This window comes from Lepisma saccharinum, chromosome 8 (assembly GCF_977018435.1).
Source record: "Lepisma saccharinum chromosome 8, izLepSacc3.1, whole genome shotgun sequence".
Classification (NCBI taxonomy): domain Eukaryota; kingdom Metazoa; phylum Arthropoda; class Insecta; order Zygentoma; family Lepismatidae; genus Lepisma; species Lepisma saccharinum.
Genome location: NC_139236.1, coordinates 49,096,016 through 49,384,373, shown reverse-complemented (window position 1 = coordinate 49,384,373; position 288,358 = coordinate 49,096,016). Strand labels below are relative to the sequence as shown.

Sequence of the window (288,358 nt, the reverse complement as noted above, 5' to 3'; positions counted from 1 at the left end):
TCGGTACATAATGAGTATTAATGGCAGTATCAAGAGATACATTATTTAAATTTTATTTATAAGCTTACGAGAATCTGAACCTTATAATATACATACCCCTAGTTCTTCAATCCCTTCATCTCCAATCAGGAGACATGTGCTAATTAAATTGGCAATTTTTTGTTGAGTTTCAGTAAGGATGGTACCTAGTGGAGGTCCACCTCCAGTCCCACTTCCGTACCTTCTGAAGGTAAAAATTTACTATCCTTCGGACACCTCTAATTTTTTTCATTTCGTCAATTTTTGACATTCGTACTTACATATCTGCTTCGCTGAACATTCCTGAAGGTGTATCAACGTTGTTTTGATGAAATAATGAAACAGAACTAACCTAACCACGTGCCAATGGTTCGTGGGGCTAGCGCCAATGGTTCGCAGTTATTTCCAATTTCTAGATCCTGATACTAACACGACACCAAATTTTAACTATGTTTCCTAACCTAACAGAACTAACCTATCCACGTGCCAATGGTTCGTGGGGCTAGCTATTCGCGATTAAAATTAACCGATATGCCATCTGCCGGGATTTTCAGGAAGTACTCTAAGTAGGATACGTTGTGTTGAAGTCGTTTAAAGCATGGTGAATATGCGAGAGAGTAAGGTCTACTGTTCAGGGTTTTTTTTTTTTTTGCTCTAAATAGTTTTATGGGTCAGAACAAATTAAAAGTTTTCATGTGTTTCCACCCCGTGGAATCAACAAAATGAAATTTTTTAATAAATCAGGGAAAACGTAATTGACAGAAGATTGGTATGGGGGATATAACACTGTAATTCAGCAAGGAAATTACGAAGAATGCACGAGTCTGCTTACTTTATTTTTCGAGAGATAAATATATATTTCCATGAAAGTAAAGTTTTAAATTGTACTTTATAAATAAAAGGCCTCCCCGATGGCGCAGTGGTAGCGTCGTCGCCTTGTAATCAAGGGATCCCGGGTTCGATACGCGGTGGAGGCACAAGTGGTTCGGATTCCACTTTAAACTGTAGGTCCAGTCCCAATTAGCCTTACTGTGCGTAAAGTGGACTTAAAACACCAAATCAAATCAAATGTACTTTATAAATAAAGCTTTTTTTTTTTCGAAAAATCATGAAGCGTCTTACCCAATGCGTCCATGTATTACCGGTGTTACGTATGTGTGAAATTTGGAACAGGTGCAAGTCGATTAAGAGGGAAGATGAAAATAGTTTGAGAATGAATTAATGTCAAATGTAACCAGAAAAAAAGTGGACATGCTACTGTTACTGTTTCATTCAGTACGATGTCCTTTTTCAGTGAGTATAGCCTGGTCATGAAATCGTGAATATTATTATTAAACCAGCCTTTCTCTTTCGAGAAAGAACTGCAACGATATGTTCGCAATTTTCTCCTGTCCCAGCTTTTCAAGTACAGGTCAATTTCAATTCCTTTATTTTCAAATAATTTCCGAGAACCCCAGTTACATGACGTGCAGATGATACAGCACTGCTTTGGACAACCAGTGCGTATACATAGTTTCGTCTGCATTTTCCATGCTATTTTTGCCTATCATAATTAAATGCTTCGTTCTCAGTACAGCTTCACGTTTGTTAGAGTACCTGGAATTCACATCGCATTCGCAATATTTAAAAATAATGCGTAATTTAAACGTTTTCTACCATACCAGTCATGACAACATGCTCCTCTTTTGTACTAATGCTGAATGTAAACAAAGATGTATCCTACTTAGAGCGGCCATATTGGAAGCGATATTAGCGCTCAGGTGGTAATTTTAATCGCGAATTCTCCGTCAGAGAATTAATTTTCAACGAACAACATGAATTTCAGCTATGAAACATTCCCACATCACACAAAACACCTTCCCGATGTTCGACAATGCTACAGGAACTTATTACGGTAAGTAGTTTCTTCTGTAAAAATAAATAAATGTGTCCGAAGGATAGTAAACAAGTACCATAATAAAATAAGATAAAAGACAATTCAGGTAATTATTTTGCTTGTGAAAATAACCACATATGCTATTCACCATGTGGTGAAAATAGTTGCGGCTGTCAATTAAATGTAGACGGCCTTAATGGAAGGATGGTAGCTTTGTTTAGGTACCAGTTTCATAGATCGGAGACACATTAAAATCGGATATTTTGTTTCGCATGGTTCATACTTACCAATTGTGTATTGCAGAACATAGTTCAAGGTGCCATTGTGCTTTTTACACGACAACAAACACATTTTCTACTAAAATAGAGCATTTTTCTAAGTGCTACTGAACGCACGTAACGGTGCGATATAGCTTACTTTGCGAATGATATCGCTTCTTTGTTTTCGAATATCAGTGTTTCCAACGTTCTTCACCGAAAAATACCTACTATCGTGTTCGTCACGTGTGCAAATTGTACATTATGCACGGGTAGCTGACGGATAGCCCCATGAACCATTCCGATAAGGTTAGGTGAGGCAAGCATAGGTTAAAAAAGGGGGGTTGAAAACACTGACATGATTTCCCGGTGAAATAGATACCACGATGACTAACATTGGAAACCTTAGAGAAACATTTCCGTAAGTAGTATCTTCTGTAAAAATGAAGAAATGTGTCTCCAATGTATGAAACTGTTACCCTTTGTTTGAAATAAGTCTAACAAGGAATTCGTTACTTTGTTTTGTATCCTCATAGCTCCAAAATTCTACGCATTCATGCACCTAGCATTTCATAAATATAGCAAGAAAATAAAAAGGTACAAATATGTTGGTAAATGTACCATGAGAAGAGCACGTTACTTTTGCAGTTAATATTCGTAGCAAATATTTTCAACTAACAAAAACAAGGACATGCATATCTTTATTTAGAACCATTATATATCAAGTAAAAACTGTAGTTGGATCAAAAAATAACTTCCAGAAACTAACAAAAACGAGGACATGTATATCCTATTTACAACTTGTATATTTATTATTATAAAATGTTACAATAGGAAATTAAACTTACCCGCCTCCACTGCTTCTCAGTCTTCACGGGACCTCCTTCAGAATTTAAAATTTCTCCAAGGTCCTTCCACAGACGTTCCTCGTCTTTCTTTCGAAATGTCTGAGATAGTTTGCCCGTGATCATCAGCGGGTGTTGTTCCATGAACTCCACCATTGTCATCTTTTGTTTCTCTGTTACTTTCGACTTCGACATGCTTCAGTAGATGTTGACCCCGCCAGTGGCAGTTTTTTTTCGTGGGTGGTCCTTTATTTGCACGTACTTATAACTAATTTGCACGGGTTTTAATTAATTTGCACGTATATAGAATTCATTTGCATGTACTTAGAATACTTTACATTTATGTATTTGCATGTTTATAACTTTTTATAAATATATAATTATTTATTTTATGAAAAATATGTATATAGAAGGTAATTAGAGGTACTAAACGCTATGCATATGGTTTTATATTCATTACTGCAAAGTATGTAATGTATGAAACTATAATAATTAATGTTTATAGTATTGAAAATAAGAGTTTATGGTTTATGAACCGCTATGAACGGTGTTAATGGGTGTAGGTACAGGTCCAATTACGAAAGAAGACGGTCCCGGTACTCGAACCCGCGATATGCAACGGTAATATTTATTGTGTACTATGTAATAATGTTATATTGCATGTAATATATTGAGCGGAGACGAACTATGTATAACGTGTGAACTGAGTCTGATGCCAGACAGACAAGGGTGAACTCCGCGCAGGTAGAGGAGAAAGGAATTTGGGGGTGCGGTCAAGGTCAAATGACGTCACAACGTCAGAACAAAGACGAACCCAATTGACCAATCAGAGAACGCGTCGGTAGATTTTGAGAACCGGTTTTTTTCCAAGGTTAACCAGTACGCAAGAACAGGGGAAAGCTATGCAACGCCGTAGGGCATGCGAAGGGATTGATCCAGACAACAAAGGATGTCTGGAAATGCACAGCAAGGGTCAAATCTCCGAAGCTATGCGTTGCTTGTAGAACCGGTTTCCGCCGCCAATTAATATTCAGCACAGGGTTGCCCCAAGGCACAGGACGCTTTAGCGCAGGTTTTTTTTATCTGTACTATGAAGAAGGGAGAGCTATCAGGGACTGGGCCTACAGTTTTCACCATTTGCTTTTATCACGGGGTAACGAACCTAGGACCCTTTGATTATTGATTTAGGTAGTAAATGTATGTTACTGTGTGCTATTTAACTTAATTTTGAGTTTATTTTTTACCAAATTTTGACTTTATGTCAAACATTTTCACAGCTTATTCTTATTTTTACAAAAATAACACTATTTGTACTATTCAGGCAACATTTTTTATTAAATTTTGGACTTGCAAAGACATTTTTCAACTTTTAACTTATTATTTTATAATTTTATGTTAATTTTTACCAAAATAACACTATTTATACTATTCAGGCAACATTTTTTCATTAAATTTTGGATTCACAAAGACATTTTTTTCAACTTTTAACTTATTATTTTACAGCTTTATGTTAATTTTTTACCAAAATAACACTATTTATACTATTCAGGCAACATTTTTTCATTAATTTTGGATTCACAAAGACATTTTTTTCAACTTTTAACTTATTATTTTACAACTTTGTTAATTTTTTACCAAAATAACACTATTTATACTATTCAGGCAACATTTTCTCATTAATTTTGGATTTACAAAGACATTTTTTAAACTTTTAATTTATTATTTTACAACTTTATGTTAATTTTTTACCAAAATTACACTATTTATACTATTCAGACAACATTTTTTCATTAATTTTGGATTCACAAAGACATTTTTCTCAACTTTTAACTTACTATTTTACAACTTTGTTAATTTTTTACCAAAATAACACTATTTATACTATTCAGGCAACATTTTCTCATTAATTTTGGATTTACAAAGACATTTTTTAAACTTTTAATTTATTATTTTACAACTTTATGTTAATTTTTTACCAAAATTACACTATTTATACTATTCAGGCAACATTTTTTATTAAATTTTGGACTCACAAAGACATTTTTTACAACTTTTTAATTTATTATATTACAACTTTATGTTAATTTTTTACAAAAATAACACTATTTGTACTATTCAGGAAAGACTTTTAGTTACATTTTCGACACACTAAGTGTGTGTTCTCAACTTCCATCTGTTTATTAGGCTTATTATTACTCAAATAACACTATTTATACTATTCAGGCAACATTTTTTCATTAATTTTGGATTCACAGACATTTTTTCAATTTTTAACTTATTATTTTACAATTTTTGTTAATTTTTACCAAAATAACACTATTTATACTATTCAGGCAACATTTTTTCATTAAATTTTGGATTCACAAAGACATTTTTTTTCAACTTTTAACTTATTATTTTACAATTTTATGTTAATTTTTTATCAAAATAACACTATTTATACTATTCAGGCAACATTTTTTATTAAATTTTGGACTCACAAAGACATTTTTTACAACTTTTTAATTTATTATTTTACAATTTTATACCTATTTTTACCAAAATAACACTATTTATACTATTCAGGAAAGACTTTTAGTTATATCTTCGACACACAAAGTGTGTTTTTTCAACTTCTATCTGTTTATTTCACAAGTCCAGGCTTATTATTACCAAAATAACACAATTCAATCTGTTCAGGAAAGACTTGTAGTTACATTTTCGACACACAAAGTGTGTGTTCTCAACTTCTATTTGTTTATTTCACAAGTTTAGGCTTATTATTACTCAAATAACACAATTTCATCTATTCAGGATATTTTGTATTTACAAAGAGATTTTTTCAACTTTTAATTTATTATTTACAAGTTTATGCCTATTTTTTTTACTCAAATAACAAAATTCTATCTGTTTAGGAAAGATTTTTAGTTATATTTTCGACACACAAAGTGTGAGTTTTCAATTTTTATCTGTTTATTTCACAAGTTTAGCCTAATATTTACTCAAATAACACGATTTGAACGTGTTTTTTTATTACATTTTGGACACACACACACACACACACACACACACACACAGATATATTTTCCAAGTTTACAGGATTAATCTCTAAGTTTACTCAAATAACACATTTTAAATGTGTTTTGAATTAAACTTTGTACACACGAAGTGTGTTTCGTCAATTCAAGAAAGTTTTCAATTATATTTTGGATGCAAAAGTATGTTTTGTCAAGTTCTACTCTTTTATTTTACAAGTTTAGGCTTATTATTATTCAAATAACCAATTTCATCTATTCAGACAACATTTTGTTTGTTATATTTTACTCACAAAGACATTTTATCAATTTTAAATTTATTATTTCTCAAATTTATGTAATTTTTTATTCTAATAACACAATTTTAACTATTCAGGCAACATTTTTGTTGCAATTTGGACTTACAAAGAGATTTTTTAAATCTTTGTATTAAATTTTCTATTTATTGCGTTTTGTATTTCATATTCGATATTACAAAGTTCTAAGGTGTGTATAATATTTCAAACTATTTTCAGGGTGTATTTGTTAATGCATTTGGATAATAACTATTAGGTTTTTGGATGAACTAATGTTAAGAATATTTCAACCAATCAGAAAAGTGTCGTTTTTATTTCCACCAATCAGAAAACGCGTCGGTTTTATTTCATCCAATTAGAAAACGCGTTGATTTTATTTCAACCAATCAGAGAAGGCGTCAGTTTTGCTTATGAGGTATAAAAACTGCGTAAAAGCAAGCAGAAGCTATTTTGAGAAGTATTTGTGAAGCATTGTGTCAGAGAAGACATCAAGTTGTGATTATTGGCCGTGAGTTTCAGACAAAGAACTCAAGAGAATCTATAATTAAGGTAAATGATTTTTATTATGTAGCGTGTTTTTAAATAATATGTAAATGCTAATATTGAAACGAAGAAAACGTCAATACAAACCAAAAAGAATATGCGTAATGTGAACAAGTACTACAACTATTTTTCTATTTTTCAGGTGCTTCTAATTTTGTATGGGTGACTGAAAGGGACCATTAGTGAAAGATGGCGTCTTCAAGCTCCACAAACAAGGCTAATCACACTGCGGTGAGTACCTCGCAAGAGATTTTACCATTGGAATGTATATTTCTCCACTAGTTTTTGAAATAATATATAAATCCAGAAAACAAAGAAACGAAAAAAGTAAATACAGAAATGAATATGCGTAATATAAACAAGTACTACAACTATGTTTCTATTTTTCAGGTGTTCTTATTTGTGTACCTGTGAGTGGAAGGATCTATTACTGGAAATAACGCCAACAAAGTAACCGACAAGGACATGAGTCAAATAATTGCATCATGTCCATGTTTTTCCAATTATATCTATAAGGATTGTGTGTTGGAGACTTTGAAGAGGTATACACCTGGCAAGTATATTATATGCTGGGGATGTTATTCTAAACAAGGCAACCAACTAGCCCACGATTGTGTAGTTAATCATTTCTACGAGTGTGAGTGCGTATGCTGTAAAGATGAAGATTTACTCTCTGAACGTTATTTTATTTGCCAAGGAGAACGCTGTTTGAATAAATGCCAACGATGTGTTAAGTGGATGTGCGAGAGAATCCAGTATTATTTACAGGATTTGGATAACACAAAACATATTTTTGATTTTTATATTACTAACCATGAGGATGTTGCGGATGCTTTGACGGCACACGAGGTACAGACAGAATACAAAGCTTTTTATAGTGTGTTATGTGAAATTTCAAACAATATCGAACTAGTGAAAACTCTTATAGATCCTATACGCTCAGCAGAGCTTACTTATGGTAGCACAGGATTTTTGGGAGAGTTGAATAAAGAGAGACTGACTAATAACAGCGAAAATGGTGCAATACATTATTGATGTACAAGGATTTATCTATAACAGAAAATTTATATTGCGTGAGGTTTGTGTGAGTTCTACAAATTTGGACACTGTGTATTATGCGCTTGTGAGTGTTCCCGATTATTTCAAAGAGAACAAAGAATCGCGCTGGGTTAAAGACAATATCCATGCATTAATGTATGATATTCCTTGTGGATGTGAAATATACTATGTCCGGAGGGCAGTTAGGAACTTGAACTGTCAAGGTGGTACATTTTTCTGCAAAGGAAAATCCCAAATTATCAAAGATTTGTTTAATATTGATAACATTGTTGATTTACAAACTGTAAACTGTCCATCCCTTAAGAATTTGTATATGTTTCAAGGAGGATTGTGCAAGTATCATTCTGATACTTCTCCCCCAGCTGAACAAGGTTGCGCATTCAGAAATGTTCAAAGACTTGTATGTTGGTACAATAATAAAAATATTAAGGTGTAATGTATTTTAGTGCAAATAATAAAGATTTGTGAAAAAGAAATGTTTTCTATGTTGTTATTTAGTTTTAAAGCCTGCATTCAAGGTATTTTCAAGTATTACCGTTTTTTTTTTTTTTTAGTGATTGATTTAATACCAGGAGTTATACGAGCCGTATTTTAACTACAATCACTATATGTCTATGAGGACTAAAATCCACTGATTGATTCTTAAAGCTTAGGCTTATTATGTATATTGATTACTCACAGGACAACACGAATTTTACAGAGGATTGTAGGAGGCATAGGCCCACACGCCAGAGCCTTATTAGCCTGCAAGAACAACTTATATGTTGAATTGTGACTGTTTAGAAATAATATTTATAAAGTTTAAATCATTTTCATTAGATTACATATATATTTTGGATTCAAATAAAACACTCAAGTTAAGTTTTTTAAGTTTATTTTTATTTAATATACAAATATAGAATAAATCAAATTTACATATATGAAAAGTACTCTACCAAAGAGCAAAAGTCACATAGGGATTACGATTTAGCCGATGCTGAAATTCTTCCATGAGGGATTTGTAGTAAGAGAGAAATTTTTGCCATTGGTTAAAGTTGAGGGTGACTCCACCAGAGATGTTGGTGATTTCCACTTTTATGTTTTCTCCACTGCCCTCGAAGGTGAAGTAAAGTTCTTCTATAATGTTTATAGATCTGAACCTGTCTTTTTGTGTGGGGAATCTGTTTTTGTATGTGTCGAAGATCGCATCTGATTTGTACACGCGTGATGGGTACTCTTCTCTATTTAGGACAATGTAATTTTTTTATGTTTCAAAATCAATTCAGTGTTTGTGAAAGTAACTCGAATAATGATATCCATGTTGGCATCGATGATGAATCTGGTTTCTGGTTTTATGTTGTTCATTTGGTGGGTACCTCGGATAGACTGCATTTTGGTTTGCTATCAATAAAAAGTTTTAAAAATATACAACTAGTGCTACAAAAGGAACGGAAATTATCGACAATTTCTGGATTATAACTAAAATTCAGTTTGCCTTTTACATATCCAATATTTACAGACTTCGATTTATATAAATGTAGCAGGAACTATATTTCTGAGAATCCAACTATATTAGGATTATATGTTAAACATATAAAAAACCAGATTATTCTATGTAAGTATATTTATATTGACTGGATTATTTAACAGATCAAACAGAAAGAAGGCAAAATCCACTAAACGTAGGTGATTGCAAGAAAATAACTAGGTCAAGGAGTGACCAACAGTGAGCTGAGGTTATATATAGAGGGTCGCTCTTTATAATTCTTACCTTCGCTGGTTCGGTGAAGGAACGCACTTGTGGGCGGTAGAACCTGAATGGGCTTCACCAAGACATCGGAGACTCGAAGCAGATGTCTTGGTGGATGAACCCAAGTAGGGTCATAGGCGCTAGGGTCAATTTGGTCATTTCTTTTTGTATGAGGAACCAATTTGGACAACTTCCAAATTAACTAACATTGCTTATAACTAATTAAATTTGAAGAAAAATTATAATCTTTTAGACTGTAAACATATTTCATATTTAGGCTGTACAAGATCCGATGACAAAATTTAAAAATTGTAATCGCCCAGACAGGGACTCGAACCCTGGACAGATAGGTTAAAAGCCTAACGCTATAGCAACTAAGCTATCTGGGCACAAGGTATTATTTTCTTGAAAAGTTAGTTATGTTAAGAAATATATTGAAACACTTGAGAACACTCTTGGTCTGGTTCGACAGAGAAGGAGACAACATTTCCAAATTTTTACAGACTGGGTGTATTCTTTCACTATAGAGGCCTTCACTATATGTAATTCGAAACGCTAAAGTTCAGTTAGCTTCCAAAATTGAGGTTACATAGCACAATATGTTGAAGATTTTGTATTTGGCACGCATAACAAGTTACACTATATCTAATTACGGACAAATAATACTAAAACTTTGCTAGTAGTTGATGAGTTGACAGTAAATTTGGGAGTATATTTGAGAGTATCCAATGTATAAAACCGCTGGAGACGGTAAATCGATCTCTCACTTCGCTCCAATATCACCACCAAACTGATCGACGAGAAGAGGACGACGGCCTGCTGAGAGATCGCGACACTTCGAGGCGGTAACAAGCGAGAAGTCCATAAGCAGTCCGGATTAAGCCAGCCGAAGAATCTGCAAGCCATAAAACAAGTCGCCGAATTGCCTGCCGTCTCTTATCGTCATCTACGATCTCTCCAGCGGGCACCTGTCACCGTGCAACCGTCGCCGACGTCAGAAGTCGAGGGCCAGACCTACAGCAAGGGGTGAGTAGCGTTCAACACCACAGGCTCCCAACAATCCTTCATCAGCTCCCTTAAGGGTAGAGGTGGTTAGCCAAGTCAAACTTAAGACCTATCGTATTTATCTGAGCTACGTCCCGGCGTGACTCGATCCCGTACCTTACCCGACGTCACACTACAATATATAACCTCAGCTCACTGTTGGTCACTCCTTCACCTAGTTATTTTCTTGCAATCACCTACGTTTAGTGGATTTTGCCTTCTTTCTGTTTGATCTGTTAAATAATCCAGTCAATATAAATATACTTACATAGAATAATCTGGTTTTTTATATGTTTAACATATAATGCTAATATAGTTGGATTCTCAGAAATATAGTTCCTGCTACATTTATATAAATCGAAGTCTAGTTAGTGTTGGTCTGTAAATATTGGATATGTAAAAGGCAAACTGAATTTTAGTTATAATCCAGAAATTGTCGATAATTTCCGTTCCTTTTGTAGCACTAGTTGCATATTTTTAAAACTTTTTATTGATAGCAAACCAAAATGCAGTCTATCCGAGGTACCCACCAAATGAACAACATAAAACCAGAAACCAGATTCATCATCGATGCCAACATGGATATCATTATTCGAGGTACTTTCACAAACACTGAATTGATTTTGAAACATAAAAAAATTACATTGTCCTAAATAGAGAAGAGTACCCATCATGCGTGTACAAATCAGATGCGATCTTCGACACTTACAAAAACAGATTCCCCACACGAGAAGACAGGTTCAGATCTATAAACATTATAGAAGAACTTTACTTCACCTTCGAGGGCAGTGGAGAAAACATAAAAGTGGAAATCACCAACATCTCTGGTGGAGTCACCCTCAACTTTAACCAATGGCGAAAATTTCTCTCTTACTACAAATCCCTCATGGAAGAATTTCAGCATCGGCTAAATCGTAATCCCTATGTGACTTTTGCTCTTTGGTAGAGTACTTTTCATATATGTAAATTTGATATATTCTATATTTCTATATTAAATAAAAATAAACTTAAAAAACTTAACTTGAGTGTTTTATTTGAATCCAAAATATATATGTAATCTAATGAAAATGATTTAAACTTTATAAATATTATTTCTAAACAGTCACAATTCAACATATAAGTTGTTCTTGCAGGCTAATAAGGCTCTGGCGTGTGGGCCTATGCCTCCTACAATCCTCTGTAAAATTCGTGTTGTCCTGTGAGTAATCAATATACATAGTAAGCCTAAGCTTTAAGGTTCAATCAGTGGATTTTAGTCCTCATAGACATATAGTGATTGTAGTTAAAATACGGCTCGTATAACTCCTGGTATTAAGTGAATCACTAAAAAAAAAAAACGGTAATACTTGAAAATACCTTCAATGCAGGCTTTAAGACTAAATAACAACATAGAAAACATTTCTTTTTCACAAATCTTTATTATTTGCACTAAAATACATTACACCTTAATATTTTTATTATTGTACCAACATACAAGTCTTTGAACATTTCTGAATGCGCAACCTTGTTCAGCTCGGGGAGAAGTATCAGAATGATACTTGCACAATCCTCCTTCAAACATATACAAATTCTTAAGGGATGGACAGTTTACAGTTTGTAAATCAACAATGTTATCAATATTAAACAAATCTTTGATAATTTGGGATTTTCCTTTGCAGAAAAATGTACCACCTTGACAGTTCAAGTTCCTAACTGCCCTCCGGACATAGTATATTTCACATCCACAAGGAATATCATACATTAATGCATGGATATTGTCTTTAACCCAGCGCGATTCTTTGTTATCTTTGAAATAATCGGGAACACTCACATACACAGTGTCCAAATTTGTAGAACTCACACAAACCTCACGCAATATAAATTTTCTGTTATAGATAAATCCTTGTACATCAATAATGTATTGCACCATTTTCGCTGTTATTAGTCAGTCTCTCTTTATTCAACTCTCACAAAAATCCTGTGCTACCATAAGTAAGCTCTGCTGAGCGTATAGGATCTATAAGAGTTTTCACTAGTTCGATATTGTTTGAAATTTCACATAACACACTATAAAAAGCTTTGTATTCTGTCTGTACCTCGTGTGCCGTCAAAGCATCCGCAACATCCTCATAGTTAGTAATATAAAAATAAAAAATATGTTTTGTGTTATCCAAATCCTGTAAATAATACTGGATTCTCTCGCACATCCACTTAACACATCGTTGGCATTTATTCAAACAGCGTTCTCCTTGGCAAATAAAATAACGTTCAGAGAGTAAATCTTCATCTTTACAGCATACGCACTCACACTCGTAGAAATGGTTAACTACACAATCGTGGGCTAGTTGGTTGCCTTGTTTAGAATAACATCCCCAGCATATAATATACTTGCCATGTGTATACCTCTTCAAAGTCTCCAACACACAATCCTTATAGATATAATTGGAAAAACATGGACATGATGCAATTATTCGAAAATGTAACTAAAAATCTTTCCTGAACAGATTGAATTGTGTTATTTTGGTAATAATAAGCCTAAGCTTGTGAAATAAACAGATAGAAGTTGAGAACACACACTTTGTGTGTCGAAAATGTAACTAAAATTATTTCCTGAATAGTATAAATAGTGTTATTTTGGTAAAAATAAGCCTAAGCTTGTGAAATAAACAGATAAAAATTGAAAACTCACACTTTGTGTGTCGAAAATATAACTAAAAGTGTTTCCTAAACAGATAGAATTGTGTTATTTGAGTAAAATATAGGCATAAACTTGTAAATAATAAATTAAAAGTTGAAAAAATCTCTTTGTAAATACAAAATATCCTGAATAGATGAAATTGTGTTATTTGAGTAATAATAAGCCTAAACTTGTGAAATAAACAGATAGAAGTTGAGAACACACACTTTGTGTGTCGAAAATGTAACTAAAATTATTTCCTGAATAGTATAAATAGTGTTATTTTGGTAAAAATAAGCCTAAGCTTGTGAAATAAACAGATAGAAGTTGAAAACACACACTTTGTGTGTCGAAAATGTAACTAAAATTCTTTCCTGAATAGTATAAATAGTGTTATTTTGGTAAAAATAGGTATAAAGTTGTCAAATAATAAGTTAAAAAGTTGTAAAAATATCTTTGTGAGTCCAAAATTTAATAAAAAATGTTGCCTGAATAGTATAAATAGTGTTATTTTGGTAAAAAATTAACATAAAGTTGTAAAATAATTAGTTAAAAGTTGACAAAACACACTTTGTGTGTCCAAAATTTAATAAAAAATGTTGCCTGAATAGTATAAATAGTGTTATTTTGGTAAAAAATTAACATAAAGTTGTAAAATAATTAGTTAAAAGTTGACAAAACACACTTTGTGTGTCCAAAACTTGAAAAATAAACAATTAAAAATTGAAGAATGCAGTTTTTGTGTTGAAAATATAATAAAAACTCTTGCTAGAATCGTTTAAATTGTGTTATTTGAATAAAAATAAGGATAAGCTGGGAAAATGTTTGACATAAAGTCAAAGTTTGGTAAAAATAAACTCAATATTATGTTAAATAGCACACAGTAACATAAATTTACTACCTAAATCAATAATCAAAGGGTCCTAGGTTCATTACCCCGTGATAAAAGCAAATAGTGAAAATTGTAGGCCCAGTCCCTGATAGCTCTCCCTTCTTCCTAGTACAGATTAAAACCCTTACGCTTCGTTCTCCTTGTTCAAGGTAAAATTCTCGCTCCAATCTAATTGGGTATCCCAAAATCCTTTTTTCTTGTGTTCTCGGTAACCTTGGCTTACTTAGACAGAAACCTGTTCTGACATGCATGCGTTCTAGCCCAAAACCCGCGCTAAAACGTCCTGTGCCTTGGGGCAACCCTGAGCAGAATATTGAATTAGCACGCAAGCGACGCACAGTTTCAAAAAATTAACCCTTGCTGCGCATTCCCAGACTTCCTTTGTTGTCTGGTTGAATCCCTCCCCTGCCCTTTGGCGATGCATACCTTTCCCCTGTTATTGCGTACTGGTTAACCTTGGAAAAACTGGTTCTGAAAATCTACCGACGCGATCTCTGATTGGTGAATCAGGTTCTCGGGTTCTTTCTTTGTTCTGACGTTGTGACGTCATTTGACCTTGACCGCACTTCCCCCAAATTCCTTTCTCCTCTACCTGCGCGGAGTTCAGATTCAAAGACCGTATTCTGTCTAGCGTGTCGTACCACCGTCTTTCATAACATAACGAAATTATTACATACGTTGTATACACTATAGGCCTAACCGTTTATTACAGTTACATATCGTGGGTTCGAGTACCGGGACCGTCTTCTTTCGTAATTGGACCTGTAATTACACCCATTACCACCCTTCATAGCGGTTCATAAACCATAAAAACTTATTTTCAATACTATAAACATTAATATTATCGATTTATACAATACATACTTTGCAGTAATGAATATAAAACCATATGCATAGCGTTTAGTACCTCTAATTACCTTCTATATACATATTTTTCATAAAATAAATAATTATATATTCATAAAAAGTTATAAACATGCAAATACATAAATGTAAAGTACTCTAAGTACATGCAAATTAGTTCTAAGTACGTGCAAATTAATTAAAACCCGTGCAAATTAGTTCTAAGTACTTGCAAATTAATTGCGAATATTAAATAGCGATTGACGTTATCTAATTCAACCACTACTCTTCTCTCTTCCAATTCTCCCCTGCCCGTTTTCTTCCTTCTTCTGTTTGTGTCCGGTCTATTATGCTTCTCATAGCCATTCTTTTCCAGCTGTTTCCATAGGCTATTTATTTTGCCTTCTTTTTCACATTGTTTCATGCATATTTTCTTAATTCTGTCCTCCATTTTCTTTATAAAATTTATTTTTGTCACCTCACTTACATCACTTCTTTTGTGGCAGAATACCCCTGCTTCACACTTCTTCTGATGCCAAGCGGTTTCAACTTCTTGTTGGAACTTGAAATAGAAGAAGAAGACAAGTTAAGCTATCTAGATATATTGATGAAAAGGAAGAGAGGGCAGTTTATTTTGACCAAGCTGCACTAAGCAAAGACAATGCAAGACATTGTTTAAAGCACGCCTTTCGCTTTCAGTTGTCCCCCCCATTCCGTCTTCCCGTCTTTCTTCCCCTTTCGCGCTCGGAACAATGTGGGCGAAGATACCATAGAAATTCCCTATTCCAAAAAAAAAAAAATCCCTCGAGTTACGACGATGTGTGGGCCTCTACTGCGCTACACGATCTCAAATGGAACGGGATTGCAACACTGCTGTATCGTGAACACAACGCTAGCAGTGCGTGAAGCCCATAATGGAGTCCAATAGTGTGACGTCACAGCAGACGACGCGCTGGGACTGAGTCTTCACAACGAGATAACGTATTTTTTTCCTATCCATTTCAATGCTATTTTCGTTCGGAAGGGGTAGCTTTAATTATTGTGACAGCAGTTAAGAAACAAAATTGTGATGTGCATCGTACATCAATGTAAAGATGAGATTTTGGAGAATACGTCTATATATAAGATATACCTTACAGATGAGAATGTAAAGAATAAATGGAGTAGGAAATTAAGGGTGCGTTCCGAAAGTCTTAACGAAACGAACGCATTCAACGAAAATAACTGGGCTTGTAAATCTGGTGAAACCAGTTATTTTACAGACTTATGGGACACGCTAGGCGAAAGCGCAGGCGCAGCGTTTTGTTTAGAGAAAGTTTCCGCATGGCGTCAGCGGAAGGAATGTCCTTATGGCAAAAATAAACTCTTATTATGGCCACTGTTACTCATTTTAATCACATTCTAAGAACGGTCAAGGCATACTTATCTTGTGCATGTTGCTTCATATCGCTATCTGTTAAAATTATAATACATTTTTCGAACTAGTGCAGTTTGAATCCATCAGCACGCGCTTTGTCTGCAAGGAGCAGACGATTTTCACGGAACAAACCAGCATCCTGGCCCGTGCGTTTGGTGAATCTCGTTCTTGCACGAAACGCACGGAATGCGACTTTTGGGACAGCATAATGAAACTCACGAAACGCACGGAAGCACTTATGGAACGGCCAGTTACCATAACTCGTTTAACGCGTTAAACTCGTGCGACTTTCGGAACGGGCCCTAAGTAAAGCGAATGCTCCAAAAGAAATCTCAGCCAATGGGCGTCGTCGGTTCAATCGCCTGAGGCTGCCGGTCTCGCACGGTTTCTCACCATCCATAGCGGCAGCGTGGTAGACTTCAGATCGGGTGAACTTCGGGTCGGCCACGGCTGTGCTCGGAAGTGGAATGTTTTGAAAATGCATGCTTTTCTTACTCCGGTTATTCTTTACCTTATCCTCTGTAAGGTATGTGTGATATATAGTCGTATTCTCCGAAATCTCATCTTTACACTGATGTACTATACGCATCATAATTTTGTTTCATAACTGCTGTCACAATAATCAAAGCTACCCCTTCCGAAGGAAAATAGCATTGAATTGGATAGGAAGAAAACACGTTCTGTCGTTGTGAACGCTCAGTCAAGCTCGTCGTCTGCTTGTGACGTCACCACTAATGGAATCCATACAGCGATCTAGAAGAGTGAATCTCTTCTCTTTTCTTGCGTGCTGTAAACAGCGGCAAACGAGCACAGGGCGACTTGTGTTCCGAGCGAACTTATCAGCGGCAGGCGCTGGTAATGCGAACCCGATGGGGCGATTGGGCTTCGGAACGTTTGATATTTTGAAGGAGATAGTGCCCAGTGAATAAGTATAAAAAAAAATAATTGCATTGCAGATTTATTTGGGTGTGCACGTGCGAATAGTCAGAAGCAGCTACTGCATGGGACTAATATGTTTTACCAAGTAAAGAAAATCTGAATCTAAATAAAATTCACGCTATTCCGAAACTAAAGCTCGATCGACCAAAGAATCAACTTCAAATTCTATTTTTGTCTTTCCCGTCAGAAGCCAAGTAAAGCCTAAATCACACTGAACTGGATTTCCAGTAGGTATGCCCTAGTTGGCGCTGGACTGGCTACCCATTTGCTAGTTTTCGCCTCACACAATACTTGTTACCGCGTACTTGTCGATAGGCTTTTGTTCCCATAAGACATTGCGCAGAGCAGAAGACTAGAGATTGGCTCGAAAAAAATGAAGTAATCAATGCGTACCGAACAAGCTTTATAATTAACTCGGGTATGCATATTCAATATTCATACATGAGATTCGCAGGATTCATTCACAATTTTTTTTTAAAAAAATCAAACATTTAATTTAATACACTTGTAATAATAAGGATTTTCATTTTCCGCTAATTTTATTTGTCATGTACACATCTCATCACTTTGCATAAATACCTAAATATTAATGAACTGAACACGAACGTACTGCACGTCATCTTGTTTATCTTTTTTATGGAGAAACTTTTTACAAAAACAGCCAACACTCGGAAACCACAGACAAAAACCCCTCCTTTGCAAACTCACAGGCTGTTCTACAGAATCCAGTCGAGTAAAGCCAGTAGCTATTAGAACATGTCCTATTCCTCCAAACCAGTCCAGTAGTCAGCCAGGCAGCCATCACATCCGGGCAGGTAGCCAGTTCAGCGCCAACTGGATATCCAGTTCCGTGTGCCTTAAGGTCACGTGAACCCTTGAACCAATCGGCTTGGTCCAGTTGCCGTGGTGAGGGGAAATTCTTTTGGTATTCTTCTTTGCCAAACTTATGCCTGACAGCAAAAGTTTTCGAAACACGTGGCAAAGACTTAGACACCCCAAGGCCAAGATTGATTATCTAAAACAACTAATCAACAACATAATTTATAATAAAAGTATTTAAGCGAACAATAAGAATTGGGAAATCACATGACGTCTGTTTTTCAATAAAAATTAAACATCTATTAAAATATCTTTCTTACATGGTCTCTGGATTGTTTATTTCTATTTCTATGAGACATCGAACTCACACTGCAAATGGATATGTTACGCTACAATTTGGGATGTTAAATTTGCCAAACCGAGGTTTTTTTAAGTTCAGATCCTGAGCAAGATACAAGCTTATCATTGTTTCTCTCATCTCATCTAAAGTAATTCATCAGTTCAGTATAGCCACATCTGTGGTCGAGAGAGTTGAGTGTTGAAGTTACGATCTCCTATTATATAGTTACTTAAAGTTCACGGTTCAAGTACCGCGCTATTCATGGACGTTCCTCTGTGGGTTCATCTACGTCAATTTCATGTCCTCGTCATTCACCATCATTGCAATTAGCCGAAAAGTACATAAAACATGGATAAACAGTTCATTTCTTATGCACATCGTCGATATTAACCCAAAGGGTAAGATAAATTCGTAAAATATGCGGAACAGAAATAGAACACATCGCAACAGAGATAATCCTCGATAAACCGGGACAGTAAGTAGGTCACCCCACTTTTCAGTCATTGTCATAGGAGAGTTCAATCATACAATAATTGGTCACTTCTTCGAGACCAGATAGAAGTATCTGAGTTCCAATCTCGGCCTGGACAAACGGTTCTTTGTGAGTGTCCCTTCGTCAATTTCATCCTATCATCTCTTATCCTCATCGTCGCAATGAACCAAGATGACAGAAAAGCCACGCTAAATGACAAATATACAAATACAAAATAAGAGACCATACCGACTTTGACAATAAATATAACTAATGGAAACAAAATTATTGTTCCTAAATACAGTACTGAAAGCTGAACTTGAGTATAAACCAGTAATGCGATGTAAATTGTAAGTCTCGGTTTACATGCATTGTCTACGTGTAGATTACATTGGGTCATGGTTATACGTAGTTTGCTTAGACAATGTAAACTACACTGTGGTTTTCAAGTAAAAGTGACATTAATTTAATCGTGTATGTTCGTATCAAGCTGAAAACAATCCTATTTACAACAACAACGACGACGACCAAGTTTCGATGACATAACGGTAACATCATTGCCTTGCAATCAAGCAGTTCCCAAATTCGATTCCCGATAGAAAGAAACACATTGTACAGTGATCGGATTCCATTTTAAACTGTAGGACCGATCTGGGCACAAAGTTGAAACAAAAGAAATTCTCGAATAAAAACAAGTGAGACAAAAAGAAGAATACTGTAATTTCCCATGAATCACTACAATATTTGATTAGCAGGAAACTGTTCGTGCTTCCGACACTTTTTCCACAACTAAAACGCAATTTGTTTACCCTGTGATTACATCGCCAACCCCTTGATGTAGACTTGTTGTTTGCGTAACATATCACAGGTGCAGACCAAAGAGCGCATAGAACTGTATACGCTCTTAGGTGCAGACCTGCCCAATTGTGTTCTTCGACTTGGTCATTGCTGTTTTGTTTTATCTAGGTGGCGCTGAAAGTCATTCATTCGTGTCGTGTCGTGCAGGCTGTGCTGCTGGAACTAACCTCCCCTCGTCATTTGTAACGCTACGTGTTGAACTGGGCAATACTTTTAAGTTTATCGAAGTGGTTCGCAGATTTGGTAATATCGACAAGCTTGCAACTTGAAATTACCTATAGCGCATGTAGATTGCGAATAACATAGGAACAAGACCAAAGGAGTAAAAAAACAGGGGCCGATTTACATGCACCGAAGTCAAGGAGTGGTGAGTACATTTCTCGTTGTTACCATTTTACGGAAGCATAAGTGCCGGATCTACAAGCCGCAAAAACCCGCAGTGCGGGGAGGGGGGGGGGGAGACAAGTAAGCCCTTAGGGAGCCTGAGCCCAAAAAATAAACGTAGTTACTCAGGCGTACAGAAACAAATACTATAGTTAAAGTTCCATGTGCATATAGCACCGTGTTATGAATGCACATTTAGGGTATGTGGGGGTAGGACCCCACATATATTCGATGTCAGACATCTTGGAGGTGATGTGATCAGCACTACGCTCTACCAGGTACGATTTGATTTGCGACTGGGTGAGCCCTAGAGCCGCTTTGTGCGGGGACAAATTGAAAAAAATCCGACCTTAGATCACCCACCCCGGGTCCCCCGCATGGCAGTCTGACTACAATCAAATCAGGCTAAAATTTCGTGAAATGCAGTGGTGAAGGTTTCTTCAACCTATCTTTAATCAGGAAAATGTTATGATTGCATGATTGTAACAAATGTATAATTTTCCAGGTGTCTGAAAACAGTGTCATATATATATATATACACACACACACATACACACACACACACATATACACACACACTCGTATATATATATAATGTGTGCGTGTGTCTGGGTGGAGGGGGGGCCTTGAGTAATATTTTGCGGGGGTGGGGGGGCAAGATTTGTAGATCCGGCACTGGGCATTTTATATTAATGCCCATGTTCGTATAAGTTTTTGAAATGTATTTGTAATTCTGTATTTGTATTTTCTCATATGTCTTGTTGCAAGGTTCGAGTCCTGGCGTGAGTATAGGTGTTCTGCTGGTGGTCCTCCGTACACTTTCCACTTTCGCGTGAAAGTGGAAAAACCTTGCGCCGTTTATGAAGATTGTATTTCATATGAATGTCTGCCGTTCTTTTTAGCTCGCGGAGATGCATTATTACGAGTAATTAGTGATTTTATGTGGTATCATTTGTGACCCCGTGACGTCATTTCAAGTCCGTGTGATGCGAAGTGCACGTGGGCAGTTACTGTTACGTGTTTTCCCCCCTTGTTTTATGTTGTGTCTAGTTTTGAATGTTATGACGTACTGAAAAATAGAAAATGTATTGGATTCGAACTTAGGAGTGTTTCGTTTGACGATACTTATCTGACGTTTTGTTAGGTTAGGAATGCTAAATTTGATGCTCATAGTAATTTTGCTCCGTTCTTCGAATTTGCACGTATTTTTGTGGGTGTGGAACGAAATTTGCACAGTGGCGTAGCAACTTATCGCGAGGCCCTTGGCAAGATTAGAATGCGAGGCTTCCCATCAGTTCTATAAATTTGAAATCTATGTGAATCCATACAAAATCTTCATGGATACGTTAGCAATTTATCATATTTAAATAAAGATAATAAATTACTGTCGAAAATGATATTTAATAATTTCACTCACCCTATAAGTATCTTTCTCTGTTTCCGCGAGTTGAAATCTTATGCTTTACGACAGGCCCGTATCCAGGGGAGGGGCCATGACCCCCTCGAACTATGAAATATTACAATGTGAAGATATGAAAACCAGCGAAAATAGCATTGACGATTATTCAAATTGTGCAAGAATTTCGATTTCGTCCTTGCATATATGAATGGATGGTAAACTTTCCGTATCCGGAAAACTGATTTCTTAAAATTTACAGGAGAAATTACTTACCGAATGCAGTTTCTTTAGACTTGTGGAAGTTCGGGGAAGTGTTTTCTCGCATCGTTCATTGAATTTGCCGGTAAATCATGTATTTTTCGATATAAATGTGTGACCGATGCACGAAAGGTGTTGCATCCATTTCCTTCCAGCCTAATGTTGCCTGTGTGTGATGACGTAATCCCTGTCAATCCCGGTCAGTGTTTCCAAACACGTGTTTTTGTAACTGAAGAAGATACGTTTCCGCAAATGGCTTGTGAGGCTATGTGTCAATGGTTCGTGGGGCTATGTGAGAATGGTGGTGTGGGGCTACTCATTTTTTTTGTAAACCAATTTTTAACTATTCTAACCTAAACGTGACCTAACCTAACCTTACCGGAAATGGTTCGTGGGGCTATGCGTCAATGGTTTGTGGGGCTACGTAGGTATTTTTGGGTGAGTGGGGTGGAAACACTGCATGCCGAGTACGGTAGTGAAACTGTGACCGCCATTTAACGTGTTACCGAAGGGAAAAACAAACGAACAAAACTTACTTCATACGTCGAAAATATAGATTATTTCCGTGAAAAAAGCAGATTGCCACCTTCAGCAATGTTTCTCAATGCAGAATACGTAAGTAGGAATATGCAAAGTGACATAAATAGCGAGTTTCAGGCGTTTTCCGGATACGGAAAGTTTACTGAATGGATTATTTGGGGATAGAGGTAGGTTTCAGAAGTCTACATTCTGCAACTTTGAGTAAATTTTGTTTTATAACCATTGATGCAAGTGTGTAGACTGATTTAGTAGGTAGTAAGGAAACAACGCCAGCATTTAAATGCCTCACACTTGTTTCGTGGCGGTTGTTAACTTATTATAATCGGGAGTGCATGGTCAAGAAAAGTAAGAAAATACAAGACAAAGTGCTTCTGATTCAAGAAGATATTAAATGCGTAAAAATGTCCAAGCAAGTTGTCGTGAAGTTTTGCGTAAAAGTTTCACATGAGAAACACGACGATAAATTTTACTTCCTTCCTTAGGTTTAGGGCCTGCCTGCCTGTATGCTACGTCCCTGATTTGACGCATTCCTTCAAATTTTAACGTTTGTCCAAAATTTAAAACCAGATAAATGCAGAATATTTTAATTTTATTGCCCACAAGAATTAGCCTTTTCCATATTTGTAAAATATCGTATTCTGCACATTAAATTAAAAGGAGTCGAAATTTTCGGGGGTTTACAGTCGGTAACCGTCCGCTTATCAACTTACATATCCGTGAATATAAAAGTATAATAAGTGCTCAACGAATATCAATTTAATGCATTACTCTCGAATCCGTAGTCTGGATCAAGTTAAATTTCAGGGTGATTATTTATTCATTACACACACACACACACACACACACACACCTATTTTACATGGCACGATTTCGACACATGTCTATAAACAGTTAGAAGTAAATTGTCGTTTTAAGGGATTAATGAAAGGGATTTTAAGGGAAAACTGAAGTGTAACCTATGACCACGGCAGGCGCGGTTGGCCCTATAGCGCACAGGATCAGTGAACCCCCAGTAATTTACGGCATTTACCTCGAGAATGGACAATAAACAATGTATTTACCTTTTGAAATTTTTCGCTAAAATTTCTACACAAGAAGTCTTGTATTTGTGTCCGTAACACGGCAAATTCTTTTGCTGAGAAAGAGAAACCGCGAATCGGCCGCCCTCGTGCAGACCCTCAGCTGAACCCCCACAGGAGAGCTCCTGCCATAGTGAAGGTTTGGGCGGCAGGCAGAAGCTCGGGGTAGCTATATGGGCAAAATATATACAGGGTGTTTCTAAAGGTCGTTTACAACGCTTGGGAGGTGATTCCTCACACGAAAACAAGCAAAAAGTCTAAGTTCCATTTTTACGACTGAGGCTTCGTTTCCGAGATAGGAGCCTCGCAAAAGGTGATAAAGTGAACGTCACACCTAACTGGGACGAATACTATAACAGATAGAGAGGCGGTTCCAAGGGAATCATAAAGGAATCGTATGTGCTCAGTCCGGAAGTCACTATGAAAAGTTCACTGCACGCATGCGCAATGGAGTCCTCAAAGGAATTGGGGATTTCCAGCAAGAACAATGCATGGAAAGTGTATGTAACGCATCAAGAAGGACCGTGACAATGAGAAATGCGTTCAAGACAACACATCCCGACCTCAAACATCAAAACATGAGCACCGAACACAAAATCCGAAAAGTTGAGCACGGTTGCATACCCCAGTTACACGCGAGGAACGAACGAATCATGTCATGTGGCATACGAGAGACACATTACTCCACCAGGAGGAGGGAAAGAAAAACACAATATCAGATGATTGCGACAACGTGTGATTTTACACGCGACAACTACGTAATATCCCCACACATACACACACAACAAACAACAAATGCTACAATGTCTTGCGTGTGCGTTTCACTGTACACCAACTGAAGATGTCACTTTCAACATACAAAGGGGGTGGGGAGCAATACCAAGAGTGTTCTCACTGGGATTTGCCGAGAACGATAATCACAGACGGTTTTCAAAATGTCTGCGTTCACTTCTACGCAGAGATGACAGCGACGAATCAAGGATTGTCGAGTACGAGCAAACAAGCTAGGTGTATATGCTACCGTCGCGGCGGCGACGTTGATGCGAGCAACGAGGTCCTCAGCTGATGTGACAGGTGTGTCGCATACGAGGGTTTTCATATCTCCCCAGAAGAACAAATCGAGAGGGTTGAGATCTGGCAACCTCTGTGGCCAAGGCATAGGTTCATCCCTACCATTGAACCTATTACGAAACACGTCATGCAGGAAATGTCGTACATTACGATCGATATGAGCTGTTGTCCCATCGTGTTAGTACCACATTTCTTGCCGCAGTGCCAAAGGTACGGTCTCCAACAGTTTAGGCAGAACCTCACTAAGAAATGCATGCTACGTGCGATCAATTAGGCGAACAGGGAGAATGTATGGTCCAATTAAATGATCATGTACTATCCCGCACCACACATTCACTGAAAACCTGTGCAGGTGATGGGTCACAAAAAGTGCATGTGGGTTGTCAAAGTCTCAGACATGACTGTTTCTACTGGTGAAAATGGCTTCATCTGCCCACAATACCTTTCCCCAGAAGTGATGGTTTGTGTCCAGCTGATTCAACAACCATTGGCAAAACTCAATACGAGGTCGAAAGTCACGAGGTAACAGTTCTTGTACTTTTTGCAGTTTCAAAGGGTGCATTCCTTCTTTTGACAACACTCGCCAAACATTCACATGAGACGTGTTTCGTGCCCGAGCGAGCACTCGCGTACTGGTGCCAGGATGTTCTGCGACCGCTGTTAACACATCTTCTGCAAACTGATATGTGCGTACACTTCGGGGTCTTCCAACGTCTTGCCGCGGTGGTAAGACTGACCCTGTTTCACGCAGTCGACTGTCCACTACCTGAAAGAAGGCGTGAAACGGTAAACGTTTATGTGGAAAGCGTTCTCCATAAAGACAACTTCCCTCACGGCTATTAGCACGTACCTCCCCATACATGAGATGCATGTCTGCTAACTGCTGGGTCGTATACGCAGCCATCTATGTAATAGGGAGCTGGAACTGCAAAGTATCTTTTTTGTTTAACACTGGCACACTGCAAAAATTGGCCGTATCACCGTACGAACACCAAAGACCAATTGTTGCGATACTTGACTTGCCCACTCCACCACGTCAACTTCTTTAAATACAACATACTAGTACTCTTCAATGCGTATGACAACCTAGAGCGAACTGCTGATCATATCCCAGCACCTGCAACACGATTGGGACGACTGCCGGAGAGAACCAACCTTTCGAGCTCCTCTCGCGGGTACAGCAGCCATGAAGGTCAAACGTAGACTACGAGAGCCAGACTTGCCTGCGCAGCGCTTCCAAAACTGGTCTCTTTTACGTCACAGTGATCGCGCGCGAACACTCTTGGTATTGCTCCCCACTCCCTTTGTGTGGTGAAAGTGACATCTTCAGTTGGTGTACAGTCACACGCACTGTCCGTGCGTAAGATATTGTAGCATTTGTTGTTTGTTGTGTGTGTGGGGATATTACGTAGTTGTCGCGTTTAAAATTACACGTTGTCGCAATCATCTGATATTGTGTTTTTCTTTTCCTCCTCCTGGTGGAGTGATGTGTCTCTCGTATGCCACATGACACGATTCGTTCATTCCTCGCGTGTAACTGGGGTATGCAACCGTGCTCAACTTTTCGGATTATGTGTTCCGTGCTCATGTTTTGATGTTTGAGGTCGGGATGTGTTGTCTTTAACGCATTTCTCATTGTCACGGTCCTTCTTGCTGCGTTACATACACTTTCCATGCATTGTTCTTGCTGGAAATCCCCAATTCCTTTGAGGACTCCATTGCGCATGCGTGCAGTGAACTTTTCATAGTGACTTCCGGACTGAGCACATACGATTCCTTTATGATTCCCTTGGAACCGCCTCTCTATCTGTTATAGTATTCGTCCCAGTCAGGTGTGACGTTCACTTTATCACCTTTTGCGAGGCTCCTATCTCGGAAACGAAGCCTCAGTCGTAAAAATGGAACTTAGACTTTTGGCTTGTTTTCGTGTGAGGAATCACCTCCCAAGCGTTGTAAACGACCTTTAGAAACACCCTGTATATGGCAAAGGATACTGAGGAACCTCGATCTCCAACCAACGGTCATGCGCAGTTCGTGCTTTCTCAGAAGCAGCAGAAGAAGCGAGAAGGCGCCGTCCTCGCTGCGAGTTCCTCCCTTCCAGTGTTGCCCTGTGAGGTTCAAGTTTGAAGCGCATTCGTTACATATTCTATCCTCTCTGTTGAATAATTTTTATGCCGAACTTCTTGACATAAATGCAAAATTGTGGCAGAGAAGGATGAGTATAAATGAATGAAAGCTGGAATTAGACACGATGAATTAAAATAAAAGAAATACATCACTAAAATAACTCGTGCATGCATTCAGACTTTTTCCTTAAAGATAGAAACACTTCGGATATGTGAAAGTAAAAGAATGGCGCGATCTTAGACAAGAAAGGAAGACGTGACAAACCATGTCGGTGTCAATGTTTCAAGGTTGTAAGTTTTCGAAGTGCTTGGATAGTTGTTGCAAAGTATTGATGCTCCAAAGGATGGACTATGTTACGTCATTTGATGCAGTGTAGGTGTTTTTGTCTGCGCAGGTAAGAAATGACCGCTAAAATGCATACAATTAACGGAAACATACCTTCTCGTCTGTTGAAAGAAAATTAGAGATAAAGCGTGTGCTGGTCGACCAACTCCAAATTTGAAGAAAGAAAAAAAGCTGTAGCGTTCCAATGAAAGGGTCTCAGGTTTCTAGTGTTGCCCACGGGACGAGACGGGACAGGCTTTTAAAAATTCGAGACGAGACGAGATTGATCATGTGTCCCGAGACAAACGAATATTTTCGAGACGAGACAGCATTTCACAGCATTTCCACGAGACGAGACAAGCCAAAGTCTCGTCTCGTGGGCAACACTACAGGTTTCTAGTACGTACATGCCATTGATTGCCATTTCTCTTTAATAATTGTAGGATCATTGTGATTAGTCGTTTTATAGTTGCAGGCATGGACGTCCGGAAGGGGAAAAGGGGCCACACCCGCCTGAAAAATTAATGTCAACCTAAAACTATTACACACATATAATTTCATTTCAGTCACATGATTATTATAAAGATGTTGCAGGGACTGAAGGAGTGTTTCTTTTAGAGAACAGCACTATTACAAGGAGAAATGTGCCTAGTTTGTCCCCCCTGGGAAAAAATAATCTTGCTTCCCATCCCTGGAACAAATCCTGAGGACGTCCATGACGTCCACAAAACCCGACATTTCTTTCATAGATGCACAATTTATTGTACTTAGTTTTAGCCCTAAATTTATACGCACACCTCTACTATGAAACTTCATTCTATGAAAAAAATATGTACCAATCTTTTAAGCCCCCTCCCCATACCTTTGTTTCCCGAAAAAAATCTATTTGCGGAAACTGAATATGTGTCATATGACATCGGTGAACCCCCAGGAAGATAATGCACGAGCCGCTCCTGGACCACGGTGATTTGTGCAACCAAATATCTATCAGATTTCTCGACAATGCAATGCAATGCAATGCAATTAATTCAAATCATGTTCCCAAGTTTAAAAGCTTATTTGATTTGAAATTCCAATCTTGCGTACAATTTCCTCATCCTCCTGCACGTAAACTTTTTTAGAAAATTATCTTGCATACTGAATTCGGACTCGTAAGTTGATATTACACACCAATTAAATAGAACTTCACGTGAACGCTCATAATTATTTACGAATTCAGAGTAGTTTCAAATGTAGGATAATTTTTTTTCTATATAGCCTTTTCTCCTTTGGTAATTTGAAAAATAAAGTTAGATTATGCAGAACAGTAAAGATTGTAATTTACTTTTATCAAAATTGTTTATTACTTTCTAATGTTATGTAAAATTTGAAATGTACTTTGAGGTAAAGGCAACATTCTAAATGAATTAGAAAGAACGACTGTCAGAAAATTAAATATTAAGCTTTTATTGTGCGTTGTGTTGTAAATATTGTAAATTGATAATACAAGCCTGTAGTATCTTGGAGGCCCCGCCCCGATCTAGTCCCTACTACCGTACGTTGGGGGCGGGCCAGGGTCGAAAGGATTGATTCGGTGGAGAGTAATGGCCGGTCCACACGCTACGTCTTATAGTACGTCTTGCTTGCGCATGCACGAACTGTGCATGCAAGAAGTAGTGTGTGGACAGGGAATTTAGAACTGCGCACATGCGGAAACTGTCAACCAAAGACTGGATTATTTGGGGAGACAGGTAGGAGGCTCCAGAAGTCTACATTCTGCAACGTTGAGTACTAACGTCTGCGCAAATCTCAAACATCTGCACAAACGAGTCTGTGCGTGTGGACGCTCCTCTCTGTCTTTTGTCCCCTTGTTCCTCAATTCCCTTCTACCCTCAGTAGCGTACGCAGGATTTCATCAAGGGGGGGGGGTTATATCTAAAATTTTCTCCAAATTCATATTACCATTGTTTTATTATACTTTAATTAAATAATAATACTCATAATTAATTAATAATACTTATAATTAATTAATTAGCTAAATTACTACTAATACCACTACTACTATTAAGTAGTAGAGATCTACATAAATATAGTATTTATGAAAGCAATAAAACGAAATTAATTTCTAGTAATTCAATTTTTAACAAATTCTAGAGCATTTTTCTTTCTTACGAAATAATTGTCTACTCAACGAGATGAGACATTTTAAGTGTGAAGAAAATCCATAAAAACAAGAAAATATATTAAAATAAATTGAAATAATCAAAGTACGGAACTCATCCAAGAAGCTGCGGGGGTCTGGTCAGTAGGGCATCTGACAACCATGCGGGAGATCCGGATTCGATTCCCGGAATTGGTTGGAATTTTTCCGGCTTTGTCGCCGCATAAATATCCCCTATAATTCACATCTGGATTGCCTCACTGTTATTACCAACAAAACATTTTACAATAATTAAGCTTATTGTCGTTTGAAGTCAGAAATTCAAACGTGCCGCGGGAAGGCGGACTGGTGACTGAGTTATTCTTGTCGGCCTAGCCTTTGTCTATACATTAGCCGCTTTCAACGAACCAAGAACTTTCCTTAGTTAATGCTCATTGTTCACACAAAAAAATAAATGATAATTGAACATTGCTGCAGCAGAGATACAAAACAACTTTTTTGCTCTTTAAAATCATAGTTGCCCTTATATATTATTTTCAAGAATTCGTGTTTATTTTCAAGGCATTCACTCTTAAAGACGCGTGTTTTGGAATGCTGTGCTTTTCTCCGTGCTGCATGGGAATAATAATTCAAATTATATTATTATTATTATTATTATTATTAGTAGTAGTAGTAGTAGTAGTAGTACTGTCGCAGGTCCTTGACAGTGATAAATTGGTCATTTTTATTTTTCCACAGCATTTTTCATAATATTTCAAAAGCTCAAGGGGGGGGGTTTAAACCCCGTAACCCGCCCTTGCGTACGCCACTGGCTACCCTATTGCTGAAACACTATTAATGGCATTTGAAAATGTTGCTCTCTTTTGTTCTTGATAAATTCGTTTTTGTACAACGATGAAAAATCTTCGTCAGTGTTCGCGCGAGTTTTTAGCAGAGATCATTGAACTCTACAAGAAATTTCAGTGTTCGTAGCGAGTAAAACGAAATAACTAAATGACCAGGACAAGAAGAATCAGGCATATGAAAGCTTATTACATAAATACAAAGAGCTTGACGCTTCAGCGAAAAGTACAGCAGTAAAATCAGTTCGTTCTGGTGCTGGGGATGATGATGTTTACAAGTCAAATGTTAAGGTAACTTCATTTATTTGGATTTTTGACTGATCAAGAAACTACGAGAGAGAGTACGAATTATTTTCTGCCTTTCCAGGCTAATCGCAACGATAAGATTGAATGTTGATTTTATTGAACGGATGACACAATGGTAACTCTGTTGCCATGTAATCAAGGGACCCCGAATTCAATTATAGATCAAGCCCGGATTAGCCTATATTAGTGTTTGTGGCGGAGTGGTCATCACATCGCGCTCTGACGCCATAGGTCGAAGGTTTGAATCCCGACCTGGGCATGGGTGTTTGTGTGTCCCATCATACATTACCCATCCCCATCTTCGTAATTAGCCAAAAATAGCGGGAAAGCGAAGTAAAATAAATCAAACCACAAATGGTAACAAGGTACTTTTTTCAACCCGGCAGGAGTTGTGTTTTAAAGAAATGCTCTAGAAAGCCAAATGTCCCGCGTTCGAACCACAATCATGTGCGTGTATATCACTGTGTTCGTACCATCACCATTTAATCACTTCGTCATCCATTATCATCGTCGCGACTAATAAAAGAGCTAAAAGAGCGACATGAAATAATGAAAATATAAATAACTTGTACATTGTAATTAATTTGTTATTTATAATGGAAATATTTTAAGCAAGCTGAATTAGAAATACATTTATCATAAGAGAATCATCAAGAAACAGTATTTATGTTAACTTTTTTTTTTTGAACATTGTATTTTATGGAATTAGGGAAACTAATTTTAGTGAACCATTGGAATAGTCTTTTAGATAGTGCTAATATAATATTAAACGTTTACAATGGAGGTTTATTTATTCACATATTTATAAGAGAACATGGTGATAAGTAAATAAGCACAATGTTTCTCAACACGCAATTCACGAAGTAACGTCACGTGAGAAAATTGGTGCCTTTTCAGTAGCCAATGCCTGTACCATTCTGAACGCCTCGTGCTCTTAAGGTGCTTAATTGGCCTTCTCTTGGGAAGACAAACTGCGAAAATCGACCAGGGCAGCACATCCTTCATGATGGACAGCGCGGAACTCAGTAGGAAAAAATGAAAAACTAAATATGCTGACCAAGGCAGTAATTTATTTTATTAAAAAACATAAACTAACGTAACGTTTCAACCTTGCTAGAAGGTTGAAACGTTACGTTAGTTTATGTTTTTTAATAAAATAAATTACTGCCTTGGTCAGCATATTTAGTTTTTCATAATCATGGAAACAAGGCTTAATGGAGTTATAATAGGAAAAAATGTACAGCAAGACGTAGCGTGTGGACGCGCCAGAACTGCAACATCTCTTCCTGTACAGTTTTGAACTGCGCAAGCAAGACGTACTGTAAGACGTAGCGTGTGGACCGGCCTTAAGGAGGGATTTGAAGTCGAAGAGATCTTTTAATATTTTAAATTAATTAGATTACAACAGTTTATAGTAAATGCGCTCTTAATTCATTGGCTTACGCAGGATTTTTTCAAGGGGGAAGGTGGATAGTACATAGCTGCTTCCTAGGATGGGAGCGGGCATACACAATAAAATATTTCGCATATTTAGAATATTTCACTCTCAAAAATGACAATCGGGGGTCATTTTAAGGGGGGCAAATTTACCATTGTCTTTTCTCGGGTTCTTCACTGCTTTTATTTGAAAAGATTGATTTTTCTCAAAATTTCGGAGGGGGCTGTAGCCCCATCAGTCTTCCTCTGCGTACGCCAGTGCTCTTAATTGAAGCTTATTTCGGTTATAATGTTAATGCCGTTAACAACGTGAGTACGTGACATTATTTACTGCTCGTCTCCTCGATGGAGTGGCCACCGTACAATATACTAGGAAGACAAATGTTTCAGGTTCAAATCATACTTAGGGCATGAATGAATCATTGTGGTTTTGACATCACCCATTTCATCAATGCATCCTCGTCGTCGCGATAGATCCAAGTAGGAACATTACATTACCAACAACTGTTTTTAACCGGGCTAACATGAACTGTTCGCCTCTAAGGTTAGACCAAAATAGAATTGGAAATAGAAATCCGATAAACATCTTTAAGAGCACGAAAATCTGTGTTTATATTTTTTGCATAATTTACGTTCTGTTTTATTATAAATTTCAACTTTCCCCCATATTTTATGTATATTGAAAATATTTGGGTGACGTAAGCATGTTGAAGGACAGTCCTTTTTGTTTGATCTGATTGCTGACGGCACGTCGTTAATTTTTATAGTTTTCTGGAAACTATAATGTTGTTAAAATAATATTTTACTGCAAAATATCATTGCTTAATTTTGTGTAATTATTGTCATTTATGCATTTTGTTATTAGATTAATGCTTTTTAAAATGTTTTCCCATATGTAATTTGTGCTCTGATACTAGTCGTCTGTGACAAGAAAAACTAGTACGGGCCAAGGTTCTGAATCATTTTTGTTAGTGTTTGAAGTGATTACAGGTCTCATAAGTGCCTTGCTTTAGTTCTCCTTCGTGTTTGTTGGGATGTGGTACTGTGGAGAACTATATATACAAGGTGGCGCAAAAGTTATCACCTGATTTTCTTAGCCTATAGCTTGGGTTTTAAATTCAGCAAAGTAGCTTTTTTTTGTGAAATTTTTGTTGATACTTGTAAGTTTTATGTCGTCAATTTTTAAAGATAACATCCAATAAATGACCACCATTCGAATTGATGCAAATTTGGGGTCTTTTTATCGCGTTGGTGGTGTTGGAAAGAATCTGCGGGGAAATGTTTTCAATTTCATGCTAAATATTGTCCTTTAATTGCTTTAACGTCTCTGGCTTATTCACATAAACCAATTACTTCAAATATCCCCAAAGAAAAACCTCTGGAGCAGTTAAATCGGGGCACCTGGCCGGCCATGGCAAATCACCAAAACGGGATATTACTCAGCCCGGAAAAGTGTCACGCAAAGGAGCTAATGTTTCGCAGACTGTATATGGGGTATACTTATTCATATTCGCACACAACAAATTTTGTGAGTATCTTCTATTTAACTGACAATACAGTACTGATATAACAACAAGATGTCAAAATAAAGGTAAGAATGATGACTTTTGCGCCACCTGTTAGTTGGGAGAAAACGAGTGGACGGAGAAAAACTGCGCGCGCTGCTGCAAACGTGCTCCACAGACTCTTGGGACAGAGTATAGTGTAGGGTGGAATGCACGTTCCATGCGTGAACTCGTTTCGCCCTGGCACTGGATGATCAGTTTTGTTATTTTGTGTGATAATTTCAGTTAATTTTTATTATGCGCCTTTCCCGACATTCTTTGGTGCCCGTTAGGATGATGTTCGTGTGGAGAACTTGTGCGGGGTGGAATACGCCTCAGGCAGACCAGCCCCTAGGGAGGGGCAACATCCACCTAGGGCCGGCGATGACATCACGGCTCCCTTGCACACTTGGAATCGTTTCGGTATGGCACTCGTGAAGAAGGTTGGAAATTGTTGGATAAAACTTTTTCGCTCTACTTGTGTTTTTCTTTATTTTACGTATCGTGCTTGCTACTCGTGGCAAATTCTCAGCTAAACAATCCTCATTGTCGCGATTAGACAAAGTGGAAGAAATGCAACGTAAAAACAAATACAACAACAGTACACATACGGATCAATGAAATTACGAACAACATGAATGATTTCGATGCTGTTTTGAAACATTCTGTTTCTACAGCTGCTTCCAATTCAGTGGAGTGTTTGTTTTTTTTTGGCCATTTTTGCGCCATAAGCATTATCTTGGGCTTGTTTCCATAAAATAATAAGTGTCGTTCGATCTACTTCACCAAATTCATCTGGTAAGCACATTTTCCTCAAGACATGCCCTCACATCATGAAGTGCTTCATCTTGCTGAAATTAAAACTCATCCTCAAACTTCTCTCTGATAAATGACATGATTGATTCATGGAACGTGCTTCAAAATTTGATGGACGCTCAATTCCACTCTCGTGAGTCTCTGCCGAATAAATCTTTTGGAGAACGTATTGATTTCTAGTACCTTGTTGCACAGTATAATACTCTGTCATGTCCCAGAATTATCGCTTGTGAGGCTCGAGGTACTGTATGCGTCTTTCAACCTGGCTCGTGACTGTGTTTTATTATTATTTTAGTGGCGGTTGTTGACTGTTGAACTGTTAAAGATTGAGAACTGGAGTTAACCACACGCAGCAGCAAAAAGTGAAGCATAAGCTATGAAAGATTCAATAGCACTTAGTCGTCTATCTAACTTTCCATGGTAACTTCTCATCAACCCCGTCGTTTAGTTTGTTGCGCTTCTTGGGGTATAGTTGACGGCACGCTTCTCAACCACCTTTCTTGATCAAGCCCAGTCTATCGTCTTCTGACGCCGCACTAAATGTTTCCGTTGTTAGGTTAGGCATGTCTAAGTGCGGGGCTTGACCAAGAAGGTGAATCAAAAGTGTGTTAAAAGTCAGATTCCACTTTTGACGTTAGGTGTAGTGCAGGCATGGGCGTATTTAAGGGGGGTTCAACGGGTCCAACCCCCCCCCCCCCTTAGTTTCAGTAAAATTACCAGATTACCTGTTCTATCCACGCGGAGACTTGTTCGTAAAAAAATCTTCAGACTTATTTTGTTCTCATAAATTACAAGCGTATAGAACGGGATACGGATGGGAAATAAATTAATTCCACACACCAGATGGGACTGCAAAGCAAATGTCTGCAATTTCCTGGTAGTTTCGGAATTTTACTGGAAAATACTCAGAAAACTCCTGACATTTCACAAATTCTATAATGCCACATGTAATTTCTGCCCGAAGCAGCTGCTTGTGAACTTATAGCGCGAACATTATAATTTCATTAGAAGTTCCAGATATGATTTGTTACCATTCAAGATTTAAGTATTCCTCAGGTTCTAATGCTTTGATAATTTGAAATTTCCCAACTGTCGAAAGTCGATAAACCATTTTCCAAACTTTAGATCGCAATGGGAAACTTGTCCCTATTGGAGATTGTAACTCCATCTGGGTTAGCTTCAGCTAATAGTACTTTACTCTCTCTAGGTTGAGTGGGTGTGGATATAGAAAAAAATAGTGAAGAATATGATGGTGCTGATGTAATGGGTGGTAGAATTAAGGAGGTGAGATAGATTTCAGAGAAGTGTCCAAAAGCAATTTTTGTACATTTTAACCCTAGCTATTGCCCATTTCTGTGGAATTTCTGCTATATTGAGAATGTCAAATCAGTTATAATTTTTTCCCCTCGAGTCTTCTCAAAGGAGCAGCCCCCGTGGTTAGCACATCGTGGGTCCCGGGTTCGAAACCCGGCATGGGCGTTTGTGGGTGTCCATTCATCAATTTCATCATGTCATCGCTCATCCCGATCTTCGGAAATTAGCCAAAAGTGGCACAAAAAGCGAAGTAAAATAATTCAAATAAATCAATCAATCTTCTCAAAATTATTTGGTTGTAAAAAATGCAGTGCAAGATAGCTAGGGAACAAGCACGTATCTAGAAATATTTTTCGGGGGAGTTCAAACCAAGTGTCTCAGGAATAATAATAATAATAATAATAATAATAATACTAATAATAATAATAAAAATAGCATTAATGTTTAAATTAAAATAATTATATTAAATCAAATTAATACTAATTACAATACATAAATTAATATAGTATTATTACACGAATAGGCAAAGGACTGTATAAGAATATAGATAGGCTATAACAGCGCACATTCATTACGTAGCTTACCTGTAGTTAAGATCAGAATAATTTACATAAAAAGAAGTGCTCTGGCAATGAATTAATGTCAAATAGATGAATAATTGAATATTTATCGAATAACAAAAATGATGTTACATGTAGTTGGAGAAAATTAAGTTTCTGATTAATATCTTATGCATATTATTTTGAGTAGTAGTGTACATAAATCTTGTTTGTAATGTGATTCAAAGCCGTATGATCCCAATATAATCCTTGTCTTCCAATAAGTTCAGAGGAAATTACACAACAAATGCTAAACGAGTTTTTTCATTATTTAATTTTCGTACTTAATAATAGTGTGTGGGGGGGGGGGGGGCGGACCACCTAAATACGTCCTTCCTGTCCTTCAAAGCCGCATGATCCGAATATAAATCCTTGTCTTGCAATAAGTTCAGATGAAATTATATAACAACGGCTAAACGAATAAATTTTTCATTATTTAATTTTAATACTTGATAAATCTTTCGGAGGTGGGAGACTCCGGACCCCCTGGACCTCCCCTAAATACGTCCTTGCTAGGGAAGTACTGTAACCTTCTCAAGTTGTTTGACACAAGATGAACAGAAAAGTATCAATACTCAGTAGGGTGACTTGTGAAATCGTATACACTAATAGTAGAAACTTTACTGTTGTCCATTTTTGGACCATTTTCTAGTAGAAATGAACCCAAGTTTCTCTGAACACAATCAACACATTGAAGAATTGCAACAACTTATTTCAATATGAAATGCCTATTCCCGCATTCGTTGGAACAGTGTGTCAAAATGTTGGATGGCCTTGTTGATATTTTTTACATTTTCAAATCTGAATGAAAAATGTGGCAAACAGTAATTGAAAAGACATGTCCAGGGTCTGCATTGTAGGCAGTAGAAAATTGTGACAAGCTCTTGTACTCAAATATGCACAAATTGTTGGTGATCTTGGCTACACTGCCAGTTTCATCTTCAACACCCGAGAGGATGTGTTTAACATTAAGGAGGTTGAAATAATGTCCGCAATTCAACGGGAGATCCTCGACTAATGGACCCTGCATTGTTAAATGTACATACATACGAATATTAAAATAACACCGATGATGTTGTTTTCAATTTTGTAGCAAGGAGGAAAAGACTCATTGCAACATTGTAATTCTTTCTCAAAGATAAGCTGGGATTAGCATTTTCAAAAGCATTTTCTGCTCATTTTATGTAGAAAAGTTAGAAGTTCGTAGATAAACTTCATTTAATAAATGTGTGACCTTTCATGTGGTGGCAGAGTGGATTTTGATAGCTAGATCATACCTAGGGACGCTATACGTCCCGGATTTTCAGGGACAATCCCGGAATGGTATCATTTGTCCCGGTGTTCGGAATAGTTTCTTCGGGATTCACAAATGTCCTGGAATCGGGTGGGAAAGAAGAAATGATTAACACTATACTTTCTTGAACTTTTTTTTTATATTTAAATGCGTGGACGTAATTTTAAAATGCTCAATTTACAAAACAATCTAACTCTACATTAAACCACTCCCTCTCCATAATACAAGAGTTAACGAGATACAACGAGATGCAAAAAACATCTTTGAACTCACGATGGCGCCGCCGTCTGCTAGCAGTGCTGAATTTCAGTTACAATTCTCTTGCATTGTATAGTAACCTTCTTACTATAAGGAGTCAGTACTTGGGTGCTTATCTGTTCAGTCCGCAGATTTCAAATAAAGTTCCCGCACAATGTGTGTTGTAAATGACAATTATGTTGTATATACATACAACTTTATCGGGTCCAGGCCCTCCCCGCTCCCTAACAAGCTACCGGGCAGTAGTGTCCCGCATTTTCACTTATGAAATATAGGAACCCTAATTGAACCAAAAGTTGAACCCCCCCCCCTTACGTGAGCTATATATACGCCCATGAGTGCAGCTGCTGGCTGGTGTAAGAGAATTGTGTGCAACCAAGTAGAGGCTGTACGCAAGAATACCGGTGTTCAAGTTCAAAAGATTCAACAAATGACTGCCTGATGCTTTCAATGTTCATCGATTGTTTAGCACGTACAGCCAATGGCAAAGATAATAGTAGGCAAATTGTCCGTCGCTATTTTCATCATTTTTTATTCTACATTCTGTTCCAAGGAATGGAATTGTGTAGAGGCGTCCTTTGCTTATTGACGTATTTTACTTCGCTTCTTGTGCCACTTTTGGCTAATTTGCGAAGATGGGGATGAGTGATGATATGATGAAATTGATGAGTAGACATCACGAACGTCCAAGTCCAAGCCAGAATTCGAACCCGGGACCCCTGGCGTCGCAGCGCGATGTACTGACCACTCTTTTTTTTTAAATTTTTTATTTTATTTTTTTATTTCCATTTTAAATCAAACAATTACAGTAAATCTTTACAATTCTTACAGATATGTTATTCAAGTATTACATTTAAAAAGTTGGCATAATGTAATTTCCTATAATCTAAAGACATTTGTTCATATTCTTGTATTAGAGTTAGTCCAAAATCCAAGTAATTATAATTTTTTCCAACAGGAAATAAAAACATTAGATATTGTGCTATTAACCACTGAACTGATTTTTGCTTTGCACTTGGGAACAAATGAAACTCTGGTAAGATAATGTCGTTTGCTGATACCTGGTTTGGTGAAGTACGACAAATTCTACTGAGCATTGTTCTTAATTTTGACCAAGCTGTAGCTGCTTTCTTACATTCTGTTATCTTATGGGTAATCGAATCTGGAACATGACAATTACAACAATTTGGAGAATTACTGAAACCGTATTTATGACATCTATCTGCCGTTACAATTACTTGATGAATCACTTTGTACCATATGGATAATGCCTTGTTCGTTAGATGTTTCGCCATTACATTGTTCCATCTTTGTTTCCAATTAAATTTTGGATTTTCTCTTTCAATTCGAACGGTTATTATAGTAGAGGAAGTCAGGGCATTCAACGCCCTCTTGTGGTGAGCTGAAGTGGTGAGCAGTGTTGCCAGCTTCTTACTCGAAAAAATCACCAAGGTTTTTGTTTTTGGGTCTAACCTAACCTAAAGCAAGGAGCTGGCAATCTTGCTTGAGGTATTTTCTCGCAGTGTTGCCAACTCCTCACTCGAAAAAATCACCAAGGTTTTTGTTTTTGGGTCTAACCTAACCTAAAGCAAGGAGCTGGCAACTTTGCTTGAGGCTTGGTTGACAGTGCATAAAGCAAGGTTGCCAACCCACTGGTACTTTGCCATAGCCTTTTACAAGAAAGGGAAGAGTTAAACAACCGACGGCTTACCCACAGCTTTTTTTGTCTAACCTAACCTAAAGCAAGGAGCTAGCAATTTTGCTTGTGCAATCAACCAGGTTGACCGCCCCTCAAGTAAAAATCAGCGTTGCCAACTCCTCACTCGAAAAAAAATCACCAAGGTTTTTGTTTTTTGGGTCTAAACTAACCTAAAGCAAAAAGTTGGCAATTTTGCTTGTGCAATCAACCCGGTTGACCCCCCTCAAGTAAAAATCAACGTTGCCAACTTCTCACTCGAAAATAAATTACCAAGATTTTTGTTTTTGGGTCTAAACTAACCTAAAGCAAGGAGCTGGCAACCTTGCTTGAGGCTTGGTTGACAGTGCATAAAGCAAGGTTGCCAACCCACTGGTATTTTGCCATAGCTTTTTACAAGAAAAGAAAAGAGAAAGGGAAGAGTTAAACAACCGACAGCTTACCCACAGCTTTTTTGTCTAACCTAACCTAAAGCAAGGAGCTGGCAATTTTGCTTGTGCAATCAACCCGGTTGACCGCCCCTCAAGTAAAAATCAGCGTTGCCAACTCCTCACTCGAAAAAAAATCACCAAGATTTTTGTTTTTTGGGTCTAAACTAACCTAAAGCAAGGAGCTGGCAATTTTGCTTGTGCAATCAACCTGGTTGACCGCTCTTCAAGTAAAAATCAGCGTTGCCAACTTCTCACTCGAAAATAAATTACCAAGATTTTTGTTTTTGGGTCTAACCTAACCTAAAGCAAGGAGGCGGCAACTTGCTCGAGGCTTGCGTTACAGCGCATAAAGCAATTTTTGCCAACCTGCATATACTAAACAAGGAGAGCCGGCACTGCCGTAAAAGAGAGAGAGAGATGTGTGGATGGCAACGCAGTATGTGCGTGCGTGTGTGCGTATAATATGTAGCGTTATTAACTAGAGTGTGTTGGCAATTTACTTACAACTAAAAGAAAATAGAGATGCCAACGTTGGTGTAAGATGAAGAGAGAGAGAGAGAGACCCGTGGCTGGCAACGGTAATGAGCGAATGCGCCACATCGTAATTTTCCAACTCCCGGGGGCCAACGTTTGTATATCGCGACCTTTGTAAACTTTTCTCTCTCTCGGGGGAACGACGTGCCGCGCACACGCACACACGCACGCACGCACGCACACGCACGCACGCGCGCGCGGGGGCCAAAATTTTTGAATTTACGGTTGGAAAAATGTTTTTCTATGACATGTTTTTGTTCGAGGCAAATTCGTAGGTAGATGTTGTTAAATAAATATTAATATTGTAAATATATATATACTTATTGTATTTAGTTTTTCGGTATCGAAAAGCGACTGTCATATTGTATTTGAAAAAATATTATGCTTTTGCCTGTGGATATCTAGAAAAACGACAATTTCGTTCCCTCTCTCTGTATATGCTATCAACGTTGGCACAATGACACAAATTCAACAAATACGTAGTCAACCGTATATTTTTTTTTCCTGACAATTTTGTTATCTGACTAGGGCGGAAATGGGTTTTTCGGTGACAGAAAATATGTTGCTCTATTTCTATACAAATAACTAGAAATCACCACATGCATTTCGCAACTATGCTTGGCGGCAGAGAAAAAATACAGTTCCGGTTTAAATTTAATTTCAATGAGCATCTATTGAAGATAGATTCAAAACAGTATTCAACCGGCGAAATGAAAACACGAAGTAGCGTCCGCTACATAACATAAATAATGCTTATGGTTTTGATTTTTAAAATGGCGAGTGGAAAATAACTATGTTTTCTGAAATTATGATTTATACTTCATACGCCAAGAGGGCTGAGGGTTAGAAAAAAAAAATTGTTTGGTAGAATTATGCACACATAATATTTTTTGTGTTTTCTATACACAAGCTTAATTATTTTTTTTTCAATTATTTACAGGATTCATTAAGAAGCAAGAAATAGCATAAATAACACACTCCCATCAAACCCAACACTATTGTGAATTATTGCACAGTATTTATTTTGTGGCACTCCACTATATATATATAATAACATACCCACAAATATTTTCAACAAGATGCAATCTGAGAAAAATTGCCCTGTGTGCAAGATAACCATATCAAGCGCACATTTTGCAAGACATTGTCGTACCTGTGCACCTGGTAAGCGTGTAACCGCTAAAAAACCATGTCCCAGGTGCGGTATACCTATTACCATTAATAATTTGAAGAGGCATATAACATCATGCAAAGTTGTCGTCGGAGCACCTGTTCCACAACCGTCGACCAGCTCGACCAAGAGGAAAGCGGAAGCCGACTCGCCACCATCCGCCAAACGCGTCAAGCCTGTGGCGAAAGCTAACCAGTCTGCTTTCGAGCGGTTGTTAGAGGATTTTGTCATCACTTCGGAGGGCTCATGCGACGTTCGTAGCTTTTTGGAGAACGTGCGAGCAGAGATAGTTTCCATCCTCGACGATACGCTTGCAATGCACTCCACCAAATTCTACGCATCGTTACGTTGTCAGTACAAGAAGCCGTCCGATGAAATTTACAGCTTCTGCCACAACACCAAGGCGAAGACGCTGCATCTGGCGGATGTCGACAACCTCGAGGTCATCTACAACCAGTTTGCCGATGAGCTGGTGGCAAAACAGGAGGAACATCAAGCTAAAGGCTCGGGGGGTTCGCTGTGTGGCGAGCCTCACGAACTGTGCGTCAAATTTTGTAAGTTCATACCTCTCTCCGCCTCCAGCTACGTCCCCTTACCATCTGCCATTGTGGATAAGAAGGCTGTCCTGAACATTCAGAACAGTGACGCCAAGTGCTTTCTCTGGTCGGTGCTTGCAGCGTTGCACCCTGTCCACTGGAAAAACCATCCACACCGAGTTAACCACTACCTACCCTACGAGGCAGAGCTGGAAGATGCGATGGCTGGGATGGACTACCCGGTGGAGGTCCCGGACATTCGAAAGTTTGAGGCCCGTACACACAACCCTCGGTTGGCCATCAACGTTTACGGTCTCACTGACGAAAATGCGGTGTACCCCATCCGGGTGAGCGACGTAAAGGACGATGGTGCGCAGGAAATTCACCTTCTGCTAATCAAGGACGAGACCCATCACCACTACACCCTCATCCGTTCCCTCTCTCGGCTTGTTTCGAGCCAAAAAAGCAAGCATCATAGTAGCATAGAAGTTTGTCGAAGGTGCCTGTCAACTTTTGACAATCAAGAACAGCGGGATTATCAGCGTATCAGAGGCCCCAACATCGCTGCCGAGAAGCTCGCTCGCCACAAGATCTACTGCAATGCCAACGAGCCGGGTGTGGCAGTCTTGCCCAAACCTGGCACTGCGGAGCATTTCCGCATGCACGGTGCCATGGTAGAACATCCCGCTATCATCATCGCGGATTTCGAGGCCTTCCTCAAACCTCTGTCCACTTGCGATCCAGATCCCGAAGTTTCCTCCACCACCCCTTACCAACTCCACGAGGCATCCAGTTTTGCATACGTTGTGGTGCGACGTGACCAGCACATCGCCCCCGAGCCCTACGTGTACCGTGGTCCCGACGCAGCCAAACACTTCCTCGAGAGGATGGTTGTCGAGGCCAACGAGATAGGGAAGGTACTGTTGACCCCCAAGTCTATGGAATCGCTGTCTTCTGACGACAAAATCAAGCATGAGGAGGCTACTACCTGTCCTGTGTGCACCTGTGAGTTTAGCACCAACAACCAACAACGTAAAGTCCAACACCACGATCACTTTAACGGTAGGTATGTTGGTCCTTGGTGCAACAGATGCAACCTCATGGCTCGGGACCCGCGCTTCATCCCTGTGTTTTTTCACAATGGCTCGGGATACGACTTCCACCACCTCGTCAAGCATCTTGGGTACGACAACGAGAGAATCAACATCCTGGCGCAGAACGAGGAGCGTTACATCAGTGTGAGCAAGTGGGTGCGAATCCTAGAATTATGCTCTACCGTCGAGCTTCGCTTCCTCGACTCCCTGAGGTTCCTCCCGGCAAGCCTCGATGCTCTCGCAGGGAAGCTTAGCGACGAGCAAATGCTCATCACCTCAGCAAACTTTCCGAACTTGGACGCCGGCCTCTTCAAGCGTAAGGGGGTCTATCCCTACGAATACATCACAGACCCTTCCAAGTTCACGGAGACGTCGCTACCTCCCCAGGCGAAGTTCTATAGCAAGCTACGAGGCTCGAACATCACCGACGAGGAATATCACCATGCCCAGTCCATGTGGCGCGAGCTGGGCTGTCGAACTCTCGGGGACTACCACGACGCCTACCTCAGACTTGATGTGACGCTCCTCGCCGACGTGTTCCAGACGTTCCGTGCAACTGCGAAGACCATCTACAAGCTGGACCCTGCCTACTTCTATAGTCTTCCTGGACTGGCGTGGTCGGCCATGTTTCTGGTGACGAGGATCGAGTTGGAGCTTCTTTCGGACGTGGACATGATGCTGTTTGTAGAACGTGCCGTGCGGGGTGGAATGGTCCAGGTGTCGCAGCGACACTCGCGCGCCAACAATCACCACATGGCCACCGGCTACGACCCCTCACAACCGTCCAGCTACATCATGTACACGGACGTCAATAACCTCTACGGGCACTCCATGATGCAGTCACTCCCCTTTAGAGGCTTCGAGTGGGCTGACCCCTCCAACTTCGACATCGAAAGCTTCGACGATTCAAAACATGGGTTCTTCGCAGAGGTTGATCTGCAATTCTCCGAGAAGCTGCATGATTTGTTCTGCGATCTCCCCCCTGCACCCGAGTTCAAGTGTCCACCCGATTCCAACCAGAAGAAGCTCGTCATGGATTTCGAGCCCAAAGAGCGTTACGTCCTACACTACCAGAATCTCCGATGGTTGATGCTGCGAGGGGTTACCGTCCACGCAGTTCACCGCATCCTCAAGTTCGAGCATTCTCCGTGGTTGCGTCCATATATTGAAGTCAACACCAAACACCGCACCGCAGCCACGTCCGAGCTTGATAAGGATTTCTTCAAGCTTATGAACAATGCGGTGTTCGGGAAAACCATGGAGAATGTGCGGAATCGTGTAGATGTGAGGCTAATATCAAACAAAGCACAATGTCGCAGGCTCGTAGCAAACCCGTTATTCAAATCGAGGACGATTTATAACGAACAGCTTGCTCTGGTGCATATGAGGAAGAGCGAGGTGAAGCTCAACAAGCCAATTTATGTTGGCGCCTCAGTATTAGACCTGAGCAAGCTGCACATGTTTCAAACATATTATGGGATACTACGCCAGCACTATAACGACAATATTAGCCTACTCTACACGGACACGGACAGCTTGGTGTACCACGTCCACTCAGCCGATGCATACGGGGATATAGTCACGGCACCAGCTTTGGTTAACCTCTTCGACACCTCGGGCTATCCCCAGCCGAACCAGTACGGCATCCTGCCCCGAAACAAAAAAATGCCTGGCAAACTCAAAGACGAGAAGGACGGTGATGTAATTCTCGAGTTTGCAGGTCTTCGCGCCAAGGCCTATGCCATCAAAGCCGAGGGCAGCGTTACCAAGAAGGCCAAGGGTGTCGGCAGACAGGTGGTTCGGGAGCATCTCGCATTCGAGGATTTTGTCGATTGCCTCAAGACCAGGTCGTCGGTTCTAAGAGAAGAACAGCGCATCCAGAGCGTTGACCATGTGTTGACCACAAACAAAGTTAGAAAAATTGCCCTGGATCCCAACGACGACAAGAGGTGCGTCCTCGAGTGTGGTATTCACACATTGCCGTGGGGGCACTATCGCTTAGCAGAAAGCAAAACCTGCAACATATGTCCATCTTCAACAGAAGATTCATAAAAAAACAAAAACAAAACAAAACAAAAAAAAAACAAAAAAAAAAAAACACTTTGACTGTCATTACAAGAAACTTTGACTGTATTCTTAAATAACCAGCATGCCTATGAATTTGTTCGGTTTCAAAAAACAGATTATTATGGAAACCATACTAGATCATGAAGTCTTACCTTCCGTGTTACCTAAACTCAACGGTCTGCTGATCATTCACCTCAACAGCATTTGGACGAAACTGAATGACGATGTGGGCAAGATGTTTTATGTTTTTAATAACAATTTACATTTCTACGAAATTCCGATCGACGGGAAACTTCAAATCACCGTGAATCCGGAAAACGCAGGCGAAATCAAAATTTCTACCGGCAAGAATATTTTTCGAATCAAGCACGACAAGATGCTTTCTAACATTACGTACGATGTTTCCGCAGGAGATTATCTTTACGTGGAACTCCTCGGAGATTACGACAAACTTATTCCTCTCTTCGTAGAATTACGAATTGTCTATCCTATTATAAATAACCGTTAACCAAAAATGCCTAACGACATTTTCGGCAACACCAAGCGTGTAGACCACGCAGAAGAGATTCTCATGTTGGACATTCGAGTTAAGAAGTTGAGGACCGATTTGATCGCTTTGCAGGAAACCTTAAACAAAAGTTTAGAGTCGGAAATCGCTACGCTCCAAACGCAATGTCTCGACCCCATTCTGAAAATCGATTCCGAACTGAAAACGCTGATAAAAAATTATGTCGACGTACCTTCTTACGACAGCGTTCAAAATATACAGTTGAGCGTGGATTCGCTTCAAAATGATTTGGCCAAATTACAGCAATTTCAATCGAAAAATGAAGATTTGGAAAAACTGAAACTCGAAATCGAAGAACGAACTTCCGCAATAGAAAAAAATTTCTCTGAACTTCAAACCGTCGTGAGCGATATAGACGCAGAACGCTTGCATGTCGTCGTTTCCAAATTACAAGAAGAATTCACCAGCACGTTGGAAGAAATTAAATCCAAGTTGCAGACTTTGGAAGATACAATGACGAACCTACCATCGTCGGACGAACTGCAGGTCATCGGTAAAAGCGTCGCGAACATAAAAATTCAATTGGAGGCCTATCAAGATTTCGAACACATTCAAACCACCATCGCTACGCTTCAGGCGTCCTTGGAATTGATCAACGAAGAAATTAAAAATATTCACGCCGAAGCGAGAGCGTTGACGAGCATTCAAGACACGTTAAGCACGGTTCAGCAAAAAATCGAATATTTAGAAAATTTGAACGTCGAATCCAATCTTGCTCATTTTCATCACGTACTCGACAACATACAGGGTGACTTGGAATCGTTACGGACGAGCGTGCCTTCGAGCGAAGATTTGGAAAAATTGAAAACGGCGGTGACGGCACTATCCGAATCGAGCGACATCAAAAGTTCGTTGAGCGATCTCGAGAGTAAAGTGGCCAATCTCCCCACCTCCAAAGAATTACATGCCTTGAAAAGGAACATATCACGTATGCTGAAACGACTGGAAACGGAAACGGCGAACGTGGAACAGATTCGAGACGAACTTGCCTCGCTGGTCTCGACGCTGCCCACTTCGCAGAGCGTCGCCGACCTTCACACGCAGTTTACAGAGATGCGAAGCATCGTGAACGATCTTACCGAGAAGAGCTCGAAATTGAATCAAGTCGAGAACCTTCAGAACATCGTCGTCAACATCAGAGATCAAGTTGGAGTGCTGGAATCAACGCAGGAATCAACGCTGACCTCTTTCGGTGCCAAGTTGCAAGAACTCAACGAAAGCTACAAGCAGTTGAACGTGGAAGTGAAAATCAAACCGTCATTTTCTACCGTAACGGATACCATAGTCGAACATTTGTTGCCCGTACAAAACACACTGGGTCAGCTTCACAGTAACCTCGTTAGCGTCGACACTAAATTCGCTAAACTGCATTCTCTGCAAGCCATCGAAATCAACAGCGTACCCAATCAACAGAGAATCTCCACGTTCGTCGAAGGTAACAAACTGTACATGCTACATCCTTATCATCCGTACTACAAGTTTCTCCTCGATGGCACGATTCAGATAAACGAATTTTCGTACTGGTCTCACGGTAGAAAAGCTAGCGTTCCCACCATGACTTTGATATCGAATCGTGGTGTCCAGAAAGCGGGAAACATTCCTCTGGCACGTTGGAACGAAACGCGCAACATATATGAAATACACGAAGACGAAGATCTCACCGTTTTCGACGTGAGTGCCGGCGATAAGCTGATCATTCAAAACACGAGCGAAGTGCCACCCTCTTTGAATCCCATCACGCTGGTGCTTCTCTTGAAACGTAATCTCTAAACAAAAAATGTCTAGGCAAGCCATCGTCGAAGAATTGCATAAACCTGCACGCCGTAACTACGAACGTTTGGCTGTGGTAACCAAGGGCATCGACGACCTCTGGCAAAGCGACCTCGTGGAGATGAGTAGCGGCAATTTGAAAAACGTGCATAAATTGAACAAGGGCAACAAGTATCTTCTCACCGTCATAGACACGTTTTCGAAATTCGCATGGGCTCTACCTTTGAAGGCGAAAACAGGGACGTGCGTCACGGAAGCATTCAAGACAATTTTTCGCGAAAGCGGTGGCAGACGACCACGGTTTCTGCAAACAGACAACGGTAAAGAATTTTACAACGCCGTATTCCAAAAATTTATTCAAAAACACAAGATTCGACATTATTCGAGCTTCAGTCACATCAAAGCCAGCATTGTGGAAAGATTCAATCGAACCTTGAAAACACACATGTGGAAACGATTCACGCTTCGGGGAAATTACAAATGGGTCGACATTCTGCCGGAACTTGTCGACACCTATAATCACACGGTACACAGAACAATAGGCATGAAGCCAGTTGACGTTACCAAGTCTGACGAGCAGCGTTTAATTTCTACCGTTTACTGTCCAAAGTACACACCCACGACAAAGAAAGCTAAATACAAAATTGGAGACCGGGTGAGGATAAGCAAATTCAAACGCACCTTCGAGAAGGGATTCACAAAAAATTGGAGCACGGAACTCTTTACCGTGGTTCGAGTTTTACCCGGAAACCGACACACGTATATAATAAAAGATAGTAGCGGCGAGATTTTAAAAGGAAGATTTTACGAAGAGGAACTCTCTAAAACGAAACACCCCGACACGTACCTCATCGAGAAAGTATTGCGTAGGAAAGGTGACAAACTGTTTGTCAAATGGCTGGGACTTCCGGAAAAAAGTTGGATCGACGCGAACGAAGTGATCTTGTGAGTACGTGGAACGTGGTGAAGCGTCTACCGGATCCGGAAAGTCAAACAAAGAAAAAGAACGGCGAGTTGCTTCCCGACAGCATCCGCTGTCTGATCGTAGGTCCTTCGGGGTGTGGGAAAACAACACTGCTCGTGGACAATTTTCTCCTCGCACCAAATTGGTTAGATTGGAAGAACAGACACCTGTACGTGTTCTCGAAAAGTTTGGAGCAATCCAAATACCAGCAACTGATAAAACTGTACGATGGTCTGGACATTGCAACGTTCGCCTCGGAAATAAAACCACTCGACAATTGTCGTGAAAATTCAGTTGTCGTGTTCGACGACGCCATCCTGGAAAATCAAAATGAAATTCGCAACTTTTTCACGCAAGGTCGTCACAAAGGAATGGATTGTTTTTACCTAGCTCAAACGTTTTCCAAAATTCCAAAACAGTTAGTACGTGACAACGCTAATTTCATATGTTTGTTTCGTCAAGATCACACCAACCTCAAGCATGCGTACGATGACTACGTAGGCGGAGACATGAACTACAATCAATTTTCGGAACGCTGCTGCTCTACTTGCTGGAACGGTGACGATTTCGGATTCGCGACGATCGACATGACGAGGAAACCCAACGACGGAAAATACAGAAACAAAATCAACGATTTTCTAAACGTTGCAACGTTGTGAGAAACGACGTATATAAATAACGTCATGACGAAACGAAAAATCAAAGACGAAAATCTCAAGTTGCGAGAATACCTCGCGAAACGCTTCAAAGGTTGGAAATCCGAGAATCGCGGATTCTACGAAGAGAAGAAACGTCAGGATCAACCTGTGATCGATGCCATCAGCGGCCTAGGTAAAGAAATTAAAAGTGTCACGGAACAAAATAAAAATTTGATTAATGAACTCGTACCGCTCGCAGCTAAAAGTTACGCCGTACCCACGCCCATTTCGAGCATTCCTTCGACGCCGTTCGAACTGAGGGATGCACCTGCACGACGTCGAGACATTGGTAGCACGTCGTCATCTTCGGATAAAATCGAGTTGGGGCCTTTGGCACGAGACTACCTGAGCACGGGGAAATTCGACAAGGATGAAGTGTTCGGATTGTATCCCAGCATGGAAACCAGCGAAGGCGGCGGTGTGGTGTGGAAGATTGGGAAATGGAAGGTGACCTTCGAAGGCAACGACATTAAAGTCAATTTAGGCGACAAGGATAGTTGGAACAGGTATCCAGGTACGGTGGGACTGTGGGAACTCGTCGCCAAAAAGCAACCGAAAGATTACACCGACGAAGATTACCAGAGTTACAAGGAAATTCTGATCATGACGGATGCCTTGTACCAGAACAACGACGCCTCGCAGAATAGGGTGAAATCGAGCAGCGGCGAGAAGTACAGGAATCTCATCAAACCGATTTGGAACCAGGTCAAAACGGGCAGCGGCGTCAAACGCTACAACACGTTACCCAAAGAATTTGTTTGGGTGGACGACGTTAGGAAGCTCGTGGACCGATTGTTGGTAATAGCTGGCGAAGAGAATGCAGGCAACCGTAATTTCTACAACGAGAAGGTTGGCATCGTGGACATGATCAGCACGAAACTTTCCAACTTCATTGTGAACGACGACAAGGGTATAGGTTACCTGATCAAAATCATCAACACGCTGCCTCCGAAATTTTGGAACGTGGCCGAAGGAAAGGGACTTGTGAACGACATCATCAACAAGTTACCTTTCGAGATGCATCTACCTGGCTACCAGTACTGTGGACCGGGTACCAAACTCGAGAAAAGATTGGAGAGAGGAGACAAGGGTGTGAATCCGTTGGACGCCGCATGCAAAGATCACGACATCGCCTACAACACCACGCAGACGGATCTGGATGCACGTCACGAAGCAGATAGAAAGTTAGAGCACGCAGCTTTCGAAAGGTTCGTGAGTAGAGACGCATCGTTGGGTGAACGGGTCGCCGCACTGGGTACCACCATCGCCATGAACACAAAACAAAAATTGGGGTGGGGTATATAAATAACATACATTAAAAAAAAAACAACATGGCTTGCATAACCGATTTGCCACCCGAGCTACTATCTAAAATATTCAAAAAGGTAGTTAACGGAGATGTTAATAAACTTGTAATCATGGCAAAAACAATGCCGGAATTTCGCATCCCTTGTGAAATGGTTCTCAAGGACCATCTTCGGGAGATCAGCGGCCTGAGGTGCGGTGATCTCAACATTCTGCTTTCGGCTGCAGGGGAAAAATTAAACGATAGGTCGGACGAACTGTACGAGGCGATGCAGGGAAGAAGACGGTATACTGATGATTGGTACAAGTCTATGCAGGAGAAGGAAGATATCACTACGCACATCCTCGCGTTTTCCGAAGCACGGACTTTCTTCCTTGTTAAAAAATAATAATATATATACGTGTCAAAAAAACTTGATATATAAATAAATAATCTTCGGTATATATAAATAACACACATCGTGAAAAAACAATTAAATTTCTCTCTAACACTTTGAAATTTTTTTTGATATGACGACTGAAAAAATAAGTGATCTCCAAGCATTAAAACAAATGCTAAATTTGTCAGTCGAGTATGTAAAAATTCAGGAATTGGAAGTCGACAAACCTTACACGATAACTTCAGGTTCAATCGTTTCTACCCAGTATGGTCCCAAGGTACGCCTGTTGCTCAACGCACAATACAGTCTATTTTTACCAGATCGATACGCTAACATGTTATCCGACGAGAAGCTATCTATTTTAATCGAGAACAAAACTCGAATTGTGTACAAGGGGACAAAGGAACTTCTTGGCAAGAAAACAAAGCATGTAATAGAATTTGTGTAACGACTGCGAGGCCTTGAAAATATATAAATAACATACCGTAAAAAACTACACAAGAAAAAATCTCAGAATATATATATAAATAACATACCGTGAAAATAACACATAGAGCATCAACATGAAGCCCAAGGGTGTCGTGTACCAGATACCATACTCCAATCTAAAAAATCTAGGTGCCCTCGATGGGTTACTCACCAAGAAACAACGCGAGAAGAAACGTTCTTGCTTGTCGAAAGGACATGGAATGAAATTGCTGCTCAGCACACCTCAATTGAAAAGATTGCAGCGTTCGCGGAAACAGCAAAAAATCGGAGGTTTCATATTCAGCATCCCGGCCATCCTGGCAGCATTGGGGGCCGTTGGAAGTTTGGCCGGCGGAAGTGCCGCCATCGCGAAAACCGTCATCGACTCGAAGAAGAACAAGGCGGAATTGGAAGAACAGAAACGTCACAACCTGGCCATGGAGAAGAAGGGGAAGGGGGTAATGAAAAAGTTTAAAAAAAAGAAACAGAAGCACTCACCAACCGAGACATTGAATCTCTGATCGGACCGTTACAAATCAAACACTTCAGAGGAGTTTTCATGTCCGACTCGTTACCTTCAAGCGTTAAAAGAAAAGAATGCGGAGTAGTCAACTTGGACGGTCAAGAAAATCCAGGCACGCATTGGATATGTTACCACAAAAACGACAATGATAAAGCATTCGTTTTCGATTCTTTCGGAGGTGTTCCACCTACAAATTTAGTTCATTATCTGAAAACGAACAAAACCTCCATATACTACAACGACAAACGCATTCAAAATTTCGGAGACGTAAACTGCGGTCATCTCTGCCTCTCCGTGCTCGCGTTTCTCTCTAAAATAAATAACCCTACGATCGAAGATTTCCAGAAAGCATTGTGGAACCTCAAACAGCATCACTAGGATGGGCGTGTTCCATCTCACGAGCGAATCTTCAATCTTGAAACTCACGCTGCACGACGACATCGTCTATCCTAAATCCGTGGCTCTGCGTGCATTCTACAGCATGTACCTCATACCCAATGTTACGCAGCACAACAACAAAATTAGCGTCGGAAGCGAACACATCGTCGTCACGCCAGGACAATACAATCTTTCCACTTTGCAAGCTCAATTACCCAAAGGCACATACCTTTCTCAAAATTCGGTCACGCACAGAGTGGAAATCCTATCCGCGACGGAGACCGTGGACCTGGGCACCATGGGAGAACTTTTAGGTTTCGAGAACGACACCAAACTCGAAGCTGGCATCAAGCACGTAGCAACCAACATTCCTAAATTCTTGGCCATAGAGACTCTGAACGTACACTGTAACGTGGCCGAAGGCATGATCACGAAATCTTCGGACGGATTGTTAGGAAGTCACAAGCAGACGGGAATCATAGCCACTTTCAAACCAAGTTCCGAGTTCATGGAACCGATCATCTACACGCCCTCTTCGCCGATCTATTTTCCAGTATGTCGCAACCGCATAGACGACATAGAGTTGGTGGTGACGAACGAGAAAGGAGACGTGGTGGATTTCGCAGGTGCCACTACGACGGCCATCGTGGAGATCAACGTATAATAAATAACCATACATGTAAAATGGAGCAAATCGAAAGTTACGAATTGCAATCTTTCCCTCCCAACCGTCGCACGTTCGCCAATCTGAACGAAGCGAACAGGGAGATCGAATACGACGTGGACGTAGGCGACGGGTTCATTCATCCTCAGAGAGCGGACCTCTACCTTCAATTCGACGTGGTGAAGAAAGAAAGCGGAGATGCGTTTCCCGCAGCAGCAAACTTGATACTCGTGGACAACTTCGTGCCTCACCTGTTCTCGCAGGTGGAGGTGAGGAAACACAACACCGTCATCGACAGAATAGATTATCCAGGCATCACGTCGACGGCAGTGGGAACGTTGAAATTATCCAAAACGGACGCAGCGTACTACCAGGCCGGGGGATTCGAAGCCGGGACCAAAATATCGACGAGAAGTCACACGGCGCTCTTCCCCATGCGTCTGCTGCCTGGTTTCTTCTCGGACTACAAGGAGATCATGTGGAAGGGAGGACTGCGCGTTACGTTTCGAAGAGCGGCCAACGACAACGACGCACTGATGCGATACTCTACTTTGGGTCCGGACGGCACCACGCCGATAGCCAACACTTTACCCGAAGCAGCGAAATGCGTCATCCGGAGCATGGAATTGAGAATGCCGGTGGTGGAATACGAAACGAACTACGCCCTCAAGTACAAAGCGGAGATCCTGAAAAATCCGCAGGTGCCGATTCACTTTCACGGTTACCAGTGCGTGCAGAAGATGGCGTCGGGAAGTCACATGGAATTCGACGTGACGACGCAGTTCAACAACATACAGTTCGACATGCCAGATTTCGTCGTAGTGCTCTTTCAGACCGGGAGGGACAAGAATCAGGAAAAAGATTCCAGCAAGTTCGACGACTGCAAGATCAAGAACGTTTATCTGAAGAATGGACGCAACGAAGTGTTCCCGCGCGAGAATTACAACCTCGACATGACCAAAAACGATTATCTCAAACTTTACGAAGCGTTCTCGGCTTACAAACGCGTGACCGAGGGAAGTGTGGACATGTACTACACGCCCAGCGAGTTCAAAATCCACAGGCCGATGTTCGTCATCAACACATCTAAGAGGAAGCAGGTTGTGGTCAACGATCGAACCAACATCAAGGTCGTCTGCGAGTTCCACGATGCCTTGCCCGAGGATACCCTATGCAGTGTCATCCTGATTGCAGAGAAGTCCTTCGCCTACGACGTGAAGAACGAGAGAGTCACAGAGCAGTTTTAACAAGTTTTTAACATCTCTTTTCTTGCACAATAAGTAATTTTTTGTACTAGCACAATCAGTTACAATAGCACAATACGAATTTCACTAGTTCAGATCAGTTACAAATGTCAATTTCGTTAGTTATCAGTTACAATATCTTTTTGCACTATAGCACAAGAGACAATCAGAAAATTTGAACAAAAAAAAAATTGTTGTTGTTTTTACACGTGAAAATTAACAATAAAATTTCTTTTTTATCGTTTCAGATGCTGTCGAAACATCAAAAACACATACACACACACTAGAAAAAAGCATGCAACTTTATTTGTAACACATACACATACATTCTCCATCTTCATCAAGAAAATATTAATAATAAACATAATTATTTTTATCTATATCTCACAATAAAACTCTATATCCAAAAATATCACAACATCAAATAACACTAGAGTCGTTAGTACACATTGCATGCATTACGGAGGTCCTCTGTAGGGTTTCATGGAAGTTTGGGGAAAAAAAAAAAAAAAACACGTGAAACTCTACAGAGGTGCGGTAATCTATAACCGCAGCCATTAGAAAACCTTTACATTTTTGGTTGGGCACCACGCACCCTGGCGAGGTTATAGGGGTCAGGCATCCTAAAAACAACAATTATTATTTTGTTTGTTTGTTTGCGTTACAATACATATGCGCGCGTGCGCGTGCGTGCGTGTGCGTGTGCGTGCGTGCGTGCGTGTGCGCGGCACGTCGTTCCCCCGAGAGAGAGAAAAGTTTACAAAGGTCGCGATATACAAACGTTGGCCCCCGGGAGTTGGAAAATTACGATGTGGCGCATTCGCTCATTACCGTTGCCAGCCACGGGTCTCTCTCTCTCTCTCTTCATCTTACACCAACGTTGGCATCTCTATTTTCTTTTAGTTGTAAGTAAATTGCCAACACACTCTAGTTAATAACGCTACATATTATACGCACACACGCACGCACATACTGCGTTGCCATCCACACATCTCTCTCTCTCTTTTACGGCAGTGCCGGCTCTCCTTGTTTAGTATATGCAGGTTGGCAAAAATTGCTTTATGCGCTGTAACGCAAGCCTCGAGCAAGTTGCCGCCTCCTTGCTTTAGGTTAGGTTAGACCCAAAAACAAAAATCTTGGTAATTTTTTTTCGAGTGAGAAGTTGGCAACGCTGATTTTTACTTGAAGAGCGGTCAACCAGGTTGATTGCACAAGCAAAATTGCCAGCTCCTTGCTTTAGGTTAGTTTAGACCCAAAAAACAAAAATCTTGGTGATTTTTTTTCGAGTGAGGAGTTGGCAACGCTGATTTTTACTTGAGGGGCGGTCAACCGGGTTGATTGCACAAGCAAAATTGCCAGCTCCTTGCTTTAGGTTAGGTTAGACAAAAAAGCTGTGGGTAAGCTGTCGGTTGTTTAACTCTTCCCTTTCTCTTTTCTTTTCTTGTAAAAAGCTATGGCAAAATACCAGTGGGTTGGCAACCTTGCTTTATGCACTGTCAACCAAGCCTCAAGCAAGGTTGCCAGCTCCTTGCTTTAGGTTAGTTTAGACCCAAAAACAAAAATCTTGGTAATTTATTTTCGAGTGAGAAGTTGGCAACGTTGATTTTTACTTGAGGGGGGTCAACCGGGTTGATTGCACAAGCAAAATTGCCAACTTTTTGCTTTAGGTTAGTTTAGACCCAAAAAACAAAAACCTTGGTGATTTTTTTTCGAGTGAGGAGTTGGCAACGCTGATTTTTACTTGAGGGGCGGTCAACCTGGTTGATTGCACAAGCAAAATTGCTAGCTCCTTGCTTTAGGTTAGGTTAGACAAAAAAAGCTGTGGGTAAGCCGTCGGTTGTTTAACTCTTCCCTTTCTCTTTTCTTTTCTTGTAAAAGGCTATGGCAAAGTACCAGTGGGTTGGCAACCTTGCTTTATGCACTGTCAACCAAGCCTCAAGCAAAGTTGCCAGCTCCTTGCTTTAGGTTAGGTTAGACCCAAAAACAAAAACCTTGGTGATTTTTTCGAGTGAGGAGTTGGCAACACTGCGAGAAAATACCTCAAGCAAGATTGCCAGCTCCTTGCTTTAGGTTAGGTTAGACCCAAAAACAAAAACCTTGGTGATTTTTTCGAGTAAGAAGCTGGCAACACTGCTCACCACTTCAGCTCACCACAAGAGGGCGTTGAATGCCCTGACTTCCTCTACTTATTATATTTGCGTTAAGTTGCTTTCTGTAAATCTGTTTGACAGAAGGACTGTCATAAGTATGTTGCACAGTTCTATAAAATGTATGAATAGCGATCTCGGTATAAAACATTAATTCTCTGGGAATAATTTTTATATCCATTGGTGCTGTTAATGGTACATCTTTTAACAGTGTAGTTATTATTTGTTGCGTGGTGGAGTCAATTGGAGAATATATCGCTGAAAGACCGCTTTGAATAAATAAAGCTCTTGATTGTATCGCCACACTCTTCAAGTTCATACCTCCCCTCTTTTCCGGGAGATATAGCTCGCTCATGGCCACGCGGAACACCGAGTCATGCCAGAGAAATTTGCCAACCTGTTGCTTTACCCTAACTATTTGCTTCGCTGACAAGGTCAATGTCTTGGATAGGTACCAAAGTTTCGATAAAGCGTAGATGTTTACGTATCTCACTCGCGATTTCAAACAAAGAAACCTGAGTTGATTTGCACGTAAAGTATATATCACTTTTTCGGTCACTAACCGACTATTATGTTCAATGGTGTCTGATATTTGTATAAAAATGTATACCTAGTATTTTCATTTTCTGTGCTACTACTCCGCCACGGGGGCTGGCGAAAAAGGACTGAATAGAAATTTGCCCCCGCACTACACAAAATCTTATCAGCCAAGGGAAAGTTAACTGTCCTTGCCTCCCAGTTTTGGAACCCAATCGCCGCCACTGCTCCGGAACGTAGTGCAAAGGGTGCAGACACCAAATACCACTACGTGACAAGAAATCAACGAAGTAGACGACTCAACTTTACGCTTTGAAACCAGACACGTAGCCTAAGCGCAGAGAGAGTCGAAAAGTGTATAGCGATCTAGACGGAGCTAGTTTCATTCAGTGAATGTACAATCACCTGCAATAAAAATGTGACAATCAAATCCTGTAATAACCGCGCTACTCCATAGCAATGTGTTGCCTAATTTATGTTGACAAACGAATCTAAATAGCAAATCTTTCATAGCAAATTCGACAGATAGTTTAGCAAAACGCATAATTCAGGATCCTGGTGTGTCATTGTTATTGCAGATGACTACATTAACTTCAAAATTTACATAAGTTTTACAAGAAGACAACATTAACTTTTCATACCAAAAATAATCTAACTTTATTTTCAGAAAAAAGCCACGACAATAAATCTTAGTACAAACAATAAAAGTTGTGCTATGTTGTTAAAATATCTATGAACTATTTTTTAAAATAAGATTCATTTGTACGGCACCTGGCTGCAAATAAAAAACATTTTCCATTAGATTCTCCCAATGTGACTAAGTTTATGTTAACACATATGCGTGTATTAGTGCCCTAAATTCGAACCACAAAGCCATATTTAGTCGAGAGGACTCTGTGTGCGAAATAAAAAAAACAATTATTTAGACTACACAGGTGCGACTGTTATTACTGAGCATTTCTTATGTACTCACTCACGCTTCAATGTATAAAAAGAAATAATTTGTAATGGACAAGTAGTAAGGATGATAGAAAATAATGAGTGGAGCGGCGGAAAGGGGGGGGGGGTGAGTGTTATTTTATGGGGAGCAGTTACATTTAATATATCCCTAAATACCATAAAAATGCATATTTGTGCCAAAAGCAGGGTTATTAAAGGTTCAGGAATTGTAAACAAACTCAATTCCGGTCCGGGGGAGAAAACCAGAAAGTGTAAATGGGTTCTGGACCGTAAATAACCTTTTTGTCGTAGTATTTGAATTCGGTCCTGGAACCTTCTTCTCCAGATCAATTGAAATACGATCCAAGTTCGGTATTGAAATGAATCAATACGCAACTTGGACCGAATTGAAATTATGCGAGAAGGAAAGTTTCCGGTCCATTAAAATTTATGGGTTCCTGACCTTTAACAACCCTGACCAAAAGAGCATTTATTTTTCTGGGGGTAAAGAATGGGCTGATCGATTGAAAGGGCGTTTGCCCCTCCCTCCGGCGTCGCCACTTTGTACAAACAAAGTACCGAGAGTAATGTTCTTTTCAAAGCTCCACTGCACACTTTTATCACATGCCACTGCTTGAATGAAATGCAAATAATAATAATTACGATGCTACACAAACTTCAGGTCTTTCACTAGTTTCTTGATAAAGCTTTATGATATCTTCTACGCTGGTGTAGGTTCCGAATATGAACGCCATGACTCCTATAACGCACACGGCCACGTTCTTCCACAATAACCATCTGTAGCGTCCCAACCCCGTTTCCCAGAATGTAACAGTTTCGATTAGTGCTGGGCAAATTATTCCAAGAATTGAGAAGCAGACTGCGCCTACGAGGGATGTGAAGGGTCCTATTGTTGGAACAGCAACCGCTAGAATCACTGGAATAACAAAAGAACAAAATTAATATATTTTGGCAATATAATTCAGTACTTAATACACACACACACTCCTGTTGAAATGAAGTCACGCTCTTGATCAGTGGCGTGCCCAGGCTTTTCGAAAACGGGATGGGGAGGTATATTCCTTTCCCGGATTCTCTGGAGTAAGAGAACGCGAGCGCGTTCTGTGCGCATGTTGAAGGGTGTGCGCCTCTTCCAATGAACGCGCGGAGGGGAGGGGCATCCACGGGGGGGGGGGGCTCATTCGCGGTCCAGTAGTTCCGTAGTAAACATGTCAGCTCGCAAGTCTAGGGGAACTCTGCATTCAGGAGAGCGCCTCATAGTGTTGAATATGTTCGAGAACAACTTGTTTGAAAAGTTTAAAACACATGGCTTTGTTTTTTTTACAAATGTTTAAAACAAAGTGTTTGAAACATGTTTTTCAGACTTGTTTAAAACACATTTTGATACATGATGTTTCATAGTTTGTGGTTATTTGCATGTTTTTTGAAAATGTATGTTTAAATTTGTTTCAATTTTTTTTCTGTTCTTCGTAGCATCAAAGGCAAATAAACGTGCAATATTATTTGTTATTTGTGTAAAACAATACATTGGCCATTGATAAGAATAAAATAAGAAATTGGCAGCAGAAAGCGTTTTGCTTTACGGCCGTTACACCGCGCAGCACTTCGTTGATTTCATCCCGCACCCTTCCCCACCTAGTCTGGCCCCGCCCACAAGCTTTTCCCCTCTGCGCGTCGCTACTCCAGAGAATCCGGAAAAGCAGTTATACGTATACTCTTTTTAGTAGTCAGTCCCCATTTCGCAACATCTTTCTGCCTTGGGCACGGCACTGCTCTATGGAGTACAGAAGTGTACTAAATTCTGGAATAGTTCAAAGGCAAAAGATACGTTCAGCATAAATTGTGTCTAGGGTTATTTCAGTTCTGTCGAAATTATTGACTCAAGTTAACAAGCAGGCTCTGACGTCTGGAGTCGCAGTCTCTGAGGAGCTTGCGTTGTGTTCTGTCCTCAGTGGCGGATCCAGAAGTTATAGTTACAGTAGAAGAGGTGAGACAAGAAACTCTCCCACCCGTGACCTGGGTCGGAAACGCGGCTAGCGCATGCGCGAACTTCCCCTTATCGTGCACACAGGCAGGGTTGCCGAACGTCATAAATACTGTGTGAGCACGAAGAAACAAAGTGATCGACTTCCTTGTCTTAATTTAAAGTGTGTGTTTGTTTTGTGTGTGATTTTGTGTGCAGTGTACTTGCTATCATGGAAGCTTGCAGTTCAGAGAAATCAAGTAAACTCGGGGGACGGCAAGTAATCCACAGCCAAGGGCGAGAAATTGTATATAATGTATATACATTTATGAAAGACGAGGTGGGAGTTCGTATGCCCGAAAAACAGTTGCAAAGGAGGGTGGCTCGCGCATGTGGTGTTTCTTTCAGCAGTGTGAGAAGAATTGTAATAGAAAGTAAAGCATGCACTACGTTGAAGAAGCACTTTCGTACGCCCCATAAAACACGACCTCGCCGAAAAATCAAGAGTGATATAGACGAGTTCGATAAGTGTGTTGTTAGGCGTGTTGTGCACGAATTTCACATTACGGATGGGGAAAGGCCAACGTTAGAAGGTATCCGAAGGGTTTTTTGAAACAAAGAATAGGGTTCCAAGGCAGTGTCTGGTGTGTGCGCAAGATAATACGTGACCTAGGGTTTAAGTGGAAAAAAGCAGAAAATAATAGACAACTGCTTATAGAAAAGGACGAAATAAGAAGTTTACGTTCATCGTACCTCAAAGCCATAAAAATCTTTCGTCGACAAGGGGGACCCATTGTTTACGTTGACGAGACTTATTTTCACAGCTCGACAACAAAGAAAGAAGCTTGGGTGAATGGAACCGCGGCTGGCGTCAAAGCACCGGTGTCTAAAGGGCAACGTGTAATTGTTGTACATGCTGGCGGCGAAGAGGGTTTTGTTCCAGGTGCACTGTTAACATTCAAATCTGGAAAGTCTTCTGGCGATTACCACCATGATATGAATGCCCAAAAATTTGGCCCGTATGCACTGCCAACCCTGCTTCCATGCGTCCCTCCCCTACGTATGGCTTGGGCGTGAGGTCGCGAGGAGTTTCTTGTCTTGCCAGTGGCGTGCGGTGATAAATCATGCAGGGGAACAGGTCACCTGCACTTGCTCCCCATCGCATGGGTGTCTTAATATAATACAATAGATCAAGTAAAATTCAACCCTTATTGAAATGTCAGAAGGGACAAACATGAGGCACTTTAAAATTATATGACAATAATAATTTTAAAGCAAATGTGATATAATATAAAGAAAACATTAAAAATAAAATTGTTGATGCGCAACAAAGAAAAATTTGATATAAATTTGTGAGTCATCAGAGAAAGAAAATAATATTTTGTCGTGACCTGTTTCATCTCTTTATTCGTAGATTAAGTTGACGTTTTTTCATAGAGTTGAGTATTCTTGTAATTCAAACTTTCTCAATCCAATAATGGCACACAGATGGTTGAGTTTTTCATGACGTTCGCTAGATTAGTCAGGGTGGCTTCTGTAGGACCATAATAAAATTCAAGTATAATTCCCGGTTTTCAAAGCGAACTTTACAAAAATTCAAGCGGATGTTTTCTCTATTTCAAACTAAGGTTTTACAGTCTCTCACCACCCACACACATACACACAAACAAATACTTATATTAACAATATATGGTTTTTTGCGATTCCAATGAATCCAATAATTCTAATTCACTTGGACGGTACATATATATAATTTAAGGCGCGGATTTTACATTTGTCATTTCACATAGCTACTCGGCAGTGGCGTGCCCAAGGGGGGTTGGTAGGGGTTATACCCCCCTTTGGCCCAATATTCCTAAAAAAGGAACGTCAATGTTAGGAAAATATGACAAAATGAGGGCGGACTACCGAGAAAAAGTATAGGTAACTCCTCCCTTACAAAAATCCTGGGCACGCCACTTCTACTCGGGACTATAAATACATCTACAAACACAAGTCACATATGTTACGGGAAATAGTAATCTACGAAAAATTGTTAATTCTATAAGAATTTTAAATTTACCTAATCAACTTCAAGATATTTTATCTTGCAATAATCTTCAGTCTATCAGATGGATTGTTCTTCAAAGAACACTAACAAAGCAAATGGATTGAGAGAATTCTGTTTTATTTTCCACGCAGCTTTATTTACCTTCCTCAATAAAAATAAAACCTAAACTGTGAAAAACTTGTTTCAGGTCATTAATAAATATGTATAAATTCAATGGAATTGGGATTTTAAAAAGTTGCAATTTTTCATGTCTACAGAGAAAATTTCAAGCAGAATTCACGCACAATTCCCGGAGCCAATAATTCACGCATAATTCCCGGAATTCAAGAAATTCCCGGTGAGTAGCCACCCTGTTAGTAGAAGTTGTTAATGTGACAAAACCCGACATGTTCCAGACTCCCTTCTCAGTATTAAACAAGGACAACAATATAATTTGCCACTGGTAGAATATCCAGTTAATAATTTACAGAGTTGTAGTAACTCGTTTGAAAATGCTCTGTGTATGATTTCGTTTTAGTTTTAAATTCAGTTAGAATATGTGTTGGTTTGTTGTATTTTCTGCAAAGTTGAATGAACTAAAGGCTTTCGTCCTCAGCCGGTCGATCATACAACACTCGCAACATTCGCTTCTTGTCCTGCCACTGCATGCCTTGAAACTTTGGTCTTGGGGTTGGTGGAACAGGTGGATGTGAGCTGTTCCCTCGGAAGCTATTTCCCAGCGTTTAGCCAAGGCATTTAGCAGACGCTTAGACTGTAGAAGATTTTTCCAGTTCGTTATGAATGTCAGACGCAAGTTCTCAACGAGATTAGGAAGTTATAGACTTTCTACACTCAAATGTATCATTTATGACGCGATTAAACTTCAGCACATAGCAAAAACTGGAAGAAAAGCGAATCCGCAATTTCAGCTTCCGTGGTGCCGTGGGGATCGTTTAACTTCGCACGTGGTCGGAAATACTCGGCTTCAGACAGTAGAGGGCATGATACTAAGAGACCATGGTAGAGCATGGGGTGAGAACCATGATCTACCCCCAGTAGATGACGTCAACAAACGTCCAGCCACGGTGAAAGATTTTCTTCAGTGTTACTTTTGGAAACGTTGATTTCGAGAGAAAAGTGTTCTTATTATGTTAATATAAATAATTTAAATAGCCCAAAAGCGCAGTAAGTAGGAGGGAACAGCCTGTTCCCTCTGTTCCATGGAGGGACCGCCACTGTGTCTTGCCTATTCTACTGTAGAAGGTGCGATTTTCAGTCGGGTACCTTACATCACCGAGAATCAATTCTAATGGTTTTGGAAAAATAGGGGTTCAGAGCTGGAATAGATTATTATTGTATTCCTTTATCATAATTCCCCCCATTGCTACGGTAAACTGAACGATGAAACGTGAGGAGTAAAGTGAATAAGGAAATAAAACAAAAACCTATTGTCCCAAGAGTTCTCGGGCTTCATTCCCTTTGGAGGCATGTTGCACAGTTGCACAAATTTAAACTGTAGGTCCAGTTCCGAATATCACGACCATAAAATGGACTCAAATAAAAATTTGAAAAATATTCTCGAGGATGTTATACAAAGGATAAAACACGTGAGTCCTCAAGAATATTAGGCATGATAATACATCCAAAAACCTGGCAGCTGGGAGGGGCGATCGTCCCTATCGGCCTCCCGTGCCTTGCGTGTGATTGCCATTTCCTCTTATCACATCCATCCTCATCTTCGCAATTAGCCAAAAGTGGCAGAAAAGCGAAGTAAAATAATCAATCAAAGCGTGAAGCACAGGGGTCACGAAGTCCATATTGCTGTATTAGCTAGAAGAACAGCAGTGCACCTGCCAACAATATTGGAAACGAAACTTCAGAATAATTGCTAAATAACCAGCCAGTCTCCTCATAGTATTTACAAGCAGCCCGTTGTATAGTCTTACCTAGCTCAATAGTCAAACGCCAACAAGTGTGTCCAGTTTCCCGTGTATTTCTTATGAAAGCAACCTCATAGGCAATGGGGAACTCGCCCCTCTCTCCCCAAAGTTTGGCCACAAGTTACGCTACCGCCCTTCCTTCCTTAACGTTTTCATCAGTTATTAGAAGCTACATTTTCACATAATCTGGTCTGACGTTATTTTCTTCGACCTTTGTCCTTTCTGTTCACACGTTCCTAGAATAAGTGCCCGTATAAAAGTTTAGCTTCCGTCAGATACCAGGCTGCTTATATATCCCTTGTATTACAATTTCAGTAAAATATGTCCATTCGCAAATGGATTCAAGTTGCTAAAAAACCTGAATGTGCTTCAGCATGTAGTACGCTATTCCGCCAATAGATGTCACGCGTTTCCAATGTCACCTATCGGAGGAAGTAGGAACTACTTGAACGTGTGCGTTTAGGAATGGGTCGGCAGAGTGAAGAATCGACGCATCAGAATATTTTTGTATTTTGTTCATTTTTACTACGCACTGATTGGAAAAAGTGAGGGGTTAGAAATTGCCCACTTCGTCTCATTCTTGTCCTTAGTTCTGAATTTTTCGGTTACTTAGAAGCGCACAAAGTCTCTAACATGAATGTATGTCACAGTCTAAAGTACTAAATGTGAATGTGCATCCAGATAAAACTCGATACCAAGAACAGTCGTGAAAAAAAAATACTTTTTCCTATTATTTGATTCTTCATCTGGTTCATCGATTCACCATTTCATCCTCATCGTCGCGATTAACCTAAAGATATCAAAGAAGCGAGCGACGTGAAACTAAGTAATAGATATAAAATGGGAACACGCACTGAAAATTATGCACAGAAAGAAAATAAAGGACAAGAAGACAAAAAACTGAAGAGGAAGTGAAACAAATAAGAAACGAGATAAAATATAGTTAAAATTGTGAAAATAACAGTGGAAAAGTGAGAAGCAGAAACAATAAGGGAGGTACAGAGACAGCGGAAAGAAATAAAGTGAGAAAATTAAAAAAAAGACTGCGATAAAAGCGGAAGGAAGATACATTTTCATAAGATTCCAGTAGAAATAAAGGACGTGTGACTCTATAGCGGTAGAAAAACCGTCTTATGGTGCAATGATATGAGTTTGAATCAACTTCATGTTCAGACAAGCTAATCAGGACTGGACCTACAGTTTAAAGCGCAATCGAAACCACCCCACACGGGATTCAACCCAAGGATTCTTTGTTCTAAGGCGACAGTGTTATCATCACAACATCGGTGGAGACCCAAGAATGTTACACAAGGAGAGATGCATATGGTTCGAGTCGCTTCCATTGCCTGTAGTGTTTACAAACAAGAGAGAGCTCACAGCCACAAGAGCTGGATTCTCATACAATTGACACTCTTACACTGACAAAATGATGTCTGTTTATTATTACCCTCGTACAATGGCTGTGCCACACATTCTGGAGTGGGTCACATTTTCAAAGAACGTATCTATACGCTATAATTTTATTCTCATCACAAAAAATTACCTATTACATTTTAAGAAGGTGGGCTAGCCTTGTTTTAAATGGCTGTAGCCCACTCTGTCCCCCAACTGGAGTCACCTGATATCTTTGAAACAAATCACTGCAGAGTTTATTAGATTTCTCATATTGCCCACTATCATATTTTACTATCTTCAGTAACCAGAATAACTTATCTATAATAAGGAAGGATTGATATGAGACACTTGACAATACCGATAAGGTACTTATATAAAGTTTACGGACACCGATAACCTACTGTATATTCTACCGATCCGACATTAAACTACAAATGAATCACGAACAACCTAAAGAGAAACTGCACACTTAGACATTTACCTTACAAAACCACCATACATCATTTGTACCTTTATATTAATAAAAAACAACAAAAATGGAAGAATTTTGCAATAAGTTTCAGACCATTTACTGATCGCTAAAATAATTGGTAATTGAGGAGTAGGGGATGATCTTTTAAAAGCTACCCGAAATTCAACCTCATTTCCACGTAGTGCAAGTTTCGCCCAAGTTATGCCTATGCTCAACCAGTATAATTCTCTGTGGGATTTGTATCGGTGTGTGTGTTTGCGATTGTCCTTTCATCAATTCACCTCATCCACATCTTCGCCATTAGCCAAAAAAGACGAAAAAACAAAGCAAAATAAAGAATAAAAAACATAAGCAATTTTACACATACGCTAATGTGTCTATATCGCCCAAATTACAATCCTAATAAATAGAACTATATCGTTAGGAATATACATAGTAATACATTTAGTATTATTGAAAATTAGTTGTGAAAATACCTGTAGCAGTGACCAATGAAGATCTGACAATTAATTCCATTAAAACTGTGGAATTCTTTTGTTTCACAATGTTCCATATAATTTCATTGCAGACATAGAATTGTAGTCCATAGGTAAAAAACACTGCCAGAGCAATCAAAATTTTGACAGATTGAGCCAACCTAAAAGAAAACAAAGAATAATTAATAACAAAATGATAAAAGTTTTAAAATTTCAAATTGTGAAATCAGTGTTCTCATCTGTTATATTCTAAATTTCACTGCATCATACTTTATTCCTGTTGCAACCTGCACTTGAAGAGAACAAAAACTTGTTACAAGTAAACATGGGAATGTATTTTAAAAGCTTAATCAGCAAACTATTTAAATGTTCTAAATTGCGTACATTCTAAGATTTGTTCATGTGCTCTGCTAAACATGCAAACTTATATATAACTTCCATAGATTGTGTATTTTAATATATTTTATAGACAATTATACACATGCAAATTTTACATGATTAATGACGAAAATATAACACGCGTAGGAAAGCAAATGAATCATAGCAAGTAGTAAGAAATATTGGAATATATGTACTATTCTGTCCTATAATATAAATCTTTAAATATCTGTAGCACTACATACCGTTTGTCTTAACAACTGACAATCCTATGTTGAGGCATGGAATGAACTTAAAAACTATAAGTCCAATTATTTTTTGTATGCATTAAAATTGATAAAACTTTTAACTGTTTTTAGTCTGTTTTATGCACACAGAGGCAACCATGACTTAACACTTTATAAAAACTGTGTGTGAACATTGGCTCAGAATTTCTCAAAAGTTGAAGGCAATATATAATATAGTTTAAAATTCCGTATTTTGCCATAATGTTTATAATTTTCTGAATATTAGTAACAATGATTCTTTATTATAATGCAATTTATCCAGTGCAATGTTAATTGGACATGATCTATTAGTGCTTCTACTTACACTATTCTAACACCACATTTCGAGAGAACAGAAGACAATGGATAAAGTACAATTAACATTGCATTGCTCTGTTCATTTCAATCAGCTTAAAATAATTGAATTTTCCATAAGCACTCAATTCGGGTGATGGGGCTTCGAAAGTCATTTTCCTTGATAGAAGTCAATAGTATAGTAATGATAATACGCTGTAATGAGATGTCTTCAGAGTTATTTCAGGCAAAACTATTTTTTATATTACTTTCATTATCTTGAGATATGGTATCGTCTCATTTCTGAGGTGTAGCTATATTGTTCTCGTTTCTATTTATATACATCCATCTTATTCTCGTCTCGTCTAGAATTATGTAGTAAGCAACATATACAGGGTGCTGAACACTTTGACAGCATGTAGTGATCATCAAGGCCAACATCTTTTATTAATAACTTTTTTTGTTAGATGATGCGCTCCGACGCTACGAACCCTTAGCCCCAACCAAGGTTGTTAAAGGTCCAGGAACCCATAAATTCTAATGGATTCTATTGGGTTCCACAATAGGACCGAAACAGTTTTTCTTTCATTTTCAATACGGAACTTGGACCGGATTTAAATTGATCCAGAAAAACGTTTCCTGGATCGAAATGAAATACTTTACAGATAAAAAGGTTCTTTCCGGTCCAGAACCCATTTACGCTTGCTGATTTTCTTTCCTGGACCGGAATTGAATTTATTTAGAACTCCTGGACACTTAACAACCCTGGCCTCAACAACAGTAATTTTATCCTGAATGTGCGCAAGAGCACTGCACAAACCCACAATTTGTCACCAATGAATTAGCTTTACAATGACATAAACAAAATACATATGACTTATATATACATAATCAGATAGATAATATCCTTCGTACGTCTGAATAAGTTGCATAGCAGACCAGTTTTGGTTTTGGGTAAATTTAAAAAAATACATTGTAGCATATGGAGTCTCGATTTCCAACACGCCGTCTCGGTATCACCAATAATTATCTTCATTATCATTGTTATTTCTACAACTTTATGAAACTAATTTTTACCAGTATATTGAAATTGATACTTACACTTCATCATTTGGAAGATTCAGCGTGATGCTCCCCATAGTGTTGTCGCCATATTTGAGATATCCAAAGAAACCTAACACAGCGTAAACGACAGCAACGAAAGTCATTCCTACGTTAAGTACTCCTCGCCAACCAAGAAAGTGACGAGGTGTCTTCATATTATTTTCAAGAGGCATAACCTGTAATGAAAAGACAATACGTCAGATGATTATAATTTGAAACAGCACAGTAAACAAGCAAACTGTCAATTGATTCTGTATATTGTTTTCGTACTTGATAATAGATGTCACTAGAATTCGCAGACTGAAATTAAAATTGCTTCTTTTTAAAGATTTTGTCTCAACCTGAAGTTATTATAAAATTTATTGTTACAACAGTTAATATCTTGGATTCGATCCTTTATAAATGAATACACGATTATATGTAAGAATTTGAAGATTAATTATTTACATATACGCTGATATTAATTTACACAAATTGTTTATATATTGTAGAAACATCGCCGCTTAATAAAAATTATATCATTATTATAAATTGGAGATCACAGATGCAAAATGTGCATTGTAGTCATGTATGTATAATATACTGTACATGACTATGTATACATGATATCTGACAGCAGGTATGAGGTCAGAATCTTAGGTAGTGGATAAATAACTACTTTCTCATGGGATGAGTGTGTGTGGGGAGTGGGGGTAAGATTGTCTTCTCTGGAACAGTCTTCTTTCATGTACCGAATCGTAACATTGCAGGAGAAGTGATATGGACGAATCATTGGCATCTGTTTATCAGAACCTCCCCGTTGACGTATTGAATTGAATTGAATTGAAAAGTCTTTTTATTTACTACAGAGCGAGATTCAGCCTTGGGCTGCTCTACCACCTAACTCTGGTGAATAAAAGTTACAATACATACATTTATAATACTGAATAATACTGAAATCAAATAACATAACATGAATGAATATGACATAAATGAAAAATAATAAAATTATAAGAGAATACAATGACAGATACATTAACACACACACACACACACATACACACGTGTACATACGCAATTTCCAGATCGATACTAAAATAGCATGCACACAGGTTGAAATATTCTTTGTGTCAGATAAGTGTTTGCAAAATATATGGTTTTACTTTACTTGATTCCTGTTGCTTAGCCGTACGAGCTAATGCTCAATTTTTGTCTTTGCAATAAAAATAATACGACTTGTTCTTTGAAGTTTTTGGGTGTTGTAGCAAAAGAAACATAATCGGGGAGAGCATTCCAAACCTTTGCAGACCAGAGGGAGAATGAGCCTTCGAAACTGACAGCAGAGTGGCGGGGAATGTCGATTTTTCGCCGACCTCTAGTATTGTATGGATGTATGGAATTTCTAAATGCCAGTTTCTCGTGGAGATAGCTAGGTGTTTGCAATTTTAATACTTTATATATTGTAGAACACTGATGCAGGAGGCGTCGCCTAGACATGTTAAGGATTTTGTATGTATTGAGCAAGGGTAGGATGTGCTGATTTCTCCTGATCGAGAGAACGTAACGAATGCAAGAATTCTGTATTTTTTGTATTCTGTTCGATATTTTACGTTGTAAATTCGTGCCGTACACCACATCCCAGTAATCGAAAATAGGATATATTAGAGTTTCGATGAGATATAATTTCGTTTCTCTAGTGAAAAAGTCTCTCCTCCTGTAGAGTGATCTCATTATTGTTAGCGCTTTTGTGCATTGCGCTGAGATATGTCCTGCCCAGGAAAATTTGGGATCAAAAGTAAGGCCTAGATTTTTAACGGTTGGTGCATAAATTATGTTTTGGTTTTTAATTTTGATGTTAATCGTATCATAATTTACTTTTTCAAGATAATAGCTAGAGCCTAAAATTGTGTATACGCATTTATTCTGGTTAATTGCGAGCCCATTTGCAGTGAGCCAATTGTTAAGGGTATGTAGATCATTGTTTAGATTATCTATCTTGTTTAACAAATCTGATGGTGATGACGATATCATCAACTGCGTATCATCCGCGTAACAATATATTACAATGGCTGATGGTCTTTGATATATCAGCGACGTATAAGGTGTATAAAAGGGGGGCCAGAATGGAACCTTGCGGGACTCCTCCATTTAATGTTATCGGTGATGATCCGGTGTCGGCAGGGTAAAAAACCCTTTGTCTTCTTTCGTTTAGATATGATTGGAACCAGTTTATTACAGGCTTCGAAAAACTGTAGTATTTCATTTTTGCTAGGAGAAGGTTATGATTGACAAGATCGAAAGCTTTAGAAAGGTCTAATAATACTAGTATAGTTAGTTTTTTTATCGTTAATCGAACGTAAAATATTGTCCGTGACAGATAATAATGCCATGGTTGTACTATGAGAAGTACGGAAACCTGATTGAGAATCAGGTAAGATATTATATTTTGCAATGTACTCTTTTAGTTGTATAGATATTATCTTTTCTGTGACTTTTGAAAATATTGATAGAATGCTGATTGGTCTTAAATCGCTTAGAGAGGTTAACGCCTGCTTTTTGGGGAGCGGAATAACTCGAGCTTCTTTCCATGCATTTGGAAATTGGCTGGTTTTCAGAGAAAAATTTATGGTATGCGTGAGTGCCGTAAGTATAAAGGGAAGGGCCAGTTTAAGCATTTTGCACGTAATGTTGTCCGCTCCTGCAGCATTTGATCGAATACTGTACACTGCCTTTTCGACCTCAGAATCTTGAACCTGGCGAAAGGATAATTCTTTTGCATCGTTTTGAAAGCAGTTCTCTAAGAAATACTTGCACTCCTTTGCAATAATGGCGTTGTCTCGAAGAACACTGTCGTAGACATTTGCAAAATGTTTATTAATTTCAGAGGGACTGCTCAGGTGAGGCGGAAGTTCTCCCGCGTTCCGTTTGCTACCGATACCAATTGTTTTTAGGCTATTCCACACATTCTTTGAATTTCTCTTATTGTTATTTACAATAAAAGAAAAATAAGCTTTTTTCTCTTGCCTCATAACAGAAGTGGTAAAATTTCTTAATCTTTTATATTCGTCCCAATGTAAAATTAATTTGCTTCGCTTGTATTTACGCAGCGCACCATCCCTCAGTTTCATGAGCAGCTTAAGATTATCCGTTAGCCACGGCGCTGGCTCTTTCGTCACCCTAACCGTTCGTAATGGGGCGTGAGCGTTAAACAAGGCGACGAGATTTTTCTCAAGAAATTCTATTTTAGAATCGATGTTTCCAAGTTTAAACGTTTCATTCCAATTGATGTTTACAGCATCTAGACAAAAATTTTCATATTCAATAGTAACGTTGTCGCTTTCTAATCAAGGGATCCCTGGTTCGATTCTCTGTGAGAGGCACATAGTGGTACGGATCTCCTTTAAAATGTAGGTTCAGTCCCTATTAGCATGTCTATGCCTTAAGTGGAATTGGAACAAACGAACATCGCAACATCTGTATCGCAAGGTAATCTTTTGTCCGGTTACAATTGTAAAATTTTCTCCCTGCATAAAGAAAACATAACGAACTCAGAGTGTGGTTGTTGACGAGTCTTTTATGGGGAGGCACAATGTAGTTTGGGGCTAAACCTCCCCCTCCTCCACCTAAAGCCATGTCTGGCTGTTGCGGCCATTTCTGGCTGGCTAAAATTCTGAAAAATTATATTTTGAGTTGTGGGAAATAAGAAATGCTCTTAAAGAATAGAAATAACCATGTGTAACGTGAATTAGGATATTTATAACACTGGCGTGAATCTAAGTGATTTTTTTAAAAACAAGATGTCACTGTGTTTACTGAATAATTTTAGACGTAAATGGGTTCATCATTTATAAAGTATTATACTGCAATTCAGTTGAGAGAATTTAAAAATGGATTCTTTAAGCGTGGACAACAAAAGAATGACAACCAGTGGCCTACTTGGGGTTTAGATGGCGACGGTTATATACCTCTTCTCTTTGGTTTAAATTAAATATGTATAAAGTCAGATACATGTTAACATTACAACATCGTACTGTTAAGTAAAGAAAAAAGTATATTCCGATCCGGAAATTATTGGGTACCCTACTTGTAAGAGCTTGAGACAGCGACATGCCGGCTTCCGTGGCGGAGTGGTTAGCGCAGATCGCTAGAACGCCCGGGGTCTCGGGTTCGAATCCCGGACGGCGCATGGATGTTCTTTGTGAGTGTACATTGATCAATTTCATCATATCATCTCCCACCGCGATTAACCAAAAGTGACAGAAATGCAAAGCACAATTAACAAATTAAATCAATAAATTGAGACAGCGATATGAAAAATGCGAGGTTTGTGGTGGGTATATTAACCCTTCTCAAATTTCTGAGAGCGACTTTGCTGACACTTACAAACATTTTTTTGTTCTTAACTACTTCATCAAGAGAACCACACATTTATGACTACAGCTAAAGCTGATATCTACGCTAGTGTCGAAAATTAAAGCAACAAATAGAAATCCTTTCCTCGTGTGATTTCTCTGTTGATAAATTTGTCAAGTTTAACCTGTTGGTATCGTGATTTTTTTGTTGATAAATCCTGGCAGGGGTGCCCACAGGGGGCTTTTATGGCGCAGGTTGCGCCATCGAGATTTTTTAGTGGGCGATTTTTCTCTTTCAAATAATATAAAATCCAACATTTACATCTTTTCCAAAATATATGTAAAAATTTTACACCTTAAATCACCATATTTAATCCATTGGATGAAGAAATGAAAGTGTTTAGGGCATTATCGAAAGGGGGGGGGGGTGTATCGAACTCCTATATATTAGGCTTTAATTGACACGTGGGTTCTGAGGGGGATTCTGAATTAAACTTTGGGGGGGGGTCAGTATTCAACTCTAGGTCTTAGATTATGGCGAGTACTTTAGTTAGAGGGGGATTGAGCATTAAATTGAAGGGGGGTATCCAATTCTTGTGTATTACTATTGTCTTAGACTGTTGCGGAAATTCTGATGTGGAGACTGAGAATTAATTTTTTGGAGGAGGCAATATCTACTCTTCAATATTAACAGTAAGTCTAAAATTGCCATGGAAATTTTGGTGGTAGGATTAAGTATTAAATTTTAAAGGGGGAGATAGAAAACTCTTGATAAAGTGTTAAATCTTAGATTGTCAAGGGATTTCTGTAGTGGAGAGAGAGTTCGAACATTACATTTTGGAGACTGTATTTAGCGATAAGGCATCCACACGTTTTCGACCCCGAACGTGCCAAAGGAAAAGCTGGAAAAGGAAAAGACTAAATATCTCGGGATCTTAAGAAAGTATTGACACCCCATTAAATTAATATTCTTCAATGTTAAGGGTACTGATTGATTTATTGATTTTGTGTTTTAAGTCCACTTTATGCACTCTAAGGTTAATCGGGACTGAACCTACAGTTTAAAGTGGAATCCACGCGATATTCTCGATTATGATGAACGATTTTAGGGGTGGTCTTGAGTGATGGCACCCCTGTTTAGGGTGGAGGGGCAAATTAATTATAATGTTGAGTAAAGCTAAGAAAAATGTTACTTTCGGTAGACACGCTGTCGTAATTAAAAATTTTGTGGGTATTACGATATGGTTTAAGGGCGCGAATGATATGATTTGGGGGAAACGCATGACATGATTTTGAGGGGGATGCGCCATTTACCTTGGTGGGGTTGGGCACCCCTGAATCCTTGCACATTAAGGTTAGTTTATTTTCTATCTTAAACCAGTTGTCTATGACATCATAAATAATTACTATCACCTGATCGTATTATGTGGTCAAATGGACACACGGGAAAACATTTCCGTTTATTGCTTTAATTTAGGACATTAGTATAGATCAGGGCTGCCCTAACTTTTTCCTACGCAAGGCCAGTAAATATTTGAGCGATTCGCCGCGGGCCAAACTACATTACATTTACGCTAAAGATAATGCCTTAAAAATGAATTTATGACAGTAGACCTTCTTCGCGGGGCAGTTAGGGGTCCCTGGGTCGAATCCAGGCCTGGAATTGGTTGATCTTTGTGAGTGGCTCTTCATCAATTCCTTCATATCATCATTCTGACGTATTGGAAACGCCGTCGCCTTGTGATCAAGGACTTCTGGGTTCGATACCCGGTGCAGGCATACTTGAGACTGTAGGCCCAGTCCCGATTGGCTTTTCTGTCCATAACGTGGACTTAAAATCAATCAATCAATATCACTCATCCTCATCGTCGCGATTAGGCAAAGTTGGCAGAAAAGCGACGTAAAATTACCAAATCAATCAGTCAATGACGTAAAGAGATTTAAAAGTACTAAGAATAAGTAGAATAGGCCGTGGCGGGCCGTAGGTTGAGCGGCCCAGGTGACTTCGTGTTGAAGCAGAACCCATGTGATCTCGTTTCCCACGAGATTTTTATTAAATTTGTAAATTTATACTTCGATCTAGAAGCTTCATAATTTAAGACATGAGACCGAGCAAAAATTTTATCAAAAATCTAAAAAGTGTGCGGGCGCGGGGAATCTGGGAGTCACATGGTGTTTTTTTTTTCACTGTGTGCATGAATATACATATTCCACATCCCGAGTCTGTGAAAATACCAAACTTATTGCTTCAAGTTACTGACTTATTTTCCGTTCTCTCTCCCCCTTGCAGTTGTCTTGAGGGGGAGGGGTATTGGCCGTCAACTATGGTGGATTGAGCTGTATCTCAAACAGCGCCCCCACAACTTGCCGCTAACCAGTGGCGCCCCGTGGTTGGGATGCGTATGATTTAGTTTTTCAGTACACTTCATGCACAGATCGGCTAATCGGGACCGGACCTACAGTTTAAAGTGGGGTCCGAACCACTATGTACCTTCACTGGGTATCGAATCAGGGACCGACCACATTTCGCATTTGTAGTTGCTCTTGTTTTATGTCGGGTTTGTGTTTTTTTGTGACGTTACAGCGTATTTTTTTATTTTCGTTGTTTTTATGTAGCTTTTCTACTACTTCTGGGTAGTCGCGACGATGAGGATGAATGATGATTCGATGAAATTGATGGAGGCACACTCACAAAGAGCGCCCAGGTCGGGATTCGAACCAGGTATCTACGGAAATCGATCATTTAAGGCGACGCTCAACCACGAATCGGCTGAAGAAAGACTACAAGAAATGCAACACTGATTTAGTAACACTGACAAAGGGGAATATAAAAATAGAATATAGCAGCCAGAAAAATTTCCTTCTCTGGGTCATGCGATACTGTACCACAAAAGACAAGCCACAATATGCAAGTGTTTGTTTATCCACAAATTATCAGGAAAAAGGGTGTAAAGGTATTTTAGGGACTAGCAGAACATTTTGGGGGGTTTGCATACATGAAAATAACAATTCTGCACAATGACCGTAAAGGGGGCTGTGTGTGGTTTTTATGACTAAGTCCTATATTTGGTTCTCCTTTGAACACCCCCTTTTTTGAGAGGGTCAGATCAAATGAATGAGGGGTTATGACCCCACCAATTCCCAATCTGGTCATGCTATTGAGAGAGAATTTTCCAAGGGGGAGGGGAGTTGAAATCGAATTTGTTTCCGTACGTGGAATGGATCGACGTCATGTTTACGTGTCATGAGAAGAAAGAAATGTTTTAAAGGAGATAATGAGATAAAAAGACCAGAAATAAACGGTAGAGAGTGAGAGAAAGGAAAATGAAGAAGATAAAAAGTGAGTGACAGAAATAGAAAGAAAGGTAAATAAGAGAGAGAAGAAAATGAGGCGGAAAATACAGAGAAAGGAAAAGGAATGAAGGAAGCAAGAAATAGAGAGAAAGATTAATAAGAAAGATAAATGAGAGAATGAAAGAAAGAGGGAGAGTTAAATGGCAGAAAACTGAAAAGAAACAGAAAGGAAGAGGAATAAAGGAAGCGATAAATAGAGAAAGGAAAATGAAGAGAAATATAGAAGTAAGAGACAGAGATAAATAAGAAAGAGAAATGAAGGAGGGTGAATAGAAAGAGGGAGAATAAAGAAGCAGAAAACGGAAAAGAAACACAGGGAAAGGAAGAGGAATAAAAATAAAACAGAAATAGAGAGCGGGAAAGAAAAGAGGAGAAAATTACGAAGTGAGCAGTGACGTTCCCAAGGGGGGTTTGGTGGGGGTTATAACCCCCCTTTGACTCAATACTAATAAAAAAATAATATCAATGGTAGGAAAAGATGGCGAAACGAGGGGCTGACTACCAGAAAAAGTGTACATAACCCCTCCCTTTCCAAAATCCTGGGCACGCCACTGGAAGTGAGAGAGAGAGATAAAGATAAATAAGCAGAAATGAGGGAAGAGAGAGAGAGAATTAAGAAGAGAAAGAGTCAAAATGGAGAGTAAATATAGAAAGAGAAGAGAGGATGGAAGCATGAACATAGATATACTAAGACGGAGCAACAAAAAAGGACTACAGAAAACAACAGTAGGTTGCAGGGGGAAATACATACACAATTTTTTGTATAGAGGGGGAGGGTCACTGACACCCCTGATGCGTTCTGACAGCACATATGTTCTTACACCAGCTTTACTTACTTAAACAGATTCAATCGGCTGCACTTTCACTGAATTGGGAGCGTAAAAATTCTGTTTATGATCCTCAGACAGCATGATGTCGGGGATATCTTCTTTAGTGTACGCTATGAGGCTTCGATCTGAATAGTTCACACGGCAAGTATTATGTAGTGGACAGGAACTGTTGAAGCAACAAATGACGATCACAACGGCAAGAAACAAGCAGGTACATATGACAGCGATGGCAACGAATTGAATCACATGGTCTTCACTCTCCACTATGACAGGTGGGCAGCAGGCTATAACTCTACCGCAGCATTCGGTATAGTCTGAAGGGTCGTGCAGTGTCGGGCAGTGGAATTCGTTCTGTTGCACTAACAAACTCGCACTCCTGTTCGAGAAATGTTCCGTAGCGGATGCATTCGAACACACCTTGCTCTTAGCTTTCGCTAGGAACCAGATTAACACCAGAGCTACGCAAATCTGAGCCCTATTTTGCGATAGGATCTTCGTGCTAGCGTTCATGTTCGCGTTGATAGCCCCACTAGACGGATGAGAGTTCCCCTCCTGCTAGCTCGCAGCCCACGGGTATGACTCATCCGACAACCCAGAGGAAAACCCACCTTACATCTACACCCGTGATCGAAGGCAAAACATCAATAAGAGTTCCAGCCAGAGTTGCCAACCCAGAATCGCTTCGCAGGGGACCAGTGATGTGCGCTGTGACAAACCCATGTCCTGTAAGGGACCGTTCACGCTCGTTGTGGAGTGTTTTCGTGCGATTCGCTAGATTCTATAGTCGGATATGTTCATGGGCATCCGGAAGGGGAGGCAAGGGGGGCCGTGCCCCCCCTGGAAAATGAAGTCAACCAAAAATTATGTATTTCACACATATAATTTCATTTTAGCCACAATAATATGTGTTAATTATAGCATGAACATCAAAAATTCAAATTTAAGCAATATTTTTTTTAGGGAACAACACTTTTGTTGGAGAAAATGTGCCTTGTTTGCCCCCCCCCCTGGAAAAAATCCTGCGGACGTCCATGGATATGTTGCTTCATATAGGCTGGTGGCTGAACCGAGTGCTACTAGCCAGTAAAGCTGAATCTAGTGCTTTATCCACACATGTCCAACACCCTCACTCATCCCAAATTTTCCACAACGCCCCCTATTTTTTAATTTTTTTTATTTATTATTATTATTTTTTTATAAAGGTCCACTTTAGGGTCATTTTGGACCGGAATTAAAATTTACAACCCCCTTCTCCAGATGGGAAATTCTGATTCAACCCCCTTCAGTCGATAGTTACGACTAACCAGCTACACTTAGGCTTATCATGGGCAAAGTCACCTCGAATGACAGTGGGTAGCATAAGTATTCCACTGTCACGTGACCCAATTGTCCAGTGTTTGAATTGGCTGGGAATCCAACTTCCGCCTCCTGTCTGGATACTTTCCCCCAGGCTCTATGTTCGTTCTCAAAGCAGGGAAGAAAATTTCCTCGTCTTTAATTTTAATAAATATCGGGACTGGACCTACAGCTTATAAGAGAAATGGATCCAAACCACCTTCTCCACCGGGTATCGTGCACTTCGTGGAGATAAAGGCGTCATCTCTTAAGATGATGGTGCTCCTCCACAGTATGGCAACATTGTTGAGTTCCTTGATATGAAATTTCAATAGTGATGGATAGGATGGGGTGGATAGAAGAATGCATGGCCACAACGATCGCAAGACCCTACGCCATCAGATTTTTACTTCTCGGACTACATCAAGCAAAATGTGTACAGTGTTCGTGTCGACGATATTGAAAGCGAGATTCATTCTTATGATAAATAGTGTGTGATGTGAGTGATGATACGATGAAATTAATGAAGGGACACTCACAAAGGAACACCTACGTCAAGGCCGGGATTCGAACTCGGATCCCCTGGCGTCTTAACGTGCTATGATAAGTACTTCTTCACGGAGGTCGGTTTCCTGGTTTTTCATTGAGTAAGGAGCTATAATTTTGGGGAAAACATTCAAACTCTGATTTCTCCAAAAACTATATACTTTTAAATACATTGTTGAAGGTTCTAAACCTTGCGTTCGATTCATGTAATTTAAGCAGCGATATTCATATTGAAGATGACTTTTTTCTTCACTGCTGCTGATTTTTTAAAAAGTGACTGTTCTTGTTCACGTTATCAATTCATGGGACTATGAATTTTCCAATGTAATTTAGCACATTACAATTTCATTTTTTTCAATAATAATATTGGGAAAATAATTTCGTTTAATTACATTTTTTTACTACCATGCGCCTAAAAAACAGCACAAATAATGAGAAATAATACGTACTATATTAGATATTATAATACATACATATTTTAACATATTTCAGTATATTTACATAATTCAGCGATTTTTTCCTCATATTTATGTACAAGCGCATAAAAATTCAGGCCCTAAGAACCATTTCAGTTAGGCTCGGACCCCTCCCCCTCACTCACTAAATACGGTTCGTCCACCGAGCACCAGCCTTCTGCGTTTCTTCTAAACCGGATGCATTGTACGCGCAGAAGCTAACGTCCTACGAGACACGGACTAAGTAAGGACTGCTCGTGGACCGCATCCAAGAATCGTGGTCCCACGTTCCCAAAGGAGGGAGGGAGACGCTCGGAATTTCCTCGCCAGACTCTTGGTTCTCCATTCCGTGCTTCCTGGTCAGTGTGCTTGGCTTCTGCTCTATAAATACTGAAAACCTTCGTTTGGCCATCACCCACTTTCTGGTCTAAATTTAGCCCCCCACTCACTTTTCCATCAGGCCTTTTCCTTTTTACAGTATTGCGGGCAGGAATTGAGCAGTGAAGGCACAAAAAAAGTCTTAAATATTTGGCACACAGTACAGTGTGCAGTCCACACAGTCGATACGTTTCAATCTGTATACTCAAGACAGAGAATCATTGCGATTTTAGGAAAGTTTCAGTGTATATTCGATATGGCCTCCATTGCGACTCAAACTATTTTCCCTGGTGAATCTGCCTTTTCGGGTATGCTACATATTCTTCCGAATATCGCTGCACAAAAAATATAGTTTATTTCGGAAAATCACACACAATGGATTCATAGGCCCAGACTTTAGAGCAGCAAGGCACGTTCTATCCTTACCCCAAATTCACCAAAATGAGCACACACCCACACACACATATTGGTTATGTCGATCTTGTCCCCCAAAATTTATTTGAAGTTGGCGCTAATGCAGGGATTTAAATCTGGTGTTACCGATGGCCAGTGCTCGAAGTGGTGGAAAAGGAGGAAGGATGCACGGAGATAAATTTGATTGACTAATTGATTTATTTTACGTGGCTTTTCTGCTACTTCTCGCTAATCGCAACGATGAGAATGAGTGATAATTAGTTTGAATTAATAAAGAGACACCCACAAATAACACGCGTGTCCATGCCGGGAATTGAACACCGGGAACTTAAGTGCAAAGATCGAAAATCGACCACTTAACGCGCTCTGCTACAGAGCCGGCGACAGCTTGATAATCATTAGGATTAATTTACATGTATATTTGTGTAAATGTAAAATTGTGCGCTTAAATAGATGATTAAAAAAAATGTTGATATATACAGCATAAGTCAAAATGATGTTCCCGATTTCAGTGTCTATTTATTTCATTGTAATGATACGTAAATGACTGAGATTACACACACAGATTGAAAAACTCAAAACGTTTTTCCTGGCATATTATAAATGTTATATGTGCGATCCACGTGTTACACGACACTCGTCTAGTCTATAACCAAGTTCCTACCACACACTTCCTAGCATGTCAGGGTCCACGTCAAGACTTAATGAAATGGCCACCACGATCCCCAGATCTCAACCATGTGATTTTTTTCCAATGGGGTTTCATCAAGGATCGAGTTTTTGTGCCACCACTTGCTACAACATTGGTGGAATTGCGTGAGCGCATCATTGCAGCCATAGCTGAAAGAAGAATGTGGCAGGGAATTAACTAGACGAGTGTCGTGTAACACGTGGACCGCACATATAACATTTATAATATGCCAGGAAAAACTTTTTGAGTTTTTCAATCTGTGTGTGTAATCTCAGTCATTTACGTATCATTACAATGAAATAAATAGACACTGAAATCGGGAACATCATTTTGACTTACGCTGTATTTCTTTGAGATGTGGAGCGGCTCTGGGGCTCACTCTTAAACAAGTGTTTAAAACGCGGTAAAAACTCAGGTTCTTTGTTTTATCTACCGATCGTATTTGGTAGAGGTGTAATTCGAAAGACTTTCACTTCCAGTGCACGACTTCCAGACCGCACTGCGAGACCATTGTCGAATGGTGTTCGCTTCAAGTGCAGTCTTCCACACGGCCCGTCTCTCAGGAGGTACTTACCACTCCGATGGCTTCCATGGCGAAGACAGTCGTGCTGAAGAAAATGGGGAACTGCTCCACTCGTCCTACGTGCACCCGTTCGCTCATGGGTGGGATGTCTATGAGCAGGTAGTACATGGTGATTCCTATCCCGACGGCCATAAATGCATTCGCTATCATGGAGAACGGCGCCAAGTACTTCAGGTTTCTGACGCAGCCAATCAGGATCAGCGGGATCAGAAGCGCTCCAATGTATATACGGTCGTTGAGAACTGCTAAGCAATGCTGTTCTATTACCTGAAAAAGAAAATTGAGAAATAAAGAAGCGTCAGATTACAGCTTCCAAAAAACACGTATTTTGCTTCAGAAACGTATTATAGTAGTGTAGACAAAATCTTAAACAAATCTTTAAACATCTCTCTCCCCACACATATTAACTTCTGCGCCATTTACATTGAAAGAACACTTCCATACTCTGTCTCGGGAATCTGTGTAGCAAGGCCGCGCATAACGTAGAGAAGGGGAGAAAGCGAGTGAGCGAAGCAGTACGCGCTGTTATGCACTTACCCTCTCATGCATTCATTGGTCGAATTCTGTTGAGTCACTAATTGCACAGAGACTTGTTTCCGTTCACTTTCTCCAGAGATTACCGGGATAGAGTATACGTAATAATGTTGACATTTCTTTTTATATAGCGAGAAGTAAAAAATTAACATTTATTCTAAGTTTTGTTAGTGGTTAATATTTGTTTCACCACTGTAACATACATTTGTTAAGAATGCAGGTCAAGTGGGACTCAATATACGAGGCATATTCTTAAAGTTACTGAAGTTACGGTATGGTAGATGAATGTGATGAAATATAGCAACTTTGCTTGAATGGATGATACATGACAATCCTTTTTTTCCTTTGTGTCAGCTACAGAGCATTCCCTGACATTCGCTACGAGACTCGGCGGCAAGCGGCCCGGTATCAGCGCTTGTCTCTCCCGGTGAACGGGGTCCGCGACAGTCGCACGCTACAGTATGTTTTTTTTTTCGCTCTCCCTGCCTTCGCTCTCTTTCCCTTTCTGTTGACGTTGCAGACTGACGCCAGTATAATCCTCCCTCGGAAGTTGTGTTGTGTCGTGTCCATGTGTTGAAGTTTGTGCCTTAATATGGCACCACAAAAGTTTACATTACAACAAAGGATTTATCTTGTCGAGTGTTACTTCGGAAAGAGGGATTGTGGAGAAGTGCGACGACGTTTTGCAACGAAATTTCCTGGTGTTCCCGTTCCACATAGAACCACTATATTAAACCTCGAAAGAAAAATAGGAAATCTAAAAAATAAAGTATACAAAGACAATCCGCACACCATCCGTGAGTTAAAAGAGAATACTGTACGAGAATTACAGTAGACGAACTGCACGTGTAAATGCCAATTTCCTTTGGAGATGCCAGGAATGTTCACCTTCTGTAGTCAAGGTTAGTACACAATATGAAAACTGTAATTTTAATAGCCGACTCTACCGACTGTCGCGGACCCCTTCACCGGGAAAGACAAGCGCTGATGCCGGGCCGCTTGCCGCCGAGTCTCGTAGCGAATGTCAGGGAATGCTCTATAGTATACGTATGTTCCAACACGAGAATTCTTCACGATTCGGAAGAATTTCTCGCCGTAACACAATCTTTAACACCTTTAATGTTCATATTACAAGAACGAAACTATTTTTCACTCATTAAATGAGCCAAAATGAAGCTACTAAAGATAACGGTGCAATTTATAAAAACAAAAAACAGAATTACTGTATTTGCGACCCAAACTAAGGATTCTTATATTACTCAATCCCAGACGGTCATCACACTATGCATTCGAGGTTCACTTGGTAATAAATCTTTGCTTCGACCATTGATAACCCCTTTGGGAATTACCCCGTGAGAGGACACTTTCTTTAAATTAAGGCTACTTAATGGAATAATTTCCTGCTCGGAAGAACTCCCCGTCGATAGTATAATGATTAGTAAAAATCAATTCTGGAACCATCATTGATTGAGTCCCTCGCATGGAAACGTGTAGACCTATAATTACATCAAGATTACAGATATGATGTGGAACAGATAGAGAACGTAGATATCTTAAGATGAATTTGTGAACATATTTTTCATTTAAAAACTCATTTAAAATCTAACTACAAAAATAAACTTATGAAATGAAGACTGCTCAAACGAAAGTCATCTTACCTGTTGTATATTTCTAGCAACGATAACAGTGTAGACGCTACAGGTGCCGAAATACGTGAGGAACAAACTAATCAGTATTGTCAGTCTGAAATGAAGAAACAAACATTTTAATCTAGCTCAAGCAATTAGACATTTCCTACTTTATTTGACCTATCACAAGCAGATTCTAGATTGTAGACCTGAGTGTTAAAGCGAGATTATTCCGTAACATCTCTATGGCTCTCAGCTGGAAGTATTCCGAAAATAATCTGGCTATATCTTATTTACTACGTTTGAAAAAGAAAATGATAAAATAAAACAATACATCTCTAAACAGGAAAAAAAACAGGCATATCAAATTCAATTTGCTAGACTTTCTGGTATTCCTAATCTTGGTGCAACAACAGAAGCCTTTCAGCTGTCTATCTGAGCAAGGTCAATCCCATTTTGACTATCTGTGCCAGGAGCCCACAGGAGATCAAGAAAGAAGTTTTACGCGCGAGAGGGTTAATGGTGAAAAGGATTAAGCGAGAGGCGATAGAGGAATAAGGGTGAAACTGATTAGGCGAGAGAGGAATAAGGGGGAACCAGATTAGGCGAGAGAGTATTAAGAGTGAACCAGATTAGTCGAGAGAGGATTAAGGGTGAAACTGATTAGGCGAGAGAGGATTAAGGATAAACCAGATTAGTCGAGAGAGGATTAAGGGTGAAACTGATTTGACGAGAGAGGATTAAGGGTGAAACTGATTTGGCGAGAGAGGATTAAGTGTGAAACAGATTAGGCGAGAGAGGAATAAGGGTGAAACTGATTGGGCGAGAGGAATAAGGGTGAAACTGATTAGGCGAGAGAGGAATAAGGGTGAAACTGATTGGGCGAGAGAGGAATAAGGGTGAAACTGATTAGGCGAGAGAGGAATAAGGGTGAAACTGATTAGGCGAGAGAGGAATAAGGGTGAAACTGATTAGGCGACAGAGAAATAAAGATGAAACTGATTAGGCGAGAGAGGAATAAGGGTGAAACTGATTAGGCGAGAGAGGAATAAAGATGAAACTGATTAGGCGAGAGAGGATTAAGGGTGAAACAGACTAGGCGAGAGGAATAAGGGTGAACCAGATTAGGCGAGAGAGGATTAAGGGTGAAACTAATTAGGCGAGAGAGGAATAAGGGTGAAAATTATTAGTCGAGAGAGGATTAAGGATGAACCAGATTAGGCGAGAGAGGATTAAGGCTGAAACTGATTAGGCGAGAGAGGAATAAGGGTGAAACTGATTAGGCGAGAGAGGAATAAGGGTGAAACTGATTAGGCGAGAGAGGAATAAGGGTGAAACTGATTAGGCGAGAGAGGAATAAGGGTGAAACTGATTAGGCGAGAGAGGAATAAGGGTGAAACTGATTAGGCGAGAGAGGAATAAGGGTGAAAATTATTAGTCGAGAGAGGATTAAGGATGAACCAGATTAGGCGAGAGAGGAATAAGGGTGAAACTGATTAGGTGAGAGAGGATTAAGGGTGAAACTGATTAGGCGAGAGAGGAATAAGGGCGAAGGAAATGGCGAAACGGATTTAACGCTAAAGGAATAAAGACGAAATGGGTTAGGTGCAGATAGAATAAGGGTGGAATGGAGTAGGAACGAATGGGATGAGGGCGAAACTGATTAAGCGCGAGGGTAACGTGGGGGAAACGGATTGGGCGTGAAAGAATAGGGGTGAAACGGATTAGGAGCTAAAGGAATAAAGGCGAAACAAGTTAAGTGCGAAGGATAAGGGTGAAACGCCTCCTGAACCAGCTACGAACAGAACAAGGCAATGGGTTCACTGGGAACGAAGATAAAACACAAGGACGTAAGAAGTTCAAGGCTGATTCGTAATAACGTGTGAAAATTTCCTTATTCATTTTCAAGTTCAAATTGAAGATCAAGGACGCACCATGTATGAAAAGTGTCCCCAACCTAACTTTGAGCATGTTTTTGCAATTTATATGCAAATTCGTAAGTGCAGTAGAAATTACGTGTGTATACGTGCAGATGCATTGGAACGTATTTTAGGACCGTATTTTCTCATATCTTAAGTTTGAAACGAGAAATAATATTTGTGTTGTTTCACAGAACAGATTGTGCATCTTGATTTTTACTTGTGCATTTCACATCTAGTTTGCATATCCTTGAAACTTTTGTCTCAGAGTTGGGGAATAACGTAACGTGTTACTTTTTAAAAAAAATAACTTGTTATTTTACTTGCTTTACCGTGCCAGATTCTCATAAACCACTAGCACTATCAATGACGTGAACATATACATGTGTGTGTGTGTATGGGGTGCTGGGTTAACACAAATTTCGACATGTTTGGTGATCGTGTTGTGATTCATGGCCTACCATTGATGACGTTGCAAATACAAAAGTCTCTGCATAGGCCTTCAGAAGGTGTTGGTCTAGCCTTGTCGAGTCTTTGAAAATAACAAAATAATAATGCAATACAATAGAACAATTCTTAGTCTTATGTGTAACTAAACTTAGTCTTCTAGATCACGTATCAATGAAAATAACCTTTCAAAGAAAGAAGTCTAATGAAATGTTAACGTGCCGTTTCAAAGGCAGGCTCGCGTCTGTTGATATTCATTAAATGAAATGTTTACACTTTCCGTCGCGTGAAACACTTAAAAAACAACAACACATAAATTACGTTTAAGGGCACTATATTTTCATACTTGGCACCCATTCAGCTATTCACGCTGCGATTTCGTCAGGTGAAATATTGGCATTATATCATTAATTAGTCTAACGAAGTCACTACAAGAATTACTCAAGTGTCACAGTGAATAAAAATATCTCTTGTAACGGTGATTTATATGTTATTGCTTTAAAGTGTAAGTTGAAAATGGTAATATTAACATCACATTGCACATCAGCAGTTGGAATTGTTTACTTCTTATCATTTACTTTTTCGGCTTCCATTTGCGATGTATTGAAAATTAGCGGGGTATGAAAGTATATAAAGTTCCGGACAGAATTAAAGAAAGTCGAACCTCATTCTCATGATGACGCGTGCCGTTACCACATGTTCATGAGGGTGTCCTTGCAAGAATTGTCAGCTCCCAAGGGACATGTAGTGGTCACACGCCTCTTCAAGATTGTGAGGAAGACAAGGTCAAAGTTTCTTTAAGTTTGTCGAGAACTCTCTCTCTCTCTCTCTCTCTCTCTCTCTCTCTCTCTCTCTCTATATATATATATATATATATATATATATATATATATATATATATATATATATATATATATATGGGTTTCCCAAAAGTTCGGTCACATAGGGAAAGTCTCATAGTCTCATAGTCTTTAAGTGATGGGGATGTTGAATATTGATTCAGGTAGGAAAAGCATTACGGCAACAAATGTTCAAATTGATGCCCCGCTTGAGCCCTGCAGGTATGGATACGAGAATGGAAAGCTCTTTGTACATTGCGTAATATTGTTGGTGTGATAGCGTGGTATGCAGCACGAATGTTTCCTTTGAGATCATCTATTGAACGTGGACGTATGTTGTGTCCAACAGATTGCATAGTGTACGTTCCATCCATGGAAATGGCATCCATTTCATCTACATTAGTTTACCTGCAAGAAATAATCATTACTTCAGTTTTCTAATTTTTCCGACTTTCCCTATCAGACCGGACTTTTGGAACTCGAACATATCTAAAACAACACGGATATCTAGACTCATATACTGCATACTTCTCGGGATATGGTTATTTTCCTTTTGTTACTAACATACTTCCGATTTGCCTGTGGTTGCGGATCCTGTCTTCAAGTCCCGTATATCATTAACCACTAGCGACAGAGGGAGAACGAACAGAGTGACTTGTCCTCCAAGAACTCCAAATCGCAACCATTCGATATTGTTGTACCCTCCCTCCCCACAATTTATTGAAAGGATCTTCAGAGATTGAAAGGTTACATAAAATGATTGAAATTCAAATTAATTTGCATTAATAGTACTACCTTGCAAACTGCGTATACTTTTTCGCCCACGGTGGTCCCGTCGTGAATGCAGCGACCCCTACGTCTGCAAATCCCAGCGCCGTCACTCGAGTGCGGTGATACATCACATGCGCACATTTCACCTGCAAAGTAATGAGACATTCAGGGTCATCAAGTTTTAAATGGTATCAAAGGTAGGTTCTCTAAACATGCACAACATGAACATGTTAATTGTTTATGATTCTGCAGTAAAGTTGAAAAGATAGTTGTAAAAATAATAGTAGTAATAATAATACAGTACAACCTCGATTTTACGTTGCCGGGTTTCACATTATCCTCCTTTATACATTTCACTTTTCTGGTCTCAACAAAACAAAATGCTATAACATTTTCCCGCATTATTTACTGACTTAATAGAAGATTCCAAATACAGCGTTAGCCATTTTACATTGGAACGATTTTATAGAACATAAGGACAAAAATAATAACATAATAGAACAAAAATAATAACAGAAAAATTACATGTGGTTAAGAGACTTACATATTTTTAGTTAGTTTCCCAGATGATCAGTTCCTTACCAACAATCTCTTGAAAACGTATAATCGAGGTTCCACTGTAATATATATAGTTAAAACATTGTGGAAGTAGAAAATGTAAGTATTTACAATATCATGTGACAAAGTCAACTATGAATCTGTACTCCCCGACATAACAGCTTTTGAAGGTCATGCCCCAGCAAGGGATGGGGGCGGGGGGACAGTGCCGGTGGACAAGCAGCTACAAAAGTGTACTCATAATGTTTATGACAGGGGATCGAACCCGGGGACAATAGCAAAAAGGCAAGATAGATAATTATTCGGCTATGCGGGAGTTAGAAAGTGCAAAACTATTTAAACCTGTTTACAAGATCTAAATAGTAATACATTACTAATGTTGAAGCTGTCTACAGGAATGAATAGCAAAGAGATCACGATATAGCTCTTGTAATTCTTCTCCGATCCCCAGTGGAGATATGAATAGAACTGTGGGTCCAGTGTCAAGTAGTTTTTCTGTACATAAAGTGAATTAGCTACTTTCTTTTCTTTAAAAAATGTCATATCGTAACGCCCCGAAAATATATGCCAAGAAATTGAAAGAAAATTCGTTTCCGTATCAATGACCAGAATTGTAACCATACTATTATGTTTGGTTTCATTACTTACCAATATATACATACAGTGAGTGCACACTAAAGCTACGAAGAACGTGGAAAAGGCTCCAAATGTGAGACCAGCATTCTTGAAGGCATGAGGCATAGCCAGAATCCCTGTTCCCAAACTCCCCTTCAACAGATGGATTAGCGTATCACAGTCACTGCAAAGAAACCATATAAACCACGTGTACATAAAATGACATTTAATGAATTTATAGAACAATATGTACCATTGCAATACAACTTCCTTACGTGCTTATTCACTCAGCCATTCTTACGATTAAACTAGAGAGAGCAAACCTCCGTAAAATAGCTAGATTGTATATCTCATACCATTTATCTATTAGGTGATAAGTTGTGCAAAATAATATAATTGAATAGTCATTTGTAAATAAATTGTACGACCATGAGTAACCTTACATAAAAAGATACTCCTGCTAGATACCTATACCTTTGTTAACCCACTTTGAAATGCAACTTATTTCCAGAGAATATAGTAATTAAAGTAACTAGTATTAATAGTTCGACAAAATGTGCTTAATAGTTCGACAAAATGTGCTTCGACTTCGTCACAATTGTGACAGTGATACATTTTCTGGATCAAGAGAAATAACATTGTAAAACTGTTTTCAAATCTGTGTAGAGAAATACAACCAAATTATGGATTTTTTTTTTTTTGCTGCTGACAATATTGGAGCGACATCTCTTGCTCAGTAATTACATATCAATCTCTCTTCTAAGGTAAGAGTGTGGCAGTGTACCTATTTATAAGATTTCGAGCGTTGTCCTGAAAATTCCGAGAAAAAATGTATTTCCCACTTAAAATATAATTTTTTCCCCATGAATTTTGCTCCTGAGAAAAAAATCTCAATTCTTTGGAACTTATTGTGCACATAAACTTAACTCTCATACGATAATACTATCCAAAACATGCTGATTAAGTATGAATTTTTTGCTCCAGAATTCGCGATTACTACATTTTTAACCATTCCCAAAATTTGATGAAAAATTAACTATATGTTCTTTTAGATTCGCTTTTAATTTTAAAATACGGGGTAAATGAGTGGTAGTTCCGTGACTTTTCAACGTAGAGTAGTTGGTAAAATCACATGTCTGTTGTAGGTTCGATCACCACCACAGGCAAAAATAAATTTGTTCACCTGAAGAAAAGAGGAGGTGTTCTTTCTAAACGTAGTGTTAGAATAAGTATAGTTTAAAAGCAGTAGACAATTGATACAGTGCAACCTCGATTTTACGTTTTCAGGGGACCAAGCTGCTAAAACTTAATATGTGGGAAAATGTAAAATCGAGGAAAATTTTATAATATTTTGGAATGTTGGAACCATTAAGATTAAAAAAAGATTAAGATTGAATGTTTAATGCGGGAAAATGTAAAATCCGGAAACGTAAAATCGGGGTCTCACTGTAATGTTCAATTATTGCATGCTAATGAAGAATAATTGTCGCTAACTTTCAGAGTATTAATTATTATTATTTATTTTACTATTTTCTTCTGTTTTGTCTCAATTTCTTCTCTTTCCTTTATCTCGTTCATTTCTTTATTTCGTTATTTCTTTCGATCTTCTTTATTTCTTTCTCACTTGCACCTATTCAAATTTGTGTTCCTTTCCCTAACTCAATTTTTTTCCATTTAACTCTCTCTGCTTCACCGAAGACGTTATTACTTAACGATAACCCGTAAACATGACGTCACAGGGTTTTCGATATTTAGTTTAGCTATATGTATCCCACTTCGGAATCCCCCGTTTGTCCCCCCCCCCTCCTTTGAAGATTTTATCGTAACAGTTGTCAAGGTGTAAAATCGTCTTGTTTGTTCGGAGAGAACCAGGAAGGTTCTTTGATGTGAAAAGACATAAAGTGAGATTATTTCCGTTACATATATCTCCGTTGTGCATATGCAGCTTGGAAGCGAGTCTCAACTCCAGAAAGCTCCAATCAACAAATGAGCCGCTGACGTCATCTCAACGCGAGAACCTATCATTTACCTTCTTGCTGACGCTATCCATTGTTCGTAGGCTCATTAGCTACACTCGCTGGGGGATGTCCTGAACCTCCAATATCGTTAACTTCTATTCCAGCACAGTTAAGAAACCGACCGAATCCAGGCTTGAAATCAAATGACAATTAAGACGTTCCTAGGAGGAAGATGGCAATACAACCAAGATAGTGACGATGCCAGAGGAGGGGGACTGATGGCTAACACCCTCTCTAACCGCCCTCCCTAGCAAATAAGAAACACTATACTCTATTCCCGGAATCTGTAGAGCAACCCTGCGCCGACGGAAAGGGGGGAGGGTCGAGGTGGCAGAGCTATGCAGTACAACGCTGCTGCGAAGGCTGGTAACTGCAGTCGCTTCTCCCTTCCACGCAATCCCATTACCTCTCACGTGTTCATTGGTGGAGCCGTCTCGCGTCACTACTTGGCGCAGAGACTTGCTTTCGTTCTCTTGCTCCAGAGATAACCGAGACAGAGTATACATAAATTAAAGGTCTTGGAAGATATATTATGGTGTATACTGCCCTACCGCAGAAAATATCACCCCTGTCCAGTGCCTCCCCCTCTTTTTCTGGCGTCGTCGCTCAACCAAGATGGTGTTGTTTACAAGTTAGGTCGTTCACTGCAGCTGTTCTGCAAGTAGAAGCAAGTGGGTTCAACGGGTACTTACACTGTCGCCGTCGGAGGAAGCGTCCTAATGGGGCTTAATTGGCTTAACAAAGTAGACGTTCGAATTACTTGAATAAAGGGCCTATTGTGGCGTCGCTATTGTGGCAAAACTGAACTTAGAGCACGGGCGGTTTCTTTGCCAGTAATCGAGCATTCCTTTCGTCAATTTCTTAATTTGTTTCTTGATTGTAATTGCCAGGGAAGCAGTTAGCAAGACACGTTTCCGCATTTCAGCGGCGTAGCTACGTAATGAAAGGACCGCTCGAAAGTTACTGAAACCATAAAAAAAAGTTTAGTTTACAAAATAATTCATAAATGGAATTAGGGTGCGGAATCATTGAAGACTGGTTGGGGGAGGAAGATCTTCACACACACACACACACGCACATGCACACGCACACTGCTTTAAAATAATATAAATCACTTAGATCTCGTGGTTATATTTGTCTTGCATTTTTGTTTTACGTTAATTGTGCATATATATTGTTATTGGTGTGGAGCTCTTCAAAGAGAGGGGGGGAGAGTCACATTCTCCCTCTCTCGAAACACACTACTTTTTTGGTTTTTCGATAGCATCCTTAGTAAAGTATACTGCACGTAAAAATCTATTGCTTATCTTTATTGTTACAACAAAACTCTTCCCCCACCGGAACTTTTTTAATGGAGAGGATTTTTTAGGACAAGATTGTTGGTGGAAGGGAAATTCCTCTGTCCCTCCCTAGGATTTAGCACCCTGACTGCAATGTAATTGCAAGAATGCGCACATAATTATTGTCACAGAAAACAATGTTAAGCTTGAAATGAAACTCCAAAAAATCAAGGGTTCGATACCCGGTGGAGGCACATTGCACAGTAGTTCAGATCCCACTTTAAACTGTAGGTCCAGTCCCGATTAGCCTATCAGGGCATAAAGTGAGCTTAGAGAAACAATGCAACCAATGAATCAATTCCAAACAATTGATCCATCTTTCACTTGCATCTATTATAGCCAGTAATAATTATTGGTTCTTCTGAGTTTCTCCTCTTATATCTGCACAAGATAATTAGACTTGACTAATTCCCGTTTTACCCAATCTACAAGGAAATATTTTAATGAATTCTGATCTGTAACAGACGAATATTTATTTAGTTTTACATTTGTAATTATACATCGTAACATGATTATTCTCTTTCTTAATTTACATAACTAAATAATTTATCTGGCATATGTACGAATGATATATGATCCAGCTCCATTTTGGGTGGAGATCCTCAATTATAAAATACTTCGTTCGTTGGTAGGGTGTATGACTGTCACGGGGGAGACCCGGTTTCGATTCTCGTGCTTGGTGATCTTGGTTGAAAATTCTTACTGCAATGTCAATGTCAGAAAGCGAATCTTGGACCCACGCTGCCTCTAACTAATGGGGTAAGTCTGGAGCTAAAGTAAAGGCTGCCGGAGCGTGGTGCTGATCATATTATCTCCATTCTGAATGAAATACAGTCTCTAGCTCTTTTCCACTTCGATCTTTTCTTTGGTTATGCAAAGTTGCTGTCTTAAGGATTCTATTTTACGGGTTTTAGATAAGGAGACTTGTTAAGTTCCTTCAGTTTATGCTGACGAGTACCTGATGAACTTTCAAGAACTGCAACGTCTGACAATGACATCACGGTTAGAAAAGATTTTCCTCATTCCTTTCTGAATAATTCCTACGCAAGCATACAAAAGATTAACATTGCATCGACGAATGCTGTCTGTCGCTGCAAATTCCTTTTCACTTGATGGAATCTTTTCGAATCTGATACGGAACTAAGGAACTAAAGCATTACATTAACTTCATGGTATTTTATCTTCTTCTTGGCTGCGTTAATCGTTATTTTCAAACTCTCTTATGCTTTTCCTATTCACTCTATTCTTGTCCAATTCATTCATCATATTGAATTATGTGACGTATGTTAATCTTCAGCCATTAAAATATATCTCTATGTCTCCAGCCTCTTTGGAATCTCCATGACCCTTCCAGATTTCCTAACCCTTTTAAAGAATTGATGTCACATTACTATTTAGATATAACATTTTTCGTTCGATTGCTCAATTGAAGGTCAAAGATTAGTTTAGTCTTCCCTTTGACAATATCTCCTCAAGACAACAGGATCTTAACAATAAATGATATTGCTCAAATCCCCCCTCGATTATATAAATACGAATATAGAGTGAAGGGTGACGTAAATCTGCACAGATTATGTAAAAAAAAAACGTTTTTATGAATTTGGATTTATTATGAATTGGCTGAAAAGCCACTTGTTGAGAGTAGGAAGGTTGCCACAGAAGCGTTGCCATCAAAATAGCCCGCAAAATAACTTTCTTAATTACACTCTTTATGAAAATAGAAATATTTATTTATTTATTTACGACTTTGTTTACATGGCGATGTTAAGGCATTAATGCCTTCTCTTCCACTTAACCATTAATTACAGGGATCATTTTTTGCAGTAAATTGTATAAATTAAAACATTAAAAAAGATAAATGAAAAATAAAATAATAAAAGAAAAATAAAGTAATGAAAGTAAAATGAAAATAAAAATGAAAGCAATACAGTTTGAATACGAGCAGTCAAGCCCTGGATTAACCATTAATTACGTACATTGCTCATTATTTTTACTAACACAATGAAAAATGTAGCTTAGAAGAAATTAAAAATAAAAGCATTACAGTTTCTACATGCACACACACACACACACACACACACACACACACATTCACACACAAGTACCTACATAGAAAGCATATTTCGCGGGCTAAATGTATAACGTATTTCTTTCTGGGAATTTAACCTAGGTCCAATTGTTTAGCATGTATAATTTTAATTGTCTTTTGAATGTTACAACTGAGGAGGAGGCTTGGATTTCGGGGCGCAGTTTGTTCCAGTGTCCTGCAGAGGTAATGGTAAACGAATTGGCGTAGAAGTTAGATCTGTGGATAGGGATGGATAACAGAGATTTTTTTCACGTGATCTGGTGTTGCGGGAGTGAAAGTCCGAAAGATATTGAAACAGCCCGGAAAGGTATTTTGGATCTTTTATTTCTAGGGCTTTGTACAGTAGGACAAGGTTGTGGTAAATCAGTTTTATCACTTAATTTCAGCCACTCGACCTTCGCATAATACGGTGTCAAATTTTCGGAATATTTTATGTCGAAAACGAAGCGGACACATGCGTTCTGGATTCGCTGAAGGCGTTTAGCTTGCTCGCGATTAACGTCCGAGTAAACAGGGTCACAGTAATCAATAATAGGAAAAACAAGAGATTGGACAAGTTTGGTTTTTATACGTTCGGGGAAGATGTTTTTAAGCCGGTAAAGAGAGTGTAGTGCACCGAAAGCTCTTTTACACACGGAGTTTACGTGTTCTCTCCAGGTAAGATTATTGTTTAGCGTAATTCCCAGATTTTTAACCGTGGTAGAGAGAGGCAAGTGTTTATCGTTGACCGTAAGATTAGGGAGATTTAATTCGTTAATTCTGTTCAGAATCTTTGGGGAGCCTACGAGCATACACTGGGTTTTGGTCGGGTTGACGTGCAAGCCATGGTCTACAGACCACTTGTTGATTTTTTTCAGGTCGTTGTTTACACGTTCGGTTGCATTCAATATTTCTTGAGGTGGGAAAGAAAAGTATAATTGAAAGTCATCGGCATAGATGTGATACCTACAGTGATTAAGCACCGACGGGAGGTCGTTAATATACAGTGTAAACAGGAGGGGGCCCAGTACGGTGCCTTGAGGGACGCCACAGGGGATGCTTTTCCAGGATGATCTTCGATGTGGGTCGACGACACATTGTTGACGTCCAGACAGGTAGGAACGGAACCAGTTAACCATAGAGTTCGAGAAGCTGAATAGTGATGATAGTTTTGTGAGTAAAATTTCGTGATCAATGGTTTGGAAAGCTTTGGTAAAATCGAGAGGAACAAGGATTGTAAGTTGTCGATTGTCCATAGCTAACCTAATGTCGTCGGTTACGTTGAAGAGAACCGTGCATGTACTGTGGTTGCTACGGAACCCAGATTGAAACTGGTTTATTAGGTTATTTCGTGCTAGAAAGTCACGGGTTTGACCACTAATAAGATGTTCTAGAGCCTTAGACAGAGCTGGGAGGATGCTGATTGGTCTAAAATTGTTTAAATTGATTTCGTTGCTTGTTTTAGGTATAGGGCGTACCTGGGCGAGTTTCCAAAGCGACGGAAATGTGTCAGAAAGCAAGGAGAAATTGAATATGTCCGTGATGGGAATAAGGACATGGTGGAGGATTTTTTTGATCATGAGAATGGAAACTTCATCTACTCCTACGGCCGACGATTTTATCTTAAGTAAAGATTTTCTAACGTGTTCCGGCGAAATCCTGGAAAAGCAAAATTTTGGAGCATTTGTGGAGTGCGTTGCGATGTTCCGAATAGTTTCACGTTTAACATTATTTTCAATAGTCGGGAGGTCACAAAAATGATTATTCAGTACATCTGGTGCAAACTTAGGAATGTAGTCGTCCTTTTTCTGTTTCCCAACACCTAGAATTTTCAACTTTTTCCATAGAACGTCCGGTTTATTTTGGTGGTTGAGCAATTCGTATGCGAATCGGCGCTTGACTTTTCTTACCTCCTGATTGCAGCGGTTCCTCAGGGTTCTATAATTTTCGAAGCTGCATGTGCTAGAGTTACCTTTTTTTACATCATTTCTGTATTTGGTGTAAGCTCTGTCTCTCATGACCATAAGTCGACGTACGTCGTCCGTCAGCCAGGGGGCGGGGGGACGTGAGACCCGTTTCTTTCTAACGGGAGCATGTTTATTGAACAGTTCAAGAATAAATGTATTTATTCGTCCAATGTTGGTAACGTGCTAATTACGTGCCACGGAACGAGTGCAGCGTCTTCGTTCAAGCGGGTTTCATCAACGTTCTTTATGTCCCTGTAAGATACTTGTTTAGGCTTAAATTTTGGAACGCGGATGTTATATGATACGTGAATTAAATCATGATAGGAAATCCCAGGTACCGGAATTTGGCCGTGGCTTGTTAGAATGATTGCTACGGAAATTGCTAGAAAGGGATAATCAGTGGAATGAAGAATGAATTAAAATGCTCAGACAGAGGAAGGAGGAAAGATAGAATGAAAAATAAACAGAGAAAGAGAGAGAGGAAAATTGAAATAAAAGGAACAGAGGGGGGGGGGAGAGGAAATTTGAAAGTAAAATAAACAGGATGAAAGGTAGAGAGAAATTGAATGAAAAAGGAACAGGAGGGGGAGAGGGGAAAATTGAAAGTAAAATAAACATGACGAAAAAGAGAGAAAGAGAGTACGATAGAAAAAGGAAAAAATATAGGGAGTAAGAAGGTAAAAGAAACTGGATAGAAGGGGTCGAATCTTGGTACCCCTGACACCATTATCATCTAAGCAGATTACCCACATGAACAAAATTATCTTGCGACGCCACTGGAACTGTCCTAGAGAACTGTGCAGACGAGGCTCTTGCAGTAGTACAGAGTGATGATATCATGAAATTGATGCAGGAATACTCACAAGGAACACCCATGCCCAGGCCGAGATTCGAACCGGGGACCCCTGACGTGTATTTTATCCAGAATGTATATTCAACGAGCAACGGAGGCTAACAATTGACAGTAAATGGATTGACTTTGTAATTACTGTGAACAAAATATGACTTCAGAATGGATTTGACCAAAACTTCCTTGTTACATTATCGTAAAGTTTACGCGTAATTGGTTGTGTTTATCAATTTAGGTAGAAATTATACTTCGGCAACTACTTCGAGTTCTAGCGTAAAATTAACAAATAATACAAAAAAAATTATCTACAGACTACCACCCCAGCGCCTCTATCGGAAAAGTTTTCTTGCGAACAGTCAGAGCCCTGCGTCAGGTCAACCTTGCAGCAGGTTTTAGCATATGTAGATCCAAACGTGCGCGCAAGAATATAGTTCCACTGAGACGGGTTCTATTCCGACACAACTGCATACTTGCAAGAAAACAGTTATTTAATTTGTAATATACAGACAAAATAATACATTGATTAGCAGGTATGGACTTAATTGGTTGCAATCACTGTGCAGACGAACTTAGAACCGCAGATTCGCCAACTCGAATCTGTAATGCGTTGAAGAGACATTGAAACTTTAGAGCGAGTCGAGCGAGACTGAATGCGTTGCAGAGCGCGTGAAATCGCTGATACCAGTGTTGCACCTCCCACTATTTTAACCCTATGTTTATTGTAGAGCGGCGAGAATGGCTGAATCTCCTGTTCAGCGCGCGGTTTTACCCGAATGTTATTTTGGGCTTCATCCGAAAGGAAATGTTCTTCAAAGTCAAGCAAGTTGTTTTAAATGCATAATCCTCCTTGCGGCAACAAGATCAAAGTAAAACAGGGCGTGAGGTGATTTGCCGTCAATGTGCACACGAATTGTATCACGGGTGTTGAATGATTTGCGGTTTGAGTTTAGCAAGAGGAAACGATTGTTTGTTGTTTGACGACAAAAGAATCTCCGCGGTATTAAAATATATCGCAGTGAGAAGAAACATGTTTATTATTTGGACGAGACGTCCTTCAACTCGGTGGGTGGGGGAAGGGGTAATAAAACATGGAAGGATACCACCATGCAAAACCACCGCCAGGGCTGAAGAAACCGACGATGAGGGGAAGGGGGAGGCTTATTGTTTCACCCACTGGCGGCAATGAAAGCTTTGTTGAAGGCGCATATTTACTGTTCCGCGCAAAGAAAGGGAAGGGTGATTATCAGCAAGAAATGGACAGACCAAGATTTGAATCCTGGTTTAGTGAAGTGATTCATAAATTGAAACCAGAGTAATAGCGACAGACAATGCACCTGATTGTATATATCACCAATAACAAATCATGCTTTTTTGGTGGTACAACTTGAAGTGCGTGTGTCTTACAGTAACGGATGTATTGCGAACGAAGCAACCAAGTTTTTCATAAATCTATTTCTTTCTAAACCAAAAACAATAATTTGTCATTAAATTCAAGAGGGGCCTATCGTTGTTTACTTTTATCTTTGTTTATTTTTATTTTTGCGTGCTCGAAATATACACACATGCTCTCATGTTTAGAAGTTGTTTCGCTCTTATATTAATGACACATTTATTAAATAATATATGCGCAGAAAGTACTTTTAAAATGTTATGTTTCAGGAGACAAAGAGAAGCAAAAATACAATCCACTTGACATGCATGCGGGTTTTGATGTGTTGTGCGGTTGGCAATACTGTAGATTTTCTCAGTGTCTCCGATGTAAGCAGCTCGGCGGTTGAGGAAAGACTGGCACGGAAGATTCTGAGCTCAGTTCTCGCGCGGATTGATACATAAAACCTGCTGCAATGTTAACCTGACGCTTGGCTTAGTTACATTTGAGTAATAATTCAGCAACTGTTTATCGTATGTGCTGGCACCACTGGTTGGGATCAAGTGTAGCTAGCGGGAAGAAAACTTGAACCAACGCTTTGGAATCTCAATTGGCAAATTGTTCTGACTAATAATTCACGAGACGGAATTGTAAATTTTCCTGCAGTTTGTATATTAAGTGTTATTTTCGTATAGAGTTGTTTCATTGCTATTCTTATCAGAACAGTGAGGATAGTAGCACATCGAACGATAATTCAACTGAGTTGATAAGCTATTGATTTATCAACCAGTCAAGAAATAATTATTTTGACTTCCCTTCATCAGATGAAGAAAGAGGTTAGTGCGAATAATCATTATATATATGAAATTAACTGTATGTTCGTTTATTGTTCTGTCATTTGAGTAAGATACTGAAAGCGAGAGGGTTGTCCTTCCATACATACTGCACAACCACCACCTGTTATCATTAAAATAAAACAACCTCAGTCGTATTTTTTCTCTTTTTCCCGGGTCGAAGTATAGCGACTGTTGTGCATAGAGGCTAGACTTATCAGTACAGTTTACCCTTCATTACACAGTTATCGCTAATAAACATACATTTAACTAAAATGATATTCAGAATTCCAAGTTAGCTTAGAATTTAATAAGCATTACTTTTCGCCAACTTTGAAAGTATTTTCAGACTGATCGGCTAGCCCAGCTTCGTAATATTGCTAGCTTCAAAACAGGTTCCGTACCACCCAAGCAGTGGAGGGAAAATATTTGACCCTTCTTTTCTATAGGGACAAACAAATTCATTTCGATTGTGTAACGTTCGAACGCATAAATTGTCCATGATATATTAGTAATTCTAATTCATTAATGATATTATTAGTAATTCATTAATGATATTATTTGTAATTCATTAATGATATATTATACATTAAGATTTTACTTCTGTCAGGGATTTAGATGAGTTAGACTGATAGATTTCATAATCTAGATATTACTAGCCTCAAAACATGTGCGGTGCCACCGAAGCAGTGGGGGAATTTATTTGACCGAAGGGACAATAATCCCTTTCGATTATATTACTTTAGCACGTGTAACTTTCACATGATATATTAATATTTCATTGCTACATTATGCAATACGAATTTACTTCTCTAGATTCAGATGCTAAATACACGTGGAGCAAGCACAATTCACAAACGTAAATAGGGAGTAGAGCTTAAAAAATATGTATGAAAATCGGAATTTTATTTTTTTTAAAATTGGTGCATATTTTTTTATTCTAGTATGGAAAGAGCAATAGCTTCCTTTACATGCGATTATTCATAATATGTCCTGCTTTATCGATTTTTTTTTTTATCTGAAGGAACTTTCAAGTTAGTATTCTTGTGATGCTGAGCTCGTTGATTTTGCCCGATTTACCTTTCTATACTACCAATCCTGAATACGGCATACATGTATTACTGTATTTGTTCCATCATCCTTTTCATTAATTCATCATTCAGTTTCATCGTCATATCTTCACGATTAGCCTAAAGTAACAGAAAGTGAAGTAAACTAAAAAGAAAATCAATAGTTTCATCGTCGCGATTAATCCGAGGCGTAGAAAAGTTACATAAAGTTGTCACGGTATCTAGTGACATATGAAACGCAGTTCGATATAAATTATTTTTTGTTTATTGATTCATTATATGCACCAACTTGAAAGTGTGAGGTTGTTTATTTTGTGAATAAAACTTGTATCCGAGCCAGACGTCGGAAGCTGGGGACGGGTTTTTCTTGAGTGACAGCCGCCGCTTAGAACATGACATATTTGCACCAACGCGGAGATAAGGAAAGATTATTTTCGCCGCTACCGGGCTCGAGTCGCAGCGGGCGTTCGAACCCATGTTCACGGATGACCAGAGAGATCAGCTGGAGCTCAAGCCTGCAAGGATCGACGACGCGTCGCTGACCGCGTTTCAAGACAATGGACAGAGGTCATTTCCATCCCCTGAGAAAGCGAAGCCAAGCTACCTTAGCGTGGGTTTCAACGGACGAATTTGAATCTCTTATATATATGCGGTGCTACCATCCCAGACACAGTTTTTACCCGGATTTCATAGAGAGAGCATCTCCGCGCTACACTCTCGCGTGATCATTGTTTTGTGTCCGTGAACTTTGTTTCCTTACGTACCGTGAACGAATCGGAGATAGAGAGTTACCAGTGTGCGCCTTATTTTGGTGAAGATTACGCGGTGATTTGTTTTTGCCAAGCGTGGACTACATAAGGATGGAGGGCTAAAGAAGATAGAGAAGGGGGGCGTCGCTTCCCTGACGCCTGCAACGACGCCGAAGCCAGCCAGACGACGCCAAAACCAACCACTGCCCAAAGCCCGAAGGACGTTTCCAGACCGACGTTCCAACCGAAGCTCGTTACCAGAGAGAGAGAGGGAAGGACGATTCCAGAACGACGCCCAAACGAAGCATGTCACCAGAGAGAGATGATTGCAGATCGACGTCCAATTGATGCCCGACACTGGAGAGATTCCTGACCGGCGCGTGACCACGTACATCCGACGCTAGTGGCAAGAGGAACGCCCGAAGTACTAAGGAGGTGCAAGTACACCAGATCGTCGCAATTATTCTTCGTCGCGATCGACCTCGGAGGACAATTTCGCCACAAAGGAACCGTGTGCAAGTCCCGCGTCCAGGAGAGATGAAGGACCACGCCATGTAGCAGAGTCTGGTACAGTATACTTCAGAGGGTCTCATGTACATGTAAACGTGCGCCGTTATTATCAACACCGTACAGTTAACGCCGACGTCTCACTTATTTGCAAAGTTACTCAGGAAAACCCAAACCTAACTTCCGCGCCTAAAAATTGTTTTGGTATTGTTATAAAAAGGGGTAATTTCATGTTCAGATGTTCTAATTTAATTGTCTGCATTCAGGGTTAGAAGCTCCATTTCATTTCTTTAATATTTAGTATGAATTGTCAAAGTGTGCTCCATTTCTTGTGTAACTGACCGCCCCGTCGCGCCATTTAATTCGTCAATAGTTGACTGATGAGTCCTTTTTAATTGTGGAAAGCGTAGTTGTTTTTATTGCAAGGTCGTGTGCGTGAAATAGTATTATATGTTGCATAGTGGTTTTTAAGGTAATTTTTGCTCGCGCCGACGATTGATTTGTGTATTCCGGCAGCTGGAGCCAATTAAGTTTTTGCATCACTATGTAATTGAGTAGTTGTTCTCATTGGACGAGAGAGGCTTGTGTGTAATACCCCCGTCCGAGAAACTTGTATAATGTCGACTGGATGCATACGTTCATTGGAACGAAAGATTTAACCACGCCGACCCAATTGTCTTAGTTAACCGCTTTCCGAGGGCTGGCATCTTAAGTTAATTTAAAAGAGCACAGGAGCTGGCAGACAAATGCCCTAAATTCACATAAAGGTTAAAAAATTAAAAGGAATGATGTTAATGAGATCCATGAATTGTATCCATACTTCACATGTAAAAATACCTCATGTGTGTGAAAGAGAGATAGAGTGAATGTTGTGAGAGTGAGGAGGCTTTGTAAACAGTTGTTGATTGCAATATTTTTTTTGTTGTTACAATATATATTCACTTTTTACCGTTCGTCAGTGTTGTTATTTGACGTTTTTCAGGTACCAGATATTATGCTATTAGTGTTTTATGAATGTTCGAATCTACATATCAAAGGTAAACGAAACAGTGTAACATTTCAAGGTATTAATCTCCGCCTCGCAATAGTATGACAATAAACGACCGTCTCAGTACCGAACTTGATAACTGGACCGTGAGTCACGACCGGTTTCCCGTACGCATAACGACGTTTGGCCCCGTGCCGGGGTATGATTGACACGTCATTTCGGGGACCGTGAGTGCACTCGTTACATTTGACGCCGCGAACATGGGACGGCAACTTTTGTCATGTCTTTCCAGGAAAGCCAGGTTGCGAGAGCGGTAGAAATTTCATTGTTGTATACGTCATGCATAAAATTCTTGTGTTAGGTTCCTGATGATTTGTGTGTTTTTCGTTTTGTATTTCGAGGGTTATTTTGATGTATTTGTCGTAGGTTCACGTGTAAGGACACGTTATTGGGCGTAATTGGTAACAATAGGGCAGATATTTTTTTCGGCGAAAGCAGCAAGGGCAGCTGCATAGGGCATTTTTATGTACTTTTTTTGTACTTTTTTGGTTGTTGGCATAATTTATGGCATCAGGCTTAGTTGCGGGATAAGGGATTCCCGACGGACCTCCTTTTTCTTTTCATGTATCGATTCGTAATTCACATTTTGTGTGAGCTCGCGTAAGTTTGCGTAACTGTTCCTAAGTGCGACAGAAGATTGAGCAGATAATTAAGGAAAGGCCTTCATGAGATTAAGAAATCGTCGCATAGACTGTTTGAACAAGAGTGACGTCATGATGGTTTGCAAGGTTTGTGGGCAGGAATTTTATGATTTCGAAGTCGACAGCGAGGGAGATTCCGGACCGGTTTGTCTCCAGTGCAAGAGCCCGCCAGGAATGGAAAGGGAGATACCAAGTGCCCAGGGGGGTACATCGTCACGTGCGGACAACGACCACAGCAAGGAAGAAGATGACGTAGGAAGTGGCAGTGGTGCCAACCAATTCCAGCTGGTTCTCCAGATGCTCCAGGGAATGCAGACCAACATGCAAGGAATGGAAACCAGGATGCAGACCGAGATGCGGACCAACATGCAAGGAATGCAGACCGAGATGCAAGGAATGGAAACCAGGATGCAAGCCAACATGCAAGGAATGCAGACCGAGATGCAAGCCAACATCCAGGGATTGGAAACCAGATTGCAGACCGAGGTCCAGACGAACATCCAGGGGTTGGAGACCAGGATGCAGACCGACGTACGAGGGATGGAAGAACGCCTCCAAGGGACGTTTCGCGCCTCCGGAGAAGAAATAACGCAACAACTCCTTCAGACGATCCAAGAATCCGAGGCTCGAATCGAATCCAGGATCGCCAGGACCGACGCTCGCCTTAATGAACAGGAAGCCAAGGTGGCAACACTGGCGCAGAGCGTGCGTGAACAGGAAGGAGCTTTGCAACACATCGGCCAACAATGTGCACAGCTGGAGTCAGCCTGTAATCGGAGCAACGATGCCCTCGAGCGACAGGTACGGCGAGCAGCGAGTCTAGCGGAAGGGAATTCCGAAAAAATAAAGGAAATAGAGGACAAACTGGAACGACTAAACGTAGCCGACGTTCCGGGATCATCGCGAGAGGCGGCAGCTATGACGTCACCACAGCCACCTGCGGCCCACTCGTCTTCAAGGCGCGCGAGTGACGCAAGACCGACTACGCTTGTCAACGGGGGAAGCGAAGTGGAACCTGGACTACATTATCCATCGCCGCGACCGTTCGAAGCCCAAACTTCAAACCGGGAAGATATACGGTCTGAACCAGCACCAACGAGAAGAGCTCTGTTCCCGCCGGAATATAAGAAACATTTCAAGAAGTTCTCCGGGGCCGACAGGATTTTGCCGTCTGCCTTCATCGAGGAATTCGAAGCAACAGCGCGGGAGTTAGGACTTGCGGATGCGGAGCGATTACTCGTCCTGAAAGGCCTAATGCAAGATCGGGCAAAGAACTGGCTGGATCGGAATGAAAGACACTTTCATTCATACTCGGCGTTTAGGGAAGCGTTCCTGACACACTTTCAGCGCCCTATGCAAGTGGAAAGGATGCTCATCCAGCTGAGGAACGAGAGGTACGACAGGAACGGGGGACTTACTTTTTCGCAATATTTCTGGCGTAAGTTCAATGAGTTCCAAGCTCTCCAGCCACAGATGACCACGTCGGAGATAATTGCGGCCCTAATTTATCATTACCCGCAAGAGATAAGACGGCATCTCAACGGGGCGTGCGTTTTCGATGCAGAGGCCATGTCACTCACGCTAGAGAACCTGAACCAGTGCGAGGAGGAACGGGAGAGGACGCGGAGTGACAGATGGAACAAAAGGAGACGACCGGAGGACGAAGGAAGCCGAGGAAATAAGCATCCACGCGTCCATCTGGTCCAGCAAAGATACGGTGGGCAGCAACACGCTCCAGGAGCCGAAGTAAGCCGTTTTCTAGACAATCCGCCTTCACCGCGACGCAGACGCCAGTGCCGAGGAAGGAGACGTCGAGGTGGACCGAGTCGTAGGTCGCCGGGACACCATGGCAACAGCGACAACAACAACTTCTTCAACGGGCGGGTAAGCAACGGCTGTTACCAACGTCATCCGGACAGTAGACCGGGGAGCCCGCGTTCTGACAGTGAGAACACAAGACGCGGCCAGATGGGGGTCCAGAGGACCCCGACTAGGAATGCGAACGGCCCGGGTTCGAGACATGGATCACCGCAGCCGGGGCCGTCGAATTACCACCACACGGGAAACCGTTAGGAGTCTCGCGTCAGGGCTCAGATGCGGGACAGACTGCACCCAACCCACCTAAATTCGAGCCAAACCACCCAGGAGAAAAAACCACGCCAATCCGGATTCGAGCTGCCTGGTTGGGCGAAGATATGCACGGCGATGAGGATGCGGAGGAGAAACGCGAGGACCATTGGCCTACGAGATCACCGTTAGTGGAGCTGCGAGTTGGAAACGAGGTGGTAACTGGACTTCTGGATACGGGATGCGAGGCAAGCCTTTGTTCCGAGGCAACATGGCGGAGAGTAACAGAAGGGGTACGCCGGCCACAACTTCGCCACCTACGAGATTTCAGGCTCGTAGATTTTTCCGGGAAAGCGAGAGAGAAGCCGCTTGGACACACAGTTCTGCATGCGTTCATGAACGATCACCCTGTAGAAGTTGAAGTTTTGGTGGTCCAGTCTTTGTCTGTCGACTTGTTAATCGGGATGGATTTCCTCAGTCGATATGCCTCGGTTCTGAACATCGGCAAGCATTTCGTAACTCTGGCTAATCGCGACGAGGAGTTTCACGTCGAGTTCATGAAGCCCGGGGAAGGAGAAGAGAGCGAGTTCCAGCCAAACGTCGCATTGTGCACCGAGGTCAACCACCACGAGAAGCTTAAAGAGAAAGTGGATTCAACGGTAGCCTCCTGCGGAAGCCTCACCATAGGAGAGAAGAGAGTCTTCGCCGAACTATTGGAGGAAAACGCCGTCGTTCTCGCCGAGCTACCGGGGAGGTGTAACAAATACGTGCACGAAATCGTCGTTGAGGGAGAAAAACCGGTAGTCAGCAAACCTTACCCCATCGCTTTTACGCACCGCCCGGAAGTGCGTCGGCAGTTGCAGCAGATGTTGGAATGGGGCGTCATAAGAAAGTCACGTGCGGTTCATGTAAATCCCCTCCTAGTTGTGAAAAAAAATGACGGTAGCCTTAGAATTTGTGGCGACTTCCGCGGATTGAACCAAAGGTGCAAGTTAGAGCGCGTCCGGACATTAAAATTACAAGACACCCTGCAGTTGTTCCACGACAAAAAGGTATTCTCTAAGATAGACATGCTGTCTGGATTTTGGCAAATATCTCTAACGGAAGAAAGCATGCCATACACCGCCTTCGGGTTTGAGGATAACCTGTATGAATTTACTGTAGTTCCTTTTGGCATATCAAACGGGGTGCAGGCCTTCACGCACGCCATGGCGGAGGTACTAGGGGACGAAGTCAAAGATTTTTGCCTGTGGTACGTGGACGATATATTGTGCTTTTCGAGGGATGTGGCGGAACATTTTGAACATCTGAGCATCATCTTCACCAAGTTGCGAGAAGCGGGAATGACGATCAAGCTCGAAAAGTCAGCCTTTTTCCAATCAGAGGTGAAGTTTTTGGGACACGTGATAGATGAAAAAGGTGTGAGGCAAGATCCAGCGAAGTTCGAGACGATCCGGAAACTAGAAGCCCCCACGACCAGAAAAGGAGTGCAGCGCCTGCTGGGAATATTCACGTGGCACCGCCGCTTCGTTCCGAATTTCAGTGACATTGCGAGCCCACTCTTCGAACTTCTGAAGCAAGGGAAAAAATGGAAGTGGACAGCCGAACACCAAGGAGCCTTGGATAAGCTGAAGGACGCCGTCTGTGAGCAGCTTTACCTTTATCACGCCGACCTCTCGGACACGTTTTATGTGCAGAGCGACGCCTCGATTTCGGCTCTAGGGGCGGTCTTGTATCAGGAAAAAGAGGGGGAAAAACGGATCATCCAGTACGCCAGCCGCTCCCTGAGAGGGGCGGAAAGGAACTACTCCGTCGGCGAGCTCGAGTGTCTGGCGGTAGTTTGGGCACTAGAAATTTTTCATGTTTACCTGGCCGGAGGGCACTTCGTCGTAAGGACAGACCACCGTAACCTACAGTGGCTGCACCGCGCGAAGAACTGGAGCGGACGCCTCACACGATGGAGTCATCACTTGCAGAAATATTCGTTTGATGTGGAATATGTGAAGGGGCGCGACAACGTAGTTCCAGACGCCTTGTCAAGATACGTCGAAGGAAAGGGGCTAACCAAGGTGCGCGTGAATCTCATGCAATTTGATTCCCCGTACTTAACCGTCTTCAGTCGTGAGCGATTCGTCGAAATGCAGCGTGAAGATGCCGAGACCGGGGAGTACTACCGTATCCTGGAGGGTCAGCAACCCGCCGAAGCCCGCCGCCAGCGACGCGTAAAGGAACATTTCGTTATCTCGAACGGGATCCTATGCAAGGTAGACGTTCACAACCCCGAACGCCTGAGGCTGTGTGTTCCAACTGAAGCGAGGGAGAAAATCTTAGAAGAGGCGCACGACAAGTCGGGGCATTTCGGCGGGAAGAAGATGTGGAGGCACCTCGATCACCTGTATTTCTGGAGAGGGATGCGCAAGGATGCGAAGAGATGGGCGCGAGACTGCGTAATCTGCATGCAGACGAAACCCAACCGTGCGAAGGCGGCCAAGAACCCGACGTCGCTAGTGGCGGAAAAGCCGCGGGAGATTGTCTTCGCAGACTGCGTGGGACCGCTTCCGAAGAGCAGTGACGGAATGAGGTACATTTTCACCGTTATGGATGGATGCAGCCGTTTCCTCATGGCGTACCCAGTCCGGACAACCACGACGAAAGTACTACTTCAGAAATTAACCGGCACCTACTTCACACACCTGGGGACCCCACGCTACGTACTCACTGACCGAGGAGGCCAGTTTACGAGTAGCCTATGGAAGAAGACGTTGGAAGAGTATGCTGTCAAGCCCATATGGACACCGAGCTACCGACCGCAGGCGAATAAAGTAGAGCGCATGCATTGCGAAATGAATCGTCTGTTGCGAGTATTTTGCCACAAGCAGCATGACGAATGGAGCAAGCATATTCCATCTATTGTGCTCCTTCTCAATAACACGGAGTCAGACACCCTAGGTTTCGCGCCCGCAGAGCTTCAGTGGGGCAGCACGCAGCGAAGAGACGTAATCCGCCACTTCGGTCTCAAGGAGGGCGACCACGACCTAACGGCCAACCAAAAGGTCTTAATGGCCGTGGAAAGGACGAGGAAGGCAAGACAAACAGCAAACGAGAAGAGGGCACGAGACGGCGCAGGGGTTAAAGCAGGTGACCTCGTGTTCGTGAAAAATCACGGACTCAGCTCGCAAATTGAGGGAAAGATAAAGAAGCTGTTTTTTATGTACGACGGGCCGTATTTCTGTAAGAGCAAGCTAGCCACTAACATACTTGAACTGGTAGATTGCACCACCGGAAAAACGCTAGCGCCGCAACATGCAGAGAACTGCAAAAGGTGGAACTGCTCCGACGAAAAGCGCCAAGAGTGGTTAGCGCGATATAAAAGCACAAGCGAGTCTTTGGTTTAAATTCTGATAAGGATGTGAGGTATATTTATCCTATTTTTGTGTAAATTATTGAGTGTATAATATGCATATTGATTATGAAAATTGGAGGTATCATTTTTATCATGTGTTTTGTGTTATCGAACTGGTTTACTTTTCTTGTACAGGGTGTTAAAAAATTTGTAGTCAAAATTTCATGCCCCTGAGTAGTGAAAAATTTTATTCGCCTACAGAATTTTTGATCGGAAGGAGGGCGAGATGTCACGGTATCTAGTGACATATGAAACGCAGTTCGATATAAATTATTTTTTGTTTATTGATTCATTATATGCACCAACTTGAAAGTGTGAGGTTGTTTATTTTGTGAATAAAACTTGTATCCGAGCCAGACGTCGGAAGCTGGGGACGGGTTTTTCTTGAGTGACAGCCGCCGCTTAGAACATGACATATTTGCACCAACGCGGAGATAAGGAAAGATTATTTTCGCCGCTACCGGGCTCGAGTCGCAGCGGGCGTTCGAACCCATGTTCACGGATGACCAGAGAGATCAGCTGGAGCTCAAGCCTGCAAGGATCGACGACGCGTCGCTGACCGCGTTTCAAGACAATGGACAGAGGTCATTTCCATCCCCTGAGAAAGCGAAGCCAAGCTACCTTAGCGTGGGTTTCAACGGACGAATTTGAATCTCTTATATATATGCGGTGCTACCATCCCAGACACAGTTTTTACCCGGATTTCATAGAGAGAGCATCTCCGCGCTACACTCTCGCGTGATCATTGTTTTGTGTCCGTGAACTTTGTTTCCTTACGTACCGTGAACGAATCGGAGATAGAGAGTTACCAGTGTGCGCCTTATTTTGGTGAAGATTACGCGGTGATTTGTTTTTGCCAAGCGTGGACTACATAAGGATGGAGGGCTAAAGAAGATAGAGAAGGGGGGCGTCGCTTCCCTGACGCCTGCAACGACGCCGAAGCCAGCCAGACGACGCCAAAACCAACCACTGCCCAAAGCCCGAAGGACGTTTCCAGACCGACGTTCCAACCGAAGCTCGTTACCAGAGAGAGAGAGGGAAGGACGATTCCAGAACGACGCCCAAACGAAGCATGTCACCAGAGAGAGATGATTGCAGATCGACGTCCAATTGATGCCCGACACTGGAGAGATTCCTGACCGGCGCGTGACCACGTACATCCGACGCTAGTGGCAAGAGGAACGCCCGAAGTACTAAGGAGGTGCAAGTACACCAGATCGTCGCAATTATTCTTCGTCGCGATCGACCTCGGAGGACAATTTCGCCACAAAGGAACCGTGTGCAAGTCCCGCGTCCAGGAGAGATGAAGGACCACGCCATGTAGCAGAGTCTGGTACAGTATACTTCAGAGGGTCTCATGTACATGTAAACGTGCGCCGTTATTATCAACACCGTACAGTTAACGCCGACGTCTCACTTATTTGCAAAGTTACTCAGGAAAACCCAAACCTAACTTCCGCGCCTAAAAATTGTTTTGGTATTGTTATAAAAAGGGGTAATTTCATGTTCAGATGTTCTAATTTAATTGTCTGCATTCAGGGTTAGAAGCTCCATTTCATTTCTTTAATATTTAGTATGAATTGTCAAAGTGTGCTCCATTTCTTGTGTAACTGACCGCCCCGTCGCGCCATTTAATTCGTCAATAGTTGACTGATGAGTCCTTTTTAATTGTGGAAAGCGTAGTTGTTTTTATTGCAAGGTCGTGTGCGTGAAATAGTATTATATGTTGCATAGTGGTTTTTAAGGTAATTTTTGCTCGCGCCGACGATTGATTTGTGTATTCCGGCAGCTGGAGCCAATTAAGTTTTTGCATCACTATGTAATTGAGTAGTTGTTCTCATTGGACGAGAGAGGCTTGTGTGTAATACCCCCGTCCGAGAAACTTGTATAATGTCGACTGGATGCATACGTTCATTGGAACGAAAGATTTAACCACGCCGACCCAATTGTCTTAGTTAACCGCTTTCCGAGGGCTGGCATCTTAAGTTAATTTAAAAGAGCACAGGAGCTGGCAGACAAATGCCCTAAATTCACATAAAGGTTAAAAAATTAAAAGGAATGATGTTAATGAGATCCATGAATTGTATCCATACTTCACATGTAAAAATACCTCATGTGTGTGAAAGAGAGATAGAGTGAATGTTGTGAGAGTGAGGAGGCTTTGTAAACAGTTGTTGATTGCAATATTTTTTTTGTTGTTACAATATATATTCACTTTTTACCGTTCGTCAGTGTTGTTATTTGACGTTTTTCAGGTACCAGATATTATGCTATTAGTGTTTTATGAATGTTCGAATCTACATATCAAAGGTAAACGAAACAGTGTAACATTTCAAGGTATTAATCTCCGCCTCGCAATAGTATGACAATAAACGACCGTCTCAGTACCGAACTTGATAACTGGACCGTGAGTCACGACCGGTTTCCCGTACGCATAACGACGTTTGGCCCCGTGCCGGGGTATGATTGACACGTCATTTCGGGGACCGTGAGTGCACTCGTTACAAAGTAACCGAATTGAAAGAACAAAATTTTTGATATAGTCATAATAATCGACAAATAACGAGTTTTTCACGAGACTGAAAATTTTGGTAATTGATATTTATGGTTCTATAGTGTAAACTTGTATGTGAACTATGGAAGTTGCCATTATTTATACTTCTCAAAATACAGAAATCCTGTTACAAAGAGGTCATTGATACAACATTCTCAGACCAGGAATATTGCTACTACATGAACATGACCACAGAAAAAGAATACTCACGACGTAGGATGTTCCACGACCCTCGCTTTGAAAGGGTCGAATTTTTCTGCCGGGATTCGGTCAATTTGTTTTCCAACGTCGCCATCTTCGACGCTCCTCTCTGGTTTCCTCACCAACAATCTGAAATGCAATGGAGTAGTTGCGATTAGGTAATTGGAATCGCACGTGACGAGACAAGAAAATATGTGATATTCCCAACGGGTAGGGACGTGTACAGAAAAAATAAATCGAGAGGGATTGTAAGGGGATCATGATTTTCATTTGTTCTTTTGTTAATGAGCGCAACATTTCGGCTAATTGCGACGACGAATGATGATTGGAAAAAATCGATGAAGGGGACACAATCAACATTCATATAGCTTTGCCGGGATTCGAACCCGTGAACTTCTGTGGCGAGATCGAAAGTCGACTATTTGATGCGACCGACAAATCGTCATAATTTCCATAAACCATTAGACATACATATATTATGGTTTATGGAAATCAAGTAACTTTAGTGCTGACGTATCTATAATAATTTTAATAATAAATCAAGATGGAATGAGTAGATCGGTTCTTGAGATCGTTACAGGATCTTAAGCACTTCGTTTTCCTGGTGACTTAGAATCTTTTGCTCCTTACAAGTGCAAGTGTGATTATGTCGCGGAAAACTGGACGGATTAACATTATTGGAATGCCATAATAAAGACATTATCTCAAGTAAAAGTAAAACCTCTACTGAGATATAAACTCAAACATTCACATTAAACCTTCATTGTGATTAAGTTACACCAGACGTCATTACTGCAAAGAATCTAATCTTTTTCTTCGTATGAGCCGACAGACAATACTTGCTCGTTTATTGAAATAATCTTCAATAAGCTCATTACTATAATGCTGAGCATCGCTATCGGTTTGTTAATTTTTTTAAAGATAACATGTTAAATTACTGGCTAGATCTATGCAATTATCAATTATGGCCCATCATCATTACAACTATTTATTAGTAGTATTAACATCAATAGTTGCAGCAGTAGTTTATTCATTATTTAGTTGTTTGCACATAAAGCAGTTTTTTAATGATAATATTGCGTTGGATCCATTAGTATAGATTTGACTCTCGTAAACTTTTGCAAAAAATAAACAAGTTAATGAAGTGGAAAAATATTACACGTACAAAATGTTGATTAGACATAATTTTAATTTTTTCTTAATGAAATGTTGCCGGTTCCGTCGACTTTTGATCTCATTACTGAAGTTCTCTGCTCGAAACTCGGCCTTTGCATGGTTGTTCTTTGTTGAATGTGATTTTCTCATAACTTTTATCCAATTATCACTTCCCTTCGTCGTCGCAATTAACCAAAAGTGTCATAAAAGTGATATGAAATAAAAATATAAATTTTCCCTTTAAAATACCACCTATCGACCCCATGCATTTTTGTGAGGTGATGTGGAAGGTTTGTGCAACGTATACGTATTAATTTGTGACTCGTTTGTAGGCTCACTCTGATAAAGCAGACTAGATGAGACTGACGCTTCGACTGCAGGCAGTTGTTTTTGAATATAAAAAGAGCGGAAAGTGATATCGAGGGCGTGCAAACGCTAGAGATGTTGGATGTACAATGCTGATAATTCGAGAACTATGTAAAATAAAAACTGCCAAAATAATAATAATAATTTGTGGTTCTGTGGTGCAAAGTCGTAATGTTTCTAAATACTGTACTTTCTATCCCAGAACACAAAACATATATACAAATAAATGTCATATATTACGTGCAAGTGCAAGGTAAATTAGAACAGAGCAATGTTACGATATTGCAACATGGTGTTGGAAATATGATTGTATAAATTTACGAAAATATATGTTACTGGCTATTTACACGACACGACAATATAAATCTATAAGAATTAAGAAATGAAAAATTCAAATACTAAATACTTACCACAGTACAGTAATAATAATATATCTTTATTGAGCGAGCGAGGTTCAGCGTACGCTGTTCTCTCAAAATCGAATGCACTTCGTAAGGCATTAAAGTCCCGTAGAAGAAGGTTCCATGCTTTCTCCTTCTCCTTTTGTGTTGTGCTGTCAGTTCTTTTTAAATATTATTATTTCTTTACACTCTACTACATCCTTGTAAACGTCTACAAGGTTGATCAGTACATTTCTCAAATTAAGATAAGTTTGCGGCCCGAATTACTTTCCTCTCCTACATGTTGATAATTTAACATCACACTACTCTATGCGGTTCTTGATTGTAATTTGTTTTAGCCAACCAATCAGGTATAGCCTTACAAATTAATCTCGGATCAGTTGAACGGAATCTCGTGAACGTGGATTCTCGTTGGTGCAATGCAAATCTTTAAACCAAGTTAATTTAGAGTGGATTAAAATTCATCTCGAACATCTGAACTTCGAAATAATCGGCGTTGGTGCACGCGGCCATTAGATAGTTATTACTCGCATTTAAGCTAAATCCCTCCGTCCTCTGAAGGGGTAAGGAACCAAAAGATACCAAATACTCTTGGAATTGTATGACCGCCAACCTAAAACTATATATATATATTTCACACTTACGATTTCATTTGTCACAATTATTTATGTCAGTTATTACAAGGGCGTTGCAGAAACGAGATATAACTTCAAACTGAAGAAGTGCTTTCTGAGAGGGGAAACACAATTAATGTGGAAAACATCCCTCGATTTTCCCCTCCGGAAAAAAATAAACTACCTTACTTGCCCCTTGCTGGAAAAAAGAAAAAATCTGCGTACGTCCATGTCTGTCAAAGTGGAAATTAGAAAACGTATCTGCATATTTGCTACCTGATTAGGGTTTCAATAACTATTAAGTAGAGACAAGAATGACTTGCGAAAAAAAAGTTTCTGCTCACTCAACGCTAGTGCAATTTTACTTAGTGATGCGGGATGACTTTGAAATCTCCGCATACAGCCAGTTTAGTTTTGAGCTAGGTCTTCTATTTTCGTATTCCTCACTCGTCGATTTCCACACTCGTTCTAACTGATAGACGCGTAGAAAATGCAAACATGCCGTACGCTCTGTCAACAGATAGCTTGCAATGCAGTGGGAGCCCTGTTACGTAATCGTTATGGTCTCGCCGAAAGAGCCAATTTTAAAGAAACCGGAGTTTCTCCTGAACATGTTTAATGAGATTATTGAGAGTAGGATTTTTACGGCCTAAAAATCACCAAATTATGCGAAATGCACTTATAACCTAAAATTTCCATAAGGATGTCCAAGAAGAAACAAACAAAAGTTAACAAGCCCTACAACAATATAGGCTTTGTTTTTGCATATAACTTACTTCATGGGTGAACTTGAAATAAACAGAAAAATAAGAGCCAAAAGTATGAAATTTGAAGTACTGCTGTACAACGAAGAGCAAAATCGCCTGGAACTTATGCCAAGTTTTCAAATCTACGCAAGGGGCGAGAGAGCGATCAATGCAATCAGCCGCTTGCATTACCAAAATGTGCAGCGCTCTCAAAATTTCGCCTTTATCTTCATACAGCGTCAGTTTTTCTTACTTAAATTTGAATATTTTATTATGTGTGAAGATAAATAATGATTGCACATTGCAGTTGAGTGCACCATATTTTTTCTTAAAAAATTGAATCATTAAAATTACATTAATTAGGCTACCTATGTACTGCCTGTTAATATTTTAAAAAAACGGTTAATGACAGTCAAATACCGTCATTTCTCCAGTCAACGTTTTACGCTGTACAAAATGAATTTCTTCTTGCGTTGAAGGTGTCATCCATTGCGGAACTCAGGTGTAAATAGGAAGGAAGTATTCACAGAACCCAAAATGTTAAAAGTAAATATACTGCTAATAATACACTTTTGGTGTATGTAAATATACAGAAATGCATGGAGCGCTACTTTTAACGACTGCTTTTCCGTATCCACTAAAATGCATATACTGATAATATCAGAAACTAGCATGTCAAAGAAACGAAAATTTCATGTTTAACTGTGTCAATTAATGCATCAAAAGTACAACCTCACCCATGTATACAGAAACAAGTGCGTACTTTTCAACATAGTTTTTAGGACACAAGTGGTTCAAATTAAAATTTGTATCAAATTTATAAACTCAAAAAAAGGACAGCAACGCGTACATATTTAAGAAACCAATTTTGTCAACTATTAATTACTTTTCACATCGCAAATTATTGTAGAATATGTAAATATGTACGAGAGCTCTTCGTAACTTTTGAAACAAATTGTAAAAAGAAAGCGTCTACAGAAAGAACAATCGTATGGAAATACATAGCTACTTTGGTACTTTTTTGTACAAGGAAACATATTGCGTAACTGGCTACATACAGGAAAGTAGCTTTCTTGTCCACCGGTGCCAAGTTTCTAGGTGCTTTGATTAAACCTAAAAGGGGAACGAAAATATGTAACCAGAAAAGGGGTGGGGGCGGCAGTATCTTTTGATACTAACAGTTCCCGTATTTTATTTTGTCTTCAGCGTGTCTTTCCACTTGGCAGTCAATTTTAGGTGACCGTAATCACTATGCATATCATTGATGAGGAAATTTGACATGACATGAGCTACAAATTTTCTTAATCATCTTTCAGAGATCGAAAATATAGGGAAAAGGATCAAGATAGGAAAAAAATACCGAAATATGTTGTTTTATGTAAAGTAAATTAGCAAATATGTAAAGCTATGTTACATAAAACTTATGCAAAATCATGTCAGTTATATAATTCGTTGACATTTTCCTGTTCAAGGTATGTCTAGGACGGAATAGAATATGTAATTACATACAAATCCGAGTTCCACTTATGAATCAGCCTGTGTAAGTATGCAATAAGCAAATAGCAAGAAGTGTACTATGCAGGTATGTGATGGGAAGGAGAAAAGGTGTCGCCTTTCTCGTCAATCATTGTCCAGTTGTGTGATAATGAACAACAGTAACCTAGAAACAAGATAATCTTATCAGTCACAAGAAATTGTTCCATCTTCATTTTCTGTGCCTTGAACCCTTTTTATGTCACTCGGTGACCACAGTAGTTATGTCAAGTATGACATTGGCACAATAACAGTTGCCGAGATTTCATTGATATTATTGCCAATAAAGTGCGTAACGTCTTTTCTTTTTCTGTTGGCTAAGACACTAGAGTACAGAGATTGCATATCAAGATGTTCGGTATCCACAATGGGCAAGTAGCCTAAGAGGGTAACTCCCCCAACCCCCCACCTTTCGACGCCTGTATTCGTTTACGATTTTTGAAATAGCCTTCTGTATTATTTCTTAGATTTCTTCATTGTTAGATCCTTTGTTGGTTGGTAATTGTTATATTCTCTATCGGGGAAGGTCGCTTTTGTATTCTTAATGCCGGCCCCGTTGCGGAGTGGTTAGTACATCGGGCTACGATGCCAGGAGGCCCGGTTTGGAATACCGGCCTAGGCATGGCTGTTCTTTGTGAGTGTCCCCCTCATCAATCTCATCACTCATCCCCATCCTCGCGATTAGCCGAAAGTGTCAAAAAAGCGAAGTAGAATAAGCCAAATTAATCAATCAACCAATCAATTGTATTTCTTAAGTTTGATCATTTTTTTCCATCTGAAATGTTAACTCAGAGAAAAAGTTCAGTTGGTCTTTCGTCAATCTTGGCCGGTGAGTTTCTTGAGTTCATTTTCCGGACTTGGGCCAAACCCAGCGGACGTTGTAAGTCACCTGTTTCTTCGAAGTTTTTGACAAATTTCCACTCAGAGTCGATTTGAAATATCATTTTTTCCTTCTTCATTCTGTCCGTCTACCTGCGCATATTCTATACCCTGTTCCAGCTAACTGTGGAGGGAAGGCCGCGTATAGCGTGAGAAGGAAATCGAGTGGCCAGAGAGAAGTAGTACACGCTACAATCGCTTTCCCCCACTCCACGTAATTCCGTTCCTCTTACGTGTTCATTAGTGGAGCCGTCTCGCGTCACTATTTGAGCAGAGACTTGTTTTCGTTTGCCTGCTCCACAGTTAGCTGGGACAGAGTATAACAATTATTGCCACCGTTTCACTCCCTGACAGGAGTATCACGTTTTGAACCTTACTCCACAGACACATACATGATGACTATGTGCGGGTGATAATTGCAGTTTGTTTCCACCCAAGGTCTCTGCTTCCGGGCGGAGAGGTTAGCAGATTGCACTACGACGCCAGGGGTTTCGGGTTCGAATCCCAGCCTCGGCGTTTGTGACTGTCCATTCATCAATTTCATAATATCACCCATCCTCATCTTCGCGATTAGTCAAAGTGGTAGAAAAGCGAAGTAAAATGAACCAAATCAATGAATCCACCCAAGGTCTGTCAACCTGGTCATTTGTGCCATCTGTAAATTTTACGAAATCATTTTCTGTCTAATGATCTACTCAATTTTGCCTGTGGTTGCAATTGCCCGAGGTGGCAAATGTTCTCTGGAGCAAGCGAAAGAAAACAAGTCTCTGTGTAAATAATGACTCGAGAGTGCTCGACAAATGAACGCGTAAGAGGGAGAGTGAGTGCATGGAGACAGTGGCGTACCATGGATTTTCGAAAGCGAGGGCTTACGTATAGTTTCCTTAGTAGTCAGCCCTCATTTTGCCATATTTTCCCGCGTTCGACGTTCTTTTTTTCTTAGGAATACTGGGCCAAAATTGGGGGGGGGGGTTATGACGTCCACCAACTAGAGCTAAACGGATGGAGGGGAAGATGGCTTCTAGCCGAAGATTCTTTTGTTTCTGGTCGCTCTATGCCAGTTGTTTGCGGCAGCGCGCACTGCTTTGTTCCGCCCACTCGCATTTTCCTCTTCTCCACCATTATTCGCAGCCTTGCTCCACAGATTCCTGAGACAGAGTATAGATTGAAATACTCTGCCAAAACATACACTAATCTATTATTATTAAATCATTTTAAATTAGTTCTCGACTGTATCTCGTTATTTCACGACCACATTTCCATAAATTTTAGTTCCCACGAAATGTGAAAATATTAAATAAACTTTAAAAATCAAGACAATAATTTTTCGACACGTATTAAGTGGAAAATATAACGAATTTGGAACAATATTTCAAATCTAGAAAGGACAATGACTTTAATCCTAAAGGCTGTTAACAGTACCGAAAAGACTACACCTGCTGTAGGGACGAAATTTAAGCCAGACGTTTCCATGGAAATGAGACGTGTGAAATGGGGCTAAGGAGCACGAAAGGAATTTCCTACTAGAGAGAGTGCAAGAATGCCAAGAGTGAAATTGTTGCCAAGTCGTTACTCTGCAAGTGCCACCGACTCCTACCTAAACAGAAGCGTATTTGGCTATCTCGAGAGAATCTCTCTAGCAGTATTAAAAGTTTTGCGTGCTTTTTCGAACGGTTTTTTTTTTTTGAGAGGTAAAGTATAGTTTCACGTGTACTTTGCACAATGCCATGAAGGCACATATACTGGGGATGTGGGGGTAAGACCCCACATTTTCGATCTCGGGCATATTTTTTTTTTTTTTTTTTTTTTTTTTTTGAGATGATGAGATCAGCATCACGCTCCGGCCACCTTTAACCCTCTCTAAAGTTGCACCCAGGCACCCATTTATTATTGTGTGGAGGGAGTAAGTGATTGTCATTCATGTCTTTCATATACCAGACATCGAAGAAAGCTTCTCGAAGTAGTTTTTTTTTTATTGTGCCGAAGTACCCTCACTATTTCAGGTAAGTATTTTGATTTTATGGTAATATTAGTGAAGATTTTAAAGTTTGCAATGGAAAAAAAATATAGTCCAACTTGTTAAGGGCTTGGGTCTTGAAGGTTCTGGGTTCTAGCTCCTTCTTGGGAATCTGTGTTTCTTTGGGTGTGCCAGCAAAGTTTGGCAGGAGAAAGGAGGAAGCTGTAACTTCCATCTATGATTTTAGGCACTCCATTATCCAAAACCCATGAAGCTGGACTTGGTAGAGGAGTGGTTATCATAATCCTGTATGAATTCAGAGGCAGTAGGTTCGAATCCAGGGTAATGTAAGGATTTCTCTTGACTTTCTTGATCCGTTTCATCAATTTATTACCGAATCCTCAATACCTATAGAGGCAGGGATTCCAACCATGTATCGCCGACCTTCGACGCGGAGTGTTTAGCAAGGGCCCCGGGTTCGAAGCCAGGCGTGGGCAAGGGTGTTCTTTGCGAGTGTGTCTTCATCACTTATCCTCATAGTCGCGATTAGCTAAAAGTACCAAAAAAGCGACACTAAAAAACAAATCAAATCGAAGGTTTGACAGGTTCAAATTGTGGCCCATTGTACAGTCGTTCGACTTGGATTCCACTTTAACCTGTTATATCCAGTCCCGATTACACTACATGAGCAAAAAACTGGACACAGACCCTGCATGAGTAGATATAATGGATATAACTGAGAAATCACTGCTAATGCATAGAATTCATCCCGCCGAACAGACTCTAATGTGGTTAACGCTATCGCATTCTGTGTGATGAAGTCTTATTCGGAAGATTGTAGGTTCAGAAATCACTGTCTGTTTTTGCGTTTCGCAAATTTATTTAATTCTATTTGAGGTGAGCGATAGATAAATGTTGTCACATATCCATGTTCCACCTGCTTGAACAATATTTCAAGTTTAATTTTTATTTGCATGAAAGTGGTCGTTACAAAGCTTTTTATATTATATTATTAATTAATGTAAATGACCAAGGGAACCATTGGAGGCAATGCGCTGATTTTATTGTAATATTCATGTATTTTTCAGAATTTTAAATAAAAAACTGTCCTTATTCCTCATTTTAGGGGGTGAAAGTGCTCTTGTCAAATATAGCTACAGTTAAAATAAAACAATTGAATAACGTGCGTTGAGAATATTAGAGATAGTAAAATCAGGTTCAGAGTTACATTATACATATTGTCCAATTAATTTGTTCCGTACAATGTGACGTTGAAGAAATCAAACAAAGCCAAGAAAGCAAAGGGCACCTTTTCTGATCCACCAGTACAGAACCATAACGTGTAAATACATACGAAGTCCACATATCTTTAAACCTCATTGCACAAGAACGTTAAAATCAGGGTGCGAAATCATTTACGACTGGTGGGGGAAGAAATATCTTAATCTACAACCCCCTCCCCACAAACATACATATATATACGTAAATTATACGATATACATATTTATAATGTTATTAAAAGTAAAAATACATTACTAAATTAAATTACTAAATTAAGAATATATTATTATTATCAATTACCCAAAAGTAAATAAATTTGCTACTTTTAAATATATCAGATATTATAAAGTAGCAAACTACATCCTCTACTAACTGTTTAAAGATGTTAATAAATTGTGAAATAGTTGACATTGTTTTTATTATGTATAAAATTTCTTTAGTTTTGGTTTATATTAATATAAATCAATTACATTTCATAGTTGTTATTGTTTTGCATTCTTGTTTTACTTTTATTGTGTGTATTGATGTAGATTTCTTAATGATCTCTTGAGAGAGGAAAAGCATTGAACACTCACAACTATGTGTTTTCAACATTATTCTTAGTACAGCATATTTGAAATTAAAAGTAAATGCTTATCTTATGTTTGTTGTAACAAAACTCTTCCCCCCCGAAATTTTTTGGTGGGGGGATTTTTGAGGCCAAGATTGTTGGTGGGGGGAAATACTCCAAGGATTTCGCACCTGATTAAAATATTACTATATTCATTATATTCTCACTTATTAAAGCACTTTTAATCTTAATGGTATTCCCTGTAGTCCTCAGAGATTTTATTTATTGGGGAGAGTGATTGCACATTAAACAGAAACTATTACCAATGAGATCCGCTGTGCATAAAGCAGACGTCTAATTAACTTGTCTCTCTTCCTGAATAATTTCACGAGAGAAAATTCCTTGCGGACATAGGAAAATATTTCCACCCGACTGAATTTAGCTGAGAGAGGCCATTCCGAAGAACTGCACACATCAGCTAACACACGTATAGCGCAATACACCACAGGCAGTCATGAAATAATCTCGGAAGTCTCATCTATTGCAAAGCTTATGTGCAAACTGCAATCGTCCACAATTCCCATACTGCAATCTGCATCTGTTTTATGCCATCTTTCAATGGTATGCAACTCATGTAAGCAGTTTTCATTGTGAAGTTACAAAGCTTCATCGTGTCCATAGGCGTAACTTGGCTGGGGTAAAATTTTCAGGTTACTAAATTTAAAAATTAAGGATACTTTTCTTTACCTCCTGGAACCTGAGTAGCAAAGTATTGAATCGTATATTTTATGACCCAAGTTTCATTCTTCCCCGGAAAGGTAAGTCCCAAGTTTCATTCTTCCCCGGAAAGTTAAGTCGCAAGTTTGATTCTGCCCCCGAAACTGAAAGTTATGTCTCAAGTTTGATTCTGCCCCCGAAAGTGAAAGTTAATCTCAAGTTTGATTCTGCCTCGGAAAGTTAAGTCCCAAGTTTGTTTCTGCCCCTGAAAGTTTAGTTTCAAGTTTCATTCTGCTCACAAAATTTAAGTTCCAATTTTCATTCTGCCTCTGAAAGTTAAGTTCCAAGTTTGATTCTGCGTCTGAAAGTTAAGTTCCAAGTTTGATTCTGCCTCTGAAAGTTGTTCCAAGTTTGATTCTGCGTCTGAAAGTTAAGTTCCAAGTTTGATTCTGCCTCTGAAAGTAAAGTCCCAAGTTTGATTGTGACCCTGAAAGTTAAGTCCCAAGTTTGATTCTGCCTCCGAAAGTTTGATTCTGCCCCTGAAAGTTAAGTCCCAAGTTTCATTCTGCTCCCAAAATTTAAGTTCCAAGTTTAATTCTGCCGCTGGAAGTTAAGTTCCAAGTTTGATTCTGCCTCTGAAAGTTAAGTTCCAAGTTTGATTCTGCCTCTGAAAGTTAAGTTCCAAGTTTGATTCTGCCTCTGATAGTTAAGTACCAAGTTTGATTCTGCCTGTGAAAGTTAAGTCCCAAGTTTGATTGTGACCCCGAAAGTTAAGTCCCAAGTTTGATTCTGCGCCCGAAAGTTTGATTCTCCCACCCCAAAAATTAAGTCCTAAGTTTGATCCCCCCACCCCCAAAGTTAAGTCCCAAGTTCGATTTTGTCCCTCCAAAGTTAGGCCCCAAGTTACGCCCATGATTTTGCCTGTGTCTGATGGCATGCCAACAGAGCGTTCTTTCTGGACATTTCCTATCTCGAACTGTTGATACGTTCTATGCAATTAGACGCGTCGTATTATTATACTATTAATATTAACTTAATAATACTCAGCGGTGAACGATGAGACTCGGTGAAGTACACAGACTCCTCTCAGGTACAGGGGTAGTGTTAGGCAAAGACAATATTCACAGCACAGAGAAATAAAACCACATTACTGCAGTATGTATAAACTGAAAGGGTTTATTCTTTATTTATTGCAATTATAGGGCAAATATACTTGAGACGAAAGCGAGGATTTCACTTTGTTGATGAATTGACTCAACTAAAACGCATAAACTCAATGCGTGGCTATCGGCAAGCCTATGATCACATAGACCTAGCTTGCGCCCCGAACTACCACACCAAGAGATATGCAATGATAACTGAGCCAATATTTGCTCTTTAGCCTTTTATTTCCAAATTACTCCTTAGGCTAACTTTATTATTTAACGTAGATTGGTTGCAGTATTGTGCATATCATCAATGCATGGCTATCGGCGTACCTATGTTCACATAGGCCTAGCTTGCGCCCCGAACTACCATACCAGGATGTATGCACAACACCGAGGAGTTCTTTTTAAGTTTAAAAGCTTCGACGATCCGTGGCGAAAAAGTGTGATGATTCTTACGCGATATCCTCGCTTTTATACTATTTTCGAAAACACAGATTAAAGTACAGATGAATCATTCACTATCTACAAAAGGATACTATCAACAAAACTGACATCTATACATCTTTAGAAATACAAATTCGTATAGTGCACTCTCGCAAACATGAAGGTACATTAAACTACTCATAACAGAGCACAAAATACAAAAAACATTAAACAAAAGATATACATTACTAATAAGGCGCAATATTACATAGAATAACAAGGAAATTACGCTTTCTTTCACAAAATAAATATATTAGTGACATATTTTCTACTGGTGACGTCACATAAAAATATGGATCATATCACTGTCCTCGAGAGAAAAAAACGGAGCAGTTATGCACTTATGGCCTTCTCACGCATGGTGGGCCTATCAACGAAGTGTTCCAGATGTGCAGACTGCAACACTTGTAATCCTAAAAGAAAAGTCTGCATACCAACTCTGATATTCACACCCTAAGGATTAATTAATACTAAGAACAAATCTTGTAATTATTCATATTAATTTTGAGAATATTTTCAAATATATTTTAATAATATCCTTGAATGTACTTCAAGAAGTTTTATTGGCTTTTGTTGGAGGATTAGAAGATAATAAAATATATTCACTCTCATAAAGAGCGACGATAAGGATGTATAATTAAATGATGAAATAAAATCACAAACAAAATAAGTAAATGCACTTCTTTGGACTGGAACCAGGATTTTAAATTGGACATACGATCTTTAGGTGTCTAGGTGCCATTTGGATTCAGTAAAAAAAAACAACAAAAAAAAAACAACAAAACAACAACAACAACATTAAAGGCCCTGTACGAAAAACGGTATGGTTTCGTTTTTTGAAAGATCATAGAACAACGCTTTACTTAATGCAATATGAATATATTTAAAATTATTCTTCACTTTCGTCTTTCCATATTACTTGAAAAATGAACATTTTAGTTAACGTTTCAAGAATCTACTATTCTGATACATTACCCGTTACTGTTTTTTAGTACAAGGAATAAAAATGGGGGTTGTAATCCAGAAGAAAGCATTCATTGTGGTTCTGTCCAGAGACAGTAAATCACATCAAAATAGCCAAAAGTGTAAGAAGAATGGCTTGGTCGAAGAAATAGACGAAATGGCTAATTATCTAACATTAATATCTATAAGCATAAGGAACCTGTAGTCGCTAAAAGTGGCGTCGTATGAGAGAAGATAGGCGCCAAACTAAACAGTCATAGTTGCCATTTCGCTACTTACCACCGATAATTTCGAACACCGATTAGATATTCTTTTGGACCCTAAGTCATCAAGAAAAAGTTGAACGTATAGAAATGTAAAAAGTTGTTGTTTATCTGCCACTTGGGAGGGATGATCTCTAGCTATTACTATTCCTAATATAATGGTGGTTCACAATTATGGACAGAAAATTATAATGTTTCTTAACCAGAAAAACAATTAATGTTTATTAACTTACGCGTCAGCTGGTCCATCGTTTGTGTGGTTGGCGAAAGTGGGTACAGGTATTGTAGTAAGCTCCGTAAACTCATCCGATGAATTCGTCGAATCCTATGAGAAAAATATATCATGTAAAATTAGCGAATAAGCAGGTTTCCTTAACATAGGGAAGGATTTTGACAAGATTAGTTGTAAACTTATTCATAACTGTATTAAACAAACACGTATAGTAACTTAAATGCATTTAATACTTAATGCGAATAAAGGCTAGAGTAAATCCTGTCGATATTTATTCCTGCAAGGAAAGCGTTTGTCTTAGGTTTGCTGTCGCTACTCGTGTCTTGTTGCTGTAAGCCGTAAGCCTGTGGTGTATTAGAAATCTTTAGAATTGAATTTAGTTTGAATTGTTGTTTTAAGATCACTTTATGTACAGATAGGTTAATTAGGTCTGGACCTGCAGTTTAAAGTGGGACCCAATCCACTGTGCCATATGCCTCCACCAGGAATCGAATCCGGGACCTCTTTATTACAAGGGAACGACGCTTTCGCTGCGCCATCGAAATCTTTAGAAAACGAATTCAATCCTCAATACACAGGGTGGTTCAAAAAGGATTTTACAACTCTGTAAGTGTAAGCAAAGTGAAGAGAGAGAGAGTGCGCGAGTTAAGTGAACAGATTGGAGAAAGAGAAGGTGAGAAGCATTATACTAAGCCGCGCGTCAGGCTAAGTTTGCAGCAGGTTTTATGTATCAATCCGCGCGAGAACTGAGCTCAGAATCTTCCGTGCCAGTCTTGCCTCAACCGCCGAGCTGCTTACATCGCAGACAGAGAAAATCCACAGTATTGCCAACCGCACAACACATCAAAACCCGCATGCATGTCAAGTGGAATGTATTTTTGCTTCTCTTTGTCTCCTGAAACATAAACTTTTAAATGTACTTCCTGCGCATATATTATTTAATAAATGTGTCATTACTTAATATAAGAGCGAAATAACTTCTAAAACATGAGAGCATGTGTGTATATTTCGAGCACGCAAAACGAAAAATAAACGGAGATAAAGTAAACAACGATAGGCCCTCTTGAATTTAATGACAAATTATTATTTTTGGTTTAGAAAGAAATACATTTATGAGAAACGTGGTTGCTTCGTTCGCAATACATCCGTTACTGTAAGACACGCGCACTTCAAGTTATACCACCAAAAAAGCATGATTTGTTATTGTTGATATATACAATCAGGTGCATTGTCTGTCGCTATTACTCTGGTTTCAATTTATGAATCACTTCACTAAACCAGGATTCAAATCTCGGTCAGTCCATTTCTTGCTGATAATCACCCTTCCCTTTCTTTGCGCGGAACAGTAAATATGCGCCTTCAACAAAGCTTTCATTGCCGCCAGTGGGTGAAACAATAAGCCTCCCCCTTCCCTCATCGTCGGTTTCTTCAGCCCTGGCGGTGGTTTTGCATGGTTGTATCCTTCCATGTTTTATTCCCCCTTCCCCGACCCACCGAGTTGAAGGACGTCTCGTCCAAATAATAAACATGTTTCTTCTCACTGCGATATCTTTTAATACCGCGGAGATTCTTTTGTCGTCAAACAATCGTTTCCTCTTGCTAAACTCAAACCGCAAATCATTCAACACCCGTGATACAATTCGTGCGCACATTGACGGCAAATCACCTCACGCCCTGTTTTACTTTGATCTTGTTGCCGCAAGGAGGATTATACATTTAAAACAACTTGCTTGACTTTGAAGAGCATTTCCCTTCGGTTGAAGCCCAAAAAACATTCGGGTAAAACCGCGCGCTGAACAGGAGATTCAGCCATTCTCGCCGCTCTACAATAAACATAGGGTTAAAATAGTGGGATGTGCAACACTGGTATCGCCGATTCCACGCGCTCTGCATCGCATTCAGTCTCGCTCGACTCGCTCTAAAGTTTCAGTGTCTCTCCAACGCAATATATATTCCAGTTGGCGAATCTGCGGTTCTAACTGCACAGTGATTGCAACCAATTAAGTCCATACCTGCTAATGGATGTATTATTTTGTCTGTTTATTACAAATTAAATAACTGTTTTCTTGCAAGTATGCAGTTGGGTCGGAATAGAACCCGTCTCAGTGGAACTATATTCTTGCGTTTGGATCTACATATGCGAAAACCTGCTGCAAGGTTGACTTGACGCTTGGCTTAGTCATGCCATGACCATCGTAGCAGAACCCAGTTGAAAATATTTTGTCCACTCTTTGTCCCACCCGAATTAAGTAGTCTGGCGATGTTATTGTACGTATATATTTAATATCCCCCCGAAAGTGTCAAAATATTATGAGAGTGAGGGAATTTGCCCCCATCTCCCTTTCCAATAAAATCCTGGCTGTTGCAACACGATATCTCGATAATGACAAACGTGTGCAAGAAAAATGCCCGTGTGTGTATGGGAGGGGGAGGCGTCGCTGCAATTGGCAACACTGACCACAAGTGGTAGCTTTATGTTCCGCTTTCACCAGCTTCATGTTACCAAGCGTAAACTTCGTTATAAATAACTGACAACAACAGATAAACACACAGAATGTTGTGGCAAGTGAACATTCTCCCAGCTGTGGTGAGGACGTAAGTGAGCTGCTTCTAAGGGGAGTTGCTTGGTTATCTTCCTTTTCCTCACGTCTTCGTTCACAGTAACCTTTCCCATCTGCTGATAAGGTTGCTCCGTGGTATAAATCTCCATCGAAAGACGTAGTACAGCGATTTCCCTTGCTCACTTCGGAATGTGTATCTTTAGCCAAGCGAGGACTGCGTCTATTAAGCTGACGCATTTGCAGACTTCAAGATCCTGGGATGATATAAGTTGGAGCTGTGTTAATGGGCGAGTACTGTCCATTGGTACACACTGGCAAGAAACTCCTATTCGTTGCATCGTTGCTGAAGAGATCCTTGAGAAAAACTGACCTGTCAGATTCAGTTATACAGGGTGCCCCAAAAGTAATAGCGCAATGTGACACAGGTGAAAGTACACGATAATAGAAGCAAAAAAGTCTCTATAAACATGGGTCTGCAAACGAGCCGTTTTCGAGATAATCGCGGATGTGTGATTACAAGCCGCAACTGATTTCATTGTTTGTAAACGTCATCCTAGTTGGTAAAATGCTAATAATGTGTGCGAATGTGTGGGTACAAGCCGTTACTGACTTTAGTGTTTGTAAACGTCGTCCTAATTGGTGAAAAAAAAACAATAATACAGTATGAAAAATCAGGAGATCTCATTGCTTTTATTGAACATTCTACTTACTTTAACAAGGAATGCAGCGCCACCTCTCGGAAATGTTCTGTTTGATTACAACGCCACCTCTCGGAAATGTTCTGTTTGATTATAACCCCACCTCTCGGATATGTTTCGTTTTGTAAACAAAGAGCAAACCTCGGACCGCGCAAGAAGTAAAACACCCGGTGTTTACAAAATGCAATCAATGCATTTTGTGGCGGCTTGTAATCACACATTCGCGATCATCTCGAAAACGGCTTTTTTGCAGACCCATGTTTACTGAGACTTTTTTGCTTCTATATTATCGTGTGCTTTCACCTGTGTAAATTTGCGATATTACTTTTGAGACACCCTGTATTCAGTGGCGCTGGGGGTGTACAGGGGTACGCACATTGCACCTACCAAAATTTTTTCCTCGTTATTATCGTGCCTCTTTTTTATCACTGGACGAAATAACGACTATTACAATTACTAATAAGTAATATTAAAATATTGACATCAACATCATATAGTATGAAATATATTTGACGCGTGTGTTATATTTTATGCCGTATTTAAAATTTATACAGACTGGAATCGTGAATGGTAGTCAGCTCACCCAACCGGAATTAAATGTACAGTGACCGGCAATAATAATAGGACACCTAGAGTTAGGCAACACACATAACGCCTTGCAGGGAATCGAGTATTTCAGGATTTAGGTGTCTCATTTTTATTGTTGGTGACTGTACGTATCCTGAATACTCTGTCTTAATAATACGTATTAAAAATAGATTTGTGCAAGTGAAAGATATTTCCGTGTTGTTATTTTGCGTATCATCAACGATTAGATTTATTGTTTGACTGACTTGAAATTTCACTACTGGGTAAATCTATCAGAACAATCGAATCCACAAGACACGACAAATAATAATAATTAACAACATAAAGAAGTGAAAAATTGGACCACGGGCCACAAAAGGAATAAGGTAACGTACTCTGCTAAGCTCCCTCGCGGCAACCATGCATCTCCATGTAAAGGGGAATCTTATGTGAATGCTACAATGTGTACTGAACAGGAAAGTTCAAAATATTCACGAAACGGAATGCCGTTCCGCTCCGCTCCGCTCCATTTCGAACCCTGGGTACAGTACCATCCTATAAATCCTTTGACCCGACTTGTACAATAGTTCCTCTCGGTAAACTTTTTGAGTTAGTAAAGGCTGTTTAAAATTAGTGCAACACGATGGAATGAGGCCTAGAACTTTATCTGTTCGGGAATTGCATTCTTCAAAGCACCCGTATAAAATCTATCTTCAAAGTAACCATAAATTTAAGCAAAAATAAACGAAAAATCAAAATTATTTGTAAATATTGCTTTTTCTATTGGCGGTATGAGGTTATGTAAATTTTGCTTTAAAAACTGAAAGCTGTGTAGCTTGCCACAGGTTATATCATAGACGCAACTTGGGACCTAATTTTGAGGGGGCAAAATTAAACTGGGCATAATTTTGAGGGGCCAGAAATAAACTGGGCCCAATTTTGAGGGGGCAGAATCAAACTTAGGACTAATGTTGTGGGGGCAGATTCAGACTTGGGGCCTAATTTTGAGGGGGTAGAATCAATCCTGGGGCTTAACTTTGGGGGAAGAAACTCGGAAAGTTTTCCATCCCATAAAAGCAGCGTCCAGGATTATATGCTAAATAACTGTGACGTTTGAGAAATCACCTGTATTACCCTTTATTACTTTGCTCCTCAGGTCCCCTAATTTTTTTGGGGGGGGAAGCGGCCCCCTTGCCCCCGCCAAGTTACGCCTATGGGTTATATTGAACTAAAATGGTAACAATGTGCTTGTTTTAGGTCCATTGTAAGCTGACATAGACAAACCAGGACTGGATCCACATTTTGAAGGGGTGCCTCCACTGGGAACTGAACTTGAGACATCTTTAGTAAACCACTAAATGAGAAGTCTGTCACCAGGGAAAGGATTTATATGTAAGTACATATTTCATATGATGCTAAAATCAATGTGATTTTTTTATTTTTGCGAATCGTGTGATGTAAGCTCAAAGATTGCGATCTTTATTTTCCATATTTTAACATTTCTTTAGGTTTTAGCACATATTTTAGAAATTTTACACATGATTAACATGTTTTCAAACATTTCCCGACATACGGTACATGTTCAGGCAAACTTCATCTTCTATTTTGGTGTTAAATAGGCTACCAAAGGTTTTCTGTTCGTTTTGTACGTATTTTGAATCTTGACATTAAGACAGCGAATCTGATATTCTAATATTATCAAAAATAGAGATTACAATGTAAAGCTTTTTCGTTGAAATCCAGAGCGCCAAGAGGCAACAAGACAGAACTTCACGTGTGCATTCATAATCCAACTACAATCAGCAATTTTGTTGCATTATTGCGTGATTCAGTTCTGTTGCGTTATCCGTTCAAGACAGTCGCGGTAACCAGGCCTGCAGCCAAAATTGGTCTCCAGGGGGGACTCGCAGGTTATCAGGAGGGCTTATAAACAAAGTTCATTTTTCTAAAGTTTAACAGTATTAAATGACGGTAAATTATGTATGTCGGGGTCATTAACGTATTGTAAAATATAAAATTTAGAGATATTGAAAAAACTAGTATTTGTATATCTTCTAAAACATCTCTTGAAGTGTTAATTGACTGGTAGTCCCTTAATGCACACTCCATATTTTTTTTGATGACACAATTATTTATATCATACAAGTAAAAATGAACAATATTCACTTCAATCATAGTTCCTACCGTACATTCCATCCCCAGCAGACACAATGAGACTCCCTTTGATTCCAAAAACTTGGGATCTATTGACATTTGACACAGATGTGGAAGGAATGTGGATGATGACAACAAAGTCACAGATTTCTGTCAAACGAGAGGCTACGACAGGGGTTGGGGAGGTACAGATAAAGAAGCTCCCCTCAGGAAGAAATTTCTAAAGTCTAGAACTGGGATTCCCAAAGTTTTTTCGTTTCATGGCTCCTTTAGTATTTCATGATTTTTCTGCGGCGCCCAAGTCAGAATGTAGGCCTATCTAGCATTTGCAACGCTCAGTTAGTGTGGTTGGTTGCTTCAAATTCAGAAACATCTTGTGTGTAAAAAGTAATAAATAAGCGCACATTTAGAAAAATCATATCATTTCTGTGAAAATATTGGAACATTTCGTTGCTCCCCTGCAAGCTAGCTAGAGATCCCCAAGGTGATGCGGTGCACACATTGGGAACCACTGGTCTAGGGATCTTCTAAATACTTGCAGCTACTTAGACTTCGGCTCATAAACAAGATTGAACGAATGTAATAGCTACTGTTCATGTTCTGTGAATTTATTTTTCATCAAGTTGTGAGCCAAATAATATCTGCTGTCTACATTTTCACTGCAAACAAATTAGTGTACAAAATAGTTTTACCTAAAGTCAAGGGAGCTGGCGGCAGTGCCGGGTGGGGGGGGGGGTGAGCTACGGGCCTGGGTAACAGTCGCATTACCGAGAGAAGGAGAATATGAAACTCAAAAAAGGTGCATTTCAGAGTTCAAAGATGAAGTTTTATGGACTGATGGCAACATCATTTTGTAATTTCTGTGAAAATAAAGTGGCGGCTACTCAAAGGTTTCAACAACTGGCAAACATCAGGAAAACAAACAACCAAGACCCAAACAGAGACAGCTGTTTCTAACAGAACCAACAACTTCGGGTCTAAGGTCTGATTTCATCACAGACCTATGCTCTCTGCCTATACAGTGCCCTCAATACTGCTGGCATTCGTCTTTCCAGGAGATCCACGTTTCAGCACGTGAGACAAAATTTGGTAATGTACTACATTGTTTTGGTAACAGGAAATAAAGCACACCTTGCATTCCAATTAAAGCTCAATGAATTTAGGCAATATTGAACTCCATATTTGTTGCGTATATAGTACTATTTAGTACATATAAAATGAGTTTCCTGCCTCATGACATTAAATATTGTCGTTAGATTTGCAGTAATTAAAAGAGTAACCAATGTATGTTCATTCGTTGTTTTATAATCAATTATTATCGATTTTGACACACAAATTGACCGCCAAAGCCACGAGCAAATTTTCGCTTCTCGTTTCTTTGTACAATTTGTTTTTTCGATTCTGTTGCTGCACTTTTTATTGTGTATATTTTGTTGATACACTCCTTATGTGTCGATATAGGGTGAAAAGCTGTTCGGTATACTTATAAGATATGCAAAATTAATCATGTCAGAAAAGGCTCTACAACGTCAGAGATCATGGGTTCGAATCTCGGCATGGGTGTTCTTTGTCAATTTAATCGTGTCATCTTCGCGATTAGTCAAAAGTGACGGAAATGTGAATTAAATAAACAAAATCAATCATGTCTAAATTCGTAAGGTACGCCACTTATAAAGAAACAGGCATATATCCCGATACGAATTATACACTTCCCTCTGTAAATACCACAACCTGCCTTCTCTCAGCAAAAGAAGGAAGATGGAATTGCTCTGTTTCTTATACAAAATCATGAACAATAATATTCAAGTACAACATCTTCTAGAACAAATACACATACATGTTCCTCTCTCCAAGACACGATCCAAAGGGGGCCTCTTTTACTGTAGTAACAGAAGATCAAACATTATAAATAGGCTAAATCACTTATCAGGAGAATGTGTGAACTGTACAACCGATGTTCCGAAAGGGAACCAAAATTAGATATATTTCACATGCCTATTGGGACATTCAAAAAAGTTATTCAAGGAATGGAAGAATAAATATCAACAATGTAAACATAAACGCACTTTTTGTAAATATATATTTCTTCAAGGTAAATAACTTCTATCCTTGATTTATACTGTGTTTATTTCCATATTTTATGTATTTATAATATATTATATTAGTATCTCCTTATATATATATATATATATATATATATTGTACAGTCTCTCTCAAAAGTTTTAGGACAACGACATTTTAACCTAGGCAACCCAAATTACACAAGGCGTTGGTGGGTTGCGTGTAGAGTTAGGCTCAATTTCAGGGTTGCCACATGCACAATATATATTTATAAAATACGTGAAAGGAAAATAAAAACAAGTATTATTGTATAAAATTATTAAAAATATCACTATTATATCGCAAATGACAAAATTCTTTCTGAAAGAAAAGAAAATAGGTTTTCTAGTATTTCATCGCTGATGAGTCTCCAGAAAGGAAAAGAGGTGAGAGAAAACGAAAGGTGATAAAGGAGAGGAGAAAGAGAAAGCGAAAGGAGAAGAGGAAAAGTAGAGGAGAGAAGAAAGAGAGGATAGACGAGGAGAGGAGATGTAGTGAGGAGAATGGAAAAAGATTCTAGGAGAGATCAGGAAAATGGAGCAAAGAAGAGAGAAGAGGAGGAGAGGAGACGAGAAGAGGGGAGTGGAGAGCAAAGTAAAGGAGAGAAAAAGAGAAGAACGAAAAGAAGAGGAGAAGAGTACAGTGGAGTCGGAAATCTAAGACAGGAGACGAGATACGAGGAATTGAGATGAGTGGGATGGAGATAAGATGCGAGAAAAGTAGGGAAGGCGATATGAGATAAAAGCAGAGCGAGCAGAAGGAGGGGAGAGGAGAAGTAGAAGAGGAGAACAGAAGGGACTGAAGAGAAGTGGTAGTTGCAGAAAATATCATCTCAGCGTCAAGAATTGATGCATTGGTCAAATTATCGACATGAAACATTCAATAACATTTTGAAATGTATTGGAGAATGTATGATATCGGTTCGAAATGCCTTTTGGCTTAGTTCAGAGCAAGGTAAAATCTTCCATGTAAGATCTTTGATTTTACCTGCGATTATACCACTAAAAACATGAATGTAATTTGAATATTTATAAGAATTATCCAATTTTTGTTCACTTCTCGGTTCGTTGAAATGCAGATTTTGTAATTTAATACTTCCCCTCCCCCCCATCGTTAATTCCAAACTGAATCATTCCGTTTCACACTGCGTGGACAATGAACACAATTGGATAGGTCTAAAACTTACGAAAATTTTCTGCCACCGAGAGGGTTTGAACCTAAGACCATCAGATTGACAGTCCTGAACGGTAAACACTACCCTACAAGCTTTCGCTTCTGAAAGTAAGTAGAAGGAGCTGACCAATGTGAAATGTAAATGCAACTCTCCTCCTACATGTAATGTGCAAACAATACTTGTTTGTAACAAAGAAAACGAAGGTGGTACGACTCGGCGAAAACATTTAATGGAGAATTACTCATGAAGAGAACTTTTCATTCGATATTTGCGGAGGAATCCTTGCATTAAACTCGAGTGGGAAAAGGGGTAAAATTAGTATGTCCTGAATTGCCACAAATATAAATAGTTATTTCATTTATATTTGTCAATGTCTTTGAAGCAGTACACAATTATCGTTAGAGTAACATAATTCACGATCTTATACATGGAAATATCCCTTTGAAGGTGTGTCATTTATTTGTTTATTTTTTATATATTCCATATGCAGAACAATGTAGTCACTATACACTGCTATTACAAATAATGTTATCATGCTCTTGTTTAATAGAAGGGGATTTAAAAAAAAGAAAAAAAGAACACCTAGTATGGATGATCGAACCTGGGATCGCTAGCAGCCCAATCGAGAACTCTAACCACTACACCACGCCCTTACCTTCGATTAAAACAACAATTTTTAAGTATTCTGTCCCTCCAATATTGTAAATGTCGTTGGGTATACATGTAGTTGAACTTTTACTTTAATTTTGAATTGCTTTAGTGTAGTATAGCAGATATGTTCGAGAAATTACTTTCAAAGTAATGAGAAAAACGAGAATTTTGGTACGAACTTGTGAAAATGCGAGATATTTCTTCTAACTTATTATTGTGATTAGACATTATTAATGAAAAATATCTAGAGGCTTGAACATTGCAGGACTATATTCTTCTCCTGTGATACTACAACAGACGAAATGCTTGTTTGCTGACGCAAGTGTCGTGTTCAGAACAGTCTTATGAAATGTATTTGCTGTTGCGTAACGTAACACGAAATAATTACACCGTTTGCGAACTACCAAATCTGCGCAACGTTAGACGTAAACAGGCGGAAAATTTTATTCGTCACATTTGACAGTACTAGTCAAGAGAGACTCGTGGGACACACTGTTAAGGTGCTGGACTAAATCCTTCTTATTTTTCTTCCTCGACGAACAACAATTTTTAAAGTAGAGCAACAGTCGTTCCGCTCTTTCTGATTTCTTTTAAATTCTTCCACATTCCTTTACTTGGGTTAAAAATAAATAAAAATATTGCTTGCATTTCTGTCATTGACGTAGACCAGACCCGTACGAAGGATTTCTTTGAGGGAGAGGCCAGACCCAAATTTATATATATATATAAGAGAGCGAGAGACAGATATTACAAAATAGTTCAAATAGTGCAAGCGCCATTGAAAAGTCATGATAATTCTATGTTTAGAAAATAATATATTTATAAATTAAATGTTGCATACTAGGAATTATTATTACAATAAAGAACATGTCTAATTGTGAGTTAAGAAAAAACAATAATAAAGAGACATTCTCGCATCACGATTGCAGTTCGAAAAAGTCGGGACAAGGATTGAAAGTAACGCACTGTCCTGACTAAATCGGTGGATCGGACGTCTGCTAGCCTTGCATTATAAAACTAAAACCATCCAATATTACAGACTGAAGTCTTTTGCGCAAGAAACAGATTAATTTTTGTAAGAACAAAATTGAAATTTTTACACATTTCTAAAATCGACGATGTTATTTTCTTAGTTATTGATTGGTTCACATTTAAATATTTCAGGATTCGAGGGGGCATGGCCCGCATACCCCCCCCCCCCCCTGGGTACTGGCCTGACGTAGACAGTGGGAGAGAAATTTTGAAGAATCTTTCTATTACATTTATTATTTAAATCCACCTTATGCTCAGATAGGTTTATTGACAATCCTGAACTTTTCGTTTAATAGATAATATTTGGTTTTAGACGACGGGAGAACATTGGTCGAATTTCCTTTCTTGCTCTTTTGAGAGAATATATACTTCTACAATAGCAATCGCGTTCGGAAACGGTGAAAAAGAAAGGCACACAAGCTTGGTAGCGTAGCTTGCTCGCGTTCAAAGTGACTCACTCACGCTATTCAAGGCCGCTTCTTATCGCAAAACACGCATAGTGTCTGCACCCAGCAAGTTACAAGTGACCAGAGTCGAATTTTAAACAGAATCTGAAGAATGATAGATTTCATCAGAGGCGGCTAGGTGGGCACTAGCTCAACATGCAATAGTTTAAGTGATAATTTCTGACAAACAAGAAACCTTTTTAATAAGTATTAGGATAGTTATACGTGTATTTGCTCCTTTTTAACAATGTAAGCTCGAAGACAATCAGTATTCCATTTGTTTATATTGGCATCTTGGTCAACCGGGGGTTATTACAGATAAGGAACTATTTCGTAGATGTTCATTTAACCGTTATAAAAATACAAATAAAATATATTCACAAGCTTAGATATACTAACAACGAAGAAATAAATTCAGAGTTAAATTTCAAATGCATGTGTATACAGAGTAATGTATATGTATCATGTGTATGTAGAGTAATTCTATAAGTACAGAGCTATATCAGAGTATTGAACTTCTTTTTACAGGATAACGTTTACAATATTGACGCGACAGAATACTTAAGAACTGTTGCTCCAAGGGAAGCAAAGGGCGTAGTGTATTGGTTAGAGTTCTTGAAAGCATTGGTTGCGGTCCAACGTTCGATACTCCATACTAAGTGTTCTTTTTTTCTTTTTTTTTAATCCCCTTCTATTAAACAAGAGCATGGTAACATTATTTGTAATAGCAGTGTATAGTGACTACATTGTTCTGCATATGGAATATATAAAAAATAAACAAATAAATGACACACCTTCAAAGGGATATTTCCATGTATAAGATCGTGAATTATGTTACTCTAACGATAATTGTGTACTGCTTCAAAGACATTGACAAATATAAATGAAATAACTATTTATATTTGTGGCAATTCAGGACATACTAATTTTACCCCTTTTCCCACTCCAGTTTAATGCAAGGATTCCTCCGCAAATATCGAATGAAAAGTTCTCTTCATGAGTAATTCTCCATTAAATGTTTTCGCCGAGTCGTACTACCTTCGTTTTTTTTGTTACAAACAAGTATTGTTTGCACATTACATGTAGGAGGAGAGTTGCATTTACATTTCACATTGGTCAGCTCCTTCTACTTACTTTCAGAAGCGAAAGCTTGTAGGGTAGTGTTTACCGTTCAGGACTGTCAATCTGATGGTCTTAGGTTCAAACCCTCTCGGTGGCAGAAAATTTTCGTAAGTTTTAGACCTATCCAATTGTGTTCATTGTCCACGCAGTGTGAAACGGAATGATTCAGTTTGGAATTAACGATGGGGGGGGAGGGGAAATATTAAATTACAAAATCTCCATTTCAACGAACCGAGAAGTGAACAAAAATTGGATAATTCTTATAAATATTCAAATTACATTCATATTTTTAGTGATACAATCGCAGGTAAAATAAAAAATCTTACATGGAAGATTTTATTTTGGTCTGAACTAAGCCAAAAGTCATTTTGAACCGATCTAATACATTCTCCAATACATTTTAAAATGTTATTGAATGTTTCATGTCGATAATTTGACCAATGCATCAATTCTTGACGCTGAGACGATATTCTTTGCAACTACCTATTCTCTTCAGTCCCTTCTGTTCTTCTCTTCTCCTTCTTCTCTCCCCGACTTCTGCTCTGCTTTTATCTCATATCGCCTTCCCTACTTTTCTCGCATCTTATCTCCATCCCACTCATCTCCACTCCTCGTATCTCCTTTCCTGTCTTAGATTTCCGACTCCACTGTACTCTTCTCCTCTTCTTTTCGTTCTTCTCTCCTTTACTCTACTCTCCACTCCCCTCTTCTCGTCTCCTCTTCTCCCATCTCGTTTTCCTCCTCTTTTCTCTTCTTTGCTCCACTTTCCTCATCTCTCCTATAATCTTCTTCCATCCTCCTCACTACATCTCCTCTCCTCGTCCATCCTCTCTTTCTTCTCTCCTCTACTTTTCCTCTTCTCCTTTCGCTTTCTCTTTCTCTTGTTCTTTCTCACCTCCCGTTTTCTCTCACCTCTCGTTTTATCTCACCTCTTTTCCTTTCTGGAGATTCATCAGCGATGAAATACTTGAGGACCTATTTTTTTCTTTGAGAAAGAATTTTGTCACTTGCGATATAATAGTGATATTTTTAATAATTTTATACAATAATACTTGTTTTTATTTCTCTCGCGTATTTTATAAATATCTATTGTGCATGTGGCAACCCTGAAATTGAGCCTAACTCTACCCGCAACCCACCAACGCCTTGTGTAAATTGGGTTGCCTAGTTTAAAATGTCGTTGTCCTAAAACTTTTGAGAGACACTGTACATGGTGGTAAAGATCTGAAATACTGAGTGTAAAGATGAATACGTTGTGCATTGTACTTAATAATTGAAATATTGTATTCATGTAGGCTATTTTTGTAGATAATAGATATTTTATTCCACTCTCTTCAATTAACATGTATTATTATAACTCGGTTTGTTAACTGTTGTATACACATATAATTTAGAGTTGACATGTTTTTTATGTTTATTTAAATTTCTGCACAATAATATTTCTTATCAAACCGTAAATTTACAAGCTCAAGGCAAGAAATGTAGATCACTGTAATTGGGCATTCGCCTGTTGTGTTTAATAATAAATAAATAAATGTCAAGAAATTGTAACCTTACGCAAACATGAAATTCTAGTAAAAAGGCGTGTCACTATGTATAAGGATAAATAAATATGTATAAATGACGGCGTTCTTTGATCGCATAAATATCTCATTCCCTTCACGGAACTCCACACCTCATACGCATCCTCAGATTTCAAACCCTGGCTCCGTCTAGCTTACCAGACAGGAAATGGATGTTATTAAGTCAATATTATCTGCAAGGGAATGAATGAGAGCTCTGATATAGCCGTATCAGAATGAATGAAATTGAAGGTGTGCTACGTAGTGCTACTGATTTGTAAATTCTTGGATAGTTGCAGCTTGGCGGTAGGCAGATAAACTGACTCAAGTATTCTTGGATTCTGTCCAAATAGTGTCGTTTCTTCCTCCCTTTTGGAGCGCGTGCGTGCGTGTGTAAAATGCGATCCAAAAATACGCAAGACTAGACGACACGTTCATGTGTCCCCACGTGCCACTTTCGGAAGTGGGGAAGACTTCAGGAACTACAGGAAGGTTTCATCATGAGTTGAGAAGTTGAAAAGATTTTCTGTGAGAAAAGGAACTGCGTACGTGCGGGCTTCTTGAATATTCATACCTGCATTGTGTTAAACGGAGACACGTTTTGTTAATTGAATTTTAATTCTGAGGGGTATTATTGAAGTCGTTGATTTCAGTTTTTAAAATCGAGAAAACGTGGAGCGCTTGTAAACAAAATTGCAGATGAACAACAGAAAATGTAATTTATAATTTGTCGTGTGAAAAGCAACTCCAAAAATGCGGTATTAGGTTTTGTCTAACGTATCTCCTCGGAAGATTTCTTTTTGAGAGTCAGACCGACGTATGTCCAATTTACTGCCTCTCTTAAAGACTCAGACATATCCCTATGAATGCATTATTTCCTCTCTCCTGTAAATTTCATAAATTAGAGTTACGTCCCTCTGATTCTGACACGACGAATTAACCCTTTCCATAACTACCACAAGGTGTGTATTTGTGTTGTCTACGTACTCAGGAGTTTTATTTTTATTTTCTTCAACTACTTTCTTATGACAATTATATTACGTAAGATCAGGCACAATTTATGTATGACAAGTTTGTCGTTTTAGCAAGTACCACAAAGAAAGTAAAATTTTCTCTTAATTTGATTTAAAAATATGATAAGATAGCTTTTTTCAAAACTCGTAATCATATGTGATGAATTGTTTGCACTTTTGACCATTGTACTTGGTTTATAATATACACCAATGTTTCAGAGACTTCTTCTGTCTCCGACTTCAGGCTAGTGTATATGCTATCCTGGCGGATTTAGCGGGAGGGGCACGGGGACGCGTGTCCCTCCCAAAAGGGATGAGTAACAAGTATTTGGAACGTTATATTATAACGAACAATCAATTCTTTCCCAGGTAGTAAAAAAATAAAATAAAGTTTGGCACAGATTCATTAATCAGGACTAAATTTACCACACGCTTAATTAAGTCAACGCTGAAAGTCTAAACCGGCGCTTGTTAGTTTCATGGCGACATTTCGCCTGAGGAGATGAATTCTCAAACGTATGCCTTTGTGTAAGCATTGTTAATACAAATACCGTAGAACTACTACTATTTCACAAATATCTACTAATGCTATCTATCATCTCATAATCAAAATGTCCTGGGTTCTTTTCTCGGATTGCACTTTGAAAGTCTAGCCCCGATTATTTTCTCTGACCTCAAACTTGGACCTAAAACGAACCCATGTAATTATCTGGATGTAAATATATTATACAAATATATAGGCTGTTTTTAATATGTCGAAAAACGTGAGTATTATATTTCTAATGTTACATCTTGTCCTAAGCGTAGAGCATATTCTGGGTCCCCTCCCAGAAAAAAATCTATATCCGCCTAAGAAGAATTTTCCATTGAAATATTTGAACACAATATTTCAATAATTTTGGATATTTTAAAGTATGTTAGAACAATCCATAAAGTCCATGTATGTGGTCATATGTCGGTAGTCTTCAAACACAAGATGTGTATGGGGAGGGTCCAAACATTCACCACTGATATAATCATCTAGTTTTTTTCATTAATCGTACACCATTGAATTACATGCTCGTAAAATGAAACGTGCGCATGTGTATCCGTGAAGTTATGTTTAAAGTTTACAAATACCTTTCGAGCCAACCTGTTCAAATTGTGAAAAGTTATATTTAAAGTGGATAGGCCTATATGCAATTTATTCTCCTTCCTTGGTGACAGTCGGGTCATAAAAGTCTGCCATCGCGCTCGATTGAGGAACCTTGGAAAGGTTCCATCTGGTGTCATGCGATCTTTCGACCTCCTGGAGACGTTAACGGGTCCATAGAATAACAACCCAACCCTCAGGAGACTCCGCATTGTGGACTAGACGAGATGATTAACAAACCGCTTGCAACTTCCGCCGACTTTACTCCACAGAATACACTACACGTCTGGGTCTTTTTGTCGCTCTGAATTGATCCGTCGGCCTAAAGGGAAACGTTTAGTGTGATGTCAGTGAATAGAATCTGCGAAAAATCATTGATGACAAGACGTCTAGGACAATAAGAGAAATCCAGAAATAGGGCACGCAGAAAGTTTTTAGACTGTGAAAGTAAGGGGGGGGGTTCAGCTGCTGGAAAAGTATTATGTACGCCATTATGGGTAATGGAGTGAATTGAGCCATTTTCTTGAAAAAATAAAAAAATAAAATAAACAAAAAAGGTGGGTTTGCCCCCCCCCCCAACTCCCCATCGGCACGTCTATGAATCCCTATGAGAGAGACTTGGATTTCAAATTAACAAGTTAATTAAATTGTATTATACATTCACAAATAACTATTTACTTCCTTCCATTGTACAGTGGGATGGATAAGTATTACCAAACAAATTATCCATGACAATGTTTTTTCTTTGTTTTAGCCAATGAGAGCTTCACGAATTGGAACAAAACGCCAAACAAGCAGCTGACAACCTCTGGACCAGAGGACGTAAGATTGCATTGCGTAAATACACGTAGGATGCAAAGCAAAAATTAACGAAAATAGTCGTGGACAAATTGCCGAGCAATAGTTATGCATTCGACTGTATGTGTATTTATTTGTTAGCAGGGACTTGCTGAGTTCAAGAACGTTGTATAAATGTCAATGTTTTAAAGCACGTTTATTTCGATTCTTTTTTATTGAGTAGAAAGGTTGATTTAATGTAATGATTTGTGTTTAAATTGCATTCAAAACTGATCGAGAGAAATTACATCTGAAGTAGTATAAACTATGTTTTAATTCAGGCAACGGTACTTGAATAATACCAAGGTAAAACAAAATCGAGCGCTGACTTGAAATTCAACTTTTAATTTGTAAAAAAAAAAATCTGCTCATCGTTCACTTCTCTTGTGAATTATAATTTCAGTGTAACGTATAGTTGCACAGTTTCAGTTTTGAAAACAAGGGATTATCCTGATTATAAAATAATACGAATATCCAGAACTTCAATGTCGGATAAATAAATATTCAATATATTTATATCTGAAGTACCGTTAAAAGAAATACTATATAGTGTAAACTGTTCAAATTTCATCCTCACTGCAATGGATGATGTTCAACTTGATGCCATCACGCAGTGCACTTTGGGAAGAAACAGCACGAAGTCGGGCAAGCAGATTCGCACGTGTTAAGGAAAACGTATGAGAAGTCTTCTTACAGCGAGAAATGATCCTCAAATGATCATGATAATTGATACGCACCCACTTATTGTATCATTTTAAGTGTTTGATATGTTTAAAATGTTAATTGTCTATTATGACGTAATTTGTTTTGTTCAATTGGGTAGTCTTTTATGGTTATGGACTAACCTTAAAACATTTGATTGTGAGTTGTTAGGTAAGAGATATGATTATGGATGTTGCTGAATAATGGAAGTGATTTTGGAAATGTGAATGTGGTAATTTGTGTTGTGAAGAACAATTATGAACTTAATACACTTTTGTTTCTTATAAGGAGTTTAATTGCGAGTGCAAGTTGGTAAGGTTTACGTAAGCATATCCTTATCTCATTTCCCACAACCTGAGGGCTTCATAGTAGGCTGATAAGTCTCAGGCTCGCCGTTGAGGAATAAAAGTAAGTAGATCCATTGAGGCTAAACCGGGGAACGTAGCAGGTGTAAACTTTTTGGCGCCGCAACGCGGGACTCGATAAATGTGTTTGAGTAGGGTATGCAGAAGCATAATTTAAGAAGTGATCGTCATAAGTTAAAAATGGATACTTTAAGTTGCTGTTCCGATAAAGGGAAAGCTGATGATGAAGAGGTTGAGTGCAACGATTGTAAAAGAAGCTTCCACTTACGTTGTGCTGGTTATCCTTTGCCAAAATCGCAGTATAAGGGGGAAGAATTGAAATGTCTTATTTGTAAAGAGAAGGGTAACAAAGGAAGTCCTTGTTTGGAACAGTTGTTTCAAACCCTGATGGAGAAAATGGAAATGGGAAGAAAGGAAGATAAAGAGGAACAGGATAGGATAAGAAATGAACAAGAAAGAATCAGAAGAGAAAATAAAGAGGAACAGGAAATGATAAGAAATGAACAAGAAAGAAAAAGGAATGAAGAAAGAGGAGAATTGATGAAGCTGCTCAGCCAAGATAAGGATGAATTATTATCTAGAATAGAAGAGGGGCGAAAGGAATGTAGAGAAATTAAGGAGACTCTGAGGAAGGAAATTGCGTGTGAGAGGCAGCAAGTAGCTGAATTAATACTAAAGCTGGAAGAAAAACAAAAGGAGGATTATGAAAAGTGGAACTTAGACTTGACACAGGAGAAAACATCTAGAGAAGCTAAAGAAAAGGAAATGGAAATGAAATTGAGAGATTGAGGGGACGAATAGAGAGTGTTGAAATAATTACAAGGCCACAACCAACACAGGGTTCCTCAGAATTACTTGATAATTTAGAGCTAAATCAGAGAAGGCAAGAAAGGAAACTTGAAGAAGTTACGGAGAAAGTCGCATCTGTAGATAGGCAGGTCGATCAACTACAGATGTTAATGGCAGGCTGTCGGGTTCTAGAACCTTCTCAAAATGGTGAAGCTGTATTTCAACCGGGAATGAACGGTTCAACAACGAGAGGTGATTCCAAGGGGAAGATGAGGAAAAGAAATCGTTACTCGTCAAGTTCTTGCTCTGCAGTTTCCTCTAGTTCTGAGGAAACTGAAACTAGGAAAATTACAAAGCCCAGGAAGAGACATAATAATGGAAAGTCTGAGAGATGGGGACAGGATGAGATATCTCGTGACAATGCCTATAAGAATAGTTCCTACAAATCTTTTCGCATGTCTGATGTTAACGCTCTTTCAAAGTTTGCTGGAGAGATTAATACTGTCTCTGCTGAGAGGTATTTAAAAGAGCTAATAACATACCTGGATCTAATGAATGTCCCTATGATTTTTAGATTGAAGTTATTGCCCTCTCTTATGGTAGGAAAGGCTAAGGCGTGGTTTGTTGCAAATGAGAAGAAGTGGAAGACTTTTGAACATTTTTGTGCTGCCTTTAGAAAACAATATGCCTCTGCTGGTGCCAAGCAAAGGGAAATGCAGACACTGAGAAGCAAACGGTATTCGAGGAGCTGTGGCCTCTCACTTGAAGAATATTGCTGGGACACATATGGCTCTTATTGTAATCTTGTGGATAGTGTTGACCAAAGCGAAGCGCTGAACTTGGTTATTAGTCAACTTCCGCTGCGAGTGCGTCAGTTGGTACTTACTCGCGATCCACGCAACATGGACCAACTTACCAGCTTCTTGGGAAGCCTCGGAGCAACTTGAGGGATGGAGGAGAGAAAATCCGAGATTTGAGGACAGAAGAGCCAACCAAGCTAGAGTTAGGCAATTGACGTTCTCCAGAAATCAACCCAATTCAGCGAAGGTGTCTGCTGGTAGCGGAATATCTGATAATGAGAACTTCAGTGGTAGCGCTCGACAAAGTAACAATCCTTCAGGAGAAGAAAATAGAAGCGGGTTCTATAGAAGAAGGAACTGCGAGGGACTACAGCGATCTTCTGGAGAAGAAATAAGAACGCCATTCCGAAGAAGAAGTTCGTATGGTAATAATAATTTCTCCCCACATCGCTATAACCGGTATAGAGGTAACTACAATTGGAGGAGGAAAGAAAGTGCTACACAGACGGAAGATTTCGATAGTGGAGAAACTAGTGTTAAACAATTAGATGTTACCACTTGGAATACGTCTGCCCTGTCCTACACTCCAAGAAACTGAGAAGCAGTTGTTGAGTTCAGTGGATGGCCCTAGAGTTTTGAAAAAGAAAATTTACTCCATTTTCATTTTGTTAATTTTCTTTTTGTTTGTGGGAGGATGCCATGATACGCACCCACTTATTGTATCATTTTAAGTGTTTGATATGTTTAAAATGTTAATTGTCTATTATGACGTAATTTGTTTTGTTCAATTGGGTAGTCTTTTATGGTTATGGACCAACCTTAAAACATTTGATTGTGAGTTGTTAGGTAAGAGATATGATTATGGATGTTGCTGGAATAATGGAAGTGATTTTGGAAATGTGAATGTGGTAATTTGTGTTGTGAAGAACAATTATGAACTTAATACACTTTTGTTTCTTATAAGGAGTTTAATTGCGAGTGCAAGTTGGTAAGGTTTACGTAAGCATATCCTTATCTCATTTCCCACAACCTGAGGGCCTCATAGTAGGCTGATAAGTCTCAGGCTCGCCGTTGAGGAATAAAAGTAAGTAGATCCATTGAGACTAAACCGGGGAACGTAGCATAATCATACCTTGAATCACTTCGACAAAGACCATAAGCACAATGCTTATTTCCAATATTTTCAACGCAGGGTATGTTTGCCCGAAATATCGCGGCGAAGCGTGATTTCGCGCAATGAATTGTGGGGGAAGTTGTTCGCTGAATATAATTCATTGTAACTTTCCCTTACGGGAACTAGAAGGCAACGAATAAGTATTTGTACCATATTGATTTCATATATTTGTTTATTTTACGTTGCTTTAAATTCATACTGTTACAAATAGCACTGGTTCAAAGCAGTCTGTAGGCCAAATTCTTCTGACTAGGGCTCTGATAATTATGCATTTTGCATATTGCATATTTAAGGATTTTTAACTAAAAATGCATATTTCAAATGCAGGTGCATATTGTATGAAAATAAGTTGATGTGCATATTTTTGTACCCACAACCAACACCGAGCATATACTGTATTTATTTTTCTTCTCTTTGTTTCTCTTTTCTTTATCTTTTCTCTATCTTCCTTCTTTCCTTTTTCCTGGATTGTATGAAATGTGGCAAGTACGTCATTCTCACCAAAAATTCTGCAATCAAATGGACAACGTGTGGATGATCTGGAACTTGATGTCTCTGACTTTGTTGCCCTAAAATACAGTCCACTTGTATCTTGCGAAGTGCAACGTGTGTTTTCTGAATATAAGACAATTCTAGCTGAAAACAGGAGCTTTAAGTTCGAAAATTTGAAATGGCGATTTGACTTTGATTCAAGTCTCAGCGTTTTCTTTTCTCAACCATATTTTCAATGTGGTGAGGAACATTAATGGTATGTTGAATTTAGGCATTACTAACATAAGTTCCATGTAGCCGTTTTCTAAACCCATTAAATCTAACCCGATTTGTAACAACCTCAGAATGTTACTCTTTTACTAAAATCCTTTTTCTTTCGCGTGTTCCCCATTATCTTCCTTTTTTATCTTTTCAACATGAAAATAGCTCATTACTTGATTCGCAAAAGTGAAGTTGCATGACCTTTTCTTTCGTTAGATAGGGCTATCAGTAAAAAACAACATGCTTCAAGTTTAAAAACTGCTTCATACGTTTTGAAAGCCAGGACAAACGGAAGTCCACTGTGGTCTGAACAATGAACCGATTGTGTCGTTCGATGCCAAGAAACCACACAAAGTTTAATTAGGAAAAGAACCCTGCCAGAAATCAGACAAAGTAGCGCTGTTTAATGTTGGCTGAGTTGTGCCATGAATGATTCACGTAGAAAATGTCGTTAAACTTCGGTGCATAAGTATTTTGCTTGTTCAGTATCGAATCAGTCTGAATAATTTGTTGCAGAGACTGACTTGGAATTTTGGAGAAATATTTTGTAACATCGTTATTCCAGTACTGTTTATATTCATGTGGATTTAAAAAGCCCGCTGGGGTGTCAAAAAAGTATATTTGATTCGAGAATGATGACATTTATTTTTGGTTTCGAAGATGATCGCTTTTACTTCCCATCGCGAAGATGGGAATGAATGGTGATAAAATGGAACTGATGGACAATCATACAACACGAGCCCACCAGAGGGCTCCAGACATCAGTGTCTCGTCAATGCCTCCCCGATGGCGTAGTGGTAATGTCGTCGCCTTATAATCAAGTGGTCCCGGGTTAGATACCCGGTGAAGGTATATTTCACAGTGGTTCGGATCGCAATTTAAACTGTAAGTCCAGTTCAGATTAGCCTTTCTGTGTATAAAGTGGACTTAAAACAAGAATTCAAAGACACAGAGCCTTGTTAGTCTGCAAAATGTAGTCCAGGGTGGGATGTGTATCCGTGATTGGTATACAGACCGCAGAATTGCAATGTTATTTGGGTTGCCTATAAATAAGGCGCTTAGCGATCATACAACTAAGGTTTACTTCAATGGTTTTTCATTTAAATCGTTACAATCAAGTTATGTCCAATACTGTACAAGTCATGGATATATTATAGCAGTACGCTACACCTTCCCGATATTGAGCTGTAGCCACAGAGGTTCGGTATTGGTTTTCATGGGAATAATCATGATACCAATGGCAATGAGGCCGAAGGTATCTAAAATAGCCTACTTATTTTTTGTACAGTGTTGTAAGTACCAATGAAACGATATCTTCATGTACAATTCCTATCAATCAGAGGCGAAGATATAGTACAAGCAATGCAAGCACTGCTTGCATAATTCGAATATCATTTAATGTACTTAATGTTCTAACCGTATTTAGTTTCCATCGCACTCGATTTCGCGAAAAATTCGGCCGCAAACTCCCCCAGCAGCTCTGTAGCAAGCACCAGCCTCAATGCTTGCAGCCGTTCTGCGGGAAAATAAGGCCTCCGAAGGAGTCACATGGCGAAGCGTGAAATTTTGATGGAACCCGTCCACAAAGCTTCTACAAAAAGCTGTGCTTTCCGAGCTTGCGTGATTCCCGAAAATAGCCGAGTTCAACCGAAAGCAGAAGGATTCATCTATGGGTACGTTGCCAGCAAAAAACTAGTAACGAATATTTGTCTTCATGAACACGTAAACAAGATCGCAAATATAATAATAATTGTTAGTCATAAAATAACTAAAAGAAGTTATTATCACTGTTCTAAATTCCATATATATCATATTATATTACAAATTATTTTAGATTTCGCGAAATGTAAAACGCGTAAAAAAAGTTGACATTGGGAGTTGGGGCAGTGGAATTTCTGCACCCCCGTGAAGAGTTTTCTCAGGGAGGGAGGGAAGATTGGAAGGACCTTGGTCCCGCACCCTGCTTCCTGGTCGGTCCAGCTCAAATTACGCCAGAAGTGTTGACCGCTACCAGTGTTTGCAACTGCCAAATTATTTACGCAGTAATTCAAGTGAGCTCTTTCACAAATTTTACAATCAATAAATTGACTGCTTTCGAATAAAACTTGGGGTAAAAATAAAGCTATCTGAGAAAGAACTATCTACTGATATTTGTACATGGCATAGAAGTAAATCGTATACATTCTGCATATTATGAGCACAAGAATATGTTTTAATGATTGATTGATTGATTTGTTGTTTTAAGTCCACTTTATGCACAGTAAGGCTAATCGGGACTGGGCCTACAGTTTAAAATGGGATCTGAAACACTTGTGCCTCCACCGGGTATCGAACCCGGAACCCCTTGATTACAAGGCGACGACACTACCACTGCGCCATCGGGGAGGCCCGAATATGTTTTAAGTTCTATTATTATGACGCAAGTGGTGTTCCCAGGGTCTTTTTACGGTCCCCATTTTGTCATCTTTTCCTTCCTTTGACGTTTTTTCTTAGATATACTGGGCCAAAAGGGGGTTATGTCTACCATCCACCCCACCCTTCGCCCCGGGCACGCCATTGAATGACACTTTATTACGTACTTAAATATTAATGTACATACTCGTTCTGCTGAAATGATTCTGATTCCTCCGCGTAATTTTTATATCCAAACTGATATATCTTTCCTTTGTGACGGATAAAATTAAGGAAATAGGTTGGTATCACTTTCTGTTGTTTCAGAGATTTTCAAAGTGATCTTGTGTGGATGCTTGTATTTGCAGTTGTGGAAAGCGCGTGGGATAGTGTGAGTGTTTGTTGCTTCGTGTTTTGTGCTGTGAATTTATCGGAATGAACGCGTATTTAGGAACGGTTGATGTGAAGTGCGGGTGTATTATTGAGCAATTGAAAATTGCTTCGTTTAGCTCGAGAGAGATAAGTGTTAAAATGAAAATCGTGGAAGGGGGTCGACCAACACCAAGAGTTTGAAATTTATTGTGGTGAGTACATCGTCTATGCATGTGTTTCTTTGCTTTGAAATGATTTTTTTATTGTTTGTGTTTAACTTTTCATTTAGTGTTTAAGTTACTCCAATGCGGTTTTTAGGGTGCCCAAAAATACTAAATTACATCATGCAGCGTAAAATAAACAAATGATTCCCATTTTTTTTATCTAAATCGGTTTGGTCACCGTTTGACCATATTAAATAATAATGAAGAAATAAACAAATAAGTAAGTAAGAAATTCCGTCTCCCTTTAGTCGTATGCGGAAAGTTCGCATATGCAAAACGTTTAATATCATATGAATAACGTTACCTGGATTTTTTTTAAAAAGTAAATGTGACGTTTGCGGATCATATGGTTTATTTTTAGTACAGTCACTTTATTACGATATTTTGACAAATCCAGCGACTGGGTAAATGAGGCTATAAACCTTGAATCTTTCCCCTCGGCATGTCGTTGTACTACATGTTTTGTTGTACTGAAACATTGCTTGCCTCCTTCGTAAGACTACGCTTCGCTACTGCTATCAATATATAATTCAGTGGAGCTACAGCACGCCACTGGTGTACAGAAAGAGTGACAGCGAGTGTAGAAGGCAATGGCTTGAAAGAAGCTGCGGAATGGACTTGTTTACAGTCTGAAGCTAGAGATAGTTATGCTAACGAAGTTAACTTAAATGTTTGCCGAAAGAGGTCAGTGCTCGCACTGAGGTTGGCCGCAAACGCTAATCGAACAAATGAGCCTGTCTGGTGTTTTAAGCTGCACATTTCTACCACTGTGTTCGCTGACATAATAATAGTGGATTTGCATTTTGAATGTTTTCATATTTTATGTAGCCTTTCTGCCATTTGTGGCTAGCAGCGATGAGGGTGGATGATGGTTACATAAAATTGACAAAGAAACACTGACAAATGAACACCCGTGCCCAGGACAAGATTCGATCCCGAAAACTTTGGTGGCGATGTTAGTAGGTGATGGCTAAGGTTGCAAGTTTGCACAGTAGTGAATCCAGGTTTAGTATCCAAGATACTAAAGTTGCAATACTACTACTTTGAAAACTATTAAAAACAATACTTTATTGTACTCATGCTAATGCAAACTTCTTTTGTAACTTAAAACAAAACAGGGAAAAATACACTTTTCTAGGTTCATATTAAACCAGACATTTGTGCGTTATGGGTGACGAAATATTTGTTGAATCTATTGTGTTATGCTGGCTAGATATGAATGATTATTTGTATTACAGCGATTGTTTTGAACTAAATTCAGCAGAACGACACTTTCGTAAAGCGAAAGTATAGAATGTATACATGTTAATACTCAATCACTACATACTATGGAAACTAATTACAAATTTTAATTTCTATTTGGGTCCATAAAATTGAAATGCCTAATTGCGAAGAAAAAAGTAGCAAATGCGAAAACACAAAGTAATTGCCTTTTTTTCTTGAGATTTATCGTACAGTACCATATCTAACAAAGCCAGCGAACAAGACACAAACCAAGCATAGAGAACACAAAGCTTAATGTCTAAATTTGTTAGATGCTAAGATACAAAGTGCAATGGAGGCACATACGCACAAAATGAAATTTTGCTCACTTGAAAAACCTATTACACAGTAACCTGTCGTTCTGTTTCTTTCCTACATTGAAACGACATTGATGGAATGATTTTACTACGAAATGTCCTTGCACGGCAAATCTATCGAGCATTGTGCGGACTCAGGTGATGCAGAACTATCAACATACTCTAATAAACCACCGAGTTGCATCATTGTTTCACATTCTCTCTCTAGATTCCATTCATAAATCATTATTTCCGATAACATTTTCTTCTCCTGACCCACATTAATCACGAAAATATATAAAAAAAATCTTATCTATTCCTACCGTACCGTACAGATTCGCCTATATTAATACTTCTCTAAAAGCTCAGGATGTTTGGGTTATCAGTTAGGTGACGAAATTTCACTTGCCTGAATGCTGCAGTGACGTTAGCTCCATAAATCTTTTGTCTTACTCTTTCACGGAACTTCCAACATTCCTAGGAAATCTGTACACTTAAATGCCTTCCCGCCTTTTTGTAAGGGATTTTTCGTTTACAGTTCGTGGTAATCAATTCTTATATACTTTTCTAAGAGTAAAATTAGAAAGATTTCCTCACGGTTTTATCATCCCATTGTTTCTTTTATTTGTTTTTATACTTTATTTTAATCCATTTATGTTCCAAATTTCTACTTTTTTCCGGGTCTTAAAAGAATTATGTACATAGTTACGTACACGAGCCTTTTAATTTTTCTTCCGGACATCATTTTCTCACGTTGGAAGGTGGATATTTTGCACGAATGTTATATACATGCATATAAATTCATTACAGTCTCCTTTGAATATTTTGACAAAACTTTATAATGCATTTAAATGCATAGTGAATATTTTAACCGCCTAGTTTGTGCAAGTTTTTTTTTATGCGGGAGGGATTTGCATTTCTATCTTTAACTGTGGATACAGTGGATCTTACGTGAGAAAAAGGGTCCGTTTTGTATAATTCTCCTATTTCCTCTTTTAAGGCTTTAGAACTTTTATCTTAGTCCCAACCGAAAGGGGGCGGGAGCGAATGCCACTCTGTTCGACCAGTTCCCTCTCAGCAAACAAGTAAAAATGTATAAATATGTCCTCTTTTAGTCAAAATAAGCATTTTGGTGTGATATTTAGGTATATACTAAATGCGACTCTCCAGCACAAAATATTCCCGCCACCCCACGTTTCTTTTTTTCTGAGGACACCAGTGCTGTGAAGTATCTTGAAAATTGATTTTTTCCACTAACAGACTAAACGTTGGGCCATGAAAATAGGCGGCTGGGCAGAATTACGCTGGTGCCACATATGGGAAAAGCAAAGCGAAAGCGGGACAAGAGTCGCTGGTTCCCGTGCACTGTGTGGCAATGTCAACCAGGCTTCGTTGCCTAGTTCAAGCGTCAGACCGATCTGTCTCCGGAGACTTTTGTGTCATCGCTGACCTTTCGAGCATAAACTGTCAAATTTGTGTCACAGATAAAAAAGACTAACTATACAACGAGATCTTTCATTCTTTTAAACTTCCGAACGCACGGGGTTATGCTCCGACGTGGCAACAGCGCGAACTTCTGTCACCCGCCTAATTTCATGCCCGTGCGTATAGTCTCCATCTGCAAGCTCCATATCGAATTGTTGGTTTTGGCATTTTTAATTATAAGTGATTCTGCACTCTCTGAGACTGTATTTACACTTGTAGTACACTCAGAAATTGGGTAAGGATGGAATATTTCCCATTTTTTTCGCGAATGTTCTCTTAGGAAAAATTATTAGGAAAAGAGGAGAGGGGTATGTATAACTTCAACACTTCCTCGAAACGTCACATTTTTCAGCTAATCCTGTGCACAGCTGTGTTGTATACGTGTGCTGAACTCTTGGCAAAAAAAGACCGTATATCTCAAGCCAAATTACGTATATCAGTAAGTTGACCCATTTCATGAGTGTTTTCGGGGCGATAAGATTGGCAGGTTAAGTAACCAATGGCATATCTATCTGGAGTATAGCAGATTGGATAGTTTCGATTACAACAATCACACCACGATGCATTTTAAGAGAGGTTTTGAATTTACCACTCTGGTTTTTTCCACAGATTTTCACCGTTTTTATTTGCAAATGTTAATTTTTCTCAAGATTTCGGAAGAGGATGCAGCTCCATCACCACCCCTCTGCGTACGCCAGTGATGGCAACTGAGACAAACAAATGAATATTGAAATTATAAATTCAAGTGTTATTGTCATAACTGATTCATATCTTTCTAAATTAACCCTAAATAAAATTTCTTGTGCAATCTACTAAATGCGTTTCTTGATGTCTCGTTTCATATTTTGAATTTCAGGGCCTCCCCCATGGCGCAGTGGTAGCGTCATAGCCTTGTAATCAAGGGGTCCCGGGTTCGATACCCGGTGGAGGCCCAAGTGGTTCGGATCCCACTTTAAACTGTAGGTCCAGTCCCGATTAGCCATACTGTGCATAAAGTGGACTTAAAACACCAAATCAATAAAAATCAATAACATATTTTGAATTTGTCAACTGTGATTCTGACGCCTAGAATGTCATTTATATTGTATTGTATTGTTTATTTACATGTCTATAGGCATAAGCACTATATCAGCATTATTAACGGGGAAAGGGTAGAGTACCATACCCTCACCATTTATGAACATAGAAACCTCCGGCACTTTCGAGAGGTACACAATGTTTTATCTACCTAGGTACATTGTTTACTCATATTTTGTAGTTATTTACTCCACTCTGAGGGTTGAGCCATGGCCCCTTCTTACCCCTGCAAAATCCCACAAGTCTCTCCGTGAAACTAAAGCATTGAAACTGTTAAGTCCACTTTATACACAGCAAGGCTACTGAATAGATGTAAATTTCTTTTCTTTACTCCGCGACAAGGAGGATGGATTTGGATGAATGAGATAAATTGGTGAAGTGACACTCACCAACACTCAGACAACGTCAGGACTCGAATCCGGAAACTTATGTAGCGATACAGTGAAACGATCACTAAACCAGCTCTTGTGTTGGGAGACATCCTTGTGTTTATTTACTAAAAATGTCTTGGTCGGGTGTCGAATCCTGGACATTGATACTCCCTGTATCATTGCTGTATGAGATTTTCTATCACTTTCTCGTTCTTTTTTCACCGATGTAATTTCAGATAGTCCAGCGACATTTGCGTATCGTAACGACTTCACAGGGATGATGCAATATTTACGTGTAAGCCAAAGGCGGGAAATAATTTCAAACAGTTCTTTTCCGCACAAACAAGAATATTTTTCAATAATGTCCTGGTTTTTACTATGGTTTTCAACATAGTAAAGAGCAGAGTGTAGAAAACTTACAATACCCACACATGAAGAAAGAAAATAAGTTTAAGGAACGTATTCCTTATGCACTGGGATATTGGTAACTTGGCTCTAATCGTGAGTTCATTCCACCTACTATCGATTTGCTCTGTTCAGTAGCGTGACCAGAGCTTTCGAAATGGTGGGGCATTTTTCTTCCTTTTTAGCTTATCAGCCTATTTTTCAATCTTCTTCATATCCATCGCTTTTTTTTAAGGCTATGGAGAAATGTAACCCCCAGCACCCTCTTGAAATGTAATTGACTTCACTATTCTGCAATAAATCTAAATTAATTTGGAAATCCAAACACTGAAATTTACTAAATTTAGTGAACGAATATACCAACATATTGATTGGCTTTATTTTGGTTCGCTTTTCTGCCACTTTTGGCTAATCGAGAAAGATGACGATGAGTGATGATATGATGAAGAGATGCTCGCAATGAACAGCCATACCCATGCAGGGATTCGAACTCAGGACCCCTAGTGCCGTAGCGCGATGTGCTAAACGCTCCGCCATAGATGAATTTACCAATTTAAAAATATGATCCTGATTCACAAATTTGACTATATCTTTCATTATCCACCTCTTACAACACGTGTGTATAGAAATAAGTTGAAGTTAGGAATTTAAGTTGGGAAAATACTTGAATTCTGAGATGCAAAGTTTTCCTCAATATTGACAGAAAATTAATCATAACATAAAATCAGGGCGAATGGGGGAGGACATAATTCGCCTTTGGTTCGGCATTCCAAGAGAAATAACGTCAACGATGGAAAATATAGCAAAATATAGAACTTTCCGCTTTCTCACATTCGAAAATCTTGGCCCCGCATATGAAAATAATCTCCATGAATAATTATTTGCCATAATAACTACAAGCTTTACAAATACTACGTTCCGCATTATTATTATTATATGCTATCATTTTCCCCTGGACATTTCATCGTTTTAGATAATTAAGAGAACTTCCGTGTTTATTTTCTTTTCAGAGCAAAAATTTCCGGGTTTTCTATAATACTTCACAGAAAAATGTAAAATATTAAGCATAGCAAGCCACGAAATGTTCATCAATTCGAGAGCGAATACGATCGTCGCTGAAATCGATACACAATCGTCGATATCGACCGATAGATCGATATCCGAGTGCTACACAAGCTATTTTGCGGGCCACGTTGGTTTGACGCTGTGCTTTTGTAGTTAAGTTAGAAAAACAGAAGTGTCGGAACGAAGATGTAAGTTTGCAGATGAACTTAAAAACAACTATTTTTTCGACATATTTTTGTTGACTATGATTGGACGAAGAGCTGTCGTTTTGAAGATATTTATCTGAGAATTGTATTAAACTGTCAGAAAAAAGATAATTTATTTCAAAGTTATAATGAAACATAATCAAACGTGTTAATGTAGAAATGTAAATATGTGTGCATTCATTTAATTTTTGGCGGTCCTCTTTTTTTTTTTTTTTTTTTTACTTCACAAACTATAGCAACCCTATGTACGATGCTAAAATTCCCGCAAGAACATTTACACCACTACATGGGAAGCATCTGTTGTAACGTAAGTTTGAAACCTTTATCTTATCACAAAAAAAAAAAAAACAAAGAAAAACATTGTTTGCTAGATGCGGTATATCTCGCCTCAGAGAGACAGAACACGTGGCTTGGGGTTAGAAACACACTTCCACCACACGTGCAAGCAGAAACTAGGTTAAGTCTACGGCACTAAAATAAACGTAAAGTTAAATACTAACCGGCATGTTAGCAGGTATAAGCAAGCATGCACACATCTCCAATGGAACACTACAGCACGCGTTGCTACCACACTGAAAAGTCAAGCAATACTAGTGTGGCACGTTGCCTTCTGTGTAAAGCCTTCGACGAGTTGCATCATGTCTAGTGGGGGGTGGGGCTTAGAAGCAGGGGGGAGGGGAATCGCTTTCAAGCAGACTAGGGAGTTTTTTGTCCCAGGCTTAAAATAAGCTTACGTGTCTTCTTTCTTCCCAAGTTAAGCCAATAATTCCGTCGCAGAGCACAAGTTCTGTTCCATGTTCTAAGGTTCGAACGGGCGACCCGCGGTTACTGTGTATCTCTGCAAGTTGTCTCAGGCTAACCGATCTTGAGTGTGCTGCGGCAAGCGACGCCATTTGCATAACACGTGCCAAAAAGTAATTCCAAACATGCGCTCCCTACCGTTGCCGTTTACTCCCATATTCATGTTTTACCTGCCACCTGGTGAACGAAAGCGGAAACTTCGTCGCCACGTGCTCCTATTAACACACAAAGAAGATTGATAACGTGAACAATAGCTTGTGTTAGGGACAGATGCAATTGCATCAGCTATCTTGTGCTCAAATTCTTCCAATATGCTAGATTTCCGTTATTGGAAGGAGGGTTTACAAAAAGAAAGCAATAGCCTAGAGATAAGCATCTGCATAAGTCTCCACATGCCAAGAGCACGTGGCACATTATTGGAACAATAATGAGAGGTAGTGAGGAAGTGTACTTACGCTAGTTCAAATACACTTGTGTTCTTTATCAGCTGTTTTCTTCATAACTGAAGCATTTTTTAAAAATACAAGTGTCTCACCAATCTTTACAGCTGCCAACTTCAGAGGTTCGTCCACAATTTTCCAATTGGGGGTAAGATCGATTGATTGATTTGATTGATTTAGTTTATTTTACTTCGCGTTTTGTGCCTCTTGGCTAATTTGCGAAGATGGGGATGAGTGATGAAATGATGAAATTGATGAATGGACATTCACAAACAACCAAGCCCGACCGGGATTCGAACCCGGGACCCTTGGCGTCTCAGCGCAATGTGCTAACCACTCGGCCACAGGGTCGGGCTGGGGGTAAGATCGATTTTAGGGTGTGTACATGGACGTCCGGGAGGGGACCAAGAGGTGACCACGCCCCCATGGAAAATGAATGTCAAACTAAAATTACATATTTCACACATACAATTTAATTTCAGCCAAAGCCTATTTATTATAAGGGCTTTGCAGGATAACTTCAAAATGGAGGGGTGTTCCTTATGTGGCAAAAGCTATTACAGGGGAGAAATATACCTCGTTTGTCCCCCCTCCCTGCCTCCATGGTAGTGTAACAGGCATATATAGCCCCCCAAAACATAAATTTGACTTTTGCGAACATTTTAAGGGATGTTCCTAACAAAGTAGGCGGAGTGTTGGGAGGGGATGGGGGATGTGGAGAAGAGCCAGTAAAGAGGAATCGAGTTCACATTTTAAAATTTTAATAAGTAAATTAAATCAATATTGATAAACTAACGTCTTTAATGTTTGCATTCATTCGGTTAAACAAGATTATTCTTGTGCAGAGAGTTTAAGTTTAAAAATTTGAAAAAGAGTCAGCCTAGAAACTATTATAGTACTGGCACATGTGGATGTTATCTTTTCAGGCCGGAAGAATCCTGAACCCTTGATAAGAAAGCTAAATATTTGATATTCTTCATATGCAAAAAACGTTTTCGTTATTTTTATGTGAACATTCAACCAATTTAATCTAGCCTGTATATCAAAGTTGAAGAAAGATTAAATATGGTTTTCTTACTGGAAATATGGTTAAATGGAGACAATTTCAAAAGTTTGAAAGATCTGTACTGAATTCGCACGTAATTAATAATACTGAATAGTAACGAAAATGTAAGAGGACAAGATTACATTCTTCATTAATTTATGTGTTCAGCACAGGACTGAATTCCCATTTATGTTGAACATGTATGAAGCATGTGCAAGAACACACTAAGTTAAAATAATTAGTTAAAACATTGGAGTTATAGCATGTTATAAAATACATAAAGTAACAACTTATTGTAATATTTACAATATTCTATCGTAAATCTTTAACAGTCTGCTTGTTAATGTATACAAAAACTGCACGCAACAGTTTTTTTTATTAAAAATTGAATATTTTATCATTCATAATGATAGATCATGATTATGAATTGCAGTTGTGTGCATCATAAATATATATTTAAAAAATGAGCCATTAAAATTGCATAATTAGGTTAACTATATAATGGCCGTTCATACTACTTTAAAAACTTTCATGGTAATTTGTTTTAACGATAGTTGGATGCTGCGAAAATTGCGGGTTTAGACAGAAATTTCACGTCAGCTTTTTTTTTCCAGCATATTCCACATCATAAATTAACGAAACGAAAATCTATTGGTCAGTTATTAAGTTCCAACAAGTGCGTAGTGAACGTATTAGAGAAATGTTCAATCACTAGACAAAGTACAGTCCCAAGTGTAATTAATAATAATTAATATGGACCATAGGCGTGCGCAGACCTTCTGATTGGGGGGCGGGGGGCAAGAGCCTTGATGAAATTTCATCGAAATTTTATCACATAGAGGCAGCATAACGAATATATAAATTGTACCTCGCTCCTTTTCGTTCAAACAATTGTGTTCATACAATTAAGACAAAACTGTTTAACGGCAAGAGTCTGAAGTGCTTAGCAGTTATAACTTCTCTCTTTGGTAATTTACAATGTATTACAAAAAACAATAAAATTGCGAGCGAAGCGAGCAAGAAAATATTTAGATCCAAATTATTGCAAACTGAAAACAATATTGATTTAATACGGAACAAACATTTTCATGGAGTGCCATGGTATTCTCATCTATAAATTTCTTTCATTTAGATCGTTCGGTGCCCAGGGCCAACTCCCGCCGCCTCCTAACTACGGCTCTGAACTTGATAAAACTGTAGGAAAAGCAAAAACCGCGAGCGAAGCGAGCAAGAAAATTTTACGGAATGTATTTTCATATTTGATATCGAAAGGGACAATTGTACCTCTGTGTCCCCCCCTAGATTTTTTTTTCAAGATTGGCGGGCAATGCCTCCCTGCCCCCCCTGCGATTGCGCAACTGATGTAACATGGAGCGACGTGAAATACATTGATTTTTGATTCCAATAGATGTTAACTGTCGGGAACAGTGGAGCAGTTCAACCTATGTCTTGCCCCAAAAAGGCAAGAAGAGCACTGCTGTGTCACGGTTGCTAATTCTTAGCTCTTGGGTATCTCATAAAATTCCAAAAAGTTTGATACATTTTGTTCCAACTTTGTGAATTTATCAATAAATTTTAAAAAAATACCCTCTTGTGAGAGGCGCAGGAGAAGAATGATCGCCCCCTCAAGCCTTTAAATTGGCCTTGCAGCAAGCTACTAAGAGTGATAGTTGTAGTTTTTCCTTGTCACCCTAGTAGCGCTGGGGTATATGTCAGCTGTTCTCTCTCCCTGGCTAAGACTTTTTTCAGAGTGACTGTGCATGAAAATATGAGTGAGATGACAGATGTGGCGGGAATATTTTATAGATCCTCTGTGAAGGGGTGGTCACCTCACGACTCCTTTGATCCACCCTAGTACCTTCATCTTAAGTTTATTTCGTGCTTATCTTTCGTCGCCCCCTCCCCTTCCTTCGTCATTCTTACCTTTATTCGCCTCCTCTTCGCCTCCTACCTGTCGTCTCCCTCTAATCTTTTGTCGGCTGCCATCTTTCATCTCACCAATCCTTCTTGATTCTTATCTTTATTCACCCCCTGTCTCTCGTTGCCCCTTTATTCGTCGCCCCTATCTTTCGTCATTCTTATCTTTGTTCGCCTCTTGTCTCTCGTCGCCCCCTTATCATTCGTTACCCCTATCTTTCGTCATTCTTATCTTTGTTCGCCTCCTTATCATTCGTCGCCTCTATTTAGTCACTCGTTACACTCGCCGTTAAGCTTCCTGCTCTCCATAATGTTATTTATTCGTAAAATACCACAATATTTGCCATATTGAAGAAATAGAATGAGATCCTTAAGGGTCTGTCGCCCCTCCGTCCTCCTTTTTTCCACTCTTGTATGTTTCTTAATTGACATTACGTGTGATATATTTCATTCCAACTGTGTATACTATTTATCAATATGTAAAAAAATTAAATAGGTTCTTGGTGGAAGTCGCCCATGACGCCCCCTCAAGGGCCTCGGAGGGGGCAACCGCCCCCTCCGCCCCCCTTTAATCCGCCCTTGCTTTTACCACAATGTTTTCCCCCATTGTCCCTTGTGATTGCACCACTGTACCCCCTTCCCCCGCAGTTGCTATGAACTTTAATCGGCTTGAAAATACTTAATCGTTTAATAAAGGCGACAAGATTCCCCTCCACTAAATTTCTAGGTAAAAATACAATAATGTAGGACGTCTTTAAGGGGGAGAGAAAGGATGGCCACACATCCCCCTTAGAAATCGAATGTCAACCTAAAAGTATATATTTCAAACGTATGATTTGATTTATATTTATGCGATAATTTCAAATTCAAGTGGTGTTTTTTGAGGGGGCAGCACTAATATAGGGGTAATATGTTCCATGGAAAAATTACTCTGCTTGTCCCTCCGTGGAAAAAATCTGCGGACTCCCATGATTAGGGGGGCAATTGCCCCTCCCTTGCCCCCCGTGCGCACGCCTATGATATGGACTTGATATCCATGATGTGTTTTGAACTTATGTTTGAGTTAGACCACGCTGTCACGTAACTTGTCCTTTAATTGAATGACCAAAACCTCAATTCTTCTTAGGCTTTTTGACTTATCTTTTAATTTATATATATTATGTTTAGTATAGTAATCTGATATCCAATTAACAGAAATAACTACATGTATATTCTTAAACTTCCTATATCTACGTTTTTACTGACAATTTACATTTGAAGTGTTTTTCAGAAATTACCATTAGATCCTTAAATCGCACACAGTGAGAGAGAGACGTGAGTTGTGTGTACAAAATGATATCATTGAGCTCTTGGTCGTATAATTAATGGACAAATTAATATGATACTTTAAATAAACTGGGTGCTAGGGATGGTATCTAAACAATAGTTAGCAATGCCTCGTTCTCGACCTCGAATTATAAACATCCTTCTCGATCTGGAACGATAAGTCTCGGTCTCGTCCAGTGTCTCGAAATATATCGCATAAAACGACACATGTCACTCATAATATCCGATGGCGTAGTGGTAATGTCGTCGCCTTGTAATGAAAGGGTCCCAGTTTCGATACACAGTGGTTCGGATCCCACTTTAAACTGTAATTCCAGTCCCGATTTGCCTCTCTGTGCATAAAGTGGACTTGCAAAAAATCAAAATTCTTCATATGCGAAATCCCAACAAATAACGGAAAATGTTGTGACTCGAACCCACTCCCATATCCTCCTTTCTCCGCTTGGCTCGAGGTGACGCCACGGTAGAAACAGACAAACTCAAACCTTTGATTAGTCTGCACTCTGAAGTGTCAGATGAAAGAAATTTGACTCTGAGAATGTAGAGCTGGCACTTTTGTAACCATATCTGGCGATCTGGTCTGGCAGCATTGTGGCACACAAGCAGGTGCCGGCCGATCCCTCAGTTTAGGAAGACTGCTTAATGAACCATCATACCCCACGTGCAAAGTTACACAAATAGCCGTGCACTCTGTGCCTTTGTACCGGAAGCTACGTAACATCGAGAACAGAATCTAACCACACAGCGTACTTGTTTGCGAAACTCGAAACTTAAGCTAATTTTAAAATGCAATCTCGACGAAATCAAAACAACAAATCAAATTTGGTGAATGATTTATAACACACATTCACAAATCACATACACTTTGATTCGATAAGACAGATTAGTTTGATAACACAACAATTATTGTTAATCTCCATTTGACCTTTGTTTTGCCGCGTTGAGTGATGGACACAATCTCTCACCACAGACGGTCCCAGGATCGCGTTTTGGGTTGGCATAGGGTGTCCTTTTATCATTCATCCTCATCGTCACTCTCAGCCTAGAGAGATAGGAAAGCGACGTAAATATGAAAAATACAAAAAAAAAGTCACCCTCCTTTGACATATTGTCTGTTTATAAAAGTAGGAGAACGGAAAACCTGACGCAGACACACTAATAACTTATGAAAATCTTCTATGGTTGGTTTTAAATCTACTTTCATGCTTAGATAGCCTAACACTAATAGGAATTAGACTTGTATGTAGTTTAAAATGGGACCTAAAACACTTTACAACACTTTCGTCAGGGATCGAATCCAGAAGCCAGTGATTAGATGAAGACAATCTTTCCAAATCTGCAATCAGATTAGCAAACCTTTACAGTTTTCGAGTTTTGAACCATTGTTTGGTTTTAGACGCAAGCTGATTGGTTCACACTAGATGATGTCACATAGTAATAAAGAAAGTTTTATTCTCCACACTAACACCATACTTGTTTTAAATATCACAAATTTAATTTAGTACTGGCATTTTAGCAAACAGTATGTGAACTCAAATGCATGATATGTTATCAAAATTATGAGCGATTTGAAAAATAACGGTTTCTCTGCAAATGTTGACGTAAATGTACCGGTAAATGTAGCTGACTTGCTCTAATGTGATAAGAAGTTTGAAATCATATCGTTTTTTTTTAACGGAATACTGTACCACTTGAAGATTAATAAGAAGAGGAAATATATAAATAAATAGAAATTCACGGGCATAGCAGTGTCATGTGGCTAAGCGTTCAAATTAACAGGAGCAGATGAGGTTCAAGTCATTAGACTTAGACATTTTAGGTTAGAAATAAAAAAGTTAATCTGCTATACTGTACAAGTTAAGGCGCCTAAAATAAACTTCAAATGTATCACATTGTCTCCATTGGTAGAAAAAAGTGCATGCTTATGGCAGCTTGTAAAATTTGGTTATTTTTACTTACTACATCGGTGCTTGCCATATGAGTAACTTAGCGTGGGTAAGGGGGGGGCACTTGCGCCCCCCCCCCAAATTTTGAGGTTTGTGTCAAAAATTTACAAGTTAAGAATACTGAGTAGCTAAGAAATAAATAATAATATTTGTGATTTTGCAAATGGAACAGTTACTTGGCAAATTATCCTGGACACTATTTTTATGGGATGAAAAACTTTTAGACTCTGCCCCCACAAAAGTTAAGCCTCAAGTTCGTGCCTGCCCCCCAAAAGTTAAGTCCCAAGTTACGCTCATGGTGCCATAGTAAACACAATGTATATCTGTGCTCTGTCAATATTCATTTAGAATATTTAAATGTAAACCTTTGTGATCACTGATTTTACAGGAGGATAGAACAACTGTAATACATTTTCATTGTAAGGAGTTACTTTTGTTACTTACGTAACTTAACCTCAACCCACTTTGAATAATTATCGTAACAAAATTTAGTACTCGTTATGCAATATAAATATAATTGCCTGCATGCTAAGGATATGTGCGTAAAAATAAACGGGACGTTACGGGACGAAAATGCCAGCCTCTGCGCCATGCCTCGCCGTCTGCAGTCACGCGCTATCTCGGCCCCGAGACAAAATGGACGCACTGTACAATACTTGTAAACTTAAATATAGATACATCCGACGCAAGAAACTCCTTCCTTGAACCTTCTTACATGAAATAAGCAAGTAAAAGGACTTGATATGTTTTATTTTTCTATTACCACAATATCGTAACAGGTTCCCCTGATTTGTGAAAAGTAGCAAGTAGCAAGAAATTTTAATAGCCGATGGTCTTTGTCAATTCTGCCCTTTCAGCGCCATAGCCTAGAAATGCCTAGTGGCAAACCCCCCATGATTTAGGAATAATAACTATAGAAACAGTCCATGTGATATTAAAAGAGCTAAGTTACTCAGCACAAGAAAAGATCGTTCATTTGCCACTGTGTCACCGGGATACTAAAATGAATTGTTAAAGGTGATGGAGTTAATGGATCGGATAGATCTTGTCAAACTGAAACAACAGTATAATTTGAAACGTTCTTACCTTTCGGAGATTGTTCATCAAGGAACGTTTGTCCTCACTGCAGTACAGTTTTCAACTGGATCATTGTTGAAGTTCCCACAGCAAACCTTGGTCTTTGATATTTCCTTATCGTTTACTATGCGATAGGAGAACTAAAAAAAACCAGTAACCATATCATCTGACCATTATGAAATCATGAAAAACTGAAGTTTCCCCCTTCATTTTGTGTGAACGTAGCATACACTGTTAGTTATCAAAGAGCAAGGTTAGGTTAGCGGCGCCAGGTGCAAAGGCACCGTTAGTCCTCCCTTCCCTCTTCCCAGGTTTGAAAGCTCACGAAGCATACTGTTTACAGTGCGATTATTTTTGTAACATATGTATTTACAGCTTGGAAGCAAGTAACTCCAGCATCCACCAATCGGCAAGTGAGATGATGACGTCATCTCAACGCAGCACCTATCGCTAAAGGCCGAATCACACGGAACTGGATTTCCAGTAGGAATGTCCTAGTTGCCACTGGACTGGCTACCCAGCTGCTAGTTTTCACCTCTCACGATACTTATTACCGTACTTGTCGGTATACTTTTCTTCCCATAAGACATTGCGCATAGCAGACAATTTGAAAAGAAGGACGAACGATTTGAAGAACGCTGTAGGAGAATTACTGCTGTTATTAAAAATTAAAAAAGAAAAGTATAGACTAGTTGGCTCGAAAGAAAATATGTTAGTAAATGCGTACTAAACAAGATTTTTAATGAACTCGGGTATGCATATTCATACATGAGATTCGCAGGATTCATTTAAAAAACTGAGTATATCAAACATTTAATACTACACTTGTAATAATAAGGATTTTCATTTTCAGCCAATCATATTTGTCACGTACAAATCTAATCGATCATCATCTCGAGAAGCGAACAAAACCAACGCTCGAAAACTACAGACAGAAAGCAAAACAAATTTCCTTTGGCAAACTCACAGATTATCTTCACATGGCCAAACTTTGCTCTGATGGACTGTTACATAGAATCCAGTCGAGTAGAGCCAGTTGCAATTAGAACATGGCCAATTTCTCACCAGTCAAGCAGTTAGCTCAATTGCCATGATTCCCACCCAGGTAGCCAGTTCAGCGCCAACTAGGGCATTCCCACTGGAAATCCAGTTCCGTGTGATTCGGCCTTAACGTCCTACGTTGTTGGTAGGCTTGTTAGTCAAGCTCGCACATTTGTTAAACTTTTAAAGAACAACTGTACTTGAGGAAGGGGAAACTCGCAGCTCCTATTCACAATTATGACTTTTAAAGTTGACAAAATGAATGACTCAAGACAAGGATTTCATACAGACTGATAAAATTTTCTGAAGTCAAGTACAGAAACAGTCACTGTAGTGAGATGCGATGCGAAATTATTTTGCGTACAACGTCAATACTGTTGATAACAGAAGGTAGAATTGTTTAAATCGCCCCCTTCAGTATGTCTGTAGATTTCACAGAAGACGAGCAAATGCTTTCGAGACTACTTTATGTCAATTTGGAACTTCAAACTGACCGTAACTACTACTCAAACGGTGCCATAAGTGCAGGCTCAACTGATTAATCTCTACACTAACCGCTGTACTCGTCGTAACAATTTCATAAAAAAAGTCAAAGATTATCATATTGAACATTATCACTCTTCATTGTTGATTTCGCAGAGCAAGACTTGCAAATCCTTGTACGCGGTGGTTATGTTTGTACTACTTATCAAATGAATAAACAATTTTGACCTTTGATTTTCGCACTTTGCATAAGCTATTAACAGCACTGTAAACAAGGAAAGTTCAGTATATCTTGAAGTATAGCATTGACCAGAAGTCACTTTCGGATATTGATAATGTTGTTATTGTGAAAGAAAATGTGGTAATCAAGCCAGAAACTGTACTGAACTGAACAGTATGTATTAAAGAGTGAAACAGGACAAGAATACCTGTAAGATCAATGCCAACGCAGCTCTCAATGGTCGAAATTCTCGGTATGCTGACCATAATTCTCGGTTCACAGTTGGATTAACCGCCACGTGGGTCAGCTTGCCCGTCTCAGCATTTCTCAAGACGCGAGTAATTTCTTCTTTCAAAACCTCAAAGGAGTTCATACGAATTTCGCTAATCTGAGGACACGGACTTTCGGGAAGTGACGGCAGTACTTGTACAGCCAACGGCAAAAATAATAGTAGGCAAATTGTTCATCACTATTTTCATTATTCTTTGTTCACATTCTGTGTTGTTTGAAGGAATGAATTTCTGTTTATGTAAAGCAGATGTTGTCCTCTGCCTATTGACGTTTCCATTTCAATTCATGATCATCACATTGTGGAAAACGAACTGAATGAAATGGTATGGACAATTTGCCTACTATTTCTTTTGCAGTTGGGTGTACCATCCAGTGAGAGTTGATGGCACTGGGATTCCATAGGAGAGCTGCAGCACATAAGCCAATGCTTACTACCCGGAACGTCGATTACAGTGGTGCAAAGAACCATTGGTCCCTAGAACAATGGAAAAACATCCTGTGGAGTGACGAATCGCGCTACATGTTGTGGCGATCTGATGGACGTGTGTGGACATGAATGCCTGGGGAGCAGTTCTTACTGGATGTGGAATCATGGTATGAGGCTGTTTTCGTGGTATGGTGTTGGCCCCCTGGTGCTTAGAATTCCATCTAGAGCATCATTTCTCTATGGGGCGCGACCCACTACTGGGTCCCGAGGGGGTCGTGAAGTTGGGCTCAAAAATTTATTGCCTGTGTCTTAAAAACCTATTACATTTAAATTACCAAATGCCCTGGCGTCGGCCAAAAGGTTCTGCCGTGCCGAGCCTTATTACTAGAGCTTTGATTTTTATAAAATATGTACATAAATATGTAACAGTAATTGATAAAATATGCACCTAAATATGTATTATCATAAGGATATGTAGCTAAATATGTAGTATCATAGAATATGCAATATTAATAATAATCGAGTATCCAACCAATATCAAGAATTCTGTTAGATATTTATTTTATTTTATTTGAACATATTCAACGTAATTTTAAAGACATAAGTTGTTCAAATTAAAATTTGCATCAAATTTATAAACTCAAAAAAAGCACAGCAACGTGCACATATTTAAGAAACCAATTTTGCCAACTATTAATTACTTTTCACATCTCAAATTATTGTAGAATATGTAAATATGTACGAGAGCTCTTCGTAACTTTCGAAACAAATTGTAAAAAAAGAGCGTCTCCAGAAAGAACAATCGAATGAAAATACATAGGTAGTTTTGTAATTTTTTGTACAAGGGAACATATTGTGTAACTCGCTACGTACAGGAAAGTAGCTTTCTTGTCCACCGATGCCAAGTTTTCAGGTGCTTTGCATAAACCTAAAAGGGGAACGAAAATATGTAACCAGAAAGAGGAGGGGAGAGAAACTCCAGCATCTTTAGATAAATAACAGTTCCAGTAATATACATTTCTTTTTGTTTTCAGCTTGTCTTTCGACTTGGCACTGGCAGTCAATTTTAGGTGACCGTAAGCACTATGCATCTCATTGATTAGAAAATATGACACATCACATAAGATACAAATTTTCTTAATCATCTTTCAGAGATCTAAAATACAGGAAAAAGGATCAAGATAGGAAAAAAGTACCGAAATATATTGTTTTATGTAATGCAAATTAGCAAATATATAAAATATGTAATATCCTTGCAAATATGTAAAAATATATAACATTACGTAGCAAAATCATATCAGATATATAATTCGTTGACATTTTCGTGTTCAAGGTATGCATCTAGAAGGAATAGAATATGTAATTACATACAATTCCTAGCTCTGCTTATTACATTAGGTTAAAATTGACATACGGTACAAGATAATTTAACACTAGTGTTAGTTAAGCTATTTTACTCCAGCTGTGCGATGATCTATATTTTGTCCCACTGTATCTCAACTGTCATGGAGTCTAGCGTAACTTTCAGTTGTTCGCCCCTACTCGTTAAGAAAAGGTTTTCCTTTCTAAAATATTAATCAACGGTTACATTTATATTTGGTATAGGATATACAAATATAGAAATACATTGTAATTTGAATCAATGTACAAAAATGTACGAAAGGTTAAGACAATTGACGTGTCTTCTTACAACTAACATTTGATCAATTTTAGTAATGTCTTGGGTTGTATACAAAATAAGGGGGGGATGGTGCCTTTAGAACGTCATCTATTATGCCACTCACCTGTTTTGAAGGCAGTGTAATAAGTTAATTTTGAATGGCAGGACTTAAGTATTTTGTCTTGCTTTTCTCATTTTCAATATGAGTTTTAAGAAGTGGGCCATACCTCGCTAACAAGTCTATGAAGTTGAGAAATTTCCCAGAACTACTTTGTACGTTTTTTACATGTTCTCGATGTCCCCTGAGCCAAATTACAGGTGGATAATGTTATTATTACATTTAAAATTATTTTAATGATTTCACGCCACTTATCCAGACCTTCGTGCAATATTGTGTGAAAGTCAGAGTTGCCTGTGCATTTTCTTGCCTGTCTTCTACCCTTCGGATACGTAATCACTAACTACTTCTTCTAATCTGGTAATTCAATTTCGACTTTTCTAGCGATTAACATTTTCTAGTTTGCAGTTGTAGGGGCATAAAAATATATGTTTGGTTGAAAATATATTTTAACGCCGAAAGGAAAACTTTTGTGAACTAACGGTCTTTCTCAATTTATCATTCTTACTGCGCCCCCCCCACCCACCGCACCGCAGGGGTTGCGGGGGTGTTATTTACGCCACTGCATGGAGTGCAAACATTGTTTATAAAGAATTTCAACAGCATGCAGACACGTTAGTTCTACATGTAAACACAACGAGATCAAAGATACGAGCCACACTGGAATCAAAGTGATTGCGATGTATTATGTGCCATGTTAAGAAGGAAGAAGAGCCAATTATTTTACCATATACCCTGTCCCAGTTATTTCTGGCGCAAGGCCGCGCATAGCGGCAGAGAAGGGGCCGAGGGAATCGAGTGGGGAGAGCGAAGCAGTACATTCCACGGTTTTCGTTTGCTTCCTCCAGAGATAGTTGAGACAGATTACAGAAGCTTACATATTGAATGAATTTCATAAATATTAAAAATATATATATTTCGTTGAAGCAATATATGTGTACATTTTACTAAACTTTGATGACACTATTTTCGTTACAAGTTGAAAAAAAATAATCCAGTAACAACATGTTCAGGAAATCAGCACTGTGATAAGTGAGGAACTTTAGTCTTTTGCTCCTTTTTTTACAGAACATTGTTCTGTATTGTTTCATCTTGTATTTCCAGTGTTTTTTAAAAAATATATTCACAACCTCTCATCAAGACGGATTAAACCAACATGAATATGAAAACAATCTTCACAAATGACACTTGAGCGAACATCAGCTTCTCTGGTTTGTAAACGAGATGTAGAAACAAGAAAAACACTACTGCAAGCATCCATATTTATTGATAGTTTATAATGATTTGTTGGATGCTCGTCACTGCTCCCGAGAAAAAAGCTATTAATCCAAAAAGAAAGATGAAGATGTTCTTCCACAGTCTCCAGCGTCCTGGACCAAGTCCGTCCTCCCACAGGGTGACCGTCTCGATTACTGAAGGACACAGGAAACCTACCGTTGAGAAACATACCGATCCAACCAGAGATATAATTGGACCCAGATTGGGAACTGCTAACGCAACAGCAACTGGAAATACATAAAGTATATTTAGAAATAATTTATGGAGAAACGAGATATCTTTCCGTTCATGTATGACTAGAAACCAATACTATTTGTCTTATAGTTACAGAAAAATGGCTGTTTTGAAATTAGGAGAGGCGTACTGGCTTACTCCGGACAGCGTGTTAGAATGGATAGTCAGTAAAATGTACTTTGTTTCATGCGTTATTGGAGCAAAAAAAGAAATACATATCTGTTATTTTAAATACTAGGGACGTTCAATATATAAGTTTCCCTGTGCTGTAAAATATTGTATAAAGCAATGCCATTAAAAAGATGCACATGGTTGACAAGCGCCATCCTTCGTCTACAAGGAGCAATAATCGATTCGTTATCAGACGTGAAGGCGCATGCGCTCAAGGGCGAAAAGTAAATGCTTGTTCGGAAAACGCGGTCTCGCGTCATAAGGAGTTCAGAAGCATGGATGCTAAGGGCGTTCTACTTATGGACTTTTTGGAACGAGGAAGAACAATTAATGCTGACCGTTATTGTCAAACATTGGATAAACTGAAAAACGTAATTCGACATAAGCGACCAGGACTCCTGTCTGCTGGTGTCATTCTTCTTGACGATGACGCTCGCCCCCACTCAGCAGTGCAAACACAACACAAAATTGAAGAATTGGGGTGGGAACGGCTGCCCCACCCTCCATACAGCCCCGATTTAGCACCGAGTGATTTCCATATTTTTGCGGTGTCAAAGTCTGGATTGCAAGGTTGCCGTTTCGAAACAGATGAAGAAGTGAAGCGGAATGTGAGAATAGTGCTCAATAGCCAGAGCCCTGATTTTCTTGCAAAGGGTATGGACAAATTGGTGCAACGGTGGGACAAATGCCTGAATCTCTATGGGGATTATGTGGAGAAGTGAGGAAGGATCCTCCTACACATGTATGTATAGTTTCCTAATGTATCTTAAAAATAAAATGTTTTACAGCATACAGAAACTTATATATTGAACGACCCAAAACAATTGATTGTTGTGTGGAAACGCTATACATATTTTTACATCCATAAAGAAAGAGGATGGGGCCAAATGCTTATTCATCTTCCATTTACCTTATCAGTCTTATTAAATTTAAACACTCCCTTAATTTCAAATTCTATTGCAAAGCATATGAAGCAGTGAGTGAGAGAATGACAAAGAAAGATAATTTTCAACATTCTTCTCAGTGAATTTTGTGACCACTGCGTCGTTCAATGCATGATGCAATCAATCATGGTATTTAATGTGATACTGTACTTACGTTAAACGCTTAAAAAAATATGTACAGACTACTCTTTAGACCCATATTTTGCGGGAGAGGGGCTTCAGCCTCAGCCCTTCATCTGCTTTGGCGCCCCATTTAGAAATACTATATAATATATGTGTGTAGGTATGTTATAACGTGGTACGTGATAAATTCAGGGACGTCTGCATATTTTTTGCAAGGAGATGCCAGCAAGGCAATTTTTTTCAGGGTGGTAAAGGAGGTATATTTTCTACCACAATAATGTTGCCTCTCAAACACTCATTCAGTTTGAAGTTATCGTGATCCTGTAGAATGAAATGAAATAATATATGAAATATATAATTTTAAAGCCCGCATCACACGGAAGTAGAAGTTGAATACGCCAGTGGCAATTAGTGCACGGGTGTTAAATAATTTGCACGTACTTAGAACTAATTTGCACGTACTTAGAACTAATTTACACGTACTTAGAACTAATTTGCACGTACTTAGAACTAATTTACACGTACTTAGAACTAATTTGCACGTACTTAGAACTAATTTGCATGTACTTAGAATACTTTACATTTATGTATTTGCTTATTTAAAACTTTTTATGAATATATAATTATTTATTTTATGAAAAATATGTACTATATAGAAGGTAATTAGAGGTACTAAAGGCTATGCATATGTTTTTATATTCATTACTGCAAAGTATGTAATGTATGAATTGATAATATTAATGTTTATAGTATTGAAAATAAGTTTTCTATGGTTTATGAACCGTTATGAACGGTGGTAATGGGTGTAGGTACAGGTCCAATTGCGATTTGGGACGGTCCCGGTACTCGAACCCGCGATATGCAACGGTAATAAATGGTTAGGCCTATAGTGTATACAACGTATGTAATAATTTCGTTATGTTATGAAAGACGGTGGTCTCAGACGCTAGACAGAATACTGTCACCGAATCTCAACTCCGCGGTAAGGGTAGATGAGAAAGAAATTTGGGGGAAGTGCGGTCAAGGTCAAATGACGTCAGAACAAAGAAAGAACCCGATTGACCAATCAGAGATCGCGTCGGTAGATTTTCAGAACCGGTTTTTCCAAGGTCAACTATAACGCAAGAACAGGGGAAAGGTATGCAATACTGTAGGGCCGGGGAGGGATTGAACCAGACAACAAAGGATGTCTGGGAATGCGCAGCAATGGTCAATTTTTGGAAACTGTGCGTCGCTTGCACGCTAGAACATGTTTCTGTCTAAGTAGGCCAGGGTTACCGAGAACACAAGAAAAAAGGATTTTTGGATACCCAATTAGATTGGAGCGAGAACTTTAATTTGAACAAGGAGAACGAAGCGTAGGGGTTTATTATCTGTACTATGAAGAAGGGAGAGCTCTCAGGGACTGGGCCTACAGTTTTCACTATTTGCTTTTATCACGAGAACGAACCTAGGACCCTTTGATTATTGATTTAGGTAGTAAATTTATGATACTGTGTGCTATTTAACATAATATTGAGTTTATTTCTTACCAAACTTTGACTTTATGTCAAACATTTTCCCAGCTTTTCCTTATTTTTATCAAAATAACACAATTCAATCTGTTCAGGAAAGACTTTTAGTTACATTTTCGACACACAAAGTGTGTGTTCTCAACTTCTATCTATTTATTTCACAAGTTTAGGCTTATTGTTACTCAAATAACACAATTTTATCTGTTCAGGAAAGATTTTTAGTTAAATTTTCGACACACAAAGTGTGTGTTCTCAACTTGTATCTGTTTATTTCACAAATTTATACCCATTTTTACCAAAATAACACTATTTATACTATTCAGGAAAGACTTTTAGTTATATTTTCGACACACAAAGTGTGTGTTCTGAACTTCTATCTATTTATTTCACAAGTTTAGGCTTATTATTACTCAAATAACACAATTTAATCTGTTCAGGAAAGATTTTTAGTTACATTTTCGACACACAAAGTGTGTGTTCTCAACTTTTATTTGTTTATTTCACAAATTTAGCCTAATATTTACTCAAATAACACGATTTGAACGTGTTTTTTATTACATTTTGGACACACACGCACTCACACATACACATCCACACACACACACGCACTCACCCATACGTGCATATGCTACCTTGTGGGGACTCTGTTAGTGCACATACACTGTGGGGACCGGGGGAAATCACAGTCGTAGTCTGATGTGTTTGTTGAAATTATGTGACAAATAACACAGTAAAACTATAAACTCCCGAAAATTAAAAGTAACCTACATTGTGAGCAAATTATACAAGAAAAACGTTTCCTATCCTTGTGGGGACACCAGTACCCACAAGGCCTGTGAAATCAGGTGGCCTCGGGTCCCCACAAGGTCCATTAGATTCATGAAAATTTGCACATACACTCCATACACACGATTGATTCTGTACAGACGCTGTGGGGACCGATGTGTAAATAAGTTTGAAAATGCTACCCTGTTGGTACTTGAGAATAAAAGAGAGGAAATACTTTTAGTCTCTGTCGATTTTTGCAGTTTTTGTCGTTTATGATATTTTTCATAAAAAAAATCGTAAATACTTGTCCTGCAGAGAATAAATCACTGGAGAAACAGATGTTACATGAAATAGGAGACATCTGACGGTGGATGTAATTAAATGACTGAAAAATAAAGTTAGCAAAATAAGTATACTAACGAGTGTTGTGCTATTTTGGGAAGAAATGCAAACTTCTGTGTTTTAACATCAAGACAAAAAGTAAAAAGCTACATTGCACGCGTATTACAAATAATAATGATGATAATAATAATAAAAATAATAATAATAATAATAATAATAATAATAATACCACCACCATGTGATATGATGTGGAAATCTTGCAGAGGGATATAGGACTTGAAATTGATTCAATAAAGTTCCGAGTTCGATTATTTTCTTCCAGTGTCCCTTCATCAATTTTATCTAATCGTCACGATTAACCCAAAAAGCCAGAAAGATACGATGCAAAATGTGATATATATGCAAAGTATCTTTCATTGTTCTCACAAACTATTTGTGTTTAATTTATATACATTTCGAATCATGCTTTGCTTTAAGTTAAATGTTAATTTTTATCTAAATTTAATTAAACATTACAATGCTGACCAAGGCATGAAACATGGCTCAACGGTGTTACTAAATTAAATTAGTTAATAATTTAAAAAGTGCTTTTACAAGGAATATAACTTCTGATGGAAAATCGAGTAGTATCCATACAACGTTGTTATCTTCCATTGAAGAAATATATAGTGCGCTCAAGGGTAGAAATGTTCCAAGCGGAAGCGGGAGGGGTGTATCATGGACAAAGTCAATATATTTTTCAAGGAAGCTAAAATGTAACTTTACACGCCATGAAAATACTAACATTAACTGTTATTATTATTATTGATTTATGTACATTTCTAATTTATGATAATATATTATTCTTTTATGCATTATTTACATCTCACAAATTCAATCAATTTACTTTATGTGCTCGGATGCTTTGAAATAAGGAAGTCATGGCTTCAATTCGCGATAGAAATTCGATATACGTTTAAGAAACTTTTCGCTCCACAATCTTACCTTTTTGTTGTTGAAGTGTATTATGTGCTCACAAGGTATATTACTGCCGATCCAAAGCGAGTAGTGTCCCCACAAGGATGATATCTTCTGTTGAAGAAGTGTTTGATGTTCTCACAAGGTTTATTACTTCTGATGCAAAGTGGGTAGTGTCCCCACAAGGTTGTTATCCTCTGTTGAAGAAGTGTATGATGTCCTCACAAGGCTTATTACTTCCGATACAAAGCGAGTAGCGTCCCCACAAGGTTACTATCTTCAGTTGAAGAAATGTATGATGTCCTCACAAGGTTTATTACTTCTGATGCAAAGTGAGTAGTGTCCCCACAAGGTTACTATCTTCTGTTGAAGAAGTGTATGATGTCCCCACAAGGTTTATTACTTCTGATGCAAAGTGAGTAGTGTCCCCACAAGATTACCATGTTCTGTTGAAGAAGTGTATGATGTCCTCACAAGGTTTATTACTTCTGATGCAAAGTGAGTAGTGTCCCCACAAGGTTACTATATTCTGTTGAAGAAGTGTATGATGTCCTCACAAGGCTTATTACTTCTGATGCAAAGTGAGTAGTGTCCCCACAAGGTTACTATCTTCTGTTGAAGAAGTGTATGATGTCCTCACAAGGCTTATTACTTCTGATGCAAAGTGAGTAGTGTCCCCACAAGGTTACTATCTTCTGAGGAAGAAGTGTATGATGTCCCCACAAGGTTTATTACTTCTGATGCAAAGTGAGTAGTGTCCCCACAATGTTACCATATTCTGTTGAAGAAGTGTATGATGTCCCCACAAGGTTTATTACTTCTGATGCAAAGTGAGTAGTGTCCCCACAAGGTTACTATATTCTGTTGAATAAGTGTATGATGTCCTCACAAGGCTTATTACTTCTGGTGCACAAGTGATTAGCGCCCTCACAATGTTGTTATCTTATGTTGAGGAAGTGTATGATGTCCTCAAAAAGTACAGGGGGGCTTAAAAATTTTCGAAGGAAGGAGGGGCGACATAACACATGGCTAAAATCAATATTTCAGTCAAGGAAGCTACAAGTTAGATAAAACTAAATTAATGCTTACTGGAAGAAAGCAATGTTTCGTTTCTTTTCCTTATGCCTCAGGCCTCCCCGATGGCGCAGTGGTAGCGTCGTCGCCTTGTATTCAAGGGGTGCTGGGTTCGATACCCGGTGGAGGCACATAGTGGTTCGGATCCTACTTTAAACTGTAGGTCCAGTCCAAATTTGCTTTACTTTGCATAAAGTGGACTTAAAACACCAACTCAATCAACACTATGCCAGTGTTATATCTAAGGAGAAGGCAACTGTGAAGTCATTATGGCGGGGAAACAAATATGTTTTGTTTTTTATCGCTTTGGAAGATTCCTTCCACTGCAACTGGTTACTCATGATATTCGATTAACTGTAAACATGTTGAAGGGAAAGAACGGCGCTACATATCATGGAGGAAGAAGAAGGAAGTGAAGGCACAGTGAAGGATCCAGTGGGTAAAGCAGGCAGGTCATAATGTTTTTTTTATTTTAATGCAAGTGTCATTTTTCTCTTCGGTGGGTCCTTTCGGCGGTACGAACGTTCAAAAGAGTCCGTTTTTATTACATTGCTCTCTGTGGTAAAACCACGCGTCCTAGGGGTGCAAGGAACACATATTGAGACCAAAGCAACGTCATCAAAACACGAAGCCTTCGGTTGGCAGAACCGACATTTCAACTGATTCAAGTACTGATCGGCGATATATCGCGATATTGAGGAACTATCGTCCAGGCGACATTAACTAGACCATATATCGTCACGATATTTTTGCGATATATATTGTAGAGAGGGAGACGATATATCACCCATATCACGATACGGAAATAATATCGTATCGTCTGCGACGATATTTTCTTGACGATATATCTCGATATCAAAATTCCGATATTGTACATCCTTAGATTCAAGTCCAATTTATGCACAGATGTTAATCAGCCCGCCTCTGCATCGCATACGATATTTGTTTATTAAAGTTTACGTATTCTGGTTATTTCACGTCAGGAACATGGTGATTGAACAAACACAATGACTAGGATTCGAACCTGGGACCTCTGACATGCTACCAGTCGCAACGGAAAGCAGACTTCAGTTTGCGGGATCCAGAAGTCCTGTCCCGGGAAACTTCGGGAAATGATTTCCTTACTTTCTGGATTTCCGATAGGTCAGGAATTTAAAATGATCGCGAAATAAGAATTCTGGATATACTTAATTATGGGAAGGGAAATCTTCTAGAAATGGCATCAAAATACCAAAAATAATTTCTTTGGGGACAAAATGTGCATGGAACTCAATAATTTCAGGAGTGTTAGGAAATTCTGAACATTACCCATCCATAAAATTTTCTGAACTAGTGGGGAAATACGTGAAATTTTCTGTCCTGAAGATCGGGATAGTTTTATAAACCGTATCGATCCCGTCCTGGACCCATAAACTCCGATCACTCACACCCATAAAGTCAAAAAAACAGTTTTTTAAGTCCACTTTATGCACAGTAAGGCTAATCGGGACTGGACCTACAGTTTAAAGTAGGATCCGAACTACTATGTGCCTCCACCGGGTATCGAACCCAGCACCCCTTGGATACAAGGCGACGACGCTACCACTGCGCCATCGGGGAGGTCTGAGGCATTAGGAAAAGAAACGAAACATTGCATTCTTCCAGTAAGCATTAATTTTGTTTTATCTAACTTATAGACCTATTTCATTTGATGATTTTTGGTCTTTCCATTAATTTATAGTGAACGAAAATATTCTCTAAATAATTTGAAAAATGTAAATAGTTAGGTCGTCTTCTGTGGCAGAGAAGTAAGTGTAGCGCCAGAATTCCTGGATTCGAATCTTTGTCAAGGCATAATGTGTTTTTGTCTTTCCATCTATTTCACAATTTTATCCTTGTCGTCGCGATTAGCTAAATTAGCAGAAAAGCGACGTAAAAATACAGACGGAATTAGTTTGATATTTTCTCAAACAGCACATTTGCAAGGGTCATTCAGGGTTGGCCGACCAAGACTACAACTCCTACAAGGACAAAACTACATGAGTTTTTTAAAGGAATCTCCCTGAGCATACAGCCATAACTGCTATCAATGTGTCAGTTCCGTGAGTTATTTGGCGTTGAAGAAAATAGACTGCTGTCATAGCCACCGCAAGATATCTTGATTTTTTTTTGTCAGTGCTTCATCTGTCTAAAATTTCTTCTCTCTCATATTATCTTTAAGTGGCTCAAATAAATCTGATATTCACTAAGAGCTAAGCCCGGAGTGTAAGAACATGAAGCAAAACCCTTTCGGAGAGTTATTGCTGTCAAATTGACCATGTGGGGAAATTATGGTGAAGGATCACATTTGCAGACAACATCAACGTCTTATTTATACAAATGTCATTATACGGCACCCTTCATCAATGTGCAGGAAAACTTGGCATAAATCATGACCCTTTCCCCAAAAATTTACATAAAGAGCACCTTGCATGTCCCAGTCGGACAAATGTGTCCACGCTGTTTATTCGTGAGAAACTAGCGTTCTTCGCCAAGCTGTTGAGATCATTCGTACACTCTTGCCCATTCTCCGGCAGTTTTATCGTTCTCCTATTTATAATTGCACATTACACTATACCGAAAGTCACTGGTAGATGAATTTGCTTAGTTTGATTGATTGATTGGTTTTAAGTCCACTTTATGAACAGAAAGGCTAATCGGGACTGGAGCTACAGTTTAATGTGGGATCCGAACCACTGTGCCATGTGCCTTCACCGGATATCGAACCTGGACTTGATTACGAGGCGACAACGTTACCACCGGGGAGGCCCTGAATTTGCTTAGTGTCTCGTACAGTCGCTAACTAGTCAACCGACCGTCCCTCACAAAAACGCGGCGCAGCAAATGGAAAAACTGTAGCAGAGGGAAGTTTATAATCGCAAGACGTTGATCCCCGTAACTAGCAACAGTCACCTGAAAAAAGAATCATCTGAATCGTCGCCACGAGTACTGTTGGCTAAATGTAAGATGTTAGGGAGGAGAGCACTCGTTTTATGACAACTGTAGAGGAAATTGCAATTTAGTCGCATACGTCCTTCGATATTTTCTTCTTATGCCACAGTAATGATATCCCCCAGTTAAGAAAATTCTAACAAAGTATCCACGACAAGGATAATTTGCATAGCATTCCTTCACCTACCGCATTTTCTCAAAATTGATCCATACAACTACAAGCATCCCCATATCTTTTTCCCAAACTGGGCAAGGATTTTCACTTCGAGCACTTGGGGGCAGGGTAATATTTCATATCATAAAAAATTACCGTGACATTTTATTATTATTATCATTATTATTGTCGTTGTCTTACAAATCATAAAATTTAAATTGAATTGAAAATACCGTGGCGTTGTTGCTAAGTTCAGACTTGAGTCCTCTATTTAAATAGAAACTGGATTCGACTTGCTTCCTTGCCATAAACTTTAATATTTATTTTAGGAACAGTTCAGTGTCTTTTTGTATTTTTTCACGATGTGTATATCAGAGACTAGGGTCAACCCGATGGCGTAGTGGTAATGGCGTGGCCTTGTAATGAAGGGGTTCCGAGTTCGGTAGTCGGCGGAGGCAACCAAAACTTCGGATCCCACTTAAAACTGTCGGTCAAGTCCCGATTAGCCTATCTGTGCATAAAGTGGACTTAAAAACAAAAACGCAATTATCAGAGACCGCTAAGTCTGATATCTTTCAAGACACACCTTGTCCATGTTTTCACGCAACAATTTCACTATTCAAATGATATTAGGTGTTCCCAGACATCTCAGGTAGGTCAAGTGCTTCACTGTCCCCCCCTTTCCCAATATGAGCGCGAATGCTAACATCCTACAAATTTTGGAGTAAGGAAAGAAATAAAAGCTCATTAAAAATAATATGGGTTATATTTAAAGATTCGTATTTTGCATTTCTGATTTTAACAAAAGTTTTAGCATATTTAAGAATATTTCAGTCAGAGGCGCAACCACGAATTTTTGTTTGGGGGGCAACCACTAGGATGAACGAATCAATAATAATAACAACACGATTGTAATTAGTATTACTATTTTTATTATTAATAATAGAAGTAGTACCAAACATTATTATTCATGCAATAAGGGGGGTTAGAAGTCGGCGCCCAAGCAATAGTGTTGGATCAAACTATTTGAAATATTTTTTCAACACTTTCATTTTCATTAGCTAATAATGAAAAACAAGCACACAAACTGAATTTTTGAACGACAGAGAATGCATAACGAATATAATTCTTATGGCGAGCGAAGTGAGCAAGAAAATTTTTAGAACCAAAATTGTGAAAACTGAAAATAATATAGATTCTCTTTTACATATTTTTCTTTCATTTGGATCGTTCGGCTCCTAGGGCTGACTCCCGCCGCCCCTCTAGCTACATACGGCTCTGAACTTGATGAGACTGTAAGAAAATTAAGTATTGCGAGCAAGAAAAATACGAAATGTATTTTTATTTGTATAAAATTTGAAATAAAGTGGCGTAGTTACCCTTTTCTCCCCCGCTGCAGGTGCCTTGGCCGTCTAGAAGAAAAAATGCAAGAAATACGTGAAAACATATTCCATATTGAGTATCCTTTTGTCCTGTTACTCTTAGAGTCTGCCAGTCTTGCTTTTCTTTTACTTCAATGTTTGACCCCCCCTTTCCCCCAGAATGGATTTTCGTCCAAGGTTGGGGGCAATGCCCCTGCCCTCGGTCGTTGCGCCACTGATTTCAGTTATGTCTGTAGAACATCATTTAAAACGCCGTATTGCTACTACTTTGAGGGGAAAAAATTCAAGAAGCGCCTTCTGTGGATGGCTCCCTAGTCCCCCTTTCCTATCCCTCGCTAGGGGCTTGAAAATAATAAACGTGTATTCATTCATATCATTAATTTACAGACTGTGTTGCGACAATATATTTCTTTTGTTTGCTGCGAAGAAAAACACAACGTTTATGTGCGAAAATATGAAAAAAAAAATTTATATGTCACTCACAAAGTACTACAGGGACTACCCGGTTTGAAATTTTAAATACCGAGATCCGGAATTTCTTGCACGATGAATAATATTGATATCTCATTGTTTTCAAAGGAGGTATGAGTTCGACGGGACGATCCCGTCCCCACGATGTCTAAAATTGACAAAAAATCACATATTATGCAAAATGTCGGTGCTTGGGGGAGGGTAACCGTGGGTAAGGCGCCAGAAAATCTAGCTGGTTATATTTTTCATTATTGACAATGTAATTGTTTTTGGAAAAAAAATAAACTCGTTGGAATCATTACGAATATTAGATATCTGAATTCAAAAACATCTGAAACACTAGAACGTGGATCGATCTCAGGAAGAAACCCATTGGAACAGAGGCGCAACCACGAATTTTTGTTTGGGGTGGCAAGTGCCAGGATAAATATGCCATATTAATAATAGTAATAATGCTAATAATAATAATGTTAATAATAATAATGTTAATAATGTTATTATTATTGATTTTGCCATATTTTACTTTGCTTATTGTGCTACTTTTGGCTAATTTGCCAAAATGGGGATGAGTGATGATTTCATGAAATTGATGAATGGACACACACTCCCAAACATCCATGCCCAAGCCGGAATTCGAACCCGGCACCAACATTATTATTATTATTATTATTATTATTTTTATTAGTAGTAGTAGTAGTAGTAGTAGTAGTAGTAGTAGTAACGAAGACATTATTACCCTCGTAAATTATGCAAGAAGGGGGTAGAAGTTGGCGCTAAAGCATTTGTGTTCGAACAAACGATTGAATTATTTTTCAACACTTTCAATTTCACATTGACAAATGCATTCCAAATATAATTATTTTTTACATTAACATGTATAACTTTAGTGCACGATATGTGTTTCACATATCTTCGGTGAAGGGATGAAGTGACGTATCTTGATTTTTACGATTTTTTAAGAGAGAGATTTAAAGTTTTTCGTTCAACATAATACCGTCGTGCTCATTTGATATTTATTATATCAATTGCAAATTTTGTACAATAAGTGTATGATTGTTGTTACATCTGGGGAAAAAGTTACATTTTGAACATGTTTTCATTTCTGCTGGAAGAAAAATTTTGGAATGTGCTTGAATCACTTACACCCCTTCGCCTTTTCATTTCAAAGATTGTGATTAAAGTTACGCCCTCCTTACATTTTTTTTAAAATGATCTTTTTGGTATGTAGAGATACATTTATTAATTTTCCCGTTAATATAAAGTATTTAATAATAGTTGTATTGATTTCATACCTTTATTTAAAAGTGATCCATACATTCATTTCTATTTATCCATTGCTGTTGAAAATATTAGTTAAAATAAGTTAATGAAATACAGAAACTTAATAATGGTTTATCTTTAATGCAATTCAAGATATAGTAACACTTCAGTACAAAGAAAATATGAATTCTGGTTGTACTTGTAACTAAGAATAACTATGGGACTTTGAAGGCTCGTACAATAGAATATTTTTAATATTTTTTTTAATGATATTCAGTGTGGAAGATTTTCGTAGAAATACACAAACTCAGGTTCTCTCACTACAGGTGTATCTCCTTCACATAAAGACACCAAATCTGCATACATCTGTAGTGAAATCCTTGGTGGATGTGAGTGAAGACACTTTGGAGTTTTGGTGAATATAACTTTCCTTTGCAGCGAGATACTTCAATAAACCCATTTAAATTTCTGTCCTTGAAATAAATTTTATCTGGTTGATCCTTGATCACCATTAGTTATCGTATGCCTGTTCAGTCAATTCCTTCACCATTATCATCCTTCCTTACAGATAGGATCCTCAGATTTGATGCGACATCTCGGAAATCTAAGAAATTCATGCATCGAAAGGAATGCTCAGTGTATGGTTTATCAGATCGTGCAAGTCTAAAAATTGGTAGCAGCTGAGCTGGAAGGAATACATTTCCAGTTGATTTTAGTGCCTTCATTCTGTCCGTGGTACGATTCAAACAAATTTAAATTGATGACACTGATATGCTGAGCCATAGTAACAGTGTAGAGCATCATGGCTGCAACTATTGAGTTTTTATTTTTCCCTGTACAACCTTCAGCGAACAAGTAAATTTCTTCAACCTGTTTTACATCCAATTCATGAAGAAAATTGCTTAGGCAAGTGAAGATTTTCGCATGCACCTCTGTGGGTCGTGGGTCACTCATTCGTGCCAAACAAAACAATAGCATTCCCTTGTCTTCAGATCATAGAGTGTAAAATTGTATATTCATTATCGTCTTTTATAAAATAACTTTATTTCATTTGAAATGGGAAGATAAATGACTTGCTGCAACTGAAACACCGCAGCAACAGTCTTGCATTGAAAGTCCGATGTGTCTTTAGCTTCCATTTTCTTCTTTCTTACAGTATCTATCTCGGCGATATGTTTTTGATACTTATCACCTAGTTCGCTCTTCTTCGACTCATCTCCTTCCAGAAAGTTGCTACACAGACCACACGTATCCTTTTCGGTCAATGAAAAGAAAGGTTCATGCTTTTGAATATCTTTCTGTATGTCTGATAAGTTGGTAAAGGGGTAATGTTCTCTTTATGATCCTAAATAAACATTCTATACATTTTGCTTTTAGGCAGATCCGAATGAAGACATTGTCTTTTTGTATCTTTCCTGCAGTAGTGAGATTCTACTCTTGGGGCCGGACCCTGTGGTCGAGTGCTCGGCCCCCGTGGCGGAGTGGTTATCACATCGCGCTACGACGCCGGGGGTCCCGGGTTCGAATCCTGGCTCGGACAAGAATGTTTGTGATTGTCTGTCCTGAAAAGTCCTGAAATTGAAATATGAATGAAATAATATGAGTGAATGAAGTGTGATGGGGTAAGCTTCCGCATAGGGGCTTTCCTTTAAAAAAAACAATAATAAAAAAAAGTGGTTAGCACATCGCGCTGCGACGCCAAGGGTACCGGGTTCGAATTCCGCTCGCGCTTGGTTGTTTGTGAATGTCCATTCATCAATTTCATCACTCATCCCCATCTTCGCAAATTAGCCAAGAGGCACAAAACGCGAAGTAAAATAAACTAAATTAAATCAATCAATCAATCAATCAATCGACTCTTGGGAATCTCTTTATGAGTTTTACATCATATTCTCTATTATTTTGTCCCTTTCCAGTAGGCTCTGAAGTTTTCCTCCTCTTCTCTCTTTCTCAATGACATCTTCTTTTGGCTAGAGCAGTTCGCATTGTTTTCTCTGATATTAAAAATGTGTTTAGAAACATGGTTTTACACACTGATACTACTTCTCTTTCCTTCTATGGTAAAAAGTAATGATTTGTTTTTAATCTTCGAGATTCTTCATTTTGCGTAGTTTTGTGTTTACCGTCTGAAACCTTTACATATGTGTTGACGAATTCTCGTTGAAGCTGAAGGTCGTCACTTGCATAAAAGTCCTTAAAAAATTCATGTCTTTCCGCATCTGTGATTTTAAAGCAGTTTTTACCAAACTTTTCACATTTTCCATCACATTTTTCTTTCAGATTTCTCCCTGGAACTAACTTTTTTGTGCATGGACTAACGTATGATTCACCTTTGTTTCATAAATCTTATATAAATTTATATAATATTTCGTAAATCGTATATCTTGTTTCCCGATATAAGCTTACGCCATTACGCGCCTTCATTTCTTAGCAGCCACTGAAGAAACTTCGCAGATATCTTTATGCAGAAAATTTCAAGATACGCCAATTGCAGGGTGCTTAAATCTCCGGAACCAGTGGGAATTCAGCCACGAAATTTTGACAGGTAACAGAGGAGGTAGTCATAAATCAAAAACGCAATTTTTCGAGTTACGCCACTTCACCCCTTCACCGACGATATATGCAACATGGAGCGATGTGGACACTAAATTGTGTGCATATTCAAAGTTTATTTAATACATATTATATACAACTTATATTATTTAAATCCATTAGGCAACCAATTCATCCATCTCACAATAAACCAACAGCAAAAATTACATAAATTGTCTGCACGCTGCCCTTCCTCGAAACAATTGTTCATGCATTTAAAACAAAATCAATTAAGACAAGTCTTATATCTCTGTCTGGTAATTTACAATGCATTACAGAGAACAATGATATATTGCGAGCAAAGCAAACAAGAAAATTATTGAATTCAATTTTTTTGCAGGCTGAAATCAATATTGGTTTAATAGGGCTCAAACAATTTCACGAGACGCCAATGCATTCTCTCTCTCTTACAACTATTGTGCCTCCCCGACAGGGACGGCGACAGGGGTGGGCACGGATGGACAATTGCCTACCCAAAAATTGCTGTGCCAACCCAATCAAATTCAATAAATATATACTCTTGGGAGAATGCGAAAGGTCTCATAAAGAAGTTTATTATGGTGTTCACTTCATGTATATTTTACTTGTGAATATTATCTATATTACAGACAAGTTCACATATTATCATTCAATAAAAAGCTTTGCCGAAACACTGATTTCGTGAATAGGTTTACAAAAGTCAGAGTAAAATGTGCCAATGCATTCTCTCTCTCTTACAACTATTGTGCCTCCCCGACAGGGACGGCGACAGGGGTGGGCACGGATGGACAATTGCCTACCCAAAAATTGCTGTGCCAACCCAATCAAATTCAATAAATATATACTCTTGGGAGAATGCGAAAGGTCTCATAAAGAAGTTTATTATGGTGTTCACTTCATGTATATTTTACTTGTGAATATTATCTATATTACAGACAAGTTCACATATTATCATTCAATAAAAAGCTTTGCCGAAACACTGATTTCGTGAATAGGTTTACAAAAGTCAGAGTAAAATGTGCCAATGCATTCTCTCTCTCTTACAACTATTGTGCCTCCCCGACAGGGACGGCGACAGGGGTGGGCACGGATGGACAATTGCCTACCCAAAAATTGCTGTGCCAACCCAATCAAATTCAATAAATATATACTCTTGGGAGAATGCGAAAGGTCTCATAAAGAAGTTTATTATGGTGTTCACTTCATGTATATTTTACTTGTGAATATTATCTATATTACAGACAAGTTCACATATTATCACTCAATAAAAAGCTTTCCCGAAACACTGATTTCGTGAATAGGTTTACAAAAGTCAGAGTAAATAATAAGTTGAATGGGATTAATTTAAGCTTTTCTTTCAACTTCCTTAATTTTATCATTGGAAAGCGAAAGGAATTTCCAAATCTTTTGAAACAAAAAATGTGATCTAATGCCCACTTGTATGCTTAAGCAGCCAGTAGGCTTAGGAGGCTTTATGAGAGGAGCAAAATTGTGCAGAATATGATCAAGATTAGAACAAGATTATGGGCCTGAGGGCTGCAGCTTCTGACCTTCACAGGGATGATGCATCAAATTGCTTTGAAAATGTGCCACATAATGAAAAGAAATAGATACTTGAAATGTGGCAAAAAAATATAGAAATATAATTAACTGTCTGCCATAACTTGGCCAAAAAGTTGTAACTGAAACTGAGTGTAGAAGGGGTGGAGTGGAGTTGCTTGATGTTGCCAACTCCGGGCTTCCGGCCTGGGTATGATTAAGGTGATCTGCTAAACAAATAAAAACCTCTTCTTCGCATTGCTTCCTCCTGCAACACACAAAGTTGTTTAGTTAGATCTATATTGAAATACTAAGACAGAGGTAATTTGATACGTCCCTTTCATCATCACGATTTTATATACCTATAATTTCTAATTTCGATATCGTATCCAAAATAGATATAATAATTTTATATTCATTCTACTAATAAGAAGCTCACAAAAATAGATTTTGATAAAACAGCTCCGTAGGTTTGAAAAATAGCTGCAGAATTAGTAATGACTTGATGAGTTAGCTATTGTATTAGGAATCTTCTTAAATGAGTTGTTGTTGTAAGTCCACTTTATGCACAGATAGGCTAATCGGGACTGGACCTACAGTTTAAAGTGGGGTCCGAATCACTATCTGCCTCCACCGGTTATTGAACCCGAGACCGCTTGATCACAAGGCGACGACTTTACCACTATGCCATCAGGGAGGCAAAAAATCTTCTTACAGATACATTTTCCCTATCCGTTACGTAATCATGTGATTTTTCTTGTGGTTAACTAACACAGAATAGGGACACAATTTTAGAACTTTGTGCTTCATAACGTAATACATACAATTTTATTTATTTATTTATTTATTACATTTCGGTGATATTTTGCCAAAATGTCCTTCTTTAGCTTAGGTAAATATTATGCAGAATGAACTAATAATTTGATTTATACCCGGGTTCTTGCTTTTTTTAAATTTTGCTAATAAGACATTATTCATACTTATGTCAAACGCTGAGCTGTATTGGGCGCTCGGAAAGCACACGTCAAGTAGTGACACCCTTATACAGATCGGATTGATTTCAGTTATTATGTATTAGGATGTGTAGACATTTTAAAAATTCCACTCTTTATTATCTTCAATGCGATATTATCTTCTATGCAGTTTCCCGAACGGTGGAAAGTTACTGCTGTATGTCCAGTACCGAAATCCTCGGAGAACAGAAACATACAAAACCATCGTCCTATAGCTGTTTTATCTGCCCCTGCCAAAATATTTGAGCAAATCTTATATTGCCAAATATATAACCATGTCAGAGAAACCTTTCCTGAATACCAGCATGGCTTTCTGCCCAACTGCTCAATAGAAACAAACCTTGGCGAGAAACTGCATTATATAAGCACGGTGCTAGATGGTGGGGGGCAGGTGGATGTAATATACACTGATTTTTCCAAAGCCTTTGACACTGTAAATCATGATGTACTACTAAGTAAATTGGGCACTTTCAACTTTTCCCTTCCCCTCAGGAAACTTGTGGCGTCATATTTAATGAATAGAAAACAATATATTTCGTATAAAGGCCACACATCCAGCGAATTTCTAGTACGTTCCGGAGTACCTCAAGGGTCGAACATAGGACCTCTTCTCTTTCTTCTATTAATCAATGATTTACCAGAGCATTTGATTAATTCTAGAAAACTGTTATTTGCAGACGACCTGAAATTCTTTCAAAGAATAAAAAATATTGAAGACTGTGTCTGTCTACAACAAGACATAAATAGGTTGAGTGCCTGGTGCTTGTGCAACGGTCTTTCTCTTAATGCAGCAAAATGCTATTCTGTTACTTACTCTAAACAAAAAACGATCTTAAATTTTCAATATAAACTTAATAATACCAATCTAAAAAAATCTGAAACAGCAAAGGACCTAGGAATATATTTTGACTCTAAGCTAACTTTCACTCACCATATTAACAAAGTAATAGGCAACGCTTACAAACTTATCGGGTTCATTATTAGAATGGGCAGAGACTTTCGAGACACCCAAACACTTAAGGTATTATATTACTCATTAGTGCGTTCAAAACTTGAATTCGGGTCTGTTGTATGGAACACTGACTGTATAGTACAGACTACAAAAATAGAGCGAGTACAATCAAAGATGTTACGTTATATGAAGTATAAACTTGAAGGTATTTATCCCAAATTTGATTCGTACAGTAATCTAATAGAGGAGCTCCGAATGCACAGGCTTGACGATCGAAGGACAGTGCGCGACCTGCTGCTGCTCTGGAAAATATATAATGGAAAACTTCGCTCTCCTCTTTGGATCTCACAATTTAAATTACGCGTTCCTAACAATAAGACGCGATGCTGTCAGTGTCAGCTTTCGCTCGCGAGTGGTTGTGTCGTTCCGGTATTCCGCGACGCGACCCTCGGGAAGGGTGGAAAACAGTTGTGTGTCGTCCGCCACTGAACATCATTGGGAGCGGGAATGTGTTTATTGATTACTGCCCAAATTTCATGAAAATTGGTCCACGGGGGCCTGAGATACGAGGAAAAGTTCGTCTATGAATCTAGAGAAAGTGCCATTATGCTTGGAAAGTGAAAAAGAAAGTGCACCTTGGTGTGAACAAATCCTCCCTGTGAACCCCCCAAGTGCGTTATATAGTGGTGACCCCCCCAATTGTCAAGAGGAAACCCCAGAGGACTTTCTGACATCCCAACCGGCACAAGGAGGGTAAGTACTGGCCTTCTATCAGGGAAAAACCATCCCTATGTTATCCTTATGGGGATATTGAACAATCGCGCCGGGAACCGAAAGTAAGCCCCTAAGGATACCAGAATACGAATCCTTATCCTTTGAAAGACCTTTAACCCACGTAGGAAGGATCAAGGATCATATCCAAAAAAACCGCATTGCGATACTACCCTTAATAAAGAACTTGTTGTGAAAAAACCTCCCCCATAGTAATCTTATGGACAAATTAGGCTTAACTTGATCGGAAGCGAATTTTGTGTTTCCAACTCAAATACTCCAAAAATAGACTTTGCTAAGGGGTGGGACTTATACCCCTGAAAGCCTCATCCCTCCCCTGTGTATTGGGACCATCACAACCCCCATACGTGCAAGGGTGTTTTTTCCAACCCCAGTAAAGTGACTGCATGTGTCGGTGCTGGCCGGCCATAGCGATCGAGCGTTGACACGGACAGCGACCCTGGTTCGACGTGTTTCTGTCATCCGGGGCGGTGACGTAGTGCCACGCGAGAAATGCAGGACGTTGTCTGACAGCTGCGGCACGTGCAATAATAAAACAAACTCCACGTGCGTTTTTGGTGGGAGCGCTGTATCTGTGTCTTCTGCGCGGGTGCTGAGCCACTCTTGAGTGATTACGGTGTAGTGTGAAGGATGGCTCCTACGGGGGTCACCCCAAAGACAAACAACAATCGTTCCAACATGGAGCAGTCCCCCGAGCAAACCCCCGACCCCTTCAAAAGGGGTGGTTTAACACGTTCTCCCCTGCCCAAGAGGAAACACGTCCAGGATAGCCCAGAACAAACCTTCAGTGCGTTTGAAAATGGAGCAGCGACCAGCAACCCCTCTTCAACCCCCACCCCTTCTTTCACCTCCAACCCCTCTGGAAGTCAAATTTCAAAAATCCTGCCGGATTCAACGGAAGTACAATTAGGTGCCTTCCAGAAAGTGCAACTTGATCTTACTACCCTTGTATCAAAAGAAAAAACTCTAAGTTCAGATAAAAAAGCTCAATTCCTGGAGTTAATTGCAAAAATGAGCCATTTGTACACTGAAAAAACTGCAGAAACTAAATCCCTAAGAACGGCGTGTCTCATCCTTGAATCAAACCCTACCTCAACCGAAACCAAGCCAACTTATGCCCAGACTCTCTCTGCACCAGCGATGCAAAGCACAAAAGTACAACAAATCCAAAAAGCAACCCAGAATGCAAAACACACAGTATTTATTACGGCGCAAGACAACCAATCGGGGAGAGAAATATGGGATAAATTCACCATGTCGGTAAATCCAGTCCGAGAAGGAGTAAGAATACAGGGAATGCGGTCAACACCAAAAACACTAATCGTGGAAACAGCCACAAAAGAAGATGCAGAAAAGATTATAAACAATCCTAAGCTCAAAGATAAGAAATTGAATGCGGAGCTACCGAAAAAGAGGAATCCACTCATGATTATTTACGATGTACCAACAAGAAAGCCTGAAGAAGAAATAACTGAAGAATTTTACGTGCTAAATGAAATCGAGGGAATTATGTCTCCAGAGGAATTTTCAAGCAAATTCAAGTTTAAATTTAAAACTGGTCCAAGAAACAAAACGACATGCCACAGAGTCTATGAGGTGGACCCTGCTCTAAGAAGAACCATATTGAAGATGGAAAAGATCCATTTGGCCTACCTCTCATTGTCAATGAGGGACTTTCTGGTAGTCCCTTTCTGCTTGCTGTGTAGAGACTATGGACACGTCGCGAAACACTGCAAGGGTAACAAATGCTGTATCAGATGTGGATTGGAGGATCACGTAAGGGAGGAATGCAGAATAGACAAATCAGTTGAAATTTGCATACCTTGCAAGAGAAGGAAGAGAAATTGCCACGAAAATCCGAAAGAGTGCCCTACATTAAAGCTTTTCCAACAGAGATTGATTGAAAAGACCAACTATGAATAGTGAAGTTAAAAGAAAAAGAAAAAATAGAAATACTCCTAGCCGTCGACGACGAAATTCGGGACGAGCGGCGGCCTACGCACTGAGAAAACAACAAGAATTAAAATACACTCTTGAAACTACTTTTACCATAGACTTAGCCCAACATTTAAATGACTTAAACCACAACAAACTGCATCAACTCTCCTCCACACCACCCCTAAATAACTACTCCTTCAACACTGTATCCCAACCTAACCAGGTTTATATACATTATCAACCCCTTCTTAGTAATTATATTCCAGGCCTAAACCCCTGCTCGATATTCTACCCCCAATACTTTCTACCTTCTCCTCCCTATTTGAGTCTTTCAACCCCAGAGCCCAGCCAATATGTATACAACTCACCCCCTCAATCTCCCATTTTAACTCAATCATTTCACACATCACCCTCTGAGTCTGTTCAATCCTTATTCATCTCACAATCTGATTTGTCGCCAGTACCCACTCTCTTGGAGACTTCCTCATTTTCAGAAACAGAATCATTAAACCCATCACCAATTGCTACTCCTATGTCCTTCCTTACGGACATATCTCCGACTATAGCCACACACCCACCCCTTATTACAATTCCCACACCCCCGGACAGCCCTGCATACCAAACGGAGGACTCCTGCACCTCAAACAACCAACCCCAAAGAATTGCTCCTTCAAACTGCCGGGCTCAACCTACCACGTCCAGCAACCTCAATCCGGAAGCACCACCGTACCATTACCAAAATAAGTACCCAAACTTCACGGCACCTACACTAATGACATCCCCCAAACCTGACACTCCAGATCTACATAACACTGATATAAACCATGAAGCCATTTACCAAAACTTTGAATTGAACCTAAGGTTAAGCCGACTAGAAGAAAGGGACAACCTCGTTGCGGCGCTGCGCCTACTGGTCAGAATGAAACATGAAAACGGAAACTTCATCACCTTTCCTTTCCCGGCGATAGTGGATAAAATGCTCCTGAGATGCAGCAATATCCCCGTGGATCCAGATGAACTGCAGGATTTACTAGAACAGGCACTACAGCGTAGAGATCTAAAATTGGACCTTGATGAGGTATACAAGGACTTTGCCAGGGGATATGGAAGAGTTGTTCAGGACACCAGTAAACCATGGCCATCGTGGACTTCGATATTAAGGCATTGAAGGAAAATAAAATAGGCTGCCTACAGGTGAACTTAAATGGGGCTGAGCTGGCCACAGAGGAAATTTTCATCTATGCCAGAAGAAACAATGTGGATTTACTAATGTTGCAAGAACCCTACACTCGAAATGGTAAAATAATTCATGCACCACTTAGTGCCACAGCAATATACAACCCATCTTTAAACGCAAAAGCAGCAATAATCTCACTGAACAAGAAAATTAAAATCTTAAAAATTGCTCAATTATCAGACTCCCATGTCAATTGTGTGGAAATTTGCTATGAAACAATAAACTTTATAATAATTAACTGTTACTGTCAATACAGTCACAATATTGACAAGTACATCGCCTGTATAAGAAGAGCCTATGAAGCCTACCCTAACAGGAAAATTTTGATCACACTAGATAGCAACTCTTCCTCCCCCCTATGGTTTGGTAGGGTAATCGATGCCAATGGAGAGAAGATGATGGATCTCATTGCTGAAACTAACCTAAATATAGAAAATCAACCAGACAATCCGCCAACTTTTAGAGGTAGAGCTGGAGCATCCAGCAACATCGACCTAACACTATCAAATAGAAGTATGTGTCCATTAATAGAAGGATGGCAGGTACTGGACATGATCACTACCAGTGATCATAATGCCATACATTTTAATATAAGACTGGATGCTATTCCAAACATCCCAAATGCTCCAACAGGGCAAAATCTTTCGTACAACTGGAAGAAAACAAACATGGAAACCCTCCTCGATAGTATTGTGTTGCCGGATTATCCTGGACCTGAGCATAGTCTGGATGAATGGGCAGAGATACTTACTAAAGAACTCCAAACTGCAATACAAACATCCACCCCAATGAGAGGTATGGCAATACAAAAGAGACCATGGACAGAAAAACTCACAAAATTAAGAGCAAACATGCGAAGATGTAGGAAGGCATATCAAAAATCAAATATTCCAAACACTAGAGCGATCCTACTCGATGACTACCGCAGGGCCAAGGCTAGGTACGCAGAGGAGCTCAAGGATTTTAGGAAGAAAAATTGGCAAAAATTTGTAAATAAAAATCTCAATAAGGACAAATGGGGAATACCGTACAGAATTGCAACAAATAAAATTAAACAGGATTCAGGAATTACTACTCTCAGGAAACCTGATGGGTCCATAACCATGGACTTAAAGGAAACTGCCATAGCATTGCTGTATGGACTATTGCCAGATGATGATGAAGACACGGACAACGAAGTTAATGCCATAATTAGAAGCGAGATGGGAAGGTACCCAAATAATAACCCAATTCTTCCTTTTACACCTGAAGAAGTGTTGAGCGAACTGTCTACAGTAAGAAATGGCAAAGCTCCAGGGCCTGATGGCATTCCGGCTGAGATATTAAAAATGTCTCTCCCTAAGACGCTTCAATTCATTACGTCACTCTTCAACTTGTGCCTAATTGAGAAACAATTCCCTACCCCATGGAAGGAAGGGAGATTGATAGTAATTAAAAAGGAGGGAAAACAAGATGAGCTGGCATTAAAAACCTATAGACCTATCTGTCTGTTAAATAGTATTGGTAAACTACTGGAAAAGCTTATAAATAGAAGACTTCAGGACTTCCTCAAAATGATTGGTAACACTGGAAATCAGTACGGCTTCACGAAGGGTCGCTCCACCGAGGATGCCGTAAATGCACTAACAAAAGCAACAAGGGAAATAGATGGAAAATATATCATAATTATTTTTGCCGACATCAGTGGAGCGTTCGACAACTTATGGTGGCCGCACCTTTTCTCCACACTATACAAAATGAATTGTCCCGTGACCATAATCCAAATCCTGGAGAGCTATTTCAAAGACAGGAAAGTTAAATTAAATTTAAATGGCGAAACTGTGTCCAAAATGTCAACAAAAGGATGCCCACAAGGATCAGTGTTGGGACCACATTTGTGGAATATAAACCTCGAGCCCTGTTTGAGACTATTAGGAAGGAACAATAATGTCGATAGAGTCATAGCCTATGCAGACGATGTTGCCTTCATTTGTTCGGGAAACACGAGAGCTCAGTTGGAGAGAAAAGCAAATAACGCTCTAAGTGAACTAAACGGGTGGTGCCGTAATGCTAAACTTGAGATATCGGCTGCTAAAACAAAGTATCTGATCGTCAAAGGTCGCCTCAGCAGAAGTAGAAATCCAACAATCAGAATATCAGGAAAATCTATACAGCGAGCAAATGCAGTAGAATATCTGGGAGTAACATTGGAAGAGGGGCTAAAATTTGGAGCTCATATACAATCTATTACAAGTAAAGGGGAGCTAGCCATGAATAAACTGACAAGGTTGGCCTCCCAGAATTTTAATCTCCATCCTAGCATTATACAATCTTACATTAAATCCATATATGCACAAATAGTAACATATGCGGCTTCAACGTGGGTAGATGGCCTAAACAACCAAAAAAATTTAAGGACACTAAGAGGCTCACAACGAAGGATACTTTTAAGAACGACAGGTGCCTTTGGTACAACATCGACTGAGGCGCTTCTGGCTGTCACAGGACACCTGCCAATGGACCTGGAAGCGAGATGGAGAGCCACTAAATACCATTTCAAGAAGGGCAATGAAAGAGACATAATAAGAACTATAGGGACCTTCCACCCGACACTCCAAGAAATTCACGACAAAATAACCACGGACTGGCAACGAGAATGGGAAAGAGCGAAAAACGGGAGAAGAACATATGTATTCATCCCGAACATAAGAGCCAAAATTCCTACTGGTGATCTCCCCATAAGAGGACTTATTCACCTGCTGACAGGCCATGGTCCTTATGGAGTTCACTTGCACCGAATTGGCAGCAGGCAAACAACAGTATGCGCCACATGCGGAGAGACAGAGGATACTCCAGAACATAAGGTCTTCTTCTGCCCGGCAGCTGGAGACTACATCAAGAATCTGAGGAAGGAACTACCAACGACGAATATCAAAATCCTTCTCTGTCAGCAACAAATAGACAAATTGAAATGCTTGACAAACGCAGTTTCCTTGGAGGAAATGAAACGGTTCAACTCAGAGCTGCAGACTCGACCTACTACACCTCTCATTACTCCCAGCCAGCCTCAAGATAGAAGGGTGACGAGGTCCCAAAATGCTCTCTCGACGCGTAGAGATCACCCACAGTAGTTCCCGGGGAGAAGAGCGATAAAGAGGACGCACCAGTAAATGCCCCCAGAAGGAAATTCTTCGTGACATCTACAGGCAGAAGTGAAGCAGCCGAAAGAAGAAGATTTCGTCTCATGTGAATGCAAGGAGAAATACACAAGGACTACCTTCTGAGGGAGACAGCCTCAAAACAACACAACTCAAATTCATAAAATTATCAAATAAAACCCCTCTGTAGATACACGTACTGGTACGCCAGTAAGAACATAGCACCGGAAATCCGGAGCTTCATAAACCATTGTATTCATTATTAATACTCATAATAATATAGTATCTTATTTTTGTATTATCATTGTTATTTTCATTAATATTTTATTAAAAGTTATTTTACTTTACATTTACTAGTTATCTGATTGTAATCATACACGTCGCCATGAATTAGCTGAAGTGCACACATTTCGGCCTACACATACACAACATGGCGACGATCTTTTCTTTTATTTTATCTACAACTTCTGTTTTTTTTTGTTGTTTTTTTTCTTTCTCACTACAAATTGCAATACTCCACTATAGTGATGGAACTCGAGTGCTCTATACCTTGTCCACTTCCTCCTAAAGGAAACGGGACGGGACACCGAGGGCGGAACACCTAGCCTCTGGGGTGGAGCAAACGACGAAACAATACAAACTAAAATGGTCTTCAACCATCAACTCACCCTCTCTCGGTGGCTGGTCCAGGAGCCTAATCATACCTTTAAAAACCAATTATATTAAATAGAGCACTCGAGCCATACAAATCCTCAATTTCTTAGATTCTGGTACCACAGAATCCGGTACTTACAGCCATACCAAACTACAATAAACTGCAAACACTTTCATACAGAATCTCCATCTCACGAAGAAATAATTGTGTACTGTAATACTGTGTCCATACACTATTTTATGTAATAATTTCATGTATGTCGTAATGTTATTTTCTTGTATACTTTCAAATATTGTAATGGGAAATTTAATAAAGTGGTAGAGCAAAACAATAACGGGGGAACCGTAATTCGAGCAAAAGACGTCCCAGTTTATTCACAGAGGCACTGGGACAAAGCGTATGCCCTCGAATGCATACGGGTGGAGGTTTGGTAACATTCGGGGGTTCCCCCTTTATTGTCTCTAATAAGACGCGATCCAATCATCAAACCTTTTTTGTGAATAGAGCGCGAACAAACATTGTCAAGAAATCCCCTATCTGGAGAATGAGTATTCTCTACAATGCCTTGGAAAAGCGTAACAAAAATATTGATTTGTTCTCTATGCCATATATACAATTTAAAAACTGTGTAATGAAAACAATATCAAATAACAGTCACTGAAGCATGTATAAAAACCTGTATCTCTGAACTCTCTAACTGGGCGCCAGCCTGTTGAGTTCATTATTGAAAATAAATAAATAAATTAGTTTTAATCTGCGAATTAATTAATGTTTAAACGATATTTTTCATTTCATTGGAAGAGATTTTACCATTCATTATTTTTAGTAAGGGGTTTGCAATCTGCGTGTGAAATAAAACAAGGTGGCGAACACACTATGTTTGCATTTCTCAGTACGTCGATTTCATCAACATGTCGTAAGTGTATCTCGCGATTCACGATTATTGGTACTGCACGACACTCGAAACACGATGGGGACATTTTAGAATGAAGCGTCTTGAATTTCAGTCCGTATCTGTTGGTAATTCTATGTCTTGGCCAGTTTGTAAATGCTATAGATACTTCTTACAGGCAGGTGTGCACACGGAGGTGCCAAAGGTACCTGGCTACCCCAAACGTCTTCTAAAAAATAAAGAAAATATGTTAAACTACCATTAAAATAATGAAAATAATATCAGTGGTAAAAAATAAGGAATTTCGTATCATTTGAGATGACCAGCTCTCTCTCTCTCTCTCTCTCTCTCTCTCTCTCTCTCTCTCTCTCTCTCTCCACAAAACAATGTGATATTCCTTTACTATAGTAATCAGTAATCACGTAGTAAATAAATTATTTTTTTCTTGATAAATCGCAGAGCCCCTTCACATATCGGACCGTAAATATTCTTTTCCCGAGGACCGACTTATCTGTTAATGCAACCTTATAATATTTCCAATAAAACTTTCATGTTCAAAGACTTTCATGAATGCTCTCTCACTTCTCATTCAATGACAAGTGTATCAATTTTCAGATTTTTGCTTACATCTGAATTCTACGGTTTAAAATGACATGTAACACATGGCATTAACTATCGAGTGACCAGGTACAGCAATATATTTTATGAAGTAGGCTAATGTGCATTAGAAAACATGGTAAAACTGAACCTACAGATGTACTTCGTGAGAGCGATTCAGCTGATAGTACCCGTAGAGATTTAGCCTTGTATTTATCATTTTCAATTGTTTACTTTCATTACTTAAAATATCGACACGGTGATAGTAAAACCTGTGCTAAAGTGATAACAAATGCTCATTCTATATTGTTAAAATTTCATGTATACTTAATAGTTTCTGTGAAAATAACATGAAGTTACGACTATAGGCTAGCCATGTCCAGGTAGGTAACTGAAACTTCTTTTAAGGGACCCCCAAATAAATTATTCTGCGCGCACCTATGCTTACAACATAGCAAGAATAATTATTCTTTTGTATTTTGCCAGATAAGACTCCTAAGTTTGTTGTTTTCAATTCAAGTGGCAATCTTGTTACGCGTCCCTGGAAGTTACGTCAGAGCGATCGTTTGGTGAGTTGGGTTGTATACGTACAGTCATGGACACTTCTGGGTTGTAATGATTGCATTGAAAGTTAATGGGATTGTTATAACCCAGACGTGTCCGTGACTGTACATACAGGTTAGATTTTCAGCGCTCATAGATCAGAAACTAAGCACTTTCAAGGTTATAAGTATGAGGAAAAGTTTCTTGTTTTTTTTATATATCTATCTATCAGCATCCAACCGTTGTTGAAGTTGTTTTAGGACACCCTGAATATGTTGGAGGGGGGGGAAGAGCATGAGTGCATGAAAAACTCATATAAGGTCTTAGATTTATACTGCCCACCCTAATTTATGAATATACAGCTTCTGCCCACCCGGTCGAAAATTTTTGGCGCCGCCCCTGCACATCGATGGTATAATGATAACATCGTTGCCATGTGATCAGGGGGTCCCGGGTTCGATATCCGCTGGAGGCACATGGCACAGTGGTTCGGATCCAACTTTAAACTACAGGTTCAGTCCTGATTAGCATTTCTGTTCGTAAAATGGACGTAAAACCACAACCCAATCAATCAATTTTACAACTTATTTTCCTTCAAGTCGTTCGGCGTCCAGGGCAGACTCCCTCCGCCCCCTAGCTACGGTACTGAAGACTAAGAAAAGATAAGACTAAGAAAAGCAGGTAATGCGAGCGAGCGATCAAGAACATTTTGCGAAAAGTATTTTTATTTGCATAAAATTTCAAGTTGTGGGCGGTAATTGCAGGTACACTGAGCCGTCAATGTTTTGCCCCCCTGTCCCCCCAAGAACTCATTTCCGTCCAAGGTTGGAGGGCAATGCCTCCCCTGCCCCTCCCCCCACCCCCTGTGGTCGCGCCACTGCATCGGAATGAAAGTGGCGACACGTGAGCTGCGTTCGCGCTAAATCTTTCGTTGCTGGGTCACTTGATGTCGACAAATAAACTCAAGGTCAACAGATTTAGGGTCGCGTAGGTCGTGCAGGGAAACGTGTAAACTGCTTACGTGCCAGCTATGGTGTAAGCGCTCTCATTTTGATAGGAGTGTTTGGGATTGATTACGTCAGGGGGAATGATTTCCTTAAGCTAACCTGATGTGAGGGTAGGAAGTATCAAGTAGGAATGAAGTTAATGGCAAGCACAAACACACCTGTTGTGTGTGTGTGTGTGTGTGTGTACAGTCAGAGAAAGAATTACCTGGGCCACGGGACCTAGAATTTGCTAATGTCTTAAAGCCCGTTGTTTATGCAACCCCAATAACAAAATATTCGCTTAAGTTTGCCTGGTGTTTTCGAGTTCTCGTGAAGTATTGAGCATTGATAGCATGAGTCACATGACTCATGTCCCAGCCACAACAAACAGCTGGGTGCTACGAGTGCTCCAGAAGAAAATTTCAGAAACTGGTTTCGAAGAGCTACTCGTAAGGAAATATTCGTTCGACTGATATTAGAGTCATGCCAAAAAGGTTCACTGAAATGATTGTTTATATCGAGTTCTCATCACAGACCACATGCCAAACGCTAATTATTTAAATCTAGTTTATGCACTGGACCTACAGATTAAAGTGGGATCCTAACCAAATGTTCCTCTATCTGGTATTGAATCCGGAAGCCTTTGATTACATGATGAAGACGTTACCACTACGCCATCGGAGAGGCAATGGAACGGTTTGAGAAAGAGACGAGTGAAACCATATTTGGCGTAAATTTTAAAAATAAGACAATATTTTGTGGTCACAGTTTCGAACCGTGGGAGAGGCATAGATTTTTTTTGTCCTATCGTCCATTTCACGAGGTTATAATTCTTTCTCTCCGACACGATTAGCACGAGTGGTAGAAGAAAAGCGAAGTAAAATAACTGAAACAGAAATAAAAGGAAAAAGCGAAACAAATTTTATCCATAATATTCTGCAGCCACTTCAGTCGTATTTACGGAATGCTACCTGTAAAGAGAGCCGTGGTCTCTAACTTGTCTTCTCCCCTTCCTTTGTGCTCTCGATTCTCTCTGTCACGATTGGTCTAAAACTAATTAATTCGACGTTAATTTTAACAATTAAAACAACGAAACAATGCACAATCAACTGCACAAAACAACATTCCAATTGTTTTCGAATCGGAAAACAATTGAGATGCTGTAAAATGAATCAATATGCAGTAATAAAGTGGGAATTTGGTACGGTATAGAATTAAATCGGTGAAGATGTTCGCTTCGATGTTTGTTATGTAGTGTCGCTATTCTTTCACTTTTGATGACATTGATTAACGGACACTTACCAAGAACACCCATGGCCAAGCCGAGATTCGAACCAGGGACCCATGCTGTCGTAGCGCGCTGTTCTAACAACTCCGCTACGGAGGTCGGGTACGAGTGGACATTATACCATATTTTGTGTGCGCAATTGGGATCAATCAATGGAATGACTAGGCATATTATTCGTATTATTAATATATTCATTTCATAATATCACGTCATATTATTCGGCGCAAAGTAACATCAGAAACATTCAATCTTGCATTTTTACCTTTCAACTAATTCTTCGACCTCAGGTTAATCACATCAATAAGATAAATTATGAAACAAATGATAGTGAATGTGGGATATTGACAATTCATTAAGTGGTCGACATTTGATCTCGTCACCAAAGTTCCCGGGTTTGAGTACCGTCCTTGTCACGGGTGTTTGAGTATTTCGTCATTAATTTCATGTAATGGTCACTCGTCTGCGATTGGGAAGAAAACTGATGTTACGTAACAAAACTAATAAAAATAAACATGATCGAAGAGTACTTATTTCATCTCTCACGAAATCTTCTACAAAACCGGGATATATGAAATATATGTATCTTCATATACGTTTTCGATTTCTATATTTAACTAGTCGAGACCGAGAACGGGAGAGCAATTTTCAATTCGAGCAACCGAGAGATGGAGACACTGTCAAGTCTTGATTCTTTCTTGACATCTCCCTAATTGAGTTGATGTTCTGTTTGTTATTGGCTTTGTATTGGCAATTATTGTCATTATTCTTTCCCTGTAGGTAAACCATTACGACGATTTATGATGAAATAAAGCAGATAAAAGGGCAAGAACAAGAAAGTCATTCCTGCCCGGGACTCCAACCCTGAACCTTCCGTAACGAGATTTGATATTCTGGAGAAGACATCCTTGCCTTTCTGTTTCCTCTACTTCTGTTATTTTATCACACATGTATAATTAAAATGTATCCGAGGAATATGTTGCGATTCATAATTGTGTTTGCCTCCCCGATGGCGCAGTGGTAGCGTCGTCGCCTTGTAATCAAGGGGTCCCGGGTTCGATTCCCGGTGTAGGCACATAGTGGTTCGGATCCCACTTTAAACTGTAGGTCCAGTCCCGATTAGCCATACTGTGCATAAAGTGGACTTAAAACAACAAATCAATCCAATCCAATCATAATTGTGTGGGCTAGATGCTACAGATCTGAACTCCAACATGGAATAAATTATTATTTTTTGTTTCGTATGTGGTTGAAAATGAAATTTTCTTACACTGTGACAATTTATTATTTTCGTTTTTGTTTTGTGCACAAATATGCTAATTGGGACTCGACCTTCAGTTTAAAATGGAATACGAACCACTACGTGCCTCCACCGTATATCGAACCCTGGATCCCTTGATTACAAGGTGACGACGTTATCATTACGCCAAGGAGGCCCCGTGACAAAACGTTATTCACTCGATCTATGCAATAATTTATTTCAACGTTTACATTTTCGTTTTCTTCTTTCTATTTGTTAACTACTCTTATACGACTTTTCTTGCGTCTTCGAATTTCTTCTTGTTTGAGGAAAAAATATACATGCAGGCTCCCCTCTCTCCACGTGCAAATAGATAGAAAGCTCACTCTCGAGAACCAATTTATAAATAACGTAACCATTAGGAAACTATTCGAACGTTAACTGATATAACTGCAGATTAAACAACACTTACAGACGCTAACGAAATATATATTCTTGTATAAGCTCACAGGCAACAGGTATGTGGTGAGTGATTCACTCTTGCGAACTACGAGCGAAGGTCACTGAACCAAAGGGTGGCAAACAGGCGTCTGCTCTACAAAACGAGGGTTAGCAGACGAGGCCACGTGTTCTTGTTATCAATGACGTACGAAATAAGGAGGAACACAGCTTTCATATCAAACTAGACGTATTTTTTGGTCCTGTCATTGCATGTAGAACACTTTCTCGTCGTGGCCTTGAAGGCCTACGTAAAGGCTTCTCTGCAAGAAGAATATCTTCCGATTGAGGGGAGGAAATGTGTGTGTGTATCGAGGTCCTTCAATTTTCGTATTCTTGTTCATTTCAGAACGCGTGCTGTATCGTCGACTTAATCCAATCTATCCGATGTAGGTTTTAGGTTCTGTTTCTGTTCGGTAATTTCACATTGTCTTCCTGCTTATGTTATTCGCGACGAAGGTTCTGGATTCGATAATATGGACAATATCGAGATTATGTTGGTTGGTTGATTTGGTGTCTTAAGTCCACTTTATGCACAGTAAGACTAATCGGGAATGCAGCTTCAGTTTAAAGTGGGATCCGAACCACATTACTTTGCTTCTAGATATTTGCATGCTACGATGTAGGAAGTGCTACATTTTCAGTGTGTGGAATTGAGAGTTATTTCGGGTACGAAGGATCGGACAAGGGAGTAGTGGGAAAAGGATCAGCTTACATGTTTGAATTATACCCCCTTCCCCCTCTCTCTCACACACACAGGATATCGGCCGTGGTTTATATAACGAAATATAACATAGATGAATTGTGTCAAGAAAAACTGGAGCCTATTCACATCCCTACGGAACTTGGAAGAAAGTCCACGTATAGATTAGAAAGTTCTGTTCCTACAAAATCTAACGTATAGTAAATGAAAAAGCAAAGTGCTACCTTGTGCTTTGCACCAAGCCATGAAGGCGTGTAGGGGGTGTGGAGTTAGGGCCCCACACTTTCTTGTTCCGGCCGAAGGTGGGAATAATGTGATTGGCACCACACCCCTGGCCGCCTTTAACCCCCCCCCCTGAGTTTCCTCCAGGTACCCACTTTATACGACGCTCGGTGGGCGCCGGAGCCACTTGAACAGGTGGACAAAATTCCAATTCTCCCCAATCGAGGATCGAACTCAGATCTCTCGGATGCTAATTAAACGCCCTAACGACCGAGCTAACGTGGCACATATAGTATAGTAGCCTTTTGTAATTAAGGCAAAAATTATTTTAGCGTTTCGTTCAACGCTTTTAGGTGAATCATTTTCGGACATATAACTTCTAGCTCTTGTCGGTTCTGCGACTTGGCTTGAGAAAATGCGATTTTCTGACGAACAACATTCCATCTGACAAGTCACGTGACTTTCCTACATGTCCTTTGCCTGTTGGCTATTGGATGAAAGACGAGTTGCTCTTGAGACAGACAGAATCACCCGATCACCTAAAGGTGCAATGTGTGTTGCCTACCTTTCCGGCATTATTTACTACCATTAAAGTCTTATGGGGAAGAACTTTTTTCCACCACTGTACAGTGTATGTTGAGGTCGATTTGGTTGATTTTATGGTTTAAGTCCACTTTATGCACAGTAAGGCTAATCGGGATTAAACCTACAGTTTATAACTATGATCTGCACCAATGTATGCCTCCACCGGGTATCGAATCAGGGACTTCTTGATTACAAGGGAACAACCCTACCACTGAGCCATCGGGGAAGCCGAATTAAATATTATCATGAGGATCATAACATACCCAAGTTACAGACCCTATTTCCAAGATGTCTCAACTACAATTTTACATTAAACAACTCTGGGAATAATTGAATGTCGATGCTAAATTAAGATGTAACACAATTCAAACAAGTTTCGCATGTAGCAGTTGCTAGCTTCTTCCTTGCTCAATTCATTCAACTTAAATTGACAATTTGTACTAGGTGGTTAACCGTGGCGACAAAGTAAGAGAGTGACGGAAAATGTGGTAAACAAATAAGAATAAATGCAATTTTCCGCAGCATTTGTCTCAAGTGACGATGGAAACTTCAAGTTAACACCCACTGAGACGCGGCAACAGAAAGCAACAGAAGTTCTGTTGTCTGCTTCCAATACAGGGAAACACACGGAATTTCCATGCCAGAAGTCTGCATGTTATCTTAAAGGTTATCGCCCGCTGAGACGCCGGAAACGCGTCTGTTGCGTTCTGTTGCCGCGTTTAACAACGTCTCAGTGGGCGTTAAGCTTAACGCGTGAATTACAACCGGCTACTTCCAAAAACGAATCCGTTATCTTACACGTTGATAGGTAACGAGGGGTCCGACAGCCCCGAGTTAAACTTAATTTGTCGACCATTTTGTGATACAAACTGATATGGCAATCCTCTTGAATGTACCCCATGCTAGGTGCTTGCACTTTAGACGTATTTCTACGCTCTCTCGTGTGCGTCTAAATGAGTTACACTTCTTGACACAAATATCACTGACTTCTAATCCACAGAAGTAGAGATTTGTTGAACTTTAAGTTTTGAAAGTGAAAGTAATTAGAAAATATTAACTAACTGTCTGGCATTCTTAAAGCGGAAATTGCGAGCGTCCCCTTGTAATCGTGGGATCCCGGGTTCGATACCGGATTGAGGCACATAATGGTTCGGATCACAGTTTAAACTGTAGGCCCAGTCCCGACTAGCCATACTGTGCATAGAGTGCACTTAAAACACAAACTCGAACTTAAACTCTAAAGTGGAAAGTTTATTGTCACAGCAACCTAAACTTTTTATCCGTACCTACAATGGGTAAGATTAATTCAGGTTTCTCCATTGTTACCAGTTTCCTTATAAGCGTCTTATTTATTGCCATTCCATCTTCGTCTTGGCCTTTCTATAAGTTTCCGACAATTAGGTTTCCCAACCAGGATTCTGTAAGTTTTCTTTCTTCTCCCATTCGTGCTTCATGACCTGCCCACCGAAATCGTATTTATTTAATAATTCTAATAACATCTGGTGATGAATATAGATTATCAAATTCATTATTTTTTACCCATCATAATTTTTCCTATTTCCGACATACGACTCGCACAAGACCCTGAATGAAAAAGAGGAGGTCAACTGAGCAACACCTGAACATTTGAAAATCCTTGGAGAGAACAGTTGTTTGGCAAAATGCACGACAAATAACGTTTTCATTTGTTTCAACCGGAGACACTGGCACAGTTCCTCTGTAAGACTTAATCCAACTCATTAATAATGGATCGGGACACTGAGGGACGAGGTCCTCCAGCCTCCTCTCGCCACTCACACTACGCATCCCTCTCTCTTGGTATACTTTTGCGTAGATTGCTTATCATAGCTGTTACAAGAGCGGAAGAGTCCCGTTTAGGATTGGAATATGGAAGATGATTCTAGTATTTGTAGGGAGAAGTTTCTGACCTTGGTGCCTATTAATAAAACCAATGTGTGTGTGTATATATGTTTGTGTTTTCTAAGATTATTGTACTTGAGGAATAAATATAATAAAAGAAAAGTATATACAGAATATGAATATAAAATATAATAAACAAAATCATATATATGTTTGACCAGTGTTTCCAAAATTTCTAAATAGACTTGTATATGTTAAGGATTTGGTTGGTGCTGATTTTCAGCTTGAAAATCTTACGGAAATTTATAATGAAAAATATAATAAAATACTAACTTGGAATATATGATAGTATCTAGTAAATTTATTGAGTAATATAAGTCCTTAGACTTTAAGCCTCCCAAAGGAACAGGAGTTGCGAGTATCTGGTCTTCCTTCTTTTAGTCCCTTTTTCCACCAGTAACAAGCGGCACTTTGTAGAACTTCAACAACAGCTATTATCAAAGTCTTGGATGTTGTACTAAACGCTCCGAGGATCCTTAACAGGACATTCCGTTGCACAGCTCTGAGACTATCTCTGATTTGTTTTTGCGCTGTGAGATGCGCCCAGACTGACGCAGCATAGCATATCACTGGCATATCATTACTACAGTATGAGCAAATAATTTCAATGGTGCACAATAACGTTTTGTGTGAACCACAAATCACACAGCATTTCACAGTGATAGTCGCTCCTGCGGCATCCAAACATATTTTTTAGAAAATAATTTTAGGCATTATATGTTTCAGAATAGTGTTTCATATATTTACATTACATATATAGTATTTTACAGACTGAGCTTTACTCTTAACTTTTGTAGTCAACAATCATAACTAATTGATATATTACCTACGTGTAAAACGCAGATTTTCAGTTCTGAGATGGATGTGCATTGTATGTTTTAAGTCCAATTTATCCTCATATTCGGCGTTTGTTGAAAGCTCTTTCTGTTTCAGTGTACATACTCTGCGTTTACAATAGACTTTCCCAGCTATATTTTCTGTTTCCTATTCTTTCGTTATTCTAACAGGCTTCTGTTTATGTTTTCTGATTCGTGTGTTTCGCTCTTGCTGCTTTCTGGTTTCCCATTAATTCCACCCCCCCTTCCTCCCCCGTTGACAATTTTCTTCAAGACTCCTTGAACAAAATAAGCAAGGAAATCGGTAACTGGAATATCCTAATATGACAAAAGTCTGAATGGAATACATGTACGTACCCTACATATTTTTTTAAATATTTAAACAAGTACACAATTCAAACAAGTGTTTTCGGGTTACCAGTCAGGTTAAATTGGAGTTGGCTTCCAACGTTTCGAGGGCATACATTGGATAGCAATGCTAAGTTTTAGATTGGCACAGAATTTCCATAGTAAGGAGGGAACGAACTTTGAAGTTCGGGGAGGGGGGCAACCAATATTTAGCGCTTTGGCATAAAATTCGTATGATGATCATTATTTAGACACCATACAATTTGATGTTAGTATGGTATAAAGTGGATTTTACTCTGGATTATTCGCTAAGCGGCGTGGCGGTGGGTGTCATAGCCATCCGCCTCTCTTCCTTCTCTTCTAAATAAAACATCTGATGCATGAAAATGCAGTGAAGTAAAATAGAGCACAGACTACTAAATAAGAAATCCACGGGTAACTATTCGTTATTTTACGTTACTTTTCTGCCACTTTAGGATAATGAAGGTGAGAGAGATGGTTTGACACAGCATCAGGCACTGGGGCGCCACGAGCTCAGAGACAACAAAGTGGGTGCTGAAGAATCAAGAAGAGAACAATTTGGAAGGAGTAAAGGTCGCGGGACCGTGTGAAAATATTTACTCCTTATTAAATTAATATTATTGCCGGTTTCTTAATTAATGCCCTAATTATTTTCTTGCTCGATTCGCTTGCAGTGCATTGTACAGTGTAAAACAGAGGATTGAAGAAAAGGGCATAGAGCGCTGGAAGTCACCACTATAGAAAAAAAAATAAAAAAAATAAAAAAGGTACAATTTTTACGGTTCACATTATGTGATATTATATACGAAAAGATTATTGTAGTTCTTGTCTTACCATTTACATGATATTGAACCACTTTTCCACCCCATTTCTTAGTGATGCACCCTTTTCGTTTTTGGCGCCCATGAGCAAGTGGAGAATAATTTGGGAAAGAGTAAATAGCACGGCATCCTTTGAAAGTATTGACGCAAAATTAAATTAATGTAATATTCTTGTAAGTATGGAAATAAATAGATATAAAAATTTTCCCGCTCGCTTCGCTCGCAATTATCCCTATTTGGGTCTTCATAAGTTGATTGTGAATGATTATACTGTAGCTACATTACGGTTTGATTTCATTTTTGTTATTTAGCGTCGCTTTTCTTTCACTTTGAGCTGGTCACGATGAGAATAAATGATGATATGATAAAATTGATGAAGAAACACTCACAAATAACACTCATGCCCAGCCCGAAATTCAAACCCCTAGTCTTTGGCTTCGTAGCGCGCTGTGCTAATCACACGGCCACGAAGGTCGGCTACTACATTGCCAGACACGACCAATATTCTTGGTGTTGATTGAATATTTTAGTAAATTTAGGAGATGATGCCGCAGTTCATTAGGTGAATCACTTTCCAAAAAGCTCAAAAAGTGCTTTTGCAACAGGAAAACGCGCCATCCCACAAATCGAACGTCCTAAAGGCAACAAATTCTATTTTCACTATCTACGGCTCTGTGTATGAAACGATAATTGAATCAGTCATACGAACAAACAAGTTTTGGTTAAGACAAATGCAGCACCAATATTTGGTTTGCCCCACTGGTGTACGCAGGGTAAGGGTTGGGGGAGATGATGGTGCTGTAGCTCCACAATAACCTATGATTTTTTTAAAAAGTTTGAAATTCTGAAATTCTGAGAAAATTAATTTTTCAAATGAAAGCACTAAAAACTCTGGAAAGGGCAAAATGATAAAAGCAAACTCCCCTTAAAACAACCCCCGACATTTGTCTTTGAACAACTTTAAAAAGGAAGGCAAAAAATAATATTTATGAAATATTTTATATCCCGTCTTCTCCCAGAACTCAGTGAAGCAGCTATGTAATATCCACCTTTACAATTCCGGCCGCCTCCGAAATGAAAAATCATGCGTATGCAAGTGGTGTGCCCAGTTAGATTTTTCTATCTTATCATTCAGTTGTGGGCTTTTTAACATATATTCCCCGACCAAAAACACTGCATACACATAATATATTTTCTGACATTTCAAATTATTTAAGAAATCAATGTACTAGCTTTCTGCGTGTCGAAAATATACATTTTAAGATATAACTATTGACCACTTGACAGGCTATTGCATCCAAATTAAAATCAGTTACTATATTTATCAAAATAATATTGGAGGGTTATGATGATCGAATTTAGTTATGAATTTTGGACTATTATCTTTATGCTTGGTGCCTTGAAATTCTTTATTTGGGAGACTGCGTTCAGGACCTTGAGGGGGATGGACATTCCTGGTGTAGGGAATCATAGTCCCTCTTTGGCCCAGTAAAAAGAATGTCTAAAGCAGGAAATGGTGGCAAAAAGATGGATAACGAAAGTCCTTGGTATGTCACTGTATGTAGAGTTCGGTAGAGTTTTATTTTTAAACCTACTTTATGCACATAAATGCTTTTCGGGACTGTGGTCTTGTAGTTTAAAGTGGAATCCGAACAACTTGTACCTCCACCTTGCATTAAACACGGAGCCCTTTGATTACAAAGAGGTCGCATTACCACTACGCTACTCATCAAAGAAAGAAAAACTGAAACTCTTCCACAACTTTTCAAGACAGGAACTGTTCCATTTGGAACATAGAAGGGGAGGAGAAAGGTCTGTTCCTCTTTCTGTTAGCGAAGGAAGTGTGATAATTTACATTGACATTTCTTAACATTTTGATGTTTTCCCCTCAAAAATAGGACGAGGCCCCAATGATTTTTTTATTTCCATGTGTTAGTACATACAGCGTAAGTCAAAATGATTTCTTCCGATTTCAGTGTCTATTTATTTCATTGTAATCATACGTAAATGACTGATATTACACACACAGATTGAAAAACTCAAAATGTTTTTCCTGGCATATTATAAATATTCTCTGTGCGATCCACGTGTTACACGACACACATCTAGTCTATAATCAAGTTCCTGCCACACTCTTCCTAGCATGTCAGGGTCCACGTCGGCTATGGCTGCAGTGATGCGCTCACGTAATTCCACCAATGTTGTAGCATTTTCTAATTGACTTGCCAGAAGGCGGTTCAACCACAAATCTTGTTGGGAAATGTCGCTGAACGAGAATAAAGAACGCTTTCTGCTGTCCAGTGGTAGCCATTTTTCTCACTGCTACTAAACTGCCTTCTAGTGGCTGACAGCGCAACTACGAGTCTTCAATAGAAAGAGAGAAAAAACTTTTTGAGATTGTATTCCATAAAAAAATTACATATGCAAGAAAAGCTCATTACCTTTCATATAAGAAATGAACGAAATCGGGAACATCATTTTGACTTAGGCTGTATATTCAGCTACAATATGGCATACCAAGTTTTACTCTTCCCTTTTGCTGTTTTGAGAAAAGTCTAATTCTAAAGTTGCGGATTTCGCAATAATTTAATATTTAAAGGGTTATATCTACTAACAGCGTCAATATCCAAGTAATGTGCTATTTCAGTGAGTGCTAATAGTGAGCTTTCATGCCGAGTAAAAAAAATGGTAGTGTTGTTTAACCAAGATATTAAGGGCCGAAATAAGTAAAAATACAGTAGAAACTTGTATTTTGGGCCCTCTTTATTGCCGCATAACAATGGAAAGCAACAATACCCCATAAAACAATTGACTATTTACAAGCAAAAAGTCTTACACTAACAACATATTTTTAAGAAGTATAGATGGAACCTCAGAATCGCATGTTTAAGGCCAGTGGTGGCGACTGGGTTCCAAAACCTGGGGGTGGGGCGGTGCAATGAAAATTGACTTTCTCTTGGTAGACAAGGTTTACCATTAAGAGGCCATAGTGAGGAGGCAAAAAAATGGGGAGCAACTATCCCTTAAATCGTTGCCACTGTTTCAGGTTGCCATTTTAATTAGAACGTGAAATCAGAACATTTTTTACCACACGACTCCTCTATTTCCAAGCATTAATATCGTGTGCCGAACCATCTGAGTATGCGTGTTTGCCCATTTCTTCTCATCAGGCATCAAAACATCTGTGGTATCTGTGAGTGTTTTTACGAAGCTGTTACAAATGCACGGAATGGTCAATCCACTCGACAACGCGAGATTCTAACTGTGGGCTGCGAACTGAACGCAGGCAGTTCTCGAATATTTCTATCTGATTCGAACCAGAACACCACTAATGTGTCTTGTCCTCCCATGTTTGCAGCTCTTATGAAAGCCGAAACCCACCAAATTGTCCATATTCAGGCACTCGCAAGTGTTCAAAATTGTGATTGATTCATTGATCTGCTTTATTTTACTTCGCCTTTTGTGCCACTTTTGGCTAATTTGCGGAGATTGGGATGAGTGATGATATTATGAAATTGATGAATGGACACTCAAAAAACATCCATGTCCAGGCCGGGATTTGAACCCGGTACCCCTGGCCTCGTAGCGCTTTGTGATAAGCACTCCTCCACGAGGGGCGGCTGTTTAAAGATGCCTATCACAGCTTCCTCAGTCTTGTCATATATCGGTACGAAACAAAGGAAGTTTTCTCGAATATAGCCGGATCGAGAAACAATTAATGCACAGTTCCCAACACATCTAATGTTTCGTCTCCCAATGTGATCAAATGCTTGTCTACAGTGACGTGCCCAAGGGAGGGTTGGTGGGGTCATAACCCCATTTAACATAGTATTCTTTAAAAAAAAAAAAGAACGTCAAAGACAGACAAATATGGCAAAATGAAGACTGACCACCAAAAATAGTATTCATAACTCCTCTCCCTTCCGAAAATTCTGGGGATACCACTCTTTATCTCGGACACATTATTTATAATGAACTCACCAGAAGTTTTTATCATTTCGTATTGGAGACTTAAGTAAGATCGTTCTTCCCGCAGGTTTGTATATGATCCTTTAGGGTGTTGTCGCCTGCCTTCGCACCTAACCTTAACAAAGTCCTAATTTTCCATCCTTGTGACTTGGATCTTCAAGACTTTAGAAGATTGATTGAATTGCTTTATTTTACTTCGTTTTTTGTGCCACTTTTGGCTAATTTGCGAATATGGGGATAAGTGACGATATGATGAAATTGATGAATGGACACTCAAAAACATCCATGCCCAGGCCAGGATTCGAAACCGGAACCCTTGGCGTCGTAGCGCGATGTTGCAACATCCTCCAGTTGGACACCAGTCGTCACAAAGTTAGTCCGCTACTCCATTTGTCGGGAACATTAGACTCTTAGTAACTCATCAAGGCTTGCTGGGTAACAAGTATAAAAAAGCCAATATCTGAAATATCAGTATCTGCTGTAGGTTCACACATGCATATGCATTTTTCTATTATATAAGGTTACAAACCGCATACACGGAATTTGGTCCGGGCACAACTAAATCATCAATCAGAACTTTGCTTTTCAGTTGATTTGTGCAGTTTATTTCTTTCTTAATAAACTGCTCCAATACCCGGTATTGCTGAAATATTAACTTTAGAGAAAGAGACCTTCGATCCCTTCAGCCCTCGACCCGAAATAGCACTACACTGAGGCTCCGGAAGTTCCGCTGTCGTCATTGTCTTCATCTTTGGACCCGAACTGGAACTAGATGTAGACTTCGTTACTTTTCATTTTCAAATCACTAGATCTTATGAAGCCACCAATGGACACTGATCGACTGTATGAGTTGCCACACTTACCTCTGAAGTCTCATTAACCGATTCTATTGTACAGATCAACCGGGAAATGAATATTTTCATATTCTAGAACGTTCAGCAGGAAAACGATTCGTTAATATAGCCAGTAGTAGTTCGACTCCTTCTCTTATTCTAGAACGTTCCCTCTCGCGCTTTCCAGAGATTAAAAACGTCCTGCTTGTGGCGGTACCTTTGTTGTGCAGCTTTCAAATGCTGACAAGTTTTTCCATAGTGCTCAAGTTCGCTGCGACAACACCGAAAGCGCAAGAAAAGTTTACGTGCAATATTATGAAAATAGGGTTATAAAACATTCTTCGTCTTGCCTTGATAATTATTTCTGTCTTTAAGTCATCGTCCTATTATTCAAGAAGACAAAAACCTATTTTTTTTCTAAAGTAAATTGAAAAATTTCCGATCCTCACCTTGGGTACGTGCTATTAACAATAAGAGGGTTATAGAGCATTCTCTGTCTTGTCTCGATAATCATAACTCTCAAATTATGATCACATTATTCAAGAAACTAAAAGCCTCATTTTATCTAGTGTAAACAGAAAATTTTCGGTGGGGGGCTCGAGCCCCCTTGGATACGTGCCTGATGTCAGATTAAGATCGATAACTTGCCTGTTGTATGCAGTAATACCGATCTCACTTCAAAACCTTTCTACGCTAAATATGACATGGTTTAACAAGTTGAACAAGGGATGCTGGACGGCGTGAGGAAGAAAATGAAGGGGTGATGAAGCACCCTTCCCCACCTCCTGGCGGCCCCCCTGATTCTAAGTAAACCCAAACTCATACACGAAAATAGTTATCGAACTACTAACACCGAAAAAGTTACCAACTGTATATTGCCAAGTTCATAGTTAATGCCAATCTTACATACCTACAAGTTTCTTGTGAACAATTTAATAAGTGTAAAATATCAGCACTATGCCACGAAAATTTGAGTTTCTGTTGTCTCGGCACGGTGAGGTTGTCAGTTTCGGAATGGTGTCCTTCCTTAATCCACAAAGCTGCATACTTTAAGGCAGGGAAATCTTATGACTGAACCATAAGTAACAAATGATTTTTCAATGGTGTCTGTTACATAGTTAAGACATGGAATAATATATCCTTTCAATTCCATTTTTCTTTAAAGGGATAAAAACACTTCTGGCAGGGATAAAAATAATTTCCTTTTGCAGGGGATAAAATTTATTGTGGTGGGGAAATCACCAGCACCCCCTTTGCTTAATTTGCACACTGCTTAACTCATTTAATTATTAACCTTCCTAAAATACCACTCTTTCACCCCTCTGTCTTAACACATTCTCCCCGCTCCCGAACTTTCGTTTCATTACTAACATAAAATGTAAAGTGTTCCCCTGTGCTTTGCACCAAGCTATGAAGGCGTATACGGGGTGTGGAGTTAGGGCCCCACACTTTCTTGATCACGGCCGAAGGTGGGGCCGCCTTTATCTCCCAGAGTATCCTCCACGTACCCACTTTATACTACACTACGTTGGGCGGGCACCAGAGCCGCTTGAACAGGTGGAAAAAATCCCGGGTCTCTCGCAGCTAGCTGAGCTACCGCGGTTTTCGTTACTAGCAATGCAGATGCCATTAATTTAATTCAATTACTAGCAAGTAAGATCTTACAACCAAGTTCGTTTCTAGAACGCCGGAACAATCTTGGTCCACTATATCCATGAGACGTTATCTAGATTTAGCTTTAGTGCCTCGTACATACATATAATTCAAACCGTCAATACATGGACGAAGAGAAAAACGGGGGAACCGAAATTCCGCTGATCTGACGCCCTTGTTTATTTTAAAGGCAGCAGGGCACTAAGCACCTACCCCTGAACATATGCGGGTGGAGGTTGGGCGTCTTCAGGAATTTCCCCTTTTTCTTTCCTTATCTGTTTATTACTGAGGGAAAAGGCAGGGCTTGAAGCTGAACGCTAGTTGTGGAAGCATTCCCTTTCATCCCGTGCTGCGGCGACCTATTGAAAGATAAATTATTTTCTACAGCACGCTGCATTCTTTATGGAAACAAAACACAATTATAGTCAGCCCCTTCCAAGGTCAAGTGGAAACAACCTGAATTTGTTTTCTAAACATATGAAGTCACGTACGCAGTCACGAAGACGACGTGGGCGACCCAATGCTTTCCGTATCAAGTTATGTTTATTCCGAACTGAAAGAGACAAACAATACCCAGTCTGTAGACCACCACATCGAACCAACGAAAAGCGACGTAAAATAACGAAGAAATAACTCATACCACAAAGAGCATATAGATATCTCACATATTTAATAATAATAATAATAGGTAAAATGTAAAGTTTCCCGCGCATATAGCACCGTGCATGAGGCAAATTTAGGGGACGTGGGAGCATATATTCTTGATCTCGGCCATTTTGGAGGTGATGTGTTCAGCACCACACTCCGGCCGCCCTTACTCCCGAGGATTACCCCAAGGTACTAATTTTTTTGAGTCAGGGTGAGCCTCAAATAATAATAACAATAATAATAATAATAAACTTCTGTATCTGTATAATAAACGAAACTTTGTATCAAGATACTTTGAGAGTTACTTACAGATATGTACTTAATTTTACGTTCATTTTGGAAGACAATGTATGTTTCATAATTCCCGGGTCTCTTTGGTTATTCCTAGAACACACTTGTTTATGAGATGGAGCCTAGTGTTGTGTAGGCCCCACCAGATCAAAGCAAACATTGGAGGAGCAAGGGGGTTTGTGCTTTCATCATAGCATTGCTAGCGACTTCTGCCCTGTCACGAATTCACAACTCTCATAAACAAATGCGTGTGAAATAATGTGTAACTGTAAAGACAAGAGAAGAATTCGCACGAAACCTAGTGGTGTGAAAAGTTGGGTAAAGTAAGGTTGAACCCGCATTATTTTATTTTTTAAGAAATAAACTTGAAATGATAGAGAGGAAACAACATCACCAACAACAAAAAGAGAGGTTAGGCAGAAATATTGACCTGCTTTCCTGATGATACATACCTCATTTCATTTAGCATAACAGAGGGCTTCCAGCCATTGGATGTAACCGTCACTTGAACCTTACATCCATGCATATACCTACTTATATGTACATATGTATGCATGTATGTATGTAAATATATTTATGCATATTCACTGCTTACCCATTTTTGACATTTGCAACGCTCTGTAGAACTAAATATTCAGAGCTTAATCATCGAAACTCAACAAACAATAGATGTACAATTTGCCAGTAAGAAATTTACTTTTGAGTGCATAGGTAGCGGGTGCGGGGGAGGGGAGCGGGAACAAAATAGAAAACTTACAACTCTGCTAAGATGGTAATTACTGTAAATTTAGAGCTTTTAGGCAGATTTTTTTACAGTCGCTGTATACCTTTGAGGACTAGAGTGATACTTCATTTGAGTAAAATTGGGTCAAGGCCTTCGATAAGGCGGGAGGAAAATGGATTTTCGCTATTTTGCGCGATTACAAAATGCTGTAAGTTGAGAGATGTTTAGTTTTTCTTTCGGCGAAGTGACGAACTTGATTGATTGATTGATTAATTTGGTGTTTTAAGTCCACTAAGGCTAATCGGGACTGGGCCTACAGTTAAAGTGGGATCCAAACCATTATGTGCCTCTACTGGGTAGAAGTGGCGAACTTGTTTCAACAAGCTAAACTTACTCTAACCTCTGGCGCAACTACTCTAACCTCTGGCGATATCTTGAATTGTACAAACATTGCCACAAAACAGAAACAGTGCTTTCATGTCGCACAAATATCTACACATTCAGTTGCTTGCTATAAGCGACTGGTGTCAAAGCTACTATTTTAAACAGTGGATCTACAAGCTGATGGTCGATATGCTGACTGGATTGGTTTTCGTAGACACACCCGCATAATGTCGTTCGAATCTGTGCTTCAGGACAACTCAGGGCATTATTAAATGCCTCGATACCCATGGAGAACATGATAAGCTGCAACCCTAGCTCCAACTTGTTCAAACACAAATCTAGAACATATTTTAAAAACGAAGATTAATTGCTTCACAGTGAAATTACTCGTTACGACCCTGTTGATTACAATATTACAACTTTGTTCACTACAATGATAACAAACAATTGAGGATTTGAGGAATACAAGGGTGGAGGAGCGGCATCTCACGGTCGTACACATGCTTGACACATGCGTACATGAACATACCTTAGCCTACAAGAAAAATTGTCCCTACAAGAAAAATTGTCATTTAACCAACTTTTACCTCAAGTATGCATTTTGTATGCGATGTTTAATCGGAATAAAATTTGACAATTCCTAAAAAAATATTTCGGTCCCCCCTTTTTCTTCTATCTTTCTATGTTTCCTCTATTCGGAGGAACGTTGTTGTCCATAACTTACTTTCTTCTGTTTTGTTATTTTACGTCCTTTTTTTTACTTCTCTAGGTTAATCACAATACAATGAGGATGAAGGATGAATTGATGAGATAGATGACGGAACAAGCACATATCGATTACCCAAGATTCGAACCTAGAACCTAGGATCAGTGTGTGAAAGTGCAACCCCCCTCTTTGAAAGGTTAGCCCCCAGTCCCTGGTTTCTATCCGGCCCTCTGGATTACTTCCTGCTTTAATCCTTCAAATCCCTCCTTTCACCTCACCCTGGGTGCCAAGCGAGCAGATTATATTTGAGCCGGAAATACGAAAGGGGGGTTTCACATAACAATTTATATTTTTAGTCCCTGGTTCGTTACGCATGTACGTACATCAAGTGAATAAACAACTGGTTTAAAATGGACAGTACTGTAGTTCTTAGAGTTAATTCAGCAAATCATAACATTTCTAGTAGTGCCTCCTCGATGGCACAGTGGTAGCGTCGTCGCCTTGCAGTCAAGGGGTCCCGGGTTCGATACCCGGTGGAGGTACATAGTGGTTCGGATCCCACTTTAAACTGTAGGTCCAGTCCCGATTAGCCTTACTGTGCATAAAGTGGACTTAAAACACCAAATCAACAGCAACAACATTTCTAGTAGGATTATATTGTTTATTATACGTTGTTATATAGTAGTATATATCTCTGCAAAACTATCTCTGCGGGCCTACCCTCAGCTGAAATGATATTCCGTTCATTACAAATGCGTTTCCTTACGCCTTTACTCTTTCTTTTGGGCATCAACTATTCAATACGGAAATATCCAAATATTCAAAACTTTTCTAAAGGGGACTTGGGACAGAATACAGGGGCTGGCTTGCACCAAATGCTACATTCTTATAATAGTCTAGCCACCAAAAGTGGACTAAACTCGAGGAGACATTCCTCGTCTTCGAAAGATGGGGAAACACTGTTTTCTATAAAAGCCCAATTGGCTTTTTTATAGTCTGGGTAAACGTCCGTGGACGTGGACCACGTAGCGTTGGAAAATTCCACTGTAACGGTCTTTGGAAAGACATCTCCCCCACTGGGGTGATAAAGAAATCTAATATCCAGCAAAGCACAATCCAATGAGCACATACACTTACATCCAGTAATAACATATAAGTACGCACATGGAAAACATATTACTTTACCCTACACCTTGTAGCTGGCCAGCAATTAATTAACATATTTCCAAAACCAGTAATGCTCAATCCGACCATTACAAGTGATCCGAGGTTTTTCTTGGCTATGACATTTATGTTACGAAGATTTCATACAAAATATACAAATAACAAGTACGTACAGGAGACAAGCAAGTTGCTTGAACCAACAGAGGGTTTCGTACCAAAGCAACAAAATGCAAGGGATACAACACCTGGATCTTCTTTGCAATCTTCAAAAACAGGATTCACTGCAAGTGAACGGTGCAACAAGACTATAGAAAAAACGAACCTTTCCGAGAGTCACCCAATCTACAGGCAACTGAGCTGCTTATTGCGTCGCCCCGGTGTGGAAGGTCACACTTGCTTCTTAATGTTCGTTTCAAACGACACTTGTTTCTTGTTTACTTATTCTTCTGAAATCTGCTTTTGCCTGAATCTTCCTTAATGCATCAAAATATCTGCTTTCGAAAGTTTTAATGAGCACGTTTTAAGAACATCTCAACGACCAAAGTCAAGAATTAGTAGAACTTTTGACTGTCTTCTAATCACCGCAAATTAGCAAATATATTTCCATCAATGGATTGTAAATTGATTATGTACGAGTTACATGTAAATATATTTTGTAAACTTCAAGTTAGTATATTTCATTGATTGATTGATTGATTAATTTGGTTTATTTTACTTCGAATTTCTGCCACTTTTGGAAAGTCGCGAAGATGAAGATGAGTGATGATTTGACGAAATTGATTAAGTGATACTCAGAAAGAATACTCATGCCCCTGGCGCTGACCACTCCGACGGTTAGTGTATTTCATTTTACATAGAACTTTAAATAATATTTTTCTTCCATGTGCAGCAAGTTGTACCACAGTTATGTACGGAATTTGGCAACTTCGACATTTCCGTTAACGAAACAAATAGTTGATGAAGGTACGATGAATAAAAGCGAACTATAAAGATCACATTTTATGTATTTTCCGTCCATAATTATAATACATGAATAAAGTTAACCCACAGTTTTAAATTTTTACATGCAAATTTGCTTCATTATTCGGGATGGTTGATTAGAGGATAACAGCAGTATACGTAAAAATGATCAAGCATAGCGTTATGGACCTCAGGTTGAAATTCTAAGTAAAGCATGCAGGTGCGAAAATCCCTCCACTTATTTCATGAGTTCATGATTCATGCTTATGTCACGTCGTAGATATGTAAAAAGAAGATAAAGCGGTGTTTACAGTGTAACTGCGAATGCTCTATGCTGTGTGTACTAATCAGAAAGTAGTATATCCATAGTTGAACTCACATTGACAGACAAACAATTTTATCGACATGTCAATTATTCCATAATACTAGACTTAAGACTACTTTCAATCCAATTTGCAATTATTTCTGAGCAATCGACAGGTATATGTTGTCAAATTGTTTACCCTCACTTACAAACAGACAAACCATTTGAGAATATTTTGCCGAGAGAAGTTGCCATAGGCATAACTTGGCGGAGGCAAGGGCGGGCAACCGCCCCCCACTCCCCAAAATCATGTGTTGAGTGAAAAAGAGTTATATTCCACACATAAAATGTAAGAGACAGAAATAGTTCAGAACTCAATGTGCTGTCAGGAATGTGTGAATATAAGAACACTGATCATGAGTTTCAACCCAGAACTTTCTTGTGAGTGAGGAACAACATTTACGAGAACATTTTCCAAATTTGAAATGAACTGTTCAAAACATTATTGACAACCTCCGTGAGTTCAGGATGCTGTGAGCATTCTTTCTTGCCCTCGGAGGTTCAGGACCAATACACTGTATACTCAAAGCTACTGGGCATTAAAGACTTCGCCTTATTGCTGTTTTGTATATTTAACAAACGAATGATATTAATAGGTCCAAAATGATAAATGAATTTTACTCGGACGCAACTCGTCAAGAAAGGAAACTGAAGCTTCATTAGATTTTTGATTGATTGATCGATTGATTTGGTGTTTTAAGTCCACTTTATGCACATTAAGGTTAATCGGGACTGGACCTAAAGTTTAAAGTGGGATCCGAACCACTTTGTACCTCCACCGGGTATCGAACCCGGGACCCCTTGATTACAAGGCGACGACGCTACCACTGCGCCATCGGGGAGGCCTGAAGCTTCATTAGAACTACAAGCTTCACTCATACTTGTGTGCTATATGTGGTATGTGGCGGATCGGATTTATATGCTATATAAAGATCGAAATATGCTATGCATAAAAACACCTTCGAAATTGTATTATGGTCTATATATATAGTATGTTTATGACCTCACGGATACTCTTGGGGATGCCACGTCTCACATGATTCCAAATACTGAAGGAATTCCCTTCTAAAACCCACATTTCTTGCGTGGCTGGGTACCATCATTTTTCAACATAGATAGCGCAAAACTATTGCATTTCTATCACTTGTATTTGAAGAATAGGTATCGTTTACAGAGGAGGAATTGATGAGTTGCTGGGCTCATTTATAGTTTTCTTCTGCAATAATAGAACCATTATGCACTAGAAGTATTAACAGCTCAACATGATTGACAAAACTTGCTGCAAACAAATTGTAAAATTTACACGCTAAAAAATAGTTTAACTATACTGTGCTAGATGAAACTAAATTCATGCAAACAACCTCACACCGTACTGCATACTTTGCACACCATGGTACAGAGTTTTCAAAGGCCTGAAAGCCAAAGCACATGACCAGTTTTCTTGAAATATATTATTATTTAATGAGGATACAGGGGTAAAAATGATGATAAATAATTCAGAATCACCCCTTCCCCTCCCCAGGTACACTTTGGACTCATCGTATATACATGGTTGAGCTCTGATTCTTGTTCTTTAAAAAATGGCAGAAATACAAAGAGCGAACTATCGCGCCCTCTCACAGAAGAAGACTACAAAATTTAGAAAGAGAACTACGTTGGTTAAATGTCAAATTTATAAAGTAGTATTGTCCAGGTTTTCAGGGCTTTTCAAATACTGTGTGGTCCTTACGGCATGGAGGAAGTCCTGCTCTTCACGGCCACCGGAAATCACATGAAACCGTGGAAGATTTATGCGTGTGAAAATTTCCATACAAGTCGATATTTCTGTGCTGGGACGTACACAGTGGATAGCAGAAAGTCAACGAATCTGAAAAGTTTCATGCATGCTGTGTGACGTATAAATTATCTTGTTAAGTTGTTGTTCTAACCTCACTTTATGCACTAATAGGATAATCGGGACTGGACCTAGTTTAAAGTGGGATCCGAATCACTATGGGCCTCTACCAGGTATCGAACCTGGGTCCCTTGATTACAGTTTAAATAATATTGACAACAATTGTATTTGTAAATTCCCACGTGAATAACCAGATGTTACATTAAATATCAAAAATATTAAATTGAATACTTAAATGCGAACAGTTTGCTATATATTAAATAATTCTGGCATCAGCGAATGTGCATGATCATCATCATCTATTCACTGTTGAAACAGTTTGACCTTAACTCCTTCAATATTAAAATTTCTAACATGAACCATTTGAAAAAAGTATTTTCAGGTGGGGAAGGCCACCTTAAAACAAGCCCCCAAGGACTAATATTTGCAACCAGAAAGATTGGTTGGTTGGTTGATTTAGTTTATTTTACTTCGCGTTTTGTGCCTCTTGGCTAATTTGCGAAGATGGGGATGAGTGATGAAATGATGAAATTGATGAATGGACATTCACAAACAACCAAGCCCGACCGGGATTCGAACCCGGGACCCTTGGCGTCGCAGCGCGATGTGCTAACCACTTTTTTTTTATATATATATATATATAAAGGAAATACCCCCTACACGGAGGTATCACCCACCATTCACTATTTTTCTCACTTTTACACTTTTCAATTCTTACATTTTTCTTTGTTTCTTATCAACTGGACGAACACAAATACCCATGCCTTACCCGGGACTCGAACCCAGAACCCCTGGCGTTGTAGCGCGCTCTGCTAACCACTTCGCCACGGAGGTCGACAACCACTCGGCCACAGGGTCGGGCTCAACCAGAAAGAAGAATGCTCTTTTATCTCCTAAGTTTAAATTAAGTATAACAACAAAAGTTTGCTGTGTGTTTAAAATTTCTATTCGGCTTGTTAATTTTCCAATACATAATTAATGGTTTTAAAAGTTTAATTAAAAATTGATTTTATATTAATATAACTTTTTAATTTTACAAATACAGTAGTTATGGGATGAAAAAAAAATTTGATCATGCCTCTCCCCCCCCCCCCCAAGTTAAGTCCCAAGTTACGCCACATGGAAGTTGCTATTTAACATATCTATCAAATTACACGTTCGTAGCTTTAATTGAGTCCTAGATATTTAAGTATAAGAATATTTTCATTGTTGACTTTCGATTCATTGCCTCCCATAAACAGACGGATACTCACATCCAGATACTTTATACCGCTCCATGCTAGTATTTGGAATCTACGCTTCTATTTTATGGTTTTTGACTATCTATCCAATTATTTCGTGAATGACTACAACAATTAAATGAAAGACTCAATGGAGATTTTTAATAACGCGTCCGGTTGGTTTGACAAATTTCAATTTATAGCTCAAACCGTTTAGGTCACGTCACCACTTTAAAATTCAGGGTGATTCGAAAGTCGAAAGAGAAACACCCATATAATTTATACAGATATTATAATCCGTGAATGCAATATCGTGCAGTATGTAGGAGTCTATGTGTCCATATCTTACTTTCTTCTCCTGTTTTGTTATTCTACGATATGAGAATCAATTGATGAAAGTGGATAGAAAGTTTTTCTTCTTTTTTTTTCAAATGGGAATAGGCAAATGACATATCAAATTCATGTAAAATTTTCTGAAAAATTGAATGGTGAAATCCGGTTTTAAGATATCTGTATTACTTTCGAAGTTACGGGGTGTCAAAAAGTACCGACGTATAAACAGGCAAAAACATGGAACCACCCAATTTCATGACAACGCATAACGTTAAACCAATAATATCATTACCATTGTGTCTTGGACTAAAGAGTGCAACAAGAATACCCGCTCCAACTTCAAATCCGCTTATTTTTTTAATTGGAAAGGGGATCATGTGTCATACCGAAATAACGTGAAATTTTCTGAAATATCACATTTTGAAATCCTTTTTAAGGGATTTTTATTCGTTTTTGAGTGTCTGCATAATATAAAATTACGTACTTAATAATGGTTCTCCTGAACTCGAAAACTGTCAAAGATGTTTGATGTGTTACTTACCCCTATTCTCGTTTGAAAAAAGGTTAGATCAAATATGGCGAATCCAATTTGGCGTACGGGGTATCTAACATGCCTCAGAGATGAAGCACTTTATCTCCTAATAACGCATATGGCTACATTAATGGTCCATGTTTCAACTCAAGCAGAAAATGTAAGTTTTCAATAAAACTTCAAAAAAGCGAACTTCCAGTCTTTATATCGAAAATTAACAGACTATAACTGGGTAAATCTATGCGATATTGAGGATGTCAATACACTAACTAATACGTTTTATGATATTTTGTATAATATTTTGTATGACTGCGTACCACTGAAACGCATCAAGGTACCTAAATATCCTGTGTGGTTCAATGGTGACATTATTAGGAAAATAATGTCAAAATTATATCATTACAAAAAGTGGGGAAAATGTCATTGCAACGCAGAGTATCATGAAGGGAAATACAAGAATCTTAGGAAAGAGATAAAGAAAGGGGTAACAGCAGCGTACAAAGTGTACATCCGTGAGACGGAGGAAAACATAAGGATAGATGTAAATTATGTATGGACTTATATTAGAAATAAAAAGAGGGATTCAGGTAGTGATACTTTTGAATACAACAATGAAATCTTACACAATGGACACGTTATTGTAAATGCATTTACTACCTACTTTCTATCGGTGTACAAAGATTCTTTACAGTACTCTATAGTTGAATCAGATAAGTGCGAAACCGGAGTGCTTTCCCAACTCGATATATCGTATATCGAATTGAATGATATCGAGGAAGCAATTAAAATGTTGAAAGCCAAAAAAGCAGTGAGGATGGACATCATTCCTCCCTATGTGGTCAAGGGGAGTATAATATTCAATAACATTTTAGAACATCACAACTTCCCATCAAAATGGAAAATCACTAAAGTTAATCCCTTCCCAAAAAAAGGCAAATGCAAAGAACGTTGATTGCTTTAGGCCAGTGTAAATTCTCTCAGTTTTTTTGCAAAGTGTTTGAACAAATACTATACGACAGAATAATGGCCAACGTACGACCGGCTATATCTACCATGTAACATGGTTTTATATCGCGGAGGTCGACAATCCCAAACCTTGCCGAATTTGCACATTTTGTAGCTTATGAACTAGACGAAAGGAAACAGGTATCTATGCTGACCTGACCAAGGCGATCGATTCGGTAAATGATGACATTTTACTTCAGGAACTATCGTATTTTAATATATTTGTGAAAACGTAATTATGCTGCTAAAATCTTACCTCATGGACCGAAAGCAATTTGTCAATTATAGAGGATACATATCTCGGGAATACCCTACGCCTTCTGGGGTGCCGCAGGGATCCAATTTGGGCCCACTCATTTTCTTACTCTTTATTAATGACCTCCCGAAAATTATTACGAAATCACGTTGACATATTTGCTGACGATGTAAAAATATTTAGAACAATTTGCTCTGACGAAGACAGCCTTGACTTGCAGGCAGACGTAAATATATTACTACAATGGAGCGAAAATTATAGACTTGTATTCTTGATACATGTCAGGTAATGTATATAACAAACGCTGAAATAAAAGAAACTTCCAGTGTCAGATGGGAGGAAAACAAATAGCTAAGGTCACTAAATTCACGGATATTGGTATCACGTATGACGCAAATCTATGTTTTAAAGAGCATATGCATCATATCGTTAACCAAGCATATAAGAAATTAGGATTGATAAAAATATGTGGGGAAGATCTAGAAAGTACATCAATATTAATATTTTTTGTATGTCTCCCTAGTACGCTCACTCGTAGAATATGCGTCGGTAATATGGCAGCCCTTGGACAAAAAAAAACAACAACATATGAGGGAAATAGAAATGATTCAGTCCAAGTTCTTGAGGTTCATAAAGTATAGAGAAGACAAAGTATATCCCAAATTCAATCCGTACTCTGAGCTTGTATCGCAGTTTAACATTGAAAAAATTGAAGAAAAGTTTAATCTTAATTTGATGAGCACGTTATATAAAATTGCAAATAACAAAATAGACTCTATGGGGTTAGTATCTGCATTACAATATCATGTATCTCAAATGAGAAACAGACCGAAACCCGGTTTGTTTCATGTACCAAAATCTAGAACAAATTATGTAAATATATCTCCGATGTGGAGAATGGGTAAAACTTATAATGAAGTAGTAGCAAATGATCCGAGCGTTGATATAAACAGTCTGTCATTTCAATCATTCAAAAGAGTCCTACTGGCTCTTTGGAGAAAGGGGTGAGTGGTTCGTCTGTATAGGAATTAGTGAAACAATTTATGTTATGCACAGATATATGTAATGCACATATATAATTCACAAAATGTATGTATGTCTCAATGGAACAATGTTCTGTGGCATCATTTGTTAAATAAATAAATACATATATAATATCTGGAGAAAATATATGGGTGGTTTCCGACTTTTGGATTGGATTGGAGATAATTTATACAGGGATTGTTTAGAATTTTCTTTGTCGTTCTCGTAAATTGTGTTTATTTTTACGGATGTAGCGTCAACAGATTCTGTGATTTGGATGTCTCACCTCGCATTGACTCTTGTCCCTCACGGCCAAACAGACGGACGGTCCGATAGAGATGTGTTTACCTACTATCTGTTAGGTCTATCAGATTTTTTAATTTGTAGCTTTGAGACACTGATCGTTCATACGGGCTGATGGACTTGGAGAGAAACACTTTACACATTCGCTAATCAGTTTCCTAAAAGGAATATAAAATAATCCAAAAATATAATATAAAAATAATATGGCAATAAATATCGTGTTTAGTAACGTTACAGAAAATCATGAAAAATAAAGTGGGATATTACACAGCCTTTACCCAGCCAGAACTATATTTTTCAACATAGCTTGTTTATTGTGATAAATGTGAGATAAAAGGTAAAGTTCCCCGTGCAGATAGCATCGTGCCATAAAGGCACATTTAGGGGATATAGGTATAGGACCCCTCATATTCTCGAACTCGATCTCGGGCATTTAGAGGTGATGTGATCAGCAGCACGCTGCCGCCGCCTTTACCCCTCAGGGTTGGCCCCAGTTAGCAATAGATTTGAAACTGTGTAAGCCCAGACCCGCTTTATGCTTGGACAAGGCCGGAAAAAATTCCGAAAGTATATCATGCCCCACCCGGAAATCGAACCCTGGTCACCCGCTTGGCAGTTAGACGTCCTGAGGAAAATAACTGCCATTAATTTTTTATCACATCATTCGTAGCATATATTTTGTAATATCAACTTTATAATAAAAGATGTTATGTATTTCGACGTTCACAAGATGGGACGTTTGACATCCAATATACCTACATCACACGATGTAGTTCAAAGTGATTCGAGCGAAGAAACTCAAGGTCGAAATGGAGCAGTGGACATGCTGTGAACAACTTCCACAAATGTTCTCTGGGGCTGCTGTGTTTTTATCAACAACGAAACACAAGACATTAGGTTCCAAGCATGTGTGTGGGTATCACGAATCCAGGCATTGCAATCTGAACTTCTAACCTGTCACGTTTCTCCTTTCCTTCTCAAGTCACAAGGCAGCTGATTCTGATATGCTTACGTCACGGGGAACGACCTACGCTTTTTATTCACGTCTGCTGAAAGGTTTTTGGAAACTATGAATTAAGTTAATGAGAAGCGAAAAATTGAAGGATCGTTTTTGTGATTGGGTGCTTGTTTATTTACTCATCATTGCTTATATGCACAATTAGCTGAATTGGTTGATTGATTGATTTGGTGTTTTAAGTCAACTTTATGCACAGTTACGCTAATCGGGACTGGATCTACAGTTTATCCCTTCTCTCTCTTTCTCTCTCTCTCTCTCTCTCTCTCTCTCTCTTTTCTTTCTTTTCTCTTCTCTTTCTTTCATTGAGAGAAAGAGAGGTAGAGAAGTAAAGTGGGATCCGAACCACTATGTGCCAGGGACCCCTTGATGACAAGGGGACGACTCTGCCACTGCGCCATCGAGGAGGCCTCAAAATTAACTGAACAGCGACGAGAGGATGACGTGTATAGAAAGTGAAAATAAAGGGCAGGGAATAAAGCGTCAGCGGCACTATCTCAGCAGTCGCCTGAATAGACTCAACAAGACAACGAGAACTTTTTAGGCTGTCGTGAGATGTGAATCAGTGACCATCCAAATGTAAATATACGTATATCCTTTACCAAGAAAAATGAAAAACGTGATACAACTGATAGCGAGTGGTTGAAGCTGCAATCAAGGTTCCCCGGGACAGATTCCACATTAAACTGTAATTCCAAACACGGTTGAAAATATATGGTAACTAACTTACTCTATTTTATTTACACATACACTGAGGAATTTACGTAGGGGCATCGCCGATAGAACGTTGATCTTGTAATTATAGGTTCCGGGATTTGATTTCTTATGGGGTTACGTTTCAAGTTGTCCTTGTCGCGCTTTGAATTTGTAGCTCCAGTTCGGTCAAAAATAATATGAAATACTGGGAAAATACATCTGCAAGAGTGAAAAAGCAGCATTAGGCTTCTTACTAATTTTCTGGAAGCGCCATTGAATTCATGGCAGAAATAGACGTTATTTAATTTCGTTCACATTAAGGTAAAAAAGGTAAAGTGTTCCCCTGTGCATAGCACCACGCCATGAAGGCGTATAGGGGGTGTGGGGGTAACGCCCCACACTTTCTTGATCCGGTCGTGAGTGGGGGTGATGTGATCAGCATCACGCCCCTGACCGCCTTTACCCCCCAGGGTTTCCCCCAGGTACCCATGTTATTCGACGCTGGGTGTGCGCCGGGGCCGCTTCCACCGTTAGAAAAGTTCCCGGATTTGAACCGGCCGGGGATCGAAACCGGGACCTTGAGCATGGTAGTCAGGCGCGTTACCGACTGAGCCACCGCGGCCACTCTTAAGACGATCCGATTTTATGATGTTATTTATCTAAATTTAATTTTCCTTCGGTTTCTTCCACACTTTTACGTCAACCATAAAACTTTACGTTATTTTACAGAATGAAATATTCAATGTTTGTTTCGTATGCTCAGATTATAGTATAAAAATTTGGAGCTTAACTCATGGGGGGGGGGGGTGAGCAGAATATTTTCTTTTTTGCAGCTCATAGAAATATCATCCAGGACTATTTTGATAAATAAGTGTTACATTTGCAAAATCATAAAATTACTGATTACTGTAGTCCTCGGGTTTCAGGAGGTTAACAAAAGTACCATTATCTCTTGAATCTCCATAAACCAAAAAAAATTGGGAGCAAGTGTCTCCTTTGCCCCTGCTAAGTTATAAATGCGTCGCTGAAAACCCATAACAGTTTGAAGAATCAAGGATTCCTTCCAGGTAGGCCGCAACAATGATGAATAAATTGAAACGGGACGGTGCAGGGTACAGGTATCTGGATAACTTAGTGGTAGCAACTGTCGTCTTTGACTGTCTCTAAGTCATCGAGCAACTTGGCAACAATACGAGGGTCCCTATTTATATTTTGAGCCTAACAATGAAAAAACAAGAATTTGGCATTGAAAACTGCTTTATTGTTTTTCGAAGTATTCTCCTTTATGGACAATACACTTTTGCATTCGTTCGAACCATTTGTCAAAGCAGTTTTTCCAATCTTCTTGAGACACCTCCATAATATGGTTTTTGAACGCATCAACGGCGTCTTCCGCCGACGAAAATCGTTGTCCACGCAATTTATTCTTGACATTCGGGAACAAGAAGTCATTGAGTGCCAAATCAGGACTGTACGGCGGATGACCCATCAATTCGATTTTTGACTGTTCATAAAGTCGGTTGTTAGACGAGATGTGTGACAGCTGGCATTGTCTTGATGAAGAATGATCCGACGGCGTTTGTTTGTTTTCCGTATTTGACCGAAGACCTCTGGCAAACAAATTGTTGTGTACCATTCAGAGTTGACCGTTCTACGTTCCTCTAAAGGCACAGTTGCCACATGATCAGTTTTCCCGAAAAACGAAAAAACAGGCGACCATTTGTTTCGATGTGCTTCGAGCTCGAAAAACTTTTGTTGGATTGGGTTCATCTTGAAACACCCATACAGTCGACTGCTGTTTACGTTCCGGCTCATATGCATATATCCATGATTCGTCACCTGTTAGAATCTTATATATGTCTTTTGAAGCACCACGATTGTATTTATTGAGCATTTGTTTGCACCAATTGACGCGAGCGTCTTTTTGAGTTTTTGTCAAATTGTGTGGGATCCAACGAGAACATACCTTTCTCACAGCTAAATGATCATGTAATATTTTATATATGCTGGTGGAACTAATGTCTATGGTTGCCTCAATCTCACAGTATGTCACATGACGATCTTGCAGTATTAGGTTTTGCACAGCATCAATGTTTTCTTGAACAACAACTGATTTTGGACGACCTTCGCGAATCTCGTCGGTGAGCGAATGGCGGCCACGATTAAATTCATTATACCAGCGTCTCACAGTGGCAAAGGATGGGACTTCATCGCCAAATGTGGAAGAAAGTTGATCGATGCACTCTTGTCTTGATAATCCACGTCGAAAATCGTAAAAATTCATCGCACGAAAATGTTCACGAGTTAATTCCATTTTATTGTTGTCGCGCAATCTCCAAGGCAACATAAACAACACAAATCAAGCTATTGACAAAACGTTTGAAGTACGTTATGGTCAATAATGCCAGACGATTACGTGCAAACGTCAAATCGCACCTAACTTCAATCAATGTTGCCAAGGCTCAAAATATAAATAGTGGCCCTCGTATTAAACGTACAATAGCATTGTTACATTCAAAAAGGCATATGTGAAAATATATAAATTCTATTCACATTTGTACATCACATAAATTGGTATTGATTTTTTGATTGATTTAATTTATTTGACTTCGCGTTTTGTGCCTCTAGGCTAATTTGCGAAGATGGGGATGAGTGATGAAATGATGAAATTGATGAATGGACATTCACAAACAACCAACCGACCGGGATTCGAACCCGGGACCCTTGGCGTCGCAGCGCGATGTGCTAACCACTCGGCCACAGGGTCGGGCAAAAAAAATTGGTATTGAATTTAATTGATAGTATTTATGTGCAGAGAATGTTCTGAGAAAGTTCAAATTCGATAGCCCCCTTAAACACACCAGTACCTTCAACAAAACGATTTTTCTAGAATTGGTCTAATTACTTTTGGGACAGAACTTGCATAATATATAGGCTGTGTCCTAGAGAACAGTAAGTTTACAGTCAAGAAACAAAGAACAAAATAGGTATTAACGTTGTTCTTCACTCGTTTTTAAGTCTGTGGTTTTACTCCCTACACATCGCAGTAATTAAGTACCAAAAGAAGTTTCTTCACTTCAACTGAATCTTAATCTTTTCTCGCTATCGAGGTTGCATCAAAGAGAAATAAGTGGAAAAAATAACTGAACAACATGTATTTACCCGTGATAGGGCCTCTCTAACTTTTCACTTTTAACGGACGTCTTGTTAGCTCATGACTTCCTTTTGACACTAACACTAACATTAAGGCACACGAAACACAATGTAACCTATCCAAACAAAACATTACAAAACCAATTACACACTTATGTGATTTTGTATCTGTATTCATAAATATTATTAATGTTGAACACTAACACACATTTACCTTCTACTATTACACTGATCTACATATGAAAAAAAGATTTCTGCTGACTTAGATATTTTAACTAATTCTATATAATTTGAGGTCGCTGATTCCAAATATGTAGTCAGAAAATGTGTATCACGTCACAATTTTTCACAAATCACATTTGAAAATTTTCACAATATTATAATACTGGGCTAAACTCCAACAATTTTTCATATAGATATCTGCACATAATGAAATTTCTTTTTCTGTTGACTTAGATATTTTAACTGATTCTATATAATTTGATGTCGCTGATTCCAAATATGTAGTCGGAAAATGTGTATCACGTCACAATTTTTCACAAATCACATTTGAAAATTTTCACAATATTATAATACTGGGCTAAACTCCAACAATTTTCCATCTGCACATAATGAAATTTCTTTTTCTGCTGACTTACATATTATAACTGATTCTATATAATTTGAGGTCGCTGATTCCAAATATGTAGTCAGAAAAAGTGTATCACGTCACAATTTTTCACAAATCACATTTGAAAATTTTCACAATATTATAATACTGGGCTAAACTCCAACAATTTTCCATATAGATATCTGCACATAATGAAATTATAGGACTATACATAAGGTGGCGGAGCTGATAACAGGTATTAAGTTGCATTGTTTGACAAGTCACATTTCAAAATTTTCAGAAAATTATATCCGGCTACATTCCAACAGCACTTGCAAAGAGAATGCGAAGTAGTCAGATGTTCAATCAGAGTATCACGTCACGTTGTTTAACAAACATACGTTTCTATTTTCTCAATAGGGAGTTCTTAATGAACAAAAAGTTTAGGTAATTCCGGCAAATTGATCAATTTGTTTCACGAGCACATACAGTCAGCACCTGATGCCTGTACTTATGCTAAACTTAACATACACCACAGAATAGCACAACATGCATACTTACTTAGGCAAAATTATTCGTTTCTTTGATTTTCTGGAGTACGTGGCCTCAGGAACGTCACGCTGCAAGCACCAGCAATAGTCGGCCATCATGTTTTCATTCCATCTCCTCTGATATCGGTGCTCCGTGGCTTTTATGTCTTGGTGGAAGTGTTCGCCCTGTTCTTCACTTACGGCACCAAGATTGGACGGAAATACATCTAAGCGGCTGTGCAGGAAGTGAAGCCTGACACTCATATTTACTCCTAACTTTTGAAACGTCACCAACAAATTTTCAACTAGAACCTCGTAGTTGTGCGCCCTGAAGTTTCCAAGAAAGTTTGTATTGACATCAGAAAATGCACAGCATACATCTTACTTTGTGTGGTTAATTGTTTGTAAGAATTCTTCATCTTCCATTAGCATCCTTATCTGAGGACCATCAAAATACCTGCTTTTACTTTCTCATGCGTCAATGCAGGACATTTTGAGCAAATGTATTTAAAGCAAGCCCCATTCTTATCCAGAGCTTTTACATACTGCTTCATTAATTCCAACTTAATGTGCAGTGGAGCAAGTAACACTTCCTTAGGATCAACAAGCGGTTTGTTCTGGATGTTTTTCGCCCCGACTTCAAAGCTTTTCCTGGCAGGCCACAGTCTTCGTACCCGATGTTCGTTCCTTGCTCGACTGTCCCATAAATACAAAAAGCATGGATATTTCGTGAAACCTGCTTGTTGACCAAGTAACATTGAAATGACCTTGAGATCTTCACACACAAGCCAACTGTCATTTGCATACTTTTTTTCTTTCGAAGCAGTTCTTTCATTGTTTCGTAGCTTTCCTTCAAATGTACGGAGTGGCCAACAGGAATGGATGCTAACTTATTGCCATTATGTATCAACACAAACTTCAAACTCCTCTTGCTATCAATAAAAAGCCTCCATTCTTCTGCATTATACGTACATCCCATAGCTTCAATTAGTCCCTTCACATCTGTACAATACACATATTCTTCGTCCCTTTGAAAATATCTTAATACATGCCTATCTCTGTCCAGATACATGAAGGTTGTTCCAGACGCTAACATATTTCTTTCCTTCTTTTCTACACAGGTCCTGCATACTTTATGAGGTGCCCAGGATTTATCTTGGTCACCCAATTTAATCCCGAAATATGCACTATACGCTTTCCTTACTAAGTTAGTAATATTTGTCCTTTGTTTTGAGGTTAACAATGTTCGAATAACTGATTTAAATAATAATCACTATAATGTTCCATGTGCTGCCATCTTGTGACCTCTTTACGGACTACGTTGTTTCATTGCTCTAAATATACATCCCTAATATTAGATAATTTTCTTTTTTCCTCCGAAACCTGACGTGATAGAAAAAAACGGATTTCGGTTTTGGATTTACCACCCTCGAATTACTAAAGAACAACCATCAGACTCCAGTCAGCAAAATGGACGTAGACCAGTGTTATTAACGTTTATTTTAATCTTACTTATCTCCTCGTAGAATGCTGTAAAATCAACGTTGTTCAGGAAAACCGAACAAATTTGGTTCTTTATGCCAATGTCGCAGTGAGTTACTGTAAACAAAAAAAATAAGGAAAATAAAGGATGAATCAAAAAGGGAATCCGTAAAAGAAATATCGCGGAACTCACGCCCTGAGTTAATTTTAAGGTACCAGGGCATAAGAAAATACCTCCGAAAGTATAGTGTTCCCCTCTTTTTCCTTCTGATAATTCTAAACCCCTCAAAATACTCGATCATCTGTAAAAGTAAAGGTTGAGCAATGTTCCGCAACCTTCTTGTCCTCGCAGAATACCATAAATTATCCAGTATTGAACACGGCACATCATAAAATTTATTTATCTAAAAAACATACATTACGGCACTGTTGATATAAATTAAAAGTTTAGGAATGAGTTACAATATAATCAGTTAAAAATACTACTACTACTACTACTACTACTACTACTACAACTACTACTACTACTACTAATAATAATAATAATAATAATAATAATACAATTCACTGCACTCATAGGTACTTTTGGTATTATTATTATTATTATTATTGAAACGATTCATGCAGCTGATTATATGGATCCGAAACGCCTGTAGAGATTATGTATGTGTAATAACAAACTGACCCTTGCCATCAAGGCATGCCATGAAGGAGTAAAGTGGGTGTGGAGTTTGGACCCTACACTTTCTTGATCACGGTCGAAGGTGGGGGTGAAGTGATCAGCACCACGTCCATGGCCACCTTCTTTAGCCAAAAGTTTTCTCCAGGTACCAACTTTATACGACGCTGGGTGGGCGCCAGAACCGCTTGAACAGGTGGAAAATATACTGGTTCTCCCCCGCTGGGGATCGAACCCGGATCTCTCGCATGGTAGTCAGATTAAATAATTTACATTCAATTTGTTACTACAAGAAAAGTTCGCAGTACACCCGTGACCTTGTGGAGGAACACCGGTTGCGAAACATAGATTTAGATAGAGGGTAATGGCGCCAAATAATAAGAATTAAAAGTATTTCAGAAATCGAATTCCAGAAAGCTCTGGGGTAAAAAGTGACCTTCAGCCAGACACTGTCTCAACCTCTCCTGACGAGCGCCGATACACCTTCAATATCTTGGCCTTAGACCGGGAGGTGATTCTCCGGTACCCACAAGGTCTACTCGGAAAGAAATCGTGTGTATGCGCTCCCCCTCTCACCGCACCACCACCCGAAACCTCCCGCCTTACTCCACTTCCCCCCGGGTACCGACAAGGGCGATAAAACCAGAGCGTGTGGGTGTGTAACGCGGACGCGATTTTTCTGCCACCTGGTGTGGAAAATAGTAAGCTCATCCCACACGTTGCATTGAAATTTGCCACCCTATGGGGACACGTGAAAAACAAATTTTCCCAAGTAAGGATGCTATCCATCAGGTTCTTGCAAGTATTTCCTATTAGGTAATTCCATTATCGTTCCTCAAAAATTCAAGGGCAGTGATCCGAGGCTTCTAAATATATTTTCGTAACGATTTCCTTGTGGGGACCGGATTTTGGTCCCCACAAGTCGGTGCGGTCCCCATAAGGTGGATTCACAACTGACGAGTGTCCCCATAAGGTAGCATCTGCAAAAGCGCACACACGCACTCACACACACACATCCACACACACACATCCACACACACACACACACACACACACACACACACACACACACACAGAGAGAGAGAGAGAGAGAGAGAGAGAGAGAGAGAGAGAGAGAGAGAGAGAGAGAGAGAGAGAGATTTTTTCCAAGTTTACAGGATTATTCTCTAGTTTACTCAAATAACACAATTTAGATGTGTTTTGAATTAAATTTTGTACACATGAAGTGTGTTTCGTCAAGTTTTACCCTTTTATTTTACAAGTTTAGGCTTAATATTACTCAAATAACACAATTTAATCCAGTCAGGAAGGATTTGTTATTATATTTTGGATGCACAAAGAGATGTTTTCAATTTTTTTACTGATTTTTTGCAGGGTAGGTATTAATTTTTATTTTTTTTTTTTTGTATGATATATACATTTACAAATTTTTAACTTAGAGTTTAGTATTTATTTAAATCTTTTCAAAAACACTAAAGAAAAAGTACTTTTAGCTAAAATGTAAGCCACAAAATATATTATTATTAACATATCCCTACAGCTCTACAGCACCTTGGCGGGCCTTGGCTTACCTACCGACTGCTGGTCTCCCTCCCACACTGTTCCTCCCTCACCTGTTATAGCGTGGTCTTAGACCAGTATTGGGGTGACGGGTGATCAGCCCGACGAACCCCCAGCCGTTGTTGTAGGTCTTCTGGACCGGGTTACGCTCACTCACTCGGAGCTCCCCAATTTCCTCACGATGGTGGGTTGCCACCGGCCCTATACGTAGGCCGAATAAATTCCGACCAGAGCCGGATTCGAACCTACGCCGTCCCGCAGCGAACGATCTCAAGACGAGTGAACGCCTTAACCCGCTCGGCTACGGAGGAGGACTATTATTATAATAATAGTATAATATAATATAATATAATAATAATTTTATTAATATAATAAAATATTGTTATTATTATTATTATTATTAGGGTTTACTGATTTCCACTATGCTATTTTTGGCTCTGTATTTCTATATGTATTAATTTAGGGCAGGTTACGCCTACTAAGTAGGAAAGTTTGTTTATTTTAGAGTTTGCTGAGTATTTTGTTACTCTTATACTAGGTAAAGTTTCCTAAATATATCAGGTAGGGCTCCATCCATATACTTTTGTTTTTGCTGTTTGTAGATGATGTGATCAGCATCACTCTCCATCTGCTTTCTATTTTATGTACCCAATATTATTTTGAGGCTTAGTGAATTCTAGAGCCTATTTATGCAGGAGAGAGGGCTTGAAAATTTTGATCTCAGATAACCCACAACTATTTGTCAGAGTATTTTAAAGGATATTTTATATTTATTATGTGCCACTAGAATATCAAAGAAAGAGAAATCAATAGTCACACCCATAGCACAGTTTAATAAACTACATAGCTGAAACCTTAGAGAAACATAAAACTGCAAACACAATATATCTAGATTCTTCCAAGGCATAAGATAGAGTAAAAACATGGCTTGCTTATGGACAAACTCAACAACATAGGAATAAAATAGACAAGCAATCCTTTTTTCAGTAGAAAATTCCAATTACTCAAGTAAGCTACATCATACGTAGTACATAAGAAGAGCAAATTGACATCATCAGCAGTAAACCATCATGCAACTTCTACCTGCTGAAACAACTAAGTGAGTATAATTTATCAGAAAAATGCCTACATTTCAGCCTAATTTACCTCTACATTAATAATATTACCAGAATACTAAGGCTTCAAAAGTGAACACTAAGAATAATGTTCAGACTAAAGTATAGGGCATCTTGCAAAGGATTATTACTCCCTACATCTACAAGTCAATAACAATTATTCTAAATACTACGAACTTGGACAAAATATAGTCAAATACACAACACAAGAAGGAAAATAATTACAAGTAAAACAGCAGACACTCAATATCTCAAAACAATCCGGTAAAAATATTCTTCAACAAACTGCCTCATAACTTAAAACTGCTAAGTCCCCAAAACATATACAAATACAATCAATAAAAACTACTTGAAATGGGAAAACTGTCTACAGTCTCACAGAGTTGATGTGAAATAACAGCAAAACTTAGAAGCATACACAGTCAATAGTGCTCAATTTGCATACAGTTCACATGCAAACTCTCATGAAAAGGTTCAAAACAGTCTCCCAGCTCAGTTCTCATCTATACTTGGACCACAAAATCCTGCAACAAATTCTCAGAAATCCTACCTTTCCTACCCTTGCTTAACTAGCTTAAGTGCAATCTTCATACTAAAATATTGAAAAAAGGCATATCTATTTACATAAAAGTGTGTACACATGTGTTTGTCTGCGTGTACTCTTAGATAAATTGATAAAAAAGCAATATAGTTATAAATCAAAGACTATACCTAATAATATTAATTTCAAAATAAGCTGATAGAAAAAGATATAATAACTACAGTATACGCTTTTAATTTTTGTTAATTACAAAAAATAAAAGTTAAATACAGTATATAAACCTGGTCCCTTTCATTGAAAAAGGAACATAAATTGAGAGTATTTGAAAATAAAATCCTTAGGAAAATATTTAGGCCTAAAACAGATGAGGAGGCAGATGAGTGGAGAAGGTTACATAATTTATAAGTACATAATTTGTATTCATGTCCAAATATTATTAGAATGATTAAATCAAGAAGACTTAGGTGTGTAGATCATGTGGTACGAATGGGAGAGGAAAGAAAAGTATACAGGATTCTTGTTGGGAAACCTGAGGGTAAAAGACCAATAGGAAGACCAAAACAAAGATGGAGGGATAATGTAGAGATGGACCTAAAGGAAATTGGTAGGGAAGGAAAGAAGTATATAGATCTTGCTCAGGACATGGACAGATGAAAGGCATGTGTTGCTGCAGCCATGAACATTTGGGTTTAAGAAGGCTAGAGAGTTAGTTAGTTATACATTAAATAAGCATAATATTTGGATTGTACAATGCATTGTGCATTATAAGCAGAAAATTAATCCAGTTTGCCCTAGAAATACATTTTAAGAATAGCCCAAAATAGCATGCGTAATAGAAAATTTAAAAAAACTTTCTGATGTATAAAAGTACTGACTAGTGCTGAATGAATCAATTACTGTAAAATATTATTCTCTGATTCAAGTAATTTAACTGTAAACATTATCATTTGTGTGTAAAATATAATTGTTAGTTGAACTGATAAGATTAACTTTATACGCCTTCATACACTCTAAATAACATAACTTTGATATATAAATTAGTAACAATTTGTTAAAATTAAGTTAAACTGTAGAATTGTTTTCTTAAATAAATATAAAGTAGTAAAAATACTAAACAAATAATTCCTTCTTTTCCTATTTAAAGGATGCCAAACAGTGTAAACCAGTTGTTAGTGGCTAAATAACATAAAATTTGAAGGCAGTAACAATATTTTAAAAAAATACTGTTTTTTACCTAACTTTGTGAATTAAATACTAGTACATTTTGTCAAATTATAAATAAAATATACCTATTTCTTTGGTATTTGTACTAAAATGAAGAAAATGTTACTAAAACTTGGCTAGTACAGTAAATCTGAGAGTTTTAGCTTTATTTGTCCGTAACTGGATATAATTGTAACTTGTTAATCTCGCCAAACACAATCTTTACCTCAATTTTGGAAGCTAGCTGAACTTTAGCGTTTCGAATTACATATAGTGAAGGCCTCTATAGTGGAAAAATACACCCAGTCTGTAAAAATTTGGAAATGTTGTCTCCTTCTCTGTCGAACCAGACCAAAAGTGTTCTCAAATGTTTCAATATATTTCTTAACATAACTAACTTTTCAAGAAAAGAATACCTTGTGCCCAGATAGCTTAGTTGGTATAGCGTTAGGCTTTTAACCTATCTGTCCAGGGTTCGAGTCCCTGTCTGGGCGATAACAATTTTTAAATTTTGTCATGGTCAATGGATATAAAATATGTTTACAGTCTAACAGATTATTATTTATCTTAAAATTTTGCAAATAAGCTTTTAAGTTTCTCAAATATCAGCATCTTTAGCTAACAGTACAGCATAACCAGTATTATTATGATAGAAAAGTTCTGGTGGTAGAACCTACCCCTACTGTAATATCTCTGTGGTATTAACTTACATGCAGCCCATAACTTTTGGGACTGTTTCTCCTCCGTTACATTTCCTCGCCATTTACCCTTAGCGTCACGATTAGCCTGAGAAGCAAAAAAAGCGAAATCTTATATTTGTTCTTTTTATATCTCTGAAACCACCTATACTATAGAACTACATTTAATGAATTTTGCAGTCTTCCTGTTTGATCTGTTAAATAATCCAGTCAATAAAAATATACTTGCATAGAAAAATCTGTTTTTCAGATACTTTAATCGGGTAATCTGCTTTTGCGTACTTCCTCAGAAATATACACAATCATAGTTCTTTATAAATTTAGCACCTGATATAGAATAAGTCGAAGTCTAGTTAGAGTTGGCCTGTAAGTGCTTCTGGTACAAGTAGTTAGTTGAAAAAGCAAATATTGGGTGTATAAAAGATAGCATTCTTGTGAAACAGTAAAAGTCAACCTCATTTCCTCGTAATATTAGCTGTAAGTGCTTCTTGCAGATTAACAAACCTCTGGCGTGTGGTCCTACGTCACCTCTAATCCTTTGTAAGGTTCGTGTTGTCCTATAAATTGTCGATATACATACTAAGTCCCTAGTTACAGCCTAAGCTTTTAGTTTCAATCAGAGGATTTTAGTGTTCAGATAGTGATTGTAGCCTCGTATAATAAACCAAGTGGAAATAACCCAAGTGTTGATGCACCCAAAAACCAGTAATACTTCAAAAATACCTTGAAAAAGGCTATAAGGCTAAATTATTCTTCTAGCATAGAAAAAAGTTTAGCAAGTGGACCTATGGTCCATATAGTCAGTCGTCTGTGAACTTCGTCTTGTCCTGTGAATTGACAATATATTGATAAATGGTTATATATTTTTTTTTAAAAAAAAGGAACAATGTTGGTAAGCGTCCAGTTATGGACCCATCGGTAAAGGAATTTCAGTCTTTATAGACACACAATAATTTTCGTTACACTAAAAATTTGGCCTCGTATAAAGGTAAATAGTCGAAATTATAAACATTTCGTGTACTTTATCCAGTAAGCCTTAGCTAGAAATACAATAACAGCGTTACAGACATAAAAATTAAGCAAGCTTTGATATTCTAGTGGCACATAATAAATATAAAATATCCTTTAAAATACTCTGACAAATAGTTGTGGGTTATCTGAGATCAAAATTTTCAAGCCCTCTCTCCTGCATAAATAGGCTCTAGAATTCACTAAGCCTCAAAATAATATTGGGTACATAAAATAGAAAGCAGATGGAGAGTGATGCTGATCACATCATCTACAAACAGCAAAAACAAAAGTATATGGATGGAGCCCTACCTGATATATTTAGGAAACTTTACCTAGTATAAGAGTAACAAAATACTCAGCAAACTCTAAAATAAACAAACTTTCCTACTTAGTAGGCGTAACCTGCCCTAAATTAATACATATAGAAATACAGAGCCAAAAATAGCATAGTGGAAATCAGTAAACCCTAATAATAATAATAATAATAATAATAATAATAATAATAATAATAATATATTCTGTGGCTTACATTTTAGCTAAAAGTACTTTTTCTTTAGTGTTTTTGAAAAGATTTAAATAAATACTAAACTCTAAGTTAAAAACTTGTAAATGTATATATGATACAAAACAAAATAAATAAAAATTAATACCTACCCTGCAAAAAATCAGTAAAAAAATTGAAAACATCTCTTTGTGCATCCAAAATATAATAACAAATCCTTCCTGACTGGATTAAATTGTGATATTTGAGTAATATTAAGCTTAAACTTGTAAAATGAAAGGGTAAAACTTGACGAAACACACTTCATGTGTACAAAATTTAATTCAAAACACATCTAAATTGTGTTATTTGAGTAAACTAGAGAATAATCCTGTAAACTTGGAAAAAATCTCTCTCTCTCTCTGTGTGTGTGCGTGTGTGTGTGTGTGGATGTGTGTGTGTGGATGTGTGTGTGTGGATGTGTGTGTGTGTGTGAGTGCGTGTGTGTCCAAAATGTAATAAAAAAACACGTTCAAATCGTGTTATTTGAGTAAATATTAGGCTAAACTTGTGAAATAAACAAATAAAAGTTGAAACACACACTTTGTGTGTCGAAAATGTAACTAAAAATCTTTCCTGAACAGATTGAATTGTGTTATTTGAGTAATAATAAGCCTAAACTTGTGAAATAAATACATAGAAGTTGAGAACACACACTTTGTGTGTCGAAAATGTAACTAAAAGTCTTTCCTGAACAGATTAAATTGTGTTATTTTGATAAAAATAAGGATAAGCTGGGAAAATGTTTGACATAAAGTCAAAGTTTGGTAAAAAATAAACTCAATATTATGTTAAATAGCACACAGTATCATAAATTTACTACCTAAATCAATAATCAAAGGGTCCTAGGTTCGTTCTCGTGATAAAAGCAAATAGTGAAAACTGTAGGCCCAGTCCCTGAGAGCTCTCCCTTCTTCATAGTACAGATAATAAACCCCTACGCTTCGTTCTCCTTGTTCAAATTAAAGTTCTCGCTCCAATCTAATTGGGTATCCAAAAATCCTTTTTTCTTGTGTTCTCGGTAACCCTGGCCTACTTAGACAGAAACATGTTCTAGCGTGCAAGCGACGCACAGTTTCCAAAAATTGACCATTGCTGCGCATTCCCAGACATCCTTTGTTGTCTGGTTCAATCCCTCCCCGGCCCTACAGTATTGCATACCTTTCCCCTGTTCTTGCGTTATAGTTGACCTTGGAAAAACCGGTTCTGAAAATCTACCGACGCGATCTCTGATTGGTCAATCGGGTTCTTTCTTTGTTCTGACGTCATTTGACCTTGACCGCACTTCCCCCAAATTTCTTTCTCATCTACCCTTACCGCGGAGTTGAGATTCGGAGACAGTATTCTGTCTAGCGTCTGAGACCACCGTCTTTCATAACATAATGAAATTATTACATACGTTGTATACACTATAGGCCTAACCATTTATTACCGTTGCATATCGCGGGTTCGAGTACCGGGACCGTCCCAAATCGCAATTGGACCTGTACCTACACCCATTACCACCGTTCATAACGGTTCATAAACCATAGAAAACTTATTTTCAATACTATAAACATTAATATTATCAATTCATACATTACATACTTTGCAGTAATGAATATAAAAACATATGCATAGCCTTTAGTACCTCTAATTACCTTCTATATAGTACATATTTTTCATAAAATAAATAATTATATATTCATAAAAAGTTTTAAATAAGCAAATACATAAATGTAAAGTATTCTAAGTACATGCAAATTAGTTCTAAGTACGTGCGAATTAGTTCTAAGTACGTGCAAATTAGTTCTAAGTACGTGCAAATTAATTAACACCCATGCACTAATTGCCACTGGCGTATTCAACTTCTACTCACTGGAACTGGATATCCAGTAGGTATGCCCTAGTTGGCGCTGAACTGGCTACCAATTTGGTAGTTTTCGCCTCGCATGATACTTACCAGCGTACTTGTCGATATACTTTTGTTCCCATACGAGGGAAGTTGTAATGGCGGCCGCGTGAGATGTAAACAATGTATCACTTCACATTTTTAAAAGCCGATAGCTATTCAATCGAGAGGAATAGGTACAAAACAATGGCGCTGCTTAAATACATACTTTACAACGTTTACTGTACACGTATGGAAGAATATTTTAGTTGTTTCAAATGTAAACACCGTGCACTCAGCATAGATGGTGTAATTCAACGAGTCTTTCATGCTGTATATGTTATTCATTGCTGGAGTAACACTCGGAAACCACAGACAAAAATACGCTCCTTTGCACACTCACAGATTATCTTCACATGGCGAAACTTTGCTCTGATTGGCTGTTCCACAGAATCCAGTCGAGGAAAGCTAGTAGAAATTAGAACATGTCCTATTCCTCCAAACCAGCCAAGCAGTCAGCCAGGCGGCCATGATTGCTACCTAGAAAGTTAGTTCAGCGCCAACTAGGGGATTCCTACTAGAAATCCAGTTCCGTGTGATAGGGGCTTAAGTTGGCATTTATTTTGCAAGGCCCCTTGTTACCCTCTTCTCCTTGTTCCCCTTTACGGACATCCATGGATACATTTACATAAAAATGTGCAAATGAATTTTCAAACACGGTAGTAGAATTCAAGTAAATTTGCACAGTGGAGGAAGATCCAGCAAAATGGGAAATGTTAATCCTGACTGAGCGTTGTTTCCAATTTTTTTTTCTCACCATATATATTGAAAAATAGTTAATATTAGCCAATTATGTATACAATTCACTGATTTCACCAAAGAGAACATGCCTGAAATATCAACTTTACTGTATTCGCTTACCTGTCCCAATTACTGTAGAAACCCTCATTATTCTTTCAACCACCACAGGATTCTTCTGTATTTTTGGTTGTATTACCTTCCAAGCTACTTCACTCGGAATATAAAATTGCAGTCCGTAGGTGAAAAAAATTGCAAGTCCTATCAACACCTGAACAATCTGAGCAGGCCTGGAAAGAAGAAGAAACTCTGATATAGTTAGGCTTACCATATTTTTTTGGTCCAACCCAGGACATATTCGCGATCAACTCGTTACTGCTGAATTTCAGTTTTTTTTACAAAAATAAATTGAAATGACTTGAAAGCCTTAACATTTTATTGGAACATTAAACTATAAATTGTACAAAAATAATATTAACATTATTTTCTAAAATCAATCAATAAATTTTCAAATGTTTAATTGAATAATACATTTTCTGATGTTTAGGAAGCCTCTCTGTTCTAGGTAGCATTATCTGTAAGTTGACTCAGTTGTACTTTTCACTAGGCATGACTTTTTTTCAGAAATGGCTTGTTTGTTTTAAAAACATTATAAAATCCACAACATGAAAGTTCTGAATTAATTTTAACTTTCAGCAGATGTTTAACAGTGGATGCTAGAAGTCTACCGCTTTCTGCAGACCAAATATTCCCCATAATTGAAAATACTCTCTCAACTGGAGCAGATGTTTCAGGCAAAGACATAGCAAACTCAACCATTTTGGAAATGTTGTTACGTGAAATATCAGTCTTTTGAAACAACTTAAAATTGCTTGCCACTTCTCTTCAATAGTATCTGGTACTTTTTCAGAACTTTAACCACAACCTACCTTTTGGTTTTGAATTACCTTGTTCATCAAATAGCCCATCAATATTTACGGCATCCTTTATGTTCTAACGTTGGAAGCGTCCCCGGCGCCTACCCAGAGTCGAATAACATTGGTACCTGGGGGGGGGGGGGGGTCATAATTTTTGGTCGTGAATATTCTATACCGGTAGCTATTTTCATGTTCAGATTCTCAAAACCCCGGACATTTTGGAATCCCGGACAGCTCTAAAAAAAACAGGTGTGTCCGGGCTAATCCCGGACGTATGGTAAGCATAGACATAGTCTACAGTGAGGTCGCGCTTACATCCGGCGCGGAGACCGCCTTTATGTCAGTGACCCTCTGTTGCCCCGTCTACCTACTAAGGAACTCGCGGTTAAACAACCAATTAGACCTACCGCTTTGAGCAACAAGCGGCAACCTTTGAAACTCTCATCCCCGAAACAACCAACAGGGAAAGAGGATTGTGTCAAAGTAACTGTTCCGCGCTGCTCTGATTGCACACCGGTTCCTGTCTTGACTCTACTGTAATCTTGTTTGTTATTGTTGCTACTATGTCTAGTACCTGGCGCAACAAACGATCAAGGGCGTCTCGTCGCCTGTTATTGTTCACATGAGCACGTGAAGCCTCAGCTTAAAAGTAGATCGTGGATATTAATACTGAAAATTTCGTGTACTTTATAAGTTCCAGCATGCTCTGTAGATATTTGGAACATGCTTCACCGTATTTTTGGCTACGTTTTGAAGCATTTCCCCAGTTGTGATGTAAATTTTATGTGGAGCGGTTGCTTTGTACGTTCCAGCAAGACTGAATTGATTGATTTGCTTTATTTTACTTCGCTCTTTGTGCCAATTTGCGAAGATTGGGATGAGTGATGATATGATGAAATAGATCCATGCCCAGGCCAGGATTCGAACCTGGCGTCGTAGCGATATATGCCAACCACTCCGCCACGGGGGCCGGCCTAACAATACTGAACAAAGTGGTACTGTTGGTAAGCATTTACATCTAGATTGTCTTGAAGAAGTAGAGGTCCAAATATGTTGCAATTGCAACAAGACACAGCACATCACACAACAGTACATGACATCAATAGATCTGAATTTGTGTTTCTTTGTGTGTGAACATCCTAGTGTGACTCGCACACTACGTCAACGATATCACAAGATACAAAATGTGAAGCTACACGCACCTATAATGTTTATGAATTTCTTGTGGGAAACTTGATAAGATTCCAAAATGTTAATAGGTCACAAACCGTTGCATTGTGGCTTCGAGCAGCCATGATTGAGGCCAGTTCTGTAAGCATACGGAATTGAAGCTGTCGGCCGGAAGATCCTAACACAGATATTAGTGATTTAAAACAAACGTGCAGCAGTTGGTGCAGATGTAACGAACGCTGCGTGGTGGATATTTCCTTCCAAACGACAAGTAAAATTGGCCGTTAATATGATGGCTGTTTGCATCCTGGCGTCACATGAGACCCACCTATACAGTGAATTGCATGCCGCCTAGGTGGCCCGAGAACGTTGAGCAGGTCAATACAAAATCACGCAACGAAAGGTTTCCGATTCGAGTACTGTCCTGACCATGAGTGTCCCTTTAGCAATTTTATCTATCTAAACATTTATCCTCATCGTGGCGATTAGGCGAGACAAGACAAATACAGAAGTTTAACGACATAGTTGATTCTGAATGAATTTTTGCCGCGGTTAAGGAGCAAGCATCCAACCCAACACCGAATAACACATTTGATGCTTAGCTATGACGCATTTATTAGGATTGTTGGATAATTTAGTTCCTTTTTCTCGTTACAGGTGGTATGTATATAGCCATGGCTGGCAAATACCGGATTCGGTGAGTACAGTTTTGTTTTTTCTTTCTATTGTATTATCCGACTCATTTCATATGGGCCAATGAGGGTTACTCTACACCATTCTGCGATAACCGTAATGCGTCGACGGTCAGATTGACTGTTGTAATGAAATACTGTCGGGAGTAGCTGGTCCGACGTTTGGTATGCTTTACCTGGCAACCAAAGCTGGCAAACGTGTATTTTGGAGGATCGGCTTCGGTAACAATGAACAGGAAACATGAAGCAGCTTTAACCTTACCGCCCAGAGAATACAATGGACCGCACCTGATGATGGATGAGGGAACTGGATTAAGGTAGGTGTAATATTTTTTCATTTCATTTCTTTGTCCTAATACTGTCAATTCGTCCACGCAGTGTTGCTGACCCAAGAAGCTTGTTTGTTTGTTTTGAGGACCTAGCTGAGAAGTACGAAGCATCACACCAGTAAGAACAATGGTGAACAAGGTTAATTGCACCTCCCCCAACACCAATTCTGTTGTGCGAGTTTTTGTTCTTTGCAGGTATCTACGATGCCAACCGTCAGAGATGTAATCTCCCTCTCAGAATTTTTTAAGTCTCTTTGATGTAAGCTGCTGAACACCAAGGATCTCATATGAAGCTGAAGGTGAGATTTTCATCCATCTTCGTTAAACAGGGTGATTCAAAAGTCTCCATACATATATAGCACAATCACTGGAATGGTCTCCGTGGACCCGTGGAATGGCCGCCACGCTTCCCGGACTTGACACCGCTGGATTTTATCTTGAAGGTGATCGTGTATCAGGAGAAGATTAGAGACGTTGGCCACTTGCAACGCCGCATTCTTGATGCATGTTCTAAGATCTTTGTCAAGACACTGCACGCAGTGCAAGCTGAGTGGGTCTAACGCATTGACGTGCATTCAAAACAACGGGGGTTATATTGAACATATTGTGTAACCACAAAACTGCTGTGTATGGCGACTCTTGAATCACCTTGTATATAAAATCATGGGCATCACTAAAATTTTTAAGGGGGTTCAGACCCGGATAAAATTGAATAGTAGGAAAACCATCAAATAACACTTACTGTAAATTACTAATAATAAACTTATTTTTAATACCCTGAGACAACTCGTCTTTATTTTTTCTCATTTCATACTGTTAGAATGCTGTTATTATATTTTGTTGCAAAGTTTTCACATCTTGTTCAAGAAGAATCTTTAAATGTTAGGAGGAAATTGAAGTTTATGTTGCATGACTTCTCGCATACCAGTCTCATTTTTTGAATTTTCAAAACTGAGGGAACTATTAATTCCTTGGATTAAGTAGTAGCATTTCACACCATGAAGTTTTGGACTGGTCCCTACATTTTGTGACTGTCTTCTACATTCACAAATAACTAATATTTACTTTATTTCTATTGCGTACAAGTTTATAAAATTAACAGGGAACTATTGAGATTAAGAGCGCTGTATCAATGTCGATATTTGTTTTAAGTTGTTGATTTCGATTTGTTTTTGTTATATGTAAGAAGATTGACTTAAAATGTCTTGTGTCAGAAATCGAAAAAGAGTTTATGTCAAATGTTATAAAGTGAAATAATATTTTGGAAGTTCAGTTGTGTTGTTTAATTCTTGCAATGTAAGTATAATAACATTATGAAAACAAGTTGAGCGCTGAGTTCTTGCAATTTAATTTTGGTAACGGTAGTATAAGCAGGAGACGGATTTCTTAAAATTTACAGGAGAAAAGACGAGAAAGTACTTACGGAATTGCGTTCTTGGGGACTTTCTGAAGCCGGGGAAATTGTTTTTTTGAATCGTGCAACGTATTTTGCCCGTAAATAAGGTATTTTTCGTCAATCGTGCATCTCCGTTGTACGACAGCTCGTGCCGCCATTACCGTCGACTACGTGAATCAAATGTTCCGTGCGTTCGGTTATGTAACCCCCTCACAGTGTAGCAACCACGCGGGAGTTTGAGCGAGTTTTTTTTTTCAATGTAAGGTAAGACTCTAGTTTACTTATTTGCTTATTTTATAAGCAATTGAACAACGTAAATCCCAAAGCGAGCAAAACTTTCCTGAAGGAGTAAATCGAGAAAAACCGATGTTGTCCGGATATGCGCAATTGAACGTGCTGAGGAATTTTTTATATGATGAAGCACATATTTAGGGGTGAAATAAGTGCTAATGGAACCTAACCTAACAGGCCTAACCTAACCTCGTAGGCATACCTCGACCCCGTGAATGGATAGTGGGGCTATCGTGAACAGAAAGTGTAAAAAGAAAAAGGTACTTACCCGAAGAGATGCCGGATGCCGCACCGCGAACGCAAAGAAGCAATCACCATGCAGATAAGGACGTAAAGTAGAGTCTAGCCTCAATTTTCGCTTAAAAACCTTTTGTGAATAGTTTGTGCGGCATTTATCGGTTCATAAGTTTGGAAACACTGCACATCAGCTGACGATACTGCATATCAGCTGACGATAGACAACGTGAGTCAAAATTTGCGCGCCGAATTAGCAATGACCAATAAATGATTAAAATGTTAAAAATAACGCTTTTTACATGGGAAAAAAAGTGATCTCCAGCTTGAAAAATCTTCCGCTATGCATATGAGGTAAGTAGCAATGATTTTTATTTGAAAACAAACTAGTTTAATGTGTCTCCGGCTTATACTACTGGTACCTTAATTTTAAAATTGTGTTAAAGTCTGCTCATCCTTCGCGTACAATATATATTCAGTGTGAAGTATCGTTGCAATTTTACACTAAAGTTTTTGAGGAATATATTCTCACGTACGCTGGTCCAGATATTGTCGGCAACATGATTGGCGTTCTGGTTTAATTCTTGAAATTCAATGAGTAAAATAAAGAGAATAATCATGGTGGTGGACAATTTGCTTGGTAATACTCACGCAACCCAGTCTACTGTAAAATAATGCAAGCAGTACATACACTTCGTTCATGGGTAGATTGAGAGTTATGCTCGCTGCAGTACTTTCTCCGAAATCTAAGTAGCCAAAGAATCCAAGAACGGCGTACAGCGTTATGATGACGATCATGGCCGGATACAAAATCCCTGGGCAGCCAAGAAAATGTGAAGGATGTTTCATGTTGTTCTCCAAGGGCATCACCTGAAATCGTGAAACAGATTTTAGCAACATTTATTGAGGTGGATGATACAATGTACAAAACCAAGATGGTATGCATACAGGTGAGTCCGTCGGACAATTTTTTGTGCAGGAGACTTTCGAGTGACGTAAGTCCTCTGAAATTTGCACAAGCGGCTTTTCCCCAACTGAGACGTTCCAGAATAATTCAACGCACGCAACTATTAGAATTATAAAACCACTTTACTTTAGAATTCTAGGGTGATCGAAATATTTTCGGGTAGCTCTGCTTTGTTTCTCATTAGACTCTCTCTCTCTCTCTATTTTCCCTCTTATTCTTTCTCTGTTTCTCTTTTACGCCAGTTTTTTTCCTTCTCATTCTTCCCGTTTCTTTTTCCCTCTCATTCCTCCTGTTTCTATCTTTCGCCCCTTTATATGTGTTTTATCTCTTTTTCTTGTTTCGTTCTCTTTCTATTTTATCTCATTTTTCCTCTGTTTCTCTCTATATTTCTTTCTTTTTAATTTTTCGTCTCATTCTTTCTGCTTCTCTCTCTTTCTTTCTCTCTATTCTTCTGTTTCTATATTTCTTCCTCTTTCTTTATATTTTTCTCTCATTCTTTCTGTTCCTTTTATCTCTCTTTTGTGCTTTCTCCTTCTATCTATCTTATTTTCTTTCTCCCTCCATCTCTCTCTATTCTCGCTATATCTCTGTCGTTTTATTGCTTTCTCTCTTTATTTGTCTTATTTTTCTATCCTTTTCACTATTCTTCTACAGGGGTGTGTGTTTTTGTCATGTAAATGTGAATTTCTCATGCACGCTGTTAGCGTGGGCTAAACTAGACACACCGCAGACTTCCTCTTGCCGCCATTTAATGTACATCACGTTAATGTAAGTCGTATTTGTTTAATATATCGTACCCTTTTAAAAGCCACCTTGATGAATAAGAGGGGATTAAATAGATTTGTTCGAATTTACCAAAGACGTTTGTTGCATATTGTCCACAAAAGAACGTAACTATTAAGTATTAACACTCCAGAAAGTTGAAAAATACGTGTAACGTTTCTACATAATACATGTAAAAGCGTGCATATTACAAAAGAAAATTGCTTTCATCACTTACTCTTGACGACTAACTCCTCAATTGATGGTGCTGGCAAACAGTGATTTGTTTGTGGCCCAGTTAAACAAATGAAATCGACACCAGCACATTTGCGTACAACTACATTTAAAGTATAGCCTACTATTATTATTATACATCACTTACCACGCCAATGCCTTCCATTGCGAAGACTGAAGTACTGATGAACAATGGCAACTGTTCTATGGAATTGTAATATTTTATGTCGTTCCCCATAGAGATGTGTCTCAATATGTAGTAGAGGGTTATGGAGAAGGTGATAACAAGTAGAATGTCCGCAACGACAGAAAACGGAACGAGGGTCTTCAAATCCCTTATCAGTCCAAGGGCAACAAGTGGCACCAGCAGGAACAGAATATACACTCGAATGCTGAAGTTGTTTTCGTAATAAACGTCTACAACCTGCAAGGAAAAGCAGGCAATAGGTTTAAAAATGTATGTTTATTTTTAATGCCTGAAAACTTAACATGCAGAAACTATGAATCCCTGGCTCCGATAGTTTCTTTTTTTTTTGTATTAACAACCCCAATGACAGATATCATCGGCACACCACTAGTTTGAAACTAGGGTTGTTAAAGGTCCAGGAATTTTAAATGAATTAAATTTCGGTCCCGAGGAGAGAAAATCAGCAAGCGTAAATGGGTTCTAGACCGTAAAGAACCTTTTTATGTTTAAAGTACCTTTCTTTCCGGATTAATTTAAACGCGGTCCAGGAACCTTTTCCTCCGAATCAATTTAAATACGGTCCAGGAACCTTTTGACCTGATCAATTTAAATATCGTTTATGGAACCTTTTTTTTCGGATCACTTTAAATAGGGTCCAAGCTTCGTATTGAAATGAAACAATACGCAACTTGGACCGAATTTAAATTGTGCGAGAAAAGAGGTTTCAGTCCTGTTGCGGAACCCAATAGAAGCCATTAAAATGTAGGGGTTCCTGACCTTTAACAACCCTGTTTGCAACAACTTTATAAGAATCAGTGGCGGCGATTAGGGGGGCGAGGGGGGCAGTTGCCCCCCCACTTTTCGCCACTTTTGCCCCGGCACTATGCTAAACCTTACCTATAAAGGTGCCCCCCCCCCAGTTTTGGCACCTTACCCTCCCCGGTTTTGGAACCCTATCGCCGCCACTGATAAGAAGCGTATGGAGGACACATATACAAAAGTTGCTGCCTTCTACGAAACTGATAAATGTTTCTAACATTATTCCTATTATTTTACGTCATGCCTGCCTTAATCTGTGTTACGTAAACTAAGCTTTGTTATCTAGCATTAGTGCATGCAATGAAAAGTGTGCCTTATCAATCCAGAAGAAAGTTATAATATGAAAGTTTGTCCATGCTTACCTGTTTAAATGAGGTAGCTATGAAGACGACATAAACACAGGTAGTACTGTAGTAAGTCACCATCAAGACCGTGTTTATTATCACCCTGTAAAATTGGAATGAAATAAAATTGTATGAATTTATTTTTTCCTTAAAAGCTAGATACAAATTGTGGGTTCATGCCGGAGTTATTACTGAAACATTTTGTTTACCACAAGTACTACATCTTTCAGGGACATTGAAACTAAAATTTCATTCTGGACTTCCTTTCGATCCGACCTACCATGAGAACATGACAGAGAAAGAAAAGCAGAATAATTTTGTTACGTGTTTTTCTCTGAATTTTATTCTGATGCTTGAAACTAAATACGAAAGGTCATGTGCCATATCTCATCTATTGTAAATGCAAAGTGTCATTGTTACATGTTCCAAATATTTCTCATTCCTGAGCGTCAGTTCCAGATTTGGAGGCAGCCACCGTGCATTTACATTCTGGACTAGGTGTTGAAATAGACTAGTAGTCTACGATCATTACGGTGCTCAGGATACTTGTCCCTGTAAGCTATTCACTCTGAGAAGAAGGCTGGCCATTTATTACTCACACTACAAAATCTTCTTCAATTTTTGTGTGATATAAATTCCCAGAAAAGAAAAGGCAACATTGGTAAAATATTTGCATGCAAGTGATAATCCTTCGTGTATATGAGTCTAGCCTAAATTAATCTGTAGAAAGTGTTCGAATTGAAGAAAATGTAACTGGGATTTCAGAGGTTCTTATTTTCATATTTTAAGACTGATCTTTTATGTAGTACTTCTGAAGTTGAGAGAATAAGCAAGATTTTTTTTTGGAAGGGGGGGGGGGTGTGTGTCATGAATCCCATATCTCAAACATACGCCAATTTTATTTCATTTTTCAAGGCTCAAAGTAAATAATACAAAAAAAAGTTCTAATGAACGTACGTTGCCAGTGGCCCCCGCACTATGCTAAACCTTATCTACAAAGGGAAATATACTGTCTTTACCTTCCCAGTTTTGGAACCCAATCGCCGCCACTGCACGTTGCTATGATATAACAGTTGGGCTGAAAAGTTCGTAGGCTAACATAGTAAAAAATATTTTTTTGACAAAATTCGATTTTATTATTCAATATAGTTGCCTTCGAGGGCGATACAACGATTATAGCGGTCATACAATTTTTCGATGCCATTTTTATAGTACGATTTCTCTTTAGCCTCAAAATAGGCCTCAGTTTCGGCGATTACCTCTTCATCAGTGCTAAATTTCTTTCCAGCGAGCATTCCTTTAAGGTCTGCAAACAGGAAAAAGTCACTGGGGACCAGATCTGGAAAATATGGTGGATGGGGAAGCAATTCGTAGTCTAATTCATATAATTTTTCCATCGTTTTCATTGATTTGTGACACGGTGCATTGTCTTGATGAAACAGCACTTTTTTCTTCTTCAAATGGAGCAGTTTTTTCGTGATTTCATCCTTTAAATGCTCCAACAACGCTATGTAATAATCGCTGTTGATGGTCTGGTCCTTTTTGAGGTAATCGATGAATATAATACCATGCGCATCCCAGAATACTGATGCCATAACCTTGCCAGCCGACTGTTGCGTCTTTCCACGCTTTGGATTCGGTTCATCACGTGCAGTCCACTCGGCTGACTGTCGATTGGACTCTGGAGTGTAGTTATGGAGCCATGTTTCATCCATTGTAATATATCGACGGAAAAATTCGTGTTTATTACGGTTGAATATCGCTAAACATTGCTCCGAATCATGAAAACGTTGTTGCTTTTGATCGATTGTGAGCACGCGCGGCACCCATTTTGCACACAGCTTTCGCATGTTCAAATATTCATGCACAATATGTCCAACACGTTCCTTTGATATTTTTAAAGTCTCAGCTATCTCGATCAACTTCACTTTACGATCATTTAAAATTATTTTGTGGACTTTTTTGATGTTTTCGTCGGTAACAGCCTCTTTGGGGCGTCCACTGCGTGCATCGTCTTCGATGCTCATTTCGCCTCGTTTAAATTTAGCAAACCACTTCTCAACGGTTGATTTTCCTGGTGCAGAGTCCGAATAATGTTTTTATCCATTTTTTCACAATAACAAAAGCTGCTTCACTCACAATGCTATATCTCACGAACTAATTATCCGACAGCTGTGAAATTTATACACGTATCTTTTGAAGGTTAGTACTAAGTAAAAATCACATGGATTTAATTCTAGTAACGCCATCTATGAGTCAGCCTACGAACTTTTCAGCCCAACTGTTACACTCGTATTGAACACGTTATTTTTAGTTTTAACAACTATCCACAAACATTGAATCATATTTATTCGTACAGGCACTGAAACGTTGCTAGATTTATGGGGCGTGAACATATTCCAGTGGCTCCTGCGTTCATCTGAGCGAACTTTTACTTCTATCAGGATTATTATTTTAGATGAAGTCACATTTGACAGTGAAAGTGTAATCTTGATAAAACTCTCAAAGAAACGTTTGTTTTGTGAACAAGCGAATAAGCAAATTTTATTACATTTCTTTGCAAAGTATCAATTCAAACGGGCTTATTGGTATTAGCTTGAAATTAAGACAAATTGCTACTTCGAAATAAAGAAAAGGAAGGGGAAAGGAAATTTAGAGATGGGAAAATTTCCTGGCCCCTCCGTTTTCGATTCGGACACTGTCTGTGCAGCTTAGGCCTTTCTGGCATATTCCAGAACAGCCAGTTAATTAGTATCGGATGTTGCTGTCTTCATTTAATAACTGGTATTCGCGATGCTAATAATAAACTGTGAATATTGACAAGAAATTGAAGTCTATAAATCCATGCTCGTATGCACAAATATAACAACAAAATTCTTAGTGACTTGCGAAAAATATATATGTACAGTGGACAACTTGTTCTGTGAGACTTATGTAACCACAGTGCAGGAAGTAATGTCTCTTCTCCAGTGTTGCTTACCTGGCTTCGCTGGCATAACTTCGAACACCTTTCGGCCCACTGAGGAAAGCAACTTCAGCAGTTTCAGTATAACTAAGACTGGGTACTCGGGTGCGTCGACATAACGTGTGTGAAGATTGCACCTGCAAAGAAACACATTAGTATTTCTATACAAGGCTACACCATTTATCACTAACAATAAATTTAGAATTTCACAATTTTAACGTTATCGATTATAATAAGACATGACAATACTTCTATCTTATAAAAGTTATGAACTTTAGCTTTTCGTTTTCTTCATTTGGGCCATTCCATTGTCACGGATGGGACGCACAGACTGCATTTTTTAAACTTTAAATATACTATTCTACTAATGGTTAAGCAACATTTTTCTCGCAGTTTCTGTGCAATGAATTATGAAATAACACTCACTGTTGATTATACAATTACTCGTAGAATACCTTCTTTGATTTTTAGCTTTGGTGAACAATTTTTCGTCAAATGTGGGACAGATAAAACACTTCTTCTTTACTTAATAATAACTTTATTTTAATTTCTATGAGTTTTCAAATGATTAAAAGTAAATTATTTAAGACAAGGAGAGGAAGTAATTGACCTTTGTGTATTCTAGTGGAGTTGAAGGGAAAATGTAACAGTTAAAGGAGAAAAAAAATGTTTTTTGGTGTCACCGGTGCAACGTAATTAAAAACAAAAGTAAGTCAAAAGTTAAAATAAACAAAATTATGTATAATATTTGAATTTCTATCGAGATGACAATTTTAGATTGTCGTCTCACAATATAGAATGAAATTACATTGCATTTAATATAAAAAATTGAGATTCAGGGACACTGTCATGGAATGCCACATTTGTGCTCGTTTGACAAAAAAATTGCATGAAAGGTTTTCGTTATTTTTTCTTATTTTAGGTCGTCTCTCGACCTCAGTGTCAACCGCGACAATGAGAATATGAAATTGATCAAGACTCGAACCCAGACGCCCTGATCCAAGGTCATATCGTTACCGCTAGCTATTGGAAAGGGTGTCCGCCTAGATTCGACTCTGACCACAGACATGCATTCTCAACCTGAAAAATTTAATTATTCTGTGCGTTTTCGCCGTTATTGCAGTCAGCAAGCTTTCTTGATTATTTTTCGCTGTTTATCGCTGAAGAGTAGACATTTCGTGAATATCAAAGAATTCGCTTTATTTAGCCCTATTGGAGCCAGTGATGTGGATATTATCTTTGTATATCTTTCTTTCTATATTTATTTCTCTCTCACATCTCGTTCTTTGTTCTCTTCCTATCTTTCTTACTTTGTTTCTCTATCCCCACTTACCTCTTTTTCTCCCTCTTTCGTTCTGTTCCTTCATCCGTACTCTCTCTTTTTCCTTCTCCCTCTGTTTTTCTATCTTTCTTCATCTTCTCCTACCTATCTATATTTCGTCCTCCACTTTCCTTTTTTCTTTCTCCCTCTTTCATTCTCTGTTCTTCCTCCCTTCCCCTATCTTTTTCTTTCTCTCTCCTTTTCTTTCTTTCTTCATCTTCTCCTACCTATATATAATTCGTCCCTCCACTTTCCTCTTTTCTTTCTCCCTCTTCCATTCTGTTTTCCTCCCTTCCCCTCTCTCTTTCTTCCTCCCTCTGTTTTTCTATCTTTCTTTCTTCATCTGCTGCTACCTGTCTCTCTACTTCTTTCCTTACTTTCACTGTTCGTTTATTCTACTATGTTCCTTCCTTCCTCTGTTCTCTGTACCTTTTCTCCCTTTATTTCTACTGCTTCTCTCTCTCTATCTTTTTATACCTCTGCTGTGTGCGTGATTCTGACTCTAATATAAATGACATTACAAACAAACTTCTCATGTGAGTGGGTAAAGATTATTTTACGGTGAACCACATCTCACTCTCGACCCCCTTGGTGGCGACGCCTTTCATTAGAGCCTCACCAAATCCTTGTCAAATCTACAATTTAATGCTCAATACGAAACCGTACACATCATACCTTAGACACTGAAGCAGAAATTCTTACCAATATTTGAATGCAATGGAGACACAGAATGCCAACTACGATGGTCCCTCCTATCCCTATCGTTAGGCCGGCATGTTTGAAGGCTTCAGGCATCGCCAGTAGTCCGGTCCCCATGCTACCTTTCAGCAAGTGGGCAAACACGCCGATGTCTCTGAAATACCAGAAAAACGAATTGAACTTACGTTAGTGTTTCTTATTCTTAATTAGTTTGTAAAGCGTGACCATGGATTTTGATTGATTGATGGATTGAATTGGTTTTAAGTTCACTTTATGCACATTAAGGCTCATTGATTTTGAAACATACGAACATTACTCTGTTTAATCAGTGATTTGCTGACTATACTTTTATGCATGAGACTCCTTATTTTCCTTAAGGAACCCGGAACAAAAAAAGAAGGAGCATAATCCACATCAACCACTCCGGTATAGGTGTAGTATGTCTCCACATTGATGTATGTAGCTATGGAAGATTATAGGTGTGATATGTATGTTTCAAGTATTTTATTTGTGTATCTTTTCTTCATTTTGCTTTCTTGTGAACCACGTTAGGTTAGGTTGGGTTAGGTAAGGTTAGGTAAAGAAAATTGACAAAAATCAAGGTGTGTATGTTTTCTTTACCTTGCCTAACCGAACCTAGGCTAACCTAACCTTAACCTAACCTAACCCAACCTGGTTTACATTGATGTATCGAGAAAAAATGTGGAGACATACTGCCGTGATTAAATGTGGAGACATACTACACCTATACCAACCACTCCTTGGGTACGCACGCTTCTGTTTGCATAGAAGAACTTGAAACAATAAGGGTGACATGCAGCCAGGCTGGCAACAAGTTGATTCTAATCCTTATCAGAAATGATTTTCCCTCCCATAACAATACACTCCTTACAAAAAATTGGAATATTGTTATACTGGGCAATAGGTGATAGGCAGGGTGGCATATGTTGGCGAAAACACAAGAACATCCAGCAGGAAGACAGATACGATGTGTTGTTTGTTGCATTCCAGGGCTGTGCCTATCACCTAGTGCCTAACTTTTTGTGAGGAGTGTAGTATTTATATTCAATACCCTAACACAAATATTTTTGTTCGATTTTTGAATTCGAACTTGTTCGTGATAGAAAAACCGTTTCGTGCTTTTAAATATCATTAGTGGAATCGATAACACTATTCTCAAGATATGCTTAACAATGTATTAAGTAGGCTCTATTTTTTTCTGTTGGCTAGTAAAATAGTAAGGCATTAATAAATATATTAGAAAATCTATACAATTGTAAGATACTTTGTTTCGTCATTCTTACTTAAAACCCTTGCGCGAAACGTCTAAACTGATGAACTGTTTTTGGAAGCATATTTACAGATCCTATAATTGTCAATTCATATTAATATTGGTTCTACAGCCTCTGACAATAAAGTTCGGTGAATGATCCTGAATATCGAAAGTAGACGAATTCTTAATGAAACCTACCTTACTGTTCATCGAAGTAGTCCCCTCCCATGGCTATGCACCGTTGAGAACGGCTGTACGTGTCCTGGAAACTTTTAGAAAAGTCTTCTTTCGGGATGGTGTTGAAGACCCTCGTCACGTTCCGTTGGATGTCCGGAATATCCTCAAATCTCTGACCTTTCAAAGCGATATTGAGGCGTGGGAAGAGCAAGAAATCTGGAGGATTCAGATCCAAATTTCTTGCAATGCGTTGCTACAGAGGATGAGAGCTGGTGTGTGAGGTATGACCCTGAAACGAAATGCCAAAGCATGGAATGGCGTTCTCCTGCATCACCCCGTCGAAAGAAGGCCAAGGCGGAAAAATTGTTGTTCCCTCCGGCAGGAATTCCTTGTGGATCATGCCATCACTGTCAAATAAAGTGATAAGCATCGTCTTGATGCGTGATTTTTACGCCTTGACCTTCTTCCGACGGGGTGATGCAGGAGAACGCCATTCCATGCTTTGGCGTTTCGTTTCAGGGTCGTACCTCACGCACCAGCTCTCATCCTCTGTAGCAATGCATTGCAAGAAATTTGGATCTGAATCCTCCAGATTTCTTTCTCTTCCACGCCTCAAAATCGCTTTGAAAGGTCAGAGATTTGAGGATATTCCGGACATCCAACGGAATGTGACGAGGGTCTTGAACACCATCCCGAAAGAAGACTTTTCTAAAAGTTTCCAGGACACGTACAGCCGTTCTCAACGGTGCATAGTCATGGGAGGGGACTACTTTGATGAACAGTAAGGTAGGTTTCATTAAGAATTCGTCTACTTTCGATATTCAGGATCATTCACCGAACTTTATTGTCAGAGGTTGTATAAAGCAAAAGTTAAATTTTCTGTAGATGAGGAAACAAGTAATAGTTGTACAGTAAAATATGAAAAATGCAATAAAAATTATATTTCTTATTTTACGTCACATTTTCACTAATTGAGTTAAACGTGACTATGAGGATTAACGATGATATCTGATGGAATGGACGATGGATTTTGTTTGTGGTCCAACAATAGAAATCCTGGGGTGAGGGTTTCAGTAATTAAGTTTTTGACAGATACTTACTTAATAGTACTCGTAAACTACCTCCAATGTAGGCCGCACACATGCTTTCATAAATATATTCCCGAAGGCCGTAGTAATGGGCAGCCTCGCAGAGAATGTAGTGGCTACTTGTACTTGTACTCAAAAGGTCCTGGGTTCGATGTCCGGTAAAGACATATTTCACAGCGGTTCCGATCTCACTTTAAACGGTAGTCTCTTGTAATATACAAGGCTCATTCAATATATAACCGTAAATATGTTCTTACAAATATGTATTACAAGTACCAAAAAGAATTACAGTACTATGATTCAACAGAGCCCCCCCCCACTTCAATGCACCTACGCCACCACTTGATGAGGGTACTGATTCCCCAGGGGAAAAAAATCTTTTGGACGCGTACGTAACCATTCATGCACCCCTGACTGGACTTCGTCGTCATTCTGGAACCTCGATTCACTTAGTCCATCTTTCAATGGGCCAAAGGTGTGGAAATCGGAAGGTGCGAGGTGGGCGAATATGGAGGGTGGGGTAAGCACTCAAACTTTAGGTCCTCGATGGTAGACAATGTGACACTGGCAGTGTGTGATCTCGCATTGCCATGGAGCAAAAGCACACCAGTGGACACCAGACCACGTCGTCTCTGCAGAATGGCTGGTTCAGTTTTTCGCGCAAAGGTTGATATGGTGGGCTGATCCTACACTTATTTCCATCTGGGAAGCAATTTCACTGACAGTAATACGCCGGTTCCCCCGTATCAAGTCCTCCACTTGAGCAATGTTGCTTTCCGTGACTGCAGCGACAGAGCGACCTGGACGCGGAGAATCTTCAGCATTCGTTATGCCCTGTTTGAACTTCCCAGCCCACTCGTACACTTGTGATTGACTCATACAGCTGTCACCATACTGAATTGAAATGCGGCGATGAATTTCTATCGGCTTCACGCCTTCACTCAACAAAAATCTCACGACACTTCGCTGCTCCAGCTTGGAGCACTCCTGTAAGAGTGCCGCCATCTTGTGGAACTGCTTCCCAGCGTCCTGTGCGCGAGGCAGGTGTGCCAGCCCCAGCTATGTTTAGCTTACAGATGACTTCACAAAATAACAAACATATAACAAACACGGTCGTATTTTAGATTTTTTATACTACATTTCCGGTTTTTATTGAATGCACCTAATATTTAAATACGTACAGGATAAACACTGCATTTATCCAGAGATTATAACGTGGAATATAGGCATCCGAGAAGAAAATGTACGAGTTTGTAACATCTGTACGAGCACGAGTACACCTTCTTAAAGAATAACAGAATGTAGAAGACAAGTCTATTAAGATGGTGATGGATAATTTTATTACCATTGTTGTACTAAGAACTAGAATTCTTTGTTCAACTTACGACGTTGGTCGCTCGACGCTTCTGTTTTGAAAGGGGTCGTACTCCTTGTCATCATCCTTACCACAAGTGGAAATATCATGAGATCTATACACCTGATGTTCCTCTTCTGATCTGTAAAAGTGAAATAAAGACTTGGCTCGAATTGCAATGCAAATATATTTAAAAAGGAAACTTTAAATTTAGATTAACCTGTAACGTTTATCTTTGCCCCATGTTGCACGAAACCCTCATAAAACACTTACACCAATATATAAGAAGTACACACTCAAATAAGAGAGAGTTTGCGTATACTGACCTACAGTACCGTGTTGATTTCCTCTCAACACGGTGTATATCTTTGTATGTTTCATATTTTTAGGGACAGCGACTATTAATTATTACATATATTGTAAACGAGACTCGGAAGTTGATGAAACAACGCCATCTTTCTTAGAAACTTTCAAGGTATCCTGAATATTGTAGCAGTCTTGTTTTCCTTCTGTTGGAACCAGAAAACATTCCTTCTAGTTTGAATATTTTGACAATTTTTTGGCTTATTCGTCACGTACGATTTTTCAAGACTTGATTACATTTTGTTTACCATTTTGAGGGGTTTCGTAACTACATTTTGCTCCATAACGGTCTTCCAAATTCAACAACGGAAAATCCAACTTTTAGTTTGGTTCTTAGTAGAGTACTCAATGGAACCACTTTCGCTTGCCCGTACTCGCTTGAGTCTGTCACCCTCGAGTGTGCTACGCTCGAGTGTATACAATGGAACATCATTTTAATGTGACCATAATCCTAGACACACACATGTAAAGTGACCACCTTGGTAGTTTCAGCCCACATTCATCTATTTCATTATGTCACTGTGTATGGTAATATAGACTAAGCTGTAGTTTAATGTGGAGATGATGACTTTTCACTTAAGTTTCAATTTCACTGCGTCTTTCACTTCACGATCTACAGGGTGATTCAGAATTCCTATTACACACTTCTAGGGATTATAGAGGGGACTTAGCAGATCAAGTTTTGATAAGGAACCCATGTCCGGAACTACATGGTACTACACAGATGACAGGATCACTTAATTTCACATCTCCCGCTTCACGGTAGGCAACCCACATTGACGGAGGGCGACGTCTTCAGTCACCTGATGCCATGTGTGCTACTTCCAACGTCCTCTGTTTCCAATCCGGTGTGCTTCGACCTTCACGTCAGTTGCTATTCAGTCGTGACTGCAGACAGTTCGCTGTTTACAATCCGTATTGCTTCGACCTTGGACGAGTGCCGCTGCACATTCGCCAGCACATGTGGTTCCAGCATGATGGCGCACCAGCACATTTTTCCCATGACGTCTGACAACATCTCAATCAAACACACGGGGACAGGTGGATAGGTCGCGGTGGACCAACTCCTTAGCCACCACGATCGCAGGATCTAAATCCTCTTGACTTTTTCGTACGGGGCCACATGAAGAGTCTTGTTTATGAGACTCCTGTAGTGTCGGAGGAAGACCTGGTTGCACGAGTTCTGACTGCAGCAGACACGATTCAGCACACACCAGGTATTTTTGAGCGTGTGTATGCAAACATCCTTTGGAGGTACACTGTTTGCAACGACTTCAGGGTCGCCACATCGAGCAGCTCCTCTAGTGACGCAGATAAAGCGGGAGATGTGAAATTATATGATCTTGTCATCTGTGTAGTACCAAAACGGTACGTTTCCGGACATGGGTTCCTTATCAAAACTTGATCTACTAAGTCCCCTCTACAACCCCTAGAAGTGGGTAATAAGAATTCTGAATCGCCCTGTATATTTGAGAACCAACTACCACAGACAAATTACGTTTGTATGTGTACTACTGGGCTTCGAGTGTATGCAGCTCGTTTTGCCTGTTCGAGCGTTATTCGCTCGATCGCTGAAGCTCTAAATTCAGTACGCTATCTAGCGCCGTCCATGCAAACTATTTGGCGCTCTCCATTCAGCACTATAGTTCTCAGCTTGAGGAAACCCCTGATACAGGATTCAAACGTTATTTGTAAAGTGTTTTAGTGCATACTAAATACTGTCTTGGTCGTATCCTTAGTTTTTAACATGGAAGCAAGGCTTGATCCTGTTACGACTTTTGGTCAATGTGCGAAGAGAGGTGCTTATCTGAGATAACTACGGCTATTGGAACAAATAGAAAACTCTATATTGCAGGTAGCTGCAAGTAAAGAACACAATAGTACCTATTTAATTGATTTCCACTTGGAAGTAGTTCAAGCCACCAAGCATTTGGCTATTTTTAATTATTCCAGTAATTATTTCACAAATATAATTTTGTAATTTATGAAGAATTCAAGATTACATTTTAGTATCTGAAGTGTTTATGGGAAATTTTTAAGAAATAGATCGTTTTCTTGTAGTTTTAAGGCCATTTTATAGGGCATTATTTGTGAATTTTTAAGTCGTCAACTTCCAAGCTCTAATTCTTAATTTCCTGCACGACCAATGTGGTGAATACCAAATTTTCGAATGTGATAACAAAGAAACTGCTATTAGTTTGTATTTCAAAGCGTATCCGAAATTGTCCCATATAAAGTGAGGTATTTAGTAACGTTATTTCTTCAAGTTCTTCTCTTATCTTCGAAAAACATTACACCAATTCTTGTATTTAATTTTATAAGGTTTTAGCAGTGAACATTTCCCCTGCTTCCTCATCAGAAATTACAGAAACCTGAACGCTACAGAGTTGGCTTGAAGGAAAGGGGTGATAAAGCACTTTCTGCCCCCCCCTTACTCAAATTCCTCAAGAAGTATATACATTAAAAAAATATGGTTGTCAATCTTGTCCCCCAACAATATTTGTGAAGTTGGCGCCTCTCAGTATGTTGAACAATGTTACAAAAGGGTATAGAGGGAGGGGGAGCGAGTGGGCTGCTGCAAACGGCTGGTAGCTGCGGTCGCGTTTTCCCCTCCATGCACTCACTTCCCCTCACACGCCCATTGGTCGAGCACTCTCGAGTAACTTGCGCAGAGACTTGTTTTCGTTCGCTTTGCTCCACAGACTCCCAAGACAGTGTATATTCACAACTGCATTGAATGTACTCATTACCATAGGCGTAGCTAGACCTTTATATTTGGGCGTGCACAAAGAAAAAAAATTAGGTCTTGTACCTTTTTAATAGCATATTTTGCAACACAATCACTTGGCTCTTTAACTGCACTGATGTTTGTAAAGGAATATAAATTCACTAAATGACAGTGTTGAAAATTTCTGAATATATGTAGTAGACACAAGTCAAATTGCATAGAAATTACACACACACAAAATGTTCATAAATGTTACAAACAAATACATCAAAATACACGTCATCTATAACAAGAGACGTCTCTCAAAAGGTACAATGTTCTTAAACTCATCAATAACTTCATTTACATCAATAGACTAAGCTTTTTCCTGTTCCACAAATAGCAAGAGCAGGGCTTCCAATCTATCCTGCTTCTGAGTTGCTCTTAATTTAGTTTTAACTTGGGTAAGCTTGGAGAAAGCTCTCTCACACGTGCAGCTTTTGACAGGTATAGAAGAAAAGCGCTGTAGTACAGAGTAGAATGCAGTAAATATCTTCTTTCTCCAATGACATAAAAAAAATCGAAAATCTATAGACACCCGTTTCATCAGCGATTATGCACACGTTTGTATCAAGTAATGACATTTTCAACTTCTTACTAACTGCCGCTTCTTTTCTCTCTTATTGAAATATCTGTCTTTAATTCTCTTTGATAAAGCAGCCCATTAGGGTGTGCCTAGGCACACCCGCCACACCCCGTAGCTACGCCCATGCTCATTACCACATACTTTACATTCGCGCCATATCACGTGACAAGTCTTGGCGAATCAGGAAGCAGAGAGGAGCGAATTAAACATATTTTCTGAGTACTTCCATACACCCACTTAATTTTAAATGTGGAATGGAGTATTTCCAGATCTCATGCAACAGCATCTCTATCAAATCTTTTCTGTACAAGTTCTCGCAGTTGGCGAGCTTAGATGCACTCCGGTTCCAACTTTTGAAGGCACCTGTGTGGTTTTGGAAACTTCTCAAAGGAAAGATGAGATTCTTATCTGCTTCCGGAAAGGAGTAATTACTGTTACGTACCCAATAGGACCAAGTAATGTGAATAGTTTGCCAAAGAAGAATAGAGATGGCAGCACCAGGCGTGCAAGGTTAAGAATTGGCATAATATATGTGAATAACTTTATAAATAAGAACAAAGCAAATTGGAAAGATGAAAAACAATAGAATATATTATAAGAAGACAAAGAATAAATATGAAAGAAGTAAATTAATATATATATTTTATAAATCAAATCAATGATCACATGTAAGTTAATATGAAAATTAAGGAAGTCAAAGCACTGATACAAGTTTGTGTCTTTGAACAGATATTGCATCTGTATGATTGATATACCATTCCCATAGGGGAAATTTTGTTTACATCAGTGGCGAGCGCGTTCCGATCGACGCCCCACAGCACTTTTTGGTTGCGCGGTTTAACCGTAGCACCTACTTGGATGCGCATGTCAATCGGCGGCACCAAGTATACACTCTGTTGTACCTAGTTAGTGGTGGCGCGTTCCGATCGAAGCCCCAAGGGAGGATATTAGTATTATTCCCAAAGCTTAAAGGAAAAAGTTGGTAAAGGATAAAGGAATTCGTTAATTAGTCAAAACTTAAATAAATTGAAATCCAGAGGGAAGTTCACAAAGGAGACAAGAAGGAAGTCCAGATCCAGACCGTCCATTGAGAAGGAAGTCCAGATCCAGACCGTCCATATTGAGAAGGAAGTTCCGATCCAGACCGCCCATTGAGAAGGAAGTCTCGATCCAGATCCTCCATATTGAGAAGGAAGTCCAGATCCAGACCGTCCATTGAGAAGGAAGTCCCGATCCAGATCTGCCCATTACGAAGGAAGTACAAATAGAAGAATATCCAAATAGAGAAAATAAATAATAAAAAGAATATTGAGATGAAAATTGACTGTAAACGAGAAAATTATAGAAGAATGTAGCTTATCATGTAAAATTCTTACTCCATGTATCCTGTGTTTAAATAATATATTCGCTTAAACGTCTCCATTGGAAGGCATCCTGTCTGGTTTCGTTGTCTACAAAGAACCCTACCCTGTAGATAAGCTAGCTGAGTTTTAAGTTTAAGGTTTATGTACCTTTGCACCAACAAATAAAGATACGCATTGTTGCAACCGTACTGACAGTTTCTTGTTATCCCCTCCCACTTCTGCGACAAATTGCCTACGAAGTTGTCTAGCTTTCAAGAATATTCTAGTCTTATTTCATCAGAACTTAGATGAGAAGGTACGCACGCTGACCTTGCAAGCATAAACCATGTGGTGTTGCTGATGAAATGACCCACCCTTATACATTTTGCAGTCATTCCGAGTGACGTGCCCAAGAGAGAGAGACAGATGAGAGAAGGATGAGGTAGCCAAGTATTTCTTATATATAGATACAAGCACGCATCTTGTCAAGGTCATTTTCCACGCTCTTGTAGGTTTAAAATCCAGTCTTGAAACTCGTTAACCGGTTTCACTGGAAATGCAGTACGGGATCTTATTAATTATAAAGCTGACTACAAGGGGAAGTATAAAAATATTAACTTACTCAGGAAATTCGTCAGTTCTCCTGTTAAAATTGACCGATTGCATAGGACTGGAATATTTGACGAATGCAGTTGACATTATAAACCCTGAAATACAAAAATGTGTTAAATACATATTGATTGCATATGAATTGACTATTAAGTAAGATTTAGAAATTTATAGTTCTCTAGAATTGGATTACCTCTGCTCAAAAAGGAAAACATGCTAATAAATAGTATTCTTTTTTTAAATTTTGCGACATTGCAGGAAATTGTCGTAAGTATGACGTTAGGGATAATTATTTCTTTTATCTACCTACCCCTTAAGGGTACATGGATGAATTGATGAATTGGATAATCGGACCAACACAACAAAAATACGACAATATATGCCAGGATTCGAAGCTGGTGCCTGTGGCTTTGTAGCGCGTTACACTGACCAGATATACTGACGATAATGTTAAATGACATCCAAATCAGTGGCATCTAGAGCATTCCCTGACATTCGCTACGAGACTCGGCAGCAAGCGACATTTCTGTTATTCGCTCTTTTTACCGGCCTCTCTCAATTTCCGCACGTGTTAAGTTAGATGTTAGACTATAGAGTAAATTAGTCTTTTAAATTACATATTTACTTTTCTAGAATGAAGTATGTGCAATTTTTTAAAGAAAGTGTAAAAGAGGGCTTCTTAAAGTACTCGATGTTAGTAAAAATATGATTACACCCGTACAAGTAATTCTGCCGGCGGCCATACTTATGGGTCCCATGAAGTGTAATATATTTCAAGGTGGGCCCCGAACTGAAAAAGGTCGAGAACCACTGCTCTAGCCCATTATCGAATTGTACTATTTCAAATCGACATTTTGATTACTTAGCAGTTTGCAGAAAGGAGCAGCCATACAACTGATGAAAACGATATAAATTGGAAAATAAAAATATCGGAATTATTAAAATCAAAATTCTTAAGGTATGCCACCAACAGTTATTAATATTCCACTTTACGTAGGCGAAATTTTTGGTGAACGATTTGGATCGTAACATAAATGCCTGGCAAACAAACTACTGTGCATAAAGTGGACTTAAACACCAACTAAATCAATCAATCAAAGCATAGCCATATTTCTCAGAATTTCATCCCATCTTCCGAAAAATGCACAGAAAAGACGTTAGAAGCGCTAGTAGAATTAAACGTGTATCCACGTGCAGGATACTTACCGTGGAATTAAATTAGTGATGGCGTATACGAAAGAATTGAACAACAATCTACGTCGAGTATTAGCTTCAGTACGATAGCTTCACCGAACGAGGGATTCTTGTTCTATTGTAATGTACCAAGGCCATTTGGCGAGGAGCAATAACTCTTGTGTGCAAAGTAACCTGTGCGAAGTTGTGAGTAAGAAGGCATTGTCTGTAATGTTTACTCAGATCTGACGTCAGATGCTCCTCGCGTCATGATTCAAAATAGAGTATTTTTCTTTCTTTAAAGAAATAGATCTCCATGGAAGTTAACCCTTGGAAAATGAATGTCCACCTAAAGAGTATGTATTTCACACATAATTTCATTTCAATCATAGTAATTTGTTAATTATTGTAATGGTAATATGATAATTTCAGACTGAAGGAGTGTTTTTTGAGGGGGCATCATTATTATGGGAAAAAATATGCCTCCTTTGCCCCATGCAAAAAATCATGCGGACGTCCATGTAGATCTCTACGGTATTTTGTATACATTTCTAAAGCGAGTGAATCGTGTGCGAAAGAACTATGTATGCTTTTACAACTCTAAAAAATAATACTGAAATCCCATCAAAGTATGCATTGTGCATTAATAGAATAGAATTAATATAAATGAATAGTCAATTTGTATTCTGGCATTCATACTGACATACCTGACCCAAACCATGGACTATCAAAACTAAATCGTAGAATCATGAATTTGTAAAGGATCAAATCTAGACAAAACTGATAGTCCAGCGTTGTAATTCATGAATTCAAACCACACATATAGTTTTTGTATTAAGACAGAGCATAATTACAAACATTATGATATTTCAACGTTTTAGTTTGTTTTTAGTAACTCACACCGATTATCGGGTTGTTAAGCATTTACTATAAAATATTTTCCAAATGACTAAGGTAGTGTGTGTGTGTGTGTGTGTGTGTACAGTTTCTTTATATGTATATGTAATATATATATACAGGGTGTTTCTAAAGGTCGTTTACAACGCTTGGGAGGTGATTCCTCACACGAAAACAAGCAAAAAGTCTAAGTTCCATTTTTACGACTGAGGCTTCGTTTCCGAGATAGGAGCCTCGCAAAAGGTGACAAAGTGAACGTCACACCTAACTGGGACGAATACTATCACAGATAGAGAGGCGGTTCCAAGGGAATCATAAAGGAATCGTATGTGCTCAGTCCGGAAGTCACTATGAAAAGTTCACTGCACGCATGCGCAATGGAGTCCTCAAAGGAATTGGGGATTTCCAGCAACAACAATGCATGGAAAAGGTATGTAACGCAGCAAGAAGGACCGTGACAATGAGAAATGCGTTCAAGACAACACATCCCGACCTCAAACATCAAAACATGACCACCGAACACAAAATCCGAAAAGTTGAGCACGGTTGCATACCCCAGTTACACGCGAGGAATGAACGAATCATGTATGTGGCATACGAGACACAGGAGGAGGGAAAGAAAAACACAATATCAGATGATTGCGACAACGTGTATTTTTACACGCGACAACTACGTAATATCCCCCCCCACACACACACACAACAAACAACAAATGCTACAATATCTTACGCACAGACAGTCCGTGTCACTGTACACCAACTGAAGATGTCACTTTCACCACACAAAGGGGGTGGGGAGCAATACCAAAAGTGTTCGCACGCGATCATTGTGACGTAAATGAGACCAGTTTTGGAAGCGCTGCACAGGCAAGTCTGGCTCTCGTAGTCTACGTTTGACCTTCATGACTGCTGTTCCCGCGAGAGGAGCTCGAAGGGTTGGTTCTCTCCGGCAGTCGTCCCAATCGTGTTGCAGGTGCTGGGATATGATCAGCAGTTCGCTCTAGGTTGTCATACGCATTGAAGAGTACTAGTATGTTGCATTGAAAGAAGTTGACGTGGTGGAGTGGGCAAGTCAAGTATCGCAACAATTGGTCTGTGGTGTTCGTACGGTGATACGGCCAATTTGTGCAGTGTGCCAGTGTTAAACAAAAACAATACTTTGCAGTTCCAGCTCCCTATTACACAGATGGCTGCGTATACGACCCAGCAGCTAGCAGACATGCATCTCATGTATGGGGAGGCAAGCCGTGAGGCAAGGCGTCTTTATGGAGAACGCTTTCCACATAGACGTTTACCGTCTCACACCTTCTTTCAGGTAGTGGACAGTCGACTGCGTGAAACAGGGTCAGTGTTACCACCGCGACAAGAAGTTGGAAGACCCCGAAGTGTACGCACACATCAGTTTGCAGAAGATGTGTTAACAGCGGTCGCAGAACATCCTGGCACCAGTACGCGAGTGCTCGCTCGGGCACGAAACACGTCTCATGTGAATGTTTGGCGAGTGTTGTCAGATGAAGGAATGCACCCTTTTAAACTGCAGAAAGTACAAGAACTGTTACCTCGTGACTTTCGCCCTCGTATGGAGTTTTGCCAATGGTTGTTGCATCAGCTGGACACAAACCCTCACTTCGGGGTAAACGTATTGTGGACAGATGAAACCATTTTCACCAGGATGGATGTCTTCAATAGTAGAAACAGTCATGTATGGGACTTTGACAACCCACATGCACTTTTTGTGGCCCATCACCAGCACAGGTTTTCAGTGAATGTGTGGTGCGGGATAGTACATGATCATTTAATTGGACCATACATTCTCCCTGTTCGCCTGAATGGTCGCACGTATCATGCATTTCTTAGTGAGGTTCTGCCTGAACTGTTGGAGACCGTACCTTTGGCACTGCGGCAAGAAATGTGGTACCAACACGATGGTGCACCAGCTCATTTCGATCGTAATGTACGACATTTCCTGCATGACGTGTTTCGCAATAGGTTCATTGGTAGGGATGAGCCTGTGCCTTGGCCACCGAGGTCGCCAGATCTCAACCCTCTCGATTTTTTCTTCTGGGGAGAAATGAAAACCCTCGTATACGACACACCTTTCACATCAGCTGAGGACCTCGTTGCTCGCATCAACGTCGCCGCCGCGACGGTAGCAGATACACCTGGCTTGTTTGCTCGTACTCGACAATCCTTGATTCGTCGCTGTCATCTCTGCGTAGAAGTAAACGGCAGACATTTTGAAAACCGTCTGTGATTATTGCCCTCGGCAAATACCAGTGAGAACACTTTTGGTATTGCTCCCCACCCCCTTTGTGTGGTGAAAGTGACATCTTCAGTTGGTGTACAGTGACACGGACTGTCTGTGCGTAAGATATTGTAGCATTTGTTGTTTGTTGTGTGTGTGTGTGGGGGGGGGGATATTACGCAGTTGTCGCGTGTAAAAATACACGTTGTCGCAATCATCTGATATTGTGTTTTTCTTTCCCTCCTCCTGTCTCTCGTATGCCACATGACATGATTCGTTCATTCCTCGCGTGTAACTGGGGTATGCAACCGTGCTCAACTTTTCGGATTTTGTGTTCGGTGGTCATGTTTTGATGTTTGAGGTCGGGATGTGTTGTCTTGAACGCATTTCTCATTGTCACGGTCCTTCTTGCTGCGTTACATACCTTTTCCATGCATTGTTGTTGCTGGAAATCCCCAATTCCTTTGAGAACTCCATTGCGCATGCGTGCAGTGAACTTTTCATAGTGACTTCCGGACTGAGCACATACGATTCCTTTATGATTCCCTTGGAACCGCCTCTCTATCTGTGATAGTATTCGTCCCAGTTAGGTGTGACGTTCACTTTGTCACCTTTTGCGAGGCTCCTATCTCGGAAACGAAGCCTCAGTCGTAAAAATGGAACTTAGACTTTTTGCTTGTTTTCGTGTGAGGAATCACCTCCCAAGCGTTGTAAACGACCTTTAGAAACACCCTGTATATATATATATATATATATATATATATATATATATAAAATTAGAAATAATGTATTGATTTCAGTTTGCAACAGAAGCAGTAGCATGGCACAAGATTTTCATAAGGGGGGGATGACTGTAAGGTAGTAGGGGTTTCCAAACTTTTTCGTTTCACGGCGCCCTTAGTGTTTCAAGATTTTTCCACGGTGCCCAAGTCAGAATGTAGGCCTGTCTAACACTTGCAACGCTCAGTTAGTGTGGTTAGGATTCTTGCCTTAATTTAAAGAATTTACACATTCTATTTCAAATTAAGAAACATAAAAAGTGCTAAATAATCACATATTTGGAACAATCGTATTCATATTCACAACAATCAACGTCATTTCAGTGAAAATATTAGAACACTTCGCGGCCCCCCGGAAGGTCAGCCAAGGCGCCCCAGGGCGCCACGGCGCACACTTTGGGAACCACTGCTGTAAGGGGTTGTGTAGCTAATCTTTATTTAGAATAGTCAATCCTATATTTTGCCATGTTTGCCAGCATTTTTTATTTTCTTTATTTTTGCGAATGCTGAGGCAATGAGACAACCTTCTTGGCTTCCATTTGGCGGCGCCCTTGCTGCTTACACTTATATTTTGCTACTTTATCTCACTTTATAGCACGCGATGTTTATGCTGCACTGAAAAACTGGATCAACCAGATTTTAGTGTCATGAAGAACATGCAAACAGAGATTAGGACGCTGTTACTGTGGAAAACTTAGAAAATATCACCTTGTGGCAGTGCTCGAATAAAACCATAGGAGCGTCCTATCAACTAGCCCTAAGGCTAGACCAAACATCCCCCTCCCCCAGTTAATATTTTCAACTTCAGGTACTGCCTAGTTTCAGCTCTCCGTAACTAAATATTTTGGCTCCGGAGGCAGAATTGTGGTTTGGCGCCTTCCTCCTTGCACTACCAAGCACTGAAATGTTATATGCGTTCTTTGATATTTTCTTCTTTTGCCATGGTTGTGACATTTATGTCTTAGAAATCTTGAAATGAGGAAACAAAAAAACATTTTAAAAATAATATAGGTTATGATGAAGAGATTTTCTCGGGATATCGACGAGGTTATATTTTGCATTTTTGTTTTTAAAAAGTTTAGCATATTTAAGAATATTTCGGTTATGTCTTAGTATCTTCTTCCCTTACCTCTGTCAAGTGTAAATTTCTCCGTCACACATTCTACCCTTGTTGTATTAAAAAAGAAAAGGGCTTTGAATGGTGCCCTAGTCTTCAGCCCCTCCTAACCTACCCTTCGCTACGGGCCTGCTTATTTGTGAACTGTAACGTTGTTTCAAATCGATAAATCTGCCGTAGTGGCCAAGAGTGTTAAATGGTAAACTCATGGTTTCACTTCGGAAGGCACAGAGTTTGAAACGCGGCCCGGGTATTGCTATTCCTTGTGTGAGTGTCCAGTCATCAATTCAATTTTAATCACTATCTACTGTATTCGTCACGATCAGCAAAAGTGGCAAAGAAACGACGTAAGAATTCTAATACTTAGTAGGGCAACTGAGAAGGAAATTTGAAATACAAGTACGCTATTTTCATTTTCTCTTATTTTGTTTGTGCATCCTGTGTTGTTTTAAGTAATGGAATTCTGTTGATGCGAAGCAGATGTTGTGCTCTGTTTATTGACGTTTGTAATTCGATTCACGAGGATCACATTGTGAAAAGCAGACTGAATGAAAATGTCGATGGGCATGTCGCCTATTACTTTTGTCGTTACGTGTACATGTTCACTGTCTATTTGATGCCGTTTATAATGCCTTACCGAACCTATGAATATTCCGATTTGAGTGCCTATTTTTATCATCATTGCTGCTGTACCCATTTGCCTGCCTATTTTAGATTGATTGATTGAAATGAAATATTTGGGTGCGTCAACACTTGGCTTAAAAAAGTGTGTAGGTGGTGGGGGGGGGGCTACTACCCATCCCTAATCGCCGCCACTGTCAATACATTGAACTAATATATGATATGGTAAATTCCGGTTCTAAACCGGTCACTTTGCCTTAGCCTTAGAGTTCATTACAGACGTGCACTTGTAGCACAGGTGTTGCCCCTGATGCAGCAAAAGGAGAACATTTGCGTAACTGATTGAAGATTTAAACCCCACTTCCCAATACTCTCGGCTTTAACGAAATTCCGACGAATATCGTACATCCTAATGTATTGCAGCCACATAGCAGCAGTCTCCTGTTATCTTTCAGAGTTGAACCAAATATAGATGATTTCCCCCCCCCCCCCGTACTATGGTCTCTTAATGCTAAGCCTTGTCTACAAGTGAATTTGACCCAAAACCATCTGTCCGAATTCCATTTTCAATACGCTTCTCTCTAATTGCAGTCAATAGAAAGTAAACTATCCTTGCCTCCTCCCCCCCTGCACAGTTAAGACACCTAATCGCCGCCACTGTGTGCATACATTTTTAAACAACAAAAACAACATGTAAGTAACAAACGCCACGTGAACGAAACACTGCATAAAACAATGTATTACGTTCTCACCAGTATCATAATGGAGCTACGACGCCAGGGGTCTCTGGCATGCGCATGGATGTTTGTGTGTGTCCATTCATAAATTTCATCATATCATTACTCATTCCCATCTTCGCAAATTAGCCAAAAGTGGCACAAAAGTGAAGTGAACTAAAACAAATCAATCAATCAATCAACCAATATCATAGGAAATGCAACACTTAAATTTAGGGAAACGCATGACTGCATTAAACTACATATCTCCTCAACCCCCGATCCTAAAGGTATGAAACAAAAAACCAATCTCTAGAGGAAATTATAAGCTATGAATTTGGTTGAGTGACTTTAGGACGTAAATTACATAGTTTCTTACATATTTGCTGTTTTTTGTGTCAGAAACCAACTTTTACGCTAATTCTAAAAAATAAGGAAAATATTTGAATCCTTCTAATTCAATTAAGATTTATGGTAGCTCTATCAAACAAAAAAACATAATTTAGCAAATTTTTTGTTCTTTCAGTTTGGTTATTTTCACTTTTTTGTGTACAATGCACCGTTTTCGAGATATTAATTTTTTTTAAATTTTTAAGTTGAATTTTTGCCGCCATTTTCCAAGATGGCGGATTTTCCCCAAACATTTGGATCACGGATTTTTAATATATTATTCACTATATCATTCCGCACAATCTAGCACAAAAAATATTTGTGTTGTAATTTTTTCCGGGTGAAACCGTATTCGTTGTTCCGCAAGGCTGCAGTTACCGGTTTGTACTACGTTGAAGTGAGGTTGACATGTTGACATTTGGGTGCCTTCTATTTTAAAAATATTTTTAAAAATAGAACTGTTCTTTCACATATGTTTTTAAAAAATGAGAAACCTGTTGATGTACACACTAGTACTTGTATTTATAACATAACGATTAACAACAACTTATTTGGATTGGTTTTCAAAGTTTTAGTAACTGCTTCAAATTCAATTTTCATGCGTATCATACACGTGCATAGGCTAATTATGGTGTGAATATGGCAGTTTGTAAAAGTTCAATATAGGAGCAGGGCCTCCCCGATGGCACAGTGGTAGCGTCGTCGTCTTGTAATCAAGGTGTCCCGGGTTCGATACCCGGTGAAGCCTCATAGTGGCTTGGATCCCACTTTAAACTGTAGGTCCAGTTCCTATTAGCCTTCCTGTGCATAAAGTGGACTTAAAACACCAAATCAATCAATCAATCCAATATAGGAGCACATACAAATTAGAAAGGAAAGTTTTTTAAAGCCTTTTTCTTCTTGTTTTCTAACACTGCCATACATAACAATAACCACCCCAAAAAACATGTTTTCATTTAATTTTTACGTTTGATTCTAGTTTTTTTTACGTACTTTACGTTTGAAACATTTTACGCGTAATTTACGTGTCATGTATAAAACCTATTTTACGAACACCGAACCAGTTGTTGACATTTTAAAGAGGTGCTTGAATTAATAACATGACAGTAATCCTGACTTTGGGTGCTTGTATGTGCAGGACATTTCGCAGAACTTGCAAAATTTCACTACACTTACCTTCTTCTACACTTGTCCCTTTCGAGGCGATTTTGCGTTGAAATCTAAGGCAACCAGGAACTTGGAATGATCATGAGCGAGTGCACCCAACAACACTGAAAGGAACTGATAAACACCTTTTACACCTCAGGAGACTAATTGCTACCTGCTTTGGTCTTCTCCAGCTCACGTGATCGTGCCGGTCGGAGCTATCCACTTTCGCTTTCACGAATGCAACACGAAGCTCAATTGAACTGAAGGTGGTAAAAAGTAACTGTAGGCATTGTTCGATTTTTCAAGGTCTTGGTAAAATGGCTCTCAAGAATGTCAACAGCGGTGCTAAATCACTTTCTCTTTGTTCCTCCGTCGGTTTATGTAGTGCATTTCTGTCGCTATGCTGCCAATACGAGGAATCGGACTCATGACGAAGAAATGCAGCTTTTGCCCTTTTGTGGTTGTAGTGTCTGCGTGAAAATGGTGGGGCAAAGAGAAAGAGAGGTAGATCGGCGCAGGAACAGGGAGTACAGGGGTTGTACATTATGCCTTCCCAATTTTTTGGGACGGGATACAGTAACTCCAATTTTTTGATCCAAATTGTGGCCCTTGTACAGTCAACGGCAAAGATAATGGTAGGCAAATTGTCAACTGCTTTTTTTATTACTTTTTATTGTACATCCTATTATTGTTTTAAGGAATGAAACTATGTTGGTTCGAAGCAGGCATTGTTCTCTGCTAATTGACGTCATTATTTCAATTCATTGTCATGACAATGTGTAATACAGACCGAATTAAAATGGTGGTAGACAATTCGCCTACTGTTTCTTTCGCCGTTGGGTGTACAGTAGGATGGACGAGTATTGCTCGGCAAATTGTGCCTGACTCTTTTCATTAATTTTTCTCTTACATTCTAGTGTTTTCAAGTATTGGATTTTTACGCTTTCTGGCGCTGAGGTTGTTGGCAACTTTCCTCTCGTTTTATTTCAGTTCTTGAAGTTCTCATTCCGTAAAACAAAGAGAATAAACATGGTATGGACAATTTGTTTGGTACAGTCACGGACACTTCAGGGTTGTAACCAACCCATTGATTTTCAATGGAATCATTACAACCCAGACGTGTCCGTGACTGTACGCCTTCAAATAATTTGACACACGGAAGATCCTGCCGTTCTAATATTCTCGTTTATCCACACTTTCTTCAAAATAATTCAAACCACCTTGAGCCTATAATTGTGTGGTACTACTTACCTTACTTGGTCTATGCTCTCGAAATGAAATTCTATTTAAAATGAGTGCAAAACGATGGAATGAGGCACAGGGTTTTATATTTTCCGTAATTGTACATATTTTTAAAATCTTGATAATAGTCATGCTATTCATAAATGAAATAAAAATTATTTTTGGATATTGCTTTTTATTGGCAGAGACACACGGTAGTCTAATCGGTAGGGCGTTTGACTTCCACACGGGAGACCCGGGTTTCATTCCAGGGGTAGGTGATAGCCTCCTATTGATATCACGTGGACACCATAATGGCAGACTTGTTAACCATATGAATCAATACACCTGTCACTTTCTCTACAGAAGGAAGAGCTTGACGTTAAACTCACAATATCACCTCCGAAGGCCCCGCTTCAAAGTACTGTTCAAATTGATTGCAGATCAGTTAGATGAAATATTGGAGATATTGTTTTTCAGTTGGTGCAATTCAAATTCTCGATTGTATTTCATTCCAGAAAATTGGTGAACTTCTCAATTAGAACATCAGTGATTGACTGATTGTACTTATGTGGGCGATGCTTTTTTATTATTGATAATAAGACTCATGAACTCGCCACAATAGGTTCCGGGCTCGATTCCCTACCGTACAAAGATACGCTACCTTCACCAATCTCATCTATACATAATTTAATCTTATCATCACCATTAACCAAAAGTGGCAGGAATGTGATGTAAAACAGCAAAATAAGAATGAAAAAAAAAAAAAAGAGTTAAGTACAGTAAGTTGACTTGAAATGGAAAATGTTAGGATGATGTTTGGCCAGCCTTGGGCCTTCCTTCTATGGTTTAAGTTAACATGGGGTCAATGAGATAGCTGAGGGGATGCTTTGCGAAAATTTTGTGGATTTTTGACACCATCTACTTTCCACTCCCAATAGAAAATTTGACCATGTTACTTACGGTTTTAAGTAATATGAATAATACCCTTATTATTAAAATACTTTTTATGTTAGTGTTAAAGAATGAATTTATCGTAAGTATGCATGCATTTATTTAATACCTACATAATAACATCAAAATAACAGTAAACTCTTAGCTTAAATTGCTATGATGATTTTGCAATATTTTTATTACGTTAATTTCAATTAAGTCTTGTCTACACAAATGCAGTTCCTTTTAAAACAAATAACCATGCTTATATAACCAAAAACAAAATAAGGTTTTGATGCTACTCAATGGTGCCACCTCGAGGGTAGCATCTCGGGCAGTTGCCCATGTCGTCCTGACCTTAAGCCGACCATGCACTATTAACACTTTTAATGCTGATGAAAATAGTACTTTTTCTTGTAAATTGTTTTGATTTTCCGCAACTGTGTCTGACAAATTATATAGGCGTTTTTAGACATTTCTGTATCCTCCAGAGGTTGGTGCCATAGGCAGTTGTCTCGTTCATCTTGCCTCCCATGTAAAACAGAAGTGTGTGATGCAAACATCTTGTTGAGAGACAAAACTTGCCAAGGGGCTTTTCATTGGATGATGTGTGGTCAGTACATCGAGTCCCTCCCTGCTGAATTTTTTTATTGGTTCCAATTGAAATTTAAATTGGAATGAATTGGATTCTATCAGTTTCAATTGGAATGAATCTGATTCTATCGGAATGTATTGGTTTCAATTGGAAACTCAACTCAAACCAATTGGAAAATCGAGACAATTTCCAATTGGTGAATTGTATCCAATTGTAAGTTTGTATAAATTGTAGAATCAATATGTTATCAATTCATTTATTGACTCAAAGCATAGGTACTTTGATTCTTGACACAACATTTTCTGTGATTTAGAAGTTTTTTGGAAAAACAGCACACTTCAACTGAATTTATTCTGAATTTTAATGCATACTACTGAAGTCAGATTTATCTCAATAAAATACCTAACAAGAACTCTTTCTTAAGAACCAACTCGACCTTGAAGGAGCTAGTAGTTGGAAAAAATGTTCATATTAGTTCTTGTTTTTGCAGTATGACATTTCCATGGTTATTCTTATGTGTATGTAATGCAATTGGAAAAATGAGCAATATTTTGATCAACTAAGTCTACCTCGACAGTGTTTTGTTTGTTTATCACTTTTTCAAGTGTTGTGGGTCAGATTCTTTGTTTAACCTAATTTGTTGCTGTTTTCGCAGGAAGAACAATATGTCAATTTATGACCGAAGCAGCATATTTTTCGATTTTCTATAAGTGTGTTAATCACAATGAAGCTACAGTTAAAAACGTGTTCATATATAGAGGCTCATAGCCAGAATTGATCTCGGGGGGGGGGGCTCACAGGTTATCGGGGGCTTTGTAAATCAATCAGTGATGACACCGAAGATAGCAGTGAAAAGTGTTGTGAAAAAGTGAATGCTCCAAGTGTACGGTCATCTCAACGGAAGAAGTATACACCCAGTAAACTGAAAAACGATTTTTTTATGGTAAGTGATAAGCATACATATGATAACCAAGTGCCCAATAAAAACAGCCTGACAAACCAAGAAGGAACGATTACAGTTCTCCATAACAATGTACAGAGCATTTCTAACAAAATTGACCAACTGGAAATAATGCTAAGTGAATACATGCCAGATATATCCGTAGTTACTGAACATGGTCTCAGGTCTGAAAATTATAAATTATGCACAATTATGGTTTACCACAGGTCAATTAAAAAAAGTGGCGGCACTTTCGATCTTCATCAAAAATAGTGTACAAAATATCAAAAAAATGTTAAACCTTGACAAATACTGTATGGAAAATATACTAGACGTTAGTGGTGTAGAGCTTAATATAGGATTAGATACATTTAAGATTATAGCAGTATAGAGATCACCAAACAGTGACATAAATCTATTTGTAAATGCTTTGGTAAAGGTAACGGTAAAGTGCTCCCCTGTGCTTAGCACCACGCCATGAAGGCGTATAGGGGGGGGGGGTAATGCCCCACACTTTCTTGATCCGGTCGTTACTGGGGGTGATGTGATCAGCATTATGCCCCTGACCGTCTTTACCACCCAGGGTTTCCCCCAGGTACCCATGTCATTTGACGCTTAACGTAAATGCTTTGGACAACATGCTAAACCATCTGACAAGAAAACATAACAAACTATTAATAGTTGGAGATATAAACATAGATCTTCTAAAACAAGACACAAACAGTGCTCATTACATGGATACCTTGAAGTCAAACAACCTAACTCAAATAATTCAAGAACCAACTCGAATAACAGACAGTACAGAAACCCTAATTGACCATGTAATAACAAACATACAAGTCCTACATACGCTTATCTCTCACCACACATCTCAAAAAATTACAATACAAGGAAAAAGGTCAGAATATTCAAAAAGTTACACAATAGAATGTAGGGATACATGTGAGCAAAATATAGATTATCTTAAATACCTCTTACATCAGGAAAATTGGATAGCCCTTTACCAACTAACTGACACAAATGATATCTGGGAATTGATAAAAAGCCACTTAACATATTATTTAAATGTAGCTTGTCCCAAAACAACAAAAAGAATATACCCTAATAAGAAGAAAGTGCCACTAACAGAAGAAATTATACTTTGAAAAGTAATATGAAAATAGACTTACTTACTTACTTAGTCGATCCTCTTCTACCGTCAGGTGTAGAGGTTTTGCAAAGAGCTCTCCATCCTTCTCGGTCTCTGGCTAACATTTTTGCCCTGTTGGTATCCAATCCTCTTCTCCTCAAAACTTCTTCCATCCAACCGTCCCAGGTCTGCCTTGGTCTTCCCTTTGGTCTCTTTCCATCTACTTTAGCTTGCCGTATATTTTTAGGTATCCTTTCTTCACTCATTCTGTGAACATGACCAAACCACCTCAACTGCGACACTTCTATTTGTTGTTGTAAAGGTTGGGTCTTAAGGCTCATTCGAATTGTCTGATTCCTTACTCTATCTCGTTTTGTTTTTCCTTCTATTCTTCTTAGGTATCTCATTTCAGTTGCTTGAAGTTTGCTAGAATAATTAGTTGTTAGTGGCCTTGATTCACACCCGTAAATTAGTGTAGGTGCATACGTTGTTTTGTAAACTGACAACTTTGTTTTCTTCGTAATTTCCTTTTTATTATGAAGTTTCTATTTAGAGCATGATATAATCTTCCTGCTGCATCAATTCTATTATTTACTTCTTCATCTATTTTCCCACTGCTGCTTATTATAGACCCTAAATACTTGAACTTTGTTACTTGTTCCAAGCTCTCGCCTTCTATCTTAATGGTATGAGTTCTGTGTTCTCTACTTATTATCATTGTTTTTGTTTTACTGGTGTTAATTCTCATTTTTACCTTTTGTAGTTCTCTGTTCCATACATCTAAATTATATTGTAAGTCCTTTTCAGTTTTAGCAAATAAAACGAGATTGTCTGCAAAAGCTAGTTCTGATATTTGTACAGGTCTCATGAGCCAATTCCCCACCTAGTGGTTGCATGACCTTGTCGCTGGTGGTGGGGCTTGCGTGCTCTAAAGATCCTCTAGGCTATACTGGCGGTAGCACAGCTACCGGTAGGGTCACCCATGCCAGACAGACTAGAGGGGAGGAGCCAGACAAAGAAGCAACCAATCGGTCAACGGCTCTGATGACGGATGAAGATACAATATGAAAATAGAATATGAAAAATTTAGAATTTCAGAAGACACTAAGCACCAGGAAAAGTACAAAAATGTAAAAAAAAAGCTATTCAAGAAAGCCATAAAGAAACAAAAATCAAATATTTTCAGTCAATAAATAAAAAAGTCTGTTAATAAACAAAAATCAATTTGGAAAATTGTAAACAATCACCGTGTATCAAACACAAACAATGATAAAGCAAACATAAAAGTCATTAAGGATGACAGTGAAGTAATTGACCCCCATATCATATGTAACTTATTCAACAAATATTTTATAAACTTAACCAACACAAACAGAGAGAATGAAAATAATGACAAAACACTAGAGATCCCAATGGACAAAGATTGGCCAAACAGTATATATCCCAGCATATATATAACATCCCAGAAGTGCTAATGAGCTAGAAAAAAGTCATACAAGGTTTAAAAAATAAAAAATCTCACGGACCTGATGAAAGGTGAGCTGAACTTATTAAATTCTGTTCATAATCTATTTTAGAACCCCTGCTGTATGTAGTCAACAATTCAATAAAAGATGGTGAATTCCCCAAAGTTCTAAAAAAACAGCACAGTGATACCCATATTCAAAAGAGGAGCAGAAACCGACATTGAGAACTACAGACCTATCTCCCTAACATCTGCTTTTTCAAAGATACTGGAAAACATTTTATCAAATTATATTATAAAGTTTTGTAACAAATATAACATAATAAACAGAAACCAGCATGGATTCCAGAAAGGGAAATCAATAAACACAGCTCTAGCACAGTTAATAGATTATGTAGCAGAAACATTAGAGAAACACAAAGCTGCAAGCACTATATATCTAGATCTTTCCAAGGCATTCAATAGGGTAAAATATGACTTGCTTATGGTCAAACTAAGCAACATAGGAATAAGAGGGATAGCTTATGAACTTATGCAATCTTATCTACAGAACAAAATGCAAATTACTCAAATAAGCTACAACATGCATGGTATAGTCACTAACTTTAAATCACAAAGTAGGAAAGTGTTAATGGGGGTACCGCAAGGATCAATCCTGGGGCCTTGCTCTTTAGTCTGTACATAAACAATGTACCAGAATACCCAAACACAAAAATTGTCACCTATGCAGATGACACAACTGTTCTTGCCAGAGGTATCGACCCTAGGAAGCTTGAAATAAACACTTTCATCACCATAAACCAACTGGCACAATACTTAACTTCACACGGATTAATAATAAACAACAATAAAACAAAATTTATGATATTCAATACAATCCGAAACATGGATTTTGAGTCACAAACACTATGCATAGACAATGTGCTCATAGAAACTGTATCTTCAGTAAAGTTTTTGGGAATAACACTAGATCAAAAATTAACATGGGAAAAACAAATTAACAACATCTGCAGTAAACTATCATCTAATCGATATCTGCTAAAACAAATGGCTGAATATAATTTAACAGAAATTAACAAATGCATATATTATGGACTAATTTACCCCTATGTTGAATATGGCATAATAGTGTGGATTGGATCATCTTATAATAATACTGTCAGAATACTAAGACTTCAAAAGAGAGCACTTAGAATAATGTACAAACTAGGCTGTAGGGAATCTTGCAAAGAATTATTCAGAGATAAACAAATAATGACAATATACTCCCTATACATCTATAAGGCTATAACATTTGTTCTAAATCTAAATACTAGAAGCATGACTAAAAATAACCAAATACACAACCACAATACAAGAAGGAAAGATAATTATTACGAGAATCAACACAGACTCAATATCTCAAAACAATCACCAATGAATGCCGGGAAAATATACTACAACCAGCTGCCTCATAACATAAAACTGATATCTCCAAAAAATGAACAAACACAAACAATAGAAAAATATTTGACAGAATCTCTACAGTCTCACAGAATTCATGGAACAAGACAATACAAGGCCAATGTACTAAACAGTATGTATTTTAATTGTATTCTTATTTCAATCATGCAACAATGATAATGTGTTTATTTATTTTTATTGTAGTATAATGTAGTGTATTTTTCAATTTTTACTTTGGTGTAGTGATGTAATGTACTACACAATGTTTCTTCTTTTTTGTTATGATGTACTAAACTAAATATTATTTCATTATGTATCTTGACTTTTTTCATGCCCTTTTAATCAAGGGTCAACGGAAGAAAAGAAAATTCAAATTTAAGTCCATTTTTCAAAAGTTGAACAGTGTTAAATGAAGGTAAATTATGTGTGTGTGTGTGTGGGGGGGGGGGATCATTAAGTTACATAAAGTTTAGAAATATCACACAAATACTACATTTTTCTATATCTTTTAAAATATCGCTTGAAGTGTTAATTGGCTGCTACTAAAATCATCCCTTACTACACACTTCAATTTCTTGAATTTTAAGGTGATGTGACATTGCGATTAAAATACTTACAATTTACTAATAATTATAGAAATAACACTGTTTCATTAATATAAAAACAATAAGGAAAACACTTAAAATATTTTATGGTTATTTATAAAATATAGAGGCCCATATTGTGAAATATTTATGTAGGTCTACGTGTGAGAATAAAATATACGCGTATAATAAACTTCTTACCTTGAATATTTAATTTGGACAGGAACTCCATTCTTCTCTTGGCAACCTCTGTGGTAAAATGGTTATTAGCACAGCACACTGTGATGCCAGAGGTCCCTGGCTCAAATCCAGGCATGGACATGGGTATTCTTTGTGAATGACCCTTCATGAATTTCATCGTATCGTCACTCATTCTCATCGTCGCGATTAGCTAAAGTGGCAGAAGACCAACGCAAAATAACAAATCAAATCCATTCTTCTCTTCTTTGCGATGCCAGAGGCCTGCATATCTTCACGATTTGAAGTTTATCCTTATGCAAAAGCAGAATAAATTGTTTCGGCAATAGTTCGTTAATTATATCATTCATTTTCGTTCACTACACGACGCAGCACAGATCATTCAAAACATATATACATAATTCACGCACTCATACACTTAAGAAAATCCACACAGTAAGAAACTTAATTTTCTTAAACTTCCTTCAACGTGATTTCCACTCGCAAAATGCCCTTTGTCATCTCTGGCCAGTCAGTCTACCCCAGCCAGTCATAAACAAAGCAGCACAGGGGTTGAAAACATCGTAAAGTGTGGTTTGTTGGTTGAAGGTCAGTGGTCTGTGAGTTCTGCATGTGTTCGATGGGACAGTGTTGTTTTGGCCTAGAGGACAAATTCCCTATCACATGCCAGCCACTCTTTTCCCATTCCTGTAATAGTAGTTTAGTTTCAAAATTTCCTTTACCTGGGAAAAATCCCATGCTGGTTAACGCATTGGCATTGCTGTAAGGTTTTACCGCCGTTGTAAAACAAAGAGTTGTTCCCTGTCTAAGAAGCCACTACAAATACGTCACCGACCGCCTCCAGGCACTGGTCGGGGAAGAATTTAACCGCTGAAGCCTGGTGATAGTTTTAAAGGAAAGGAGTCCATCCCAATGTATAGAGCGAGCCTTTACTTCTGTTCACCTCGGGCCATAAGGAAGCATGGTCCACTCTCTCCCTCCTCTCCTCACGGGAGTATGGTGCACAGGAGTCGCGGGTTTTATGCTATCATTTTTTCCCGCGGTCGTTGTTTGAGAGTGAAGCATCAGTCACATTTGATAGTCAATTATTTTCTGTATTTAATCTGGGCTTCGGCGATAGCCTAGGTAGCCTAGAATATACGCACCTGCTAGAGAAGAGAATCTCCTAAATTCTTGCTGCTACTTAGACTTCTTATAAATAAGATGAACAAATGTAATAGCAGCTGTTCATGCTCCCTGAATTTATCCATCACCAAAGTTGTGAGCAAAATAATATCTGCTGTCTATATTTTCAATCTTCACTGCAAACAAATTACACAAAATAATTTTAGCTAATGTCAAGGGGGCTGACGGTAGTTCCATGGGGGGGGGGCTGAACCCCCCCCCCCTGGCCCCTGCCTGACTACGGGCCTGCATATATATGAAAAAGTTTTGTATGTGAAAGTTTTTCTCAGATACAAATTCCACATGCTTTACCAGAGATTTATTTTAGTTCTTTTATATAATTTCGCCATTGCATTTACAGTTGTATAGATAAGAATTTTTCATAAGCAGTATATTGAAAATAATAAAATACTCTCTAATAAAAACCAATTCATTACAATTGACCAATCGATTCCGATAGTGTGTCTGAAAACTCATATTGGCTATCAGAACCAATTGGAAAAATTTCCAGCTGGGCCTTTTCTATTGTTTTCTGGCTTCTGAGACCAGAGTCTGTTGTATATTGCTTTCATGTGGCATCCCCAATTGTCCTCACGATTAACATTTTGGAACTTTCACTGGGAACAGAACATATGAGACTACTCACACCAAAGGCGAGAGCGATATCCATTAGGCTACACAGGACATACATGCCCCCCATCGACCACCCTAACAAGCTCTTGAAGCTGTAGTTTTAAGCTTTCTAATGCTTGCTAGAGTGATACTTTTTACACATATCTGCTTTGAGTTGGTACGATTCAAGTCCACTTTATGCACAGATCGGCTAATCGGTACTGGACTTACAGCTTAAAGGGAAATCTGAACCACTGTGTATCCCCACTATGTCAAGGCCTATATACCTGCTTTGAATCTAAGCAGGCAGCATACACAAATATACGAGTTATTCTCTTAAAACACTGAAAATAAATACTTTTTAATGTCCTTTCATTTGCACTGAACAGTTATCATATTTGCTGATGCATAAGTTACCTTGCTAAAAATTTTTTTTAGCTACAATCTTACCGCATATATAATGAGTAAGATACTGTAAGTCTTGTAGAATGAATTATCTCTGGTCACATTGTATAATTATCTGTACTTACATTTACCGGAGTCATAGGAATAGTGTTGCAACATCATATCGCAATATATTGCTGAACCTCAAATAACACAGTTATTGTTTGAAATTTTATCATTATTGAGAACTGAACGTGAAAACTAGAAAACAAACTCCTCTATCATCACAAATTCTTCCATCACTTGCTCTGTATTTATAACTGCATTGTCCTACTGTTAGCATAACTACTTTTTAAAATGATTACACATTGTGTCAGAAAATGCTTCATGTGCACCTGAAAGTTATTCCAAAACATAACAGTGTTTGTTACCTGTTATAAATCCTCAGAACTTGTCATGCTTAAACATGTATGCACCACACACAAATGGGATGAATGTCTATGATGCAGTGTGAAAATGAGTTTAGCATAGAAACAATACACTCAATGATATTATTGCCTCAGTCATACTGGGGGTGTAAGGGGTGCTCCTTCCACGTAGTGCACGCAGAGGCACAACCACAAATTTTTGTCTGGGGCGGGGGGAAGTACCAGGTTAAACGTACCAATAATAATAATAATATTAATTATAATAATATATTTTATTATTATTATTATTGATTTGCTTTATTTTACTTCGCTTGTTGTGCCACTTTTGGCTAATTTGCGAAGATGGGGAAGAGTGACGATATGATGAAATTGATGAATGGACACTCACAAACATCCATGCCCAAGCCGGGATTCGAACCCAGGACCAACATGAACATTATTATTATTATTATTATTATTAGTAGTAGTAGTAGTAGTAGGAGCAGCGGTACTAGTAGTATCAAAGACGTTATTACCCTCGTAAATTATGCAAAAAGGGGGTAGAAGTTGGTGCTAAAGCATTTGTGTTCGAACAAACGATTTGAATTATTTTTTCAACACATTCAATTTCACATTAATAATGGAAAACAAGCACACAAACTATTTTTGAAAGATTTTTTTTACATTAACATGTATAACTTTCATGCACGATATATGTTTCACATATATGCAACATGGAGCGAAGTGGACACTAAATTTTGTATGTATTCAAAGTTTCCTTAATACATATTATATACAATATATATTATTTAAATACATTACACATCGAATTCATCCTTCTCACAATAAACCAACAGCAGAAATTACATAAATTGTCTCTCAAATGTGCACGTTCCCTTTCCTAAAAACAATTGTTCATGCATTTAAAACAAAATCAATTAAGACGAGTCTTATTTCTCTGTCTGGAAATTTACAATGCATTACAGAGAACAATGACATATTGCGAGCAAAGCGAGTGAGAAACTTTATGGATCCAATTATTTTGCAGGCTGTAATCAATATTGATTTAATAGGGTGCAAATAATTTCACGGGATGCCAATACATTCTCTCTTTTACAACTTTTGTGCCTCCCTGATGGTGTAGTGGTATCATCGTCACCTTGTGATCAAGTGATCCCAGGTTCAATACCCAGTGGAGGCACATGGCACAGTGGTTCGGATCCCACTTTAAACTGTAGGTCCAGTCCAGCCTTTCTGTGCATAAAGTGGACTTAAAACAAAAATGCAACCAATCAATCTTAAAACTTATTTTCATTTAGATCGTTCAATGCCCAGGGCCGACTCCCGCCGCCTCTTAGCTACAGTTTTGAACTTGATAAGACTAAGAAAAGGGGCCATAATTTTACGAAAAGTATTTTTATTTGCATAAATTTTGAAGTTGTGGGAGGTAATTGCCCCTTGCAGATACACTTGGCCGTCAATGTTTGCCCCCCTTGCCTCCCCTAGAACTCATTTCAGTCCAAGGTTGGGGGGCAATGACCCCTGCCCCCCCTGTGGTTGCTTCACTGAGTGCACCCAATAGTCAACCTCACTTCCACATAGTACACCCTGGACTGCAGACTAATGAGGCTCTGGCGACTGGCCCCATGGCCAGTATAATTCTGTGTCGTCCTGTGTTTTGTCCTTATTTGTGCTGAGTGCCCTTTTAGCAGGCACGGAGCGTCAATGTAAGCCGTGTAAGCTGGGCTTACACTTTATTAGTTCTCGTAAAATGTATGTAATTATATGGCAAAATCCGTAAAAACTTCAAAGTTCAACTCGGCCCGATACCAGTCTTCGAGATCCTGTTTGTTAGATTGCAACACTTCAGCACCAAGGGGCACATGGGAACTCCCGCCTTCTGCTTGCGGAAAGTTGTAAGCCGTCTGAATGTTGCCGTACAAATTTCTGACCGCGAAGGAGCAATGCCTACCGTATCTGGATGCAGAAGAGCAAGGAATATAGGGAGAAGAGCGGGCTAAACCCTAGGTTTGTAAACCTACAGCCACAGGCTTACAGCAGCGTTGCAAACCTCATGTTTAGAAAAATGGACGTCCGCAGTATTTCTTTCCACCAGGGAGGATTAAGCAAAGCATTTTTTTTTCAGGGGTTGGGGTAAACTAGGTATATTTCCCTTCTCAAAATATACTAATCAATTTGAAGTTAACATTTTTCTGCAACGCCCTTACAATAACTAACAATTTGATGTGACTGAAATGAAATTGTATGTGTGAAAATGGTTGACATTCATTTTTCAGGAAGTGTCTCCTTGCCTTGCCCCTTCTGGACATCCATGGTGTCGTTTAAACTCCGAAATTATGCTACATACTACTAAATTGTTCTGTGATTTTCATATTATTAATATTATTTTATAACAAAAACATAAATACAAATTCGAATGGTTCAACCAACGGCATGGGTTCGACGTTATACGTGAAAAGTTTGAGAATATTTAACCAGAACGAAAAGTGGCCCTCTTGTTTTATTTACATCCCCAACTTACAAACGACTGTTTAAACTTGTGCGAGATTTAGCACCATTATGCTTGGGTTGGCTTCACTGAATACGCGCCAGCAAGACACATGTCCTGCAAGAGGAGGAGCTCCAGCGTTGTCGGTTATGAATGGTTGACTGCAAAGGAAATTTGAGCCGGTGGTGCTTCAAGGTGGTTTT

General features: G+C 38.9%; 2 protein-coding genes across 6 annotated transcripts; both read right to left on the bottom strand.

The window, feature by feature from the left end:
• Nucleotides 1-57,451: 57,451 nt before the first annotated feature.
• On the bottom strand, nucleotides 57,452-163,727 carry LOC145990988 (proton-coupled amino acid transporter-like protein pathetic). 3 transcript variants are annotated; one of them, XM_083126619.1, is made up of 10 exons: nucleotides 163,651-163,727; nucleotides 124,304-124,395; nucleotides 111,024-111,143; nucleotides 88,363-88,513; nucleotides 87,181-87,302; nucleotides 83,211-83,295; nucleotides 81,010-81,285; nucleotides 68,099-68,277; nucleotides 66,060-66,220; nucleotides 57,452-58,700 (listed from the first exon to the last, which is right to left on the bottom strand). In XM_083126619.1, the coding sequence occupies exons 1-10, from the start codon at nucleotides 163,666-163,668 to the stop codon at nucleotides 58,423-58,425; spliced, it is 1,482 nt and encodes a 493-aa protein (XP_082982745.1). In that variant the 5' UTR covers nucleotides 163,669-163,727; the 3' UTR covers nucleotides 57,452-58,422. The 3 variants fall into 3 exon arrangements, with proteins under 3 accessions (XP_082982745.1, XP_082982743.1, XP_082982744.1); XM_083126617.1 differs by lacking the exon at nucleotides 163,651-163,727 and adding an exon at nucleotides 155,824-156,027; XM_083126618.1 differs by lacking the exon at nucleotides 163,651-163,727 and adding an exon at nucleotides 155,590-155,812.
• Nucleotides 163,728-168,778: 5,051 nt separating this feature from the next.
• On the bottom strand, nucleotides 168,779-274,827 carry LOC145990987 (proton-coupled amino acid transporter-like protein pathetic). 3 transcript variants are annotated; one of them, XM_083126615.1, is made up of 10 exons: nucleotides 274,744-274,827; nucleotides 265,498-265,582; nucleotides 259,848-259,958; nucleotides 255,928-256,078; nucleotides 253,920-254,041; nucleotides 250,958-251,042; nucleotides 249,738-250,013; nucleotides 248,318-248,496; nucleotides 242,721-242,887; nucleotides 168,779-169,386 (listed from the first exon to the last, which is right to left on the bottom strand). In XM_083126615.1, the coding sequence occupies exons 2-10, from the start codon at nucleotides 265,572-265,574 to the stop codon at nucleotides 169,145-169,147; spliced, it is 1,410 nt and encodes a 469-aa protein (XP_082982741.1). In that variant the 5' UTR covers nucleotides 265,575-265,582; nucleotides 274,744-274,827; the 3' UTR covers nucleotides 168,779-169,144. The 3 variants fall into 3 exon arrangements, with proteins under 3 accessions (XP_082982741.1, XP_082982740.1, XP_082982742.1); XM_083126614.1 differs by having other exon boundaries at nucleotides 274,599-274,818; XM_083126616.1 differs by lacking the exon at nucleotides 274,744-274,827 and adding an exon at nucleotides 266,691-266,760.
• Between the last annotated feature and the right edge of the window lie 13,531 nt (nucleotides 274,828-288,358).

Bases quoted from the DNA above. Each gene is read 5' to 3' on its own strand.
- LOC145990987 (XM_083126615.1), bottom strand. From the start codon at position 265,574: ATGTCAACTGCATTCGTCAAATATTCCAGTCCTATGCAATCGGTCAAT. The intron at 256,079-259,847 runs GTAAGTTGAACA...CTGGTATTTCAG, and splicing joins AGCGTCGAGCGACCAACGTC to AGACATCGGCGTGTTTGCCC. The intron at 248,497-249,737 runs GTAAGTGATGTA...TCACGATTTCAG, and splicing joins CAATGGAAGGCATTGGCGTG to GTGATGCCCTTGGAGAACAA.
- LOC145990988 (XM_083126617.1), bottom strand. From the start codon at position 155,988: ATGCAAATGGCGTCGCTTGCCGCAGCACACTCAAGATCGGTTAGCCTG. The intron at 111,144-124,303 runs GTAAGTTAATAA...ATTGCATTTCAG, and splicing joins AACGATGGACCAGCTGACGC to ATTGTTGGTGAGGAAACCAG. The intron at 83,296-87,180 runs GTAGTACTATTA...TCTTCATTTCAG, and splicing joins AAGTATACGCAGTTTGCAAG to ACTGACAATACTGATTAGTT.